Below are 268080 nucleotides of genomic sequence, written 5' to 3' on the forward strand. Positions count from 1 at the left end.
GCTCGAGCTGCTGCTACAGCATCCATTGTACTCATCTGATACAATACACAGATCACATAATGGGTGAATGAATAAATTTATCTGGGGGTACAATGTCTAAAAAACAGTGTCTCAGTCTGCGCAGAAATCAGTTAGCTGTACAACACAACAGTCAATAAATCCCACAGAAACACCCCCAAGGGATTTTTCTCAGCATCTCAGCCATCCACAGAGTTACAGCAGGCTAAACATTCATGCACACTGTAATAATCAACCATGGCATCTGCAGGGCTGCACAAAGACCCTCACCCTGAAAATCAGCTGGGATGCTATTCTCCTGTCTCACACTTGCATAGAGCTATTTTCTTTCTGCTAATTACAATAGGGGTATAGGGGAAGCAGACTTGCTCTCAAAGGCAGTGCAACACCAGGGCACAGAGGTGGTCAAGGAACAACTCTGGCTGCATTTTTTCTTGAACACATGCACATTTTATATTGATTTAATTTTGGAAGCTCTGGAAATAACAGTGCAGGGGACTGAATTCCCTATATTTTTCACAGCAACCTACTGCCCCAGAAGACAAAGTGCTTTTTTTTCCTCTGTTCATTTGCAGAGCTTAGGGGGATTAATACTTAATGTGAGCAACACCAGAGTCCGTGAATATTTGCTGTATTTACAATCAATATATTTAGAAAGCAGCTCGCTATGCTGAAGATGACTATTAAAAGATTATTTGCTTTCAATTATACACACATTCCCTAAAAAAAGAAGTTCTTAATCTTCACCCTGGTCCCCCTTGACACATTTAAAAAACACAGCTATGCAAACATACTAATCTGGGAACCCCACCACCATCACCACCACACCCAATAATTAACGCAAATCATAACCCCAGAGCTAAAAATGCATTTCCCTACCTTTATGCTCTTGCACATACAGTTCTCCTAGATGTTTTTGGCTCAGAAAAACACACAGAAGCTCAGCAGCCAGCCACCTATATTCCCTCATTAATAACACAGCAGCTAGACTGCTTCATTAATGCTGGAGGGAAAAACACTTTTCTTAGGATTGAAGTGTACATACATATATGGCAGCACTCTGCAGCTGGATGGCTGCTCATCTCCTCAGTCTTCATCTCTCCAACTGAAGGTTTACGAAGCTTGACTCATTAGCCATACTACAATCAAAAGTGAACCATAACAATAACATGCCAGTATTAGGTATGCTTACTAGAAACAAACAAACAAAAAATTATCATAGAACAATTTGGGTTAGGAAACACCTTAAACACCATCTAGTTCCAAAATTCCCCTGCTATGGGCAGGAACACTTTCCACCAGACAAGGTTGCTCCAAGTTCCACCCAACCAATCTGCAGTTTAAAGCCATTAGCCATTGTTCTATCACTACAAGCCTTTGTAAAAATCCCTTCTCCATCTTTCTTGGGGGCCCCTTCAGGTACCAGAAAGCTCTAGGGAGCTCTAGGTCTCCCTAGAGTCTTCTCTTCCCCACACTGAACAATCCCAATTCTCTTAGCCTCACTTTATAGGAGAGGTGCCCTGACCTCTGATCATCTTTGTATTTCTCCTCTGGACTCACTGCAGTGGGTCCCTGTCTTTTTTGCGTTCAAGGCACCGAATGCTGTACTCCAGATGAGCTCTCACAAAGCAAAGTCGAGGGAGACAATTGCTTGCCCTGCTGGGCAAGCTCCTTTTGATGCAGCCCAGGATACAGTTGGCTTTCTAGGCTGGAAGTGTACACTGCCAATCCACGTTGAGCTTCTCATCAACCAACATATGCAAGTCCTTATCAGAGCTGTTCTCAACCCATTCTCTTCTCAGTCTGTATTTGTGTTTGGGATTGTCCCAGATCATGTGCAGGGCCTTGTATTGGGCCTTAATGAACTTCATAAAGATCATGCAGGCCCACCTCTCAAGCCAGTTGAGGTCTCTCTTGGATGGCATCCCTTCCCTCCAGCATGCTGACCACATCACACATGTGTCATCAGCAGACTTCCTGAGCCTGCATTGAATTCCACTGTATATGTCAGTAACAAAGTTGTTAAACAGCACCAGTCCCTATACTGACCCGAGAACTGCCATTTGTTACTGGCCTCCACTTGGACATGGAGCTGTTGACTGCAACTCTTTGAGTGCAGCTATCCAGAAAATTCCTTACCAGAGTGGTCCATCTGTCCAATTCACATATTTTCAATTTAAGGGCAAGGATGTTGTGCAGTACAGTGTCAAATGCTTTGCCCAAGTCCAGGTAGATGAAGTCAGTTGCTCTTCCTTTACTTGCTAATGCTATAAACCTACTGTGGAAGGCCAGCAAACTTATCAGATATGATTTGTTCTTTAGTGAAAACTGTAGAATGTCACCAACCACCTTGTTCTCCATGTGGGAAGTTCTTCATTGTCTCAATCCCTGCCTTTGTCTTTTGTGACTTGGTTATGAATTGATGACAAATTTGAGACAAAGGTGGTGGGACTCCTGCACTAATTTGCTGCTACAGCAAAAACATACCAAACATAATTACTGCTGACAACCATCTGCCCTCAGTGCAGTCACATTCACCAAGTTGAGATTTTCTAAAACTACAGGTTAGAAAACCACAAACTCCAAACTGTCAGGAGGTGACTACAAAGACGTAAATAATAATTAATTGATTGAGTACTCTGCAACCACAGTGATGAAGATAGTGGCCCAATACCAACTATGGAAAGACAAGAAATTGTGACAGCTTCTTCCTATGGATCTGTTATCTGGGACTGAGAGTGACAATGTGACCACCCAGGATGTTGTAGAAGTTCAACTAATGTAAGAGTTAGTAATGGTAAACCTTAACCTGGAGCAAGAAGTAATGTTCCTGAGACATGAAGCCATGAACTAAAGCTAATCCTGTTTTTTTTTGATGCATTTATTCCTCTGGATGGCTGGTGACAACGAATAGTCACTGGTAGATGTAATCTATATCAAGTAGATCTGTATCAATTCATCTACAAACCATTTAATCCCTGCAAATGTACTCACTGGGTGCAGGGAAGTTGATTCTCACTTCTCAAAATGTGGCATCAGTGCAAAAATAACAAGAAAAAAATGATAATACAGATTGGTCAAGATAGGATAACATTAGAATAACATTATTTCATCAAATTAGTACCACTGAGGGAGGTCCCAATAAAAACTGTAGGAACTCTTGTACAACAGTTGTCAGGGCTACCAGGAATAATAACCATTTACGAACATCAGAAGAGCTTAAATTAAAAAGCTGTTGTCTTAAACAAAAAAAGGTGTTTTTAAAAAGATGAACAGTAAGAGCCTGATAATACACAACGAGCTAGCTGCCTCACACCTGAAAAATAAGAGCCTGCACCTTTCCTATTATTTACAACATAGAACCAGGACAGCAAATAAACTTTATTTCAGGAGGCCTTTCCTTGAGGAATGATACAATCATTCAAGAAAGAAATAAGATACCAAATACTTTGTTTCTGCTTGTAGCATAAACATGTGTACAAAACCTCTTAGCTGTGTACAAAACCTCTTAGTTGTGTTCATTCCCAGACACAGGATGGTTGTTGCCTGTACTGGAGCAGTACCTCTGGCCACTGGAATGATTCTCCAATGGCTGCCACCATGCACAATCACACACGGACCTCAACTTGTGTATAGATGTCTGCCAAAGGCAGACAAGGTTTTAATTCACTATGTGTAACTCACATATAAATACCTATATGAAGAGCTTTTATATATGAAGATCAGAAAGCATCTCTTACCAAGTATTCTATAGTAATGAAGGAAAGGGAAGCAGGCAAAGAGCCATGCCTGCTTTCTGTTGTATTTGGAAAACATACTTCCTGAAGGGCATTTAAGGACTCCTCTCCCAACTGCACAGTGTGATTGCAATATTCACCTCCAGAGTCAGCAAGGTAGAGTGAGAAGATACAAATGGAACTGGGGAGCACAAGAAAACAGGCAATGCCAGGGTCCCTGCAAAGACGCTCTGGGTGTGTGTTTCATAAGGGCACCATAGGAGACTGTCATCAGGATTTGTGGAGCTGTGATAATGGAGAAGAAAGTACTTCAGAGCAAGAAAAGCTAAACAGACCTTTCTCCCTCATTGATATGAAATGACCAATTTCTTATTTTCCTTTCCACTTAGAAATACTGTAGGCCGTGATGTAGAGCAACTAGAGAGATGTATACATGTACATCCAGAAAATATGTTTGTAATTGACCAAACAATTTCTGTTTCTCCTTTTAGACAGTTTTTACATTCCCTTTAGCTCTTAACATCAGATTAAAACACTAGTCATACTATTCATACAATTATCTACCATATACTAATCTGTCTTGCACAGAATCAATGTTGTCAGTAAATTCTTACAGAGATAAAGAGTTGGAGATGTAAAGTTTAAATTAACTTTCAATCTACTTTTGTTTTTTATATGAAAATAACAATGCTAGAAGGTGAACCTGTCCTCACCTTCCCACATGGCTCTGGGAAGATACACAAAATTAGTAAGGGAGACACAGCAACACAATACTGTAGCTAGATTAAATACAGAGTTTCTTACTGGAAACAATTTACTGTATTTTTTAAAACTACACAATTTTGTCAGAAGCCTCCACAAATCAGAAACAGATTTCTTATTCCTGCAATCTCAATCACTTTCCTATAACAAAAATATACCATAATAATTGTATCGTAGTGTTCTTGGCAGGATTATTTTGCATTATATATCACTGTATTCAAAGAATGAGTAACCAAAACACCACAACTATGTCTTTAAAAAAAAAAATAGGATACATTTCCCTTAAAATCCTGTTTGAAACCAGAACTCCTCACTCATTATTCTCTTTAGAGTTAAGAGTCTCCTGACTGAGGAAGTGTTTGGTAGCTCAGAAATAGAATGAAAAACAATGCTTCTTCTCATTCAACATAGTACTCATCACGATCCTAGATAATTTGTTTTTTTGCTGTTAACCATACCAATACTGCAAACAGATTGTTAATTCCACATTTTAAGTAAGAAAGAGATAATCTCCTTTTCCGGTTCCTTTTCTAAAAATAACATTGATCCCAACAGGTCTACACATATGCACTGCATCAGAATGACATGTCATACCTGTAGTTCAAGACCTTTTTATACTCAACCCATTCTTTTGGGTCCAAGGCATTGGCAGTTAAATTATATCATACAGCTTTCAAGTAAAAGCAATATAGAAGGTTGAATCAAGCCTGAAGATCCTTATCATATTACATGAACACTGATACAATCTAAATCCCTAGAGACTTATTTGTCTTTGGAAGGAAAAACAAATCTCGCCATTTTTAAGCAATAGCACCTCAGAGATCGAGAGCAGTAGAGACCCCAGAGGCTCTGCCTCAACCCTCCTTCCTGTGGTAGTGGCAGGAGGAGGCAAGATAGGAGCTTTGTGGACAAACTGGGAGTCCCAAACCCAACCAGGGACATCTGCATTTCTTCTCTTTTGTCCTCTCCAGTAGCAATCATTTCATGCTATCAAACACAAACCATGTCAGCAAGGCAGCCATGGGGCAGAGAAATTTTAGCACGCCACCTATTGCCCAACCCACTTCACAGGAAGTGGGGGAAACTGTGATATGTTTGGTGGTCTGACCTACCTCACAGTCTACACATCCATAAGCACCACAGGGTGCTGACTCCAAAGTAAATGTTTTCCAACCATTGGCCCTGGAATTTCCTGAAGAGGACAGTGGGTCTGGGAGTCACAACTGAACTTGAGACAGGGTCCTTCCAGAAATTAAAAGTGGATCTTGATTTTAGCATGCCAAGAGCCCTGCAGCAGTTACACAGTTTAGGGCTTACTTTCTGCCTCTGCAGATCCAGTACGTTATTTCTACATTAGAAGAAGTGCACTAGAGATTGCATATAATTGCTAAAAGACTTGCTTCATAGCTTTGCAGCTACAGAATGCTGTTTTTCTTTCTTTCATGACACAAGGACCCTTTTCCAGTTAGAGCTGATCAGACTAAAAAAAATTCCATCCCTTGCCTTCTAACTAGTAATTTGCTATACTTTGTATAATTTTACCAAATCATTCATTCCAAAGGGATAGAAATACATGATTTCCAGAATGAAGTATGAAGTCACCAGAGTACAAAATTAACACAGTGACCACATCAGCAACAAGCATAAACAAAGCAGCAAACTTTGGTTGCATTGCACAAGCAATTAATCACCATCCTCTTAAAAAAGATGTTGGGGAAAAGAGACACTTCTCCGTTTCTTGGCTATTTCCATCATTGTTTTTTTTAATTCTCCTGTGCCACTGAACACAGCATTTTCACAATTTCTGTACAAATATATATTTAAAATCTAAGCAGCTTTAAAAATCTATCTAAAAATCAGAATCCATTCAGAACCTACCTCTGCCAGAAGAAGCAGTTCTGCTTTTTCCAGACAATTCTAGTTCAGGCATATAGTAGTGCTGACTGAAACTTTTTCCTCTAACACTACACAGAAAAACTACCTGATATTTGCTTGGATACACTGTCTATTTATCATGAATTAACTTAAAGTTGGGGTGAGAAAAGACAGAATAAAAAGTAGAAAAGACTTGGAGTGATTACTAATCATTTTAATTAGTAGAGTCACTTTAAAATTGCAAAACAATAATACACGCTCTCTCATACTCTGCCTTAAAAAATTCCATCCCTGTTGCAGCAGAGCTGTAAAATGATACAGGCTGTAGTTTATTCAGCAATTCAGGCAATCAAGTTTGACAGATAACCAGCAAGAACTGTTTTCGGCAGGCAGATCATTCATCTCAGGCACAGCCCAGGACAGGAGCACAGTGGCTGGGAGATCGGGCACGGCATCAGCCCACTCTGCTCCTGGGTGGCTTGGTGGATGCTTCTCCCTTCTCCTCCCTGCTCCCCAGCTCTCCCAGCCTGAGCCCCCTTCCTTCTCCCGCTTACCTTCCCGATGGTGCTGGTTTCAGCCTCTTTGCTCCATGGACTCTCTGGCTCTGCTGCTGGACACACATGCAGACACATGGGCTCTCCCCGCCTGGGGCAAGCCAGGAAACTGTGTCTAACACTTCAAAACACTCAGCCGTTAGGAACTAAAAACAGCCCCTGCCCGCACAAGGCTGGATATATTTTTGTCTGCAGGCTACACACCCTCCTGAAGCTCAATTTTTTCCATTGGCGGAGCAATGCAATGCAGGCTTCACCAGAGGGTGGTTTTCCACTGGCTGCCCAAAGTGGTTAGGCCAGCCGGCCAGCCTGCCGCCATGCCAGGTGGCCACAGCCCTGACTGGGCAGCCCTGAGCGGGCTCCTGTCTGACCCCGCAGGCAGCAGCCACTGCCTGCTTCCATAGCAAGGATGCAGAAAGGCTGCCCACCAGAGGCCAGCTGGCTCAAAGGGAGCCCTGGGGTCTCTTATTTTCTGTTCTAATCTTTTTTTCCCCCCTTCCTCTTAAGTTCCATAGGAGTGAGTAGGTATTCCCAACATCCTTGAGTGAGACACACTGGTGAAAATCTGCCTCCCACAATCACTGCTGGAATGTTCTAGTCATGAAAATCCTCTCTTAAGAGCAGTTTTCAGTTGCATTTAATGGTTTTATGCAGCTCCAACAGCCACAGACTACCACTTCTTCTCTAATGCTTTCTTTTGTTCTACTTTTTCTAGTATCTTATGGAGTAGACTACCTGCTTTTTTAATAACCGGCCTCAGATAAAACAATACTCATTACATGCAAATGACATCTCCAAGTTTAAATACAGAGACCTAGGCCATGAAGTCTTCTTTGAAGCGCCATGCATGAAACTATAGCCAAGTTACATTGCAGATGATGTATAAATTGAAAAGAAACACATAAACACTGTAATAGAAACTATTAGAAACCCACAAAGGCTCCAAATTAATATTTCTGTCCACAAAAATAGAATAAATACTTGCACAGTAACTTAGAAGCGCACCTAGAAGTGACATGAGTTTCATAGTTTCCAGTATCCCAGCACACTCACTGTTTCCTCTCACTGGAGAGGTAACTTTAAAACTCGTCCGCTTTGGAATAACTGGGAATAAAATCTTAATCTCTAAAGCTCACTTAGAGTTAACTTCTCCACTGAAAAAAAATGACTTGGGTCTTTTCTAAAACTTCCAGATTAACAACATCAGCAACTAATATGCTCTCTTCATCACAGCAAAAGTCAAAACCTTTCAACTCCATAGGTCTCATTTTTTAATAAACAAGTTCTAGGTTAGTTTTTGTGAAAAGTAGCTGAACAGTGCATGACTTGGAATATATTCCTAAATCTATGTCTGAATGTACATCTGGGAGTTCTATATCTACTTGTTTTGGTGACAAATTCATTTTCTGTGAAAAGCAAGCTATTTTCTTTTTCCTGTTCTTAACACACTAGTATTCTACTAAGAGTCTTGCTGTGGTCCAACTGTTTCCCTAACAGACCAAGTGCTGGGATTAGCACCATAAACCATGAAAATGCAAGGACTACTCTTGAATCAAAGTACTGTGTCTCACCCAGGAGGAATGCCTGGCCTCTAGTCCAACCCCCAGTATCTCATGTTCTTTGTTGATTAGATAAATCATGTTCATATGATTCCTTAGAAAGGTTAAAGCGAATGCTCATCCCTGAAGCCAACAAAACCTGTTTTGTTGAATTTACCCCTTTGAAACATCTCTTCTGGATGTTCAGAAGTATAAATATCAATCCCGAAGATGCCTTTTGAGCATCTCAAACAATAACAGTAATTCTTCCTTAACACAATCAAAAATACCTGGACTGACATATCCTAGGGCACAGCTGAATCCTATTAGTGGTGCACAATCTTCCAGCAGTGGCTAATAAAGCCGTCTGTTCTCTTTCTCTTCATTTTCAGAAGGTGACTCTCGAATGTCAACAGGCATTCCTGTTATTAGTGTAAAGCACTCAACCCTGCAATTTCTCTGTTTCCAATTCATTGTATTTTATCATTCCAGTCCTCAGGGTCATTCAGCTCTTTACTACATTATTTCTAATCTACCTGTGCACTTACTACGCCTCCTACTGTTTTCATTAACATATGTCCACTTTTTGTGGTATGTCAACCAACACTTAAGTTTGGTTTCAAGACCCTAGCTGACACCTCAAGCTCTTCCCTTTTTCCTTCTACCTCTAAAGTACTTAAGAGACTACTTTTAGCATACCAACATTACATTTTGAAGGTGTATTTTTCTGACTTCCACCTGCCTTACACAGAGCTTTCACACCATCCAACTCAAAGCTGCTTCATGCATCTTGTTCCTCCTTCTGCTCTGCTTCTAGAAGCTACCTGAGGATCCAATGGGTTCTGTTGCCCAGGCTCATCACAGTCTAGTTCACTGGCTAAAGAATGACAGTCTCTCAAAAATGAGTCTCCAGATCCATCTCTTCCTTCTTCTCTCACCCACTGCCTTATCATTATCAGCATAGAACAACTCAGTAATGAACCATCTTTGGAAAACAACAAGCAGCAAGCAAGATCCACTCTGAACACAATAAACTCTTAATACTATCCAAAGTATTTATATGCCCCACAGTCTTCCATAAACAGATCATTACATACTGCTGGGAAAGAGAAAGGTGCCGTTATCCTAATTTTCTAGAGAACTGTGAGGTCACATAGGAAATCAAAGGGTATTTCAATATAGCAAAAGGAGGCTATGGAGTTTGTGTTACCGCACGTCTCTGCTAGCTTAACAGCTCTTAATATCTCTGTTTTGCAGGAAAAACAAACTGTAGGATGTGCAGAAAAGCGCATAAGGGGAGTAAAAATATCAGTTGTTCTTTTGGTAGCTAGCTGGCTATATAAATGCTCTAGATTAGCATACAACCCTCATACCATATTTTAAAACATATGTCCTTGAGAATGCTTTAAAGCCAAGAACTTACTTTTTATACATGGAGACAAAGAATTACGGAAATTAAACAGGCAGCTATTTTAACCCGTTTTTTACACTACTTTTACATTGAAGGTTCTAAGTGACCCCACTGTCACTATTTCATTACCTAAGCAGTGGGAATCTACTAAGAAAAACAGAGAAAATACAAATGTCCCCAGCCTTCATGCAAAGAAAGGAGACATGTGTCCTTTATATTAATGTCACCCCTATTAAATATCTTCTCCTAGACATAGTTCAGTCTGTTTCTGAAAGACCAGTTCTTTCCTTTGCCTCCAATCTCCCCTGTGCAGCATGCCTGACAAGGAGATGACTGACCTGCGTGCATCCACCCCTGAGTATCTTTGGCCAAGATGCAATAAATGCACAGAGATCAGCATTTTGCCAATTACAGCTCAGACACAGACTAGTTTCTCTGTACATTCAGATCTGTATATATTCCAGGGGTTAACAATATATTCTTCCTCACTCGGCTTCAGAAAACAAAATGCTCTTAGGAGTTAAAGAAGTCTGGGTTACAAAATCAGGCTTCTCAAGCCAAAAATCTAACGGAACTTCAAACAGATAAGACATGGTGCAAGGTGTAACTTAGCTGATAAAAAAATAATTATGTTATTGTCAACAAGATCATAAGCAGGGGTGAATTTAGAAGCCTTGTTGATTTAATGACTAAAACATCTGAATCATGCAACATCTGCTAAAGAAATACTCTGATTAAAGTGCATTCAAAGTCTGTCCTCAGTGTCTTTGGCCTTGGAGGGGAAGTGTGGAAAGAAATGAAGCAGTCTCCCATTCATCCATGGCGAAGGAAAACCTTACACTATACAAAATTCCTTCAGAGGACCTCAATTCAATTTCTGGGAACATCTCACCCTTCTGCAAACCAATGCTCACTCACTCGGCTCTCTGGTTTCATTTTCAACTGTTTATCAGATAGAAGAGGACAAAAATAATTGAAGGTTTTTATTATTTAATTAAAGTTTAGAGGAGCTTAGGAAAAAGATGAAAAGAAGCCAACTTCTTAGCACTTCCTTCACTCTGGAACTCACATACTCAAACATGCCATATTACCTACGGATTGACAGCACCAACAAATGTCAGACAGCTCTGGTATAAAACAGAATAGATGATAAGGGACAAAAACTGTTGCAGATGGGCAAAATTTTATATCAATCACGGAGGCTGGTTGCAGTTTTCCTGATAGAGGCTTTCATACTCTGTAAAATGCTGTAATACAAACTGACCAAAGGGATGCTCCTCCTCAGGAGTTAGCGTGCCCTTGCTCACTGCCTGCTTGTCCAGGAGCTCCCCAGACACAACTTGCCAATACTCAAAAGGATTTTCCCACCATCCAAAACACAGAGAACCTATTGATATTTAAGGCATGGAATAAACCGCACCTTTAAAGAAAGATGAACATTTTCCTTTATTATTGTCACGTGGTTCTGTAGTGCTGCACACGAAAGCCTACTATTTATTGTTATGATCTATTTTCAAGACAGTTGTAGGGAACAGTCAGGGAATCTACCTGCCTCTGGCTACTGTCATATTAATTTCCGCATAATTAAATGAAGAAAGACAAGGCATGACCATGTGATAGCAGGCATATGCCAGAAACATTACTGAAAAAACATAAAATCAATTAGGAGAGAAAAAGAGATGAACTAAGCAACAAACCCATCTTCTCTCTTTTGAGGACAGAGCATAAAGGATGAGGGAAGCTGATCTGCAGTGGCCAGTACTGCTTACAAATATTCCTAGTTAGGATCAAATACCAGCTTCAACCCCTGGCACAGAGCTACAGAGAGACGCACCCTGCAAGGTCTCAATGGCTCACTTTTGTGTTTTTGTTTTCTCTTCTTCAGAAAGCTTTATTTTTGGAAAACAAGGGGATATACTAGATCAAGACAGGAACACTTTCTGAGTAATATTCGCTGCTTTCTATACAACAGACATAGCACTGACATCTTTTTTGACAAGCATACATTTTTTCATACTAACGGCTGTAACAAATCTTAGTTAACTAGAGAATTGTTAATTGTTTCTTCCTAACTACTATTAGAAGTAATTCTACCACAACAGATAGGTGTAAACACAATCTCAATTTATGACTGTTACTTTGCAGAAACAAAACTTCAAAATGGAAAAAAAAAAAAAAAATCTCTCTAAAATATGAGTAGAAACATTTTTAAAATGCATTAAGTTAAAAAAAAAAGTGAAGCCTCCATGTATTCTGTTAAAAAATACATATATCTACTAAACATGTGAAAACATTTGAAGGTGGAGTAATTCATCATAAGAATATGCTAGGATATCTTACAACATAAATATTTATAAAGCACAGATGTTATTTCACACAGTGTTACTACCATAGCTTGTTCCATTAACTGATCCAACAGACCAGCTAATTGCTTGTGCAAGACTATTTTGTATCACCCACATAAGACAGAAGTGCAGATATTTGCAGGAAGTGGGGAAGTAGAGTATGTTTTCTAATCAAATCCATTACATAATGATTCGGTATATGCTGATCATTGTTTCATCAATTAAACTGGAAAAATCTGTAGATGTTAGTATCATTACAAAAGATCACTAAGATCATTACTAAGATTCTAAGAACATGAGGTCACATCACTGTTTGCTTCAATAGCACGCACCAGGAGGCATGCAAAATAGATCTCATTAAAGTTTAACTGAAGTAGCCCCACATGGATGTACAATTTTCTAGGAAGTTTCAAGTTATAAACATATCCCCCAGTTTCTCAGTTCCTAAGTTATATGAGAATAAAACAAACTGCTTAAAAATACATTCAACTCTGTTTGCAGAGAAGAACTTCCAAATGCAAAGCAAGGGACTGACACAACAGAAGGAATATTACAGAAATTAGAAAGTTTTTTTTTGCTTGTTTTGTGAGATATTCTTTAAGCCTGGATTGCATGTTCCCATTATTATTAGACAGAAAATAAGTCAGTAAAGGTAGTAAATTGCAATATTAGGAGTTTATTAGAATATTATTAATTTAACAAAAAGAAACACTGGAGATACAACCTAAAGCAAGTCTGGTTAACATGTTGATTATACCCATACACTCCCACTGAAGGGAGCAATGCACACATCTTGTAAGTCGCTGCAAAGATACTTGCCTGCAGCAGATCTTACAATAAGAACAAGTTCAACATCTGCCACGGTGTCCAACTGCTTGACAATTTTTCTGGTCAGAGGAGGCATTGTTTAAGCTGACAGGTTCCTAATGGTCTGAATTATTTAGCAATTCTCAAAAGAATCTGTCTACTCATTAGAGGGGAAAGAGCAAAACAACATAGCCAGGGTTCCCTGGCTCCTCAGGAGCTGATCATGCTAATTAAGGAGAACATCACAATGTGTCCCATTTTAATCACATGAGTTAAGTAGGCAAGAAGCCTCCTTTATCCCTACCATACAATAAAAGACGGAGGGCGCCAGCTTCTGCAAAGATGCACACAGCAATAAATCATCTCCACATTTTTTAAAAACCTCACTTTGAACAAAGAGGACATATGTTGTTGATAAGCACTGCATCTACCAAACAAAGTAAACAAGAAATTCTATTAAAAAGGAATTGGAAGCATACTGTTAAGTCTGAATGCTAGATGAGCAACAGTAACCATCTCAACATACATAATGCTATGGGAAAGGGGGAGCAAAAAAAAAAAAAAAAAAGCTTTTACTGATTTTTCTTCTCATTTGTCACACAATAGATAACAAGTACAAATAAACAAATAGAGCAGCATGAGGGGTTACAGGCAAGTGATGCTCCTGCTTAAGGAGTCAGATCATTCAAAGATACTCCTAAATCTAATATCTACAGAAATGAAGGGAAGGAAGCAGAGTAACAGCAGATTTATTTTTGATGGATTATTTCTCAGTCACTTATCTCAACAGTAATCAAAGGCATTCTGCAGCAGTAATAATCTCACGTAACCTTATGGAACATGGAAGAAATGCAACAGTATCAGAATCAACAGGACTGCATTTCTTTTCTTTTTCACAGCATCAGGAGATCTTTAGTAATTTGGAATGGCTTCAAAATTGCAGTACCTGAACAGAGTTCCTCACATAAACTTTTTAAGGAATGTTAGTGCAGAAATTAAGCATGTCTGCAACAGACCTCTGTTACTAAAGCACTGAACATGTGTGAGAAGAAAGAGATTTACATATGCATTCAAAGACTATAAAGGAAAAAATGTAAATATTTAGTGGATTACCATATGGAACACAATAGCTATATGGAATTACCAGACTGATGGAAGGACAAATGGAATAAGTAGATTCAAAATTAATATTATTACTTCTGCTCCTAGGCAACCACAACGTGGATAAGAAATAGCAAAAATAAACTACCTTAACACATATAATAAGAGTTCAAATACTCAGGAAATTCCTTTTCCCTTATTTAACAAGATGTTACAAGAGATAAGTCTTTCAATTAACATGAACAAAAATTAAGCCACTGGTTTATATAGAAAATCTATTTTTTGGCATCCATGTATAAACATTTCCAGAAGCAGAAGATTCATTCAGTGAGCTAAATGGACAGACATAAAATATTTTGCTGGCATGACACAGTGAATAAATAACTAAAAGCCCAAAAAAGCAAAGAGACAACATGATACGGGCCTATGCAGCCATAGAACTCATTTCCAATAACCACATTTCAGCATGCAGCTTAGATCATATGTAGGATTTTCTTGTTTCAGAGCATGCAAGATTGATTATTATGGGCTCAATTGTCCCATACGCAGGCAAACAACATGTAAGGAATAATTAAATCCGCAAGGCTCCCCCCACAGAGCCTCCTACACATGCTTATACTCAGGCAAGGGAAAAATGGGGTCCCTCCCAAGAAACAAAAGCACAATATTACATGAGAAGTCTGAGACCATCTGCACAGTCGTGTGGCCAGAGATTACTTCTTCCCCTCACTGTGTGTAGGGCAACCTTTCCCACCTCTACTCTGAGCTGCATGTGGGGTAGCTGAGCTTTAGTTCCCAGCCCACTGACAAAAGAGAATAAGAGACTGGGGGTTTCTGAGGTCCTCATTACCCATCCTTACTGCCTTCATAGATAAGCCACTTTAAGATGTAATTCTTAATACCCCATATGCAGAAGTTTGTTGTGCCTGAGTCATCTTGAAATTCTGCATAAGTCCACTTGTACTCTTGCTAGGCACAATCACTCTGCTTTTATCCATCTCCCAGGGACAGAGGCAAGGATTTTTTTTTTCCCCTGAACCATGGAGACCATAGGGAAAATGCAAGGCCTTACCCACACATATCCCAAAGATTCCCATGAATTAACAAGTAGATCATTGGCATTTTCTGTTTCCTATTTGCTTTCAGCTAATTTGAGTTTCTTTCTCCTTGCCTGAGGTAGAAAGCTTGAATTGTGAAGAAAAAAAAGTGCTTGACCTTAACAGGATATACTTTTAGTGTAAGGGAGCATCAAGGACTCTTTCCTGGCATCTGAGAAGGGGGTTACAATTAACGCTTTTGCTGGCTCATTTTTTCCATGCAAGGCCTGGAGGGGAACTCCAGCATTTTTCCACTTATAACAAAGCATTAATTCTATTTACAGCACAAATAACCCACAAAATAATGTTTGGATGGTCTCTGACTTCAGTATCCCTGAGCAATTTACAGAAGCAGAATTGTTTTTTTCCAAAGTGCTCTATTTTCAAGCCGACATGAAGTCTATTCAGAAGCAATGATTTCAGAATCCTGCCTGCTCTCTGCCACCTTATCAAGCTGCCTTTCAGCTTCCTGAAATATTACTGCTGACATAAAGGTACTACTAAGATAGAGCTTGATCCAAGCTAACCACAGAGAACAGAAAGGCTCCCACTGACTTTCGTGGGCATTAGATTTGGTCAAAAACAGTGAAAGTACCCAGAGGATGAAGTCACACTGATCTGATTTTAGACATCATTTCAGTATGGCCCTTAAAAATAGGTCTAATTTCAGGTATTACACTCTTTACTTTATGCTTGACTGGCAGGTACTCTGAGCCAAAATTCAGCTTAAGTTTCAATCTTTACTTACCTGCAAATTCAATAGTAAGAGGAGCAACAACAAAAAAGTAAAAATCGAGAGAATATTGCTTCTAAATAAAGCAACACTATCATGCCTAACTGTGCTAACTACTGAAAAGGAACACTTGACTCACTCAGCACATCCACCACAGAGTGAGCTTATCACTGCTGACATGAGCTTTACAATATAAAAGACTGTCAACAACCTCTTCTTACAGGCTGTATTTGTGAAATGCAAGATGACCTCGGGCCTATCTCCAGGAAATCTTCAACTCATCTCTATTCTTCAGAAATAATCAGCAGTCATTACCTTCCAGGTTCAATCAAATCTTGTTAAATATTCTCTAGTGGTAGATAAATTGGTCAAACTTCCAATGCAAGGTTCATATCTGGACCTCAATTCTGAACAATATTCAAAAGCTAGAAATGTCTGGATCCCAGGGTTTCACTTAAGTGTGTCTGGAATAAATCAAATCTATAGTCCAGCTTGCATTTCAGCTCTACATTTTCCAAGTTGTTCCAATGTAGTGTTTTAATTTGGATCAACTGATACTTCTAGTAATTTCAGGTGCTCAAATCTCTTCCAAACTCACACGTTTAATAAAATCCTTTCCTTGAAATGTGAAATGTTTGAAAAAACAAGTTTAACTCAAAATCTGCAATACGTTCTTGTGAGCTACCATTATCCAACCACACTGATAACTATGAAATTGTGTGTGTATACGTGCATACACCAAACATGAAGAGAAGCCCTTATTTTCAGTAGTGCAGGTTAAGATCAGCTGCCAGGGCTAAACATCATCAACAGGCAGAAACTACTGTTGACAACAGTTGACAACACTACACTGTTTTCTAATAAACCAGATTAATCGCACTTGTTTGATGTGCTTGGGTGCTGCTTTTTGTACTGTTGCTTAAGAGAACTGTTACTACAACAGAGAAAGGGTTCAGAAGTACTGACAGAAAAACACAGAAAAGAAGGAAGAGGACCAGAAATTTGTCAGAGCTCCACACCTATAGCTGCCAGTGTCTCTGGAGTGTTCAGTCAAGAACAGAAACAGAAACACATTTTCACACAGCCTGGAAGTGGGAACTGAGGAGCCCTTGAGCCCAAATGTTTATCAGCATTTGCTAGCCACAAGCTGATGGGGGAAGAGGAGATGCTGGCCAGGCCCTTAACAGGACCCTGTCCAGAGCCTTCCTGCCCTCAGCAGTGCTACAGAGCTCTCCCAGGGCCAAAGAGCCTCTGCCTTCGCATGGAGAGATGCACCATTACAAACTCAAGCTAGTAGATGTAGCTCACTGGCTTACTAGTATTGAGAGCCTTTTTCCATGCCTGCTTTCTACAGGTTTCTGTTGTGGTCTCTTGATCATTACAAGACCGTGAGACATGAGAGTTGCTCTATTTGCAACATAGCAGTTCATTTGGCAGTAACAGGCAAAACGTCTTTTCTTCACTGTCTCTGAAATACAAGAAGCTATGAAAAAATATAAATAGATGCATGTGCATTTCCTAAAGATGGGATTACAGATCAGACTTGGTTCCTCCAAAGACTAATCTACAAACATAGTCTCTAGAGGAGGCTGTCTCTTGTAAATGCAGGCGGGGCATCAAATTTGACCCATCACAACTTGTAGCACTTCCCGCCTGCTTTGTAACAGCATAAATGAAAGAAGAAGATGGAAGGCTCTTGAGAGATAGCCTCAGTTTAAATCACTTTCTGTGCAATGAGTGCGGGGAAATAGCAGTTCTGGTCTCCCGTTTGCCTTCTGTCATTTATTCTTATTGTCTGAGAAAATAATAAATAGTTATAAACAAGCTTCTCTCAAGAGTGATCAGGAGTGAAACCAATCTTTTCAAAATCTTGGAAGCTGGGTTAAATAAACATCTGAGTTCAAATGAAAAAAGAAAAATCAGAGGATGGCATTTCTGGCCAAGCATACAATAGGACTAAGAAAATACTATCATGTCATTAATCTAGGAAATTGAACTCTTGGTGACAATGAAAGTAACATTTACTAACCTGGAAATACTGTTTCCCTGGAGAAAAGCCTTGTTGGACTCTTCCGTCATGCACACATTTATACATTGTATTTAGAGATATCAATTAATCCTTTATTTCCCCATTATTGTACTTCTCACACTGTATAGAACACTATGCAATTACTTCTAGGAAGCCCATCAACAGCAACCTTTTTCCTGTGCTTGGCTTTTATTATACTGCTTTTTCCTCTTTCCTCCCTTGGGATTAGAAGCACAAGTTTCTTTCACTTTCCCTTATAATATAAGGGCTCAGAATTATTTTTCTGTTGTTATGTTGTACTGTATGAGGAGATGCAGTCATTTAGAACCCGAATGAGGTGAGAAATGAAACAGTAACCTTATCCCACGGATTGTAGGCTCCAGGTTTATTCTAGAACCAGAGGCTAACAGAGCAAAAAGATGAGCTTCTCAGCAAAACTGAGTGCTAAACCTCATGAATTCAAGTCTGACTGATTCTAAACTGTGAGGTCATCCATTAGATTTTTCTTTCAAAGGAACAGTAGTTTTTCCTTTTGAAAGGACAAATCACGCTCTTGTGGTACTTTAAAGCAAGCTTGTTGGCAGTGCCTACAAGACCACTTACTTGACAGACAACGGACACCATAATGATGATTGATCAGTCCCTTTACAACAAGAATAACTCCACTGAAATCTCTGCAATTATTCTTAAGCAAAATCAGAAATGGTGAAGAAAGGAGGAAGCAGGGTTTTTTTCTGCATTTCATTCATTCACTTCATAAGATTGCAACTGTTTGCCTGTTCCCTCTGTATTTTCAGCAAAGGCTGAACCAGTAAGCACTCTGGCGTGTACATGAATTGAGAAATTTGCATGTCAAAAGTACACGGATGATCTATGCAATTTACCTGAGTCAGGTAGAGAGCAGTCAGATTAAAAAATCTTCCTACTTCTTTCTAAAGAAAAAGGTTGTGTCAAATTTTTCTGAAGGCAATGGAGGCTATGAGAAATGATGGGATGTCTTTTTTTTTTTTTTTTTTGCCAGAGTATTTAGCTTTCAAGTTCATTCTGTCCCTTAGAATGCTTAGTATAAAGCTGACAAATGGAAGAACAAAACAAATACATTTCACTTACAGAACATTTATCAAGCAGGAACTCCATGAACTGAACAAATTCGAATTGTGGCAAACCTTCCACCCTCCAAAAAATACCCACAGCTGATGACTGAAGTATCAAAATTGCCTCATTTTCCCACTGAATACACTTGAAACCAGATGGGGTTCCCCAAAGACATATGGTCTGAGCTTTTACTCACATTAAAGCAAAATTCAGATCTAATTATTTTAATCCACCATAGCTAATCCTATCTACCTCAAAGTAACTAGCATAGTTCTCCTTCCTCTGCTCATTAAATGAGTAGTATCTACTCTGTTTTTCCTTGCTTTAAGAATTCAAGATCAGTAGTTCTTACGAGCAGCAATTCACTCCTCTACAGAACATATACATTTCTTCTTCTTCAGCTTCTGGGAGGGAAGTCCTCCATTTTGCTTTCTGAAGCTCTGTCTTAAGAACATGCATCCTTTGTTTTGTTTTTTGTTTAGGGTTTTGTTTTGTTTTCTTTTTTTTGTTTGTTTGTTTTGTTTTTGCAAAAACCACATCTGTGGAAGCTTTAGCTACACCACCAGCAGACAGAAGAGGAAACCCACACCTACAGTAACACAGGTCATTAATCAGTCCTTAAACTTATTGTCAAGATCTGGACTAAGTTCACAAGATCTGGACTAAGTTCACAGACTACTCAGCGTACATAAAGTTTTCACTGAACATCTGTAGAGAATTTGGGAGTCTACAGCACTTAATACAATTGATTTAGCTGAGATTATGTTAAAAAGAAAAAAGAATTTTTAGCCTACATATCTTGGTGTGTCTCCTTTTGACTTGCTTTAAATAACATCTGCCACCAGGCAAATTTTAATCTTTTTCCTCAAATCTGTCCTCAAACACTCTTTGTTGTCCTACTTGCTCCTTTTATTCTGCAGTAATTTCCTCATCACCCAACATCACATGGCTTCCAGATCATTTAATTTAGTTACATCCACCTCATACAAGCAAAAACCTAGGCTGCTGCAACTGGCTCCAGGGACAAAATCAGCTGTGCAAAATTGCAGTTCAATGGTGGCTTCACGAAAGACAGTCCTTCTTCACTGTGAAATACATAGTGTTTGCTTAACAGGATGTTAATGGTTGCAAAGGAAAGGATATTTTACAGTAATACGCAGACTGCTACCTACTGTAATGACATAAATTAAAGATTTAACTCATAATCGATGAGGGAAGATCTTTTTAAATCTTATTTTTGTTAGTTCAGATAGAAAACTGCATATTTTGTTAAACTGATTTGGTTCATCTTGTAGCTCCAAGATGTTCCAAGACAGCCAACTGAAACAAATACATTGTTTATTCATTATAATACCTATTTCCAAGAAATAGAATTTGACACAAATAAGAGGTTTACAAGCCATGAAAACATCACGTGTAAATGAACACATAAAAGTGTCAAATTCAGAAATCACTAAAATTAGCTAACAATGATAAAAACATTTACATAAAAATGATTTTGGATGAGACTTGCTGATATGCAACCGCTAATGTCCAGTGCAAAGAAAAAAATTCAGCACTTCAAGATCACATCCTCAGGAAACTGAAAAACACTCAAACTATCAAGTCCCCTCTCTGATTTTACCATCGATTCTATCCTAGTACTTTCATTTGAGTTTTTCCTAATAATACCTATACAAGTGCAATTTCAGCAGCAGATCACAAAAAGAGGAAAAAAGGATTATGAAATTGATAAAAATTGTTGCTTACAAAATAGAGTTAAAAAGCAAAAATCAGAATTAAATGCTGGTCACTCCTGTGGCCAAACACACTCACTGCTGCCATATGTAAGTCACCTTTGAAATGGAAGCAAAAGCAGCTCCAAATCCTCCCATCCTTTTGAAACTCTGCTTCCAAATCTGTACAGGATTTGAACACAGTGAAAATCCACAACTAGAGATATCAGGTGTTAGTCTGATTTTCTACTACCAAAAATGAGTTCCCACTTAAAACTTTGGTTCCCCACCAGAGAGGTAAGTGGCTTGATTAGTTCTGCCCTTCTTTCCCACTTGTATCCCACGCCACACATGAAGGTAAAACAATTGCATAACAAATATCAGATGAGATGGCATTTACCCTTCTGTGCCTGCACAAGAGCTGCAGCCAGTCACGGGGCCTCTTTGAAGAAGCACTGTGTGAGGAAGCAGCCCTGGGAACACTTTTCAGAGCTGCTCCCCTCAACGTGGGTCAGCAGAGGCCACAGCTGGAAAATGAGGTCAAAAGGAGGCTGGTGCACAGCTGGGTTGCAGCGTGCTGGAAGACGAGCATATCCAGTCAGAAGCACCCAGCCAGCAGGCCGTGGAGGCAGCAGAATTCCAAGGTCATCCGAAGAAACCCTTTTGCTCTGGCCCTGAGATAAAGCAAGGCAGCAGTTCTCAGAAAAGTGCCTGCTGCAGGGGGAAATAGGATGGGAAGGAGGAGCAACAGATCCATCCCACTGCCTCCTCCTTTTCAACTCCAGCTGCTTGCTGGAGCAGGGGGCTTCATGCATTTGTCACAAAGGAACAACGCTGCCACAAAGAAATTCCTAATTTTTTTACGTCACTCTGCTTCCTAATGTAAATAACCTGAATAGCAAACCAAAAGGCATGCCAGCATTCTACATAGCAAACGTTATCAAGAAGAGCATCCTCAGCCTTTCATCTAAAAAAACAAAACAGAACAAACAAGCAAACAAAAAACGACAAATAGCTTAAGAAGTGATATTTGTTTTTGCTCTGCTCTCTTGAATCTTCTTGACTATGTCCAAAGGAAAGTATTTTAAGGACACTTCAAAATACACTGGCACATTTTTCATGGTGGAGTGCTATTCTTTTGCTCCTCATTCCTATGACAGACAATTCCAGGAAGCTGCAAGTCCTGAGATCAGCCTCTTCTGTAAGCACAGTCCAGCAGCAAGGTCAAAAAGGGAACAGTAGCCATAAATGAATTTTCTATGCTACTTCCAATTCTATTTGTGTGGGGTTTTTTGCCTCATTCAGTCAGCTTGTATGGAAGACTAAAGAAAACATGCAGCACCTCTCTCTCAAAAGGGAAGCATTTATACACTTAGATTTCAAAGTCTGCCCTCCCCTTTCTTTTTTTTTTTTTTTTTTTTTTAATTTCTATCTTTTTTTTCCTAACGCTCTTATTCCTTCTAGAGAGCAATGAGGAGAGAAGCGCACATGCATGCACGCACACAGATACACAAACAAAGGGGGAAAAAAAAAAGGGAAAAAAAAGGAAGAGAAGTGATATATCATGATCCCAGCCAGCTTCCTGTCCTGGTTTGCATCAACGATGTCATGAAATGAAGAATGACATAATATGCAGTGGTTCTCCCTGGCTTTGAAAAACATATGTTCAGGTGGCACATACACTCAGGAGTACTGCAGCCAGACAGAGCATGATTGCAGCGTGTAGAGTTTCCATTTGTGAAAACCTCAGAAAAGCATTTGAAGCACAAGTTTAACACATCATTATCCTACCAATGTCCTGTATCTTTAACTTCATTTCTGACCTTTTCACTTCATGGCAACTTAAAGGAGTTTATGCAAGTTTATATTAAATTACAATCACACATTTTTACAATTTCCTTGAAGATGCAGAACTGGAGGGGTACATTAAAATCCACTGATCATAAGAAATGTTATTTCAGTAGGTAAGTCATTATCCTACAGTTATCCCCTACAGTTTCTTTTGAATAACAGCAAGTATGAGACACACTTGAGACATGAGACATGTATTTCTTTTCATGTATTTCTTTTCATTTAAAAAAAAAAAAAAACCACAAACACTATACTCAATTTCTAGTGAATCAGAAACATAGAACACATGAAAAGTGCACAACGCCTTGACATGCACACACCCTATTAAAACGAGCAATGAGTCTTGCTTAGAAAACTTTGTCCTTGCCATCTCTAAGCTTCTAGGCTTGTGAGCAAAACTGGAGACCAGACTGACTTCTGATGTCTGGATACATTATCAAACTCTAGAAAAGCATCTTAGAAGTCAAAAGTTATAAATTTACAAGGAAATAAATCATCAGTCTTCTTTGAGCAGTGGAACCAGTGAGGATAAGACTTCTTTTTGTTTTCATACTCTGTGGAAGGAATAAAAGATCTGCCACAATACTGACAAATCCGGAAACAATTTTAATATCACCTATTGCAATACCAATTCCTCCTTTTTCTTTTTATTCCTGAAGGTGAAATCCTGGCTAGGCAGAAATTAGCAGGAGGACAATTGCCATAGAGACAGGATTTCACTCCCACAGTGAACTCTCCTCAGATTATCTTGGAACAAACAGTTTCCCCAGAGCCATAACAGCATTAGACAAATGGTACAAAGCCTGTGCCTCCACTAAGCACTTTTGTGAGCAGCACCTGAGAGAAGGTTGGGTTGTACAGGGGTAGAAAAGGTAGCAAGGAGTCCAAGAGCCATCAGTAGAGCTTGGAACTACTTTCTCCTCAAATTTTTTTCCAAAAATCTGAACTCATGAAGGAAGTTACATCAGAAAACGTTTGGAAGCCCACAGAACAACGTTTGAGAAACAAAGCAGAATTACCTGATTGCTTTCTACAGACTAACTGCTCTATTAACATTCACTTCATCATGGTCTGTACATTTTGCAAAGACCATTGCAAATCTCAGCATTGTCATGTTACCCCTACTCCAGATAAAAGAAGTTGTGATTATAAATGAACCGGGAGCAATTTCATACATATGTATCACATACAAAAAAATAAGAATAATAAATAAAAAATAATAAATAAATAAATAGAAATAAAAATAAAAAGCCCTCTCATTTTAACTGTGAAATTCTTTGACAGTTTGCATAAGAAATGAGGTCACAGTATCTGCTTACCTGCCAAAATCTCAGTAGTCAGATGAATTCATCTGAGAACTGGGAACCTCAGCTCCTAAACTTGTCATCAAAGAAAGACCTGAACCCAAGTCCTTGAACAGAAGAGTGCACAGACTTTCCACATGGACTGGTCCCTCTTCCCCCTCCTCCCCAAGCACTGCCAAGCATAGCAACTTGTTTGGGAGCCTAAGGTCTGCAGGAACGACTCTAAGCCAAAGCACTTCACTTTTTACAAACATTCACTCTCTGGATATAACTTTTTTTATTATTATTTTATTTTGTAGAGAAAACTATTCCAGCTGACTGATATTGCAGTATTACATGATAGTACTGCTAGTGGCCAGCAACCAGCATATATAACTTCTCTTCTTTTAATCATTGGCAATCCTGATTAGTTTTTCTTTACTAATGTCTGAGAAGGCATTTGAGACAGACAAGAAGATCAGACTATCACCTCTTAGCAGCCCTAAACTGCTGAATTCCTAATTTTGGAACGGATCAAGTTATTTTATATGTTATTTCCTGCATTATGCGGCCATTAACTGGGAGTTGGAGAAGCTGTAGACTGGGCAGGAACCAGGGAGAAGAGAAATGATAACACTCTCCAGATGATGACTTTCACATGGCTGCAAAAGTTTCACAAAACTCAGTACACGTGCACTGTATGGGGAGGGGGTGATGGAGAGGAGGCAATAGCTATAAGTCTCACTCCATCCTGCCCAATAAATCTGTGTCTAACAGATCCCCACAGGCCTGTATATCATTTTGTCTTTTTGTAATTAGGAGAACAGCTGCAATTCCTTGGCCAGAGTCCAGCCAAGATTCCCATGCTCCTTCTATAAGCTTCTCCAACAACCAGTGCTAAGAAGCAAAAAAAACAAAGACAGAATTTAGCATGTGGCAAACTCTTCCATGTGTGACCTCTATACCATGTAACCTGCGAATCTATAGCAGAATGACTTCCTGTATAAGGTCATGACAAGAAAAAAAAAAAGATTCTGGGCAGTCTATGGACATTATGTCCTACCCAGCCTTTCTACTTCAGCCAGCGCTCCAAACATCATCTCCCACTTCTATTCAACTTTAATGAAGATGCACTGCCAGTGCCAGGATAAATATGTACAATCTATAGCAGAGTTTTCCTTGCTTAATTCCAATGATAAAGCAGTCTGTTAAATACTTACTGGAGGGAGGAAGGTTTCCCCACCAAAATATTTTCACAGTGCATGAGAACTTAATTCCAGCAGCAGGGAGAGGCCAGTATCAGAGAGAACTTACTTCCCTTTTCTATGTTTGAGACAATGAAATATAGCTGCCTGCTTTCCCTTCCTCTTTTCCCCAATAAAAAGAAAAGTTACTCTTTTAGGAATTTGCTGGTATCTTGAGACTTGTCATTGGAAGTAATAATTGCTTGCAAGAAGCTGGAAATAAAGAATAAATCTAAATTGTGCATGCCAATTTGTCCCCAGTGAGCTTAGGAACAGAAATATGAACTGCTGTCCTGCGTATCTTCCATCTGCTGCTTCTCCTATTTCCCCCTGGAATGCTCCATTTAAAACAAAAAAAGAAATAAAAATCAAAGATCAGAATGATTACCCAGTAAGCATTGAATTTCTGAGCTATATGGGAATCTAAGATGCAGGTTTTATTAAAGCTTGGGAACTGAGTTTATTTTCAAAGCTTGGCATTCTTTGAAGATTCTTTTTTTTCAGAGAAAGGTAAGAAACTAGTACCCAGGGTGAGGAGGCAATGCAACACCAGGGGCTGCTGCAAAGCTGCCAGGAATCCCCCACGGCCACTTGTAGTAGCAAGGGAAGGAAAACTGACCCATTCAAGTCCATGATCTTAAGGAAGAAACATTGGAGACACTCCTAAATCCACTCTTATTACTTACTTATTTCATGATAAAGTTTTCTTTCACAATTAGGAAGCAATACACTGCCCTTCATTGCATGAGAATATTTCATTGGTAACCTATTTCTGAAAACACTGGACAGGGCTGATGTAGCTTCTCATCAGTACAGCGAGTAGCAGTGCAGACACTAGAGGACCAGATCATAGCTCCCTCCTGCTCTTGTCCCCACTCCCACTTCTCATTTCCTCACTCTGTCTTCAATCACAACCATGGCATAAGCATCAGGGAGCAACATTCAGTGTTAGATCCAGAGCTTCTTCCAACCTAAGGAAATGGATAACAAGTCATATTTTAAACAAATCTTGAGAAGAGCACTCAGAGAATAGGAAAGAACAATACAAAAAAAAAAAAAAATATGAGCAGTGAACAACCATAGGTTCTGCTCAGCCTCTCAAAATAGAGATCAGACAGCATAGTACTTTTCTGCAGGATACAATGGGGGGGATCACACTCCACGCTCCTACAGAAAGATTTGATGCTCTGCTATTGCAAGGAAAGCCTAAGTAGTCAGAAGTTTTCAATGGAGAAGAAGAAAGGACTGCAAGGAATAATGAGTAACTCAACAAGGCAGCAAGCATGCTGGGCTGCTACCAAATCAAGAGCATACTCACAAAAAAAATCTATGCCATGATGTGATGTTCACCAGCAGGATAGTGACCTGAAGACTGCCAGTACAACCACTGCCAAGCAGGGAGTGAGCATCATTTGTGCACAAGGCACCAGCTCTCAGCCTTTCCTGCACATCTGTAATTCAATGCACAGTCAGTTTTAGCCCTCTAAAGCTGCTTCAAGCACACTGCATTCAGAATGGCAGCTAACACAGAGAACACTAACAGGAGTGGGAAGGGGAATCAGAGAGACTGGGCCCCACCTATGCCCCAGGGGGTACCAGGGTATCCAAAATTACCCTAAAGAAGTTAGCTGAAGGCTTATGTAATCAATTTGGTTCGCTGCTCAGGGTGTCCTTTGCCCATCATTATTCATCACTGCCCTCCCTAATTCACCATAAAGGAATTCCTGAGGAAGTGCCTCTCTGTCAGGAAGGCTCTGTTTATCCGAAAGAAAGACCAAAAAGCACCAATAATTGAATGATTTGACTTGGCATGGAATGCTTAATTTAAGTAGATCTCTTTAGCAGAGCAATAGCTTCAGGGGAGAAAAAAGAAAAAAGAAAAAAAAAAATGAGAAAAGCAAAGGAAAAGAACAAGAACATGTAAGATCAAGACTAATAAATTTTCTTCTAATTAGCCACTAGAAGACCAGATCTGATAACGAAGAGAGGTGCTCAGTATTAACTGCCATGAAAGAAACCAGTCATCTTGCATACCATGAGTCCTCTTGCAGGAAATGCATTTCACAGCAGGCAGAACTGCCTCAAGTTCGGTACTGCTCTGCCTGACTGCTGCTTCTGAATCCTCTGCTGAAGAGCTATGGGGGATGACACAGCCTTTCCAGCACAGTTGCCTTTTCCCTACCCTGTTCCACAGCAGCCCCTTGCTTGTTGCCTCTGGCTGCAGATAAGCTCCTGAGGCCACTGCCCTGCTCCTGGTGGCCCAACAGATGCTTGCTTCTCTGAGCTTCTCTCACACAAGGAGAGTGGCCTCAAACAGGCAAGTTCCCTTCCTCACCATTTTCTGTTCCATCTTATCCCCACTCCAAACAACCACATCAAGAATACCAGCTGCTGTGAGGCAAACAAATCGATTGTGTTTGCAAATGCTTTCAGGGATCAAAATAATACTTACAAAGCAGAGTGGTATAAGATATTGAATAGAGCTTATATTGTCATATTTGGGTAATTTCTGCTTAACCTTTCTTTTTTCCCTCAGTTTCAGAGAAGGGGTGATAGGCCAAAGTTGCAGCAGAGCCAGAGAAGGAAAGGTGTACATTTAAAGTACTTCAACTCTAACCTAGTGATTACTGTACAAGCCTAGAATTACATTTCCCAAAGCATAACAAAGGACAATACGAAACTGACACTAAATGAGAGGACATTTGATAGAAAGCCAGAGAAAAAAATGGAAGTGTGGCCCACAAGTTTTATAGCATAATGATCTCTTTCTGATAGCATCTTCCTCTTTCCTGCAAAGTCACAAGAAAACATAGGTTGCATAGACAAAAATAGATATTCTTCTACCGCAGCCACAATATCACTGAGTTTAGCTTTTGTTACTAGTCATATCTCTTTAAAAAGTGCTATTATAGGAGCCGTTTTCAAGCAATCATTCCACAACATGCTGTTTCTGGCCTGTACCATATACTTAATGTCACAGATGCAAAATAATCTTTTCCAAATTTTTTGAAGAAAAACTTCACACTCCATCAATTAAAGCAGGAAATGGAATGTTAAAGAAAAAGCACAAGCTCAGATTTTCCATAAAACTCTTACTATTAATACACCCAGTTTCACTCCATGCTGTGTTTATGATTAGAAGCTTTTGCGGAAACATCAGCTGGTTAATAATCATCCACATCTGTCACAGTACTCCATTTATGCCTTAGCCTACATCCTTCCATTGTTTTATTAGCTACCTTCAATAAATGATTGTCAGAATTATTTCCTCTCCATTTGCAGAAATAATTTAAGGATGAAAGAGGGGGGATAAAAAACAAAAAAGAAAAAAAAAAGTGATGGCAACTTCTAGTACAATTGGAATGACAAATAAAGATTTTTAAAGGTCTTGCATGTTTTCCTTCAGTAAAACAGAGTACTTATTAACTACATTTTACAGCCCAACTCACCCTACAAGTGTTTATGGGTATGGCTTGAATGGCCATAGTAGGAGGTTTGCCCCTGGACAGAGTTCATGTCAGGAACAATGCTCAGTAGAGGTGGTGGGAGAGGGCATGGTTACCTCATCCACCAGCATGAAAGGGCTTCCAGCCATCATGCTGGTGACCGGAGGGATCTCAGTAGGGCTGCAATCAAAGCTGCACCGTAGAGGCATTTATAATTCACAACTGCATAGCTACCTAGTCTGCAACAGGCTAGAAACCCAAAATATCTGCAGATCTTAAATAAATTAGGTAAATGCACACACCTAATTGTGCAACCTACAAAATCTGTAATGAAGACCTATATATCCATTTTGTCTTCTTCTCAATTGAAGTGTTGAAGGGTAATTTTTAAATGCATATTTTGCACATTTTGTCCAGGCTTCTCACAACCAGTATCACCAAAAGCCCTCTTACAGTGTTCAAAGTCTCTATATTGTTGACTCTGAAAGCCCTGTCACAGTCCGTGCAAGGAAAAAAAAAAAAAAAAAAAAAAAAAGAAAAGAACTCATGCCCAACCCTCACGCCTTTCCCACTGTCTGACATCCTGCAGAGGGGTAAGCAACTGAGGCACTCTGCTCTGTGCCAGGCTGGGCTCAAGGGTAATGTTACCCATCACAAGATAAGAAAACAACCAGTGCTATTGAATGTTAATGAATGGTGATGATAACAGAGGTAACGTTACCAGTATCAGACGTCCTTCAAAAAGCCAGATTGCAGAGCTGACCAGAGGGAAAACATATTTCCATCCAGTAGCTGAGAAACAAAGATGATTCTTAAATATACATAACATGCCTAAAAACAATCCTCAATCTGCTGGAAACTTTCTGCTGAAATTACTCAGCCAATCTCGTAAAAAGTCATTAAGAATACGCAAACGATGTCACAAGCAGCCTGCAAGTCAGGCTGGCTTCTGATGATGCCTGCTGCGTATTAAGGCATTTGATGCACCTAAAAGCACTAAAAAGGAAAGAAAACAATAATAACATATGAAGCATCATCTGAGCATTCATTTGTGAGCAAGATAAATACTGGTTTCTCAAACCTCATGTTTTGTTTTGCCATTGAAAAAGGCAGACTCTACTTCAGTTAATTTTTCTGAGTGCTTTAACTAATCAAAGCTTTAAACACCAACATTTGACTAAGAGAGAAGAAAGCATGGAAACAAAACAGCATTGTTTTGCATGGTGTTGAGCAGGAGAAACAGCTGTAAAGTACAAATGATCTATACAAGAAAACAGCATGTTCTGTGCCAAGATGGAAATCGCTATTTTCACCATAATTCACACTCTGCGTGTTAGGTCTCAAACAGATCTTCCGAGAATAACACCTGATGACTTATCCCTCTTTTAATAAACAAAACATTAAGAGTTGTTCTCCCTTCCCACCCTACAGAGACAACTCAGACCTTTGAAATCTCCTGAGAAACAGCGACAACCTTTTTCACAGTTTTATCTCAGAAAAAGTGTTCATGTTTACTAGTCCATCTTTATACAAGAATAGAAAATGCCTCAGGTTTTGCTCCATAAGCAGAGGTAGAAGAGTATGCTACTTGAAGCTGACTTTGGGCTATGTATGCATGCAGGGGAATAGGGCTCCTTGCCTGAAAACACAAGACTTGCTAAAACAAATGCCTTTGCCAACATACATGAGAAGAAAGAGAAGAATAAGAAAAAGCCAGAGATGAGAGTATGCTCCTTGCACTCTAAGCCAAGAGGCAACAGCATCACTCTCCTTGTGAGATGTATTTGTATTTGGACTCTGCTCCTCCAAGCACCATAATCACCTCATTTAACCCACCTCTAGGACCTTCTGAGGGAGGGAGATGCAGATGGGTATGCTCCACAAGAGCTAGAGCTATTGCCTGGGTAACTATTTTGCAGAAGAAAACCACGAAAGCAACAGCATCTATTCAGAATCATAATGTCCTTGTCAATGCTTCAAAATAGTTGGAAAGAAACATTCAGTTCCTGCACATTCACTCAAGTGATAAGTCAACACAACTAGTTCTGTACCAACAAATAAGAAAATGTTAGGCCTTGCAGTGTGCTACAAGAAGTATCTAAATTCCGGGTTTACATAAATTTCACTGTAAGTAATGAGCATTGATAAACTATAGTTACAAAAATTTAAAACATACATAAAAAACTATAAAGGCTGGCTCAAAAGACTGTCTATGCTGGAAACTATTCCCAGCTTTAAGTTCACAAATTAATCCAAAATTGGTTTGTGCCTCTGATTATCTTTCACTTATCCAACTCCAAACTGAAAAGAATGTTATTTAACCTATCAGGGACGAGCTGTTAAGGGTTCTTCAATTAAAAAGCAGGTCTAACGAGGCCAGCCCCATTAACATGCAGGATTATTTCTTTGTAAATACAGCATGTGATCTCCTCTATATTAGCATCACTGCTCAACAGATGTAGCATATTCTGCAAATCAGAGATGAATTATAAACTTCAATATCTCTAAGTATTTTTGTTCACACAGTCTATCAAGAGGCATCTCAACAGAGGTGTGATTCACAGCTCTACAGGAATGTTGCTGAAAGGTTTTTGCTATCAACTGTGAATGTTGATAATTGTACCACTGCTGAGAATAACTTCCAAGAAGGCAGTACTTAATAAAAAGCACAGGATGATAGATTGCAAAACAAAAAAGTAATAAAAAAGTACACCCTTTTTTTTAAAAAAATGAAAGAAAAAAAAAAGCAACAGTATTAGCACAAAGCATTTGCGTGCCATATCTGTGTCAGACAAACGCTTTCCAGCACTTCACACACCAGAACAACGGCTCCCAGAGTGACAGAAACAGCACCATCCAAGAACTCGACAACATTAACATTGCAAGGTTTCCTGAAACCACGGTAAGGCACAAACAATGGGCAGAGAAGCCAGTCTCTATCTAGATGCCATGAGATCAGCATGCAAAGGTCCCTAATTGCTCCTACCTAGGGATGACTCACGTGTGCTCCAGAAGCCTACGCCTGGCTGAGGAGCAGGGTGGACTTGGACTGAGTTCCTGCATGCAGTGTGAGGAGGATTCAGCTCCTCTGATCCTGGCTATATTTGTAAAATCAGCTGCCACCTGTGTTCCTGATGTGGGTAAAGTAATGACACAGGCCTCTTGGAGGCTGTGAAAATGCAAGAGATAGCAGAGACGGCATTAGTTTCCTCTTTCTGAGTAATGTTGTGTCCAAATCACACGCATTCCTGCTCTCTCACTATGGAAGAACAAGTTACAGAGTTGTGTTGTTTGGTTGTTGTTTTTTTTTTTCATTTTCCAACCGCTGCTTTTCCTGCCAATTAGCCTTTCCTCTTTTGAGAAAAGTTACAAATCTTACAGCAATTAAAAAAAGCAAAGCAAAACCCTGTCTTGAAATAACTCTTCCACTTTCACAAAGATAAGAAACATCTGCACATGCGGACATCATAAACCACCCTCACAGATATTGCCCCACCAGGTCATTCAGGTACATGACAACCTGAGAAATGTGGGGGTGCCACTGAGCTGTCCAAATTGCATGCGAGCTTCGTCTCACTCTTCACAGTAGCTCCTTACTCTTACTTGTTGAGACCAAACAAACTACACCATGTTTTGACTTTCTTTCATGCGATTCCTCAATTTCTTTTTTAGCCATTCTTTTCCATCACATTCTCTTCCCATCCCTCTTGTACTTTCTTGTACTTTGTACAGCAACACCACAAATTGCACTTGTGGCACAACTGTATGTCTCCAACCATTCCAACCACCCAGCTCCCCCCACACGTTCATCTTGTTGCACCAGTTGGCTTTCATGACCAGGTCACTAGGGAACACATAACATTTTTTGCCACAGCTATGTTCTATAAACCTTGCCTAGCAGGAGAGAACATCCCAGCTGATGCCTGGAGACAGCCAGATGGGCCATGCTGTCATCCTGGGTTTTGTGTAGGCTTTCTCCCACTCGCATCCTTGGACTTCAAGTTCTTCTGCCCACCCAGACTAGCAGGATCAGCTTCTGTTACTTTCCTTTATTCCCTCTGTGCCAAGGCCTGAAAAACAGCTTTGGATAATCTTCCAAAAACTATTTTTTCTTTCACTGTAACAGTTTATTAAAGAAAGAAAAATGAAGCAGTCAACATGAACTATCTATTACAAAGAGCACTGACACTCAGAGCAGACATTAGATGAAGACTAGTTTCCCTGCAACTTTAGGTTATCTGTAGCTAACTGCCTCCCTCTCTCTTCCAAGCATAACACACAGTGACACTCAAGCAGGTTTGCCTTTTGTTTTCCCCTCTGGAAATAGACGACAAGAGCAGTCTTGTTCCATCCCCCTTGAAGGTGCATGCAGCCCCAGAGGCAACACACATCCCCATGAAGCTGTAGTACAGAGGAAGCAGAGCTGCCCATCAGCCTTTGTGGGGACCCCCTGTGGGACCCCCCTCTCTCACCTACCCATTCAGCAGAGTTGCATCATGACCTCAGCCACTACTACTCGCCGCTGCATTGCACACCAAGTGGTACTTCTCAAAATGCTCTGGTGTCTGAACAAAACTGTCCAAATGCTTTCTCAAGCAGGAGCTCAAGAAGGCCATGCTAGCAGACCCATCTCCATTTCAAATGGGAGGGAAATCCCTCAAAGGAAGAAATTTTAATTTGCAGGGGTTTGGTGCAGGTTTGCAAGCATTCACATCCAATTAAACAAGTGAAGGTACTGTAAGAATTTGTAAATGACATCTAGCCACGATCTTCCACTTTCCATCTAGCAGTGTCCAATTCCATACCTACATGTTATGTTACTGAATTTAAGCAAAACACGCCACTGAACACGTTCTTGATCTTTATCAGCAAAATAACAATTCCATCCTTTCTCTATTACATTGGTGTAATTAACAACAAAATTAAGTCAATTTCCCATTTATCTGAAAAGCCCACCCTACAAATAAGTCACAAAATCAAACATCACAATGTTTGCATGTAGAAAAAAAGTGACAAAGTTTGAAAGCAGTTTTGTAAATAATGTCCTTAAATAAATGAAAATGAATGTACAGCTGTTCTTCCCATGCAAAATGTAACTTTTTGTGTTTTTTATGGTTGTTTTTTTTTCCTTTTCTTTTTTGGAATTGTGCGCAAAGGGAATAGGAATGATGCTACAGCTAAAAAGATACAGGCACAAAATAATAGGAGTTGGCAACTTTTTAAACATAAACTTTTAAGCAATTGGATTTATCAAATGTTCTAAATAATTCTTTCATCAATATTGTTGGAAACTTTTAAATAACCAAACAACGTAGTTGTTTGGTTATTTAAAAACATAAACAGAATATATACTTTTTTTTTTTTTTAAAGGACAACTAAAATCAAGTTAACATAGGAAGGTTACACATACAGACCAATTAGCAAAAAAAAAAAAAAAAAAAAAAAGCAACGTGGAAGGGAAATGACGTATTATACCTTACAATGGTGCTAAAAGTCTCGAGTAACCTACCATGCCAAAATGAAACAAAAAACGTTTGTTGCAAGTGTCAGCAAGTTGGATCCATTTTTTAAAGGAAACACGCAAAAGCAATCATTTCAAAATAAATAATGCAGGGCTTGCAGCTAATGGCTTTGAATTTTTTTAATAGTATATTTACTTTCAAATAACTCCTTGAAATTTAGACTATGTTTAGGGGAAAATCATAGTATAAACTTTCCACATGCATTTTGTAGAAGTGTTTGTGGAAAACCATCCACTAGCTGACAGTACAGTCCTTACTTTTTCTAATGAAAATTGATCTTCAGGGCAAAGACAGCATTCTGCAGGACATACAAATACAGAATATTTTGCAATATTTTAGCTAAGAAGGAGCTACCACTATTTTTCTCTGAGTCTAGTCAAAGGTGGTAACTTTCTAATCAAGGTTTCCAAATCCTTTGAGTAATAAAACCTGTACTTCAGAATGTCAAAAAATTTTGACTAGTTAAAGGCAAGACTCTGAACAGGACTGCTAATAAACATAACTTTAGTACAGGAGGCAACTGTCAGTAACACAATCAGGTTTATGAACTCAGTCCCAGGAGTGTAAGCCTTCTAAGTTACCAAGGACAGAGGGAGAAACAAAAAAGCAGCAGCGGATGAAAGTTGACCCAGATCTTATTGATGGTAAAATCCCCGCTGTGTTTAGAGGTGCCAAGACCTTATCACAATTTTACACCATCACAACTAGCTAAAAAAATTGGAGCCATTTACTGCTGAATGCCACCTGCTACTGCCTGGCAAAGAATATCTAGGAAACTACACAGGGTGTATTACCACAGTGAACAGGGTTTTTCACTTACAAATCCAGAAGCGCTGTGCTGAAGTGGTACCGTTGTCCCTAAGTGTGCTGGGGGAGAGCCAGAGAGAAGAGACGGGCACTCTGAGCCCCTCCAGGCACAGCAGCAACCAGGGCAAGGATAGGTATTGCGTAGCTCCAAGCCATACTGCTGCAACTCTTCCCACAGGCTGCATACTTAATTCAGCATTCAACTATTCCACTCGTGCATTGTCTGGCCAAATGCATACAGAGAACAAGTATCTGCAACACCTAAGGTTTATTTCACCATTTCCTACAAGGACATTGAAAGGGGATCTGGACATTCAGGAGAATCTGTCTCTAGTAGCAAACAGCAGTAAAGATAGAATAATTTTAGTGGGAGCTACAGAAATACTGTAATCATGCTAAGCAATCTATCATGAAATGCAGCCTATTTTTATTTCTTGTCTTTTCTGTTCTTTGGATTTTTGCTTTGTTTTGTTTCTTTTGTGTTTAAAGAAAAATATGTGCACTAATGTTTCCTTTGGGGGGGGGGGGGGGGAGGGATAAGGGGAGGTAAAGGGAAGCTTCAGTCGTGTGATCTGTGTTATTCAGGAAATCAAACTAGGTGATCACAGTGATGACTTGTGGCCCTACGATATACAATACACTAATTCTAAAAACAAACAACAGCAACAACAACAAAAACACGCCAACTTAATTCTCAGCTTTTCCCCAAGGAATTTAGGAAATTCACCATCTAGGTTTTACTATAAATTCTAGGTTTAGGTTCTACAAAAGCCTTGGAAATAACTATCTGTTCACTTCCAACTTCTGTGAATAATCAAAACTTTGTTAAACGCTATGGCTTTTATTCCAATGCACAAAACCTGAAACCACTTTAATCAATGGGCTACATATAGTCTGGATAAATACTGATTCTGAGATTCTGGGTACACAGCCAGTCCTGCGCTATTTGCTAATACTTTGATCTAAATTCACATTATTTTAAGAAGAAATGAAAAATATTCCAGGCAGTAAAGAAATTGCACTCTATTAAATCTAGAGGATATACGCATTAGCTAAAAAGTCAATTTGTTCCAAAAGCATTTCAGAAGACAGAAATGCATTTAGACTTATCAGAAAATTAGATGCAAATATCCATAAATTTGTTATTTTGTTACTCCCGTAAGAATTCGCTCCTGGTTTTAGAGAAATCTACCACATATTAAATATATTTAATAGCATGAGTAGACAGCACTATTTTCTAATTGTGTACAAGTGTGTGTAACGTGTTACTTCATTTTCCATGGCAGCATTATGGTGTAGGTGATTTATGAACGTGTAACAGAAATGGCTATTCTGTAGAAATATCACAGGAAATGACACACAGGAAATAAAACAACACAGACATCTTACAATCATTTCCTAAACCTCTAGCACAGCAATCTGCTGAGCTCCTGAAAGAACCCAGATGCCTCTGACACAAGGAATGAGCAAACACCAAAAACACTTCCCACTCCCAGCACGGTTTCTGGGTCCTGAGAGAAGGATGAAGAAGACAAAAAGAAATTAGCTACCTGAAAATATTTACTGTAGGTGTTAACCATTTAATATTGTCACGGTTCACCTACAGTGGCTACAGATGAATGACAGGGATGCGCAGGGGCTGTGAAAGCAAGAAAACTGAAGATTAATGTGTGGTGAGTGCTCAGGTAGCGTGGAGAAAAAAAGAAATAAGAAAAAAAAAGTTAAAAATCACAGTAATCCTCATGTCAGATTGTTCCCATGTTCTCCTTTGCCATCTTCCCCATGAACCACCCCCAGCCAATATCAGTATCACCCCATTTGATGAGTTTTTCTGCTGCAGCCTTCACTGGTGCCCATGAGACTCTGCTGTGAGGCAGGGGACAATTCAGGAAAAACATTCCATATTCAGGTTATGACACTATAGCAGTAAATGCAAAGAAGCAGTCAGGTTTCAGTCAGGTTTTCCAATCTACGACAGAAAACCATATTCTGGAAGCCAGATGAATTCAGTAACATTTTAGCACAGATTTTTATTGGAGAATACTAGAACATAGCTTAGAAGGGTTCAAATTAATGCACGGTGGAGTTTTGCATTTTATCTAACCAAATTTCACCAGTTAAAAATAGTCAGAAAATGAAGAAAAATCTCAGCCTACTACTTCATTAACGCTCAATATTCTACCATTCATTCATAATCCTTTAATGGAAATTGGAATATGTGTCACATATACAAATATAGAAAACATTTACAAAATATATTAAAACATATATGACGTTAGTGCTCTACTCTAAAAATCACTGTAAGGTATCTTTACACTACCATTTGCAGGAAAAGAGTTCAACTATGCTATATGATTTTGAATACCACATAGGTATTAAGTAGATTACACTGATATAGATGTAAAGGTGACAACTGCTTGCAATTTTCTGCCTTACCCACTTGAAGAATTAGAAGAGCTGTTTCAAGACACTAATCAAGAGAACACCTACGTCATTCCATAACTAGGGTTTTTGGTTTGCTTATTTATTTTTTTGTGCATGTGTATTTGGTTTTGATTTGTTGTTGATATGATGCTTTTGGCTTTTACTTTTTGTCCATTCCTTAATTTTACCATGAAGATCACACAGCTAGTGAGTGTAACTTCAGCTTAGTAGCAAACAAACACAGTAGTGAAACTGGATTTGTATAAAAATCTATCCTTAAAAATAGTTTTAGCAAATTTCCAATAACAGGAGTAGAAAGAAATACCAGGTAAAATGAAACAGGCTTGTTGGGGTTTTTTTGGTTGTTTGTTTTTTGGTTTGTTTGTTTTTTCAAGGCAGTATGAGGTGGGTGGGGAGAATGAAATACTTTCACTAAAAAACATACTGTGATTTTTTGCCTTCAGAAAAAAGAATGCCCGCCAGTACAAGCTCATTTTCATATAGATTTTAAAAATAATAACAAGTTTTGAGAAAATCAGTAGAAAATTCACTGTGAGTAGGTGAATCATAGAATCACAAGGTTGGAAACGACCTGCAAGATCATCTAGTCCAACTGCCCTCCCTTTACCATTGCTACCACAAGCACTAAACCATATCACACAGCTCCTCATCCAGACGCCTCCTGAACACTGCCAGGGACGCCAACTCCACCACCTCCCTGGGCAGCCATTCCAGTGCCTGACCACTCTCTGAGAGAAAAAGTTTCTCCTCATGTCTAACCTAAATCTCCTCTGGCCCAACGTGTGGCCATTTCTTCGGGTCCTGTTTGTTGCCTGGGAGAAGAGGCCAAAACCCTCCTCATCACAACCCTCCTTCAAGTGAAACTTCATGTGCTATAAAATATATATTACTTTCTTCAGGTAAATGAAAAAGATGCCTAGTACTGTTACCTAGGAACTATGGAATCATGAAGTACACACATGCTGTGTAAATAATCAAGCCATCTTAAAACATCACAAATTTCCCATTGACTTCAATAGGGACATAATTTCATCCATTGTGCCAACTCATAAAGCAGAAAAGGGCAAAGAAAAAACTTTGAAATATAAATCTAAAAATAATAAATAAGTTTGCTTTAATCACTGCTTCTGATGGCTTTGATCTTCCATGCAATTTCTGCCCCTCCCTCTAATACACCAGCAAGCTGAAGGTTCAGTGCATAAATAGCTGATCTATCTTACATTACAACAGTTTTGGATCACGCCCTATCCTTTTCATTTTTTCAATTACCGGCAAAACAAAATACAATAAATCTTACAAACCTGTATTTTAATAATGCAGGAAGAGATCTACAACATTAAAGCTTAGCTTTGTGGTGACTCACGCAGTGACAATCTGGAGCACTGCATATCCTATTTTTTAATTTTATTTATTCGTTTTTAAGGCTAGTTCACTAGCAATTGGTGTGCAGGATACCATATCAGAGATACAGGACAATGGGTGGCAACATTTGTTTTCTATTCAAAATCTGTTCTGGTCACAAATGAAAGGGTGTTTTGCAATTATACTGCCACCTCCTCAGATGTACTTCAGAAACTTCAAAGGAAGAACACTTCTGGAAATCAAATGGCTTGGGAGGTCCAAAGGGAGGAATATACCTAAGGGCCAAATGTTTGTCATAAGATAATACATTTTGACAAGAGTTGTTACTCATTTACAAACTAACCACTTACGCGAACCTAGATAGCAACTGTGTCCATGTATGTAAACCAGAGCTTTCACACAATACCCAAATAAATTAGCTGAGGCTACATTTACCCGCCCAGTCAAGTAAAAACTAAATTAGGCAGTACTGTAGGAATTTGTACCAACTCACTGCTGCTATAAGGAAAGGCACTGAACTCCAGAACTACTGAATAATTTCTGCTTTTTCAAAATAAACATGTTATATTTATAAAAATCTTCAATTTCATACACCTAGTTTGCTAATACTAAACAATAATAATCTAGTTGAAAGCTGGACAAGAAAGTAGAATATTCAGATTTTGCAAATGTAAGCAACATCAAGACTGGACTAAGGTCTAAGTTTGTAACAGTCAATACTGAGATGCGATATTTTCTTAAAAATTCAAACATCTAAGAAAAGAAAATCCAAATTAAACTCTTATATTGCCCACAATGCTTTTGTGAGACCTTAAAGGTTGTGCAAGACATGAAAATGTGGACAAGAACTATTCAGTATGTTTTGAAGGGAGGATACTCAATATTCACTGTTCTTTATTTCTTTTTCTGTGTCCTGTATTTCCAAAATCATTTTACTATCCTACCTAACATTATCCTGTATTATACAATTAGTGATTTTGAAGTATGTCATTCTCCAGTATGAATGTGTAACATAGTTTTTAAGAAACTAGTTCTACATGTAAATTCATATGAAGATGTAGATGTGCCTTTGCACATAAACTCCAGATCTTCTGGAGATCATAATCTTATGGAGATCATAAACTCCAATCTTCTGAACTGATTCTTATTTGCAAGACTAGTAATGGACTACACACAGTAATAATACAGAATCTCAGCTAGATGTTTCTGTGACTGAATTGAACAAGAACAAAACGGTAGGTTCTGGATAATTGTCCAGCAGGGAGAAAACAGGACCAAGTAACATCGCCTTACACGAGCATCTTCCCACTGCCAGGTAGTAGAGATCATGCGGTCAACACCAAGGCTCTCAAGGCTACTGAAAGAGAGGTTTTGGATGGACTCTAGGACAAAGGTGGAACTTCCTAAATAGGAATGGCATAGTATTTTCATCTGGAGTTGGTCAAAATCTCGACATTTCACAGACACATTTTGTGAAATGTTTTCTTTAGGAAAATTTTCCAGGAACTCTCACATTCTCCAAAAGCTATGGGATGTAGGAAATGGAATCCAGTTCCCTGCTTCGTCCAGTCCTGAAATAATCTGCAATAAAAAGACCCCAAGCTCTGACCCTCAGTCAGAGTACAGACAGAAGATGTAAGTCTTGCAATTCCAGGGCTGTAGCCACCATGCCTACTATCCATACACTTCCTAAATTGCAAATCTCATGTTGCCACCTGGAAACAGATATTTCAATACATTTTAACACACCATATAGAGAAAATCTTCAAAAGGTTTTCCTCTATTTTCAACACAGAGCAGAAATTAACGGAGAAACCTTGAAGTTTCCTTTAAACTCCTGCCACTGCTCTTCTCCTAAAGTGGGCTCTTCAGAGCTCCCACACATCCATTATCTGAGCCACTACATTGAGAGAGACAGGCTTGGATGTGACTGTGCTCTGCTGTGGTTCTTCTGCAATGAACACAAAGATACACATAAGGCTGTAACCCCTCAGCAAACAGAAGGCTACTGCTGGCAATTCATGCTACTCATAAGGAAAATAGTATCTCCAGGTTTTTGGAAAGTGATGTAGGAAACTTCTGATGAATTTAAGAAGGAAAAAAAAAAAAAAAAAAAAAAAAAAAAAAGATGACTTCTGATAAATCTGTGTAGATTCAGTGGTATTACACAGTAAGGTTTTGCAGGATGTCAGAAAAAGAGAGCAGAAGTGAGAAATTACTTTCATAAGGAGAGTACATTTTTCTGGGAGCAGACTGACAGAAGCAGCTGTCAGTATTTCAGTCAGGGATTTTCATATCTTCTTGATTACAGTGGTAAGGTTCAGGTGGGAGAATAACCACCTACCCTGACTGACCATCAGCTCAGTCAGAACGAATCCCAGAGAAATATCAACAGTCAAATACTCTTCCTGCTCTTATATTTAGGCAGACAGCATCATTGCTTGTGGTCAAAGTCCTGCCATACCAACCAGGAAAAGCTGCTGCGAAGTACCAGTCACACTACCCACATCACCTCCCTGCCACCACACATAACAGCAAAAGAGGAAGGAGCCATTCTGCATGAGGATTCTCTAATAAGCAAGCTACTTTTCAATGAATGCAGAGCAGAAGCAAGCACAGGCTGAGCTGTTGGTTGATGTCCCAAAGCACCCCATGGCATGCTCACAACAGCTCCATAGGGGCAAAGTGGCACCTTCCATCTCATCTTGCCAGCAGGACCAGGATATGAGTGTCAAACTGAATGTATGTAGCAGGGAGAACTGCTCTGTTGCTGGAGGGTGGCATCATTAAACACTGTTAGGCACACCTAACTTTTCAGTGTCCTCTTTCATAATGCTGATGGCCTCTGCTGACAGCACAGTCAAGCTGTGTGGCAGAGGACGAATGAGCCACGGCTGAAAACACAGAGGAAACTGGTAAATTCATGTACATCTAGAAAATAACTATAGGTAATAAGCATAGCGAGCCTACTTTGGAGATATAAACAATATTTCAAGTCCTCAGGGCCTTTAGATTTCCTTTCAGGTTTACATTGTAAAAAAACCCACGAATACACAGATTGATTTATTTCTATTTTTTTAGGCAATCAATAACATACTTCTGAGTTTCTTCACAGTTGTCTGTCAGATCAGAAATTACCTCCTGAATACAGACCTAACCAGCAGGCCACAAAGCTTCATCAGTAGACTGCCCCTTTCTTCTGCTTCTTCCTGCCTATTTTGAACCTACTGGATTCTTCTAAACTACAATTCAACTTTAGTCACAAGGGCTTGCCCAAAAAAGCCAGAAAGTTTCTTTCTGCTAGATCCATGCCTTTTTTCATATTAACTGTAAACATACACTGTTGCTTCTGATATTATATATTGCTAAAAGAGTTAAGACTGCTCTGTTTCATGGCTTCCACCAAGCACTTGTGCATATCCTCCCCTCACCTTTGATTAGTTTCCTTGATCATTCCATGACAAATCTGCAAATCAGTGTGCTTGGAGGGGGACATGGGGACATGGATCTGCAGATTTCTGTTTGTCATTTCCTCTACTAATCAACCATACAATTAAGACTTTCACTTGGAGAGGAGATAAAGAATCAAGCCTTGCTTTTAATTACTTTAACCTATGAACAATTTGTTACAAGAGTCTACAGATGGAGTTATGATTGTATCTTAATCAAACATCTGAGTCTTACTGCATATCTTACTGCATATGCCAGCAATGTTGGGAAATAATTAAACAGCTTCTACAGTAAGCACACAGTGATCTACTTATCTCAATTAGACATCAGCTTTGCTTCAAAAGAAACTCCTCTGGAAAAGCAGGTGTCCATCTTCCTCAGGCTAAACCACCACTGAAGATCCAGTGTGAAAACAAACATACAGCAAGGTACTTCATTCCTAGCACCCCTAGCATGCTTGTATCTCTCTTGTAATCGTCTCTCAGCCTAACTCAGGTCTCCTACACCTTGTACCACAGAACACATCACTTTCCAAAGCAACTTTGAAGCTGGTGTCAACTAAGGACAAAGTTATATAGAGAGCATCCAAAGGAGGGCTACAAAGATGGTGAAGGGTCTGGAGGGCAAAGCATATGAGGAGGTCCCTGAGTTTCTTCAGCCCAGAGCAGAGGAGCTGAGGGGAGCCCTCAAGGTGGTTGCAGCTCCTCACAGTGAGTGGAGAGGCAGTGCTTTCCTCATGAGACCAGGTTTTAAATCACTTCTATCTCCAGAACATACTTTGATGGAATAACTGACAAAGTTCAAATGGTTATTAATACTATCAAGAGCCTGAATAACTTCTCTTGTACCAGGTGTCTTCTGTAGCAAAATTCAGCTACAATGCAGAAAGAGTGAAACTTGTTACTGTGATTCGCTGAGTCATTTCAGGTTGTAAAGAAGAACATATGGCACTTGTGAGCTTTCCTCGATATCTTTGATTTTTTAATTAGATTCCTGTGCAAGTCATTCTGCTGGCCTACAGCTGTAGACCCCACGTTACAAAGCAACCTTAGGAGTCCCACTGTTCTGTCTGATAGAAACCACTACGTCAGGAAACTGCTGCAGGCACTGCTCCTGCTGCTTCTACCCTAGGAACTGGTCAGTAGGTAATTAACACTGCAGAATTAAAGGGATAGTCCAAAAACGCAGCTACGCCTTAACCAAAATGCAAATTAACGCTTTAATGCATTACATTGCTTTGTAATTTTAGGATGCTTTTGGTATCTTTATCATTAGGAAACTGTATGCCATAATTTTCTCTTCCATGTCTTCACATGGTTCTTAAATTCACCTTATGCTACTGACAAACTTGCTCTAGGCTTTCTCTGCTATTTGGAAAGCTGCAGATGATCACAGGCAAAATGAAATTAAGTTAACAATTCTGTTAACAAACCTGAAGAATTTGAAACTGTGCATCTACGTCATGGCACTGAAACATGGCAAAAAGAATCAACAGGATCACATGGTTGTGGCATCCAATCTCCCAGCAAGCCTCTAGTCTTGGTAAATTTTAGAATCAGGACCAGTATTCTCTTTTTCATAGTACAGGATCAAACAAAAATAAAATCTTTTTCTTTTGCTGTTGTTTGTTTATTTTAGAAAGAACCTCCAGAAGACTTCCATGGTGAATTATGACTTTTCATGAATGCTGCAGTGTATACAGTCTCAGTGACACTTGTAACCTGAGGCAGCAAAGCATGGCACAATACACTGGAACAATACATTGGTTACATTAATCACAACGGCACAGCTGTCCTTTTTTTAAAGTCAGTGTGAATCTGGCAGTTCTGCAGTTGTTTATACTGATTTATTTTTTTGAGGAGGGAAGTCTTAAAAATTCAGAAAAGCTTCAAGACTGTTGTAGTCATGTTCAAAATATTCATTGCTCTTGCAAATCCATCCTGATTCAATAATATTTCCTGAACTTACGAGCTAGTATTAAAAATAACCTCTTTTACAAAAGAATAAGTTAAATACTTTACAAATCAAACAACAAAAAAGTAGAGCTCATGCATATTTTCTTCAGTGGTATGGGTGCCCGAAGTTCCTTTCAAGTTGCAGGACTCTTAAGTGATTTAAAACTGTAACAAAGCTCCAACACAAACTGATTTTAAAAATGATTAGAGTTACAAAATAAACAACGTATTTTCTTTTAAATGTTTGAATATCGTATAATAATCAGCGCTAAGAGTCACCTGCACATCAGTCAAATAGAAACCTGCAACTTGGAGTTCACTTGCTTATTCAGCATCAATTTTTCTTAAAACAGTTTGTCAGGAGAGAAAAGCAATCCTGTTGCAGCAAAGGAAGGGTCACAATCCCTCCAACACTGCACCTTTTTTTTGTCAGTGGATGTGCTGAAGATGGTGTCACACAAACTCCTGGGGAATGAAGATGAACTGGATGCATCATATTCAGCCCTGCTTTCTATGACTTTGTAATGTGCAGAAATGCCTACAGGCCTGAACTTCTCAAAGGGCGATGTTATTAGGGCTATGCAGTTGGCTATTGCTTTAAAGCTCAAACACACCTACATTCTGTGTTAATTAGTAGTGTACACAGCATTATACATAGTATGATAGTGAGGAAACACTTTTTTCTAAGTGATAATAGCAAACAATACTAAGGAATTCAAAATATAGAAAAGTTAAATAAACGTTCTCCCATCACTATTTCATAAAACACTATGATTAGTGTTAAATTACACTTATGACAACCCCTTTGCTTCAAATCAAAGGGAGTGAAGGAAACCTAAGCACTGTTGCACCGTGTCTTTCAAACCCACACCAAAACCCAGACCAAGTCTCTCTCATATGCCATGCATAAGATCTGTGAGTAGGGCAGAAAGACATCTGATAATTAGCAGAACTAAAACACTGCTCTATGCTTTGAGGAGAGAGATATCAGAAATAGGGTCTCTCTTTGATGGCAATTTTCTAATTCTGGAACAACATAGACTGCATCAGAAACTGCTCATCCACTCCATCTCATCTAATAGACAAGCATTTTCCACATCATAACACTCTAAATAGCTGAGCAGGAAAAAGCCTAAACCCTTCCCTTTCCCTCCTTCAGAAAACTGCATCTATGCTATTTACAGATTTGAACTCTTGTCTGTACAGAAGTTTTGTAAATATAGCCAATTTCAAAGTCAAAGTCATTAAGAATTGAATCAGTGCCTTGAAAAAAAACCCAGCTCTGATGGCCTCCATTTTCCTTCCTCAGTACTAGTGTTCAATACTTGTTGACTCTAAACCCTCAAAGGCACCCAGCCAATATGAAATCTAAGTCTCAGGGACTAACCCAGAATTTAACCTGGCTGTATCTAGACCTTGGCCTATAACTCTCATAATCCAGTTTATTCATTCAAAAATAAGCAAACCAACAAAATATAAACAAACCAACCTTGCATAATTATTTGTGCTCTGCATGCCTTCCTTCTCTCTGCATCCTGGAGCAAAAACACAAGGGTGGGATGTATTCCTAAACACTGCCCTTGTTGCTCAATGAGCTGAAGATTTTTTGCTGTTTTCTTAGTGCTGGCAATCTGAAAAACAAAAAACATTTTGTTAACACGTGGATGCCAGGATACATTAGAAATAAGTTCAGTTCTCAACCACTGCCAGCTAAACCATAAACCTCTCACAGGCAGACAACTCACCCAAGAAGAGTAACTAGAAGCACCTTCACCGAATTGATACATTAGTTCAGCACTCATGAGCAGCAGCAAAAAACTTCAGAAACCAGCAACGCAACAAATGTCAACATGTGCCTCAGAGGAATATTTGTTGAGCCATCCTGGTTTGTTGTAAGGAGGAGATCTGCGCTGCAATAACTCCATTATCCCCACCCAATCCACTTGACCAGGAAAGAAAGCTTCAAAGGAGCCATCATCAGCATGGAGTCCTTCTACAGCAGAGGCACTGACTGTGAATAGTGCCTACCAAATCCCAGTCATGACCTCATAAAATAGCCATGCTTTAGCTACAAAGATCTATGCAAGGTTGCTTGCAGCAGTCCAGCCACGCTCCTGAGAACAGCATTCTGTTTTTGAGCAGACAGATACAGACTAACCTGCTGCTCTTCTGTCTGCACCACTTGAAGACAGTAAGACAGAAGATATCACTGATCTACTTGTTCCATATGATTACACTGGAGATAGTGTCTAACTGAGCTCCCCAAAGCTGGCAAGGAAAACTTCTTGCTCTACAAATTCTGTTGTCTTCATACTGCAAACTGTCAGACTGTATTACAATACTTGCTGTGATGTTTAAATTGGCATGGCTGATTTTCAAGAGCTTCTTTACGGCACACAGAACCTTGTCATAAGAAATATCCTTATTTTTACAACATTTAAACTGACAAACTACAGCACAACTAAAACTAAGAATTTTTTCCTACTTCAAAAGGCACATTTCACTGACAAGCCAGGTGATAGAATCAGCATATAACAAAATAGACTCTCAATTAAAGCAGTACATGTAAAATAGGAACTAGTGGTTGCTCTTGCATTTAAACAGTCAAGCAGAAAAAAAGAGCTAGATAGAACTACATGTTTTCTTTTACTAAGACAATTTAGTAGGATTAGAGCATGTTCCTACTTCGCAATAGTCTCAAAATGACTTCACTGAAAAACAAAGACTGCCCCACTAAAATAAAATGCAGACAAAATAGCAAGTAATACAAGCAGCAAAGCCACAATACAAAAGGGACAAATTAACAATGGGTCAGTAAAATAAGGAGCAGTATCAGGCTGTAAGTTACACCCAAAGGAAATATGAGTAATAAGGCTTAAGTAATATTCTTCTCCACTGTTATCATAAAACCCACTTGCAAATTTCCTTCTACAAAACAGAGAATTGCTCTGCTGTGGGAAGGAGCAGATAGCTATCAACACCAAACATTTAGAGCGCACAACACCAAAATGGCGATGGACTTCAGGTAACACATTGCTGACCTATGCAGCATGGATGACTTCTGTTGCAAAGCTCATAGAGTTGCTAACATGACCGATGTACTTTTGCCATACTGTGTTTTCCTTCCCCATGAGGTGCTTCTCAAAAGAGACAGTTCTTCATTAACTATGGTACCTAGCTCCTGACCAGCAATTAAAACTCAAAAGATGTAAACAGTAGCTTGTTTTCACCTACATGAATCCTTCCAAAATTCCTGAAATTAGAAGTGCTCTATCCCTTTCCAGGTTTCAGCTCACAGCAGAGAGTTGCTTGGGTATATTCCCTTTCCTACCTTAACCCATTGCCATCTCTTCACAGATGGAACTTCTTTACTAACGCTTTGGCAGGAATAGAGAGTAATGCAAGAGCTAGGAGAAGCTAAACGCAAACTTGTGTCAGTGTGCACACAATTTCAGCAATGTAGACCTGAACTCTGTACTCAGTGTAAACCTGATTCTGCTGGATTTTCGTTGGCCCTAGCATTGGAGAAATGTAGTTGGCTGTTTGCTAATTACAGCTGTGATGATCTCGCAATACTAAAACTCGTTTATCCAAGGTTTGTAAATGTACAGCCAAAACATTTCAATGTGGGTAAAAACTGGAAGAAATGAGAGTACTATGTTTATAGCAGGCAAATGGTGTAATACTTCAGATAATGAAAGAGTCAACTTATGAGAAAGTAACACAATACCTCCCTTCCAGTCAAGCTTCACTCGGAAACTTGTTAAGGTCTACATCCTGTTTCTTGAAAAAAAAGCTTACTGGCCAGGAAGGGCCAGTTTTTCTGAAGTGTTCCCAACACTCCCAGTGAGCTAACTGTCAGAGAGGTCCTAATGTCCCTCCTCAAAATGTCCACCAAATGTTGAAAGAAGTTTGCCACTGTCAGCAAAAACTTTGCAGCAATTCTGTGCCAGCTCTGTGATAGCATTTCCCCATATTTGCAGAGTCCTTAATAATAATGCTTAATATGAGGAAGCTCCCAATAAAATGCAGCATGTTGCTGCACACATTCAGAGCTTTAGTCATTCAAATATATTTTTATAGCAGGCTAGGGAGAAGTAGACATTACATCAACAATCTTACAACACTCTTCTTACCTCTTTCATAAAACAAACCTCTTAATACCACTTATTCTCATCAAAATATTAGTCCGGGTAAAGCACTTCTAAAGGAATCAACATGAAAATATCTTCCATGCATCAAAAAATTGAGAAAGGTAACAAAAAGAAAGCAATCAAAAGACAGAATTGCCATATGGAAATAATTCTCACATAAACCTCAAACACATCTCAGAAAGCAGTACAATCCTTCAGTATACTAAAGATGCCAAAACGCAGTGCCATAACATGGTAAATACAACGCAAAAGGATCTGCCGTTTAGTTAAGGACAGACAAGTAGGCACAGCTGATAATTTTTTTATTTTTATTTTTTTAACAGAATAACCTGCAGTAAGACAGTAAGCACTACGGCTTTAGAACCAGAGTTTGCCATTAATCTTGTACTTACACTTCTATCTTTCTGCTGTATAAAAGAGGAGTAAACAAATATAAATATCAGCAAATAGTGTGACAGTGAAGATCAGATATAATAACAGGTAAGCTGCTCCTGCACACAGAACAAGAAAAAAAAAACAAAGGAGAAAAATCTAGCCATTCTAAATGTGCAAATGTACTGAACACAAAGCAGTCAATCAGTCATTCCTAATCTTTGAATGATCAACTGGAAAAAAAAGTAAAAACGAACACTGTGTTAATATTATTTACCTTTAATTCACTAGTTACACAAAAACCACTGATCACTGCTGAAAGCTTCTCTTAGCAGAAGTTTTAATTAGAAAGATTATCATTGATTAATCCACCTGAGTCACTCTGAAGGTGTGACTGAACAGAGATCATTCCACCTCAGAGAAATGTGCATTAATTAGTACTGGATTAAACTGTTTTCCTCCTCATTCAACTTAAAGTGGAAAAAAAAAAAGAACAACAAAAAAAAAAAGAACAAAAAGCTCTGCAACACAGCAAGAAAAACCCTTCAGTATTATGCTGCTGAGATACTTTTTATTTTACTTTCCTCTTTAGGAAACTCCATGCTTTCTTGCCCTGGATTTCATAGCCTTCTTTTTAACTTCATCACATTTCTGAAAAATAAACAAACCTAGGCTAGGAGATCAATATATATTTGCAAAGCCTTGCCAAAAACCTGTAGCCATGGATCAGTAAGAAAGGCCAAGCCATGAAGGATGACACCGGTGCTTGATGAGAACATACACAGTGCTATATACATACCACAAATGAAACCAGGCATACTCCCACCCAGAAAGTGAGTTTCAGCATCCCACCTAGGGAGACAATCAAGTAGAAAACCTCATTTAAAACTTTCATCATTTTTCCTTAAGCTCTCAGCTCTCACCAAAAGACCTCCAGCTGCATCTTGGCCTACAGCCTGATCCTGAGTCTTTTACCCTTGAAAAACGGGTAACAGCTCCTTCACCATATTTGTATACCACAATTCACAGTGACCTTAATTTGGTAGAGCTTGCATGTCACCTGTCTTTAAGGTCACAATTCTGTCTGCTGATGTTCTGATAAGCAAGCAAGATTAGCTAAATTTTCTCTTTTCAGGAAAATGCCCTCTTGGCCTCTACACTAAAAGAAAACATCCCCATCTTATGATCTCCCTCCTCACAGTCCTGTCCATAAACAAGGGAGAGTCCATCTCTTTCCCAGAGGCCTGGAGGCAGAAAGCTGATTCCCAGACCAGTTCTACCAAATAACCCCTCCCACTCCATTTTCCTTCATCCAGGAAGGTCGCCTGCAAGGTGGTGATTCAGCTCTGTGTGCAGGCACAATCCCTCTTTGGTCACCAGATGACATTAGAAAGATAGGTATGAGGGAGACTGGACAGCCAGGTCAGGCAGGTCAGAAAGAGAGAGGCAGAGCTTTGTCTTCCACAGCATCAATTGCATGATTCAGATAATCTCCATTCCTGTGTACACTTCAGACACTTTGCATTATTTACCCTTGTACTTACTTTCAAAGCCCAAGTCACCATGCAGGACACACAGCAGTCCTACAGAAGTTCTGGTACATGGACAGAAAGGATTTTTCCATTGGCCTCTGTCAACTCAATACATAATCAATAAGTGGCGTCAGCAGAAGTGAAGTGAGCAAATCTCATCCTACATCAACATGCCATTTTAAGAGCATCTAGAACAAATCCTTTTCTGGGTCACTTTATTCTGTTGCCACTATGTTTGATGGAGGAGGGTTTTTTTCTAAAATCAATTATTCTGAGGTTATTTTGTAAACAAGCTATGGAAAGAAGAAAATTTCCCTATTTTACTGCAAAGGACTGAGGCCCCAATTGCATCCTATTGTGGCTTTTGACAGTCACAGGGCACTCATAGGTCAGTTCAGTGATGCAGACTTAATAAGAAGGTGACTGATTGGAAGCAGAAACAGAAATACCAAAATTGAGCCTGATCTATTCACAGACAAATGCAAAGCCATGGTTTACCAGTGCTGACAGAAATCAACCTTCAGAGAGCACAAGTGAAGCCCCAGTACCAGCTTGGGACTTCAAAACATTTTTGCAGTGGAGCAACTTAAGAATACAAACATTCCTAGTCAGGCAGAGATCAGTCATAAACACTTTCTGAAATGGAGATGAACTCCCTTATTGTGTATTTAAGGCAACATTACAAACCAGACCATATCTATATAAAGTAACACTGTGGGCTTAAAGCGACAGCGGTGTTATTCTACCTCGAAGCTCAGACTGAGGACCCAGGAGCAACCCACAAACTGTGCTACTGTTCAGGAGTGAACCTGCAGATATGGGAAGCAAAGAGGGAAAAAAGATGAAAGATAGAAAGACTTAAGGAGAATCCATTCGTTTTTTAAACCTTACATTATATTCACTAGAAAACACAAGGAAAGCAAGTACTAAGAAGAAAAACAATGGTAACAACAGAAAGCTGTTTGTCTCCTAAGCAAAATTTCAAAAGAAATTAAAACCTCTGAGAGAAAAAAGAAAAGGTTTCTGTGAAATACTGCATGAAGCTAACAGAGAAAGCCAAACAAGGGATATGTAGGAAGAAAAGCCTCAGATTCCCACAGTGCTAGCAACATTACCAATGGGCCATTGCTCACATCTAATGGCAGATACAAAATTTAACAGATTTTGACATTACACTTTGCAGACATCATGTTGTCGGATATACTTGAGAATATATAACTTTTTAAAATTATTCTCAAGTATTCCAGTTCCTCTTTTCTAGCAAATTTATACTTTTTGTTTTTCGTATGTTAAATCATCATCTTATGTATAAGAAAATAACTCAGTATTTTAATACTGTATCTTCATCAGGACATTCATAGCCAATATAAAGTAACCAAAATGGTGGAAAGAGTTGACTTCAATATATTAACCTCAAAGACCAAAATTATGTCTTTTTGCCTAAAATACTTGTGAAAAATGTAGCACATCAGTGTTTAACAGAAACATCAGAATTGTTCCTGCTTACCTCAGCACCTGAGCTCCCTGGGAAGTCACCCACCATTAACTCCAGCTGTCAGATAGATAAATGTATTATTCAGCCACTGATTAAATCTTATGTAAGATTTTACAGTGCAGAGGCCTTAAAAAATTGTTTCAGCTTACTCTATATCCCTTATGTTGTTTTTTGTTCTCTTTTTTTCCAAATTAAAAGCATAAAGCTAGCACTTTCGATAACATTTTCACTCAAGTTTTAAATTAAAAGGGTTTTTCTTGCTTTTAAGGAACAAAGCATGTTCCTTAGCACTAAGAAACAGATCTTACAGAGTACCTTAACAGCCTAATAGTGTATCATGACTGCTGCAAGTTGCTGGGACATCCATGGTAACATTCACCCTTGGCTGTGTGAAGTGAAAGTCAACAAAACGCTATTCTTCATCACTGTTAAGGCAGCAGATTAGAGCAAGGCTGTAAAAACAACCTAGGTGTTTATACTCAGCAAGCAATTATCTATTTGTTACATTCCTGAGCTATTTCTTAGCCCACTTACACAGCAAAGACTGAAGGCCGGCAACTGCTTCCCTCTCCACATCCACTTCATCTGCCCAAGTACAAACTCTCCTATCCAGAAAAGTTCCTGGTGACTCTCACTGATCACAACTTCAATAGGAGTTTATATAATCGAAAGCATTCCTTCTACAACTGCTTTTATCAGTTAGCACTTCACACTGGGGTGATCATTCTGTGCCTGCTGGATGAGCTAAGCTTTGAAAAAAAAGTTTAAAACACGGAAAGGTGAGAGTCACCAGCACTGTCCAGAAGATCCAGAAGAGGGCCACAAAAATGATCAGATGGCTGGAGCACCTCTCCTATGAAGACAGGCTAAAGGAGCAGGGCTTGTCCAGTCTGCAGAAGAAAAAGCCACGGGGTGACCTCATTGCTGCCTTCTGACAATTAAAGGAAGACTATAAACAGGGTGGAAATCAACTTTTTACATGAGCAGATAGTGATAGGACAAGCAGGAATGGTTTTAAACAAAAGGAGAGAAGACTTAGATTAGAAGTCATGGGGAAGTTTTCACTGAGAGGGTCATAAGATGCTGAAGCAGGCTGCCCAGACAGGTTGTGGAAGCCCTGTCCATGGAGGTATTTAAAGACAAGTTGGATGGGGGACTGGGCAGCCTGATCTGATACTTGATCTAGTGGTTGGCAATCCTACTTGTGGTAGGGGGCTTGGAACTTGACAATCCTTCCAACCCAAGCCATTCTACGCTTCTACGATACTATGATTCTATTATATCATTATAAACCTGAAAGAACAATAAAAACAGAGGAGAAAGGATCACAGACTATACAAAGTCTTCAGGATCCTGAATGGAGAAATGCTGATATATCTGTGGCCACTTCATTCCCATCCTTCAAAACTCCTCAGACAGGCCTTTGTTTTGCCACCAACCTCAACCATCAGACTCTCTCAGAGCTATGACTTTAAAATAGCAAAGATCTACTGTTAAAATTCTAAAAACTGGCAGTCCCAGAGCTCCACTGCAAACTGGGAGAAAGTTAAAAGACAAAAGTTGATGTTCTTTGGGGATCACCTCTCATCCTGTGCACTACTGAGAGTGGGATATGGAGCAGACAATACATTCTAGCCCTAGCTTTGTCAGGAATTACTGCATGAATGACTACAGTAGTGAATGAATGAAGCAGTGATTTCAACTGCTTTTTGATTTTTCTTAGGTATGTGTTGACATAAAGCTCTACTGAATTTGGAAGACCATTAAATACCGTGATAATTTCATCTCTGACAAAAGCAGAGGCAGATGGCACTGCAGGGCTGCCCAGTCTGGCACTCAATACCACCAATCATATTCTCTACCCCAAGCACATACAGAGGCTAGCACAGTTGAAGCACATTTTATATAGTGGGTGTACTAAAAGATGTTATCAGTAAGCATTTAATCGATTCTTGAGAACATGCAAGTAATAATTTTTATTTATTTTTTAAACCAACCTACTCAAGTTAGTGAATTTGATTTTATTTCCAAGAGGCTACAAAAGCCATCCTGACTCCCCTCTCTACTTCCCAAAGGTATAACTACTCTTTTAAGGAATGGCTGGCTAAACAAGGTTGACAAACCTTTCTAATTTTTGTGAAGCATTCTTTCAAAAGCTTTTGGAGTTATTCTGCTGAATTTTTTTCCAAGAGGTTTCAGCCTGAGGCAGGAAAAAAAAAAAACACTGGAATATTTTTCGTATGAATGTCTGAAGGCTGGCAAGAACTAAACACAGGTGAAAATACTATATTAAAACAGAATATAGAAGGCATGCTTAAAGGTACTCCTGCCACCTCCACCTACAATGTTTTTAATATAAATATTGAATAAAGCAATTGGAAGCACAAAGGCATATCAGAATAGCTTTAAATATAATGTCTCCTCCCTCCTTTTTGTTGTTATTGCTTTACACAGGGGAAGGCAGGAGTACTGTAGATTTAGCCATGCAAAATAAGAAACATTACTTTGTGTCCTGCAGTAACACAGGATTTTCTATGCTAAAAAATGCAGCTCTATCACAATCTTCATTATCCATGGTAAAAAAGATAACCCACTAACTTCTAAAAAGGAATTCTGAACCAAGTTAGATATTACTTCTACAAATCACAGTAGGTCTTGAACCTACCAACCCATCTGACCTGATTCCTAAACAAGTATGTACCCTAAATCACCTCTGATGCTAAGAGGGTAGTGGTAGGACTGGACTCTTACCCAAAAGACAACACAGACTGTAACTAAGTAAAGACTCTTCTGGAGATAATTCTCTCCTCTATTCACATAGGGAGACTGGAAGCCCATGCTCCTCTTTTGGGCACCTCAGGCAATTGCCTACCTAAGCCACAAAGTATGCTTACTACTTCTTTTTGAGCAATAATACATATATTTTTTCCAATGGAAATGTAGATTTAAGGGCTGATACCCTGGTAAAACTGAAAGTTATAATGAATTCCAGGATTCAATCAAGAACTCCATTCTTGAAAAACACGATAATGAAAGACTTATATAAGAAATTTGGTAGTAATAACTTTGGGGTCAAATCCATAGTGATTTTTTTGGCAAAGCTTCCACTGACGACACTTAAATGTGATTTCAGTGGGTGTTCTGCCTGAGCAAGGGCTGTATATTTAAGTCACCCCATTCCCAGTATTATGTAGTGTCAACTAGTCACAAAACCTAGCATTATTTAGACCACTGGCACGCCAGAATCTCCAATTGCAGGGTGCAAAACCCAGCAGGAAACATTGATCATTCCCTTAGTAGCAAACAAAAAAGCAACTTTTTTCTTGGCTTTCTTATTACATCTTTTACCTTCTAGAATAGCAATTGCTTTTTTTAAAACATGGATTTGCACAGTATTCAATTTGCAAGTTTCCCTATATAGATGTAAATTTACTGAAATATCTGCTCACAAAATCCAAAACCCAAGGGTGGGGACCTAAAAATAAATGTTTGTAGTTTAAGATCTTTTATATCCATACATGATAATAAATCTGTTTAACTTCTGGTGAAGAAAGGGAAGAATAGGAAAATCATAAGCGCACAGAAAATAAAAATGTGTGTCTTTTGCCCTACCCTGCACAAAATTGTATAGATACTTCCACGCAACCACTTGGCTAAATGTTTCAAATGTTGGTTTTTCAAAAGTATTTAGCCATAGAAACTATCCTTTTGTTTCTGTTGGCTCCAAATGTTCCTAGGCTCATGAATTCTTCCTTCCATCTTATTATTCAAGAAAACACAGCCAACATTGCCTTTATGGAGCAAGAAAAACCCGTGTATCATTTTCCAGTTAACTCTTCTGGATCTGTCTTGAAGTGAATACAGCAACAATTACGGGCCAGGTTCTCTAATCATTGCATTGCATCAAATGACTACCATTTAATAGTATTTTATTTCCCAGATAGTACCACAGAAAAGTCTCTGCAGTTAAAAGGCAAACTCAACTCACAAGAGTTGTGGAGAGCACTCTAATAGTTTATAGTGGTCTACATAATGCAAAAACAATAAGCGGTAGTAGGCAATGCTTACTGCACTACCAATTGCCACAATCCTCAAAATATTTCCAACAGTGCTTCTCTTTTTAAATTAAATTACTCCAGTAAATCAGACCAGATACTGATCTTTCATCATCCAAATTCAGTGAACACAGACTTCATCAGTATTTCTACTCTGTGCTTTTAAACAACTGTAAAATGAAATTTTATAATTGCCTTCTTTTTTCATTCTTTTGTACTGCTTCTCTAATCTGAGACATCAGTGACTATAGATCATTTCTCTGTATTTCTGTACTTTCCACTTGTTTAATGTCACATTTGAATGATGAATTTGTGATGTATTTATTCTCACTGCACTCTTAATGACTTCACAGCCAACAGTTATCACTGAGTGTCTAAACGAGTCAATGAAGTGGCAGCTTCCGAAACAAACCATTCTATGATTCTATGATTCAAAGGAATTTACTACACTGTAGTACAAAATGCTGAGGTTTGCCCTCTTAAATGCCACATGAGCTTTGTTTGTGAGTCTTTCCCTTCACTCTCCTCAACTTTCCTTCATACTGCATTCTTCAGAAGCTGAAGAGCTAGTGAGAAGGGACTTGACATGACTCCAGACAGAAACACAATTTCACTGTCTCATTCTCTCTGACAGAGCTGAGGAACCAACTCAGTGACATAGAATTGAAATTTACATATTGCTGTTTTTCAGAAGAAGCACTGCCCATCCCAGCAACTCCTGGATTAAGACCTATCATTCAAACTGCAAAAATATGAGCTTATGACTTGATTCATTAGTCAGAGAAATGTGATGTCTTCCAGTGTTAAGGAACGTGACAATAACAGCAAATCCTAATGCTGCCTGATAAATGGCAGGCAATTCTCCATATAAGGTGAAAAATGTGTTACAGCAGCTTGTAGAGAACTGTTAATTCTTTTCCCGTTCTTAATATTTAAGAATATAAATGAACATATAAATCTATTTTGTAAGTAAACCTAGGAGGTCTAGTTTGCACGCTGTTAGCTATAAACCATCTAAACCGTGCTCAGAGTATAAGGAATTTTGAACTTAACCATTTAATCCCTTTTAAACAGAAAGTGCATTTAAGCCTGGTATGTACATCTTGCTAGCACCGAACCGAATGTAAATCTGAAAGGTCCTGGCCCCGTTCAATTCCTAAACTCCCTTTATACTTCACCATTCCCCAGTAATCCCATGCATTCCAGACTGTTTAACAACCCTGCTGCTGCGCGAAGACATCAGAGGCTGGAGAAGCCCAGCAGCCTGACAAAACCATTGGTCTTTCACTCTGCACATCCTGCTGGCTGAACACCATGACAGGGGGGTATCAGCAATGGAACTAGCGTTGTTGCTACTCTATCTTTGCTCTTACTGTCCAGTAATCTCTGTGCAGCACCAACAAAAGTAAGTAGCGTTATGAAGTTGTTTATGCATTATATAAAGATTGAAGACACACTTAGTAAGAGACTGAAGGAAATACTTCTATTTATTTGAATGGGCTCTACACAAAAATGTAACAGCGGAGAAAAAGAAAATTTCTTTTGTATAATGTAAGAAATGGGATCTGCAAAATATATACCAGACTTGGCAATGAACTCTATTTTGTTCTCAATCATGGAATCTCTAAGATGATCTAATTCAACTGACAAAGTTAAATGTAAGCTTTGGTCTACCCCATTTCTCTGTATTTCATGCATGGAGTCAACACCTCTGTGAGTCATCATAGTGTTCTGAACAATCACCTACTAAATCTGCTGGACCTTTTCTTTTAAAGTAATAACATGTCAATGGCCAATATTCTTCTGGCTTTGGGACTGGCATTTTCATAGGTGGGATGCAGCAGATAAATGACACTTGCTAAGAAGATGACTTCCTCTTCAGTGTCAGGACAAGGATAGCAGAGGTAGCCAGAAGCTTTTGCATTTCTTCATCTATTGACTTAATGGTAAGGAACAAATGTCAGTGACTTCCTGAAGAGTCCATCAGCAAACAAGAAGCCATAAAACAGGCCTGACATAAGAAGATGAAAGAGGAGACTCAGAAAATATCCCCCAGGATCTTTCAGAAAAGACTCAAAGCTGATGCAGTTATCTGGGGATTGAAGGCTTCTCAAAATCTAGCTGGCAGTGAGGAGAGAAAACAAAAAGTTGAATAGAATTTAATGATTTTTTTTAAACAAGATCCTGAAGCCCATGAAAGATACTGCAGAATCTCTACTCCAAAAGTTGGTGACTTCTATGAGAAGAGAGGCACTGAAAGGAAGTTTACATACATACTGCTCATGTATCCACATAATGTGGATGTTCACAAGGAAAAGAACAGCAAGAAAAGACACACTTGACTTTTTTTAATTTTGAGGAAAACTTTTGATTTGACTACTTTAATCACAGAAATTTCTTTACATGAAAATAAAGATCTAGTGATTGTTCCAGATTGCCAACACCATTTGTGTTCATTTACATTCAGCTAGAAAATGTAATGTAATCTGTTGTAAGACAGCACTGACTGCATTACTGCTACTATAGATGCAATACTCAGTTGCATAGAATACATCATATACTTAATAGCCAGAAGGAGAACTTGAGCAGGAAAGGAGAAATGTGTATTTAGAACACATTAAATGTCTTATACACAGGGGTGGAAAGTGCAATCAGCACATTAATTGTATTAGTTCTTCACAGCTTTCCTTATTGCATGTTCCATGAAGTTCAGGTCAGAGTTCAGGAAAGAGTGCAACAATGCTAGTTGTAATGTCATGACTACTGAAGAAACACAAGGAGAGTTGACTAGCCATAACAATTACTTTTGCATTTTTGAGAGGTTTCTCTCCATCTGCTCAACAACACCAAGCACTTTGTCTTCCAAGCACAAGTGTCTTCCACTTGCCCTGTAAAGCATTTCTTGTTTGTTTGTTTTCAAAGAATCAGCAGCCAGGTCTTCAGCCCCTCTATGTGGCAGTGACCTGGCACACAAAAAACTCTAGAGTTGAGAGGGTTGAAAATGAACAAAATAATTAGCATGAGTTTATCTGGTAGATTGGCTTCATGCATTTCAGCTTGCACTTCTGTAAAATGGCAGCAGTGCTGAACCAACACATGAGCAGAGTTGTCACAACCCATGATCCAGCCAATTACTCCTACTGTTGTTGGGCTATTTTACTGTTGAATTTTAAGAAATATTTTGAAAATTTTGCATCCTATTCTTGACTCTTTATTCCTATAAGGATTTAAGCATTTAATTAATTATTATTATTTAAAACATGTGATCTATTTCACCTTAAATGGCAAATTACTATTGAAGAGGTTACTTTGTTACTTGACAAACTAAGACTAATTTCTGAGATGTAAGTTGCAGCACTCCATTTGAGAAAGTGTTAATAAATCAACTAAACTCCTTGAAATAAAAACCAACCAAACAACATCAAACACCTTGACGTGATCATTCCGCATATACTTCATAACCTGTCTTTATTGTCATTTCTGAAGCATTGCTTCAAAATTCAGGAAGTTGACCCCTCTATTATTTGGCATTTTAGACATGGTAAATACCTGTTGCAATAGAAAGCAGTTTAAAAAGAAAATAATAATAATAATAATAATAACCAGGAGTTCTGCACCAGAGCTCTTTGCAAACAGTTGCAAAAATGACTTCAGTAAAAACAGCTACGCTATCGTGGTGGTTTTGAAGAGTCACAGAATGGCATGGAGCTTCAGAAAAGCTTAATGAAACAGATGAACAGATTTGGGAGATCAGTATGTTTGATATATTTCTGGGGAAATGAAAGCAAGGAAGGGTTCTATTCTAATTACTACATTCGCCTTCAAGAGTACAATACACACCGATCAACAATACCAACAAAACAGTCAAGATGAAATACATTCCTTTCTGCAAGTATAAAACCAAAAGGGACCCAGTTAGCTGGATAACAAGCTAGTATTCTGCAGTCACATGAGCTTTAAGCCAACAAGGTTAGTGAACATGGACATAATCCTACACACACGTCTGCTACTGTCTAAAACACTGAAAATAATTGCCTACTTAGGCTGGGTATACATAGGGCTCTTTTCATTCAGCTGAAGGTGCTAGTACAATAAAAATATAAAATGACACATCAGAAAGAGCAGTGGTAAGCTATGGACTGGCACAGAGTGTCAATACTCACTCACTGAAAGATGAGCAACAAAAAGGTTTTCCTCCAGTAAGGAATTTGCAACCTTGCTTCAGACTCGTGAGCTAAAGACAAAGGCATCCTTTCCTATTCCTAATCAGCTAGGGCACAGAATTCTCACCCACTAAAAAATTTCTCCAGAGGGTTCTGGCTGTCAGAGAGTCTGTTTTGTTGACTCTCGCACATAGCACCTATTGCCTTGCTATTTAAACAAGAATAGCCCTTGAACTGCTACCAGGCAGCAAAATGTACATCTGGATTTTAGGAGCTGAGTTACAGTTTTCTGTGTTCTGTGAAAGGGGTTTTAAAGACAAAGCAAAACTAAACAGCACCAGCCAGGAGAATTAACTCCAACCATTTAATTCTTGCAGAATGACTCTTAAGTATGTTTACAGTCATTCACATCATTCTCATTTCCTTTAACCTTATTTAATCTGAATTCCATGCAGAAATTTTCAGTGGTGTATGAAGATGTATGCAAACTACTCCAAATCATCCAGATAAAACAAAACAGTAAATTGAATGGTAAAGAAACTATAGCTGCCAAATTATATCTGAACAAAAAAAAAAAAAAAAACCTTTCTGACTTTGTACAAATTTATCCTTAAAGGAACTATTATATACCCTAAATACAGACGATAAGTCTGATGTGGCTAAGCACAACCATACTAACAGTTGTTTCTCTTTTTGTTAGAAGAAAGCAAAATGGAATGCCTATTATCCATGTGACAGCAAAGAGCTCACATGGTTAACCACTAACTGGGAGGTTTTCAGGGTTTAACGCCTAAACTTTAGAGATTATGGCTCCTGCTCCAAAAATGGCTACCCCATAAACCTCCCCTGTGAACTTTTCAGGATGCCATTTAACCGTGACTATTTTGCTTCTGAAAGATTGTATATACTAAATATACATACACGTATTATAAGCACATGTCAATAGCACACATGATAATAAATACATTAATATGAATAGAGTTGTAATAAAATGCCAATAATGAATGGGAAAAAAAAAGACTGCTCAAAACAACCATGAATACTTCACGCCATAATACTAAGTTCAATATGATAAATAACATATTACAATTTCAATTTTGGGTAACAAGCAACCTCAATACGGCAATCCCACAAATAAATTCTGAGAGAAGAATGGGAAAAAAAAATGTCAGTAAGATATAAAAATTCCTCATAAAAACATCTTTGTCTGAGAAGGATAGCTGCACAGTAAGGACCTCCTAGCTCAAGAGGATATAGAGAATAGAAGGGAACAAGAAGTTAATGCCAAGCTCCCATTCTGAGATCCCAGAACAGTTAGCTCTACATAGTTTCTTGAAGTATTTACCAAACAAGTAATATTTGTGAGACAGTCTTCCCTATAACACAGAACTCCCAGTAAAAGATGAAATACTGCAAGAAATAAAAAAAATGTCAGCGTGTGGATCAGAGGGAATAAAGAACTGTTCCAAAACAAAGTAAATTATTTTAGAAGAAACTAAATGTTTAACTGTGCTTACTAATCAAGCACAGTTCAAAAACTGGATAAATCTTTTACTGCAATCCTGTGATGGAAAAAAAAAGAAGAAAAGAAGTAGAAGAAGCAACCCAGGCACTTTTTTGATGACTCAATCCCTTATTGCAACTTTTTATAGCTGTCAGGCTGAACATTTTCATTTCTACACCAGTCTTATACAAGCAAGAAGTAGCCACTGATTAAGAGCTGTCTTAACCCAAGCTCAGTGACTGGCAATTAGCATCTGCCCTCTCTACCCTCCTGCACAGTTGTAAGTCAACATTCTTTCTGCACAGAAAAGGGAAGAAAATAATCAACTCAAACAATTCGAAAGCAGTGATGAAAGAGTTCTCAAAGTCACCCTACCTAAACTTGCTCTTGGCCCAAACAGCCATTTACAGCAAAGGGTTTAGTGAATGGTCCGTCATTGTTGGCCACAAGTGACATACATTTCACAATGACAGCTGTGCACATGGAGGTCTTTTAGGACACATTTTCACATAAAAAATGTTGGCTCTGAGAAGTGACAGTGACAATTCAGCACAGATATTTGTATCCCAAGCATTATATCAACATAAACTCAAATGTTTTATGGCCCTAAACCCCTTCATGTATCATGCCAGGAAACATTTTAACAGAATGGGTAACAGCCAAACATTGCAGGCAATCATAATCCTACCAGCAAAGGATCAGCACCCAGTAGTAGGCATTCTGCTCTATGCAGTCTAAATTTGAGCATCTCCAGAGACAGGGCTCTAGTAGCTTCCCAGAAGAAGTGTTCTACAGGTTACGAGATCTGACAGTGAAAATATTCTTCCTTCTATTCCCATTAAACATACTACTGATTTTTACTATTCATAATCCCTCACAGCCTCTTAAGTAACAGCTACTTCTGTGTAAGGTTTACAGTTTTCAGATACGTGAACTATTGTCTTAGCCCTCTCCATGTTATCACTGAGCAAAGCTATTCCACGTACACAATTTTATGCAGTCTGCTTGCATCATGCTTCAACCATTTGTTACGCTCCTACAAGCTCTCTTCAAAATGCATGCAGTGTCCTAAATACCATATAATTCTTCAGGCTGTTATGAACTTCGTGTTGCTGCCACCCCCACAACTGGATGCAAGAATCTATATGCAGTCCCAGTACAGAAGGGGTGGACAAGCAACAACACACATACCCTTCTCTCTGTACTTCTATAACTCAATTTCAGTTTGTGGTCAGTATGCATTTTCATAAAATATTTTTTGGCCATGTGAGAATATTGTATATCTGCAAACACCACCACCATCCTCTCTGTACCCAGCCCTGTCTCCTCCAGTTATTCTCAATTCCAGCAGTATGCCTCAAATTCAGCCATGTCTCCTATACACTTAGATCACCCTGAGGATTTGCACATCATCTTGAACTGTTTACAAGCATCAGTGCTATTGCTCCTCTCTCTCCAGATCTCCAATTTCATGCTGCTTTTGAAAAATGCCTGCTGGATGGCTGGAGATGGCAGGCATGTCCTTCCTTGTCAGCATGAAGGGCAAATGCTGGCAACTGCTAGGGTCACTCACAGTGGGGCTCTCCAACGTTGTCTGCAACCCTTGCTGACACCACAGAATTAATAAGAGCCTTTCCATTACCAGTGGTAAGAGACAAAATCCAAGGCAGCAAAAGGATCTGTGGCTTTATAATATGCTACTCAAAATATCTGCTGATGGTCATAAGACAGAAAGAATAAGCCAAAAGAACTGCATGATGTAGTCAGTTGGCAACTGGGGAAAATCACATACAAAATGAAATGCGTTCAGTGCCATAAAAGCAGGGCTGTGGGAAATTGCTGGTTCTCCATATAAGGATCCAATATTTTTTCAATTTGCCAGCATAGCATAAAGCATATAAAATCCTAAAATAAAATTCTAGAAGTTAAACATGAAGAACGCTTTTTACAGTATTTCTTAAGAATGTTAATTCTGCATACCCATGAGTCTTGATTTTACAATTTGTAGCCAGCCTAAACAAAAAATGAGGATTTTTAACTTTTCTGTATAAAAAGTCAACTACCTTTTTAATTGAGAGTTAGAAAAACATAATTGAAAATTACTAACCCCAATGTACTCATTAGTGACAAATCCTAACCCCAGTTAAACATAGCCCTAACAGGATTAAAGCGGCGTTCAGGATGATGTATGCAGTTCTGGTATGCAAGAAAAGCTGAAGAAAAATCTGGATCCATTTGCAGAGCAGCAATCAGGAAGCAGCTCAGTGCCCAAGATGCACACACACCCCGTGCAGCAGAGAAGCTGCAGATGCTCTTGCAGAGGTTCCACCTCAGGCACAGTCAAGTAAACCCTGGAGGATGTAAGTGTGGCACTGCGCTCCTTCCATCTTCCTGCACCTTATATATGGCCATGCACAATGCACAGCCCAGCTGCTCCATTCACTGACTGCCCCTTCCATGTGCTTCAGCATCTTCCGCCCCACAAGATTCCTCAGCTTGTGACATTCTGTTTTTTCCACCACAGCCACAAAAACTACACACACAAGTAAGCAGAACCCAGGCTCACAGTCCTTCAGTGAGCACTGAAATCACTGAACATGAGATTTTTCTATTGATCACATGCCACTGGCTGCACATCTACAGAGGCTCAGGAGGGTAAATAATTTTTTCCCAAGTCAATAGTAAATTGGCTGTCTAAATTGTCTCCAGATCCTTTCCAGACAGCAGAATGGAAATAATTAGAGGTGGTTGGAAAATTGAATTTTTGTCCTGCGGGGAAAGTCTGATAGGCCTGTGCTTATTTTTATCCTGACACAAACTACAGTGAAAAAGCCTTAAAATATTTAGCAGAGCAAAACATTGCAAGGTACTCTGACATCCTGAAACATCATGAAAGTGTTTTGACCCATTTTGCCACTAAGTAAACTAGAAGTCAAAGAGAGACCATTCTGAGAGGAATTATTACTGTACCAAGTGGGGGACAGTGGGCAAAGAGGTGCAAGAGCTGGTAGGCTCCAGAGCGATTTGGGATGGTCATGTAACACACAGGCATCACCCATCCCTCACATGAGCACACCACCAGTTCATGTCAGCTATTTAGCTTCCTCCTTAAGATCCCTCTCCCTGCCGTGACCACGCAGCAGTCACTAGCACTGACAGCACAAACTGTCCAATTGTCCGTACACCTTCTGTTGCTCTGGGTGTGAGTTGGGAGGACTGGAAGAATTACACTTAATCACCAATCCTTTGTCAAGTTTCTGAAGAGAAATTTAAACAAGGTGCTCTGGAAGTTTGGGTGAGGAAGTCTCTGTTATTTTAAAGCCAACCTTTGTTTTTTCAGCCAGCTGTGGTTCACTTCTAACTTTTGCGCTGTTTACTCTGCAGGCAGTGCTTGACCACCACATACACACTTCACAGAGAGCTGAGAGAAGTTATCTGAGAAAGCTGCACAAACACACTGCAAATGAATAGATGGGATGGGATTTACCCTCAGTACATATCTAGGAAAAGGAAGAAGACATCTCTTCCTGTTCTCCAATGGTTCCTGCTGCCAAATCAGAGATGCACTGTCAAACCTAGGTGCCCCTGAGTCAAGTAAAACTCTTCCTTCCTGACACCTTGGAGATAGTTGCTCATGCAAGTAGGATAATTCCTAGGAAAACACCATGTCCTCACCCTACCAGGGGTGATGTTTAGAAGTTTAACTGATAGAGCCATGGAAATCCTGAGCAGATGATTATTTCGCATCACCTCATTTTTGGATTCAATAAAATGCCCTTGGCTAGTACTCATGACGAAGATGATACCTCTGGCTTACTACTAAACCACCATTCCCTGAATAAAACTTTTCACTGTACAGCTAAGGAGGTCTCTCTAGCATCTCCCCTTTCTATTATAGTCATCCAGCAACCATTATCAGAGGTACCTGCAACATGACATCCACACACAGCTGAAGCAGACAGGGTATGTAGCATGAAGTAACTAGACACCAGTAAAAACACTTAGATCTCTCAACTCTTCCTCCAAAAGATCTCTCTAAGCATGACAAAAGTAATAAGTGAGAAAAAAGAGCCCTTGCAGCTCACCAGTTCTTTCAACGTTCAGTCCTTTTGTCCCCAGGTGCAAGGACTCCCAGACTCCTGTCTCTGCCTGGAATCATGAAGAGTCTCAAAGATACATAAGTTACATAAGGTTGCATTTGCTTTGGCTTCAAACGCACAGGAGGTTGCAGAGTGGTTGCCTACTGGAAAGGAGATTCTGCCACTGTTTCTCACGCAGTGGATACAGCATACACGCCATCAACTGATCATCAGCAGACGTATCAGGGCTCTGGGGCCATTTACCTACACATGTTTTTGCAACACAGGCTGCAGTGATACTTACACACATGTGGTATGCACATGTACGTGGCAGTCAGAGACTCCCTGTGTGAAACCAGGTGCAGTCATAACACCTCTATCTCAAGAAGCATCTCCACACCAGGTACCACTAAGGCAACATCGCTAACCTCATCCAATACATCTTGTGTTCTCAGAACATGCTCTGCTACTCTTCGCAGAACGTGACTTATGCCTTGTACCAACAGTCAAAGTTGAGGTTTTTTTTTTTTTTCTCTGTTGCCTATCTAGAGGCAATTTATCTTCCCTAATTAACAGGGTTGACTGAAAATTGTTTGCCACTGTTTACCAAGGCAGGTTGGCCAGCCAGCATAACCCATTTGATTATGAGTCAAGCCATCCTTAGGTTGCAGATGTACTCATTACCCCTCACGCCTGTGCCCCCAGTTTGGGAAAAGGGCAAGGAGGAAAGCCCTGGTTGCCCTATCTCTCAAAAGCTGGCAGGACCTCAGTACTGAAACACTGACAGACCCCTCAGGATTCTGTTTCCAGCTGGGAAGATCTGGTGCTCACATGCAGTAAAGCAGCACTATCTTTTTCAGTCAATGTCCATACCAAGGTCTCATTAAGCAGGAAAAAATGGCCAAAAATACTCATTCTCCTTATGGACGGGCATGAGTGACAGGCATTTGGGAAGCCATTTCTTCCAAAAGCAGACTAGCACAAGTTTTATCAAAAGTAGTCTCTATACAAGACTGATATAATTCAGGCTTTAAAAGAAATCTTCAAGAGTGTTGATAAAATTAGTCTTACTAACAAAAATCAGGAGGAAAAGGAGGAAATGTTTTCTTCATCTTTACTAGGCACTGCTCCAAAGGAAATCTTTGTGAAGCAACAACTTGCTCCAAGGACAGAGAGTGTCACATCTCTCAGAAGCTGACACCTAAGCAAGAGATGCAAAGAGGAAGGGAGCAGTTACATCAGGCAAGGTTCGAAAACTTCACATCTATCAGCCTTCCCCCGCAGAAATGCTGCTTCCAAGCAGCTTTGTACTAAAGACTGCTGATTCTGCAAGTTCAGAATTAAAAAAAAAAAAAAAAAAAAAAAAAAAAAAAAGTAACAAAGAAAGTGAAACACCATCCAGAAAAGACCTTGTTTTGTTACTCTTGGTGTTCTGGGCCACCAAATCAGAAACAGTTCCTTTCTGTTTTAATATTTCTACACAGTAGGACAAGCTTCGCAAAAACAAGACAAAAAAAAAAAAAATTGATTGAATTTGTGCAATCAAAGAGAGGCAAGACACCAAATGATGCCAGTTTTCTTTCATTAGAGATGTAGATTCAGATGATACGTCTACAGGTGATGATGCCGACAGGTTTAAACTCATTCTGAACAGACGCATGTGGCTCCTGCTCATGCTCAGAGATAACCCAAAGCCTTTTGAACACTTAACGTGGCTTTGGGCCAAACTAATAAACTCTACTGAGCCACAGGTATATCACCTTTAGTTCTGTGCCATTACCTAGGGCTCAGCACATGCTGGCAGCAATCCCAGCTTCATGCTGACTCAAAGCACAGGCAAGATTCAACCCCACCTGCCTTCACTGAGCAGACAAGAGCTGCCGTCACACTCACAGCATCATCCTTAAGCCTCGATTTCAGCAGTGCAGCCACTCATACTCACTACTTGCATTATCAATCTAACAAAAATCACCTCAGATCAGCTTTTGACTCAAGAGTGTGTTTTGACACCAAAACAAAAGCTTTTCACATCAAGTTGATAAAAGATATGGAACTGAGCATCTAACTAAACTAACACTCTTGGCTTTAAATTTGGATTACGTGACTGTACCACAGCATTTTTACTGTAAACAGGGAATATGCACATTTGAATGAAGCTTCTTAAACAAAGCAGTGTTTTTATTCAAGAAGTGTTTCTTTGGAAATGCTGTCTCCACTCCTGAACAGGGGCTGTGTTTAGCAGGCTGGGTGTGGAGCAGGAAAAAGGGGAGGATGAGAGTTGTGCCGTGCTCGCGACAGGCAGAGCTGCCAGGCTTCCACCCAGCTCTCAGACTTCAAGAGCTCTTGCATCTGCTCTTTGACTAAGAAATGACATCTCTGCAGACAGACACAGGGGCATGGGACTGTAAAACCAACACATATTTTCTTAACACTGTTCCAGAAATATCCTCTGCTAAACGTGTAGCAGATGCATGTTCCTCATTAAAAAAGTGTTGCTCTACATTATGTCTTGGCTGTAGACAGATTCTGGCAAAGCCTGATACACTGAGGACATATAATTCATGTGTATAGTATGTGAACTCCATACCCCACTTCTCAACCTGCTGAGCTCCTATCACGGGTCGCAGGCCATGGAAAGGAGAGTGAAGGAAGAAAGCACCAGTGTGTGGTTGATGCTTTAACTGAGAAAAGAACCATTTAGAGCTTTTGAATGTACTTCTTCCAACTATCTCCAGGCCTCTAGTTTTCATTACCATGTGTGTTGTGAAGTGGGAAAGCCACACTAATTCCAGCAACCTTTCCCGAAGAGGAAAAAAAATTAATAAGTCATCACTTCACAGTGACTGGTTCACTGAATCATCTCTCCCCTTTTCTTACAATTTAACTTCTGGTTTCTTGAAAAAGGAGGTCCTAATGTAGAATTGCAATATTTTTGGCTGATTAGTGCTTAAAACCAGCCCATGTTAAGCATAACTTTGAAATCCACAGGGAGACCCTCAGTTTTATTCCTTGCCTGGTATCCAGACTTCCATTTAATTACTGGTTATTTCGATTTATAGGCAGATTTGCTAAAAACAGTGACTCTCTGTGTGCAGACAATAACCTTTTGATGGGTACGGCAGTAAAACTGAAATTCCTATGTAAACAGGACCAAATTTTAAAAGTAGCTGGTGTAGCTCCATAATGAAATTGGCAGCATTGTGTGGGTACTTTGTCTCAGAGAATGCTAAATGGTGCATAGCCAAAGTTTGCTCCATAAACTGTCAAACAAGAGAACCACAACTGTTCAGCGATTTGTTTTTCTAATGTAGTTCTCCGCTATGGGAAATGTCTTTTCCATGGCCAAATGCACAAGCAGTCAAGATCCAAAAGAAATACAAGAGAGAGATGTCTATAGGGTGTCTCCCAACAGAGAAAGGAAGGGAAGGAAAAGAGTCTCTGAAAAACTCAGGTTTGGTACTGTTATTGAAAACGTACCACAGTCAGGCAAGAATTACTTTCAGTATGTTATCATTAATAGTCCAGTATCAATAATGCTACTTAAATATTTCTTTCCATTCATTGCACGATGATGAGATAAAAGTGATACCTACATCAGTAGTATTACAGGTCATGTCAGTACAACAAGCAGTAAGTAATGTTTTGTTCATTACAATCAAGAGTAGATAGAAAGGGAAAGTCTGCCTTCCTGATGAAAAGATGTCCCCAGTTCAGATTTTAAAAGCAATTTGTATGGACTAACCTTATTTCAAATATCTGCTCCAACAAAGTCTTTCAGGAATGGAAAAAAAAAAAAAACAGTGCAGCTCTCCTTTTTCCTTTCTTTTTTGGACCGGACAAAAAGAAAGAAAAAATAAAACACAGATTTCATCATCTGAATTGAAACCTCATCTGACCTGGTCCTTAGGAAGCTACATTGTGTTTAAGGGGTCAATTCTGGAAAAGTAATCAGATACACAATTTTTTTTTTTTTTAAACTCGGATTCGAGTATCCACAACACCCAGTGAAATTATCAAGGCAACCCTGAGTAGACTGCAAGACTCCTCTGAGCATGTAGAGCTACTTCCCCAGTGGTGCAATCATAGCTGGTAATCACTCCTTGCACACTATCCACCACACGCTATCTAGTGGTAGATATAACAGTTACTTGCCCACTACCCTACAATTTCCCTGCCTGCTACCAGTCTGGGAATTGGTTGTTCATAACATGAACAAAGGTAGGATGGGGACACTGTGAGCCACTGGAGAACTATCAGCAATAATATACCAAATGCAACACATAAACTCCACAAGAAGGGAGCGTCAACACACATCAGAAGCCTAGATTACGATTGCTGAGAATCAAAGTTCACACTGTTTTCATGTCCTTGATATGTCAACTCAATGGCAAATTTAAAAATAATAGTTGTATCATTTCACCAGTTATAAAACAAATCTTAATAATCTTAGTAACACTGTATTGATTTTGACCTGGCCAGAGAAAAAGTCACAGATGCAGAGAAAACCATAAGACCTACAGAGTAATTACAGAAAATAAAAATCACAGTCATAATACAACATGCGAAATCTCTGTTCAATCCCTATTACCACATGCAATCTATATTATCCCTGTGTGATATTTCTAGATAAAGATGCCTGCTAGCAGCCACATCTTATTGAATATCCAGTGTTATAGGCATTGCACAAATACATGAGTCTTAAGAGGAGATAGCATTGCCAGCACTATGCAGATAGTTCCTTTTATTGCTGTTAACTACTGGATTGTAATATGACTTAAAATGTGTCTTCTAACTCAGAACTCCATAAGCCCAATGCATTCAGTTAGACAAAATTTTATTTTCAGCAACAAAAATGACAATCTCACCAAGCAAAAAAAATAATAATAATTAAAAAATAAAAAAATGGCAGGGTAAAATGTTAAAAGCAAGACCATGCATATGAGCTCATGAAAACTTGGTCAAAGGGAAACTTTAAAAAGCAAATAAATATGAGAGCTGCTCCAAACATAATGCTTCCTATTTTATTGTCGTGGCTCACAATGTCAGAAGCAGATGTTGGTGGTATGTCAGTATGGGCTGAACCTTCCCAAAAAAATTCCATTATATTTTGTTGCAGTGGGCAAAAGGCAGGGACAGTCTGACAAATGGTGCCTAACATGGAAGTGCAGATGAAGCAAAGTTGTGGAATTGAATTCTTTCATGCAGAAAAAAAATGGTATCCATTGGCATTCATCAACACTTCCTGAACACAGATGGAGACCAAGCAGCAGATGTGAGCACAGTGAGGGGATGGGTGGTGCATTACAGCAGTGGTGACACCTCCACTGGTCTACATTTTTATGAGCACAGCCCTCTTGTTCATCTCTGATCAAAATGCATAGCTAATAGTGGTGACTATGTTGAAAAAAGGTGTTTCACATCTGAAAATTTGCTCTATCAAATAGTGCCATTGTGCTCTTTGTATCTAATGCAGTTTCCATGGAAATAAACAGGAGGCATTACTTTCAGAGCAAGCTACATAGAAGGTCTACATGAGCAACTGCTCTATTGAAAACTAAAAATATTAAGCTATCGTAATTATTTATGATTTAGCTTTTCAGGCATTCTTTGTGCTTTCTGAAAAGGACAAAAAAAACCACTGTGCTATTTAACATTGTTTCCACACAGAAAGTATATTGTAGGTACAGTATGGTAAATGCCACCAGAGTTATGTAGACAATAATAGCTGAGATCACTGCTGCCAGGAGGCACTGATTTATTTTGCTAGAGAAAACAAATCTCAAACCAGCTACATCTATTTTACACCAGTTTCTGTGCTTTGGTACCACTACCACCAGGACTGATACTTCAGAGCTTACGTACAAAAAAAATTGACGCTGTTAAATGAGCAAATGCATTCCTTCTACAGAAATAACTGCTGTGATTGCAGAGTATCAAAGCATTCAAAAAAAAAAAAAAAAAAATCTCACTGGACTTTCAGCAACAATATGCCCTCTTCCTTGCCTTTCATACTGCAGGGCAGGAATTTCCTTCTCTTTTTTTTTTTTTTTTTTTGGCACTTTCCTCCAAAGTGGATTCTGAGACCATAATAATTAGGAAAATAAGTCAGGGCCAGGCATTGCCCGTATATCCTGTTCTTCTTCAGACAGTTGAGTACAATAGACAACTAGAGAGGAACATAGACTTGTCTAATACATTTATTAGTAACAGGAAATAAGAGCTTGCAGAAGAAGGATCCACTCAAGCTGTATCTGATCATGCCTGCTGGAGAGCACTGGAGTGACAGTGAATTCAAGACCACCTGCATCTTGAGCAGAAGTGTGAGGATTAAGTAATTGGACTTCATGTACCACTAGGAGAAGCATTTTAGAATGCTAACGTTTGGACCAAGTCAGTGCAACACAGGCATTGGTGGTTTCAACATAATTATTTTAGACAGAAAAACCTGAAACTAAGCAATGTGTTACTTACCTGAAATTGTTTGCATCTTTAAGCAAATATTTTCCCCTTCAATCTGATAAAGGGAAAGATATACAAAATATTCTAGTTCAAATAAAACATTCCTGATTGCTTGAAACCACAGGAAAAAAAATGGTTTTAACAATTTCTTTTTTCAAACAAGATGCCTTGCAGTCAGTTGGTAAAGCTTGAAAGCTTATAATTACTTAACAAGCTTTGTATTCCAAACAATGGTATCTTAATTGTTCAAGTTTCTCTTCTTTCTGCTGTCATACATACAACAATCACACAAGTTAATTATAGGGAGTTGACACTGCCAAATATCACACACTAAGTTGTGACATAGCTCTACGAGAGATCATGACAACTATACCCTAATTATTGGTACTATTATCAGATTAAAGTGCTCTTTAACCATCTGCAGGTCTCATCTATGGTCAAGATCAGTCTTGCACCAACCAGCCAAAACAAATGCAGTGCACCAGAGCACAGCTGCACCAGTGTCAGCATAAGATCCAGGACTCAGCTTCCTATGGTAGGCTCATATCTTGAACTAGAATGAGAAATCAACGTCCAATTTCTAAACAGTTCTATCAAATTTAGCATTTCCTTTTAGAAGTTATCTTATTAAACTCACAGTGCTTTGTAAAGGCAATTAATTCTGTATATGCTTAATGCACACAAACATGTCTCCTTATCTCTGAAGAGAGAATTTTAAGAGCATTGTCAAGTGACTAATAAGAAAACAAGCAAGCAATTTAAACTTTATAGCATCAACTAAAGCAGACGTTTTGGCACATATCTAAACTCTTCACAGTGTCTCTGCTGAATGCATTTACAATTCTTATTTTTATACTAGATAAGATACACATTGCTTTTAGAACAGTGGTGATGCAATCTAAATGATTTAATTAGAATAATATGCTCTAGTCCTTGACCACTCTCTTGCTATAACATAGGAATTTCCTCTGGGCAGACACTGCATACAAGCTAAGTTGCAACTGCTTTTCCTAGCTCCAAGAATGTAGTTTTACTTCCCATTCCTGCCAGACACCAGAAGAGTCTGCTAACTTCTTTGACACGTTTCCTTTCTCCAAGCCTAAACCATTTAAGGAAAGCAGAAGCAGTCACTATTGTGATACTGAGTTTCAAATATTAATAAGAGATACTGAAAAACATATGCCTTCCTACTTCTTTTATACTTATGGTTTTAATAGTAAGCGTAACTCAATTCTTCTCCAAATGTGTTCTAAGACTTCACAACCAGAATTTCTCTAAGGAAGAGAGGAAGGACAGTGCAGACCTTATCACTGTCTTAAATTTATCACAAATTCCATACTTCGTGAAGACTGATTTCTGTAAAACTCAATACCAACAAAGAGCTCTCTTTTATTACTACAGCAGAAAACTGTTTCTACAATCTCTCTTCTGCATTGCTTGAATATTCAAGAGAGACAAAGCTAAATTCAGCTTCATTTCCAAAAAGCAGGAAGGAGGGAAAATAAGCAGCGTAAACAAGGACTTTTTGAGCTTTCTTGCTTATAATTGCTATTAATGATTCAAAGGAATTAATTCCTCCACACATACTAGACAGAGTTGCTGACTCAAGTGAGTGACGAACTTCTGTAAGTGACTTCTACGGCATCCCAACTCATGTCCTCAAGGAGAACATTTGGCTTCTCTACTCAACTGAAGATAACAAGTTTAAGTTCACTTCTAAACTGCATCCCGAAGACATTTGACTAAAACTGCTTTCCATCAGGGAAAAAGTAAACACTTATAAACATTTTATACTAACACTGCAAAGAAAAAAAAAAAAAAAAAAACACCAAAAACCAACAAACAGACTACGCACTATTAATGTGAGGTTTTTTTTTTTTTTTTTTTTTTTTTTTTCCTTCTTGGCATTTATAAGAATCAGGCAGTGATGCACACCACAAGGCTGGGATCTAATCAGACACAGTAAGGCTCTGTCTAGACAGGCAAAAGTTATCACAATCAGCGTGGTTGAAGAGCTCCATTAAGATGCAGGCCAGGCAGGATGAAACCACATCGCAAGCTATGCACCTCTAGGCCACAGCAGCCATGAGACCTTCTGGTGCCCACTCCCACCACTGGGGAAGTGATGACCGTATCAGCTGCATCACGCCAAAGTGATTGAGAACCATAAAGCAAAAAGCCCATAAGCAAGCTAAAGCAGAGCACCATTGGCAGCCCCACACAGCTCACAGGCATGTACAAGTAGAGAGAAGCCAGACTGATACGTGGTGCTGTGCCCTGACACCAGCTGACCCAGCACCAACAGCGAGATGTCAGGTGCCCACAACAGAGAAGCCATCGTTTACCAAGCAGGTGAGCACCTGGTGAGGGTTTTCATTCTCACCCTTCATCTCCTGGAATTGCACCACTTTTGTTTGTAAGAAAACATGCTTCCCCACTGTTTGGGACACAAGCATGTATATCGTAATAATGAGAAACTCTATACACACACACACACGCAAAAATCTTATGTAAAGTAAACTTCCTTCCCTATGATCTTCCTCACAATCTCAAAAACATTAGGTGTTCTTCATATCATCTATCTACTTTACAAACTGCACATCATGGAGTATTTCAATCAGCAGTAAACATGATACACAAAATCAGAGTTTATTTTAAAATCAATTATTTGAAAAAGAGTAATAAACAAAGACGTTGAGAATGCTAAGGAGAGAAAGAGGGAAATAAAAGTACTTATTAAATCACTATCACAAATTCTGTAGGCAGTAGGAGCACTTCTAAATTCAGATGCTCTAACATTTAATCATGGCCCACAAGAAAAAGAAGCAAAACTCAAGGAAGTGCTCGTCCTGACAATAAAACCTATTTTCAGCTATGCTGTCCCAAGCAAGGAATGGCAAGCTTTCCAACTGCTGTTAAAGGCCTCACAAACCATTTGCCGAACAGAGAAAGCATGTACTTCTGTGGTTACACCATGCCATACGTACACTTTGGAAAGGGGAGAGGAAGCTATAAACTATCCACAATTCACCAGGGAAAATCTTTCGTCTTTGAATCAAGAACAGGCTTCATAATAAATTCCTTAGCTATTGTATTATGTAATTGCATTGGTAACATTTGTCCAAACTTTTCCAGTGCATTACTCTGAGTCACTGTAATTCAGTTTATAAAAGAAAAATAATCCCAGAGAGAATTTGACAGTATACACAGGAACAGTGGCAACTTCTCTATTCCATTACTATTGCACTATTACCCTCCCAAATAGCAGTAGCAATGCACTTGACTTTTGCACAAGTAGAATCTCACGTTTGTCTCTCTATGGTGAGGTAACCCTGTCAATCTGTAAAGACACTTCACAGAATCACAAAAGATCCATACTGATGTGCCTATAGGCACTATCAGATGTAAGATCCAATTTGAATCCATCACTGAAAAGCCAAGCACATAGCTTCAGGAGCTCAACAGCTAGTAGGAAGGTCTCAATCGGCAACCATGTTACCCTCTGCAAACACTTCACTGAAGGTAATTCAATGTGACCTTCAGAAGTGGACTGAAGTACAAGCATCTGGTGGTAACAGCATCAGCTGAGATCAGAAGACCTTGAATCTGGCTAACAAATGCAGGCTTTGGAAACATCTGCTACTAAAATACATAGGCAGTTCTCCAACCCACTCATGGCCAGTGCCATGAAGAGCTGCAACATGACACAAGGTAAGAGCGCCTAGATGCAATAATTAAATATTGCTAAGTTCTGTATACAAACACACAACTTCTACCTCCCTTTGGTAGCCAACAAGTAATGAGAACTAATTATCATTTGTGCTTGGCAGCAAGAGTTATTACTTCTAGATCATTAGAATACAGAGTAGAAATTTAACATGAGAAACAGGAATGCTCCCCAGGACCTGAGCACCAGATGAACAACATCTGCCAGCAACTTCAAGGGACTACATCAAGTAAAATGGAAGCAGCAACTGCACTACCAGCTTACGGTGCTCTACGACTGTACTGCCACTACAAAGAGCAACCAAAGATTTTCACATCTTGTTGCAAGGCCACACTATTGAGTTGAAGCAGGATGAGTTCAGCCATTATGGTGATGGTTTTTCAGTTGAGAGGAGCCCATTTCACCTGGATCAGTGACCTGATTTGACTTGAGCACAGGTGATGTGGTGGGATGGTACAGACAAGAAGAGACATGCCAGATTCCCCATCTTTGAGCACAGAGATGGCTTTGCTGCCTTGCACTGAGAACCAGCTTCTACTCTTCAGCCAGCTCCAGCATTGAGAAACATGCACATCTTATTTCACTCAGTGGATCAACACCCATTGCTGTCACAAACCTGTGTGATCATTACTTACTACAAGACATACTACAAAGAACAGCAAGAACTGTCAGAGCTTACAAACAGCATGCTTTCTATAAAACATTGAACACTGTTATGCCATCTACTGTGTTTACTGTTGTCCAAAGCAACAAGCATGCAAACACTTGGGCACTCGCTTAATTTTTCTATTACAAGTTACTTCCTTTTGCTTAATGGAGCCCTTTACAAAGCTTTGTTTCACCTAGTAAGGATAAGCCAAACACAGTCACTGAAGCGACTCCTGGGAGAGGGTGCTTAGAGTACCTACAGCCATACCACAGCTCCACAGGCAGTTTTGGCAGTGATATCGAGTGCTGCCAGCTTAAAAAAAAGCAGCCCTACCTTCCCCACACCCTCTTACCCCCCAGTGAAGCAAATTGTGGAAATGATCCAGGTTAAAATTAAATCTGGGGTTTTTTTTGTTTTTTTTTTTTTTTGCCTGGTGCCTCAACCCAGTTCACTGCAGGGCAACAGAAATATTCATGCTGGTATGAACTGGAAAAGGGGGGCAGAGGTAGGCATGAGCAGCCAGGGTGACACCAGGTCATACCACTTTCAACCACTCAAAGCACAGTCAGACCCCAGCCTGATGGTATAGTGATGAGGGTGGTCCTTCCCCCTCCTGCCCTCTCCCCATGGCAGTAGGACTGGATGCTCTCAGCCCCTTCCTTGGAAAGCCAAAGCAGCAGAACACTGGGGTTGCATCAGGTTTCCACTGTTAGATCCCAGAACTGGCTTCACACAGCATCAAAGGAACCAGTGTGAGGGAGAGGGTGCAATGGGACCACAGCAGCTCATCCCTGTGTGAGAGCACCCAGAGCAAGACGTCTGTGTTTCCTCCAGCACAGAGACCAATCCTCTCCTGGATCAGCAGATGCCTCCCACAGGAGTAAACTCACATGCATAGAGAAACATCTACAAGGTTGTAAATTTTGCTCTTGAAAAAAAAAAAAAAAGAAAAAGAAAAAAGAAAGCAACACAGAAGGACATTACTAAAGGTAAAGTTAGATTAAAAAAAAAAAAAAGTCAAACAAAGTACTGGTTTCCTTTTACATTCTTTGCATATACAAAGATCCCAGCAGTTCCAGGGGGATTTTCTCATATAGCCTTACTGAAAGCTGATTAAAGAAAATGACCATAATCCTGCTGTTAACTTAAAACAAATTGTTAAATTAATTCAGTGGGAGCTCTGGGTGCATGAAGAACACAACATGGCACCCTTGGAGTCACACACTGAAATCTCTGGGGAACCGACAAAAGCCCCCACAGACACATACAAAGGCAAAACTGACTGCATGTTATTAAAACTCTGAACCAAAATCATCTACATCAATACATCTTCGCCAGACTTTACTTATGCAAGCCTGACCTTTGAAAATTGCCATCGCTAACTACGCTGTTTGCCTCTAAACCGAGATTTGCAATAGCAAGCCCATTTATTTCACTGCAATTTTGACCTGCGTTTTCACAGCCCCGTGTTGCAATGACTACCTGTGATGGACGAAGTTGCCAAGTAAATATTCATGACGAAGCCGGGCACAGACAGACGCACACGGTGGCCGCCTGACCGGCCGTAGGGGCTCCCGAGAGCGCCAGCGGAGCCGCGTGTCCCGCAGTAAGGAACGAGGGGAGCGGGAGCACCGTGGCCGAACACCGTGGGGCAGCAGCGACCCCTCCTCGGGCTGCCCCCTGGGAAGGACAGCGCAGCGCGGAGCCGTGCGCACCCGCGTCTCTTTGTTCGGCGGCCAAATGACCGGAGCGGCCACACCAGCACCGCCGTGCTCAGCCCCGGAAGAGTGGTCCGAAAGGAGCCACAGAGCCAGGAGGCGGCCAGACCCCGTCCCGCGGAGCCGTCGGCAGAAGCGAACGGCTGGAGGACGGCGGTGAACGCACGCAGACCGCACATCAGCTCCCGGCGAAGGGCCGGGGGGTCGTCGCCCGCCTCCCTCCACCTTACCTGTCCGCGGGTGCGGAGTGCCGCAGCCCCCAAGGACTTTGTCCCCGCGGCGCGCCCAGCTCCCGGCAGAGAAGTTCCTCCCTCTACTTCGCTCCTCGCACCGGCGGCGGCGGCAGCGCTCCCCCCGCCCGCCCCCTCCGTCCCTCCTTCCCTCCCTCCCGTCGGAGAAGGCGGCCCGACCCCGCCCCACGGTTCCTCCGCGTCGTGCAGAGCCGAGCTCCCCTGCCTGGTCCTGCCCTCACGTCGGGGCCGGCGCCGTGCTGCTGGCACAGCCCGGACAGCGGCAGGTGTGCCGTCTTGACGGTGTCTTTTTGCAGTTTCAACTGATACGCAAACTTATTGAGAGTTACCTGCCCTATCACCACGTCGGCGAGAGAGACTGGAAATAAGAGCAGCCCCAAATCCAACGACTTCAAATGAAAAAAGAACTGGCTGGGAGAACTTTGCCAAGGAGCGCTCCGCACCAGAGCCGCGGTGGAAATGGCTCCAGCAACACACTTGCAATTCTCGCAGCTGTGTGAGAGAGCCGGGGCTAAACACCGCCCCTGCACAGCTGATCCCTCTCAGAAGAAAGGGTGTGCTGCCTGCTGCTTCCTGCTGTGTTCTGTTCTTCCACTGCGTTTCTTATTGTTGTTATGTGCAAGCACCTTTCTGTTGCACGTTATGTCGCTTAAAAGTTATTACTTTATTCCTCTGGAGAACAGGAGGCTCAGAGGAGACCTTATTGCCCTCTACAACTCCCTGAAAAGAGGTTGTGGTGAGGTGAGGGTCACCTCTTCTCCCAAGTAACAGCAATAGGATGAGAGAGAATGGCCTCATATTGGGCCAGAGGAGGTTCACGTTGGATATTTAGAAAAATTTCTTCTCCAAAAAATTGGTGAGGAATGAGGGCTGTCCAGGGAAGTGGCTGAGTCACTGTCCCTGCAGGTGTTCAAGAAATATGTAGATATGGTACTAAGGGACATGGATTAATGGGGAAACACTGAAGGCAGGTGGGTGGTTGGACTAGGTGATCTTAGAGGTCTTTTCCAAATTTGGTGATTTTGTGATTCTGTTATTAACTAATTAACATTTGTTTGTGTGGTGACCATGAGTGCTTTAAATGTAAAGCACTAAATAGTTTTAAGACAAATTGAGTAGAATCTCCCACTAACATGATTCCTTACACTGAACTTGTACAGAGTTTTGGCAAGAAGTACTGTCTAGAGATCTAAAAACATACATGAAGTCATCATTACTGATGGAAGGAAGAAGGGGAATGCTGCAAAACTACTGGAGAACTGCACTTTCATTTTGTGCACACACACAAAAAAAAGTAGTACCGGGTAAGTATAAGTCAAAAATCAAATTCTTTCATTGTGTTTGAAACAATCATTCAGGAAAGGAAAGGAGAGGAGAAGGAAAAAAAAAAAACAACAATCTTGCAGTCTTTCCCCTTCTCAATGGATAAGTTTGCTGAACCTTAATGCACAGTACTTATCTGCATCATGTTCTGTTTATTCCATCTTTCTATGAACAGAAATCTTTGTTTAATTTATAACTGTTTAATTTGGGATTGTGTTGTTCACTCTGTTTCAGATCACCTTCTCCTGCCTGGACGTGGCTTTTCTCCTTTATCAGCCTGTAATTGGACTCTCACTTTGACAGTGTGTAGCACTCCACAACAAAGAGCCTAAGGAGAGTCCTTCAGCTGATGTCTGCTGGCCCAACTTGCCAAGCAGAAAGTGGAGTAACAAAGACTCACAGAAAACTGTTGGAAACAATCAGTGGCAGTATTGCTAATAAGACATACTAAAAAGTCATATGGAAACCCTTAGAAATAATTTTTTCCTCAGTAGCTCACTTTGAACTTCCAGGATCATGCCAGGGTTGTGTTTTGTATTTATTTTTCACAGGCCTGAGAGCTGACTACTTACTTTTAAAAAGACATATAAGCTTGCAATTGTCTCATATTCAAATGACCTCTCACACCAGGAATATAAAAACGAATTAAATATCATACATAATACTAATTTCTACAGTGTTGATAGCACTGCAAAAGTGGTTACGGAGGCATTAATGCCCAGTGATCCTCACACAGTTCTTAGTTGTGCCGCGATAGATTATGTTTACAGTCACTTTGGTAGTATCTCCAGCCCATGGGGTGATCCCAGGAGGAAAATCTTTGCATTTGAAAAGTGCTGAGCTAGTTACCTATCAAAAAAGACACAAGAGTCATACCAGAAAATTCTGCCTTCTGTCACAAATGCTTAAAGCTAATATCACCACAAAATGCTACGTAATGAAAATTTACACTAAGACCAGCTTTGTAAACCTTGAAAACATTGAGGAATAGTATGTTTCTTGCAGACTTACATGGTATTATGTTTTGCAGTCTCAGGCCCAGTCTTTACCTCATGATTCACTCAAACAAACCATCTATTGAAGTAAATTGAAATTTGGCAGGAAAAAAAAAATATAGTTCAAAATCGAAACACAGATAGAAATACTCTGGTCTTCTCGTGAAGTTTGGATCCTTACATAGACCCAAAGTTTGCTGTTCAGAACTTAATTCTCATATAAGATTACAGAAGGACTTCCGATGGGCCTCCATCCGCTGAGCCCTTTGTAAGTAGGCTTTAACGAACACCATCTGTGGCTGTTCCATGAGCATACCAAGTTCTTAAGGTGCACAATAGAGCATTATTTTTGTAAGAATACTCTGTTCCCCACTTTGCCCCTGTATTCCTCACCCATTTGGTTTTCCCTCATAAGGAACTCTCGTGTTAGATGCTTCTTCGGTCCTAACCACTTTTATCCTCCTCCTTTTGATTTACTGTGGAGCAGCATGTCTTGTCAGAGTGCTTGCCTGTTGTTGGTATTCCTGCTTGTCCTCCAAGTCTCTCTCCCTTTTAAGTAGTGAAATCCTTTATCTGTCCCCTCCTGACCCCCCCTGCATGTCTGGCTTCTGGGCATCTACTTTACTTTTGTTCTCTGCTCCCCAGCAGCTGTCCTTGTTCTACTCAGCCACAGTGGTTCACAATGGTTTGGTCTCCTTTGTGCCTGTTCCCCTGGCTTCTGGGACATACAGATGTCCAGCACTGTTTTCAGTGGTAAAAACTGAGGTAATTCTTTCAAATTGGACTTAATGGCGCCCCCAGGTCACATCAAGGAGGAAATTCAGCACAGTTCAGGGCAGAGGAAGCTCTGTGCCATGCCCAGCTATTCTGCTACATGCCTTGGTTTAGTTTGGATCTTTCAGCACTGATTTCTATGTACTGTAAGTGTTCTGCATTTCTCTCTCACTGCTGCCGATGCTTCTTGCTAGAACTCCTGTTGGGTTAGCTATAGCACCTGCCAGCACTCGTGCAGGGAAGGTTTCAGCCCTGTTCCCCCGTGGTGCTTTGGGGACAATGAATGCCACTGGAGAAACACAGCATGGAAGCATACAATTTCTAGAAACATTTCTCCATAGCTTTTGCCAAGTGATTCAGTTAGTGGAAAAACATATACACAATGAAAACTGTCAGGTGGCCAATGCTATATAATCTCTGCAAATGCATTTCCTCTTGAGATGTTTAATGAAGCTGAGTTTCTAACAGTATTTTCCTGTAATTAAGACAGAACACGTTTTCATTAAGGATAAATTAATAAAAGTAAATTAAAGAACATAAAAGTGATTGTTTCTCCTCTACTCTTTGCACGCATACATATGCACAGACACACACACGTTGAAGGAAAAATGCTTGTCTTTGGCACGTAACCAAACCAGTGTTTTGGCTTTTGTGCCCCCTCTACTGGTTGGCCTTTGTACATCTGTGCAGAATTTTATAAGAACTTACAAGAATTCTTGTAAGAACTACTACTGGAATTGTTAGTGACACTGTCACAGTAACAGGATTGGCCATGCTGAAAAGACTAGAAAGGATAATAACTTTAAAAGCCCCACAGAACTGTAATTTCAGAATTATTTCCTCTGAACATATATTTAGACTTACAGTATCTCTTTAAGTGTGAAGATATGATACATCCAGTGTCATAGAGAACTGTAAAACTTCCTTTGCAAAGGTCCATCTTCAAAACATAGAAGACCTGTGCAAATGGGTTGTGGTATTGATTTCTTTATAACTTCCAGTGTCTTGATAAACTTCTTGTATTATTTCCCATCAAAAATAAAATAGTTGGAACCTATACTTTTATCACTTTCTGTATACCTGATGTACATATACATATAAATAAATGTCAATACTTTGAATTTATAAATGAAAACATTCAAGTAAAAATGGAATTTCTAAATTAAATTTTGAAAAAATCTGGAAAGAAAAAATGAAAGATTCATTGCATTTATAAGTATATCAAGATATAAAACTTGAAGAATAGTTCCACCAGAGCTGTGCTCAGGATCTAAAAAACCTATAATTGAAACTTTCACGGGTCTTATTGACACCAATGGGACTAGGCTTTGCCAGCCAGAAGTTCTCACAAGGAAGGCAGAGCCATTCAAAGCCCCCAGGTGCAGATTTTTTTGCAGGGACAGGAGCTGATCCAGCTGCAAGATTCAGAGGCCTGATGAATAACACCTGTTGGTCTTCTGAGCTACACAATATTGAGATGGGACAATCTGAGACAAAAACTGACCTGCCCACCAAGCACTTTTTATTAGATATTTAAAGAGAAGCTATGCATTATTCAAGTATCTGAAGTACAGTTTAATTCAAGATGTTATGTGAAAAGAACAATAGATATCTATCTTTAAAAATATACAGTTACAGGGAGTTATTCTGCAGCTTTATCACGTAAAAACAGCAGAAAAGGCTAAAATGGAAACAGGAAGTTGATGGGCTTAAAAAGAAAACGAAGAGCAAAGATCCAATCTTTCTACAACCCTCTTGTTCATGTTATCATAAAAGTTTGACCTCAAATGAGGCTCATGGCCATGACGTTGTTATCAGTATTTATGTGTGACTATGTATCCAGGACTACACTACTGCAATCCAATGCCACTCCTTTGCACTGACAGTGTGAATGAAAGCAACTTCATTGTGCTCTCTAAGGTAATTTATATACAGGCTATTTTCTGCTGAACTTCAACTTGCAGATCTTGCAGTTCCTGCAAGCACAGCCCCTCCTACCCTGTGCTCATGCTGCTGCCTGTGTGCATATAGCTCATCACCAGTCTCCTGTTGCAGTCTTATGGCTATAAGCACCGATAAACAGCACTCAAACAAAAATATTTTCCTTTAGCTGTTAAATCAAGAGGAGCTGTCAGGGAGCTGCACAGAGATAATCATGTGCAGAGGCCCTCAGAGACCCCCACATGCCGTGCCCCAAGCCGCCTCCTTGGGCTGGCTGGACCAGTCAGGGCCTTTTCCCCTCACAGCTCCCTGATTAAAGCCTGCAGCAAACAGAATGCCAAGGCCATGCTCATATGCTAGCGTTTTTGTTTTTTTGGCACATCAAATCACCCTCAGAAGCCCAGGTCCAAAGCCTGTGAAGGCACTGTAATGTTATATTGAATTAAATCAACTTCATCTTAAGCCCAAAGGGGAACATTTATTTTCAAAAATGACAATTACGTGAGCGCATCCTCCAGTGGGGGCACCAATGGAAGGGGAAGACAAAGCCTTTGGAATACACAATCATCCCTAATTCCACGGTTTCCTAAAGCTCTTCCTAACAGCAACCTGTGTGCAAGGCAAAGGCGGGCCACTGGGCTCTTTGGAGAAAATAATTCACTTAAAGATACTAAAACTTGGAAGTGTAGCACAGATTCATATTCTGAAAACAATGGCAGGAAGACGGCTGGTGAGACTCAATGTCAAAGGCTTTCTCAAGCTTTTATCACATTTAGCCATTATCATTTTTCTAAATCTAAAGTGGCAGAACTGCCAGGACTGCTGAAACAACTTCTCCCTCCAAACCAAACCAAGACCAGTATTTCTGCTAGCACTGATATCATCACTGGAATGGAAGATACAGCAGTCACAGCACAGCTTATCTTGCACAGCAGGGTGTTTACAGACTCTTCACTTGCCTTATTCTATTAGCTTGTGCAAACCTGCAAGACAACTCCTAAAATGGACTGTGCTCTCCACAATTTAGGAATCAGCACTTTGCTTCTGTTCTCATTCTTATCTTCCCTTCCTCTTCTACTGATCGGAATACAATTCCAGTTCTCAGAGGAATCTGTTATCCCACTACTGCTAAGGAAAAAAAAAGTAGTCTTCTCTTTGTCCCTTGGTAGCATCTGGCATGTTCCAAATAGTATGAGGGGGTGGATTTATTATATGATATGACAGTGATTTTTTTATGTACATCATCTTAATAAAATAAGCATCCTGTTTAAGGGAGCATTTGTATTTCTGTTGCAATTTCAGAGATGCATTTCTTGTTCATAAAGAAAGGATATAAGCAACGTCATATTACTAATATTGCAGATTATTTTCTCTTTGAGTCCTTAATAGGTACCAAATCATGTTTAAAGTATTAGTTTAAAATGCATAATCAATGATTTCTTGAAAATATATTTGTCACATAGACAAAACCTTCTAAGACTACAGTAAGGTCTTTGTGCAACCAATATTATGTGGCCCAGATTTTTGGCATGAGTTCTGAGGCACAGTAAAGCCATATAATATTATTAGTCATTTCTAAGGTTTTCATCTCTCCTTCCTATCTAGACTAACATTCAAAGTCATGAAAGAGCCATGCAGTTGTGACTTGGTTTTCACATTGATCCACTGTTGGCTCAAAAAAAAAAAAAAAAAAGGATGCACTAATTAAGTTCCAGGTTTTAATAGACTGAAGTATGTGCCTACATGTTCTCTTGAACTAAGATGTCTTCTTGAGTCCAGACCTAAACTGCCAATACAAGCTTATGTGAAAACACACAGCTCCTTTGGAGGTTTCTCCAGGCTGTGTCTGCACCTTGCTAGTATACAAAATGCAGAGAAGTAGAAGTACCATGCAAACCCTCTACACTTGTACATGCAAAGTAGAAGGCCAAGAGAATTTCAAAAGCCACTGGTTACTTGGAAGGAAAACGAGACAAAAAAAAAACAGAAGCAAATAGTAACTATCTATCTGCTAGATATAGAAAAACATTGAGATGCAAAAAACTGCATGTATAAAAGGATTTCTAGGTATGCCAAGTGTCCTAGCTTAACCTAGTATACATGACTGAATTTCTTCCTGCAAAAGGAAAATTGTGCTATTGCTCTTTCCTATATACTGTGGCGTTTGGATCCATGGAGCAATGACTTATTTTTCCTGTTTGCCAGCAGTTGCTCCAGAAGAGTGCTAAAGAAGAGAAAAGGGTCAGAGTTATGTGTCTGAGAAGCAGGCTGGTATCCTTTTACATAATAAGCCTGTACCACTGATTCCCAGACCACAAATTTCTGCAGCATACAGAATTTTTATAATTAAATCCTGATGAGGAACAGAGCCTTTATAGGGTTGTGCTGGTCTGTGTTGTTGCTTTGCAAGATAAGCAAAAACAAAACACAATGTCTAGGGTCTAGTAATGTGTGACCTACAAATCTACTTTTACTTATTTAGAACATCCAGAATTAAGGCAAAGACCCAATTTTCATGGTCCTCCATTTTAGTTTTATGCTGTAGATGTCATTTTAGACCTTTGGGGGGTTAGCAATAGACCAGCTAGTTTAATAGTTTTCCTTCCTTCATAGGGTTCCTAGGGTGTTCATCACCATGAAATCTATTTACTTTTTGATTTTCAGAAGAAGACAGGGCCGTGTGAATAATTCTATTGGAAATTCTGGTGAAGTCCTTGCCAGCACAGGAGCTTCCTGGGACAAGGCTTAGGAAGAAGATGCTGTCAGATAGGGGCTGATGGTGCATTTAAAGAAGTTTGGTAGGAAACTAAGAACAAGCTGAAAGTTGCAGACAACACCGTAATTAGAGAACATCCTGAGCAGCAGCAGGGGATCACACTTAGGACCACAAGTGAGGGCCATGTGAAAATGATGGAGATGGTGCTTCGTGGCGTAGACCAATTAAGTTAGGCAACACTGGGGTTTTTTGACACATCAGTCTCCCCACAGAGGGGTAGTTCTGTACACAGTGACTCACAGCAGGCACTTGCCAGCTGAGCCTTCAGCATCTGAGTCAGGAAGAGCAGTTAGAGTGAGAGCAAGAGTTCAAGATGTTAGGCCAGCAGGCACAGGCACAGACATTTGGTGATTGTATTTTATCTTCCCCTTATGCTCACTGAGCTTCATTTACTACGTTTTTGTCTCCTTTGCAGTTCTAATACTTCAAGATTTTATCATTCCATCAATTAGAAATCTTTAATGAGGCTACAGACATTCACTGTCAGTTCATATCTATTTATTAGAGCTTAAGTAACATATTCTAAATTAAGTTTCTCTTCAGGTGTTTTTCTTCTCCAGAAATCCAAACATAACATAAATCATCAAAAGAAGTAAAGCTATCAGACAGAAGGAGGTGATTGTCTTGCTCTGTTCCACTCTCATGGGACCCACACCAATGAGACCCCCACCTGGAGTATGTATTCTGCTCTGGAGCCCACAGCACAAGAAATACATGGATGTAGGAACAAGACTAGAAGAGGGCCATGAGGATGATAAGAGGGCTGGAGCATCTCTCCTATGAAGACATGTTGTAAGAGCTGAGCTTGTACAGCTTGGACGTTTCAGAGAGACCTGAGAGCAGAATTCCAGTGCCCAAACGAGATGAACAGGAAAGCAGAAAGGCTCTTTATCAGGAAGTGTAGCAATAGGATAAGAAGTAATAGCTTTAAACTGAAAGAGTAGATTCAGATTATGTATAAGGAAGAAATTCTTCACTGTGATGGTGGTAAGGCAGTGGAACAGGTTGCCCAGAGAATCTGTGGATTCTCTATCCCTGGAAGAGTTCAAAGCCCGGTTGTATGGAGGTTTGGACAATTTGATCTAGTGAAGTGTGTCCCTGCCCATGACAGGGAGGTTAGAAAAAGGTGATCTTTAAGGTCCCTTCCAACTCACACCATTGTGTGATTCCACAAATCTCACATATTCATAGATGGCAAGTATGTCCCTTCTCAGAGAGAGATTTTGAAGCTTCCTTTGGAAGAAGCTTACTTTTTCTCCTCTTTCTTGCAAGATGAGTATTACATGAAGATTTGGCGTGTGTCTCCTTCTGAAGTGGTGAAAATGGACATTGCTTAATCATTTGACATTTCAACAGATTTGTTCAAAGACTGAATGAATATTTCAGGCCACATGGAGGGTTTACTGGTGAGAAGGCTGATCACATAGGGCTAGTTGAGAAATATACACTTTCAGAGAGTCATTAGATATGATGTTTTTTTTAAAAAAAAGGGGAAGCAAAGATAAGCGTACACTGATTTTGGGGACAGAAGAGCAAGCAATAAAGAAATCTACTTCTGATGTGTTTTACTTAGGAGACTGAATTGTGTGAAAAACTTTGACACTTTTTACATACGGGAGCAGGAAGGAAGAACAGATTGTGTTAAGATGATGCTAAGTAAAAGAATTCCTGTACTTAGAATTGGATGCTACTGATGGTTCTCATAGGTTGAGGCTGACCAGCACACATTCCCTGCCTTCCTTGGTTGTTTTAACCTCAAGTCAGTTGAGCATACTAATTTGCAACCAAGGGGTTTTAAGTCAGTTTTATTTAGAACACAGCATCATATCTCTTGGGCTAGATGGAAGTTGATGTGACAACTGATTTATGCCTTAGCTCCTGGCCTTAGTCCTCTTTGATACCATTATATGATGAAGTATATCATAAAAATGGACCCATGACAAAAATAATATAAAATCCAGATCTGTTAACCACAAAACACAAATGATAAGATTTTAAAAAACACTTTTTATTTGCTTTCAGTCTGGCTCCCAATGAAACAAGACTGCTCCTCTATCTGCCTGCTTATCAATTTCTTCAATTCATTTTGAACAAATGTAGTGAAAGAGATCTCAATGCTGTCTACATTTAGTGCAAAATTCTTAAGGATCTAGAGAAGTAGCCACATCAATGCAGCAACTAATGAAAAGTATGTCATTGCCATTTGGTTTATTTGCTCTGAAGGGATTTTTTTTGGCCAACTAGTGCCAGTGTAGGTAGCTTAAACAGCAAATTTTGTACAGATTCTGAAAAAGCCACAAAACACACTGCTTTCTTCTCAGCTGCTGTTATAAATAAAGGTAGAAGACCTGGGAGGGAGATTGAGATAGTGGAAAACTTGGATTGAAGTAGTTTTTTTATATTAAAGTCATAATGGAGGAGACAGGGACAGAAAAAGGAGCTGCTTGTACTGTTTTGGGAAGGAGGAATGTTTGTAGGAAAATATAGAAGAAGTTTATAGGGAGAGTGCAACAAAGATTCAGAAGTAACCCATCAGACCAGATGATTTATCTTCTCCAACTGGTTCAGGTTCATTTCCTTGCAGAATTCCTGCAAGATTCTTCTTGCGATGGACCACAGTCTCATCGATTGCAGCCAGCTGACTGCATTTGTTGAATAAACCTGTCAAGATTTGACTGCATATTTCCTTTTCTGTCTTGTACATGTTTTGGAAGCTCTTGAAAAGCACCAGCCTTAAATATTGCATGTTGGCTTGAGTTCGAAATCCAGAAGAAGTTTATGCTGTATGGGATTTTTGCTTTTTTTTTCTCTCAGACTCACATCATTATAAATTTAGACTTTCTTTCTTTTCAGTTCTCAAGCAAAGTGCTATGAATTATATATAGATATACATAAATATGGGTAGATAGATATAAATGCAAATATATAAATATTAAGAATCAGTAGTGTGTTGGTTGTTTTTTTGTTGTTGTAGTTTTTTTCCCCAGGGAACTCCATCCACGTGGCTCTACATGGTTACAGGAGGAGGTACCTGGTTTGAGCACATTTTACCTGCTTTTTCAAAGTTTGGTTTGACATGAGGCAGCTTGAAGCAAAGCCTGTAATGTCAAGTATGTTAGCACAGTTCTCCTCAACGGTAGAGTCTCTGCACCAAGCACAGCAAAGGCTAATGAGTATAACTCCGAAAGGCCTCAGCTATAGCTTCTGAGTACTACTCGAGATAAAACAAAAATGTAGGAGGTATCAATAAGTAAGAAACAAATATATGACACCTCTACCCAGTTCTGCCTACTGAGAGACTTTACTTTTTCTCACTAGGGGGACCACATGCTTTCAATGTAGTTATGCAAACCACATAATCTAATTGTGCTTTCTGGGCATTAATTTCACAAGTATGCATTATATCTAGGGGGAACAGTCCCTGGAGACAGGAAGCCTTTTAATTCTGTATTAAGATAATCTAATGCTTTATGTACAGGACACAAGCAGCCTGGAGCGTATCTAATTATCAGATCCTTTTGCAAACATTGAACAACCAGTTGTCACGACACTCCTGAAGCTTCTAGACGAATACAAGCAACAATTCCTTGCAAATGCACTTACTGAGACTGAATGACCAGGATTTTTCCAAGCCTCATGAATAGCATGTTGCAAATTGTTATCTAAGCTCTGCACTAACTGAAAATTAAAGTCTTCAAATTTTGTGTTCAATTTGCAATCATAGTACTTGAGATCACACAGTAGATTTCTGCACAAGGGTTTTGCCATGTCAATAACAAGGAAGGTCCCTCTCAAATGAGTAATTTTCCCCAGTAACTGCTATGAAAAAGACATACTGATATGTGACCGGACAGACATAGCGATAAAACAAAAATACCGTATCAAGAAACTGATATCTAGCATTACTGATGGTAGGGGTTGGATTAAGTTCCTCTTTTTGTTCAAGCAAAACACTGCACAGCCAACTAGAAGGACATTGAGAAAATGACCTAATGAAAACATAATCATTATTTTGTTCAGATTTGTTCTGTAGTCCTAATATACATATGCTAGTCCAGCAACTTTATTGTTCTTCACCATTTCGTATTATCCACAGACCTTATGAGGATACCAATAAACCAAAAAAAAAAAAAAAAAAAAAAAAAAAAAAATCAGTGGATTTCCAGCAGATGATTGTATGGTGGTAAAGAAATTTATATGAATGATTGTGTATCATTCTGTCACCTTGTAAAACTGTCTAAGAAGTGCATAAAGTCTGTTTTTCCCATAATGCCTACTTGAAATGGCTGCTGGATATTTAAAGCTTTCCTTTCCTACTGAAGTTCCTTTGTGCTGACTTGCAACAATGCTGCCCTTCCTTTGGTTCAGCACATGCTAAATATCTAGTGCACAAGGAAATCACACACACAAAGGCATTTAATACAAAAGGGCAAGGTGTAAGTGTGTGAAATACACCCATATGAAGATGCAATTCTGCCTTTCAGAGCTTTGATGAATGTACTGATTTAAAGCACACTTTATAGTTACTCAGCAACAGTTTAATGTGCCATACAGTCCTGTCTGCTAGGAAGACTTCTTTACAGTTGATTTGCTAACCAATATCCAATATCCAAAACAAACTGGAAAATAAACAGTGGTGTACACAGATAAGTGAGCTGAAGAGGAGAGACACAGCCCAGGGATGGACTTCAGTTCAGGGAGGAGTCCTGGGCGTCAGTGTACTTCTGCAAAAGTAACCGCTGTTGCACTGAGTTACAAGCACACAGTAAATGAAGAGATAAAAGGCAGAGAGATTCATATTGCTTGCCTACTTTACAATGAATTTGGGCACTTAATCTGTTTAAGTTCTCTGACATTTTCTATCTGGAACTAAAAATTTGCCCACAAAACACAAAGCTAATTTATATATGCACATTATAGAATGTAGTAGCTATATTGTCAGCCTTTAAGTGACTGACAGAAATACTGCACTTAAGTTTTCTGAAAAGGTTTGACTTAAGCCATTTTCAAGTAGACACGTTCAGTTACTCTTATCTTATATTTGGTTGAGTTATATCTTCTTTATACTGCGCAAGAACCATGCACACGCCAACAAATAATTCATAACATGTAAGGGAATCACACTAATTTAAAAATACCAGTGGTGTCCAACCCCCAGAAAAGGAAGTAGCAGAGTTTTAAAAGCACTGCATAACAGCTGAATTGAATTCTTCAGAAAGCTGTTATCTAGAGAGATGGGAAATAGAGAGGAAGGATGTTCTTGGATCACATGTTACACTGCACCCAGGAAGGCCAGATAATAGCAGCTCTTCTGATATTTGCAAGAGCTCTGCAGCTCTCTGTAGTTCTCTGGTAGAACTTTGCAGTACACTTTGCTCTTACAAAACACCACATCACATCTGTTTTGCACTCTCTTACTACTTTCAGATTAGCTGCTTCTTCAAAAGGAAACCACAGAGTAGATACCACAGAACAACCTTCTTCCAAATACTTCGGGGAATGCTTTTAAACAGAGCTGAGACGTGAAGGGACCCAGAGCTAAAGGAGGCTGTTAGTCTAAATTGTTATCAGCCTGGTACAGCTATGAGACCTGGTCATCATTTCCTCATGTAATTGACACCACCCAAAGCTATACCATGGAAGTCAGAAAAATCCAAATCAGAACCAGCTACCATGCACCTACTGCACAAATACCATGTCCAAGTCTTTCTGTTTCTTTCTGTAGGAATAGCTTAGCTTCAAACTACATCTTCCAGCCTTACTTTTCACCACAGATGCTGCTATTAATGCAACCAGGTCTTAGAGCATTATTTTCCATTCTCTGGAAGACAAAGGCACTGCACCTCCATGCTGTTGTGCTGGTTTTATTCTGGTGGAGCTTGTTTGTGCCTAGTGAAATTGCACCAGCGTAAAACTGGCGTAATGGGGCAGAGAATCAGGCCTGAGGGCTGCAATTTATTCTGACATAATAGGATAAAACTATATGTCTTATATGTGTTAACAAGTGATGGTGCTGATGAAATGTGTCAGAATAAAGCCCTAGAAAGTGAAGTCATTTTTCTGTCCATTAATCAGGCACAGAGTAGATAGAAAAGCACAAGCTTCACCACCAAGGCTGCCTGCTGCCCTCTCAATATGCCTGAGCTGAGACCTGGGTATGTCCTCTCCCATGTGACAGGACAGTTTTGTTTCCTTGTCCATTTATTTCTTGACATCTCTGTAGAGATTGCCAAGGGCTACACTAGTCAATGTCAGTGTCAGTCATGATGTTATTTTACGGTGCTCTGGAAATGCACCCAAGAAGTGGCTTGGCACCCCTCACCCACAGAACAATGGAGTAACCTACTTTCGTCACTGACCTACTTATATTCACACTGGTGACCTAGATATGTAAGGCCTTTTATCCCACTTAGTTCTCTGGATCCTATCACCATGAACGAACTCAGGATGTTACGTGCACATACACTTTATCAACAAATATTTGGTACTACAGAACCACCCACTGGGAGAGAAGATTGCATTTGAAAAAGCAGTGATTAAAATAAGAAAAACCTCATATTCATCTCTCTTATTTTTAGAGAAGAATCATTTGTAGCAACAGAAGGACTAAAGAGCAGTGATGGATTAGCAAAAGCCAGAGAAGAGTCAAGAGGATGTGAGAGACAGAAATTGGTATGATTCTGCAGTTTAGTACACCTTCATGGGTAAGGATTCTGTCAAATAATATTACCATACAAAGACTGAAGATCAATAGCTATTGATAACTCATATTTTCTACACATGTATGTAATGGGGAAGAGTTTATACAGAGCAGTAACAGATCAGATGCACCACTATTTTAGCCTGTAGTTAGCTGCTACCTGAAATAATTATCTGCTTCTGTTGTATACTGGGTTAGTTAAAATCCTACAAGTGCTGACATTCCTACTGTCTGATGGTCTACATACTCAGGTAGTGCAAATTAATGCTCCTTCAGTATCCGGATCACTGGAATATTCTGGATCTCAGTTTAGGGTATGTAAAAAAAATGGACACATCCATAGACAACGGTCTGGTAGTGTTTGATTCAATAATTAAGATCAATTTTGTTCTCACTGTGTTTATGTCATGAGAAGATTCACACTGGGATCGACAATGTCGGAGGCTCATCTGCAAACTAGAGCCTCCATGCGTTCCAAAGTTTCATGACAGGAGAACAAATGGAGGTTGTAAGCTTCATGCAGACATATTTTACATGCTGTAAAACACGGAAGTCATCCATCACCTTATGTGTTTTCCAGGCCCTTACGGTCAAGGTACAGTTTTAAGTTTACTCATTACACTTAAGAAACTAATACTGCCAAAGCAACACATCTAGCTATCCTGGTGTGAGAAACCCTCAGCATTTAGCTGGCAAGGCTCAAGTAGATACCTTTGTCTATGTGGTGAGAAAATTTCAGTACTTCATCACTGCATTTCTCAAGTTAAAATGTCATACTTTTTTTTTTTTTTCTTTTTTTTTTTTTTCTTTTTTAATACTCATTCCCCTTGGGTTTGAAATGGGCCTTAAATTCGTGTTTTCTGTAGCATCATTTAAAAAAGGAACTGGAAGCAAGCCAAATGCAAGCTGGCTAGTGTGACCTCAGGTCCTTCTAGTATTGTCTGCTCTCCTGGGCTTCACTGGCCTGATGTTCACACACCATTCCTCTCCCTTGGTTCTTTCTATTCGCTGAATGGGAGCTGGTGAGACTCCCTCAGTCTGGCTGTCCTGGTACATTTATCTGTGCACCTCACCAACTTTTCATGTTGAAAATAAATGAGGAAAAAATTAATTCCACCTTCTTTTCTCTTCATGTATCTCTAGACAAACAAGAAGAGCACTGCTCAGAGCAAAGGCAAATCCTATATTTTTTTCCCAAATAATAACATTTGTTGACAAAATTCTGATCTGACATGATTTTCCTTACAAACACAGTTGTATTCTTTTGAAAAAAAATATTAAAAATGATCAGACTGCTACAGATGTTTCTTAGCATGCCACATCACCATAACAGCAAATGGGAGAAGAGCCTGGGAAGACATGCTTGTCCATCTCTTCTATTACAAACTATTTCCCCGGATATATGATGCATATTTCTTCTAGTTTTACACTGCAGCACTCTACTTCCTTTATTTAGATTTTATTTATAATTGGGAGCATATAATGTGATCCATTTATAGATCCATTTATAAATGTGATTATATAATGTGATCCATTCATAGAATTTGAACATGTAGCCAGGGGAAAATAGGTTTTTCAAAAGCTATTTTTTGAAGGCACTCATGTGTGCCCATGATTTGATGTATGACTTTGTGAAAGCTGTCACACAGGTATTCCACATGCTCCAACCTTGATGTATCAGCACGCTGGCATGATGCCACAAATACGACCTTTCATCACTGGCAGCATTTTGACTCTGCATTTTAAGCCTGGATGATTAAAACCTCTGCTTTCCTGTTAGCCTCCTACATAACCTCTGTCTGTGCTAGAGGAACAGACTTGCAGTAGATGAATGCCTCATTTACCACAGGTCCAAAATTTTCCAAGGTTCGCACAGTCAGCAGCACCTTTCTATGAGGTGTCTCTGGAACACATGCACACACCCTTCAGGTTGTATGTATCCTCTTCTGTAGGAGGGCCACATAGGAGTTTTAGATTGTCTCGGTGAGCTGCTGCAATACCTGACCAGCCCGTGGGAAAAGGAAAGACCAAGGTTTCCTCTGCAGAGAGCAAGCTCATCACTGTGACCTCCTGTACAGACTTAGGAGGTTCCCTCATTGCAGGTGGGCCTTGCCACCTCGCTGACCCAGTGTCTTTCCTGGACACACTGCATTTTTCTGTCCATTAATTCTGAACAGTGCAGTAGGTGTGGGCAGCTTGAAGAAAATGGAAAACATCAGTCAAGATGTTGAGTCAAGCCAGAGCACAGATACAGGAATGAATTTGCTTTCCCAAATGACATTTGCAACAAAATTAACTGGGAACATTAATCTGCTGGAACTTTTATTCCAGAGGTAGCTAGACATTGGCATAGAGTGAATGTATCTCTATTCAGTGTCTGCAGCGTGCCCAGGCCTGAACCCAGTCCACAGTTCCAAGGTAATGTCAAAATCCCAACAGGTGCTACACGGCACAAATGTCACACCTTTTGGGAAACAGTCCTGCATCAGTGTTTGATCATTGCACTGTTTTGTAGATGAAAACCACTGCAACACACCTGGCATTTACAATGCTGCTGAGCAGCCATTTTATCACAGGTGCAGTTAGAACACTGGTTTCCAGATACATACTGCTTCTCAGAAAGGAAGGGTAATGCTTTGGTGCTACTTTGTGGAGCAACAATTACATTAATGTGATGAACAAAATGCAAAAGGAACAGTTAGTTTGCCACATTACCAAGGAGAGGTCAGTGCTGGGACAGCTCTGTGAGCTGACACAGGAGTCTGTCCTAACAGCACCAGCATCTTCTGAGAGGTGGATGAGTTCTGTATTCTGCTGCTACATGCAGTTGGCCTTCGTTCCTGTTTAAAAGCAGGCAGCTCCACAGCGGAAAGTTTTTACCTGGCTCAATGAGTAGTGACTGACAATTCCTTTCACTAAAAGGTTAATCCTGGCTACATTAAGGGGTTATTTTTGGCTGAGAAGGGACACTGACATAGCACCACAAACTTGACTCTTTCCTCTCTTTAGGCATAGTTCCCTTCAGGGAACACAGCACGTGATTTCTGTTCCCACTGTCCTGACACAGGTGGGCTGAAGTTTCGCTTTGCTGTTATGTGACGCCTCTGTTACCTGCAGAACTGGGTACTGAGTTTGCTTTCTGGCATTATTACTGGGACTGCTCTAAACTCAGCATAGGACCAGAGTGACACCGTATATGACCTAAGTGAAACCAAAGAAAGAAGGTATTTTTGGTTCAGTAAACTTCTCCTGACACCTTCACTCTCAAAAATCATGATAGTGCCCTTGCAAAAGGCAATCAAAAGCGGTCAGGTGAAGGAAGGGAAATGAGACAAGGGAATACGCAACAGAGAAATGAAAATTATATGTATATAAAAAAAAAAATTATATAGTAGTAACAAAAACGGATTCAGAGGAAATTTAACAGCACTGTGTTTGACTGCTCCCAGCTGTTACCAAAAGCATGCAGAAAGTTTCACCAAGTTTAACATAAGCAATTCTTAGTTTGAATATTCACAACGGAAATCTACAGGCTAGGGTGAATTGAAAATACATAACACAAGTTTTCATGGTTAATTAAAAATGCAACTAATCAATTTATTTAAATGATCTAAAAATTCAATTTCATTTGATCTGAATTTAAAAAAAAGTTCACGTCTTTCTCTGAAGAATAGTTTATGTTCCATCCATTGGGAAGGAAAGCAGTAGGAATATAGATAAAATGCTAATTGGGGAAAACAAAAAGCCTTCAACAAGAAACATATTTCATTTGTGTCTTGAGAAACATTTGTTAAACAGAATGAAGAATGTAACAATGTATTTCTTTATATTTTTTCTATTGTAAGTCCTGTTTCTCATTAGAATATTCTAGTTGCTTAATCAGAAAAAGGGGGAAAAATGAGTGTACATATTTGGGAGTGATAAAATGGAGAAGAGAAGATATTAGAAAGCAACAAAATTTGTATTAATTAAAGAGAAGGCAGTCTTGGCAGATGAACAGAAATAAAATAGAATGGCATGGTTATGAGTAGAACAGCAGGATGTTTAAACAAAGATTTACTGTAGAGGACTTTTAAAATGCAGTACTAAAACATATAAGGCATTAAAGATTGTTTTTTAGATCTATAAAACAGCAGCTGATTATGTACAGATTAAAGTTAATGAACCAGTGTGCTCTGAAGTGCCTTCTTTTATAGATACGGCTCTGTAACTTCCATTAGCATCAACAGACTCTTAAATACACAAACGCATTAGTCATGCATCAAGTCACACTGTGCATTTTGTTAAGTATCCAAAGACTGAAGTGACTCATATGGTCAAAATTTCTTTTCCCATGTGAATCGAATGTAACGCTTGACAAACCTCAACTGAAAACGAATATTTTGATTCATATTTTTTACATCAACCAATGGGTTTGGAGCTCTGTTTGCAGATTAGTCACACTGATTTCCAAACTGAGCTTTCAAAACTGTACAAAAAAACACGTCAAAATATTAGGAAGCACCTGTCAGCTACACAAACCAAGCCCAGCTCAGCATTGCCTGGCCTAAATGCAGCCCATTTGCACCACTAGAAATGAGTGCCTCACATTACCAAACCAGGATGGCTGTGTCTTGCAATCATGCTTCATTGATGAATCAGAACTCAGAAGTTAGAATTTAAACTGCTGCTCTTTTGCAAGGAGACTGCTTTATCCGACATTTTCCCTTCCAAAGCTCAATTTGGTCTCCAGGCTGGAGATGAGTCAGTCATGTCACAACTGGAGATGAGTTGAACAAATCGATGCTTTCCTCTGTGATTCAGCAACAGGATTTTTACAGTTTTTTGCAAATGTTTCAGCTCCAAGAAGTGACAATTATCGGAAGGTTTGTGTTTGTCTTTTTGTAATTTCCAATTCTTGTGTCTTATTTCCCCCTTCAGCCCCTCAATCTGTTTTTAATTAAAATCAGATGGAGGCAAATTGCTGAACAGTATGAGGAGCTTCACCACGTGCACACCATGTAAGAGCTGCAGAATCTGGCAGCCACCAAATGTGACAATGTGCTTTAAAAAAGGCAAGCGGCCTCATTTGGTGCATACGTCACCTTCTTTTAAGAGGTTGGCTTTTTCTGTGTAAACAAGTCCCACAGATGACGCATGTAGCCCTTTCCTTCTGATGGGATGGGAGCTGTGGGCGCACTGGCAGCACGAAGCCTTGGAGACATGCTGTGGGGAGCTCAGAAATGAGCCCATGGGGTGGATGGGAGGTGGGACTGCAAAGTGCGCATGTGTAGGGGAGAGGAAAATCATGCCCTTACATACCCTGCACTGTGAGGTTACATTCTGGGGGACTCATGGGGCTTCTTCTGCTTGAGGAGAGTTTTCTCTTTGGTGAGCCCCATCTTAGTGGTGGGAAGGAAGCCAGTGCACTTCTACAGCTGGAAAGCCATGAACCTGACTTCACATCCATCTGCTTACAGACAGCCCTTTGCTATAGCACACAGTAAAAGCCACGGAGCTGGCCTGGCAGGCATGAGGGCCGTGTTTTCACTGATGAAATAGATGTTTTTTGCACTGAGCACAATACATGTGCACAATGAAAGCTGTCCTATGTATGAAAGCCATGGAAAGCAACAAAGAGATTATATGTGTGAGTCTTCCTTGAAACTAATCCACAGGCTTTCAGATGGGGAGATGGAGAAATACTGCTTTTGAAAAGAGGGGAGAGACAATTCAAATTCAAAATGCTTTGAGTTTGGGAAATGAGGATTCATAGAATTATAGAATCATTAAGGTTGGAAAGAACTCTGAAACTATCTAATCCAACCATTAACCCGTCACCACCATGCCTGCTTGCCATGTCCCACAGTGCCACATCCACTTGTTTCTTGAACATGTCCACTACTTCTCGGGCAATCTGTTTTAAGACCAAGGATCTTCCTAGTCAGGAGAACTGCACTAGAAGATGGCACAATAGGCTGGAAGAAGGAAAATTCTGCTGAAGAGGGTTGAGAGGGAGGATGAGGACAGAAAAGCACCTTTCAGATCCAGTCCTGATGCTTCTGCTAAGGGGGGAGACAGACCCTGGTTCCCCTCACCCCTCAGCCTATCTTGGCCATGGAAAGCAAGTGCTGCAGCCACAGTGGAACACAGAAGGAAGCAGAGAGAGAGACTGATTTAATGGAAGAAAAGACAAAGCTGTCCAAACAAATGAGTATTACTGCCCTGGCTGCCACCTCAGCTGCAGCAGGGCATTTCTGCCAGATGTTTAACCAAAGCCCAGCTGCTTTGGCTGGAGCAGCTTGATGTTTCTGGGTCTTTCAGCTTTAATGCCTGAGGTAGAATTTTTCTATCTGGGACAAAAAAACACTCCATCTGATGAAGGAGATCTCAGCAATGCCTTTTATTCAGGCTGAGTTATAGTAGAACTCCTTGCCTGTCTCTGAGTCTCTTTCATCTCCTGCTAGAATGAAGTGGGATGGTCTGTTATTTCAATCCATATTTTCTTGCCCAAAAACACAGACAGTTGTTAGCCAGTATGCCAGGGACTGCATTCTTCAGTCTCTGCCTGACTGCAGCAGTTTCTTTCACTGCTCACATTACAGCTTGCCCAGTTTGAACAGTGACACTGACTTCTATTTCTCCAAGAATAAAGGTCCTCAGGCCATGAAGATGAGATGTGATTCCTCCTTTGGGCAAGCTGCTTTTCCCTTCTCCAGTGGGAACAGCTGTGTACAATAAACTCCCCTCCCAGTTCCCCACCTCTGACTTCACACAGAGACTGAGACAATAAAAGCTTTTTACAGACATGCACAGCCCTCATACTTTGAGTGTCTTCTGGGAGTTTCTTTGCTCATTCTCAAATGCTCCATTAGTGTTCTTATGCTCTGCAACCACTGCATCGTTTTGTGTCATCCCAGAGAGCTGATGAGTGAAGGACTGTCTTCCCACTCCTTTAGAAACAGCCCCAAAGGGCATTTCAGCTCTTTACTAGCCAGCTACTGCACTGCACTGCTCTGCACTGGTGAGGGCTCACCTTGAATATAGCGTGCAGTTTCGGGCATCACAATATTGGAAGGACATAAAACTACTAGAAAGCATCCAAAGGAATGCTACAAAGATGCTGAAGGGTCTGGAGGGCCAGATATATGAGGAGCAGTTGAGGTCCCTGGGTTTGTTCAGCTCAGAGCAGAGAAGGCTGAGGGAAGCCCTCATAGTGGCCTACAGCTCCTCATAGGAAATGGAGGGATAGCACTGGGCTCTGCTCTCTGGTTACAGACGTGGCTTGAGGGAATGGCATGGAGCTGTGTAAGGTTAGGTATCAGGAAAAGATGGGCATGGAACAGGCTGCCCAGGGCTGTGGGCATGGCCCCAAGTGCTGGAGTTCAAGGAGCGTTTGGACATTGCTCTCTGACACATGATTTGGATTTGGGATGATCTTGTGTGGAGCCAGGCATGGGGTCTGACTGCTGAAGTGGAGACAGGTGGAAGCCAGGACTACCAGGTGTAGTGGTGAAGAGCTGGGGGCTGGTGTACCTGGTGTTTGGCTTGGCCCCTGCATTCATTCTGTCCACGGCACATCACACAGACTGGCTCAAGCAGCAAGCTCCGTGAACGCACCAGTAGCTAGACACAAAAGCTAATCTCTTAGCCTCTAATCCCCAGACATGGCTGCAGTGTGCATGGACCTGTGAGTGTTTGCTTTTAGCAGGGCAGCCTGCAAATGGGCTCAACTGCAGCTAAACCCTGAGGAATGTAGAAAATTCCTGCAATAAAACGGCTCATGGCCACTGCAGGAGAATATGTCATTTCCCATGGAAGTAATGATACAATGGTCTGTAAAACAGAGGGCCAGGCTGAAAAAGACTTTTTTTTTTCTATTTTATTTCTTTTTCTCCCTGTTGCTGTGTGAAAAGCTTCCTCAAGTAACAGGGGGAAATGGTGATCAAATTGCGTAAGGAAAACAGTAGCAGTGCTTGTGTGCATCCCAACCCTTTGAAAAGCAAAAACGATTAGCAACTCCCTCCCTCTGCACCCAGTTCATATATATATATATATACTGAAACAGTGTCAGGGCTTTTTTGCTTGTTGGTTTTGTTTTGTGGGTTTTTTTAATAGATTTAGGGATTTCTTTTCGAAGGAACTAGCGCGCTGTCTCACACACGAGCGCCATTTCCGCTCAGCTCAAACGCGGCCCACGAGGCTCTTACGTTAGCAGGGAGGGCTCTGCTCTGCCTCCGCTGAGCCGCGTCCGCTGGGGGTGGCGGCGGAACAAAAGCGCCCCCGCGTGGCCGCTGCGTGAGGTGCAGCACGGGCACAGCGGGAACGAATGGGGAAGTTTGTGGGCGCGGCCTTTTTGTTTGTCGGACAGCCCCGGCTGCTCTGCGAATACAGAAAAGGCGGTCCGGGGCGGAGGGAGGGAGAGGAATGAAAGAGTAAACTACTCCTCAGTCCCTTTCGGAATCAGAAAGAACAAAAAGATTTAACAGCGCAAGGGGAAAAGCACGCAAGGGGAAAGAAAAAAACAAAACAAACCCAGCCAAACAATTCTGGCTTTTGAGTAAGAGCCCTTTTGAGAGGTGTTTGTATTCAAGTCTCCCACAGAACGCAATCAGTTACTCTGTCTTGTCTAAACTTTAGATGAATATATAATTTCGTTTAGCTGCAGTCATTGGCTTCCACTGCTTTCATACGGAAAGCCAGGAACGCTGCCAAAGGTCCCTCCCGTGTGAAGCCTGCAGTGGCAGCAGCCCAGTTCTGTTCTGCATCAGCCCCTCAACTCTTGGCAAGCCAACGCGGGGGTAGGAGATCTGCCAGGGGCTGCAGCAAACAGGCAGGAAGGTCCTCCCAGATCGACAGTGTGCTGCCCAGGGAAGGCCTGGCTAATGCAAAGCAACAGAGCATAGTAGGGTGCTGCTCATAAGGCGTGCAAGAGGCACGCCTCACCCACAAGGAAACAAAGCTGCCCATAGAGAAAGATGTGTAATACTTGAAAAGAGGTCTACCTGCTGCACATAGGTAGCTGTCTTTGTGAGATTGCTTTGCTGTGCTGTGCTACTGGAGCACGGACCTGGAATGTTCATCCCTGATTTACTCTGGAATACTAGGCTATTTTGCTAGGAGTGAGCACCAAGAGATCAGGAAGTGTCCACACGCTCACACTGCTGCAGGCAACTGCCCTGAAAGGACAAAGACAGCTTTGCCATGAAACAGTGATCAACATTTCCAGGACTAGCAACACTTTATTATCTTCTGAATGAAGGAAAACTGGTCACTGACATCAACTTTGCTACACTGGCCATGACTCAGAGCATGGTTTTACCTTTCCTGTGTGCAAGCAGAAACATAATGGGTTTTGGAAATACAATTATTTCAGGAAGATGCATTGTCCCATTCTCTCTTTCTGTACTTGCTATTTGTTTCTGTAGGATTTGGTTGTTGTTAGCCTTGAATATTCATGACAAGTAGACTGCAATTGATTTAACTGGGTAAAGAACCTGGTACGTTTTTGAACAGACTGTCAAGATACGTATATTTCTGATAACAGAGGGCTGGGCTACATCCTGAAAAACAACCTCCTCTCCTTTGTCTTCCTGTGTCTGCACTAACTCACGGCAAGTTCAGTTACCCAGGGATGTCATCACGATATAGACAAAGCTTCTACATGTGGTAATGAACCACGACTTTCTGCTGTAGTTTGTTTCTCTGCTGTGCACTGATATATATTTGCCATCCTGAACCAAATCTTGGTCCCAAAGAAGTTAGTGCAGGTTTTGACATAGAATTCAAGAGGCTCAGCGTTTCATTCTGTAATTCTTAGCACCATTATATTCTGCATAACAGTAAGTACTGTATACTCTTACAGGAACATCTAATAAGGTATTTCTAAGCAAGCAGGTCCCAAGATCTGGAAGGCAATCCATTACAGAACAAATCTACTGCTTGCCTCTGCCACAGCACTGGATGCTTTAATTCATCATCTAATGCACACTGGTGTTTTCCCATGCTTCTCATTTATGCCTATTAATAAGGAGATAACTTCACTATCCACATGTTCTAAGACCTTAAAAACAAACACAGAAAACAACAATGACAGCACAAAAGAGTCTCATTGCTGACTGTACACTTTGTAATCTGTTTGGGAACTATAGCCTTCTGGCAAGGAGCAGAGATGGGGTGGATTGCTGTTAATGATCCATCATTGCTCTACTATTTCCAGCAGAAGTCAATTGTAAAACTATGAAGGAAATGCAGCTGGAGTAGGAATGAACATCATCATCTTACAAGACTGTCAAAGTACTAAGCAATTCCATGCTGTTCCTGTTGGAACTGCACTGCAACTTCTACTTTTGCTCTTCTGTAAGCAGTGCTATCCTTTGCTAACAGCATTGCTGAATAGCTGAGAAATGGTCCTTTGTGCACCTTATAGGCAGACAAGACGGCTGATTAAAATCTGATCTGGATCTCACATGCTTTTATGAACAGTGAAAGGCGATGCTTTTATGAACAAAGCATTTTGTACGCACATGCATAAACAGGCTATGAAAAATCAGGGTTTTTTTGGTTTTGGCTTCCTTCCAGGATTTTACTGAAGGCTGTAGGTGATGCAGATTCAGATATTTAATATGTGGCACTGTGGTTTAATCGGAAGCTTTAAGATTAAATAAGAGTTTGTTTTACTTTGCTCAGATATATGTTGAGTTTTAAGGAAAACATAATTGTTTAGATGATTGTCACAAGCACAGCAAAAATTCTTTTCTGATGCAGATTGGCATTTGGAGCCCCACGCTTTCAGCTTCCCCTACAGACTGAGTGTGAACAATCTTGTGCATATGTAGTTAGTGCATACTGGAGTAAAATTTAGGGTGATAAACTATAAAAGACGTTCTGGGATTAGAACAGATCATCAGGTTTGAGGTCTTTTTGATACTCCACAGAACACAGATCAGCCAGGCCACTTTTGACCTCGTTTTTTAAGACAGCACCTATCTTTCCTCTTTTACCTAAGTAATTGTGTGCAAATTCTTCATACAGAGCATATTTTCCCATCTGGGTTGACTGTAAACCTTTATAAGCATTCATTTGTTCAACTTCCAACTCTCCACCAGTGTATGAGAAAACAGTAATCACATATTTGAAATACACTCACAACAGAGAGCATTTCAATAACTCTACAACTTGCATCTGATACTTGGAGCAGCTGAACACTGGTCACATGCAGAGGGTCCTGTATAGAATTCAGTGACACGTAACAGAAATCCTCTTATAATGTAGCCAGCAGCATGCTCTCTCCTTCTGACTTCATCAGCAAAGACTACTTGAGAAACAGACATGCTCCAAGAGCATTACTTATTGTTAGGAAGGGTAGGTTCCAGCCAAGCCAGAAAGATAGCTTTGAAATTGGCCAAGAACAGATCCACCACAAAGTATGAAGATGGCTGTTCACAGCTGTTCCTGGGAAGAAGCAAAGACTATCCTATGTAGTTACACAGCCCATTTGGAGTTGGAGAGGGGACGTGGTGCAGAGCTCTTGGAGAAGATAAGGTGAAGTGAAAGGGGCTCTCCTTATGTAAAAGGAAACACCACTCTGAGTGGTGAGAAAGATGGTACTACAGACTTCTTAAGAGATTAGCTTTTTTATTTTTTTAAACAAGGTAATCCTTGTTTTTGTTTGATTTTAAGTGACACAGTGCGATAAATTCTTGTGAAATATCAGCAAAATTACCTGGCTCTGCAATGACTTGGCTCATTAGAATAAAAATTAAAATAATAAATGCATGCTACCTGGAATCTTTGAGAGACTGTGCTATTTAGTATTTGAAAATTATTTGGTGATTTCTAGATGAAGGACATGAGAGAGGAATTAAAAATTACAATAAAAAGAACTGCAGTTGTGTGTAAGATTTGGTGCCCTGTGCAAGGACACTTAGGTCATACTTTGTCATCTAAATCCCTGCTGTACCTGAAGAGCCAACTTTTTATTTATTTTTTTTTTTAGAAGATGTTTTTAAGATGCTTAATACCCCCAAAACTCTGGACACCTACTATTTCTTTCAGCTCTGAGCTCTGAACAGCTTTTCTTATTCTTGGAATGGATTATAGTTTGCTGAGAAAATGACTTAGGACCACCCTATTTAAATGAGAGCTGTATATTCACACATTAAACACAGTCAGAGAAACAAACACTTGTCTGCTAAGCCACACGGTTCACATGAAGTACTTGTTCTACTGTGCAAATATTGAATTGATCCAAGCCACTAAAGTCAGCCAATATTGTTTGTAAAGCCACAACCACCATTATTCAAAAGTTTAAATTGACAGAAAACAATGACTTTAGAAACTTCCCTTTGAAGCTGACTGAAGAGATTAATGCACTGAACATCCCTCCATATTCATGTCCTTTTAACAAAGAAGGGCTGTCCAGATGCTGGGGGAAAGCTTCTGAAAAGGGGATTCATTCCGAGAATAAAAAGCCCAACCTCTGCCCTTACCAGAGTGCAAGGAGGCTTGCCTGGTTTGCTTTGCTTTGTTTCTTTTTTAAAAATCACTCCTTCAACAGATGGACAGCAGTCATATATCTCATTGGAAGAGTTCACCAATGGAGTGGCCAGGCTTCCAGCAACTCCTGGCATGGCATAGACAAAAGGACACTTCTCTGATATTCCCTTCTCCTGAGGGAGTTAGTTTTGGCATTCAAATTCAAATGGTGTCATGGACATACCCAAGCACCTACAGTCAGTGGGCCCAGATGTCCACATACTTAGCATATACCTGATTAATACCTAAAGGTCTGCTAGCACAGCTCTGGTGTTGCCACACCTCATCTATGCACAGATGTCTGTGCCACCAGGAGGGAGGTGGTGGGAAGGTACAATGGGTAGGATGGTGGGACAGAACTGCCTCTTTCGGGCAGGATCACAATCATGGATCAGCTCGCACTGACCAGGAGCAGCTGCTGTTTGACCCCACTCACACACACTGGTCTGAATTGCACACCTTCAGCAGGGCAAAACCTCACACAAATATGCAGCATGGAGAGGTCACCTTATCCTCCATTATCCACTGAGAAGACAATGTTGACTTTCAAAATGCAGTGCACAGCCTTTGCTTATGCAAACTTATCTGCTATGTGAAGAACATTTTTATAGTTTAGATTTTGGTCTTCAAAGAAGAAAATAAGGAAGAGGAAAGAAAGAGGATCTAATTAGCTTACACAGTCAGATGTGCATATGTTCAGCACAATATATCACACACCAAGCAAATCAAAGCCACCTTAGACTCAGCATTTCTGCAGCTTTTTTCTCCTCTAACTTTACAGGCTAACTAATTAATAGACACCATATATCAAATACTCAGCCATAAATCCAGGATGTGAAGAGGCTGATCTCCTCATCTCCCTGGGGCCTTGTGTGCAAATCGAATTTAAGCACCGCTATTGATTTGCTAACATTTTGTATCCCTCTGCCTTTAAACCTGGTGTAAATAACAATACAAAGGAGAATCAGGGTCCTACCACACAAACACTTTCATCTCTAAATCTTTTTTTGCCAGATCTTCTAAACAGTGGTCAGCAGTATGTATGATTCCAATCACTTTGCAGATATGATATAAAAGTAGAGAAAAGGATCAGAAACAAAAATTTGAATTCAGATCTTTATTATACAGGCCCAAAGCTGTGGTCACCATGCAGTTACACCATAATGGGAATGATCTTGCTGAAAGGATCTCACTAAAGAAATTTAAAGAGACCACAGACTACAGCATTCCAAATAACTGGCACTTTGATTTATGAAAGAGCAAAAATAAATAGAGGAATGGCAAGTATGTCCTTTTCACCATATGTTGGGGCATATATATAATCCTTCTTTTCTATAGCTATTTTAGAGAAAAAAAATCAGCAAATACTGCCCCAAAATACTAACCTTTCATGTGAGGCCTCAGGTAAGTTAGCTGTTTCTCCTTAGTAATTTGATCAAACATTCTGATATGCCAAAACACCAAGCCCACAATGTGTTGTTCTTTTGTATTTTTTCCTACTTCCCACCCTTTCTTCCACCATCGAAGACACTAACAGGGAATAAGTGGAGATATTTAGTCAAATAAAAGCCTTGAAACTTTTCCTTTCTAATTTTCCATGATGTTTTCATAATTTAAGGATTCATCACAAATCTAAAAAAGGTTCAAGTGTCTGACAAGCAATTAAAAATCTCTGGAATATAGATAGCCACAGTGAAGAGCTGCACATAGACTGCACACGTAGTGTCATGTAAAAGTGGTTACCTTTAAAAAAAACAAAAACAAAAACAACATTTCTTAAAATCTGTAGACCAAAACCAAGCATGTCTTATTCCCTAGAGGATTTTCTTGCAACCTGATCTTCAGTTATTTGCACTAGGAGATGCTACAAATGGTATTAGTTACAATAATGTTGTCTTCTGGTCCAGCAGAAGAACCTCTCTCTCCGATGGATGCAAAACTGTTCATCTGAGTAGATCATCCTCAACAGCACAAATATGGTCTAGAAACTCATAGAGTTTATGGTTTTAATTTATAAAATTAAACCTGCGTCAGACAGGTAATACTGGTATGTAAGTCTGCCATCCCTGGGTTCTGTCAGAAACGGGGTACTGAGGTGCTCAGAGCCGTCTCAGTCTGCAGCGCTGGGATCCTGCTGGCACTTCAGACCCGAGAGGCGATGTGATGCATGCTAGAACATGGGCGCACGTCTCGCTTAACTCTGCAGAGCCAGGGGCATGGTAAGCTGCCAGAACTTCCTTCATCTTGCCTGTTGACAAAAGGAACAATAACTAGTCATCACTGGGTGCTGGGGTGTAATTCCAACTTCTAAAAAGTCCTGTAAATGAGACTGGTTTTTACTAGGCAATAGCAAATTTTCATAAACAACAGTTTTCTGATGAGGCTTACCATCTCTGTTACCTATGGGATGCTCCTGAGGGAGAAAGGTGCCTGCTGGGTGGTTCCTAAACTATTAGCCAGGATTAAGCACACTGCTATTTTAAAAGCATTATTAATTTTACCTTTCATTGTCCAGGAGCTTAGTATTTTAAAATCTTCATTGGGATATTATGTAGCAGGTTTCCTCACCAAAAGTGCTGTATTGTGTTTATGCACACTGATACAGTGTAAATAACTGAGAGGATTATTAAAGACTTAACGAGTAGGAATCTTATAGATTAATAAGTGACTTACCTAAGCCTAGTATGTAACTATCTCTGACACATATTGCTCATGACTATTATGCATTGATAGCAACTATTATTTGTTTGAGTGTTTCATGAATGATGCATTCAATGGGCTTCCCAGAATTGTGGCTCAGGAAAGACAACTGGATTTTCTACTGATTTCCCGTCAATCATTTTTTTTTGTCCAGATATCCAGTCCTATATGCAATCCATGCACCTTGGCTTTCTAAAAACCAAACCTTTAATATCACAGACTGAGAAAAAGAAAGACCAGGCATACCTCTGTAATATATAGTTGCTACAGGATAGGTATCAAAGAGAGAGAGAGAGGTATCCTGGGAGGGCGATTCTTCAACTCTTTAGGTAATATCTATTCTTTTTTCCATTTGCTACAATGAGACTAAAGGCTGACCTTTCACATAGTTACAATTAAGTTTTGTATGCCACTACAGGGATCTGGCTGCATTTATCAGCTTACTTCCAAAGACAGTAGTTAATTTCAATCATTACTGACATGGGCAAAATTAGAAAAACTTTAATTGCTCCAATCTAATGTAAATACTGAAGGCATGCAGTAAATTCCTAAATTGTTATTATTATTTTTGCATATTCTGAAATTCTGTGGAGACATCCAAAGTACTTTTTCTATGTATAGTAATTACTCTCATCATTTTCACATACACAGAAATCACTAAAGGAGCAAGGCTACAGGTAATTTGATTGATCACTTCATCCATCCCTGACCCCTGCCACGTCTGCTGATGTTTGACCTATTTTTAAACTTGTGCGAGGCTGAAGATTCTACAAATTCCCACTAAGCAAACTATTCCAGGGCTCCTCTTTCCCTTGCCACTTAATATTTTTTCCTGATGCTTACATTAAATCATCCTTGCTATGATTTAAGTCTATTATTCTTTTTCAATACCAACAGCACTCAACTGCCATCAGTTACATCCCTTCCTCTTCAGAGTCAACTATTTCTATACAAAGGCTGCTATCACATCTTCCTTCCATCTTCCTGTTTCTAGACTAAACAATCCTTCAGCCTTCCCCTGAAGACCCATGTGTTTCAGATCTTTGGCTTGGCTCATTGGCCTCTTTAATGCTCTCTGAATAAATTGAATTGTACTTGAGCAGCAGTCCCCACAGCTTGGTAAAGCATTGAGGCCTTATCAGTACTCATTAAAACAATTCTGTTATATATATTCCTATTCGTGTGCCCACAATATCGTTGGCCTTGGTTGCAGTAGCACAATATCACTGGCACATGTTCAGCACAGGATCATTATAACATAGTCACCTGCAGCACTGCTGCCTGGCCACTCATTTCCCATTGGTATATGTTGCAGCTGATAATGCCCATCTATATGCATGCTTTTCTAGTCTGCAATTCAACTGCTGGAAACGTGGTATTTTCCGGGCTACTTCAACACTTTATCAAGATCATTGTCCACTCTAAGTCTTGCTTTAGCACACTTGATCTAGTCTATAAATTTATTAAACCTACTTTCTGGCCTTTCATTCACATTATCTGTAAGAATACTGAGTAGCACCAAAACAAGTTAAAATGTTTGCAGAACAGCACTTAATGGTACATCATTGCAAACTACTCTCTGCATATGGTTTCCAAATTATTTATGCACTCACTTCACAATAATTTATTCTAGCTCAGTTTCCCTAGAACATATGAGCATACAAACAACTAAAATATACTGCCATGCAGCCTTGTTCAAATAAAGAAGGCAATACTATTAAATCTTTTAAAATTAAGTATTGTATACTCTTTGAGAACAAAAGCATTATACAGAAAAAATTCAACTGAAAACATGATCTTGCTAATAACTGATTGTACATTCACATAACTACTTTCATGAAGTACATGCTCTATTGGAATACTGTTCAATTAGGGCTTAATGGGACTCTGACAGCCTCCTAAAACTGGTTTTTCTTCAGTAGAAACCTTCATTTAGTAAACAGCAAAGATATTTCACTACAATACTGCCACTGGAAATAAGTTAGTTTTACAGCATCAGAAAATACCAAGTTGCAAAACTACTATTCATCTCACATGAATTCTTGATCAGAAACATACTGAACAGAGAGCACAAACAACCACAGAACCAGCCATTCGACACTTCTCATGGAAAGTATTTCCACTTATGTTAATCTTGATGTAGACACATGACAACTGCATAAATACTGGAGGCACACTTCCTACCTAATACAAGTTATTTGCCAGATTTTTTTCTATTTCTAATTCTATGCCATATTTTACTTACTGTTTACTGGCTATTCTGAGCCATTCACAACAGTGAAATCGTTTGCTCCCTGAAGTGGAAGCCAGAGCCCTTGGCTCTTTCATAGTGATACGAAAGATAGTATTTTCAGTTCTGAACCAGAAACATTGGAAGCTAGCAAAAGCTGAAATACAAATCTAAATACAACACAACACCAATAAATTTCCAGGAAGAGAAGAGAAAAAACTAACTCTCAAAAATACATGATTTCAGAAAGGCAACAGCATATATAGAACATAAAAATGTTTTCTATGTTCTTCAGTGGAAAAGAAGGCAATGTGAGAAGGGATGGCCCTGTCTGCCTGACCCAGCACCAGCTGCGACAAATAGCCGCTGTCTGACTGTCAGGGCAAGGGAGGGTTCTCACAATAATCTTTGTCCCTTACGGCAAGACTAAAGTCCTGAGACTGAGATTAACCAGATGTCTTTACTTCTCTGAGATGAGAGTAGCTTTAGGGGTTTCAAGTTATAAAGATGTAAGAGACTTTAGTGAGTATTGTAGGCATCTAGATGCTAAAATTACTTTCCTCATTTTGTTAGTCAGAGCTAGAATTTCCTTCCTTTTGTTAAATTGAGACTTTTGGACTCGGTGAAAGTAAAAGAAAGACAAATCTCTCAATCATAAGCACAGTTGGAAGAGACCCCATGTAGCAGCTTGCTCAGCAGCAGCAGAGATGGCACTCTGGTGATCTGCAAAGTTGCATGTGTTACAGTGACCTCTCTCTTAAAAGCCCTGAGCTCTACTACAAGAACAGGATGCTTTGTTACTCCAAGACTTTTGAAACTCATAGAGTGAGGTCACCTGAACGGGCTTCCCAACCCTAAAAACATGGATCTGATGATACTATGGGGACAACAGATATGAAGAGGTGTCCACCCACAGGTGCTGGCATCACAGATGCTTACAGTTCCCAGGGTGCAACTGGATGGGCAGTCAATTTCAGAAACATCAGGCAGAAATCAAAAGTGCATATAAGAGCAAGAGAAGCAAAACTGGTGCACTGATACTGTTGTTATTGAAATTACCTATGCTGGAAATAAGGACAATTCTTCTGCTATAATTCTACAGCAGTCAAATATCCTGAGGGATATTCTTAAAACATCCAGTGCATTCTTTTTTTTGAAAGACCACCTCTTTTCAGTGATGGCTGAAGTTGCATACAGAGATGCATTTCTGATAAGCACAAAGGAACTGCTCCAGCCATATGGGATGGGGGGTGATTCACTTCATTAGGGTTAGTTTTCTAAGGATAAGACTCTGTCAAATCACAGGTGTCTCATGCCATTTTAGATGCCCTAAGGGTTTCCCACCTCATCAATATATCTTTAATGACACTTGCACTTCTGCACATGCAGCACGCCATGACAAATGTCACAAACCCAGCAAGAGTTACCTATAGTCACACACAGTGCTGGGCACCTCAGCAGGAGGATTTATCTTACGTTTGTTGAAGTGCCAAATGTGAAAGTCAAGAGGCAGCCACAGAGGTGTGTGGGTGACCCTTCCCCTGCTGAGAGCTCTCTGCACTACAGAGACAAAGAAGTCAGCTCTGCAGTGTAAATGTTTTGCATGAGATGAGTCTCACTTTTGCAAAAGCAGGGAATGGGAGAAATTCCAGAAGTGTAGCATTAGCATGCTGATAGACAGAAGGAAAATTAGTGACAGTGAAATTAAGCATACAGTTACCAAATAGTGAAATAATTAATAGCAAATTCAAAAGTTTTAATGAAGTTAGCAAGAACCATGAAATATGCCGGTTTTAACTGACTTCAAATTTCAGTGAAAGTTTATGGTTTAGAAAGTAAACTATTGATAATGAGATACTTCAATATTCTTGCTCCTGAATGTCATAACCTTTATAATATGGAAATGCTGATGATTATATACTTGAATTAAACTATGAAGCACCCGTCCCTAATATGTTAGAGAAGATTCTATCAAGATAACTGTAACATTTGGAATATCACGTCATTTTACCTATTTTGATGTCATAACTAAACAAGACACCTTAAAATTACAATGGTGATTTAGGTGATTCAATTAAAGGTGCTTTTTAGGGATGTAAAATGAGTAGTGACATTCAATATCTGAAATACTGTAGCATTTCTGTACTTACGTTACACAAAAATTCTCATAGCTGATTTTTTAAAACAAATTAAGAGAAAAAAAATATTAGGCAGAAGTATATCTAAGACTTTTGATGTCATAAGAGGAAAAGTTAGAAACGAACAGCCCAGAGGCATACCACATTTGCAGCTCAGATATGACAGGGTCCCCAAATACCAGCTCTTCTAAATGCAGCTGGGGACCTTGCATCTTCCTCTGGGCTTGGGTGAGTGCTGCACCCAAGAGGAATTTCATCATCTCTGGACAAACACAGGTCTTGGCTTTATCAAACAGGGCTTCATCAACTCCAGAGATTTTCTCCTGTGTCCTATGGTGTGATTTATTTCTGTAAATCATCACCTGCTGAAGAGAGATGCTCACATGACTATCTCAGTTTTCATCTTTTGGTTTACTTTTGTGCACTTATAGACAAAAAGGAAAGGTGCAAAATGTGACTTGTCTTTTGTGATAGATTCAGAAGTGGCTGAGAAAAGAGAAACCAAAATAAAAGGCACTTGCAGAGCATTAATCTTGAGATTTCTTGGGATTTTAAAGCCAGTCTTGTAAATTTTGAAGCTGTGACTCTGTGTGTGTTTGACATGTGCGGGACAAGAAACATCTGGATCTGCTGCCTGCCAGATTTGCAGACTAAAGCAGTTACCTTGCTCAGCAGTACTATGAGCGAGACAAGGATTTACATTAGTGCTGGAGTACAGCCACATAGCTACAGGACTGAATAGTCTCCTGACAGCTCCTGACACAGTGGGCAGTATGCTCAGTCTGTGCTCAGCAGCGCTCATGGGTGTGATATGGTATGGCAGGGTGTGAGAGCTAGAAACTGCTGAAGAACACACAAAGGTTTAAGGAAGGAAGAGCCTTAACTCCTGCTGCTGGGCCTGGCTACAGGGATGCTTTTACTCTGCATCAAGGCAGGGATGCATTCACAAGCAGGGCAGTGGCAGTTTGGATAAATCCTTTGGGTTGACCTGAAATGCTAAAGGGAAAGGCTGATTGAGTTGGTTCTCAGCCTGTATGAGGGAATGAAGATAAGGATGAAGGATCACAAGAAGAGGCTCCATCTCAATGACAACTCCTTATTCCCCAGGGTGATCTCAAAAGCATGCAAAACTGTAGGCCTCTGCTATTTGGAGCAGGATGTGTTCCCATGTGTGGCACCCGAGACTTAAGTTCCTTTCCATTGACTGACCAAGATGTATCTCATTTTTTTCTGACTCTTTCAGAAATTAATTGCTTATATTTATAGATATATGTAAGTAAGACAACACCTATTCAGGTACTTTTGCTTGTTAGGTTTTTCTATTCTTTCCCTGTAGCTTGCCTCTATATCCATTCCAGTTTGATTCAATTCTTCAACATAGGTAATGAAACCTCTCTACTACACATAGCCTACAAATACCTTCTATAAAGGCACCAATAACTTCACTATGTCTGCTGAAAACACCTTACATGGTATGCCCTAAGATAGCATTTATCTTTTACTCAGCTGTATTACATCTACTGCTTAGAGACATCCCACCACTCTTAAACATGCTTTGTTTTTCCCTCACTTTACTATCTCTAACAGATAATTGTAGAAACCGCATTTCTTTGCTGAAGTGTCTGACTTTGCGTGGGTATTACTAAATTTTATCTCAGTCTTTCGGCATTATCTGTGGATAAAACACATATCTGCTATTTCCAACAGCTGAGTCCAGATATTCCCTCCCTGGAGGAATTACAAATACAGAAATAACCAAGAAAGCTGAACCTCACAAACTATAGATTCTTTTAAATATACTGAAAATTGCTTGAGAAATGTCAGATACATTTAAAATTTTAATGCTTAAAAGAAATAGCTTTAGATAAGGTCTTAAATAACTTTACTGATGGTACTAAGTATGACTAGTCATTACTTGTGGTTTCTCTGTAACCTTAGCAGAACAGAAAGTCAACAACTTCAGTGCTGACTTATGGGGTCTGACACTAAATATGCTTCTGGCACCTTTAATTCAGATTTATAAATTATATAAATAGAATGTTGCTTAGTCCCATTCTTTCATTCATCTACAAATGTTTCTGTATTGATGATAAATCAGTCCAATGCTAAGTAAGCAGGTGACAATCTTTCTGTAGAACATTTTGTTCAGATCACTGTTAACCTTATTTTCTAATCACAAGAGAACTTTTTATTTTACCAGATACAAAGCTTGGCTTTCTCTTCTAAAATACAGACCAAGGCACTCTTCATGTCAAAACAGAAACATTTCCATCACTGCTGATCTCTGTTAGCTCTAAGACTTTGATCTGATCTTAAACAATGGCAATTGCTTGATGCTACTGACCTTAAAATGGTGCTTTTTGCATATGCTCACTTTCGAAATCTTGTCAAGTTTCTAAGTTTTGGGGCATTCTACATTAGGCACTTAAACATTTAACTTTTTAAAACATGCTACTGTAGGGAGTAGGGAATTCTTTTCAGAAATAGGAAAACTGAAGTCAAATTCGATGCCAATTGTGCAGAGATAAGCATTTTTTCATAAACAGACTATCACTAGAGTTAGGATATTTGTTCCCCAGCTCCAGCACAGACCACTCAATCCACAGAGTCACCCACCAACTCCCAGTAGCAGAAAAGTGCAGCCAGCTCCAGACGCCAATGGTCTCCAGAGAGCAACATAGGAATTATATGACTTTTTTCAAAGGACATAAACCAGAAAGGTTCTTGTTAATTACTATGGTCTTCTCTAACTGTAACTATTACCAGCATTTCTGCAGAGATCAGACATTCCAAGCATGAAGATACATTAACAAGCTGAGATAGAGGAAGATAAAGAAACTTTAGAGTTTCTCAGACTCCAGTCAGATTAAGCCGTCAAGAACATTCAATTAAAAAATAATCTGAAGACTCTTTTTCACCCTGAAGACACACTGTATTTTTGTCTTTTGAACAAAAATTTTGAAGAATTTCAATTCCTGTACTATACTCAAAGCTTTTTGTAAATAAAACAGAATGTTGCAGTAGAAGGTGCTTAAGATGTACTCAAAAGAACAACCTATTTCAATGCCAAAAAAGCATTTAGAAAAACAGAAGTAAAAAAGTAGCAGTAAATTTGATCAGCTGTTGGCTCATATCACCAATATCTAAGTTTTGCTAACAGTATTTCATTAGGAATTCTATGATTGTAAGTTGAACCAGAATATATTTTATTCTCTAATTGCAATACATGATTCTGCAGTGATACAAACAGTTGGAAAAACACATGGACTGCAGAAAACATAATAGACCAGAAAAAAACATCTAAAATATAATGGGAATACTTAAGTAAGAAGGCTTAGTAAATCCAAAGAAAACTTTATCACCATAGCTACTTTAATTATTGAATTTCCACACATGTTCAAATAAGATTGATGAAATGCAATATGCAGCTACGTTATATAGTCATATTTCTTGAACAGATACAACCTAGGAAAATTTGGTCTGGTGCCTCTAAGTAAAATTTATTTGGAGATGCCTAAGAATGTAGATGACTTTCCAGAAACGTTATTTAAAGAAAGGTTTGAGGGCTTTTATGTTTTGTTTTTGGTATATATATATTTTTTGCGAGTGCAGTGCTGCCAAATATTTTTTACCACTGAAGAAATGCTATTTCAGCTGCATTTGAGCAGAGTAATAGTGGTAGCTAATGGCCTATTCAGTTAATCATAGTTATTCACTCCTTGGAAATGCCTCAGAATATAATAAATGTTTTGTTTTCTATGTGGACTCTTAAATTATGGGCATTATATAATATACACATTATATAACCCATCAGGATGAATACAAACTGAATCCAAAACCACTCCCTTAAAATAACTTCAATATTTGGAGCCTCTGAAGAAGGAAAAACACTGTTCTTATCTGAAGCGCTACTGAAATAGCACTGATGGCAGGATAAGAAAAGGCTATACAGAAAATTCTGGTTTAAATGCAGTTATTTGTCATCCACTTGGAGAGGTCCAAAATAACTATTACAGACCATTTTCAAAAAAGAAAAGTAGTAACATCCTCAAAGAGCTGAATCACATATATCCTTTCCCAAATAAAGGCTGTAGATATAGTGTTGTAGTTTGGCCCATAACAGATCAGTTTTCAGTTTGAAACCAATAGTCGCATTGTCTTTGCTATTACTACATGATTTATCTTGTTCACCTCTCATTTTAGATTCACATGTGCTTTAGAAATATCCATCTGCCTTAGCTTTGTTGTTGTTTTTTTTTTTTTCCTCCCCTCATCGTTAGGAGATTAGGTGAATTACTCTGCAAGAGGTCTGTCACAACAGAAAGGGCAGAGCTGGTTATATCTCATCTCTTTCTGGTTGCCACTACAGCAAAGAGGCACATCATCAGTGTAGCTCCCTCAGGAATTTTACCAGAGGTATTTTATAAAGCTGTGATTAAGCTTAAAAACAAAGGCAGGATTCCACGGTCAGAGATAGTTATTCTTTTCAATTGCTTTGCAGAAAAGATTAGTTCATTGGCTCAGGTAAATACCCCATGGGCTCCAAGGAGTGATGATGATTACAAAGATCATCTTCCCTTGACTTCACAGATGGAATAATTCTGCCACGAACACTGCATTTTGGTGGCTAAGATGTCAGTCACCTTGGGCTATAATACGTCCACATAGTTGACAAACAAAAGGAAGTTTAGCTGTCCTACAGCATAACCACTGCTTATCTGAGATGGGAGCACAACCAAGGAAAGATGGTTGAGATGGTCAACCACTCATTTTCAGCAAGGTTCTTAGAAGAAACCAGTTGTAATTCTTACACTTAAACAAATTTGAAGATCATCAATAATAAAAAAGATGTTTAAAATCAGATGTGATATAAAATAGGGTAATGTTGCAAACAGCTTACAAAACAGGATTAGAATTCACTACAATTGCAGTAATTCAGATAATTGCTCTAAAGTTAATGCACAGAATCCATATGAACAAATAAGATCACTGTTGAAGGCTAATGCCAGATATAGGAAGGAGAAGTACTGCAGAAGAGATCTGCAGAGGGTGGTATATAAACAAACTGTAAATCAGGATAATATGTAGTAGTAAAAAAAAAAAAAGTCTGATGATATATTCATGATATTGCTATACACAAATTGAGGAATTATTCTATTTATTCCCTATCAGCAGAGGCAAAGCTCAAGCTGCAAGACTATGTCCAGTTCTGCCTACCATGCTGTCAGTGGAAGAAAACCATTGAAGGGAGTCCAGATGAAAGACACACAAAAAAAGGATAATATATGTAGAACAAGAAAAGGTTGAAAGAATTAGGTTGTTTAGTCTAGGGAAAGAAAAGACTGAGATAACATTTCACCTATGCAAATGTTTACTATGAAAAGTCAGTGGTGACTAATAGTTCTCCATGTCTCTCGTGCATAATAGAAATGACTTACTATACGGTTGTGGAGATTTAAGTCAGACTATGAAACAACTTTCTAACATAAAGACAATTAGCCCTGCAAGAGGCTATCTATTCATAGAATCATAGCATGGCTTGGAATAGTTATTAAAGATCTAGTTTTAACTCCTCTGCCATGAGCAGGGCTGCCACCTACCAACTAAGGCTGCCCAGGGTCCCATTCAATCTGACCTTGAACGTCTCCAGGGATAGGGCATCCACAGCTTCTCCAGGCACACCATGCCTGTACTTCCCCATCCTACAACTATGGAAGTAACTATGGTGACTAGATAAAAAAAAAAACCTGGTCTCGCTCTCCAGTTTTTAAGTTCCATCAAAGTACTGGAAAGCCACAGTGAGGTCTTCCCAGAGCCTTCTCTTCTCCAAGCTTACCAAGCCCATCTCCATCAGCCCCTTCTCATAGGAGAGGTGCTCCAGCCTTTTGATAACCTTATGTACTCTTCTTATTGCACTCATGCTGGGAGCCTAGATCTGGACGCAGTACTACAGATGGGGCCCTACAAGGGCAGAGTAAAGGGGAACAGTCACCTCCTGCATACTGCTGCCATCCTCTATGGATGCAGCCCAGGATACTGTTGGCCTTCTGGGCTGCAAAAAGCACATAGTGCTGGCCTATACCATTCTGTTCATCCACCAGAACTCCCATGTCTTATTCTGTGAGGCTGCTCTCAATGAATCTTCTCCCCACGCTGCAGACATATCTAGCATTGACAAGATTCCAGTGCAGACCTAGCCTTGTGAATCTCATCAGGTTCACACAGGCCTACTTCTCAAGCTTGTCCAGGTCCCTTTGGATGGCATTCTCTCCTTCTACTGTATCAACTGCACTACTTAGCTTGGTGTAATCAGCAAACTTGCTGAGGGTGCACTCAATCCCACTATTCTAGTTAGTAATACAGATGTTGAAAAGCATTGGTCCCAATATGGACTCTTGGAGGACAGCAGTCATCACTGGCCTCTACCTGGACATAGAGTTATCGATCATAACCCTCTAGCTATGACTGTCTAGCCACGCTGGTTGTCTCAAATGACTTCCTCATCTGGTAAGTGCCTTAACAGATTCTAGAAGGCTCTGTTCTATAGTCTACTCAGGCACAGAGGCTTACTGGCCCGGAGTCTTCCGGGCTTTCTTTTCTACCTTTCTTAAAAATGGGAGTGATAATTCCTTTTTTTCCAGTAACTGCTACACAGGCAGAGTGGAACATTTCCATGATGTCTTGTCAGCGTTTTAGCCTTAAACATAATAACCTATAAAAAAACTACAAAAATATAAAATTCACCACCTAAAAAAGATAAATAGATAAAAACAGATCGAAGAAAACATCAAAAGACCACTATTGTAGTGCACGATTATGCTTGACAACTTGAACACAGATTAGAGGACAATCTATAAAGACTGGATAATGTGCTGGAACTTGTGACAACACAAACTATAGTTCTGGAAAAATCAAATTCATGGACAGGTTTGATTTAACTGATTCTGTCAGTTATTCAATTGCTCTTTCTACTTTTACGTCAAGCTTAACAGCTTTCTGAAAAAGTCTGTCAGCTTCAAATGAGAAGTCTATACTTAAACCATTTTTAATGAATTACATAATTTTCTTGATAGGATGTAAAAGTTGCTGTAATTACATTAGCTTTTAGTTAAAAATATAGAGAACTAAGGAGACATACAGTTTACAGAAACTCAGATTTACTTGTTTAAGTAGTCCTTGCAGGGGAAAAAAAATACATATAAAAGAAGTGTATACAGAAATGTTTGTAATGCAGTGTTCTGATTACTCTTTGTATCTTTTCAAATGTGTCAAGGTAACATCAACATCCATTTGCCTGAAGGCCTTTAAAATACATTCAAATAAAACAATTATTTTCACCCTGCAGCATTTCTGGGGAATGAACTTGCAGGATCTGGAAACGTCCAAGAGAGCAATGCACTCATTAGATTGAATTCCTGCTTCTTCAGCCACTCTAGAGTCTTTGTAGACTGCACCTACGTGAGTAATGATCATCTATGAAGAAAATGAATTGCCTATAAAATGATGTGGCCAAAGTGAGCAATAGCAACTTCCTGAGTGTCAGTTTTTCTTCATATTGTACAATTGTCCTGATCTAACTTTAGTTTATGTACTGGCACCAGCTAAGTGCTAAGATGTAGTAAATACTTCTTTCTGATAGATGCCCACTTTACATTGCTGCAAATTGAATCATTATTATAGAAACATATCGTGCCATTAACACTAAAGAAACCAGGCTAAGTAGGGACCGAGGACACAAAAAAGGAAAAGCTTTTAAGGACAGAATAGTTGCCCATAACGTCACAAACTAAAGAAAAGTATCTTTGTCTTCCTGAAACTGAAAGAAAAAACCCAAACCTGTCATTATTCCTTTATCATACAGGGAAAACCAAGACATTCAGCAATTTGCCCAACACCAACTGAAAGCCTACAGTAAGCTACAGAAGATCCAATCTACAGTATCTCTCTCAGTTCATTCAGACCTCATTATGCTATAAGATGATCTTCCTATGAATTAACAACATATATATGAAACACAAAGGGGAACACAAAAGTCCAATTCCCTTGACATTTCTCAAATTTTCTTGTTGATGTGTTTAAATAAGAGATCGAGTCCCCGTCCTAAAATGTGAGGTGCTTCTTATCTGAAATGGGAAGAAAATAGCACAGAAACAGAAGCAAGTTAGTCAAAATGCTCAGGTGATTAGAAACAGTAAGAAGGAAAAAAAAAAAATAGAAATACGATGAGGAATGAAAGGTTTCTGGAAGAAACACTGTAATTTCCTCTGATCTCCGCAAAATTGGAAGGAATAAAGGATTTGCAGGAATTTAGTAAGCACAATTGTTTAACTGTTGCCATAGGATTCTGTATTCTGACTTTATGGCTTTATCTTAGAAATATCTGATCAAGAAGGCCTGAAAGATGAAGTAGCACAATGTCTGTTCTAAATACAGACTCTCAGGATTACGTGTCAAGCATTTCAAATTAAAACCTTGGTGCACAAAGTATGGGCTTAAGTGCCTTGAAAAAAAAAAAAAAAAAAAAAAAAAAAAAATCAGGTGATGATTGCTTGGGGATTCCTATAATAAAGTGAAATTCATATGACTGAGACACTACTTCATGGGAAGATACAGGGAAATTCAACATAAACTGTGCAAGTACTCATTTATAAGCACACACAATGACTTTTCTGTGATAATCTAATTTGGGGTAGGCTGATTTCAACACACCTACCAGGAACCACTAAACATTTCAGTTCAAAATCTTATTTACTTCTCAGGCACAGTTCCCTCAGGATTTATTGGGGAACAAGTTTTGTGCCTTTGAAAACCTGAGCTTCCATACCCTGCTCTGTACCACACTCAGGATGAACAGATATGTTATGGGAAGGGAACAACAGACTTGCATAACCTCAGACTGAAATCTATCCCTTTGCTGTTAGTACTGAAGGTCAGACTGCTATGTTTTGCAACTGATTACTGTTCATGGGTATACAATTATAAGCTAAATAAATCTGATGATGTAGAATTTGTTTCCTGTGCTGGAATAAAGATTTTTCAAGTGCAAAGAATAAAATGGCATCTTCATATCCTGCAGCACAAAAATAATTATGGCAGAGGAGTCCTTTTTAGTGTGATGACACACTGATTTTTGGAGGCAAAGTACAGCTTTATTTTGTAAAGCAATTTCCTTACAAATCATGTCTTAGTTTGTTGTCTTTTGTGTAAATTATTCAGTAATTCAATAATACTGTTTCGAAGGTCATGTAAAACAAAAGCAGGTATGGAGACAAATTAGAACAAAAACCTACTTATATCTTCCAAATGCTGTCAGATACTAGGAATGCCATAAATAAAACTTTTAGGAGTCTGGTGCCAAGGTATTTACTCAGACAACACCCAGACTTATGAACTCACATCTATAGGCATTAAAACATTTTAACACACGTTAACAACACTAAAAATGCATCTCGGTTAAATATCATGCAACCTGGGAAATGCACTTGCTTTATGAAAAGCAAATTGAAAGCCAAAGAACGTATCAGCTCTTTCAAAGCTAATGAGAAATCTGCCTTCTGATTCTATCAAAAATATCCTGAATTAAGTGCTTCTGAAAGTAGATAGGAGGAAGGGAAATTTCAAGGAATGATGTGAGAAAGATCACACAAAATATTTTAGGGGATGGAACTCCTTCATGTGAAATATTTTGAAATTTGCCATAGCCAGTGCTATTAAAGAAGAGCTGACTGGTGGGAGAGTAGTTTCTGTATAACATTTTCCTAACTTTCTTTTAACATGAAACTTTGGAAATCAACCAAATTTCAGAAAATGCTTTATTTGGATAGTATTGCACATTCAATCATAGAAAAAGATGGTTTCATTAGAAAACCAACAATGAAAAACTCTCATGAGTTCATCTAACTTAAACCATAATGTTAGAAAAAAGACAGCTGGCAGACAGAAACATGAACTGAGCAGAAAGACCAACATAATGCATTTTAGCATTATTAGACTTTGAAACTTGCCATAATTTTGTCAGTCATACTAATATCAAGTAAGCAATCGAGCTTGCATGAGTGTTGTTTTTAAACTAATATTCAATTTTTAAGGGTGTTTTTCACATCCTTCTGTTTCTCCATACTTGCTTTATTTATCCCTTTTCACATAGACAGTGCTGCAACTATGCACTCATCTGCGCTTAAACTTCGGCACACAAAATTCCAGTTACTCTAAGCTAACGTCTCATCTCATGTACTCCCTCAGATGAAAGATTAAATTCTAAAATTTAGTATTAGTCATAAAGAGATAGTTAAACAACATAATCAGTGGGATGAGAAGTTCAATCTACTTTTCAGTGTATTAATGAAAAATCAGAAGGACTTCTGTAGCAGCACTACTGAATGTCTCAGTGAGTTGTCTTGCATTACATCACAATTCTAATACACATATTCTAATGGATTTTTTTTTTTGTTTTTGCATCTTTTTGCCAGCTTTGTCCTTTAGTCTTCCCAAATGTGGCTTGGTCCTGAAAATTGTCAAGGATTAAAGAGAAGGTAGAAGGGAGTTAAATTCAGTAGTATATTTAAATAATTTGTAGTACTTGCTTTCAGATGGTCACTACTGAAACCTTAAACTCACAAAGCGACTGTGGAATCGAGCTACCAAGATGAAATCCATCACATCTACCAATAGCTTATGCATAAGGTGAAATGAAAGACCATAATACCTCCTCTAGAATAATAGTATCAGTATCATTTGAAGTGGCAGGAACGCAGCATGAGTTTTCTTAAATTCATCGACATGTCCTTGGAAAAGGAATAGTCTAATCATTCTCATTTTTAATAAGGGATACTCTAGACAAATATTTCATAACCACAGATATTTCATTCTGACTAAGTTCCACAACTAGGTTATTTTCCCTATCCACCTGTTTATATGCTTGAACCGTATATTGTTTTTCTACTGTTAAGTTGCATTTGTCTTTGTACTCTCTTAAAAAGCGTACAGCCTGGCACAGATCTTCATACAACAGCTCAGATGCAGCTCCCTGGGCTCTTCATTTAACATCAGATGGGAATTTGGGAAACAAGTGAGGTAGACATCTTACCAGTGCAACTACTAGCAGCTACACCCCCTTGTGATCTTATGCCAAATTCCCAAGACTCCAAAGACTTTAGTCCATCACGTGCCTGCTGTGCTCCTTTGCACAAGTCATTTGTTCCCCGGAACAGTCTGGCTTTTTCAACTGTCAGTGCTCTAAATCATAATAGCAGCTGCTTTCTTCCAGTATGCACAAGAACAATTTCTAACATAATCAAACCTAGCTCTCCATATTGGCCTCTAAGTTACTGTTAAGGCTTCTAGTTGTGTCTTTACTACATATTTAATATACCCTTAATAAATGTTTTTTTAGGGATATAGAACACATCTAGATGAATGATAGGGAACCATAACATCCATAAAAACCCAGCTCAGCTACAGTGAAGCATAGCAAATCTTTTCATGTGATTCCCTGCTGAGGTATTGGGCAGATCCAACATACTCAGCCTCCTGGACTTGCCTTTTTTTTTTTTTTTTTTTTTTTTTTTTTTGTTATTAAAACCAGGTTGTACTCTGCTCCCCTGTGCCAGATCCACAAACATAGTGTGATGATGCCTTGAGCTCACCTAGCGCAAAGCAACCCCACACTCTCAGAACATCCTCTGCCTGGGCTGGTACAATGCTCTTTTTGGCACCCCCATACTGACCTGCACTCATTTTTCCAAGGCTTGTCAAGGTGCCTAGAGAGATATTCAGAGATATTCTTCAGCAGAACCTGTTTGAGATTTTGTGTTTCAATGAAACACATTTGGGAAACATCACCTGGCTAAAAGCACTTCAACTTTGTGGCTAAGCAGTGTAAGGTGGATGGTTTATAACACAAGGACATGAACATGTGAAGAAATATTTACTGGGTACTTAGACTAGCTCTAAGAAAGCTAACCTTTGGGAATTGATACTATTCAGTAGTAAATCGTCCTCTAGAAAACACTTTGGTCTCATAGGAATGAGAACCTCCCACACTTGGCAAGTAAATAGGAAAATGGATGACTTCCTCACCCCGCTCCCCCCACTATACTACTCTGGCAGCACTTTCTGAGGACAGGCCATGCAGCAAACACAGGCAATGGGTGCACCTACAGCACAAGCAGGAGGAGCAGGAGTGGGCACAGCATGGCACAGAAGCTAGGCTGTGTGCCTATCCTTGTGCTGCAGCCTGACACAAGGCCAGCACAGCTCAGGTGTGCCAGTGCAAAACAAGAAAAAGCAACATTGCTTTTAGAAGGCCTATTGAAGATTTTTAAACCAGTAAAAGGAATTTGGCATTCTGATAATTCATTTAATCTTGATTTTCATTTGTATTCTCATGTTTTTTGTTTTTTTTTTTTTTTTCTGTTCATTTGTTTTCCCTACAGCTAGGATAAGTCTTACTAAAATAGCAACCCAAATATACTGATTTGGAATTAAACTACTATAATTTTTGCTGAAAGGACACCGTACATCTCCTTAAAACTGTTTAGCAATGATATAGTCAACTACAAATTTGGAACTTGACTTCTACTTGAGAGAATTAAAAGTACTATGCATCTTATTTCCAGGTGAAAGTTTTTAATTATCTTCAGTTCTCACCCTTCGAATCTAAGAACAGTCATTACCCATAAAGAATGCTCAAACAATTAACAAAATTGCCATTTGCATTAAAGTTTCCTACATACTGAATTTTGTCTTTTGCTTTACATAAAGCAACACTGTTTTCTTTGGCATAGCCATATGCATTCTTTCATCAGTCATATAAAGACATAAACAACAACAACGCACACATAATAAACTAACAAAAACCCAACCGATCAACAAAAAAGCCAGGAAGAATTACTGCCCCTCCACCTCCTTCCTTCACCAAGTGCTGTGCAGACCAGCATTTACATGTCCCTACAACAACAGTTGCTGCTGTGCATCTCTACCCACTCCACTTGTTTCTTCTCCAACTACCAACACAGGTCATTGAAATTCTGCTATTTGTCTGTACCAATAGAAGTGGTGTTGTTAACTTGGAAATATGAAAGCTGGGAAAAAAGATGCTGCTACAAGAAGAGTGAAGACAACAAATTCCTGCAGAAGGATAGGGCCACAGGAGGTACTACAGCACTGGCACTCCTCACTTGCACGGCAGCAAGACAGAAAGGGAGCACAAGAAGCAAAGACAAACATACAAAAATATGGGGCTGTGCCTGAGACAGCTTCTAGCCTTTGGTTTACACACACTAAGACCTATCCCAAAGATGCCTATGTTGGACCTACCACACTATCTTAACTTAATGAATCTGTATTTGACAATTTCTCATACTTAAGTAACAACTGAAAGTGTATTTAAATTAAAATCCCAAAGAAACGTAAAACCAGATACTCCTTTACTTCTTTTAATTCAAAGCAAAAGCATATTTTAATCCTTATTCTGTAGCTAGAGAGAATACTACAGTCACCTCGTTCTTAAGCAGAGCAATAAGATATTCACTGCAACATGGAGGAAAAACCAAAAGAACTGGAATTTCAGAGGACTGCCAAGGATCTCATTAAATAGATGAATTAGACATAATGAAGGCTATGGCATGAAAATCACAGGTTTTCTGGCATTTGCATTCACATTTCAACATTCTAAACATAAACCTGCAGTTGCTTTTGAAGCACTGAGTATAAAGCATTGTAAAAAGGGTGAAGTGAAACACTGAACTAACACTTTGATGCTCAAAGGTACCACCGGACTGAGGAAACCACTGTGCATACAATGGTTGGAAAATTAATTCTTAGCTAACCCAAACCATACTCATAATAGTTTTGTTATGAACAAAATATTTTATAAAGCAAAGCAGGCTTCAAATCACTTGCTCCTTTAAAGGAAGATTATCGTTTCTCAGGCAAGCTCAAGAAATTTCAAATCTTAGGTCTAGTTACTAAAATCAATGTACTCTGGATCTCGATTAAGTTTTTCCTAATTCTCCAAGATCAATCACCTGTGGCATGAGAGGAAGAACACAGGATGATCTCTCTAAACACAAAAGTTTTTCAGACAACTACAGTTTGGGTTTCTGTTTTCTCTCAAAAGCTTCAAAACAAACAAATAAAAAACACTCAATAAGTATTGTAACATCATTGAAAATGCAGCAATAACAGTGTAGTAATGAGCCCCAGGCTGCAGCAAGCAAGGATACACTCAAATGCAGCAGCCATAGTCACAGAAACAAAGGAAAAGATCTGCTCACCCTTAGGAGACCTCAAGTACACAAGGATCTCCAACAAGAAACCTTCACCTCCACTGCCAGCCCTTAAATGAGGGCTGGGAAGGGTAGATCTTGGTTCCACCCCTTTGGGTCACTCAGGTGCATTGCTTGCACCTGAGCTCCCCTGGGTTGACCCTGCCTTCCCACCAGGTGCTCAATCACTGCTTCAAGCCCTGAATTAGCATTTTCATTATAGGTATGATAGGAGATTTTCTTACAAGTTAAAAAAAAAAAAATTATATATATATATATGTATATAAAACTTATATATATATATAAGTTTTGAGATCCAAAGTAAGAAACTTAATTAATTTATAATGCATCTAGAATGGAGCTTGGCCTGTTAGAAATAAGAAAAGTTGTGTTTGATGCAATGAACTTGATTCCAACAAGATGCTAGAAAAATTAGACGCTTTGAAAAAAAAAAAAATGACCAATGGGAGAAATTACAAAGCAGAAATACATTAACATGAAATAAAGCTAAATAGTGTTTTTCAGTGAATTATAGTAGGCTAATTCATATGCAACTGTTTCTAACAGTCAAGCATTAGAAATGCCAATATCTAGACATACACATAAACTTAAATCCAGAAGAAAAGAGGATAAAAATACTCTTCCATGGTATGGAAACTCTCTCAAAGCAGTATTATATAACTATATTATATTAATGGTAAATGTATCTTTAAATTTACAACAAAGTAAACTAGGTACTATTTTCTTTCTGCCTTTACTTCAGATATTACAGAAATTAAGACAAGACTGTTCAAGTGCCACAGCTATATCTTCCTACATGTTAAACTTACAAAGATTCTTTTTATGTTTTAGAAAATAGTTTCTGTGATGTATACTATGTTAATCCACTGAAACTATATATAAAACATGCTCATGCATCCAATACACTCACTACTGAATGTTTCTATAGAATATGAATAAAAATTATATACAATTTCCATATGTTATTTGGCATATTCACTATCATAATACATGACCTGTTAAACAGAATGCATAAAGGCAAGGGCTTCATGAAGAAATCTTTCAGGTGATGGGTCTAATAAAATAAATACTATCAACTTGGAGCAAATGTGCAGGCGATTAAAGCTGAAGGTCTACCTTTTCTTATTCATTAGACTTGATCCTATAAATGACCAATTATTATACAGTTTTTTGAAGGAATCATAGTATTTCTCACAGGACTGACGTAGGGGATGGGTTTATAGGTAAGGATGTAAGATAGCAGCTACTTCTGACATCTGCATTTGGCGGGATATGCTGATCAAAAGATGCACTGCACTCCATTAGCTACCTAGCAAGGGCAAGGTGCCATAAGGCCTGCAGAGAAGCAGAAGGTGGGTGACAAGAAAGAGGAGTCACTGTCAGAGAAACAGGATGTGAAAAGGGGTTCCTGTTGGCACACTCCTTTTGCATGCCACTGGCAATACACACAAACTGTCTAATAACAAGGAATCTGCTGAAACTCTCACCTGCCGGAGTTTTGTTATCCGGAAACATCAAAAATGCATGAACACATTTACAGCAGTCCTGTTCTGGAAACAAATTTTTATCAGTACTTCACTGCCGGTATTCAACGCCACATTGGACAGGGCCTTGCGCAGCCTAATCCCAGCCTTCCCCCTGGCAGGGGCCTGAGGATCTGTGGGCTTTGAGGTCCCTTGCAACTCAAACCATTCTGTGATTCTATAATTCACTGGGCTAAAGTGCTCCTGTATAGTATCCACGGAACGATCATATACATTCTATTACCTATATATGAGCCCATGAACATTACTCCAAAAAGAAAACTGATCTCACTGAGAGCAATTACATATTCTATATAAATATAGGGGAATATTATTTAAAAGTTAGTAGGATCAAAATCATCACTGTGACAAATCTACCAAGCACCCAGTAAAAGAGCAGACAATTTTGGGTAAAAGCTCTTTTCTCAGCACTTTCCAGAAGCATATGCATCTAGTCTCCTTTCAGACATGATGCATCATACTGTAAAAAAAGACGATTTCACATAATAAAACACCACACAGCAGTTAAACAGAGGATTCTTACACTCAGAGAAAAAAACAAGACAGTTTAAGACTCTAAAGACAGTGTAAAGCAACTCCCTCAACTGAGCTCTCCTGATCACATTTCTCCAATTCATAAAATAACAGGTGTTTGAAGATCACAAAGAGAAGAGCAGAAAGTAGCCCAGAGAAAACTCTGCTTGGCTCTCATCAGGACATGTAGAAGGAAACAAACTTTTGACAGTTTTCTAAGTCCAAACTACTTTGTAATGTGACAGGTAAGATCTGGGACCTGGTAGGCACTGCTCACTGGTCAGAGTAGGGAGAGAGGTGGCAGCTCCCAGCAAAGCTCTGCCAGGTCAATTACAGTTCAGTTAAAAAGCAGAGAAATAGCTCAACAGCCACTTTCACAGACCTTTCTCCTAAAATATCAGAGTGACAAACAACATCTTTTCAAGTAGGTTCAGATCCATGAAATTATGAACGTGTAACGTCTGCTCCTTTTAGCAAGAACAAGCGCATAGGAACTGGCACCGTTCTGAATCTGACAGATAGTGCCAGGAAAATTCCACTAGGTGGACGGAAAACCATGCACTGAAGCACAGCTGTGAACTATTTTGAGAATCATGTTCAAGTGATACCTGAATAGGGCCTAGGAGGGCAGTTGTCTGGTTCCTATGTAGCAGTAACACAAGGGATCGTGAAGAAACAGCTACAGCTGAATACATTCTGTGCACCCTCTGCTGGTTTCAGAGCAGCAAGCAGCCAAATGTCAGGACACCAATTTAATAAAGCTGAAGCAAAATCCAGGGAAAAAAAAGAAAAAGAAATGTCAACTGCAAGCAACAGTAAGAAGAGATACCAAATTCATTTTCAAAAATTCAAAAATAAATGTTTGCAAAAAACTTTTTATTTTATAAGTGCAAAATGAAAATTAATATTGAGTGGACACTACTTACTTGCTCAAGGATGTTTCATACCAAATTTTCTGCAAGTTTTCTGCTCCTATGCTTTTACTTGTAACTTCTAAACACTCGTTTAAATCTACTTGCATTTTTTTTTTCTGTAATAGTTCAAACTAAGCATTTGTATTTTAGTATTCTGTCCTACTTCAAAAGAACAAGTAGATCAGGTGAATCTTACAAACCTTAGCAAGGAAACTGAAGTCAGTGACTATATTGTATTTAAAAGGAAACCACCCCTTTCACTAGCAGATATTTCAGCTGTTTCTCATTATGGCTTCAAACTAAGACAGACATCCTACTCACAAAGAAAATAGGAGTCAACATTTAGTGTTTCTTTTCAGAATCACTTTCTTCTCTTTAGCATAGCTTTTACAAACATCGCAGTTTGTAAAAGCTATGTAAAATAGTAAAACTATTGTAAAATTATTGCTTCTCTCCAGTTTGCAATACTCCTCTCAGCTGTTCACAGGTTTACACACGAATTGCCATGGTTTGCAAAGCTGCCTTAATCCAAACCTTTACGTATTTGAGATGAACAAAAACTAAAGCAAATCAAAACACCGTAGCGTAATAGTGCTAACACTCAACAGTAGCCTTACTTGAGCAAGCTTGGCATCAACTCTACATCATAACCGTGAGAACACATAAAATCCAGCAAATGCACATCCCTCTGAAATCCCTTCATTTCACAGTTCTTCAAAACTACAGTAAATCTTTTGGTTTCAAATACACATTTAATCAATTCTAGAACACTGAAGAACAGAACTTCACATCTCACATTCGATGCATTGCTAACAAATCTGCACGTTTAGAAAGAGTTAAAGAATATGTACTCTTTTGCATCTTTCCAAAAGGAGCTTCCACAGTGGTCCATTTTAATTCCAAAAAACTACGATCCCTTGAAAGAAAAATCTCATGATATTTTATCGTGTAACGATTTGTTATGATCTATGGATTTGATTATGAAAGCGTTCATAATTTTAGAGTGCAGAATAAAATACAGTGCAGTTAACTGAAAGAAAAGCTTTCCCTATTTCTACGCAATTCTGCTGATGCTTGAATTTTTTTTCTTATTTTTATTTTTCTTTTTTTGCATCCTCCTCCACTATATTGTGATACACTTAAATGGAAATAAATGCAGAAAGCTTCAGAAGCTTCATTTCTAAAAGAAGAAATTAACTACTAAACAATTAAGGTATTTTTTCAAAGGTGCATTCAACTGATATACGTACATTCGAAAGATAAAAGGTAAAAGAATAAAAAGAAAATAAAGCAAATTTATAATGTTTAAATTCAATGCAACCAGAACATTTTTTGTTTTAGAAGTGCAGTGATCAAAGAAAGATTTGATAACCACCTGAAAACAACAAATTAAATAACACTGGCATGGAGATCCTCACCCTACCAATTACTTCTGGGTGGGGATATGCAACTCCCCTCATTGCTATGCTATTAAATCAGCTCTATTTCACACAGAAGAAAATTAAACATTGAAAGATCAATAGTAGTTGTTTTTTGATTTGCTTATTTCAAGTTTGTCTTTTTGTTTTTTAAAGAGATAGAAAATGGTGCATGTGGCAGGGACAGCACATCTCACCTATGTCACAGGTGTGACCTAGCGATTCCAAGTACCTGTGTACCTTGCTACTTTTAGCATGGTTTGAGGTTTGCTTAGTGTTTCAGAAGTGATTGCAATGAATGACTCAGATCTGGCCACACTTTATGAAAGGAATAATAACCAGCTGCTGGACTGAGAGCCCCCATAAAGATAAAGGTCAGTGAGGGGTCATTCGACTGCCTTTTCAGTCTTCCTCTATCCAATGGCTGCAAAGAGAGGTTCAAAACCTGGATAAGGTAGCCTGACAACAGAGGCTTGCTCTTTTCACATGCTTGCTTTATTGCGCATACCCTGAGGAGCTGATCTTCACAGAACCTGTAAATCTTTTGGGGACATAGTGCATCTTTCCTCATTAAGGAAGCAAGAATGCAGTTTGAGGTGCCTGGACTGGACGCCACATGTATTTATGCTTCTTCCCACATGTAGGTGGGAGAAGCATAGAAGAATAGTGAGAGTATACAGAAATTGTTTCTTCAAAACTCTGAAGAATATATTTAGTTTCAGACTGAAGACATTGGAAATCATGCTATAATAATCAGCTTCAAAATGCTCACTGAAGAGACCTTTTGCTGAAGAAAACGGGGCTTGTTTAGACAGGAGACGTTCTAGGGGGACCTCAGTGTGGCCCTCCAGTAATTAAAGGGAACTTAGGAGCAGGAGGGGGACAGACATTTTACGTGGCCTGATGGTGACAGAATAATGAGGAATGACTTTAAACTAAAGGAAGGGAAATTTGTTAGATGTTAGGAAGAAATTACTTTCTCAGAGCATGGTGAGACACTGGAACAAGTTACCCAAAGAAGCTGTGGAAGCCCAATTTCTTGGAGATGCTCAGGGCCAGGTTGGATGAGGCCCTGAGCAGCCTGAGCTGGTGGGTGGAAGTCCTGCCCAAGACAGGGGGTTGGGACTGAGTTCTCTTTAAGGTCCCTTCCAACTTAAAACATTCTATATAACTGTAGGAAACGAAACAAGAGTGGAAATATAAATAGGTATTTTGTCACTACAATAGAGATTGTGTGTCTAAGGATAACATGTGAGGTTTCATATTTCAAGCTTTTCAGAAATTGAGAAGAATGAAATTAGAAGGATTCTAAAGGTTTCTAAAAGAGCCCTAAGAACACCTTGGTTAGGAACAGTGATGACAGCAGGATGCCAGTAGTTCCCAAGCATGAAGACTGCATAAGAAGTGGGAATGCAAAGATGAGCAGACAGTACATTTGAGGCAACCACCTACTAGTACTGCAGAAGTTCGGAACACTGCAGTGTTGCAGAATTTGATTCCTGGCCCTTCTCTGGAAAATGGGACCTAGAAACAGAAATCTACAGAATAAACATATGAAGGCTGCTCCAAAAGTAATGCCTCCTATTTTATGATGTTGGCCCACAAGGCAGATGCCTATGGCAGTAGATGTTGAACTTTCCCACCAATATTCCACTACATTTTGTTGACATGTGACAGATGCAGCAGAGGGGCAGTCTGACAAAACGGCGTTTGCCACAGTAGTGTGGATGAAGGTAAGGGGTGTTACTGAATTCCTCAGTAATGGAAAGACTGCACCCACTGACATTCATCAATGCTTACTGAACACTGATAAATACCAAACAGTGGATGTGAGCACAGTGAGTTGGTGGGTGGTGTGTTTCTGAGGTTCACCTTCACTGGTGCAGATCACTACAAGCACGGCACGCAGCATGGCGTGCAGGCTCTTATTCATCGCTGGCAAAAATGCATAGCTAAACTGCTCGTGACTGTTCAAAAACTGTTCAAAAACTTCAAAAACCGTTTTATAGCTGAGAATTTGCTCCATCATACAGTGTTGTGCTTCTTGTATCTGCTGTAATTTCTATGGAAATAAACAGGAGGCATTACTTTCAGAGCAACCTAGGGGTGTGTGTGTGTGTACATATCAGTAGTTTAACAATAACAAATTCTAACATATTGTCTATCTTCTCATATGTACCTGAAGTCAGTGCTAAACAATCATTCTAAGATGAGATATATAATTACTAAGTTATACTGTAAGATATTTAATAGGTCCCAATTTTGAAATGTGTTAAGGAGACAAAAGAGCAACAGTGAAATGGCTTAGGAAGCACATCTGAAATACAAAATTTTCAGAGGGCTTTCAAAAATGAAGCCAATCAGTTGGTAATGCAGATTGTGAATTAAAACCTTTCCCTAGCAGCGTTTCCCTGTCTTACTATTTTACAGATATAACGGTGGAAGTGTTTAGACAATTGCTTTCACATATTTGTTCCTTTTGGATTGATGTTTGCTTTTCTGTCACAAGATCAGGGACATTCAGAACAAATTAATTCTCAAAGTTGGGAGAAGTGAAATACAGATAATTTTTTTGTTAAATTTCTTCATTATGAAAAAGAGACTAAATATTCTAGTAACAAGGTAAGGGAAGAAGAGGAGAAATGCAAGATCTTGGCATTCACTATGATGTGCAGCTGTTGCATGAGACAGTTCCTGAAGTCACTTTGTGATCTCAACTTTTCAAATTGCATTTAATAGCATAAACCGTTGGGTGTTGTGAGAAATGTCATCTTACTTATATTCCTAAATATATTGGAACCAGACTATCATGTCTCTCTCTCTCTTTTTTTTTTTTTTTTAAATCATATCTATTCTGGTCAAACAGAAATGCAAGAATTTGTTGGAAAAGGAAATTCATAGAGAAGAACTCAGCAGTACATTCTCAAATGAAATAAGAAAAATTTATTAACCTAGTGCTTTTTTTTTTTTTTAATTCTTTGATGATAAAGCTACTTAAATATAAATCCCAACCTTTCCAAAAAGCAGTAGATGGAAGATAAGAAGATGGAGAAAAGAAAACCAGTGCATACATATTGGATTCTAAACCAAGAACAGCGACCATGTAGTATGGGGCTTCTCTGCATGCAGCACTGAAAAGACCTCCTTAGAAAGCAAGGTCATTTGGAAAGAGAAAGAAGGTAAGATCAGTGTGTTTAACTAGCTTTCTTTCTTTCACTTCATGAATTATCCTGCTGAGGATTATACAAGTACAACACCTGCAGTTTTTTCAAATATTTCATACATCTACTCTCATAGATTGCACATTTCATACCATTCTACTCTCAGAGTCTTGGAACAGCCTTTAACAGAGATGCCTGCTCATGAATACTTCTTATGAATACTTCTTATGAATACTTACTTATGAATTAAATCATAAAAACAAACACATTCTACCTCTTAGAGAGCTTTAGGCTTTAAAGAGTAGAAATCAGAAAATGAAACTAGAACCAGATAATCTAGCACCTTAGCTTTTCTAATGGCTGCTAAAGAGAAAACACACTGGACAGAGTCTGAAATTCTGGATTCAGTGAAGCCAATGGCAAAATCTCACAGGTAAACAACTGGTCTTAGAATCATAGAATGGCTTGGGTTAGAAGTGGCCCCAAGGATCACCAAGTTCCAGTTACCTTGCCACACGCAGGGCCACCAACCTCATCATTCACAACTTGTCACTTACTGTGTCTGTATTGGTCATATACCTGAACACCAGAAGTAATTGAAAATGCAACAAATTTGAGCATCCTCTAATCAGCATTCAGACTGGAGTAACAAGAGCAAGGCAATGTAACTCTCGGATTTTACACTAACATCTCAGCTCCACACATTTCTTCCAGACAAGTTGGTTCACTCTTTACCTGGAGCCTTCTGTGTTCTGCAGCACCTACTACTTAAAAGAGCCAAAAGCGATGTATTCATGTTTCTATCAAGTAATTTTTCCAAGATATTGTAAACTTACAAATACTTACACATCTATCTGACCCTTCCTAGTTTTCCTTTTTTTCTTTTGTCATATGAACAACATTTGGGAAAATGCTCTGGACTAGTAATATCTTTGGATGCTTGCTTCTTATTGAGTGAATATTTAATCAAAATGTATGTATTCATTTTCATTAAATCTAAAAAAGAAAGTTTTATTCACATTTTGTAAGTTTTATTTGATATCAATCTAGGTTGGCAAGCCATTCCTTCTTGGACATTATCTAACTATTGCTTGTATTAGGTCCAATTCATAGTGTCTGCTAGAATTTTCAACAGGTTGAAATACTACTTGAGAAGACTTTATCTGTAAAGAACAAAATAAATTCCTCACCTAAAGGAATCAGTGTGATTTAGTTTTATAAGAAGAGAATTAAAACTAGCATTAGGGAGTTAACTTTAAAAGACAAATGACAAACTACAGAATAAGATTACTAAACAGACTGCACTGTTTCCATGCAAGTGCGTTTTAAACTTCTTAAAAAGAGAAATACAGTCATCTTCAACTGCACATCAATCAATCAAGCAACTACTTGAGTTTTAAGAGTGCACACATCAGACTTTGCCTTCCTCTAATCCATGGTAGCTGAACATCTGTAAGATAGTAACAGTAGAAGCTCAGTGAAACTTCCCCTTTTCATGAAGTCTGTGCAAAATAGAATGGAATACAATCATTTTGGCAAATACAGTTTTACAGTTTATCAACTTCAGAGAAACAAAGAACAAAAAACTACCAACTCAACTATTAAGTATCCTACTGCTTTCAAGAATCACTTTCCAGACCTTATACACCTTCCCTAAAAGTTACTACTCTTAAAGAGGTGCTACAGATTTTGTTTTCAGTAGCTCTATTTAATCTTTCTTGATTATGAGATATAACAAAACTTCAAAATGTTGAGTACTCAAAGTGCTTGCACAAACTTTGTGGGATGAATACCACCACTAAGATGATGCTTCAAGGAGAAATATAAGGCTAGTTGCAATATGATATAAAATTTGCCCCTGGAGAGGAAAAAAAAAAAAGTAAACAAAAGTCCAACCTTTTTGCAATTCTTGTCCACTTAAATGGCTTCAAATTAAAACAACCACAACAAAGTTTGAAATTTTGCAGCAAAATTAAGAGATTCTGCTTCCATATTTTTTCAGTCTCTCTCAGCTACACAAGAAGTAGATGGCTTCTCAGTACATCTTTACATGTGAAAGCTCAGCACTTGAAAGGCAAATGTGGCTAACTGCAATTTAGCTAATCAATAGAGAAAGATCCCTTTATCACCTTACTTAGCAACAATAAAATTGTCCTAGTTACTCTCAGTATCTTCTGACACTTTGTTTTAAACTTCTTACTCTTAAGATTCCTTTAAAATAGAAAATTCCATTAAGTAAAATATAAAATCCCATTAAAATAGAAAAGCCATTTTTTGGTTGTTGTTATTTTAGAACTATATTACTGGAATCAAAAATAATGAAATTTTTACCAGCTTCAAATTAAATGATCTGAAGGTTTGACTTAGTGGAAAATCTATCAACAAAATGAGCACTTTAAAGTGTCATCGGATCTGCTGATCATTGATGCACAGGAACTTACTGGAGAAATCAAGACTGGAGGTAGCCTGGGCTGCAGTGATTATGTCCTAGTAGGATTCATGTTCCTGAGGAATTTAGTCTGGCCTAAAAATATAGTAAGGATCTCAGGGAGGCAAACTTTCAGCTGCTAAAGGTGGATAAAGGACTTCCTGGGAGAGTATCTCAGGAGATAAAGGAGCTGGCAGATACTGAAAGATATTTTTCTAAGAGCATAAGAAGTTTTAATTGCTACATGCAGAAGATGAGGCAATGAAGGAACTGGCAGATAAAGTTGCTAAGCCATTATCCATCACCTTTCGTAAGTCAGGGGAAGTACCTGGTAAGTTGAAAACGGGAAACATAGCACCCATTTTTAAGAAGTGTAACTACAGATCAGTCAGCCTCACTTCAATGCTTAGTAAGATCATGAAGTAGATCTTCCTGGAAACCATGTTAAGGCATGAAGATGAAACAGAAGACAGGAAGGTGATTAGAAATGGCCAGCATAGCTTCAAAAAGGACAAATCATGCATGCCTAATTTGGTGGCCTTGTACGACAGTGACAGCACTGATGGATAAAGCGAAGAGCAACTGATGTCATCTTGATGTCAACTTTGATATGGTCCCATGTAACATTCTCATCTCCAAATTAGACAGACATGGATTTAACAGATGGACTATTGCATGGATAAATTGGCTGAATGGTCACATTCAAAGAGTTCTAGTCAATAGCTCGATGTCCACAGGCAGACTAATGATGAGTAGCGTCCCTCATGGGACAATCCATGAGGATTGATACTGGTTAATATCTCCATTGGTGACATGGACAGCGGGGTCGAATGAACCCTCTGCAAGTTTGTGGGTGACACCAAGCTGAGTGGTGTTGGTAACACCTTAGAGAGAAGGGATGCAATCTACAGGGACCTGGACAGACTTGAGAAATGGGCCCACATGAACCTCATGAAATTCAACAGGGACAAGTACAAGCTGCTGCATCTGAGCTGGTGCAATCTCAAATCAGTACAGAACGGATGAACATGCTAACAGTCCTGAAGAAAATTATGAGAGGGTACTGGTGGATGAAAATCTTCACACAATTTGTGTTTGCAGCCCAGGAAGCCAATTTTATCCTGGGCTGCGTTAAAAGTAGAGAAATCAGATAAAGTGACATGACTGACTGATGCTCTCTACTGCACTGTTGTCAGACATCACCTGCAGGCACTATCTTCAGATCCAGGGATGCCAACACAAGAGAGACACAGATCTGTCGGAGCGAGTCCAGAGGACGATCACAAGGATGATCAGAGGACTGAAACACCTCTTCTATGAGAAAAGGCTGTGAGAGTCCAGGCTGTTCAGTCTAGAAAAAAAGAAGGCTCTAGGGAAGTAATATATACCTTGCAGTCTTCCAGTACTCACAAGGGCTTTCAAGAAAGACAATAAGGGATGACTTATCAAGAAGTGTAGTGATATGACAAAGGTAATTGCTTTAAATTAAAAGATGACAGATTTAGATTTGATGTAAGGAAGAAATTCTACACTATGAGACTGATAGATACTGGAACAGGTTGCCAGAAAAATTGCAGATATTCCATCCCCAGAAGCGTGTAAGTTCAGGCTGGATGAGACTTAATATAGTAAAATCTCATCTAGTGAAAGGTGTCCCTGCCCACTGCAACGGAGTTGGACTAGATGATCTTTCAGGTCCCTTTTAACCAAACCATTCTTTGTTTCTATGAAGACTGGCATAATGTATCCCTGGACATGCTCAAAACTGCTGACATTGTTTTGAGAGATCACCGCAATAAATTGGCTTATTTTACAAATATCTTCTATAGACAATTTATTTGACAGTCTTCCAATACTGGCTTAACTAATGTCTATTCATTCCACACTGTAGACTTGATTACAGTAGTCCTGTATTGCCTTATTCAAGGCATCTTCAGAAATAAAGCAATTTAAATCATTGACATGGCTTGAAGGGTGGTACATTACTCTAGTAAATTGTAGGAATCTCGCAACCTATTCCCTTGAGTTTGCAGTAACAATGTGGAGCACTGTGTATAAAAACAAAAGTGTACCAATATTTCACAGAATATATCTTCAGCAAAGGGACTGTGTCATTATAGTAAATAAAGGCTATGTTTCATCTTTATAATATTAATGGATCTATCATTCTGTTCAAGTGAAGTCAGAATCACAGGCTGTTTGAAATGGTAAACAAACATTAAACAACTTACTAATGCATGAGGTTTTCAAGTGAATGTGCATACTCAAACATATTGTTTGTGTTGTCTGCAGAACTATTTGGAGCTATTCATACATATCACTTTTGTAGACAAAAAGACCAAGTATGGATCAGCTGCTTTAAGTTGCTAGAATGAATAGCTTTTGTCATGGCAGAAGGCTTTAACCTGGCATAAATGAGAACTGCTCCCTAGAAGCCTGGCCCCTATTTTCTCTATGTCCCTCTCTTACTCTTCCCTTTGTGTTAGGAAAAAGTACAACGCTATTGCTAACTACATCAAAGTGTTGGATGCTAGGACAGCTCCTTTCAAGGCATATGTTGCTTTACCATGGCTTAATCTAAAATGAGAAGGTTTTCACTCAAACTTTTTCACCAGCAAGTTGAAGAGACCATACTAGGTTTGCTAGTATTACTGAATATTGTTCTTCTGGTAATATTCATCTGCACTCCAAATCAGTAAAATAAGAAATGAAACAGTTCTAGCTGTAAACAAGATGCAACTGAAAACTGTACAATAAAATTTTATTCTAGAAAAAATTCTGTTAGAAATTGATGGTGTAACACATACGTACAGTAGCCAATTTATTAACGTTTAAAAGATATTAACAAAGATGAAAAGTCATTAAATAATACATTGTTTTATACCACTACTAGTTGAATTATTTAAACTCTCTACCTAGTAATTTACCTATACCATCATACTATGAGTAATTTAGCATACTGTAGATCTCAGTTTAGAGAAACAGATTAACTTTTAGTTTTAAAAAAGCATTTAACAAAACATTTGTAAACAAAAGCTACTGCCAATATGTGTTTGATTCTGAGTATTTACATGGTCTGTGGCTGAAGTATTTTCAGTCTACAATACAAAAACAAAAAAAAGAAAATCCCTTAAATACACGAAGTGCCCTCACACCTGTTTTGCATGTTTGGACTTCCAGAACTGTATCTGCCTGACCTGAATACTACTGCTAGGTTGCGCAGCATTATCAAGCAACTTCTTTGAGCCATACAGACTGCACATGAAGGTACTTTCACTTTAAATATTGTTCACCTCAAATCGCAAGACATGTTCTAGGAATAAACATATCAGCAAGGTCAAAGCAATAATTATTTAATTCACCTCACTACACCCTAATGACTACTGATTGCATAGTAGATAAAGAACCAGTCATATCCACTCTTTTCAAAGGATTACCTTCATTAAGCTGGCTCTTTACTGTCCAGAATAAAAATCCCTATAATCGATAAACTGAACCATGTCACAGCATGAAAAAGTAACCCATGTACCAGAGGAAGATGGCAAGAAACACATGTATAACTTGATTCTGCTTCCAAAATCTTGCTTGTACTTTACACTCACATGACACACTCATATTGTCATCCCTTTGGAAGAATTGGAAGGGGAATTAAAACTTGCATGTTTACACTTTAACAGTAAAGATCAAAATTCTAATCTGAGCTAAAAACATTTCTTCTAGAAAAGAGGCATTGGGATAACAGAATCCACCTCTCTGATACTACTATGCAAGAGAATAACAACTTCTTCAGAGCTAAATGAAATGCCTTCAGACAGAATTTTAACAAAAGTTACGTTGAAAGAAGTTGGTGGAATGCATTTCAGTGAAACAAATTGAAAATCTTACAATATTAAATGCTCCACCACCAATTTGAAGGACATAAGCAGCAAAGTATGTGAAATAAGAGAGAATAGTGCTACTCATTTACCTAAGCAGCCAATTCCTCTCAGCAATTTAACAAGATTTTCTCCTTCAGTATTAAGCCACCAAAACACAAAGCCCCCTGATTTCTGTTAAAACAAACAAACAAAAAAAAGAGGATTTTTCAGACCAACAACAGCTTTTTACTCTTCATGCAATACTTTGGGACTTTGAGTCAATAAAAACCACCACAAAGTACTTAAACACTACCACTGTCTATCCAGAATACCCAATATGTTACAAAACAAGACAATGCAAATACTTAATTTTGGCTTCACATGTATCCTCATTTTAAAAAAGAAAAGCTAAAATATTACTGTATATTCTTACAGTGTCTCATATTTCACCTTCTGTAAGTAGTAAGAACTTCATACATCTACTAGCATAAGAAGGTAAATGTAAGCTTGACAGTATCACAGCGATACACTTTGTAATCTTACTATCTAAAGAAGGTGAACATTTTTCTAACCTATTTTTTTCAATTTTATTGAATTGTCTGCAATATTCTGTGAGTGTGTGTACATACACGCACGCACAGAGAAAGTAGTATCTACAAAGAGTTTACACAAATATTTACATACATATGTTATACACATAAACTAGCATGACTGCATGATTTTCCATGTAAAAACCATACACATCTTTCTTGCACATGATAGCTGTTGCATTGGTCTTACAAAAGTAGTATAAACCTTTTGCAACAACTAGCTAAGCATATATCATAGCTGGTTCCAAGTTTTTATAGCTTGCAGGTTTCTTTAAAAAAAAAAAAAATACAATACCTAGAACACTGTTATCAAACAAATATGCTTTATTGGCATCTAAAAACAAAATGCACCCAACATTAAAATGTACTTTTGCATTGTTTTTTAAACCCACTGCGGTACGAGGAACAAACCACAAAACACTTACTTTAGAGAAAACAGAGACTATAGTGTAGATTTTACAAAATCACTTTTAATCTCTGTGTTATGCTCCTTAAGTAACATGGGCCATTTCATTTTCTGCCAAATTGTAGGAACATAAAATATCACAGCTTTGTCTATACTTTAAAATTCTGCAGCAGCCTAAAAACACGGACAAGATACACCAGCACCTGTTTTCAAGTATAACAATTTCAATAGCCAACCTAGGGGTAGTATCTAAAAAATTCCACTGTCTTCCATAGGAAGTCTTTGTTTGACAAGCTGTTATTTTACCTTTATGAAATTAAAAGCAAGTGGGGGCAAGTTTATGTTTTACCAGAGAAATTAAAAAAAAAAAGTTTACCTACCATGTTCAAATTAAGAACAGTGTTCTATACAAGTCAGTTGTACAGTTATTTAAGTGAAAGATGAACATGAACATCAGATTAACTTAATTCTGGCAGACAAAAGTGAACTACTAAGGTCCAGTCAGCCATTTATCTATTACAGAGAGATGACAACTTTACAAAAGGTATCTTTTACCTACTGAGTGATGATTATGTCCCCTCAGTTTCTGTGCTTTCTACCACTGGTTCACTTTCTATATCAGCTTCTGTGTCACTCTTCTCTTTGTTTATCTCGACGGAAGATGTCAGTTTTTCATAAAGTTCTGGATCATCCTGCACCTGTGCAGTTGGTGGTTGACTTTCTGTCTCTGTATTTTCACCGTTTACCTGGGGCAAATTATCCGCTTTGCGTTGGGAAGTGGCCCCATCAAAGTATTCAAAAACCCGTGGGTGTGGAGGGGGGATCCAGTTGTTTGACATTCTGTCTCTTCCAAACCTGTTTCCATTGATTTCTCTGCAGAAGTTAAAATCTCTGTCATCCCTGTCCCTCTGTCTTTCCCAGGGTCTTCTGCGGTCATCAAAATCTCTGTGAGCATCTTGTTCAAATCCTCTATTCCAGGTGGGACCACTTCTACTATCAAACCTATAGTTTACATGCCGAAATCTCTCTCTGTCCTCATGGAAGCCTTTAGGGCCACCATAAATAGGAAAGGCATGGTGCTCTCTTTCATCATAATCTCCTCTTTGTCCCCAGTGCTTATCTGAATTGAAAGCAAAATGCTCTCTTCGACCAAGATTATCTATACCTGGTCTTCCAAAATTTTCTCTCATGTCAACATGAGGTCTTGCAAAATGTTCTCTTCCATCTACTGGAGGTCTTCCTATGCCCTCTCTTGGATCAACTGGTGGTCGTCCAACAGAATCTCTGACATCCACTTGGGATGGTCTGTTGAGATTATCTCGGTTTTCCACTGGAGGAAAGCGATAATCTCTGTCTCCCTCCTGCTGAATATTATCGCCTCCAAGTGGTAACCTTTTCTCTGGATTAGAAATGCTATCAATATTTTGTCTTCCTGGTGTTGCAAAAGGTCTTTCTGTTTGATTAAAAATATCTCCTGGAGGAAAAGGACCTCGAGGTGGAGGGTGAAGAGATGGATCAAGGATTGCTGGAGGAGGAATACTACGCTGTGGTGGTATTCCTGGCTGCATTAATGGAAACCTTGGTCCAGGTGAATGGGGCATTAGGCCTGGACGGATATCTATGAGAGGCATTCCTGGCATCCTTTGACTACTAATATTTAAATGAGGCATATTTTGAACACCAGCTGGGTGCTGTATTGCCAGAAGTCCAGAGTTACTTGAAATATTTGGTGGTGGCACTCCCATAAGTCCAGAACTACTTGAAACGTTCGGTGGTGGCATTAGGAGAAGACCAGAGTTGTTTGAGACACTCGGTGGCTGTACTCCTGCCAGAACTCCTGAGCTACTTGAAACACTGGGAGGCTGCATTCCTGGTAGAAGGCCAGGGCTGCTTAAGATATTGGGTGGATGCACTCCAGCTAGAAGCCCTGAGCTACTTGAGACATTTGGTGGTTGCACTCCAGCCATAAGTCCAGAGCTGCTCGAGACGCTGGTTGGCTGAACTCCTCCTGCAAGAGAAGAGCTACTGGAGACACTGGGTAGTTGCACTCCTCCTGCAAGACCAGAACTGCTTGAAACAGTTGGTGGTTGCACTCCTCCTCCAAGTCCAGAGCTGCTTGAGACACTGGGTGGCTGTACTCCGCCTGCAAGTCCAGAGCTGCTTGAGACACTGGGTGGCTGGCCTTCTCCAGTTAACCCAGAACTGCTTGAGACACTGGGTGGCTGCATTCCTCCAACAAGTCCAGAGCTACTTGAGACATCACTTTGCACTAAAATGAAGCAACAAGAAGAACAGTTACCAGAAAATGCCAATGCAGCATAATATTGGAAACAAAACAGAACTTAATCCATTATTCAAGTAATACATTCAGAGTAATGATACTGCTGATGAGGTCAGTCTCAGTTTCTACAGGGAACATAGATCATTTTAATCATGTTGAGGATAGACATTAAGCCATGGAAATTAGCACCTGTATATAGTAAAGAAAGTACAGCAGCTTAAAATTGACAAACTCCACAACTATCACCCAATTTATGCAAGTGAAATATTAAAATACTTGACATAGGTCTTTAAATTTTATACTACTTTATTCTACTCTGCTTTTTTGCATTACTGTTCATGTAGAACAAATGCACTTCTAAAATGTTTTCAAGAGATTTAGCTCTATTTCTCAAATCTATAAAGAAAAGATTCCCAAGAAAAAGCTGCTAGGAATAAATGATTAGATTGTGATAAAGATGATCTCCCTTACTCCTTCATTTTAAACTGAAAATTATACTTAGCATACTACTTCCAACTCTATTTATTAGTGTATTGGACAAGGACCAGCAAAAAAAACCTCTTAAGCTTGATGATGTTTATTGTATGCGAAAGTATCAGACAAAAACATTTCTTACCAGCTCTACCATTTTCACTGGAAGAAATCTGAAGGTCTGCAAGATGAGATCCCTTTTCATCAGATTCTTGTTTGTTGATTGGCAGAGGATTAAAGATGCTTCCAGAAGATAACGTTGGAGTAGCTAGATTGCTACTAACTGTGCCAACAACTGGTAGAACCAGGCCAGTAAAAGGTACATCCTTCATCGTCTCTTGAGCAATTGGTAATGGAGGCTGTACTAAAGCTGTAGAGAAAAAACACAAGTGCATCACAGTAACCATATCTGCATCCTCCATGTTTAGTTTGTTAGGTATCAAGATAATAAATCAATATTCTTTTAATTACTGTAAGAATTATGGTAGTTTTAATAATTTTTTTTTTTTTTTAATGTTCAATCAGCACTCTAATCTTTACTTTTTTGTAGAGAATTTGAACTGCAGGCACCATAACCAATCAGTACTCTTTAAAAACACTCTTACATGTTAAATTGATAACAGTTAAAAGGCTAACTAAAAAGAAATCATTATAAATTACTCAGCAACTAACATTTGATAGCTTAAGTAATAGATACATCTGTTATAGACAAGTAAAAATATTAAACTATGCATACAAATATTAAATAATTCATTTGTCATTATTTTTTCCCCAGTTACTCCATGGTATATTCCTATTTTCCATTAGACAGGACTAATATATTTTTCATTAAGTGATAAGCAGTATATCAAACAAGTAAGCTTTTAATGACATACAGCAACTATGAGAAGAATCAAACTTACATGTTGGAACAACTGGTGGGACAACAGGTGGTGGGACAACAGGAGGAGGAACAACAGGAGGAACTGGAGGAGGCATAAAACCTATATGGAAAATGTACAAATTATTACAGTGACAAACAAATATAATTTTGCATTAAAACCTTACTTATATTATTTGTCCTGGAAAGTTGCATCACTCAAAACCAGTGAACAACACAAGTACGTGAAGATGTGACAACGGTTGTTATTTTCAAAAAACAATCCATCTTTATTGTAAAAGATCTGCGTGCTCATCTTCAAAAGGGATTTATGTCAGCAATACCCAAATAGGTATCATATTTTCATTAGGAGTTTCAAAATCTTCCAAAGAAAGGAGATGAATTTTAAGAATCTCTTAATTTTGATTTTTCCCCAAAAATTAAAAACAAAAACAATCAGAAAACAAACAAAAAAATCCAGCTTTAGTAATATGCTCCACAAAATATGTAAGAAATCATTTTTAGACATTAGGAATTTCATATTGGGTTAAAATTAGAGACTCTTGAGTTCGCTCAAGCAATAACCAGAAGTTGTTGGAAAACTGTACAAAGCAAAATATACGTAGCACACAGGTTGAGAATACTTATTACATATTCAGTTTTCTCCTTACTGACTTACCTGGAGGTGGCTGTGAAGGATTGAAACTTGCTCGCAAGAAGGGTGGAGGAGGAATGGCACTATAACCAGGAGGAGGGACAGACATTGTGACAGGAAACGCAGGTGGAACTAAGCTAACAGCAGGCACAGCTGGAGCTACTGGAATCTTTTTTTTTTATGGAAAGAAAAAAAAAAAAGTAATTTAAATGCCTACAGCATTCAGTAACATTAAAAGAGTTTATTCACTGACTTGCCTGCAATTCATGCAAAATGTTAAATGTACCCAAAAACTTTATATTCTGAAGGCTCTGAAGAATTAGACTGCGTTCTGGAATAGTATCTGCGTAACAGATAAATAAGGCCACTGGATGAATCCTATGCTATTTTTTCATTTTTCTAAAGGAGCAGAAAATGCACAGTTAGACATTATGCTAATTGAAGTATAGAAAATTACTTAGGGAGAGAGGGGAATACAAAAAGGAGGAGGGAAAGAGAAAGAAAGTGTGGTGAGAAGTAGGGGTGAAAAAGGAAGAAAAGAGAGAGGGAGGGCAAGAGAAAAAATCTGGCAATTTGAGGGCACTTAAGAAACAGTCATTCCATTCTCATTAGAAGGAACAAAATATTTCAGAACAGTGCCAGAGTGTTGTGAGGTTAGCACGTGATACTCTAACAAACCTGATGAAATCCTGGAAATTATATAATAGTTCTATGTTCTGTTTGAGCTGTGCATTTTGGCACAGTGCAGAATACTCAGAAGTAATACAGAGCAGAATAAAAGCAATATACACATGTAGACACATATACATGTATTTTTAAATGAATCACAGTCTATGCTGGGAGGAAGTTGAAATAAGAAGACCAGGGACAACATAGAAAAAACCGTAAAAGCACAGACTTCAGCACAAGTAAATGCAAAAATGTTAATTTCATAGTAACATCACGTCAACTCAAGTGCTGCCAGTGTCTAGACACGTTAAGAAAAAATGACAATATGAATACAAGTTTTTTTTTATTTAACAACTGCTTCTCATTTTACACTTTCATTGGTCATAACAAAAAAGATTTTAAGAGTTTGACGTAAGGCATCGGAGTTCACACTTGTGCTCAATACTTGCTTATACTTGCTTATACTCAAGGAAAATTACACCGCATTCTTCCAGCCTTCCATAATAGACAGCTATTGATTAGATGCTAATAAAATCATGTTTTATCAGGTAGAAGAAAATACAGCAGATACTCAATGGCTCTCACAAATTACTGTGCATCATAGACTACAACAATCTACTATTCAGAACACAGGGCTTTAAATATTTTGCTTAGGCACTTTCCTTAATATTGAAGTTAATCTGTATTGAATAAAAACTTACCCCTCCAGCTGTGTGGAGATTCTGCAAATTCAAACTTTAATACAAACCTGCAGCATAGTGACTGGCTGCGTGTAAGCTTCTGTCTGTGTTGTAATCACTGTGCTCTTATCAACTGCAGTACTCTGCGTAGTTTGAATATTTTCTTTAGGAGGCTCTGAGCTCCTTGCTGTTTCCCATTCTTTATTAAAAAAAAAGATGCATTTTTAAAATAAAAAGATATTGATGTGGGTTTTTTTAAAAAGTGCTTTTCTATTTTAAACAGTAAACACAATTATTTATTTATTATGCATTTTAAGAATGTTAAATGTTTCTAAACACCTGCTTGGCGCTATTTAATTGTGCCTGTACACAAACGAACTTTTTAAAACTTGACAAAGTTTTTCACCAATTATTCTGTTAATAATTCACAATACAGAGTATGTTTCAGATTTCTAAAAATTTGGCTGCAGTAGAATGACAGATCCTCAAGTGGAGAAAAAACACCAAACAAACCAATCAACCAAGCACAACTCCTTTTTACCACCTCCTCATATTAACTTCCAACAGTATCAAGAAAAAAGGTTTGTGTTTTTCAAGTATAAAATAGTGAATGTATTCCAGTAATACTTCGTGATTTAATTCTTACGTTACCTACAGTAAATTTTTACTCCAAGCATTGTGAATGCATTTTTACCTGAAAAATTATTGTCTCTATAATGAAACAGTCTTAATACATTGCTTATTTCAATGTAGTCTAGTCATTTGGTGCTAGACCCATTTCAAGAAAATACAGTACTCATGTATCTTTTACAAACTTAGCAAACTTCTCAAATAGGTTTCAGTATATAGCTCTAACACTACATGCTTTCTTGTCTCTGACTTTAATGGAGGAAATACCTCAAAGTTCAGCTAAGTTGGTCCTATTTGGACAAGTTCCAACACCAACTTAAGTCTTATACTAGAATATAACATCTTTCACAATCACAACTAGATCATAATTATTACATAAATAACGTACTTAGAATTGAGCATACAGCAAATTGGAACTGTTAATTATTATCTTCCTTAAATTAATCCCCCTGACAACAGGTCATGACAATTAATTAATTACTCCCCTACAAAAATAATCTACATTTCAATGCCATTTATATTGTAAACAAGTAGTTAGTAATATTAATGTAAACTTTAAAAGAGTATGTGTTACCTAAAGAAATAAACTTTCTCAGGATTTGCAATTATAAAAAAATAAACACATTATAAGTATCACTGTTAATGTTCATACCTGTATTTACTGTCTCCTGATCAATCATGCCACCTTCAGCAAAGCCCTCCAAATCATCCAGTTTTACCTTCTCCCAAGGAATATATGAAACTCCCAGATCCACATCCCAGAATTGCTTATACTCTGTTTTCACACCTTTATTTAAAGCCCAGGCAATCTGAAAATAAAACCCCAAAAGATTATCTGGTTATGTATAACCCGTGAAATGTAGGACGTTCACCTGGCCTCTGCAACAATAGGAACATTAGTTACATTTAAAACCTCAAATTTCTTCTGCATTATTTCTAACATACACATAGGGAAATCAAGAATACGGTATTTAAAGGACTCTTCCTGAAGTGTCAAAGAAAGCAGAAAAAGCATAGCACCTATTCAAATAATTAACTTCAAGAACACTAGCAATTTTAGTATTAAGTGATCTATGTGGTCAAGTACAGGACTTCAGTATTTCACAGTATTTTTTATCACCAACATGTATTTAAAACATTTTCCAGATATTTTCTAAGCATCAAGTCACAATTTTATTTAAGTATCTTCCGTATTACCTGTCCAAACCTGCACTGTACGCCATATGTACCTTAACAATTCATTCTTATTTTCCATACTGTCAGTTTGAATTAATAGCTGTTAAATAATTGATCAACTGATAAAAAACTGCACTGCTTTTGAAATGGACACCATCTTTGGACTAAGTTCAACTTACCTTAATAATTTTAGATCCAATTTTGTAGGACCCAGAACTAAGCTTCTGAAGAGCACGATATGCATCTTGTCTATGAACCATGCAGACATATGCACAACCTCTTGGGGGAATCATCTATTGAATAAAAAAAGATCCGTGGTCTTAAAAAGTAGGAAACATGGTACTTCAGATTACCTATCTACACTGAATACTAAAATAACAAAAAAAAAAAAAGGGAGGGACTTATACTGTAACCATCACTGTAATAAGCATAATTAACAATTCTGAGCATCAGCAAGAACTAAGAGTGAAGTTAGTAGAGTACAATAGTTACAACATCTCCTAGAAGCAGCAGCAAGCTGAAGAATGGGTGCTAAAAGCAGCATGACAGATTTAAATGACAAGCAGAAAGCAGAGGTGCTATGGCAAAAGGTACTGAACAATTAACAAGTTCTTTGCCTCAATCTTCACTTGTGAATCAGTGACACAGATAGTGGGATGAAGTGCACAGGAAGTTGGCAGGAAGGTTGGAACTGAATGATCTTTAAGGTCCCTTCCAACTTACTCCATTCTATGATTCTACTAGACTAAATCTAAATGACTCTAAATCATGAGAAATATAGCTCCTAAGGAAAGCATGCTTTTATGGTCACATTTTATAAACACGCTCTTGTTTACAGTACCATGTATCCTTTTATAAATGATTTAGATACACTGACTGCTATTTAGCACCCCTATGTATGCATATAACCAAGCCATTGAGGACATCACATCGCACTCTTATCGATTAGTGAAATAAAAAATGATCTCTATTCCCATGTCACAACACAAAGTGAAAAGGCACAACTTCGTACTTGCTAAAATCCAACTTCAAAAAAAAAAAAAAACTTGTTTTAAACTTTTAAAACTGTGCAACCAAAGTTTTTGTCATGGAAAAGTCATTTTACCATGAAGCATACTGTCTTCAGTGCTTCAAACAAAAGTACATGAAGACCAACAAGCAAACATCATAGCTACAGTTTTTAAACAGTGATAAAAAAAAAAATATATGTATCAATCACCTAAACACAAGCTTAGGCCAAAAAGGAATCCAGAGGCCTAGGTATGTTTAAGTTGCTTAAAATCCTTAAAAATGGATGATAATATGCACACTTACATTAATAGATTCTATTTGTCCAAATTCTTCAAACAAGTTGGTCAAATCTTGCTGTGTTGCCTTCTTGTCTACTTGACCTACCCAAAGAGTAGTGCTGCAAACTGCCAAGAGAAGCATTCATGTTACAACAAGTACTAAAATGTTTGCTTACAGAACACATTATAGAATGGATATAATAGGCACAGAAATCATGGATCAAAAGCAAGAATAGTAAATCTATAACTTACTAAGCAGAGAGTAGGTAAATTAATAGAAATATTAAAAGGCTAAATGAAACAAAAACAGCTGTTCAGTACAAGCGTTCACTTTTCTTGTTTTACTTTCTTTTAATCAAAATAGTTGTTCTAAAAACAATGAAAAACTTTGTTTAAAAGCAATAAAATGTCAGCTTTTATTGCCTGCAGCAGAAAGGTCCCTCCCAGTCAAAATATTCTATGCTCACCTATAGCAAGCTGTAATAGCAATTTGCCATTAAAAAGCATACCTGTATGATTAAAAGACTTTCAATTGACAGTAGTACTCAGTAATGCTGAGGACTAGCCCTCAGACTTCTCTTATACACAACTGGCTCCTTATCTTTTGAAATTTCACAGAAGTCAATTTATTTCTCACAACAAAATGCGTAAGAAACAATTCTTCAGACCTCAACTAGTGATAACAGTGGTTGTCATATTTTGAGTTGCTTAACAAATTGAATGAATTCAATAGGCAATTTTTTTTTCTCTTCCAATTCCAACCTCACACTCCTTAGTATTCCCCTTCTACATGAGACAGACTACCTCCAAGTGCTTCAAGTGCTGATGCTCTTCTATATCTCACTTAGCATCCCTGCTTCCCAGTCCCTATCCATTCTGATTATAGTTCCCTGCTTTGTACTCTGCTAGTAGAAGTCTACACCATAAAAACTATTTGCTATTTATCATGTGAAAAGCCAGAGAATAAAAACCAGACATCTAAACTCTAGTTCTGAGTTTACAGCATCTTGGAAAGATGTTAAATACTCATGTATAGAGAACAGAACACTCTTAGAAAAATGAATTCTGAATTACTTAACTTGTCAGATACCTGACAGAATTCAGGACACCAAATAAACACAGAAGCTACATCTGAAACTATGTTATCTAACCAAAGTTAAATTTGGGAGTGCAAGTTTGTTACAAAAATAAATTAAGTGCAATGCGTGCATCCCAAGAATCCAGGATCCTGAAAACACCATGCTGATACAGTAACAAAATTAATTCCATTTAAAGCACTCAGCGAACTGACCAAAGTGCACACCTCTGAACAGTGTCCACCACATACATAAATCCCTTACAAATCCCAGTAACAAATTTTAGACCAAGTGTTGTCCACTTTCAAATGCATTGTAAAAGACAGTATTAAAGAAAAAGCATCCGGTAACTTAGTGACACTTTTGCTACTTTTCTTTTTGGAGCTAAAACTGTCAATGTAATAGCACAAGTAAAATCATCAGCAGAACAGTATGATATTTGCTCCTCTCTAAGATGAGATCATGTACCTGCTTAAGTTGTAAGAAACACCAGAACTTAAACTTACAAAAAGAATTTGTCTACCAAAGTTTTGTAAAACTGGATATTTTTCTTTCAATGAAAAATAAGGCATTTTCCCTTTAGAACTATATTATTAGAACAGAAAACTGTTGCCACTTACCACTTAGTGTTTTTGACCGTATTGGAGGCAATCCCTTTTTCTGACGTTCTTTTTCCCTTTCCCTGGCCCTTCTTTCACTGGAGTAGGACCGAGATGACTTTCTCTTCCTTTCTCTTGATCTTGAGCGTGAACGCTTTCTGTGTTTGCGCTTACGAGAACCAGATCGTGATCTAGACCTTCTTTTCCTTGGTGACCTACAAAATACTTTACTTCAGTATGCTGAGTTTAAAAAAAAAAAAAGTAATACAGTTTTATTTTTAACTACAGTCTTCAAGCTTGTTACAAATACTTCCTTTATATTTACTCAAACTGCCATTAATGTGGGGAATAGAACATATACACAGGGCTTTAAATAATAAACGAAAACAAAACACGCCTCAAGATTTCCGTAACAGTACCTGTTTTTCTGGCAGAGAAAGCCTGTCAAACTCATTCGTGTTATTTTTGTTACCTGACCAGTCTTAAAAACTTTAAGGTAGTCCAAAGGTATGCAAAACAAGCTGCTGTACATTAAATCTCCATCTAGCTCACAAACACTAAATGAACAAATTACTCGTGACAACTTTGGAAAATACAAGATTGAGAACAGTAATCACAGACTGAAATCCTGTTTAAAAAAAAAAACCAAAAAACCTTCATTTTCTTAATACAAGTTCATTACTTCACCTTGAACGAGATCTTGAACGAGTTCTTGATCTTGAACGAACAGCAGATTTTTTTTCTTCTTGTTCAAAAATCTCTTCCTCAGCAACATCCTGTCCTTCATCTATGTCCATGTCCTGAGGTGAGACACAGTAGATATTCATAAAGATTTAATAAATACACTTACCATCTATCCAAGTATATGAAAAAATGCACGTATTTTACTTCTTTTGAAATCAATATGCTTTCAACTTTTGCAATTAAAATTTAAAATTCTTTTACCTGTTGTTGAATATCCATTGAATCATCTACATTTGTTTCTGCTTCTAAAAATTGCTGTTGACTGCTCCCTTGTGAAGGTGATGCAGAGTGTTCTGAACCAAAATTCCCTTCCTGATTTTCCTCAGGGCTTGCCTAAATTGCAAATAATTATAAATCGTAAGAAGCCTCATAATTCAAATTGTTTATTGTGTCAGAAATCAAGAATACACGAAACAATTGTTCAAATATTTCTCAAAAACAATCTACTTTTATTTTCTTCCTTTTCATTCATATGGAGTAATTATCTACTGAGAAATACAGAAGCATAGATTTAGAATAAATACTTATGAGACAGAAAATAAATGCAAGGAATACAGGAAATGAAAATATTCAGAAAAGTAATTGACAACTTTTATAACTTAGTTTTACAATTATTTAATGTTTTTGTCTTCTAATAATGTTATCTACTTCATTTTCCATGTATTTAATTATTTCTATATAATCTCTGTTTCTTGGTATCAGTTCCTACATTTCCTGTTGCTCCTATCTTCTCTCCTCCTCCCACTCTGCTCCTAATTAGGTGATTAATACTTTTGGTTTGTGTTTCATTTTTCTTCCTCTTTCCCTGAATCCTTCTCACTGATTCTTAAGAATGGAATTAAAGAAAATATTCCTTGTAACACACTGCAGTCAGTCCTGAGGAGATCCAGCAGAACCTTGTGTCTTTTAGCTGCGTTCAACATGAATGTTAAATTTATTTTATGTACCACATAATCAAGAAGCTGAGTGGACCTGAAGGGAAATAACTTCTGTAAAACCATTTGGAATAGAAGATGAAATAATAGGGGATGAGTCATATCAACTCAATACCCATACACGTAACGTAACTTAATTTCATAAATGAAATCTAATTTAGTGTCCAATTCTGCTTTTTTTTTGTTTAATAGTTTGTTCTACAATAAGGTAGGCCTTATTAGCTTATTATTTCAAATTACATACTATTAGCTATTTTTAGATAAGTCATATCAAAAGCTCCTGAAACAGACTCACCTTCCAGAGTTATATTTCTGTACAATCTACACAGAGTTTAAGCCAGAAATTGCTAGATTACACATCTACATAAAAAAATTTAATCTGTATCTATGTTGTACAAACTTCCTGTTAGTATAGTTAAATAAAACAAAGATTTTAGTTTCTATAGAATTAAAAACTCCAAGTCACAAATTCAAAATTCCTGTTGACATGCCTGATTGAAAGCTGAGGATTGCACCTTTGCACTCATTAAAATAAAATTCTCAACAGACTGTTAAGCTTCTTGTAATTTTCATTCAATACAGAGATTTCCATTTTACTGATAAACTGATCCAAATACCCTATAGCATATCCACTTTATATCTGGCCAGTAAAGAGACAGAATAAACTTTTTATTTTCTAACCAAATCAGAAACTGACATCAGAACGAGAGCATAACAACACAGCATAACCTCAGAAGAACAAGCCAATTTACTTTGTTGTAGAGAAGACTCAATTTACACAGTTAAGAAGCAACCTTGCAGTGTCTCAAGCATCTGTTCTTAACTAAGAACTTCACAGGAAACACTGGACGTTATTCTTCAGTTCAGATTCTATAGTAGAATAATACGTTTACTGTCAAGATTTAAAGCTTGGAAGGGGAAAATTTAAGTTACAGTGCAATCTACTATTCTGTCCTTTTGTAGTTCTGTAGCAGCAGATCGTGCACTGCTCTCTCTGCACAGACAGTAGCATATTGACTTCAGGGCTCATTTCCTCCTTCACAACAGCAGAAAAAGAAAAAAAAAAAAACTTTATTTTTCCAGTAAAACAAGCTGAACAGTCAAAGAACAGTCAGTCTGTAACTCAGCTGAGGGGTACTCCTTCCTAAAAGAAGCAAAATGTATATCCAACATTCGATTCTATTTATTTTTCTGCTTGATGCACTTTCTACTGCTTATTTTATTTACTCTGCAAGTTTCTACTAAATGACAACCACAAGATGGAGTTCTTACCTTTTGAGGCTGCTGTTGCTCCAGAAGTTGTTGTCTGAGATGTTCTAAATTTTGTTGCTGCAATTGTTCAGCTAGTTGGTGAAAAAGTGAGTTGTTCACAGATTCTGGTACTAATGGCCTAAAAAGAAAGAATTTTTTAAATAAGCATATTTTCTCCAAGTGGTTGATAAAGAGACTTTCACTCTTGAGTTTAAAGTTTAATTAGAGATATAGAATAATAACAATGCAGACAATGTAACATCATTTGTTATCATCATTACTGCACCACTGACATTTATATAACTAACAAAGCAAAGAATGTGTTAACTTCAAGATAAAGTCAGAAAAACTGGCACACATAAAATGTTTAAAAATGTATACACTTCACTTAGTAAAACGTCTTTTTTCTTTACGTTGTTTTGGTTTACTTATGCTCTCAAACGAACATCTTCCTTTCTATTTAAACCTCAAGTTCAATTAGTGCCAGCCAAATTTTAGCATTTTCCTTTAGAAACACAGTTTGATCTTACAGTTGGGAAGTGGGAGGTTCCTTCTTAGACTCTTCATTTTGTTCAGATTCTTCCCCAAAGTCAAACCTGTCCATCAGCTTCTAGGAGAAAGCAAAGTAAGCCTTACTGGGTGAGTACTCATAAAATATATGTTTTATGTATATTTAGTTTTCAAAAGAAAAATGTTTTTATTTCTGAATTAAAAAAAATTAGTTTGGCAATCACTTGAAAATTGAATGCCATACTAGTATCACTACCAAACTTCTCAATGCATCAAACCCCAAGTCTCAGCTGTGGCTTTCTTAAGCTCTGCCTGCTGTTGCAAGCAGAACTACACGTGCTTTCCATGGTAAATAACAGCTTATTTGGAAAAAGGCTTACAAAGAGATTAATTTTATGTGATGGTACCTTTATTCAATCCTTTGGCAATCAATGAACTACTGTGCTCATATCATGAGAAGATCTACAGCTTGATTACCTCACAGAAAATCACAGTGTTAGGGTTAGGGTTCAGTAGCATTTTGTTTTCTTAAGACAAGACTAAAGAAGGAGTATGAAAAATTGCAACAAATGTTACTTCTTACTCAGACTGAGTTTTTTCTTTAACTATGCATCAAGAGAGCAGTGCTATCGAATTCATGTCCATACAACCTTTCACCTTGGAAGTCTTCCAAAAAGCAGTTACTACTGTACTTCAAGATATCCTAACTTCTTCTCAAATATTGTTCTCTCGGAAGAAAAGACTAGAGTATGGAACACAGGCGAGGCATTTCGAAATAACAAGGTAAAAAAAGTCTGAACCACTGTCATGATTTAGTAGCCCTTCTGTTTCACAATGCTTTATTTCTTTCCAGTTACTGGAATCCATGAAGAATAAAGCAAAAGTTGATTAACAGACTCCGACCAACCAAGAATTTTTAGAACTATTTTCCCAGTGAAATAATCTAGTACAAATGAAAGTGGGATTGTCTCTAAGAGAAAACAGGTGAGGGCATTGTCCAAACACCACTTGAACATTGACAGGAGGGGAGCACCAGTCATCTCCCTAGGAAGGTGGTTCCAGTGTTTGACTGCTCTTGCAATTAAGAAATTGAGAGAGCTTATGGGTGAGATGTGAAAATCCTGAGTAACGTGGACCATACGTATTCCACCCATTTAAAGAAAGCTTGTTGTTTTATCTTTAAATTGCTTTACTTTGTTAGGATATATTCACTGAAAACATGCAAAATACTGCATCTCTGAACAAAATATGCATTTTTAGAAAGCACCCAATCTCCTCTTTAAAATATAATTAATTATCATATATCTTCCACCACTACAAAGTGGAAAGGAAAATAAAAAAGCAAGTACAATTTAAATAGGAATAATCACAGACAATGAATTCAACAACTGATATACAAAAAAATTTTATACTGTCATAAGCCAAAATCAAAGAAATTCCAGCCAATAGAGGCAAACGTGTAGCATGACTTCTAATTAAATTTGCCTTTAGTAAATATAAAATAGTAGATATTAAAGGGAAATTTTTGAATTTAAATATTTTTAAGTTGGAGAATTGTCTTTCCAAAGCTAATAAACATTTAAGTATACTAAATATTAGGATACCTAGCATCAATCCACTACACATAAACATGTATAAAACCAGAACTTCTATGAATGCCACACCTATTAATCTAATTACTTAAGAATACATTCAGAAAAAGCAATGGGAATTGTAAAAGATATGAAAAAAAGCTTTTTATTGCAAGGGAAATAAAATTCTTCTGAAGCAGCAGACAGGGAGGATCACCTCCCTCGATCTGATGGTCACACCCTTTTCAATGCACTCTGGGATACCACTGGCCTTCTTGGCCACAAGGGCACACCGATGGCTCATGGCCAACCTGTTGTCCACCAGGATACTCAGGTTCCTTTCTGCAGAGCTCCTCTCCAGCAGATCAGTCCCAACCTGTACTGATGCATGTGTTTACTCCTCCCCTGGTGCAAGACTCTATACTTGCCCTTCTTGAACCTCATCAGGTTCCTCTCTGTCCAACTCTCCAGTCTGTCCAGGTCTTGTTGAATGGCCACACAGCCTCCTATTACATCAGCCACTCCTCACAGCTTTGTGTCATCAGCAAACTTGCTGAGGGTGGACTCTATCCCGCCATCCAGGTCACTGATGAAGATATTGAACATGATCAGATCCAATACTGATCCCTGGGGAACACTGCTAGTTGCAGACCTCCAACTAGACTGCACCAATGATCGCAATCCTCTGAAATCTGCCAGTCAGCCAGTTCTCTTCTTGCTCAGTTTCCTGTAGTGTTGATGGGCTGGTGTTTGTTCTCCCCTGAAGCTTTGTTCCAGACTGACTCAGCCTGACTCAGAACTAACCTCAGAGGTTATGGCAGAGCACTTGCCCAATGTGGTGGTCCCCCTCTAAATTCAGCTTGCTAGTGTCTTTCTTGTGCAGGTGGGGGGCCAAAACTGGATGCGACACTCCAGATGTATGTCTAGTGACTGCTGAATAAAGGTGAGTTGACCATTGCCATTAATCCTTTATTCATATACCTCAGGTTCATTACAAGAGGTGCTATGTAGGACAAGATCCCTGAGAGTAAATTTCTGCAGGCTTATAGCTAACAAGACACTTGCTACTGACCCACAGGTAAAGTATAGCCAATTAGTTGCTACTTGAACCCAATTATGCAAATAATTGTTTTACCTATCTGGATGTCCACCTGAAGAGATTATAATGTATTCAGTTGGACACAAAACATTGTGCAAGAGGATATCAAATTCTGTGTTAAAGTCAGAGTAATTGTATTCACTATTCTCCTCTCATCCTCAAAAGCAGTCTATCCATCACCAGAGGAAACCAGGTCAGTCAGGTGTGATCAGCCCTTGGTAAATCCATGCTGGCTGTTTCCAATCAATTTGTCTTTTGCACACCCAAAACTGTCTTCCAGAAGTACTAGCTCCACAGAGCTAAGCGAGGCTAACCGGTTTGTAGTTTTCTTGGGTGATCTTCTAGCCTGCTTCGAAGGATGCAACTACTTTTCCAGTTGTTAGGGACCTCCTCTAATCTCTATTTTTTCTTTTTTTTTTTTTTTTTTTAAATACCTACTGGAAGGTACAACTCTTGCTGAGCACTGAAGAGAAATTCTGATTATGTTATATAAAGTAGCTTTCAACTATTCTGAAAACCAAAAAGGTGCACCACTTCTTCAGTTCATTCTTTCCAAATGTAGGAGGATGCCCAGTAGGCAAACAAGAGACAATTGGTCACAAACCAGATTACAGAAGGTTCTGTCTAAACATCAGGAAGCAGCTCTATACAGTGTAGGCAACAGAGCAACTGGTACAGGTTGCCCCAAGAGGCTGTGCAGTTGCCTCTTTGGAGATCTTAAAAAAAATCTATCTGGATGCGGTCCTGGACACTGTGATCCCCTGCTTGAGAAGGACTAAAAGACCTCCAGAAATCCCTTTGGACCTTAACCGTTGTCTAATTCTGTGATGCTAAGTAGGAGTGATCAACTTTGACCATCTGCTGCCTGATACACATCAGATTTCTTAAAGTCCTTTTGTCTTTGTAAGACAAATCTGAGACAATAGATTTTTCTGTCTCCTTGCTCTAGATAACTTACTATACATTTTGTACCTCCCATGACATATTTTAATTGATCAACTTATTTACCTTCTTTCTGGTCTCTTTATGAAGGATTCTGTTAAAGTAGGTTTTTTGAGAAGTCAATGTATGTATATTAACTGGTTCTTATTCATTTTCTTTTGATACAGAATTATCAACACACAATTTTCACTTACTGAAGTTGATTTGTAATTCCCGTTGTTATATTTGTTAATAACTTGCTTTCTTACAAAGACTAGAGCCCCAGAGATTAAGCAACTATATGACTTATACTCCAAAGCTGTAAACAATCTAGCATTGCTGTTCATTGTACAAGTGTCAAAACAAACAAAAAAAATATCAGAAAGGTATCTCTAATAATATTTTCACCTAGTATTTTTTTTTAATTTGTGAGAAGTTTTTGGTTTTGTTTTTTTAAATTCTACTGACATACTACTATGATGCAATGTTAACTACTACTACTACCTATAGCAATTGCCAGCATGGTTATTGATCCCTGGCATTCAACCCTATTCATTTTTTATCTTTTTTTTTTTTAAATCTAAGTATATTTAAGAGACACATAAACAGCAGCACACACAACTTTTTTCACTTCAAGGTTTTGTTTGTTTCTACATTTTGATATCCTTTAAAAAATGTCCCATGACTAGCTTTAACTAAAATTATTATTCCTTAACTCATCTCACTTTGTGGGTGAGAAGGTTTTTTGGCCTTCATAATGTAAGAAAATAACAAATACAATCTCCTTTTACTCTTCTTGGAAAACTAGGTATATAAATTTTTATGTTTCTCTTTCACTGCTCTGTAGGAAATCATTTCATGCATTAGATAATAAATTCAGGTAGGGAAGAACACAAAACATGGTCAAATTCTCCTCACCACTGTGCTTCAAAGAGTTAAGAAAAACACAGAACAATGTCTTAACTTCTTAAATTCAAATTCATGTTCAGATAAATGCCATTTAGCTTTAAACTCAACTCATTCAAGCTATGTATTTGAATTTATACTACTCTCCCCAGACATTTTTTTAATTTTCAAGATAGAGCACTATCACATATTTATGTATTTTTAATACCTCTACAGCCATACAGTGAAATCCAACAGATGACTTTCTTACTTAGATGCATTTTAACAATAAAAATTTCCATTACTCTACTTCTACCTTATTAAAAGAGACACTCTGTTCCAACGGATTAAGTGTATTGGCAGCAGCAGCTGCAGCTGTAAGCTGTGCAGTTAGGGCCTGTAACTGAACGACAAGACCAGCATCCAGGGCTTGAAGTAGTGAAGGCTGAGGTTTCTGCTGCTGTATCTGCAGCGTCTGTATCAACTGCTGAAGCTAAAAGAGAAAAGACAACTACATTAAACAAGATGTATTTTTTAAAAACAGCCTTTTACTCTTCCAACTAGGAAAAAACCTCATGAATGTAGTATTGTCTAACCTATGACTATTAATTTATTTTAATCCGTTTTCATTTATGGCAAATTATGTTCCCACTTACAGGCCAATTTGTTTTCAGTGGCTGATAAGACATGCAGATGCTTCTTCCTCCTAACTTGCTCTGAGAGGTTGCATGATGACCAGTCACCACTCAGGATTTCCTGTTTTCTACGTTTCCCTCTCTTCTGCTTCTCCAGTTTGATTCCTTCTGACCTGAAAAAAATCTGTTAGCCCACTCCAGCTTCCTGAGGACCCATCTATATTAGGAAAATTTGTATCCTGTAATACCACTTGTGTAGAGCAAATAACTGCACTGTTGCTAGATGCACTTTAAGCCTTCATTAAGAATTTCTGCTTGTATCTTTCTGTAAGTCATGAGGAAAATCTCATGCTGAAACTCAGGGCTGCACTTAAAGAATGCAACTGCCATGCTACGTGAACCAAAACATGAGAAGCAAATTAATCAAGAACTAGCAATAAAACTTAACTTTCTACATTGGCATTATGTATAGCTCTATCTTTAGATAAAATGCTCCTATAGCAGTTAACGCACTGTGGAACCACAAGCTGCAGCTCCGGGACAACAACTGCCCAGTAATAACTCCAAACTCCTCCATCCAGTATGGCAAAGAACTGTACAACCAAGCGCTGAATCTGCTTTTCTCATTTAAAGACAAAAACAAAAAAAAACAAAAAAAAACCCATGGCTAAAAGTATATGTTATTTTTTGTTTGTTGGTTTTTAAAGAACCACATTCTGCAATCCAGAAGAGAACTGGATTATACTGGAAACAATACTACAGATCATCAGAGGAGGAATACTTGGAACTGTAGTGAATGTTCCAGAGCGGACCCAAAGATTTTATCAGAGTTTATTAGGATACCCTATGAGTTGTCTCCTTCAAATCTAGAGAAGGAAAACAAAGTAAAATAACGTATCTCCCATAAAGGTTTTTTAGAACTAACAAACCAAAAAGAATATCCAATTGTCTGCAGTGTGTCATGTTTTCCCTGTCCCAACTTACTACAATTTTTTTTTTTTTTAAAGCAGTTGTTCCGTTAAGGAAATAAAAGGCTAACTTTATCATGTGCAGATCTGTTCATCTGTTGAACAGAGACACACCCATTAAACTGTACAAATATATCTTAATGAAAAAAGAAAAGGTACAGTCTTTAAGGAAAGAAGACCTCCTGAAGTACCTCAAAACTAGAAAAACAGTCTTTTGACCTTCCATACGGTAGACCCTTACAGACTAATCTTTGGTTATCCCTGGAAAAGGGTTGAGCAAATCCAGGTAGTTCAAACTCTGCTGACATAAATGCCCAATTATCTTTAAGCTCTTGTTCCACCTGCTCATAAGGTTCAACACTAAGATATTAAGACTTCAATTGCTCTCTTTTTAGTAGGGTTGACAAGAAACTCTGTAAGTTCATTTTACCATATTCACCATAATGCATCAGAAATGCTCGATCTTTTTTCAAGATTGTTTTGAGGCTACCTTCTAATAACATGAAATAACTTCCTGTTCCTTAAGTAGAGAATCCTCCGGAAATGCTTCAGTTACTGTTTTACTTTACTAAGAGTTTCACTAACTACAGCAATAGACAAAGCTGAAAAGCTTCCCACCTCCTTCTTGGTTGTTCCACAAAAGATGAGCAAATACAGCACATCCGCCCTGTACACTGCTCTGAGTAGGAAGGAATCAAACTGAAGAAGCAAAGATGGAAGCTCTTGAGTGGGAAAATCCTGAGTGGTCACCATTCTAGCTGCATATTCTTGCCGTTCACACCTTTGTTACTCTGTTCTCTCCTATAGTTAGACTCTTATTTTACCTACATGTGTTCTCGCCCACAAAACACTCTCTTGGAATGAAATCAAGGATTTTGGAGCTTTGGGGGATGAGTGGAGTGACTCAGAGAACATGAAGAAGAGATGGACAGAGGATGGAAACATTTTTACAGAAAGCTGCCTGCCTGCACTCAGCTTCGGGCTACAAGGGCAAGCAGTTCATCACATGTTGTGCTTCAAGCCACATCAATGAGTTGAGCAGTTAGAAACTGAACACAAACCCAGTCACTTCTCAACAAAGATTTTTTTGAATGCTGCAAAAATAAAAACGTATTTAGCTGTCTGAAATATAAAGAATGCACTTTCAGAATGAGAACATTTCCACCATATAATTCTGTGCAATGTTTAGCATCTTCAGAGCATCCAGCAGAGAAATATGCTTAAACTGGCATTCTATTTCATACCTGCATCCATGAAAACTTAATGCTGCTTTGGATTTAGTCATTTGCAATACTAAATATAAAAGAAATTATACGTATTATAGGCCACCTTATCTGAAATCACATTCTGGGATATTTTTAAGGAACAAAGAATGCTGGTTATATAAGGTAACAGGAAATTTTGGTTTACCTGGAACTTACTTGTGATGAATAACCTCACTGGATAGTTAATATGAATACTGGACAAAAAATTGGACATGAGATTTCCATGAAAACTGCATTCCTTCAACAACACCTTAAAGACATAGAGTATCAAAGACTGTACAGTGTAAATGCCTACAGAATATTCACCTGTTGGCCTTGGGGACTCTGTAAAATCTGGGCAACAGCAGCAAGCGTATCTGTATTAGCAATCTGAGATACCCAAGGATCAGGTAAACTTTGCACCACATTGGCTGGAGTAACTGGAGTCACAGGTGTTCCTAAAAGAAAGAAAATCCAGCATGTCAAAATATCTTAACACACAGACTTAGAAATAGTGTTGGGGGAGAGGGGAAACTGTTGTAAAAGACATGATAAATCAAACATGAATATTCTTGTTTATTTTCTAGAGCAATGACTTCCGGACTGCAAGAAATCACATTATAAAGCAACTCTAACCTTCCTAGGACACTAAAACCAGTTACTGAGAACTAGGAAACAGTTCATTAACATGAGCAAAACTATTTTTCTGACACACATACAGAACACAAAGAAATAAAACAGATTCACATCAGCATTTTTCAAGTAGCAGCTTTGTTGTGTAAGTGTAGTTCACAGATCTTTCCATTATTGACCTAAGGGAACCACTAACAATAACACCGATAAATGTAAAATACAAGAAGGTCAAGCAACCCAATTCAGTTTCACACAGTAACCTAAACCACCCAGTGGAAGCAATATCTTTCAAATGGTAATAGTAATCCATTCAGAAATATCAATTAATAAAAAATTTAATGGGCTTACACTTTACACTCAGAAGGAACCTTGAGGTTTCTACTAAAATTCCAGCCTGCAGCAATTGGATTCTTTAAGATTGCCCATTTAATCGGTCTTTTTTTTGTTTTCCTCCTAATATTTCTTTGAGAGGAACTTTGTGATCATCTAATCATTGCTTTCCTTCTATAATCCAGAATCTCTCTTCATCCCTGTAAATACCCTTTGAGCTTTTAGCTCGAAAATAGAGATATGCTGATGAATATCAAGTGAAAACATGATATTTTCGTATCAACATAACGGATTATCAACAACATAATGGATGTTCACTTAAACAGGAAACTTGCATCAAAATTAAAAAAAAAAAGCGTTACAGCAAAGCTGTGATTTCAACATTTTAAAGTAATCAAACTAATGAAAATAAAAAACACTGAGGTAGAAGATGCATTATGTCACAGAATAGGAACTTCTGCATATTTGTAGACAACACTGAAAAATAAGATTATCTACCTTCTTGATTTTCTGCAAAGGATCAGCGAAAGGTGAGTAATAAAATCAGGTCCATATGTGCTAAAAATAATTTTATAAATAAAATTTCCTATACATCCCAATCTTCAAGGAAAAATTCTCCACAACATGAAAAATGTTGAAAAGCCAGCTCCCTAGCATCTATTCACGTAAGACGATAAGGCATATAAAAATGTTAGTGTTAGGTAACTTTAGCTGTACTCTATAAGCAGCTTTTTGCCCACTTGGCTCTTACTCCAAACAAGAGGGAGGAGGAGGTATGTTAGTAGATGCAGCTTGTTTTATCGATGCGGGGTTTTCTGTTCAAAATTACTGCCTGTTGACCAGCAAAAGTAAAAGATCCCCATCTGACATTATCTGATCAGCATGTTCAGTAATAAAAATAGCAAAAAGATACGGATGGGTTCTCTTTTCAACGGTCAAGTATCTTTCAAGTATCTTCTTCTTTGCCTTTAAGGTGTAAAAGTAGGTCTTCTTACTGCACTGTTACTCAATATGAAATTACTTAAGATACACAGTTGGAAAGTAAACATAATGAGCTTTGTTTTGGTTTTGCTATTTTCCTAATCTGAATGCTGGCTATAGTACATTCCTTTCTGGATTTCATTGGATTTACCAAAAGGGAACCAGTGAGGCGGGTTTTGGGGTTTTTTTTTTTTTTCTTCCAGCACTTTAACAGCCAAGGTACCAAAGCTGACAGAAGGGTTTCGATAGAATGTAATTTATTCAATTTTAATCTGGTTTTGTTTACCTGGTGTATTGTTGCTCATAGCAGCAGTAGTACTGGGCAAGACGGGGGTCACAACTGGTGGAGGAATTCCTGCTGCCATATCCAAAAGAGGCTGAATAATTTCACTCTTGAACACGTTATTTTTCTGCCATAAGTTTAGCACTCTGACAATTTTACTCTAAAATGATAAAAAAAAAATAAGAGAAGATCTGTGTCATGATTACATTTTTTGTTATCATGAATTACTGAAGTTTTAACCAGCAATTCCAACCTGTTTAGACTGAAGCGCCTTTGGATTTACAAAACTACAAACCCTAGGAATAGTTACATCAAAGATGTCTAACCCATGAACCTGGCCTGACATATACAGGCTGTACATAACACACACAGGATATACATCCTTCAGTAAAAAAATAATTTATAATTACTAACTAGCCTAATTATACGCATCTTTCCCCATCCGTGCGCACAGAAAACCAAAATTACAGAAAAACCTACAAATGTGTAAAGGAGAAGCCTTCAGTAAGGTCCACTCTAGTAAGCAAAATATGAGATCAACATCTTTATTCTTTAAAGGAAACACACTAAAACTGCTTTGATTAGAAGAAGTTATACTAAATGTTTTACCTTGTCATCCCCAGGACAACGATACAAGTTCTGAAAAGTGCTGATGATGTTATTGCTGAATCTTGGAGCAAATACATCCTTCTCTTGCCCAAACTGATGCCGGGACTGCCTCACAATCGAATCAATGACGTACAGACCAGGCACCTTGTATTCTGGTTTGCACTACAAATAACAGTAATTTATAACATTCATACATCAAAAATAACACAAATCATTACTGGCAGACTAAACAGAAACAGCTCCATCTAATTTTTCAAAATGTTCACTATTTATTAGATTTTAGAAAAGTGCAAAACTGTCTCAAACAGAAGCCGCTAGCCCTTAATGTTCAATTTGTCACAGTTACATATACTCCACAAATATGTATATAGCTTGAATTTCATTTGCTACCACTAACAAAATAAAAAACCTCTTTAGAGTCTAGCTAGTAAAAATCAGCACATGAACAACAAACCTTTTTTAAAGATGCATTATTCTAAAAGATGTAGAGCAACATAAAGCACAAACAAAAATGCCACATTTCACATTAGACAAGAGTAAAAGTTAAGTGATCATCTTTAATTTTAAAAACTGTGCCAAAAACCTGCTGGAAAAGCAAAAGCAACCGTCACTCATTAGATTACTTTCAATTACTTTGCTGGAAGATTCATAGGCTTCTTTTAACATTAAATGAACACACACAGAAGTAGTTCCAACACAGTATCTGCAGTCATTGAAGTCAAAATGTTACATAAATATAAAATGAGAACAATGTATTTGTTTTTCAGCAGATCAGTTATCATCTACTGATTACTAACAGAAGTTGAATGCAACTGAAAACTGAAATACATATTCTGGGGTAAAAACAGAAATTCATATGTATACCTAAGACCCAACTGTAGCGAATAATCTCTACAACACTGAAAGCTCCTCTGTGTGATAACATAAGGTATCTGTTACCGACTTACCTTTTGAATGAATTTCTCAACACTCTGCACAACATGCTTGTAGAACTAGAAAACAAAGACAGTATTTCAATAGCGGAGAAAATTCTGTGATGCATATACTTGCTCAAGTCATGCAGCATTGACAATAAAACAACAATCAGAAACTTCAGTTGATCAACCAGCAATACAACATCCATAGCTAAATACGCTATCTTCCTCAGAAGATTTAACAGCATCAGGAAAAGCTAATTGCACTTATCTTTTTTAGAATAGTGTTTGTATCTACTAAGCAAAGGTGACTGCTCCTTGAGAATTATACTGTTATTTCAATACACTTAACTGCAGATTTTAGCACATTACTAAGAATAGCATTTCTCTCTATTTTATTTTCCAAATGTTAACTTTGATAATCTAAATACACAATATACAAATAGGAAAATCTTTAAAACATTTACTGAGTACTTATTCTTTAGTCCTGTTGTTTTCTTTTGTGAGTTTTTTTTTCTGTTATTGGTTGTTGTTGTTTTTTTGTGTTTTTTTTTTTAATTTCACATATAATTGCAATAGCTCCACATCATCTTAATAAATGCTCTACAAAATTAAACCTTATTACTGAAATGATAAGCATAAAACAGGATCGATACTTCCCAGTATCCCCTAAGATGCACTGAAACCCCCATCTCAAAGGGAGTCTGGAAATGCAGTAGTTACTTTATATCCTCTTTTGCCTTGACTGTAGCAAGCTGTGGTAACAGAAAAGTAACATTTTCTAGCATTTCTAGAATATGATACACTCTGCATATGCTCTAAGTTCTAAGAACAACAGAAGTGTCAATTTCTATGTGATAATACACACCAAAGAATCACAGAACAGCCAGGGTTGGAAGGGATCTCAAGAATCATGAATCTCCAACCCCCCTACCACATGCAGGGCCACAAACCTGCCCATTTAATACTAGACCAAATACTAGATATCGCTCCCACTCACTAAACTTACATTCATTTCTTGGTACACCACTATTGTATTAAATATCCCAAGGCTGTAAGTTCAGGTACCAAACTGGTAGCTACAAGATAACATTGGAAAAACTGGAAAGACTGGAAAATACAACTTTTAAAACTTTAGCAGGTTTATGTCTTTGAGGCCCAGTTTATTAAAGGGTGAAAATACATAATGAAAATCTTGAAAGAGATATAGCATCGTCCATTTCAAGGTTTCCAAGATTCTGGTATCATTTAGCAGAGTTGTTAGAGTAGTACGGTTAGGTTGCAGTTGGACTTGATAATCTTTAAGTTCTTTTCCAACCTGACCAATTCTATGATTCTATGATTTATTATTAGTTTGGGTAAAGTTCAGTACGGATTTCTAGCATTCTCATAACACTGCAACACATGCACTCTGATTTATGTAGACTTCTCTTATTTAATAAACATAATAAACTCCATTCCTCTACCATCAATTTGCTCTGAGTTATGCAGAACTCCAATGCAGACGTCACCAGATGAAAATGTATCTACCTTCCCTGCAGAAGCATGCAGACATAAAGACCATGTCATGCCTTTCTTGCTTTTATTCTATGCTTTTTATTCAACTCTCCAGCTCTCACCAAGCGTTCGTTTCAATGCTTAGTACTGTGCACTCTTCCCTCCATTATTTTTCAGTGCTGTTTTCTGTTGCTTTGCTGCTACTTGGCAATTATGTGGTTCTACTTTGTGGCAAGATTAGTCTTTAGTTAGGGTCCTGGGGACCCTTATGATCACACTTGATCATAATTTGGCAACTGTGCACATGATAAAGGGGAAAAACTTGCAGCAGCATGTTCTGTAAGCTATTCAGGTATTTTGTGAGAGGTAAGAAATGGAAAGGAAATTAGAAGTAGCAAGTCAGTTCCTTACCTTTATAGCCTTGATTGCTGCCTTGGTGATCTGTGTCATTTTAGCTTTAGAAATGGGTGGCTTATAATCATTCAGCGAGTACAACTGCAGAAAAAAAAAAAAAAACAACAATGAAGTGATCAGAAATACATTCTGCAGTTCTAAAAAGTATAAAAACACAGTATCTTTTCATAAAGAAATACCACTTTTGATATTCATCTAATTTTACATATGTATCAGATCAGAAAATAAATCCTCATTTAAGAAATAGAAAGGCCCAATGAAATACAATCTAACAACCAAAAAGCTTAAAAGACAGCAGGTTCTTCCTTGCAATGGCCAATGCACACCTAGTTATTAGCACTAAATACAGCAGACAACCATAGGTGAAGTTACAAAGGAAATATGCAATATACAAATGTGACAGCTCTCATTATGTTTTCTTTTTTAGGGCAAAAAAGTAATAGTGCACTTGATGACCCTCAAGAAAATGTACAGACACTTAACCAAATACTTATTACATGCATCATCGCTTGCCTACTGAACCTTATTTTATTTTCCATAAAACAAAAATTTTCAGCCCAGTGAGAATGAGCATGTAGCCATTTTGCCACTCACCACAGCAGATTTATACACTTCATTCAGCGTTTTAACTCAAATAAATAAATACGCTAATTATTAAAAACATTTAAGCAAATTCCATCTGAGTTCTCAGTTCTTTCTGAAGCTTTGTAACTTCATATCTAAGCACCAAAAGAGACAAGGTACACAAGCTGTTTCACAACATTTTTTTTTTCCCAAAGATGCAGTAATAGCCTTATTCTTACTGACCCGAGATGCGAACTGACAATACACTACCCAGTATTTGCTGCTTTCCTACACCAGAAGACTAGATACAAAAGGCCAAACCAGTCTTTCAGAACGTTCTCGACTTAGCTTACACTGTATTTTTGTTGGAAGCACATTAACTTGAAAATGTAGCCCTGACAATGAGAATGGCCATCCACAGAAAATTTGTATTTCCTTCTTAAAGACGAGAAAAATTGGAGTTAATCCCATAAGATTGCTAACATCTAAAATAAAGTCAAAAGGCCACTCACTTCTCCTACTACACATTCCAAGTGTTGCAAAATATTTAATTCTTCAGCTTCCTACAATTCATTAAATCTTAGGCAAACAGTTAGCTAAGAAAACCTAATACAGAATGGCTTACATTTAGCAAAGTAACATGAAAGAGCAAACAGGATCACACAGTGGAAAGGATCAGACAATCGTAAATATAAGTCACGCTCTCTGAGCTGCTTATAATAATTCACTGCTTTGAAATTAACAAGTTCCCAAGAGAACTTCTATTCTTACCTATTAAAAAATAGTTTTAACTAAAACTTGCGTACTTGTCAAAAGGTGAACTGGAAAAGAGATTGCTTTGCCCACACCTAAATATCAGTCTTTTCAGCCTGTAGGAATTTTAATTAAAACTGTGAAATTAAAATCAGTTCACACTTAGACATCCACTTCTAAAACAAACATTACTACCTCTTGCTGTGTTCTCAATTACTTCTGTCCTTCTTACAAAAAGAAAAAAGAAAAAAAAGACAAAAAAAAGCAATAACCTTCCAAAACTCAAATATATGAATGCTCTTAATCAGCACTGAGGAAAAGGAGAAAACAGGAAGGGAATCCAAAATCTCCACAATCAGTTTCTTCTCTGTTTTACACTCATGCTTCAGTGCTCAACTTTCACTTAAGCTTCAGTTACACACTGGTGATACTGCAGGTCATTTTCGTCCTGTGTAACAGCTTGGCTTGATACATGCCACTACAGCTAAACTATTTCTGGGGAGTGTCAGAAACATTTTGCTCACTTTCATGAAGTATGCTTCAGCTTGCACTCCCAGTCAGCAAACTCAAAGCTAAAATGCTAACAACAAGAGTAATCTAGACATATGCAAGACTGAAATCAGGCTGAAATTCAGGAAGCCACCTTGCCAATCCAAAAACTGAGCATGAAAAAGTAGGAAAATATAGGAACTTCTTGACCACAGATAGAAGCAGCAACAAGGAGGCAGAACCACTGACTCATGTAGATGAGATGGTAGCACACCTGACCATTCCACCAGCTTTGATATCACCACAGAAAGGTGGATGGGGCAGTTCAAAGCAACAAGAAAGCTACAACACTGTGCTGGGAAGCACAGAACAGTCACAACTAATTCTGAAGCAGTGTGCAGTCAGGATGCTATAATAGCATCCCATTACTCTACTCCAGGTAGTAGAAAGCCATATTTGCCTTTATGTTTTCTATTTCAAACTATCTGTCATTAAAAGAATAAATGAACCAAAAGAAACAGCAAAATTAAGAACATAATTTTCTACAGAGAGGCTTTTTGGACAATGGATATACCTGTTGCAGGCTTTCACAGCTGTTGAAAGGAAAAATCTGTTCACAGATCCTAAATTCAGTACTTGGAAGAAGCCAAGACAAAATAATTCTTCTAAGTTGTTTGTCCTTATAAGGATTTAGGAAGCTTTAATTTCCAATAAACATTTTATTTTGAAGATAACATTCACTTGGCAAGACAGTGATTTAGGCCCATCAGCGCATGACAAAAGAACTGTGAAGCAGCAGCATCTGGAACACTGCAAGGGACAATGAGGGCCCTGTGTGAAATACCTATTTGCAATTTTGCAACATTTAATGCAACACTTTCGACAAAAATAAACCACTTATAAAATTAAGAAATGTAACGTTCATTAAAATGTAATTTTAATGGTTCCACCATGGTTCCACCTCTCCTAGGCCTATTTAAGAGCTGACTGCCACTGAGGAAAGATCTCTTCCTGGAGATTGCTCTTTGTGCAGTTTATTACAAGCCTACAACATTGGTGAGCATTTTTCATTGATTATTTTTTCATCGTGATAATCCTACTTAGAAGGTAATAAAAGTGGTCAATCAGAGGTTCAGGCCATGATCAGCGGTTCCCATACAGATGTTCATTGAGTAGTGGCCAAAACGACATGTTTCTGAATACAGAAAGTTGAACGTGCACAAATGCCTTCCTGAATACCTACCAACAGCACCCATGCTTTTAGCTCCATCCTCAGGAAATTCACACATTGTGCTTATTAACAGCCAACCAGGAATTCCCCTCCACTAGCTCTAGTGTTAGGCTCCTTAAAGAGGCAAGACTTGGAGAGGCAAGACTCGAGCAATGAAATTATTATATTTTTTTTTTTTCATCTAGCTTACAGGATTATTAAGACTGTAGGCATGCCAAAGAAATCAAATATATTTCAAATCTAGTTAAAGTAAAATAATTCCATCTATTCAGAATTAAAACATGAAAACAAAAATACTTTTATTTTTAAAACTTGTGTTTCAATTCTGGCTCATTTCTTTTTGTATGTCCTTTTGTACAAACATTTAGTCAAAACAATTTGCTATAATTATTTCCTGATCATCATTTTATAAGGCGCTGGCAGAAGCCCTCTAAGCAAACTAAGAAAAAAGAACCCAACAAAAACAATAAAGCTAAATAGTAAAGTCAAGGAAATCATCTGAAACAAAATGATATAATACTGATTATCCCAAGTGGGATGCCAAATAAAAAAAAAGTGGCCAGACCCTCTAGCTGGTAACGTAAGTACAGAAGATAAAGTAATTAAGTTTGAAAAACTAGTTAAGTGATGAAAGGGCACAACAATAAGCCTTTTTCAAATGACAGAAGGAATAAAAGACATGTTACTGGATTCCTCTGGGGCCAAAAAAGATAATCAGTGCAAACACAAAGACTCATAGGAGAGAAAGCCCAGCAGAAGAACCCGCCTCTCCTCATCTGTTTTTAGACCTATGCACCGAGGAAAAACTCTGGAGATCTCCCATACCACAATCCCCTTCTAGTGGCAAAGAACAAGTTTGTAAAGTGAAAAATAATGGACTGTGAGAATCAAATTCTGAAGAACTCAAGAATGAAAAACTTGCTGCTAACTGCCATTCCTGAATTCTCACTTCAAACAGCCTCAATCTTGTAGCGCTGAAAGACCAAAGATAAAGAACAGGAGTTTCTGAAAAGGGCTCAAGGGGACATTCAGGAAACAATATATCAGCTAGGTTCAACATTTGTACCAGAAAAATATATAAATTTCTCCAAAGAAAAGAATTATTGGGCACGTATAATTCCATGCAGCTGTTGAAAAGAAAAACCACGTTTCAGGCTGTTGTTCTTTGAAAGGCTCCACAAGCGCTGCAAGAAATCACAGCTACAGCCCACCTGGAATTCCAAAAGACATTACACACTTCTCACAAAAGGGTACAACAAAACTGGGGTCTCCTAAACAGGCACTGCCATGGCAAATAACCTGACCAGCTATTCCTTAAAGGTAGCCAACAAATAATTTGAATAAATCGGTGGAAGTCCCAAGAATCTGAGCTGGTGACTGTGCTGTTCTGTAGTTCTGATTGTTCTGGATAGGAAAGATGAAGTCTGACTATCAAAAGCTGCCAAGGAACATTAGTGATACAAAGATATAAAGAGGTAGGCAAACTAAAAGCAAGCACACAGGAAGTAGTGGATTTTGAAGCTGACTACTGTCATGCAGGAATGAGATGTGCTGGTGCAAGAGCAACAGTACAACAGTCAACCAGAAAAATTTCAGCAGTAAACACTTTTAGAACCACACCATTATTTAGTTTACTGTACTAACCTATAGGGCACTCTTGTCCTTAGTATTTCTGAAGTTTCCTCCCTCCTAATCTTCAAGAAAGTCATTAGGGTTAACAAAACACATGGAAATGTTTTTAGGTGAAGAACAAGGGTGGCTAGAACTCTTCAGCACACAAACATCTAAGGGAATAGCAGATGCCAATATAACCCTGAGTAGTAGGGAAGGTCACCCTGGAATAGATGGGCAGACTAAATGCAGGAGTGCACCAAATGAAACCAGAATGAAATGAATGAAAACCAAGCTGGTGAAAGTGGTTTGAGATTGCTGGCTTTTATTTCCTCCAAGAATTCCCTGCCTCAGAGGGGTGTTTTTCTATGCCTCACAGGGATGTGATTCACTCAGGAATATCTTGATATGTTTGCCCAGATACTACAATGAAACACACCCACTCTTTTAAATATAGAATACAGTCAGCAATCTGTATGTAAGTACGCAATGCAACTCTTAACTTAGAAGAACTTCAAATGAAGTTTAAGCCTTATCACATCAGGCAGCTGCATTTTTTTCTTCAATAGAAATTAAGTTCACTTATAGGTAGCGAAAGTGAAATACTGCACTCTTCCTGCGGCAGACAAAACCAAGAAGTTTCAGAGTTTCTGAAACATGCTGTTCACATTAAGAATACAAACGTGGAAGGAGAAAGCATGGGAGCACACACAAACCATAATGCAAACTTCAAAAAACATGCTTAGCAAATGAACTCCCACGTGACTCAGCACATTCTGAAGAAAATCTACCTAATTCCATCACTAGTCATTTATCTATTTTTTGGATAAGCATCAACACACACCAAATGCTGAAAAAGAGACAAATTGATGAGCGTTTACTTATGCAATTGATGCCTATCTGCATCAATACAGATATCTGTCACAGATTTCTACAGATACCTGTCCACTCATAAAACCTGCCTTCTCTACTTAAATTCATTACTTCAAAGCTGAAACGACTTGCATACTTAAACATGTTTGCATATATATATATATACACACACACACACATATTTAGCATAAACAGATAATAATAAGTACAATAACTTAAAGCACTGTTGTGGTGGGCACCACACTTCATAGTCTCTTCTATAATTTGTTCTAAGAAAATACAAGTTCTTCTGTGAACATGGCACATCTATCAACAGTTGATGACGTGCACACCTATTTGTTCAAAATCTTATTCTAAAACCACCTGATGATGTTGAATCAATTTGTTGTATTCACTTAGTAATTAGTATTCATTTTAGTATCATTTAGCAGTCAGATTTTGCACTGGAAACTAAAAAGAATATGCTAATCCAAACAAAAGTAACATTCATTTCTCAGCTATCTTAATATCTGAAGGGAAGAAAACAGCCTTCTGCCATCTGCCCGGAAGAGTACTACTACACAGAGCTCTGTATTCACCCACGATTCAATCTAACATGGGAAGGCTCTCCTGAGAAAAGTCACCAGAACACAAACAGAATCTCTGGGGAAAAGTGCTATTTTTGTTATTATTTTCTTCTTTGCTTCATTAAGTCCAACTGACTTGAATAAACAGGAAAGTTAAGCCCGACATAATCAGAGACAAGTCAGTTTTTCAAAAACAAACGCAAGCAACTAATGTTAAGGAATTCAGTTATAAAGAACATCAAATGCAGTTTTCCCATAATGACTTTTTGGGAATAGCTTCCTCTGTGAGAAAAATAGAAAGAATATTTTCAAGTTTCTAAAAAAAAGTGCCAGTGATTTTTCAGAGCAGTGCACTTAACATGTTTGTTTGCAATGCCAATGGAAATGTAATGTACCATTACTTTCTTTTAGAAAGCTATGGACAAAATACTTAATTGCCTGTCTCAAGTATTCTGGATGAACAAACATTGCTCAACTCCAAATATAGTGCAAACAGAACTGAAAACTACAAAACACAACTGAAATTGGTCTTCCCACCCCATTTATTACTAAAATAAATATCAGGGCAATCTGCAATGAATTTGGGTGAGGTGAAGCTGTTTTACTGTTGGCTATATGATAATTCCACCTAGCCATGCCCTGCCACCACCACCCTGATAACAAGGTGGAATACAATCCATAAACACATGAAAGAAGTACTCACGTTTGATTAAATACCGAATATAAATTACAGGGAATTCCTTAAAAGGATGGCTGGAATCTGAATGGCATTTAAGGGACAAAATGAATCTGCAAAGATATACTTATCACCAAATCCTAATCTGTCTCAATGAAAGCTATTCCCAGGGTAATGATCTTACAAGGCAAGAATCAGATGCCAGCCAAACGGCCATGTAAGCACATAACAGCTTATCAGACAGACATTACAAAGTCTTCAAGCTGATCACAGTAACTGGCAGTTTTAAGGGTGTATTCTTGTTTTCATTTTATTATATATAATAGACTGTCTTCTCAACCTGTTTTGTTACTGTGACAATTTGAAAAACAGATTTCCTAATTTTATTAGCTCTTATCCTTACTCAACTGTACAGAAATGTAAGAGACAAACAATGGGTCAAACCTGCATTGCGTCTCCAAAGCTATCACCCGTTCTTCCCTAAATCTCTTCATCAGGCTGCGTAACAGCTAACCAATTCATCTCTTAATCATGCCTCAAAAACCATCATTTATACAACTGTGCTTCGCTACTCCACCCTGCTGGCCTTGCGTCACACCCAAACGTTAAGTAGTACAACTTACATGCCCCAGGAGGGTGAAAAAACATCAATGTGGTGGAGCATACTGTTAGCCAACTTCAGTGCTTAACAGAAATATAGACTGAAAAATGCTCAGTGGAGGATTCAAGCCATAGAGACGTTCCCACAGGATCTTGACTTATGTGCATTCCATAAGAAGACCCTTTCACCCAGCAGACCAGGTTCCTTCTCCACTTTGTCTGGAATCTCATGAAATTGCCCTTTTTGTTTACCCTCCACATCCAGAGCTTCTCCAAGCCTACAGATGCTCCTTTCAGCCCTCACCCAATCCCAGCTACCTTGGCCATTTCAACTGCCAAGAAAAGCAGGAAGTGTGTCAACAGAGACCTGGAAAGCATTTCAAGCTCCTTGTCTAATTGTGCCTCTGGTGTGAGCATCACTACCAAAGAGCACCCAGATCTTCTAGGACACCTCCAAGTGGTAGCTGTTATAGGGGCTGCTTTGCTCTCTCTGTCCCTACACAGCTCTTTCTTTTTAGTTTAAATTTCAATTCTTAACAGTCTACTCCCCTCTCTTTTTTTCCTTTCACGTTCTCTTTTGTTCTGTTTTTGCGGATTTTGATTTTATTTTTTTTTAAACCTTCTACCCCTTTCCTCAAGAAGGCACAGCAGCAGTTACTTTGCTGATGTACCGCTAGCATAGACAACATGAATGGGAACAGCAACCAACAGCTGATGCTTATAGCACGTAGATACACAGTTGCCACTTCACTGATACTGTTTCTGATACTTTTTTTCTAGTATTTTAGCCACCATCAACCCACAGCTCAGCAATTCCTGAGCCACCACTAAGGGAACGTTTTCATACAATCTTCAAGCTTCCTCCGTGTACAGCAATACATTTATTATTTTTTTTTAAACACATGTAAATCTTTATCATGCCCAATACCTTATAGCAAAGACAGGTAGTTTAATCAAAACTTGTGCAAATAAACATTTTTTCTTGTTTTGAGCTCAGGTTCATAAATCACATTGGATTTGTGCAAGCTCTGCACTGGAAAAAATAGTAGTCTGCCTCTTCTGTGTCATCAGTACTATAGACTCCTATTTCATGACCCTTCAGTGACCTCTGTTCTAGCCTGAAAAGAGTATAAATATTTACTAATTTCTCATGCAGACCTGTTCTGTTCCTTTGACTGTCCCTTCTGCCCTGTACACGCAGTACTGCCAGAATGGCTTTATGAGCTGGAAATTAGACTACATGTGATACAAAACAAAGATATAATGGCATTTACAATGAGTCTCTATTTTTTTCCTAAAAATTTCTGGAATATTTCTGAGCATAAAAGGCATTTCACCTTGATTGCAAGATCTTACCAATTGCCAAATGATGTAATTTCAGGATCTATCACTGAGTACATGAAGGAAGGGTTGCCTTTTTTGTACTGTCTTCCCAGCCATTACTCTACATTTAACTAGACGAAACTGCAGTCTGTCATCCAAAAAAATCAGTATGGCAGTGTAATTTTGCAGTTCATCAAATCTAGCCTTTCATTATCACTATCCCAAACACCTTCGTAACTCATAACCTCATAAGTTTCTTCCTTTTGCACAGCATTTATAACTACACATGGATTCCTGCCATAAAATCTCCTAAGATTCCCTCATGAAAAAGAACAATCATTTATTTCTACAAATGGTTTTTCTACCACCTTTCCTCTTGTAGCAGTTATCTATATGATCTAAAGATGTAGAAAGAACTCTCTTTCTCCACATAATTCAACTTCTTTTCAAAATTTTGGACATGGAGGATCTTGTCAACTACTTTCTAGAAGTCCCAGTACATGGTATGACCAAGTATTCCACAGTCCACATGGCTGGCCTGAAAGACAGACCCTGAAAAGGTCTCTCTTACTATGCCATACTATTTGGTTGGTGGTCATAAAAACCACACCAACTCTTCCTCATGTATCACATCCATTCGAGCAGTTTCAAACAAATTCTGCTGCTTATTTTTCCACCACCTTCAACAGTTATTTCTTCAGAGTTCGATACCAGTTAAATAATAAAGCCTTGAAAGTCAACTTTACTATCAGATCATTAAAACAAGCGTTTCTCTCATACCACCCTCTCACTCATTACAGTCAATTGATATTATCTGAAAATAAGACAAGATTGCCTGTACTCAAAAGGATTTTGAATGAATTTATCGGACAAAAGAAAATGCATTATTTCCTCATGCATCTCCTTCAGAATTAAGAGGTTCCAAATGCATCAGTTACACTGAGTCTTACACACACAAAAAATCTGGATTTAAGTGTCATGCCCAGGAAAGGAGGCTGGCAAGTAAAGCCAGTTACATTCACAATTTTGTATTTTTCCCCATCTGATGTAACAATTTAATGCTTTGTATATCAAAAAGCAATAAAACTGACAGCTAAGAATCTATGTAAGGGGCAACATTCCAGCATACAGAAGGCTTAACCACATCATTAATCATCTCTTTCCCCAAAGTTATTTTATATAAATCGCAGTCTTACTTCCAGAACGGGAAGAGGGGTAAAAATCGTATTTTGCTCAAAGATGTAATAAGCTACATAAATTATCTGTTGGGAATGGATTACAGGCAAAAATCAGGCTGATGCTGTAGTTAAAGCACTGAATTTTTGCTCAATAGTTTCACTGTAATTCCTTTAAGATAAGTAGTCTTTAAGAGAAGGATTACTGAAAGCCCGGGAAGTCAGAGTATCTCAAATTCTGATTGTTCACTAATGCAAATAATATCATTAAAACTAATTCAAAAAGTGCTAAAAAATTATTTTTTTTATTGTAAGTATCTGTAAAAAGTGAACTTGACTGTAAAAAACCTGTATTTTACAAGGCAGTCTACTACATAACTACAGCCTAAAGTTTCTCCAATGAAGACAGGGCACCATGAAAATGAACTACTGTACCCTTCTGTGAATGGTCAGTGGCCTGCAGAGCAACTCACTGCATCTCCATGGAAGGCAATGGCATACCACACTACTACAATAGCCAGCATTTTATTCTAAAGTCTTTCACCACCCTTATTCAACTAGCAAGACAGCCAGACAACTGCTTCCCTACTACAGTGATATCCTGGCTAAAAATCAGAACAATGTGCTAACTTCATTAAAACAAAGCCTTATAAGTATTATATTCTTTTTCATACTTCTGGTCATGTCTTATAAAGGCCAGAAGAGACTGACTAGACAATAACTTATTCACACAAGACAAATTTTGCCACTAGAAGGCTTGAAAACTAAGAACATCTCTGATGTCATGCAATCCAAAGGAATACTCAAATCTGTACCTCAGAAGTTACATCATTATTACAGCAACTAAAGGAACAGACTTTTTGATACACAGAATTGCTCAGGTTGGAAAAGATCATACAGATCATCAAGTTCAACTGCAACCTAACCATACAACCCAAACTCTAACAACCCTCTGCTAAATCATGATACTGACACACGAGGACTCAGACAAGCCTCTGAGATCACGACCAGAATTGGTACCAGGGTTATCAATTACATATACCTCTATGGACATGGTTTTATTTTCTCTGAAGCATTTGGTCCTGGCATCAGGGCACAACATTATCCAGACATCAAATACAGTAGTAAATGTTTGCAATTTTGATGTGCAGAAGATAAAATAAATACTTCACAGTAAATCTAATAAATATTAACAGATTACATTAATTTTTCACATTTCAATAGCATTAGAAATTAATAAAATCCAATTGCATATACAGAAAGAGTCACTGAATTGCTTACCAAAATATCTACATCACCACACTGCAAAGAACAAGAAAAGAGCATTGTCAGTCATTGCTTTGAAAAACAAATAGAAACAACAAGTTTTATTGTTGCATTTCATGTATTCTTGATTGCCTAGGAGAAGTTAATTAAAATATCTGAGCCCATCCCTCAGTGAATAAATTTTTTGCTCAGAGCAGACTGGAACATACCAGTGAAAACTGCTATTTAAACCCAGTTAATACCTTGTTGCTCCCTGTGTTGCACAGAAATTTCAGATTATAGACTAAAAATGTGCACTTAAGATGGTGAAAATGACAAATATTTCATTCTGCATAAGATATTTTAGTCTGAAATTAGAACAGTGAAAAGTTCCAATCTTCCAGTAATCAATATGGGTTGATAATATCCAATGCTAGCAAAACACAGAACAAAACAGCAACTATCCTAATACAACTGTGTTCATTTAAAGTGCATGATATGTGGTTGTATAATCAATGGATATCAAGATGTTACTATCGCAAAATAAACAAGAGAGTTAGGCAAAGCGGACTACGATAACAAGAGAGAATAAATGGAAGGCTTACCCTTATGCTGGGCTCACCACAAAACACCAGAAGGAGGGATCTCCAGACAAGATCCTTCCCCACTGGCAGCCAGCTCTTAAATAGGTCTAGGAGAGGTGCAGCCAGGCTCCACCCCTTCCGGCAGCACAGGAGAATTGCCTTCAGCTGTGCTCCTCTGGCTGACTCATGGCTCGCCTCACGCCTGAATCAGAGGTTCAGGCCGTGACTCAGCAGTTCATACAGTGTTTCATATTAACAAATACATAGCACAACAGTCAACATGCTTGATATCCCAGTATTTTCCTTTTATATTGCACTTCATTGACTTACAAAATATTTAAAATCACTTGAGAATGTTCACTCTAAAAGTTTACTCCCTCCATGCCAGACTAAGGACATGCCACTCTCCGCATATGGTAATTTTTGCAGAAGTGATCTGAAAGTTCATCCTAACTGATTGTACAAGCAATTGAGTAAAATAAGCCATAAAGCCAGTCAGTTTCTAGTTGAACACTTATCAGCATGTGAAGAAGCCAGGTATTACTGACATCACCCTTATTTAGTCCTTCTCCCACCCATTTCTTTTTAAGGCAGTCAACAACTTCAAGTTTACTGACCCTGAACAATTCTAGGTGCAATTATAAAACTCCACTTAAGCTTTTGTATTTTAGAGTCATAAGTCCTACTACAGCCCATCTTCAATTCATTACCCTCTATTTTTTTTTCCTGCATTCAAAGAAAGCTTATAAGCCCTGTTGGTATAACCTGCTTTGTACCAATAAGCTGTGAACCTAAAACCAGAATTTAAAGAAACCACCTGGATTCAAGTCTGGTGTCCTGAATTGTTTGCAACTACTAAGGAACAGATGTTTAGTTGAGATGTTTAGCCTCTAGAACACTCTTTATTGCTTTCAAACCTTTAACAAGTCATAAAATACAATTCCCCTTATTCTCTTCACAGTAACTTAGGATGTTTACAGCCTGGGAACAAAAAGCTTAGAAAAACTTAAATGGTTCTCATAAAATAGCTGGGCAAGACTAAGCCCTTTACCAAAGCTCAAGCTCCCAACAACAGAAGGACGACTGATCAAAAGGTCCATGCCACACTCGAAAGCACACTGCATAAGAAAACAGGGAACATAAAGGGGGTATGTCACTTCCTGCAGTTCTCTCAGTATTCCTGACACTATTTTTTTTTCCCCCATAAATACCATTTTTTCACGATCTTCTAGCCAATTTTTTATCACCAACTGAAAAATCTATCATCTCCAGGCATGACGTCAGCCTGCAGAATTCCAGAGGCCATCCCGATGGGGAAGCGCCTCTCCTCATGCAGCAAGGCGTTTATCTGCAAGGATGTGGCACAGTGTGAAGTCACGCGCCTCAGACAAGTCTAAACACCATCACATCTCTACAGCTGTGAGAAACAAAGTACAGGGCCAGACCCAACCATTCTGAAAATCAGAGACCGGCACATTTTCTCTGCCAACTGCTTCTAAGGCTTGCAACAGAAGCTGTCTTGTTGCACTGACTTAGAAATGTTTTCTCTGTAGGTATTGCTAAAAATTTCCTACATTCCTAACAAAGCTTCATGATTTAAAAATAAACTAATTAATTAAATTTAAAAAATAATAATCACGGTTTGTAGCAGGATGGATTTCTCTGCAACCAATATATTCGTTAAATGCATGTTTCTCCTTTCCTGCTAAGTGTTTCACTTCAAAATAACAAAGCAGCTACAGCTGCTTATCTATTAACAAAGCTACGAAGATCAATGTTATCTGTAACCAAAATACAGAGCAAATTCACAGAATAACCCCATTCCTTTTCTTGTGAACCAGCTTTGTTCTTTTTTTTTTTTCCCAGTGTTCTGAAAACTTTACTCTGACCACAGATTTCCATAAGCTTCAACAATCTGTTTAATATATTGCTCTTGGCTTTTGGAAAATGCAAAGACCTTTGTAAACATGATTATTCCTCTTTTAAACTTCGGTCACATCAATAGCAAAATACTAAATTCTATTTTCTATCTGTATTATTAGCTTATAAATGATCTGCCGAGAGAGCTCCACAAAGCCATCTTTTAAGGCCAAGATTTGTAAAGAATCTGTTTTAGAACAAGCAGCATTCAATTTATACTACTTTGTGCTTGTGTAAAGAAGCTATAGAATACAGGTATGGAAAGCAAAGGATTCATCCAGTTAATTACACATCAGTTTTAATGAGTACCTAATACATTTTAAAAAAAAAGGAAATGAAAAAGAAAAAAAAGACATTCCAAGAAAGATGGAACCTCTCAGCATTCGATTTCAAATCAACAAGTATACAGAAACATTGAAACAGCACAAGAAGATGGATCTTCTGAAATATTTTTCCCAAAAATGCATGTTATTTCAATTATAAATTCCAATTCAACAGCGTAAGACAGCTGTTCACTGTCTTTTATAAAACACCTTGTACAGCTGTAATCTGTTCATCAAAGAATACTCACTCCTATCTTCCAAACTTGATGTTACAATTAGGAGGGAACTTCAAAATAAACAAACTCAAGGCTACCAAAACAAGTGCCTTCAATCTCTCAGCTGTTGCTATGCTATGCTCTCCTACTGCTCAGTTGCCACCTACCCAAAGCCCTGCTCCTTGCAGGTGGTGCCTCCCGGGTCTAAGCTTTGCTCTTCCTCCTTTACTCATCATCTACTGGGATTGTAAATGGGAACCACAGAACTGTCTGTCAAGCCTCCAAAACAATAAACAAGTTGAAAATTGTTACTGCTTTTGCCATGTAGAAGGTTGCTTTCCTTCTCGTGCCAAGTCTTACCTTGCACATGCAAATGCATTTTATTAACTTAAAACACATGCATTATATTTCTGAATGTCAAAGCATCAGAAAAATCTCCACTTGCTCACATAATCACAAAACCAGAAAAAAAAACAGAAATGCAGTATTATTCAATACATGCTTCAAAAAACAAAAACAGCTCATACCATCTAAATTGCCAGCACTATTACATATACTTTGTAGTCAAGCTCTCAAGAGGAAAGACAATGGCAAAATACTGTATATCCCTGGTAGCCATGAATATACATGGCTGTAATTACCATTTGTATAGTATATATGCTATACATACTATACAAATGGTAATTCACTTGACAAAAGCTTGACATTGTAAAGAGTGGATTCATTTGTGGTGAAACAAATCTGACAGAGGGTCACGGTAGCAATGCACTCTTCTCCTCTTACTTTCTCCAAATTTAAACAAATCCTGTTTAAAAAAAAATAAAATCTGTTTTTAAACAGATTGGTTGGTATCCGTTGGTACAGCTGACCAAGAACAGGTGAAAATGAGAGCTAGTTCAGCAGTAGCTCAAGACCTCTTGCTCTCTTGCAGAACACATTCCATACAGTGTAGAAGCTCCTGGTGAAGAAGGTTAATAAAATTACCTACTTGGCTGTCAGTACTCCCAGAGCAATACAGCCAAAAAATAACTTCAAAGAAGTGAAGAAACAGAAGAATGTACATGCAATTCATGAAAAGCTATGATATGAGAACAAGGACTAATCTTGTATAGAGTTAAAGCCAAGATGAACTCTGAATACATACACGAACAATTGTAACCTACTGTCGCCATGGAGTTACACCAGTGTTTGTTGAGGCCAGGAGGGCAGGCTCTAAGCAAGGCTCAATCAGCCAATCCGGAGATAAATTTCTCACTGCCAGTCCAGAGGTAGAAAGACGAACCAATTTTACAGTCAGAAAAAAAAAAGTCCGCCACCTTCCAAGTGAAAGAATCTTCAGGAAAATACCCAAATGTCTAGCATATGTTTGAAGACATGCTTTATCAAATACTCTTGTTCTGAATGTTTTTTTCCATAAGAAAGTCTTTTGGCTTACTAGACTCTACAACTGCCAGAGGAAAACAGACTGCTGATGGCAAACTCAAATAAGACTCAGGATAATTTCAAGTACTTTGCAGAAGATTGTAGCCTTAGGCATGGTTTTAGTGAGTATGTGAAGTGCATTTGTATTAAGCTGCAAAATGGTTCGGTGTTCCCTAAATGAGTAGCAAACAGGACCAATAATTGTAACAACCCAGCTACAACCCAGGAGTACTGGCAGAATCCAGAGACCTACATTCAAACTCACACTCCAAGAATACAGGGTTCTAATCTAGAACACGAGTTAAGAAATGTAAAGACTGTAAAATGGAAGGCAGAAAAACATTTTGTATCTGCCCTACATTAATTCACAAGAGAAGTGAGGTTATTGAGAAAAGTATGCAGAAAAGACAGCTAATATTTGGGACAAAGCCTGGCATGATCATTTACTCAAGATTCTGTGACTGGAGAAAGGCTAAGGTGAGACAAGTTTTTGAAAATGTGATACTGAAACTATAAATATTTATCCAGCACACACAGTCATTTAATCGGGTGATTTCATAAACTGACTTAGTATATTCTGGTAAGAAAAATGACTTCTGCTCCTGTGGCCTCTTAACAAAAAGCAAATAGTTTGACTCTTGCTGGGAAGCAACGGGGTGAAATATTTACATTTCACTGATACTGCTCCTCATGGCCCTGACAGCAAAAGTGAAATTAACAAATTCTTACATATTTTGCTGCATCCTAATGAAATGCGTTTTCTCTGTCGTTTGTTTTTTCTTCTCTAAGGAGCACTATGGGATTATAATGCAAAATAAAACCGAAGACCATTTTCACTTCCGAGCCAGAGGTTAAGAATGAAAAACTGAGACACCTTTCTGGATAGGTATCTACATGCACATGCAAATACAAATGGTTAATTTTTAATCCCAAAAATTAAGAATAAGAGATAAAAGAATCCCAATCTGCTACAACAAAGCTTACAAAGAACAGAAGATAAATGAAGTATCAGATAAAACCTAAAGTTAAAAAGCTTTGAAGGTATCAGTAGCAGAGTCCTTTAGAACAGCAGAGGATGTGAAAGCAAGTTGCACTTTCCTATCACTATTTTCCACCACTGTTAAACTATTGGCAAGAAAGAAAACAGGCAGAGGATTTCTCATTTTCTCAGCAATGAGAGACAGAAAATAAAACTCTGCAGATGTTACAGGTGCTTCAGCAAAGGCAGGATTTCAGAAATCTGTTTTGCCCTTGAGTAGCTTACATGCCCTTCTGCTGTTCCTCATATACAACTGCTATTATCATTACTTGCACTAATCAAAGCCCTGGCTCCTCATTTCACAGAGCATCCTTCTCACCACTCTACTCAACTATTCAGCATCAATTTCTATTTAGCATCTTTACGAGGCACACCAGTTAGGCTTTTTCTTTTAAGCATCAACTGGCATTCTTTTATAAAAAAGCTGCCATATAAATACAGCCCTCTAAAACAGAGTAACTGATTTACGCTGTACTTTTGTGTATCCACACTCCAGTGTGTGTAATGAACATGAGTTATTTCCAAGAGGATATTTCTGAAACCACAGCTAACCAAACTGCTCCCCACCACCACTGCAAACCTGCTGTCTGAAGAAACATCATGGCCATGGTGAGCAATGGACAGTTAAGTGGAGCACAGAGACAACTGCACCAGCAGTAAATGATCAGTGGCAGTTACATCCCTACCACTGACAGATTTCAGAAGAAGAGGTTAGTTAGCTCAAATGTAACAATGAAGATTTTATGAACCATTTCCTTTCATCTTACACAGCTCTCAAAACTGTCCTGCACACCAAATGCTCACTGCAACCCCACTTTACGATGACCTATGTATGGATAGCCATGGTTAAAAACACCTGAAGCCCAGTCTAGTAATTCTGGGCAAGTTTTACTTGTGGCTCTTCTTCCTAGAAGACAAGTGGATTTACAACAGAAAAGACACAGGAATCCACATCACTCTTTATGCAAACTAAAGTCACTTCCTTAATCTTTCAGTGCATTATGTGCACCCCACCTTCAAACACTTCAATATGGAGCACATTCCATGTCTCCACAATGATACTTATTTCACCGTTCAATTCAGTTGCATATGAAAAGATCAATACCCAAATGCACAGAGATTTCTTGTTCCTGGTATGAGCTTCAAGAAGCTATGTCTTTTTTTTTTTTTTAATATATGGCTGACCTTTTTACAATTGCCTCTTGGATATCAGTAATACATTGTGCTGCCTTAAAACTAGAAAGATAACAGTCCAAGGTAAGCATCAGGTGTTTTTCTTCTAAGTACAGAGAAAACAAAAAGACAGCAAGGGTAGCATCACCAGCAGGCAGGCTTTAAACTAGTTCACTAAGACATGTGAGAAACATCAAATAAATGGAATGCTGCATTTAATTGAACTAGATCAGTGAACTATTACTGCAGTTTTAAGGGAAATAAGCATCTAAGCTGATAATGTTCTTTAAAAGCTTTTAGCTTTTAGACAGCTATACAACAAATACTATGTTTTAGTTACTTACATTTGCAACTAAACCACTATTATCCCACTGCTGGAACTTGACAGTACGTGTGCTTGCCTCTACTCCATTCAAGTTCCTTCTAACAAAATCCATTGTATGGAATGTGTAAAGAACTTTAAACGTTTAAATAGTTTTCTTCTGTCAAGACTTGTTCTTGACTTTGATGCTCTGCTTTTAAGAAAAAGCTCGGGGTCTGAAGTGAGACCTGGAGGAACATGATTCTGCAGTAGCTAAGCTTCAAGGATGTCAACTATAGCAAATGATAAACCGTGCAGTGAAACACTGACAATTAACAGCATACAAAGTCAGCTGTGAAATATTTTATCTTTCTGTTTCACTGCTAGGCATTTTGAATCCAAGGTAAAATATCAACCACTACATGAAAACATCTAATGCCACGTGCAGGGCTGCCACCCAGTAGATCAAGCTGCCAACAGCCCCATCCAACCTGACCCTGAACCCTCCAGACATGGGATATAACAGCTAATTTTACATTCACAGTGAGGTACAGCACTGACAATGCCAAGTATCAACACGATGCAGAACCTGCAGCAGCAGGCATTACATCCAGTACTCAAGAGTACAAGGGGAAACTTGAGGTATTTCTTTTTAATCAAATTAGTGACCTATGTTAATCACTTCCACTGTGACTCTCCTATAGGACAGCTATGAGATCTTCTTTCAGTTCACAAACATTTTGAGTAATTTACACTACCTACGTGGACAGCTGCTTTCATTTTAGCTTTATGGCAGAATCCAAACACAACTCCTTCCCTAAGAAAAAAAAAGCACAAACAAACAATAGAAGTACCCAGTCTGCATATTTAAGTGTTTGAATGTACTTGGAACGTTCTTTCTAAAGTGTCATTAAGATTTCACCAGTAAGTTACATAAACTGCATAAACTATTGTAAAATTGTAAATTGAATGCAAGCTGCATAAGAGAAAGCAGTTAAAAGTTTTTCTTCTATGAATTTAGTCTACTGGATCTGATGCTATATTTAATTTACATCTATTTTAAAGCAAACATCTCTAGAAGAAAAAACTCCAACATCATGTCTGAAGTATAGCTTCATCTTTGAGCATAATATAAACCAAAAGAAAAAGGAATTTTGGAAGCGAAGTACAAATATTCTGTAACTTACTCAAAAGTATTCAGGTATAGCATAGACCATAAGCTATGAACACATCCACTTCAGCTATTTCCCTGTGTCATTTCACATTTCTAAAATGCTGAGTACGTATAGGTCAGTTAGACCAGAAATAACTATAGAAAATTAAGTTAAAATCAAGTACTGCAGTGGATACGGAAGTGTTAGAGTATCTAGCAACTATACTCAGGACTTCACAAACACAGCAACTTGTGTATCACTTACTTCCAGGGTGACGGGTTTGGTTACAGCATCTTCAAAACTTTCCTATCAGTGTAGACCAGTATTCAAATACAGAGACAGCCGTTAAACCAAAACAGAGAGAAGTCATAAAAACAAATCTATTCATAGATGCTATCAACTGACACTATAGGAGAAAATGTGGTTCATCTTCTGCATCTCTTTTTCCAAGAACACAAACTCCAGTCTTTTTCGAGCATTTAAAAGATGGGCACACTCTGAAGCTTTCCTCTTCCTTACCCTAAGTCTGCAGAGTTCATCTGTTATTTTGACAGTATTTATATCTGCGTGCTCAGCAAGTCATCCAGAAGTTGCTTCTGAATACAGAAGCAAAAACAATTGCTCATGCTGGGAGGTATACACAAGAGAAAGGTTCTAAACTGCTTATATTCTTCTGTTGTTGCGACTAGACTTTTCCCTACTTAAGAATACGGTATGTAAGCAAAGTAAAAAGTAGAACAGAAATGTTTTTAGTATTTTCTTTTTCTGCTTACAACATGATTTTTCCGCTCGAGAATTCAAATTGTGTTACATGCAAAACTTAGAACTGTACATCAATTAGGCCAAGTCAGTTCCTACTGAGTTCTCAAAAAGTGCCACTTAAAAAACACTTCTAAAATTTTATTTTGGCTTGTAGATACAACATGGTTAGCACACTGTTCCACTAAAAAAATAAAACTGCCATTTAATAAAATTTAATAAAAGAAAACTTTTAAATTATTAAAACCTTGCCACTTCTATGTTGGAGAAAGAAACCTGGAGCTCCAACTCCAAGCAGCCTACAGAAGTACGCATTGTAACCAGAGCTGATACTTTCTACATTTAATAAAAGTCGAGTTTTCTAAGGCACAGAACTTCCCATGGAGAAAATGGGTAATTATTTTCCTTATTCTCACCTGAGCTCTCAAATATAAACTCTGGCAATGAAGAGGAACAAAGCAGAGCTACCCTAAGAGCTATCCTGAAATAAGATGAAGTACTGGTGAAAAAAAAAAAGAAAAAGAAAAAAAAAAGGAAGAAAGAAGCTACGTATCCTATCAATAACTGATCTTTGTGAGCAGTGTTTGCAAATCTTCTGTATCATTCTCAACAGAGTTTTTAGTGTGGTTCCATATAACACTTATGGAATGTGTGCTTTCATTCTATCCTCTCTAAATGAGCTATTTTCGGTCACGGAGGTGAGCCTCCAGGCCCTCGTATTCCCACCCCCCGATCCACAAGCAGCTCAGGGAGGTGCCGAGATGTACCCTGGCGGGGTGCGGGCAGACGATTAAACAAGAAAAGTGGGAAGGGGTGCCGGAAAAGGCGAGCGGATCGGAGAATGGGGCAGACCTAGCCAGGAAATGCCCCGCTCTCCCGAGCTCCCTGCGTGAAGTTGGCCGGGCACCGCTCTTCCCTCCAGTCAGGAGCACGGAAGAGGCCCGCTGCCCCCAGCCTCCCCCACCGCCCTCCTCGCGCCGTCTCCCGCAGCCCTTCGGTGGAAGTCGCCCGGGCTCAGGGAGCTTCTCCCGCCGCCCCCCCCCCCCGCCCTCCTGACAGCGGCCCCCGCCGCACCCCGGTGACCTTCCCGCGGGAGGCCGCTCCCCGCTCCCGCCGGCCGGGGCTGCCCGGCCGCGGCCCCCCGGTTCCGCCCCCTCCCCGCGGCGAGGCGCGCGCAGCGGGAGGGGGCAGGGAAGGCGCCGGGCCCCAGGGCCCCGCCCGCTCCCCGACCCCGGGGGAAGGCGCGGGAGGGGGCACGCACCTCGCTGTTAAAGGCCTTCACGGCCTCCATGTCGCGGCCGAGGCGGGGGCCGGGCGGCTTCTCTCTGCTGATGGCGGCCGGGCCGGGGCTCGGCTCGCTCTGTGCGTGCGCGCCGCGCTCAGGAGCCGCCGGGCCTCCTCGCCATGGCGGGTGGCGCAGGGGGCGGGCGCGGAGGGACGCGGGCCCCGCTCGTTTCCGTCTCCTCCCGGCGGCGCGCGGTCTCCTCGCCCCCGCTTCCCGCCCGGCGGCGCCGACGTCCCCTCCCCCGTCGGGCTCCGCTGGGCCACGCCGGGAGGAGATGGAGGAACAAGGCGCAGCGGCTGCGGCGCGGGCACCAATATGGCGGACACGCGGGGGCTCCTCGCAGCGCAGCTCCGAGAGGAGCCGAGAGCGGCGCAGGCGGCTACAGCGCCACCTGCCGGGCAGCGCCCGCGCCGCAGAAGCTCTGCCGAAAGGGGCACGCCCCTCTCTGTCTCTCAGCTGGGCTCCGCCCCGAGCGCTACGGCCGGGCCCGGGAGGGAGAGCGGTACGGAGGGTGCGTGGAGCTGATCTGCTGCGCGCCTCGAATGCTTGTGAGGGGTCGAGCTGCGACAAGGAAAGGAGCGACAGGGCGTAGGAGAGCGCGAAATAGATCACAGAAGACGACACAAGTAGTAACTGAGGATTACTATTCCCGGAGAGCAAAGCCGGAAAAACAAAGCTGCGTTTACAACTTGGTAAGGCAGCACTGTAGCAGCCCCGTCCGGCGAGGAGTGGCCATTTTATTACCCGGGGTGTATTTCCCGCTGAACTCCCACCAGCAGCCCTGCCACGCAGCTGCAGTCCCTGGCAGAAAAGCCTCCTGCAGGACTTACCTGTCTCCTGGCGCTGACCCTGTCACAAGTGCTCAGGCTGGAGTCACAGATGCACCTTCAGCTGGAATTTCTCCAGAGCTCTATGCTGTTCTTTAGACCCTACACACACAGCAGTTCAGATCAGGTATGTTTTCTTTATCTCCCCCTCAAAACCCACACCAGCTCCCCTCAGACGAAACCCCCCCCCACAGTTCTCCATTAGTTAACCATCTCACCCAAAGGCATCCAGCTCTTCACTTGACAAACAGCACAGCTGAGAAGTTAAACCACACATGGAATCACACAGTTGCATTCTCACAGGAGCTCCCACAAAGAATAAATCGCATTACAGAGTTGTAGGTTTTTCTTCTACAACAGGTTCAATCAGGGGAAAAGCCCATCTCCAGCAGCCAATATAGTCACAAGAACAGCCACAGACATAATCAAGGGGCCAGAGCAAATGCTCTGTTTGGAGATGATGGGAGAATTTCAGTTCACTGTAGAGAAGAGATGAGCTTGAAGTAGGGAGGTCACCCAATAACAGCCAGCACCTACAAAGTGAAGTGACTGAACAAAACGCCTAAGTATTTTTGATCATTTTGAAATAATATCCAGTAATCTCTTGACCTGCTTTGTATCTTTTTTGGTCAGAGACACATCAAGTCAAGAGACGGTCTTAAGGCAGAACAGGTTCTGACTCAACAGTAGGAAAATCTTTTCCATCATGAAGATAGCCAAACAGTGAAATAGGTCCCGTAGAGAAATGTCATGGTGTCCATACCTTTTCAAGGTCAAAGAGGGTCAAGTTCTGGCTAATCCACTCAGAACTCACAGTTGAGCTTACTTGGAGCCACAGATTGGGGTAGGGAGCTTCTGAGGTTCCTTCTAAGCCAAATAACACTGGCAGTCTTCTACCAGAAAGACGGTGCTGCCCTTCCCTTCACAAATGTTTTAAGAGAAACACATTGTGCTTCCCAGGTTGTACATGGCCTTTGCTCCCCCTTTGATCTTTTCCCATGGGAATTGAAAGTAAAATGTAAAGAGACAACTGTTCAAATTATTGTAGAGCAAGGGGTTTATCATATTACAAAAACAGGTAAAACTTTGTGCTCCTTTGGAAAACTTACTCAAATATTTTAGGTATGAACTATCCTCTAGAATCTGGTAGCTTTCCTTTTGGGTGAAATTGAAGCAGGTCTAGTTTTGCCCATGAAAATATATGGAATACTACATTGGACAGGAAAAAAAACTTCAAAAACTATTTTGAAATTGACTTCAAAGTGGTCACAAGCTTCCATGTGACTGCTTTTACAGAGCATTTATTCCAGTAGCATAAACTCTTCCAGAGAAGGAAAGGGAAGAGTGAATAAAGAAGTAAACAGAGAAGGAAGGGTAAGATTCACACTTAGATGTATGCACAAAGCCTTGACCTCTGAAATGCAGAATTGACCTGTGAATTTGCAGTGAGTTAGCTATCATCCAAGAGTGAGAAAGCAGTTAACTGAATGAATACTATGCCTCTGATCGTAACACTAGATATTCTAGATTGAGTAAGCATACAACTGAAGTAATACTAAAACAGTGCAGAAAAATGGTTTATTCTGAGACAAGGCTGCCTTACCCCATGACACCACCCAATTCAATAACCTATGGTATTATTCATATCAAAGTAATCAGGAGGTTTCTTACCTTGTTCTGGAACAGAATGACTGACAGCTTACTGTTCAATGCAAGAAATGTTCAATTCTGGTGCTCTGTAAGACTAATGAAAGTCATAGCAGAAACTTTCAGTTTTGCAAATAAGTTTACTCGTGCTTTCCAAAATATAAAGGACTTATGAGACTTGCAATAATGGATTATGGTTTCTGTTTGGATTCAAATACAACTTTACAATTGTGAGAGAAAAACCAGAATGAAGATATCTTAAATCTCACATGTAGTGAGTTTTCCATAAAAAGGTAGAAGTACCCCCTCCTTTTTCCTACTTCTGACAAGTCTAAATAGAGATTCAACAGAATGTGCAAGTGTCATACCAACAATTACTCATAAGAGGCACCCACCATGCACAAGATCAGTTCCCTGAGCTTTTCTCTCACCTTTTAGAATAATTAAAAAAAAACCAAACATGTCAGGAGAGAGGGCTGGTGTTCAGGTAGGCATAGAGGAAAACAGATCAGTAATAGCCACTTGCAGCTAAAGGTAAAGGTAAGAAAATAGTAGTAAGTTTCTTTGTAGTAAACTCTTTCCACACACTTTTTTTTAGAAGACATCTACAAATGAAAGCCAAATCATTCAGCATGTACATTGCTAGTCTCTAATTTTTCAGTGTGCTTTCAGTCAAAGAAATTTTGACTGAATTTTAGTACATTCTTCCTCTTTATCAGTTTTCACAAACTACCTCATCATCTTTCGTTTGTATTTTTAGTTGCCATTCCATTATTACAACCATTTTAAAAGTTCAAAATTTGTGACTAGAGATACTGAAACATTTTCCACTGAACTTATCCTGAATGTTGGACGTCTTCTCACAGGGAGCTGTTCCCCCCCAGTCCCCAAGTGTGCACGCATTTCAAACATCATAAAAGGAACTCTGAACCACTGTATTAGTAACTATTTGTAATCAAAATAGCCTAATTATTGAAAATTGCAGTCAGTTTACTAACCAGTTCCTCAGTTCCTCATGATTGAGTTTACCTTACTCTGAGTTGTGCTCATCCCGGCTTGATGGTGTCAGGCTTTAGTCATTACACCACAGAAATCACTTGGAAGTGTGTTTTTTCTTTTTTAAACAATGAAGCATGGTGTTTGAAAGACAGCTTAGGTTTAAATTTGAAGGCCAGCTTTAAAGCTCAGAGGTACCCCCTGGATCTACATGAATTTCAAATGAAGCCGATTTCTTTTTTTCTTCAGAAAAAAAGAAAAAGATTTATAAATTACCTTTAGCAACTTTGATTTGCTTGTGGGTTTGGATAACCTGATATGTAACAGTGCTGGCCACACAGGTCACACCTACAGCAGAATTTCCAACATTTTTAACCATCTCAGACAGCATTTCCTGTTGCTTTCTTACTCTGTACAGGGTTCTAATCCCGAAGTTTCAACTTCATGCTGTACTGGTTTTTGATTACAGCGTACAGTCACAGGGTAAAGCAATCACTATTTCTTACAGCTACATAACGAACATTCAGTTCTGCTTCTAATGAGGTAATTATTTTAAAGAAAAGGTTAGGCAATGGTTTTGTAGTAGCAACCATGGCATGCTTATCTCACTGTAATGAAGCAGAACTACAAAGGTGGAACATAAAACATCCTCATGATTCTCACTTGTAAACACTGTAAAGATGTAAGAGTGGTCTCGTTTCTCTGGCCAACCTGAGCTACAAGCATATAAATTTTTAGAATCTTGAAATGAAAACCTAATATAAGCAGTACAAAGAATACGCACCAAAATCTTGAAGAATTCAGTTCTGGTAGCTCTAAAGTAGCTCTTTTCATAGACCAACAAGCCAAACTAGAATGAAAATGCCCTGAGTGAGAATACAAAAGATGACAGACAATACTTTCAAATCTTAAAGAAAAAAGTGTTCATCTGCTAGCTCAAGCTCCTTTTGAGATACAGGCTGACAACCAGGAGCACCAGTCCTTGATCAATAATTCAGATTATTTTTTCCACATTACTTTTTCTCTCCTCCCCAAATCTCTGTCTTGCATTAACACTGCAAAAGCAGAATTATTTGTCATTCTGATGAGAATCACATTTGGTTTTATGGCATGTAACAGAAGTGAGCACAATACAGTAAGAGCCATTTACATAATTTCTCTTCACTATCTCAAGCAAATGTAGGAAAATGGCTTATATTTTGCTTTTTTTTTTTTTTTAAGATTCATTTCAAGCTTAACAAGTGAGACTTGGAGTACCACATTTAGTGTCTTTATAAAAACCTAGGGAAATTAAATCAAATTTTCAACAAGCATTTAAGATAATTTTTCTATCAAAAACAGTACAAAACAGCTCACTTAAAATAAAACTTTATACAGATTTTCTAGACATAGGTCACTGCCACAGGTATATATAGAACTCACGTATTTCTCCAATGTGCGGTCTAGGCAGTCATCACACATGTGTGTTCTGCTAGCTATCAGAAGATCAGAATATGTAGAAGACCAGAAATGAAGGAATAGCCAAGGTTTATTCTATATTGATTAAATTGGTTTGCAGTGCCTCATCAACTACTGACCAGGTGTTCTAATGCTTGAAGAAGAAAGCTTCTAGGACTTGAAGAAAACATTCTCATCACAGGGACAATTTCCTCATCATTTTCAGCAGTTAAGCCCAATTTTCTCATTTCAGAGCTTCTTCTCTGCAAGTCATGACCTCATTACAGTCATATTAACTGCACTTTTTTTCCCCTAAAGAGATTGAGTTCTCATATCTTCCTTTACTTTTAGGTGAACAGTAATTCCAGTTAGAAAGTGAAGTAAAAGATTTCCTATCACTTGGTGATAGGAGCTCACCTCATTAGCAGTTCACACAGCAAAAGAGGCCAGAAATCTATGGTGGCATAGATTGTACTTTTAGATCTTATCATACAACACCAGGAATATGCTTCAAGCATGTGCTTACTGGTTTTCACCGTTAGCTTAACCATTCGTACAAATGGTAAATCAGAACCAAAAGGCATGGCAGCATTTTCCATATCTTCATTCTACAAGAAAGGAACTTAACTTTCCAAAGTCACAAAGACCATGCAATTTCTTTTTATGTACAGAAGATATTGCAAGAACTACAGAACTTACTGCCAATCATGGTATCCTCCTCTTTGGAGAGTATAGGCAGAAGAGAGCAATCAGTCCCTGATGTGATAGGAGATGCTAGCATAGCAAAAATGAAACTTGATGAAAAGAAATACAGGCATTCAGCATGTGCAGAATCCTATGCCCACTAAGGCCAAGTTGTTAGTAATGTCTAGAAATAGTCTAACTCCATCTACCCAAAAAGTTCAGGAGTCTGCAAATGCATACTCCTTGCACGCCTTTATCTCTTCACTAATGCAAGACTTTTGCAGAAATTATTTGGAAACTCCACCCAGGGAGAAAAATCATCATTACTTGATTGTAATTACTGCTAACACTCCGAACATGATGCTTATTTGACTCATTATTTATATATTATAGTTATACCTCTTCATTGTGAGGAATAATGAAAAACCGGGCAGACTGGCATACAAGTACCTTAGGGCTTTGCAAAACACCACCTAAACTGTAGCACAGGCAGCACTGAGCAGAGCTACTAAATTCAGCTGGACTGAGCTGACACATACAGTGACTTACTTGGCTCCGACAGCACTTGCAGTTTTTCCAGGAGGTATTAACCTGTCCCACAAAGCTGAACTGCACAGCTTTCCAGGTCAATGCAAAATTCAGCTCAGGATGATAGAGTTGGAATTTGGCTGGCTTGGGTCCCGCAGAGCTTAGCAGTAATGTTTGTGACCGCCTTCAAATTTGTCAAGAAGAAAAGCAATAGAATACTTTTTAGGTCTTGGTGGTCCTCCTAACGGTCTAGTTAGATCAGCATGACACTTCAGTTAATTTCCTTCTCAGACTCACTTGAAGCTCTGATTTCAGATCAGGAAGAAGGTGGCTATCCCAGGAGGTACATGCCTTCTGGCCAGAACTTGAATTAGAAAAAACATTCCCAGCCAAAAATTATTTCAACATTCTTGATGTGCAGTGCCTGCATGTTGGGTATAAAAAGGCCAATAGACCTGCTACACCTAAGAGCAGAGAGTACCTTCTAAATTTGTTGAGCCCATCAAGAGTAATTTCGTGATGCTGCTCAACATCCATAAAGATTCTTGGTGAACTTTCTCCAGTTTAAAACTCACCCAGCTTGTGGCATCAGGAAGGCATCTAAGGACACCACATTATAGGACCAAATTTTTTGTTGGTACAGCAGTTACATTCCCTTATAGTCATTCACTTATGATCAGGAGGTTAAAAAAAAAAAAAAAAAGAAACACTCCAATGCAATGTAATATAGAATTCATTTTTGAAAACAACTCATTTTAAGAAAAAACTTTATGCATTAACTACAGTTTCCCAGTTCAAGACTGCTTTTACCCAAACACGAGTACAGAAGCTACCATTCTGTTCAGTCCTGATGGCTACACTTTTGTGGACATTAATACACAGGACTGTATAAAATATTAATTGTAAAAGCACATCATCTTCCAGTACCTAGAACAGGGAAATTTGGAAAAATCTGCTTCACAGTACAGTATAAATTCCTTTGTTCACCTTAAATTTGATCCAGGAGAATTTGTGATCTACGTCACCCTTTTACATAAATGCAATTTGGTGATGAGGTACTCTTTGCCCGATGGGACATCATGCTTGGTGCCCCTGAGTATGCTTCCTCTTCAACTCTCAGGCTCCTACAACAGGCTTCTAACCTTACTTCTAACCTTAATGCAAGATAATGATAGGTATATGCCCCATATCTAATTCCCTATTATAAAATACATTTGCACAGGTGAAAATATTACTTGTACAAGAATGTAAATACTAAGATACTTTATATTCACTTTATAAGCCTTATTCTTACAGAATAATAACAGATTGTCCTTAAATTAGTCAGAATTTATGAAATAGAGCAATCAAAAGCTCGTCTTTTCTGCTATAAGACTTTTTAGTAGTAATCTCTGGGTTGTGGACTCTCAAAAGTTTTAAAGAAACAGCAAAAGTCTTGTCACACCTGATATATTTTAAAATGGCCATTCTTCTAGGGCAAGTCTTAAGAAACTAACACTAGCATGACGCTTCATGTCTTAATTGAAAGGTCATTTTGCCTAGGTGAGTCCTACAAGAACAGGAACATTTGAGACCATTCTGTATTATCTGATCTGAATGCATTACTCTAAGAACTCATCTCACATTAGGCATAAAACTAGCACAAATCACTCAAATTGCTCCGTGACATATTCAGGACAGGAGGAAACAGCAGGGCCAGGGCTTCAGTATGCTTGTGGAGATTTCTGGCACAACAGCAAAGCAGCAAGTTACATTAATGCTTTGAAGATGAAACCTCCCTCCTTGCACATGAGTAGAAGGCTAAAGCTGATCTCTCCAGACTGGAGCACAGCCACTAGGAAATGAACTGTTATGAGCCAGATGATCCCTCTCAGTCATATGCTTGCTTCACAGGATTCATAAAACAAGATTATGTCATTTAAATAACTCTTATGCAACCAGGAATGTGTCCTAGAAGATAGAAAGCTTCATTTACTCATGACCAAATCCAGCATTTCAGCTTCGCATGCATCTGTTCAGGAATAAACTGAAGAAAAGCTGAGTTTCTACGTACAGAATTATTCAATGTTATGAAGATCTGTGATCTAAAATCACTCTGGTGATGGTAGAGAAAAATTAAAAGCAAAAGGCCGGCAGCATAAATTGTTTAGAAAAGCAGTGTTCTAAGTATTTTTTGTTTGTCTTTTGTTAAAGTTCAGGAAAGTTTTCAACTGCAGCGTTGGCTCATCCTTGTGCACACATGGAGCAGCACTGGGTGCCGTTATGTCCTCCAAAGATGCGCCCGGAGAGCTGTTGCTGAGGAAAGCTTTCCCAAGTCTGGTACAGCCACAGCTTGCAGTGAGCGGGTCACAACGTGCCAGCACGGATATATACAAGAGCAGTCCCCAGCCCACACGGGGGCGCTCACAAAGCCTCACGCTCCCGACCCCCCTCAGGCTCTCTGGCCACACACAGCGACTTCTCTGCAACGTCAGTTCTGCGTCTTTACCAATGAGTGTTTGGCAACCAGTGCAGCAGGCAGCAGCCAGACTCAGCCACCCTCAGCGCTAAGTCGAAGAGCTTCAGGTAAAAGGCACGGCTGAATCTTACGTCTGGATTTAGAACCAAACTTCCCCGCGGGTGCCCAGCCTGCCCAGCCTCAGGCACCGGCGCCGGCTGTATTGTGCCGCGCCCCTCGCCAGCCCGGCTGCTCCCGGATTGGAGGCGGCGCGGCACAACGGCGCCACCTGGTGGCCACTGCGGAGAAACCCTGCAGGCGGGAGGAGCGCGGTGCGAGACCTCCCCTGGGACACGGCCGCCTCCGGCACGGGCTTTTTCGAGAAGGACTGCTCTTCGCTTGCTCTCATTATGACTGCCTCGTTTCCCTTACCTCCAGGCCCAAATAAGCCCCCAACTCCCATTCTTCCCCTTCCATTTCCCATAGCCATATTAAAATACTATCAATATTCTACTGAAGAACTACTGCAATAATTAAAAAACAATAGCCTTCAGTTAGACGCTGGTTTGCTAATGGCATGTACCACTTCAAAACAAAAGGCAAAGAGATTTGCACTACAAAACTATGTTTTTACTTTCATTCTTCCATTCAGCCTAGTTATTTCAACTTTAATTGTTTTGGTTTAATAAGAAGAATCCAGCTGACATGTGCCGAGGACCCAAACTTGAATTCAGCTGTTGTCCATGAACTACTGTGTTCACAGCTCTACTGACATAAATGCAAGTTGTAAACAGCCTCTGCTAGAGACAGCCTGCATTCTCTTCTCCTAATTGTTTTTTGAGGAATGATACAATTACATACAAAATGGGAAGCGGATGATCCCTTTATGCCTCTAAAGATTCATACGCTTTACTCTGCATTGTCTTCCTTTTTTACCCCACTTTACAATAGATTTTCTTAGAATCTGAGCTCTCTACTTAGGCCACAGGCTGCCGTAAGGGCTGCTTATCACTTGGTGTACAAAGACTACACTCTGAACTACGTTATCTATACTAGAAACCCAGCAAAGTTTAGTTGATGCTAGAAAACAGGCAATACTAGTAAAAACAGCAAAGTAAGAGTTATTGAAAAGAAGTGTTGTAGTAGGCAACCATAAAAACTAAACAACCTCTACTACTATCAAAAAACTTGCCAAATAATTCAATTTACAGTTGCATGTTTAGCAGCTGGGGAAAAAGTGGTATGTTACAGTCAGACTCAGTAAGCATGCTGTAGCACCTGCAAGACATAACTGTGATCATTTCTATTTCTGAATTATTAACTGATTAAACTTTCTACAGAGAAGATACTAAATCTCTAAACATGCTTGTCTTGTCCCAGAATGCTGTCTAGAAAAAAATACTTAAAACCTTTCAATGCAAGATGTGTTCTTAATAAATCAATACTGTAATTCTTCCCTAACTTAACATCAAATTGTGTGCCAGAGTACACTGACATGAGCAAGCCTCCACAAAGAAGAAACAGTCCATTCAATTACAGAATCAGACTCCACACAACTATAAGTGATGTTAACAGTTCCTCAGGACTTCTCTCCATATTTGTTTGAGAAGAGGTTAACTGAGATCAGAACACAAGGAATTGGTCAGAGCAAAACTAGATTTCATGCTTCTGTTACTGAAGTGAGCAATGTCTGTTCTCCTAATAAATCAAGGAACAGTAAATGCTGTAGTAGACACTTTCTTTGTCAGGAGTTAGATGTAGTCCTTAGAAATTTGCCAGTTCAATGCTTCACATGGAGCTTTCCTATGAAGAAGTTAAAACTGGGATTTTAGGACTGCTCAGGCTTACTGTGTACTTTTCTTCCTGTAAGACTTGAACTGGATGTGAAATTGCAGGGAGTTTTGAGGGAGACTTGGAGAAAAATGGAAATAAGGTTACAGTAGAAAGACAGCTTCAGAAAGCAGATCAATACTTACTGTACCTGAAAACAGATCAGACTAACATGGGAATGACAGTATTCACATTATGAATTCTGCACTGTTTCCCTCCAGAGGCTGTTTCTACATAAACTTTACCATAGTAGATGTGGGAATAATACTAGCATGCATTAGTTTTATCGTCATTAACATCTAAATTACATAACCTTGAAAAAGGTTATTTTAGATATCATTATCTGCTATACAAGTTCTTCTCCCAAAACTCGATTCCCAAAACCACAGTGAAACACCTTACATTTCCTGACTAGCAGAAATCATAACTGTACTTAAAATTATTCTGACCATTTTAGATTTTCAAAGTTTGGTTCTGAGGAGAAGATAAATACCAGTTTTGCCACAGAGGTTCATTTAAATAGGAAGGACAAAAAAGGAAAGATGACTTAACATGACCACAAGGAACACAAAAAGTTCTTCAGCCTGGGCAACAAGCCTCACTTCAATTAAAATTGAGATAAACAATTAGTAAATATGTGTATTTAAACAGATTACTGTCTGAAACATTAACATGCTATGCCTGTAATATAGGCCGTCCCCACCTCTTAAACTACAGCTTCACATCTCTGTCCTTCTAATCTATCTCAATGGTACAGTAGTTTTCTTACCTGAAAGCAGAACAGAGAAAAGGATGGAACCACAAAGCAAACAGGGAGCTGACACTTATCTTAGTTCCTATAAGAAGAAAAATTGTTACTTTTGTCAGTCTACAGCATAGGATCTTTTTGTAGTAAAGAAGACCTTGTGTCCTGCTATGTCTCTGAACTAATGATGACATAGGACACTATCTTGGCACCAGACACAGAGAAAACTTGTTCAGTCATATAGATTATAGCAACATCTGCTTTACTAAAAGCACCTGAGATACTCAACTTACTTCAGTAGTATCAGTCAGTTATCTCTTTGAGTTGTGAATACAGGCAAGCAGCAAAAACAATACCATAGTCTAAAGAAGTTCATAATACTGCATATATTAAGTACTTGCTCACCTCAGTACAAGCAGGTGATGAACTATATATACTGCTTTTATATAAACTTAATCTCTCCTTACTATAGCAGCTATCATTAGGAAGAAAACAGTGTAGTGGAAGCTGTTCTAGCTTTACTCACATTTGTGAATACTAACAGATAATAAGCAAACAGAATACAAGATGAAGCATTCAACAAGGATAGAAATTACACTAAAGGTATCACACTTCTACAACTTCTAAACTGAAAGCATTTAAAGCATAAACATGACCATAAACAAATGTTGTAATAGAAGCACTGTTTCTTAATTGCACTCAAAACAGATGCCATACAGTTTATGCATCTATATTTGTACTAGCCAACTAATAACCAGAAAGTAAAAAAGTAAAACAACTACCTTGTGTTATGGCACCTTTTCCCCCCTTCTAAATAATCAGAAAAAAAAAAAAAAAAAAAACAGTGAGATTTACCACCTTATATAGGCATCTTAGCACACCTGATGAGAAGAAAAAGGACAGGTGAGAGAAACCAATTCAGCTGTGTCTCACTGGCATTCCTCATTGAGAGCAGGTGGCAAATTATTACAAATGAAGGCTATTATAAAAAGGTACTGTTAGGGGCCCTTGAGGAGCTTATATAGTTTGGGAGTTTTATGGGTGATTGGTCCTGATGTGTGTTTTTTAGTTAATACAGGTGTATTTATTTCTGTGTTCAATACAGGTGTATTTATTTCTGTGTTCTTTAGGCTTAGATGGAGATGTGGGTAGCTTAGAGAGTGAAAGAAGTTATGCTATGATAGAACTGGTAAGTGTGTTGCTTGGTGGATTTTGCGCTGAAAAAGAAGTCATGTTTCTAGCTAATTTACCGTTTATAGCTTCTTGTGTTCTGCTGCTGGTTGACTGTCTTGTCTGCTACTGAGCAAAGTGAATGCTTTTCAGAAACTTACATAAACAGGGGAAGAAACTTAACAGCCTTAAGTAAATAAAGCTATGCTAGAAGTTTTAACAAATGCTAGGGATGTCTAAGGAAAAACTTCTTCAAATGTGAAAACTTACCTGATTTGTCTTTTCTATTATGTACTTTAATTACTCTGTCTTTTAAATGAGAAAGAGGAAATATATTTCAATACTGATGTCTGTAGTATCTCTACAGTATAAAATGTTTCTGTAATGTTTGAAGTTATATTAGCTTCTGTTGAAGTTGTTTGTGCATATAGTATGCTTGTTGTGTTTGTATCTTTAAGAGCAGAGATAAGGCTGCCTTAAGTGGTAGGTAATGAAACTTTAAACCTTAAAGTTTATGGTGACTCTGTGATAAAACAGTGCAAATTAACCTAAAGGAATGATCTTTCTCTGATGTAGGATATAGCAATTAATGTTAAAGTATTGACTTATCTTCAAAGAGAGTAATATCTTTCATCTAACTATTTGTGTGACATAAGATCTGCCCTGGCTAACAGTGTAATTTTATAGCAAAATTAATCTAGTCTTAAATTATTATCTCTGATTTGAAATGTTGGGTGTACTGAGAACTTTATTTTATGTATGGAGTCTTCTTTTCTTTGAGGTTCTAATAAGCATACTTAATGTAACACAGATAGTAATTACACAAAAATTTTTAGATCTATGAATACAGAAAAAAGCTTAGGAGAAAGGGTCAAAATTCCTACAGAGTAGAGACTTCAGATAACATTTTCACAAGCAGTGTTTCTTGTGTTACATAACAGAATTTATGTGTATATCTTTTCTATGAAATTACTACAATTTTTTTTTTTTGCACTTTATTATTCAGTTCCCTATTATGTAGACTTGATCATAAAAATCATTGAAACTTTTCCTAAGTGTGAGTTTGTTGTTACTGGGAATGGAGCCTTCTAGCTTTGGTTGCGTCATCTGAAGTAAGACATGAGCTTTGGAACAGGTAGGGAGAGTTTAATGAAATGTGTGCTCTGTTTGCCATCATCTGGTGTTCTAAACCAGCACAGTAAGCTCTGGAGAGTTACTACAGCCTGGCAGGGTTTATCACTGGGTGGTGATAGGTTGAGCAGGCATCTGAGCCCAGTGCAACAAGGCAATTGCAGGGTTCTGGGCAGTGTCTATAATAGCTGTGTCCCTAATAAAATAATAGCCCTGTGAGAAATGTGTGCTGTTCTGCTCTGGGTTTCTGAGGGGGGCTAGGCTGCCTTGGGGTTGAGGGGGTTTGATAAGTCATACACTCAGTAAAAATTGTGTATTCATACCTTTGAAGGTCCTACATTTTTATTATCTTTTCACTTCAACAGGATTTTTGTTCTTAGTTTAATGCTTTGCCCTTATCTGCTAGGGGAAAAGGGAGGAGAAGAATAAATCTCGATAACCATGCTGTAAAGTCTTGAGTTTTGGGTCTATAAAAGAAGTGGGTGTGCTCCTGTTTGCTTTTGCTCCTCCACCTCTGGACGTGGATAACCTTTATTCTGGTACAATGTTACCGTGTTAGATCCCAAAGGTCCCCTGACATCATGAGGCTAATCGGAGCTCCTCAGTGAATAGGATCTGGCCTTTCAACGTAGTCCTGAATGCCCTATTGAATGGCTGACAGGAAGCCCTGTAGCGATAACAAAGGAAGAAAATGATTCAGCAATAGCCGGAAGCCTCCCTTGAGCTCACATCTGTTGGTCCATCTCCTGCCGTGCCAGCTGAGCTGCCTTCACATGAAGGGAAAGGCCCTCATTGTTCTGCGCTTGGTTCTTCTCTTTCTTGTTCTGTTCTAAATGTCACGTTTCCCAAAGACAGAGTCAAAACCAAAATAAAACAACTGCTAGGGTGACGGAGTCAGAAAGTATGTAATGCTGGCTGAAGCAGAAAATGGATATGTGGAGGCAAAGTGCTGCGTTATAAATGTCAGGGCAATTTCCAAAATTAAAGTCCAGGGCATTAGGGTATTGTTTTACAAAGCTGTGACAGACCATTGCTGTCTCCAGGGTGACTCCACTGTGGACCCTTTATAGCAAAGTCTCGAATCTTTCTTTAGATAAGTCGTTCTGGGTTTGTAACACTAAAAAAAAAAAGTACCATTCAAAGTTTAAAATGTTTTTTTCTTTTTATTGCAGTACCAAGTGGGCTGAAGTAACCGAGAAAATGTTAGGAAATAATTTTTTCTTAAAGAAAAAGAAAGTGGCAAAGCCATTCTCTGATGCATGTTTCTTTTGGGAATTGCTGTGTAGCATTCCTAGCATGACTGTCAAGTTCTGCTGTATTTGGACAACACACACACATATATATATATATGGGCATTTTTATACTTGTTTGTGAACTCAAAACATCGAATGTTCTGGTCTAGGTACTGGTACACACTTAATGTGCATAAGTTGCAGCTTCCCATCCCTTATTTTTTTGCTTTTCAATGAAGAACACAAGTAACATGGAGGTCCTTTGTTTTAATGCAGTCTATGAAGTCAATGTGATATGGCTATACTTAAAATGAGGACTCAAGTCTCAGTTTTAGGTTTTGTCTTTGTAAACTGGTAGCAGCCACTTGTCACTCCAGGGCTGCATTCACTGTAGGGTAGGGCTGCCCAGAGGGAGGAGGGCAGATGGCAGAACTGTGGTCTTACCAAAGTGGCTTTGCAGGTTTTGATGGGGGTTAGTATAGAATAAGCTGTAAGTAGAAATGAAATGTTAATCTAGAAATGAAACTTCATTCACTAAGTTTCTGAGTTCATGGGAGTGCTATGGAAAGCAGTATTTGTTTTGTCCTGCAGAGCAGCTGTGGACTCCGAAAGCACAGGGCACTGGCAGCAGAGCACCCACAGTGGTTTGCTGGGAAGGGTTACAGAACCACTTCAGAACTTTTCCAGGTGATTTGTGGAAGGAAAGCATGACTTAGGAACATAAGACCTTAGCTGAGCTGTATGACTATGGCTCTCATCCTGTGTATGAAAGGTCATTCCATATCTTATGGAAAGATAGCAATGCAAAAATGTGTAAAACTTCAGCAGCATTGAAGAGAGAATTGATTTGGCATCCAGTTGTTAAAGTGAGGATGTAAAGCACGCTGCCGTCTCTTAGGGACCTTCTGTTGCCCTCTCCATAGCCATTGCGAACTTAAATCTGCACTTCGCCTTTACCCCCTTGCTGCCTCCCTTGCGGGGCTGGCCGCGGGCGCTGGAGGGCAGTGCTGGACGTCAGAAACACAGGCTGCTGGCTGAGCTGCCGGCGCTGTAGCGGAGCAGGCAAATGCAGCCCTGCGTGCATGCCTTGCATGGCTCGCTCTTAATTTTTCATGATAAATCTTATTTTCTGCGTCCCATTTTTTCCTCCAGTAATAATATAATAGAAACAATACCCATTTCTGTGCTTTTGCGTACTTCATCCCTAATTTTCTTTTTAGCAGCCTGATGGATGCCGGAAAGAGCCGACCTATTATATTCCATTCACAGTGCAGCCAGTTACAGGAAGCTGCATATTATGCTTTTCTCAGCGAAACATGATTTTTTTTTTTAACCTTATGCTGATATCTTTCCATGAACTCAAAGTAAGTTGAAACTTAAGGCTGCTCTTAGAATGTGAAGTAATGACCAGTGGGGACAGAGTAAATGTCCTATATAAAGGAAATTCTTGATCACTGAAAGTCCATTCTATAAAAAGCAAGTGTTTATAGAATGATGCTCTTGACACGAACTTCTTTGCTGCCTCAGGGCAGGGGAATAGTTTAAAAAAAAAAAAAACAACCTCCGTAAAGCTCTTGTGGCACCCAGCTTTTTTATTCTGTGGCTCTGAAGAGGCTCAAATTCCTCGGAAAGCATCTTGCTATTTATCATCTTGCCAGATTAGTTAAGTGACTTGTCTGTTGTTTGCATTTTCTCAGTGACTTTTGTGTCACTGGGAGATGATCTTTTTCTCTTAGCTGCTCTTAATGCTCCCTTTCTCCAGAGTTCCCCAGGGAGGCAGATTCCCCAAGCCCTTATTCAGACAAGAAAGCAGAGTGATTACTGAGGGACTTCATTTGTGTTTGTAAAGATGGCTCACGTTGCTAAGAATCGCTGTGATTAACCCGTCTCTGCTGGGACTTCTTACACTGTGAAAAATAACATGCCTCGCTCCTTCTAGTTCATAAATGCAGTCATTATTTCAATGTGTAAAAATGGTGTGGTGGAAGAAGTGCATTTCCATGTTTCATTTTCTGATGGAAAAGGTAAACATTACTTGTTTATAGGGTGTTAAACCACGAAAACCAATTGTGAATGTTTTCTTCAGCTTAGCCTCAATTATACCCACCAGCCATAGGAACCAGACAATATTCCCACTTCATACATGGAGAACTGAGGCACAGTTGAGCTTTTTTTTTTTAAAAAAAAAAAAAGTCATGGAAGGCATCCAAGAAGCACATGGCAGAAGTTGGAAGGCAATCAAGTATGCTGAGAACTAGTCATCTGCTTTGTGGACAATGGTTCTCCACTAAATTGGAAGAATTTTCTTTTATTAGCAATGAAGACCAAGCAAAACAAGAGGCATTTAAGCTCTTAGCCCCAACCAAGAAGAACCTAAAACCCTGTAATTCCTGAAGTGTGAATGTTAAATATTTTAAAATTTTACTGAAAAAATGACTTGATCTAATGAGAAGAAGAAGTGAAGATAAGGAAATATTGCTGTAGTACTACTTCTAGCTGGTAACTAACCCATTTAAAGAGTGTATAAGCTCAGTAATGCTAACCTGACAGACCTGTGGAAGGAACACAACTCAGTTTTTATGAGAACTATTTCAGCCCAATGATTACAGACTCTCGTTATTCTTTTTCCATACATAAGTGTGGCGGTCCCATGGCTACAATGTTCACTGGAAGGGAAAGGACCCTATTTACAGGACAGGTGCCCTAAAGCACGTGCTTATCAGCAGTCATTGAATAGTTTTTGATCTTGGCTGTCACACTTATTTGAACCTACAAGCCAGAGAATGTGCCTTGTGTTGTTGAAACTGTTTTTGCAAAACATCATAACTCCTACTTTGGGCATCAAAAACAGACTCCTGTTGGAAGAAGGGAATTTGTAGATTCAGTCCATGATCTGCTTGTTTTCTGACCTTGGGCCAGTGGATCACAGTAAGAATTGTTGTTACATCTCCAGTGTGTCCCAATTTTCCTGTCCTTCTCTTGTGACTTGAGGGTAGAGTATTCCTTGAGGGCTACTAGCCCGTGTTCCTTGTAGCCATACTGGGAGTGTTCAGGAGGCTGACATTCCTGATGTCACACTAGATTTGTATGAGTGATAGCTTGAGCCAGGCTTTGTCTGTACAGAGCAGTCACATGAAGTCAGGTGCTTGTTCAGAGTGTACCTTGATACCTGTGCTGCTGCAGGAATGGAGAGCCAGTTTCCAGAGAAGTTTCTACTCGTCTGGATGTGAATATTCTGGTGTTGACAACCTGACTGGAAGATTCTGTGGGGATTCATGTTATGGTTTGGCATTAAATCCTGAATGAGATGCGTATAGAAGGAAAAGTTTATTTTAAGAAGAGAAATGCTTGTTTGCTCCTGCAAGCAAGCTTTGGTTTTTCTTGTGTCAGTCCTGCAAACAGTGAGGAAAATATTCCAGTCATTATGGATTTCAAAGGCAACTGGCTATAATAACTGTGACAATGAAGAATGCATGATTTCTATGCACTGAGAAAACGTTAAAGAGAAAGCTGAAATGTTTCATTCTCATTACTGAGATTAAAGTTTGTTACTTAGTATATTTGGAGTTTGAAGCCCTTTCCTGAAACAGGCGGGAGGGAAGAGTTCTGCTTTTTCAGAAGATTCAAGATTACAAATAAATGTGTCTGTGTAACAGTGAGGGGGCAAGCCTGCCTGGGTAAGGGCGAGGGGGCGAGGCTGTCTACCATCGAGGGGGCAAGCCTGCCTGTGTAGTAATGGGGCAAGCCTGTGTAACAATGAGTGGGCAAGCGTGCCGGTGTAAGGGTGAGGGGGCAAGCCTGCCAGTGTTATAATAAGGGGGCAAGAGTGTGTAACAATGAGTGGCAAGGCTGCCTGTGTAATAATAAGGGGGCAAGCCTGTGTAATAAGGAGAGGGCAAGCCTGCTGGTGTAACGATGAGGGGGCAAGCCTGCCTGTGTAATAATAAGGGGGCAAGGGTGCCTGTTTAACAATAAGGGGACAAGCCTGTGTAATAATGAGAGGGCAAGCCTGCCTGTGTAGTAATAAGGCAGCAAGCGTGCCTGGGTAAGGGTGAGGGGGCAAGCCTGCCTGTGTAGTAATGAGGGGCATGCCTGCCGGTATAACAATAAGGGGGCAAGCCTGCCTGTGTAAGGGTGAGGAGGCAAGCGTGTTTAACAATGAGGGGCAAGCCTGCCAGTGTAAAGGTGAGGGGGCGAGCCTGCCAGTGTTATAATAAGGCGGCAAGCGTGTTTAACAATGAGTGGCAAGGCTGCCTGTGTAATAATAAGGGGGCAAGCGTGCCTGTGTAACAATAAGGGGACAAGCCTGTGTAATAAGGAGAGGGCAAGCCTGCCTGAATAATAAGGGGGCAAGCATGCCTGGGTAAGGGCGAGGGGTAAGCCTGCATGTGTAGTAATAAGGCGGCAAGGCTGTCTAACATTAAGGGGGCAAGCCTGCCTGTGTAACAGTAATGGGTCAAGTGTGTGTAACCATGAGGGGCAAGCCTGCCTGTGTAGTAATAAGGCGGCAAGGCTGTCTACCATCGAGGGGGCAAGCCTGCCTATGTAACAATGAGGGGGCAAGCCTGTGTAAGGGTGAGGGGGCAAGCGTGCCTGTGTAGTAATGAGGGGGAAGCCTGCCTGTGTAAGGGTGAGGGGGCAAGCCTGCCTGTGTAGCAGTAATGGGGCAAGCCTGTGTAATAAGGAGAGGGCAAGCCTGCCTGTGTAGTAATAAGGCGGCAAGCGTGCCGGTGTAACGGTGAGGGGGCAAGCGTGTGTAACAATGAGGGGCAAGGCTGTCTGTGTAATAATAAGGGGGCAAGCGTGCTTGTGTAACAATAAGGGGTCAAGCCTGTGTAATAAGGAGCGGGCAAGCCTGCCAGTGTAACGGTGAGGGGGCAAGCGTGCCTGTGTAATAATAAGGGGGCAAGCCTGTTTAATAAGGAGAGGGCAAGCCTGCCTGTGTAGTAATGAGGGGGCAAGCCTGTCTGTCTAAGGGTGAGGGGGCAAGCCTGTGTAACAGTAATGGGGCAAGCCTGTGTAACTATGAGCGGGCCAGTGTGCCTCTGTAAGGGTGAGGGGGCAAGCCTGCCTGTGTAGTAATAAGGCAGCAAGGCTGTCTAACATTGAGGGGGCTAGCCTGCCTGTGTAACAATGAGGGGGCTAGCCTGCCTGTGTAATCATAAGGGGGCAAGTGCCCCTGTTTAACAACAAGGGGACAAGCCTGTGTAATAAGGAGAGGGCAAGCGTGCCTGTGTAACCTTCATGGGGCAAGCTGTGTAATAATGAGAGGGCAAGCCTGCCTGTGTAGTAGTAAGGTGGCAAGGCTGTCTAAAATTGAGGGGGCAAGCCTGCCTGTGTAATAAGGAGGGGGCAGGCGTGCCTGTGTAAGGGTGAGGGGGCAAGCCTGTGTAATAATAAGGGTGCAAGCCTGCCTGTGTGATGATAAGGTGGCAAGCCTGTGTAACAATGAGGGTACAAGCCTGCCTAACATTGAGGGGGCAAGCTTGCCTGTGTAACAATAAAGGGGCAAGCCTGTGTAACAATGAGGGGGCAAGCCTGCCTGTGTAATGATAAGGAGGTAAGCCTGTGTAACAATAAGAAGGCAAGCCTGTGTAACAACGAGGAGGCAAGCCTGCCTGTGTAACAAGGGGGCTAGCTTGTGCAACAATGAGGGGGCAAGCCTGCCTGTGTGACAATGAGGGGGAAGCCTGCCTGTGAAATAATAAGGGGGCGCTAACAATAAGGGGGTAAACCTGACTGTGAAACAACAAGGGGGAAGCCTGCCTGTGTACCTATGAGGGCGCAAGCCTGGCTAGTTATCTATTTTTAAATTCTGCAAATCTCTATGTGGTTTTTGTAGTTTTTTCTTGCGTAATTAGAGTATATTTGGATGGTATAATCACAAAATAAACATGAAAGTTATGCCAAGCAAACTATGATATTACTAGAGAATAAATGGAAAGCTTACTCCTCTCTTGTGCTCACTGACAAAAACACCAGCAGAGGTGATGTTCCTAAGAGATCCTCTTCTTCTGGTAGCCAGCTCTTAAGTAGGTCTAGGATGGTTGCAGCCAGGCTCCACCCCTTCCAGCAGCACAGGTGATTTGCCTTCACCTGTGTTCCTATGTCTGACTCATTGCTTGTCTCATGTGATCAATCAGAGGTTCAGGCCGTGACTCAGCAGTTCTCATACAGTGCTGTTATTATTTCTGCTCTGAGTGTGTTGTGGGTGGTAGTCTGAAGGAAGCTAATAGCTTCTTCTGTTCATTGTTTGTGTGATCTCTTCTCTGTTCTCTGTTTTAGGGACTCCCAGGTACAGTTGAATGGGAAGGCAAAGGAATGTCTTGTAGAGATCTATCACAGTGATCAGGAGCTCAGATCGTAAGCCTTGTGTGGAAGTGCATTGGGAGGTCAATTGATTTAATTTTGCAAAGAGGCAACTAGGAAGTAATAGAATGCAAGTTTTGGCTACTAAAGGTTTTTTTCTTAGTGGTCGGTAGCATTATAAGGTTCAGTTGCCACATTTTCTTGCTTGGGTGGCTGTGAAACACTTGCGTTATGGGAGAACTTTTGTATGCTGGAAAAGCTTCTTGCTAAGTCAGTGGTACAGTGTGGAAGAAAGTACTTGTAAAGGATCTGTAGTCTGTACCCTGGTGGTTTTCAAGTTTCAGGTAGACGAAGGCATGGCTGATTGATTTAATATTGGCAATAGTCTTGGTTTGGGAGGGTGACTGGACAAGAGATACCCGAAGATTCTTCTCTTATTTCAATGAATGAAGCAGAAGGCTGGCAGTGGTAGCAACCATTGTGTATCAGCTGCTGGGGGCTCTGACCTTTCACTATCTACCTCCAAAGCATGCTTTGTATGGTTCTAACTAGGGTGGATTTGGAGATAGACTGTTATTACAGGGCTGTGGTTTCTATTTCTTGAGTAGCCCTAGGGATTTCCAACTCTGTTGCTATTTGTAGACCTCTTCGTAATCAACCTGAGGGAACAGGTGCTGGAGTTGAAGCTGAACTGTGGGAGATACTGGAAGCAAAACAAAAGAAACACTCCACAAACTTGGTGTTCTGTTTAATTCTCATGCTTGAGAGATTACTCCATTTAAGGTAGCTTTAGTCTATTTGGTTAAGCACTGGTAGCTATTGTAGCTGCAGCATAAACCACAAAGCTTTTCTGAAATGCTGAGTAAAAATACAGGTGAGTTTCTTGTGCTAAGCTGTGGACTTGCTCTGCTCTGCTGTAACGAAAGGGGACTTTTTTTTTTTTTCAGTATGGAAAAGAGTTCAGCTTTTTTTTCTTAGCAAAATTGAAGCTTTACCCTCTCTCTTGCAAGTTCTCCTATTCAAAAGCAGCAAAGCCAGACTGTGCACAGTGTCATGATAAAAGTGCTCCAATGATCTTGGAAAAACAGACTTTCTAAATAGTCTGGCATGTCCAAAATCCATAATGGGTCAGCCCAAGGACAAAGAGGATAAAAACATGCTTAAAGCCTCTCAGTTTCTAGTATAGCAGTGTTCATTCAGGCCAAAGAATTGACTGGATTTCATCCAGACTTCTCTTGTTCTTGGGGCTGGATTTACTAGAGTTTAAATAACAAAATGTGAACTGATTTTTGTCAATCCAACTACTCTTTTGGGCTCAGACCCTTTTGTCCATTTTCACTCAATCTTTTCCAAGAATGATACAACCACAGATCTGGCTGGCCAGTGTGACAAAGAGTGTAGGACTCAGATCTCTGGATGGAAAAACAGCTGGCTTGTGATCTGCACTGAAGATCCAGCTTGGTATTCTTTCATAAATGTCAGTAACCCTGCTGGTGGTTTGTACGTTCAGTCCACTGTATCCAGGCTCATTCCCAGAGCATCCTCTGCCATGTGAACTATTAAAATAGCCTGATGAGCTAATGGCATAGCTCTAGTGTGTTCTGGCCCTTCCCTGTGAGCTAGTGTTACTGGGAGTGTATGGCTACAGTGTCTAGCTCAAGGAAGATTCCTAGATGACACTGAGAAGTAGGGCTTGTTCAGGGGAGAGAAAAAGCAGTTTGCTTCTTACTTGGTGCCAGTCTGACTAACCAGCTAAGGACTACTTGGTGGGATGCTCCAGATCCTCCTGCCTGCTGACACCCTCCAGAATGATTTTTCGAGGGATTCTGAAGAGCTGTTCCTTGGTGAGTCACCTTGTCCCACGCAGCCAATGAGATGAAGCAGTGATTTTTCTGGGATATGTGCCCATTAAGGGATGTGAAGGTGGCAACCAATTGCTGGGAGGAAATACATGTGGAAATGTTCACATTATTAACCTATGTAGGCTGAGGTGGCAATTACTTTCTGAGCAAATTGCAAGCATCTTAACAAGAGTTTGAGCATTGCACCTCATCTCTGTCCAGCTGGAGAACCTGTTCAGAGCAGAGACCATGTTACAAAGGTGGCTCCTGAGGTTATTCAGGCATGGGGAAAGATCTGAAAATTCCCTTTATTTGAACTAGACTTTTCCAAACTTAATATCCTCTCTTTTTTTACCAGTGTTCTTTTTTCCAGTACTGGTACAGTCTGAAGCAATGCCAAGGGAAGTTGTTCATTTGAATATCCATATTTTAAGAGTGCTCTGATATTCAGAGTGAATTATGACCTTTACAGTGTCTGAAATATCTATTAGAAGTATGGAATTGCTGGAAATTGGCTTGTTAAAGAAAGCAAAAACTTTTTTTTTTTTTAAATACAAGAGTGAATACTTACTAGTGTATATTAAAAAGGATAAATTCAGATGGAAAGCATCATGGGTTGGTGAGACTTCTTTAGTTAGTGTGTGAAATGGCGTATTGGCAGAGGAGCCAAAGGCTGTAACATTTCTTTGACAGAACTTTTATCAGTGTGAATTATTCATGGTCTTTTCTCAGCAGCCTGGTGTTCCTTGTCCTGAGAATTCCAGCCCAGGTGTATCTATACAGCAGATTCTGAGGATATGATTTCCTGGAAAATATAGAATTTCTATAGAGTGATGGCTGTTAGAACTAGGGGAGGACTTGGAAAGTGAGGAGAAACGGAGGGTGGAAAAGGTCTTGTCTTTGCCTGATTTTCCTGGAAAACTGAAAACTGGAATTTCCAGAGATCCAAACAGAGCTCCTCTTGTTCTGCAGGAGCCCAGGCATGCTGGCTGCTGCTGGTGTGCCTTCACTGGGGCCACATACAGGCATTACTGTTTCCAGAGGCTGTGGATGCGGGCATCAGCAAGCAGGAGCTGTGCTGAAGTTAGAGGGACATGCAGGAAAATGTCACCAACCTGTCAGGACAGGTGTGGGATTTAACCAGCAGTGGATTGAACCCTTGTCATTTTTCTTTTGATGCTATGTCGCTATGCTAATTCATAGAATAAAGGCTAATATGTTGCTCTTTTCCATTACTTTATTCCTGTTTTCAGACCTTTAAGCTAGTTTTATTTGCTTGATGTCCACAGTAGAAGTAGGAAAAAAACAAATCAGTGGAAAGGTGTTTTTGTGTTGATGGCCCAGAAGTTTTCCAGGTTCTGAAATGATCTAATGTTTTTGACCACACTTTAGCAGTGTGTGTGTTTTTTTTTTTAAATAGCATTAACAACAATCATAACATAGGGATTATCTGGAAATATCATATTCAATTGGTGTGCAAGAGCTGGGAAATCTCTTGTGCAAGCACTTCCCCCTCCCTAATAACTTAAAAGTAAAATAAATAAATAGTGTTCAGAGGTTTCTGATCTAAGTAGTTAAGACAGAAAGAAAGCAGTCACTGAATTGACTTGAGATTATTGTATGGAAGTGAAGATAGTTTGCTTAAGCTTATACTCATCTCTTGGCCAGAATGATATATATTTAAATGTAAGTATTGCTCTGTCCCTTTCCTATTTATGGGGGTTCTCTGTGACAGTAGAATACCCGTCAAAATGCTACAGCAAGGATCCAATTTCAGCAGTAGTGATCAAAAAGGTTGTAAGAGCACCATTTCTAACAGTCATCTAGTACCAAATATGGCTGATAGCGAGTTAAATGGTGAGGAATCTCTATGGTCAAGGAAATGGAAAGACTTCTATGGAAATATTTGCTGTACAGGAAAGAAAGGGCAAGTTCAAACACTGTTTGCTGCAACAGAAATACCATTGTATATTTTGCTTCATCTTGTATTTACCAGGAGTGGTCTAAAATATGAAACAATGGAACTATGTGGGCTCCAAAGCTATGTACAAAACTTCAACAGAAGGCTAAGAAATGTTTTCTTGCCTTTTTAGTAGAGTAAAATTTCTTTCCATTCACTGTCACATGCTAGTGCATATTTGGCAGCTCTTGCCTGCTCTTACACTGGCTTGAGCAAAATGTTGTGTGGTTAGGAATCAATGAATGTGGGGTTGCTGGCTCTGGTTTCTGTGCACCAGCAGAGCACTGTTCACAAGCCTCTTCCCAGCTCCCTCCCCCTCAGTGTGGAAAGAAGTGAATAGCTTCTGTTTTCTGTAAACACAGCAGAAGTCATAAAAATATACAGTACAGTATTAGTTCCTGCTTTTGAGCCCCTTCTATCTCCATTTGACTCCATAGGATTGTGTAACAGCAAGGAAAATGCTGTTTGGTCACATCTGTATAAGGAGGAACTTCTTGGTAGGTGTTACTGGCTTAAAGAAGTTATTTTTATTTCTCTGCCTTTCCAGCAGTGCAAACAGCTGTAATAAATTTCTGCTCACAATCTTACCTGAGAGGTCAAAAAAAAAATAACCTCAGCTGCCTGTGACTAGATATGACTGCTTTACATTTGATTGTTTCCATAACAGTGCTGACTGAGAAGTGCCTCTTCCTGCAGTGATTCACTCGATTGCAGAAGTGACAAATGTGACTGCAGTGGTATGTCTAACAGCATCTAAGCACTTAATGGCACAGACCTGCCTTGTCTCACACTGGTAGGGTAAATTGCTTTTATTCTGTAAAAGCAATGAAAGTAATTCATACTTTTTTTGGAACACTTGATGAGCTTTTCCTAGAAAGGGATTCAGTAGCCTCTAAGTAGTACATTAATAAATGGGAGTCAGGTCTATATAAAACCAAGCTCCGGTTTTCCATGACAGTCACTGACTTCCAGGCCCTGTGTTCAGTTTCCTCAGGGCTGGCATGCAGTGAGGACATCTGTTTCTGTGAAGGAGCAGACTGCTTGGTCAGAGTGCAGGAGGTGTTTCTACCTGTGTTACCACGCTTTTGCTCAGAGCTTCTGGGAAACATAACTTCTGTGTGTCAACAATGTGAAAACATATGAAGCTGTTGCTGCTGTTTAAGTTGTACCTTCCTCCCCACCCTGTTTGAAGACAACTGTCTTATCTGACCTCTGAGACGATTAAGTGTGAAAGTACCATCTTGCTACAGCCTATTTAAAAGCCTTCTATTACCTCACTGGAAATTGAAGTGTCAAAGCAGGCTGTTAAAAAGAGCCATACCCCAAGCTGGCAATTAACGTTTCAAACCCTTTATTTCAGTGTCTTCACCACCTGATATTTTATTGTTGTGAGGTTTGTCTTGTCTTGTTTCCTTTGTGTATCCTACTGCCACTGCAGTCTATGGTAGAGTACACAGTTGGTGTCAGCAAGAGTAGGTTTATGGGCCAGTGCCATTTCTGTATGAGCTTCAAACAAACCAGGCCATTCTCTTCTATTTTTTGTTTCTCTGCTGCTTCTCTAGAGTCATTTAGAAGGAATGGCTTAGTTTAACTCTTACCTCTTGTGTACAATCAATGAATATACAGATGACAGTATATCCAAGAGCTTGGCTTATGTAGTAATTATACTATAGCAGAAAAGAAGGATACTCGCCCTATCCTGGGCTTACGTGGGGAAACTGGTGGAGTGGATCTCCAAAAGAGATCCTTGGCCAGTGGCAGACAGCTCTTAAATGGGTCTAGGAGAGGTGAAGCTAGGCTCTACCCCGTCCAGCAGCAGAGGTGAATTGCCTTCACCTGTGCTCCTGTGGCTGACTCGCTACTTACCTCAGGTGATCAATCAGAGGTTCAGGCCATGATTCATTAGTCCCCATGCACCCTTGCCAGATTACATCCATTTTATTTGGCCCCCAAATTTCTTTTACGCAAGTCTTGAGTAAAAGTCTTGGTCCATCTCACAACCTCTGTCTTCCTTGTTAATTCTATTTTTGTTTTGTGACAGACTTCAAATTCAGACCATTACACATCAGAGACTCATTTCTCCATCTCTTCAAAATCTGATTTATTGTTTTTTTTATTAAAAGCAATAATAGCTTTTAAAATATAAGAAGGGAGGAAAAAAAAATACTTTATGTAAGCCAAATTTCAGCTCTCCCTGATTCACCTTCTTTAACAGAAGTTTTGGGGATTAGGAACGCATGTCAGATTTCACTAGCTGGCCTGAAGTTACCCCACAGAGAAGCAGTTGCAGACCCTTTTCACTCTCTGCCAACTAAACTCTTAAGAATGTCAAAATAATAATAATATAGTCCAAAGAAAGTCAAGGCTTGTACTGAACTGAGGTGGATGTGAAAATGGGGCACAGTGTACAGCTGCTACCTATGGCTGGGAGCGTTAGCATTCTGCCTGCTCAGCATCAATCACATCCCATTTATTGCTACAACTCTCCACTGCCTAATCTAGATTTGATCTTCATCTGCTCTGGTTACCTGTCTAGTTTCTCCAGATTTACACTCTGCCTGAACACTGCAAACTCCTGAAGAGTTTTTCTACCTTCTTGTCAGGCCATTTAACAAGGACATCTGCACTGCTGCTGTGCACGCACTTGTGTGCTTTAAAGGTTTGAAATGTCTGAGGGACATTGGGGAATCTTGGTTTCTTTGGAAATTGAGTAAGTCCCAGTTTTTTTGAATAATGATAGATGAGATTGAAATTAGGCTTAATGCAGGATGGAAGCAGTGGTGTGCTGCTTTTTTCCTATATCTATGTGTGCATAATATTATAAATATAATAAAAAATATGCTATGTGATGATTTTACTGGAACACAAACACTTGATTTTTTTTTTTTTTATGATGTTAACATATGTTGTCAAAAAAAGAAACTTTCCTTGGATCACTTCTAACATGATGAAAACTAGATCCAGCCCTGCTCTTGCCTGGGCTCAGTTGTGCTGTGGTAAACAAACAAGGTGTCTCAGTATGCCTGTATGTTTGGAGAGGAGCATGAAATCTCATGCTATGGCTGTGCAATTACTCCTGCTTCCTTCCTGCTTCAGAAAAGGGACCCAGGGAGCAGAGTTTTATCTTCTGGGACTGACTCTGTGTCCTCTTCAGGAAATGCAATGCACTGACTGACACAACGGAGGAGGCAGAGTCCTAATTCCTGCTGTATCTGCGTTAGATAAGATGGTCACTTTTGATTTTATCTTTCTATGGGAGCCATCTGTCACCTATTCCCATCATTAGTAGAATGGGGGTAATTTGCTGTGTGATCCGGACCTGGATGTGACCTCCGTGGAGCCACCCAGTGGCAGTACAAATTAGTGCCTTATTGCTGGAGCAGCACTTCCACCATTAACTGTGCTGAGACCACAGCTACTGTCACATGAATCACTGAACAGGCATCACCTGGTAACTTGACTGTGGCCTCTAACTACTTAGGCAAGACCTCCAGCCTTGCCACTGAGGAGAAATGACATCCTGTCTTCATTTGTCCTTTGGATAGCTCTTAATTCCCTCAGTAACTTCAGTCTGCAGCATCCACCAGAGAGTAGTGTTCCAGGTGTTGCAGGCTGTCCCTGATGTGAATGTGAATAATCAGTATGATTAGGTGCTGATGAAGGGTAAGATGTCAGGCCCAAGTGGCAGAAACTCATGTTGGACCCTGGAAATGTTTCTTCCTTTTGGTTTCATTTTTAGATAAGGGGGTCAAATAGGAGGATAAAAAGTGGTGAAGCAGGGCTAGCATCTCTCAAAATTTCCGTGAGACAGGCTAACATTTTAATATGTTTAGTTCTTCCTCGGTCCATTTGGCATGGCTGTGCAGTGCAACTATGTGCATGGCCTGTGGCGAACTGCAGGGAAAATACCAAGGTTGAAGGATTATTTGAGGTTGTAGAGAAGTGTGTTTTGGCAGGGATGTTTAAGGAAAACAGCGTGAACTTTCTGTCTAACTAGGTTATGCAGCAGGTCAGGGCTCTGGAATCCCTGCCCACGTTGCCCCAAGAGGTGAGGTCTTGTACTGATGATGTCACTTCAGCCCGAAAAGTTTCCCTGCCCTGTGCATGGGTTGAAAATCTTAGTCTTAAATATGGCAGTCTAGTCACTGGTTGCTGAAGTGGGCCAGGTGACATCTACCCTGTGTTGATGTGCGTATTACATGAGAGGGAAAGAAAAAATGAAGGTGAATCTGTTTTCAGAGGTCAGTGGGGTTAAGGGAGCTATTACCTTTAATGAGAAAGTATCTTTATGAGAAAGTATCTTCTTGCCTGAAGTCCAGAATACTCATTTCTCTGGTGTTCTTAAACTACAGTTTGGTGTCTATCCTCAAGGGCTGATGTCTTTGTTTTTTACTTTTAGCTATTTTCTTCATGCTTACTGTACTAAATACTTCAGACAGTTCCTACCTGTTGCTTCAAAGCACATCTCATTTGATTGGCAAGAATCTCAGCGCATGCATATGCATCCTGAGAGCAAGTCTTGGCTGCTGGTCTTTCACTGAAATCTTTAACTACATTCAACTCGATCCACTGCAGTTGGCTGCAGTTAGCATAAGAAACTGTTTTTGTAATAATAATCATGTTATTACAAGAGAGAACTGCTAATCAATTCTGATTTTTATGCCAAATTACAGTAACTAGTGGTCTCACCAATACATCAGCTTCTGAAATTTTGTACTGAGGATGTATTTTGTGTCTGTGTTTTTCTTTTCCAACATTTAGCTTGTTTCACCATGAAAAATCAACTGTTTTCCAATGGATGCTTCAGTATTGAGTTAAGCAATTCTATGGGAACTGCTGAGTCACGGCCTGAACCTCAGATTGATCACCTGAGGCGAGCACTGAGTCAGCCAGAGGAGCACAGCTGAAGGCAATTCACCTGTGCTGCCGGAAGGGGTGGAGCCAGGCTCCATCTCTCCTAGACCTATTTAAGAGCTGGCTACCAGTGGGGAAGGATCTCATCTGGAGATTCCTCCTTCTGGTGCTTTCTGTAGGCGAGCCTAGCATACGGGTAAGCCTTCCATTTATTCTCCTTATTATCTTAGTCTACTTTGCTTGACTCTGTTGTTCTTTTGTGATTATAACATCTTAATATCCATTGATTATACAGTAATACAATAATAAGTCAGGAAAATCAAGCAACTGGTTTAAAATTTGAATTCATTGTGTCTTTTATAGGCAGGATATCATTGTAAATGTCTCCTCATAGTTCAAATAAGGCTAAAAAAAAAAAAATGCGCTTACAAGCTAGGTTCCTAGCAATAAAGCTGTTGGTTTTAGCTGTAGGCCTGGGCTTTACTTTGAGGTAGAAGTTTCTCTGCTGGTAAGGTAAGATGTGCTAATGGAGTACCTGAAGTATAAAATAAAAAATTCCAATTGTTTGCAATTACTGAAACTTGCATTGCCCTCTTCAGACAGAAGCTATTCTGTAGTCATGGCAATATTTCAGTTTGTATTTATGACTGATGTTCTTCAAGTATTTTTTCCTCATGTTTCTGTACTTCATAAAAGTTGTGCTTTGCTTCATAGACCACTGCTGTGTAACACCTAATGATTTCAAATTAATTAATTTTAGTGAAGGATGAAGCGATCCTATTGGTATGTTGTTTTTCTGAGGTACTGCTGGCAAAAGCTATGTAAGTGTAACACAAGACTGCACTGTTTATGGCAAATTAGACTTCAGCATTTGTCAGCAACATACCCTGTTTTCAATTAAAATAAAAGGGTTTTGTGTTTCTGTGAATTGGGTTAATAATTAACAAACACTATCTGGCAGAAGTAGCTGGGCTGGATGTATGCAGCAGAAGGCTACTCAGCGGGAAGGAGGCAAGCTTTGGAAGTGTTAGCTCTCAGAGACTTGGAAGCTATACTTTTTATTGTTTTTTGTTTTTTTTTTTTAGCAGTGACTTGTAGTGTAAACCATATCTCTTTTGTTGTTCCTGTCCAGTATGCTGGACAGTATGCTCTAGTCTGCCTTTCCAAGATCATAGCTCTGAGTAATAGCACCCAGGCCAAACTATGCTATGCAAGCTGTTGTTCCAAATCAGGAAATCTTGGGGAATTCATGGACCATGGGGAAAGAGCTTTACAAGGCCTTTGACTTGTGGAACCACGATTAAATTTTTGTGTTTCAGGGCTTTATTTCACTTCTATTTTACTCTTCTAGCTTATGTTTAATGTAGGTAGCCTCCATTATGCCTAGGATGACCCACAGGTTTTGGGGTAAACATAGATAAACCAGTTAGGATCTTTGAGCTACAGTGTGAGCTGAAAAGGAGGGTGTGTGCTCTGGCTAATGGCACACAAGTTGAGGGCAAAATACGTGTAATGGGTTGTCTTGAATTTTCTGGCATCTAACAGATTCTCCTTGACCTGCCCCTGCATGCTGCTTTCTGTATTTTAAAAAATAAAAAAGCTTATGTTCTTCATTATCAAGGGCAGTGGAAAATCTGCTAGAATTTGGGATTAGAAAAGCAAAGCAGATGAAGTCAGTGGGTGGTCTGTGTTCACTGTAATGTCTTCTCGAGTGTCTGGACTCTGAATTTATTGTAATAGCTTCTGGTTTGTGAGTGTATATCAGGGTGGGAAGGGAGTGGGGGGAAGAGGAAAGTAACAACTGTTACTTTACTGAGACAATATGTTCCTACACATACTGACTTTAAAAAAAAAAAAAGTAAAAGATATTTCCGGAAAGGAAACAAGAAATAATGTATTGTTAGGAATCCTATTATTTATAATTTTGGATCACAGCCCAACCTCAGTACTTTTAGTGTCACTGTATTTAATTTCATCCTTAATCTCACTTTTGTTTTTTACTTAAATGAAACTCGTATGTTATATATTTCTGCTTGCTTTGAAAAATGCTGACCAATTGTAGGTCAGAAGTCAGTGGGAATTTCATCTCATTGGTGAGGAGCAGTGGCCTTTCCTTCTCTTTGTTTTTGGAGGAAATGCCTGTATTGCTGCGCTCCCCTAGCAACACAGGGGGTTTCCCAACTGTGGGGAGGTCACCGAGGTGTAGCTATGTTTCTTGTGCACCCAGGCAGATGTTCCTTGCGGATATGCCCTGTAATCAATGCATATCTGTTAGCTTTCCTTCCTCTTAAGAGCTATGAATCTTTTTTTTTTTTTTTTTAATGGAGAGTGTAGGAAGACTTTTTGTATTTAATGTGTGCTTCTTTACAGGGCTGCCTTCACTTTCCCTGCACAGCAAGCATAGTGCTGGAGTACCTATGACTCCTCCAGTTCCCAATATGCAGATGGGCATTCACCAGAGGGAGATTTCCCTCCCTTCTGCTCAGAGGTTCTGTGGAGGGAGGAGGGATGGGGGTGGCACCTGGAGATGCTAGTTGCAAACAATCCCATTTTATTCAACTGCTTGACTTGCAGTGTTCTGTGTGCTGAACATCTCCAAGCAAGGCTGGGGCCAGGCCTGGCAGTGTGTTCCCTTCTTGCTGGGCAGGTTGTGGGCAGTGCTGTACTTTCTTGTGTGGCCAGGGGTAAAGGGAGGGGAGGTTCTCACAGTGTACAGTGCAAATACAGCCTGAGGACAGCAGGGCAAGATCTGCTGTGCAAACACCTTGTAACTCCACACATGCAAACACCTGCTGTGCTATATCACTCTCCAGATTATTATGGCCTTCTGCAGAGCTTTCTCAATGATTTGTTTTGTGTTGTTTGGCCACTGGCAAAGCAAGCATTCAGCTTGGTATTGTTGTAATTAGAGTATTTTTGCTCTATGGTAGTGCTTATGCTACTGACAGTTGAATATGACTGCCTTGCAAAATTCATAACGTAGGAAGTTCCTCAGATAATGTAACTTTGTTTCCTGTTTGTTCCAAAGCAAGAGCCGGGATTTTTTGCTGCATATTCTGTACCCCTCTTTCCTTTTGTTTACCGGATAAAGCTGAATTTAATTAACAAATGTGACTACTTCACAGATCGGTGAGGTTTGTTGCAGGCCTGATCTGCTACGGGACCAATTCCATCATTCACTTTCCTCTAGAAATTGTCTCAGGCATGTTAACATACTTTTTTTAATGTATATTTTTTTTAATATCAAAGTTCCACAGGTATGCATCAAGGTGCAAGGCTGTTTTCAGGAACATGCAGTGCAATGTTTTTGAAGCTGAGCAAATGTTTCCAGCTGGTGCATGCCTATCAGCAAGTGGCAAAGACTAAGTTCCAGTTTTGGGACCATCCCTTCTGGGGGCTAGAATTGATGCAGAAGCAGCTTTCAATCGCTTTGTGCTACCTTGTATATGTACATGGCTGTGCCTGCAAACTGTGTTTTTGCACATTAGTCTTGCTGCTTTTTAAAAAGCTCTTTAGATGCGCAAGAGAAGATATTTGCTGTCTGGAGAGCTGTTCCATTTCTCCTCAGCGGAAGCAGTGGCAGATAAGGTAGGAGCAATCCTGGAACTGGGAGACAGGCCATTATTTCTGAACAACAGTAAATGCAATTCTAAACATAAACTTCATTTTTTGTAAAGGTTAAATACCAATTACATATTGTTGATAACACCGGATTTCAAGACTCAAATGGTTTTTAAACTGTAGTACGAATGAATTATATGCTGTGCTTTATGCTATGGACTATATAACAGCTAATTCAATGTGTCCCACAGCTTCTCAGGAGAGAACAAATGGATACGAAGCCTTTAATATATATTTCCTTACCCTAGGTGCAAGGATCTGTACTTTTTATGTTATTCTATTACATCTAAGTGTACCTTCTACAGTTTGACTGTCTCCTTCCTTACATAATTTATTTCAGTATTTAGCATTCTTTATATCATCAAAGTGATAAACAAGAGCCTTAAGATGAATGAAGACTAAGGAAAAGCTATTTGCTGGGCTGTAAAGTTTTTCCTACCTTGCGTGTTGCCACTGACTATAACAAATTCAGTTGGGCTCAAATACATATTCAGGTTAAGTGCCAAAACTGTGGACTTAATCTAAGCTATATCTATGTTCTTTTTATTGTAGAAGTTTAGTTAATTGAAGAATTAAATGACTTTGCTTTCCACTGCTGTGGGTCTCTATTGAATTTGGCACAAGTTCAGACAGCCTGGAAGCTTCCAGCCTTTGCTGGATCATAAAGCAAAGACCCTCCCTGGGAACAAAAATGGCCTTTCTTCCCACTACTACAGTGAGATTAATGACAGTATCGGTAGGGTGTTTTTATTCTGCCGTTGTCCTGTAAATCTGACATCTATTAGACTTAACTGCCCTTTAGAGAAAACAAACTCAAACTCAGGCTGCCTGAGCTCGCATGAGGCACCATTGTAGGGGCAGGATTTGGTTCACCTTTCACTGCACCGTGGATTTTGGGTGGGAGGTGCACACAGGATCAGGCAAACTGGCAGAGCTACTGGGGTTTGCATTTGCAGGAGAAAGGGGCCACCCATCAGCTGATGCTGCTGATGTGGTGATGGATTAGTGAACAGAGAAAGGTTTGCATTGTGCTAAAAATGAAAGGATTAGCAGCTGCCCTTGTTGGCTCAGGTCAGAGGGAGGGAAAGGGCTCTGTATGAGGCAGTATAGTAGTGGTGCACCGGTCTGTTCTAAATTCTCTATCAGTATCCACTGCTGGTACTTTTAAGATACTTTAAGAATACTTAAATACATGCAGAGACTTCCGGGTTAGTGTTAGTGTCTTAGATTTAATCATAGATTACTGTAAACTGAGAAAAGATCCACAAGGCTACTAAGATGCGTCATAGCACAGTAGAAAAAAAAAAAAATGCTTCTGAGCTACTTGCCATTGGCCAGTGTGCAGCATCTCTTGGCGAAAATTCCAGGTTTCTTTTGATTTAAGGGAAAAGGAAAAACAAAATAATCAACCAAACTGAGCCAAAACTTACGAGCCTCATTTCTTAAAATGGAGCACTTACACATGGTACAGCATTCTTTGTATTTTTTAGTCCTATGTAGGTTAAGCTCCTATGATCTCTTTGGAAAACGAAGTTATTTGCTTCAGTATGGAACCATGAATTAAATGCTTAAGTTGTTTGCTGAACTGTTTCAGTAAGGCATAAGACAACTTGCTTATCTGAAAGATTTTATTTAAAATTGTTACAGGCACTAAAAGAAGACTTTTGAAAGTAGCTTGATATAAAAGAAAACAAACTTGCAGAGAATAGTTAAAACATAGAAGTACTGTTTAAAACAGATCCTCCCTCTTGTTTGAGGCCAGACCAAACTCCTCATGTTGCCTCAGGGAACTCGCTATGTGGGGTCTGCTCAGCCACATATATTTTGAACAATGACAGAGAAACATTTGAAGACAAGAGTAGGAGTACTTGTAGCTTACTTGTCAGAATAATTTGTTGTCTTGTTTTGTGTCATGTAACTATCTGAAATATTTAGGATCACTGTCTGCAATTGGAGGAAGTGGCATTATGGGTATGTACGGGAGTGCTGCTGAAGAAAACTGACAAGGAGAGTTAGCTGGTGTGAAAGCATTTCTTTGCTTGTTCTCCCAGTGTTGCCAGAGATTTTAGGACAGAAGGAAGAATTTGGTTAAAGATCACTTTGAGATTTTTCTTCTTTACCAGGAATGGTAATGATCTGCTGAACTCCTTTGAAGCCCTGACAGGGCTGAGATCTTATGCATTTTCTTTCGCCTTCAGAACTATAATTCTGAAGAGAATTTTAAAGTAGTTTGGCAACAAATGAAATCTTTCAGCAGTTGACCAATTCCTTTCGAACACAGGTGGTACCTGTTAGGACTGTTAAGACACTGTGAATGGAAACTGAAATTTTGTAAATTCAGATCTAAACACTTCTCATAGCTGACCAAGGTATTAATGTGTATGAATCTTCAGTTTACATTTGGTGTATACCAGCCCTCCATGTACAATTACTTTTAATTAGTGAGTCATTTCCCTTGTTTGTGTAGGCCATTCAACAGCAAAAGAGAAAATATCTCAAACTGATTGCCAGGTATCCTTCAGCATTAACAGTGGCAGTGACTGCCCTCTCTTAGCGTTTTTCATTTGAAATTAGATTATCTCCTAAACATTACAAATGATGCTTCTTAAGAATAAATACGCATTTAAAGAAAAAAAATCATGCTGCCTAAAAGGTCAATTTTGATTAAGCTCCAAAAGCTGATAAAAAAAACTAATGCAGATGCCCTGCTTTTTCTTTATGAGGTCAGCATTCATGTTTTTCTGAGTGGTATTTATGTCCTGAGCCTCTGATAGTGCCAAGCCTTCATTTTACTTGATGGTTAGACTTGATGAACTTTGAAGCTCCCAGCTCTGAAGAGGCTGTTTTGAACATAACCTTGAATCCCTATCGCTACTTGTTCAATGCAAATCCTTCTAAGAAGTTTGTATCAGTGTGCATGGGCCTTGCTTTCATTCCTTCTCATTTGTAAGTCTTTCAGGAAACTTTGGACAAGCCCACTTCCACCTTAACACCTGCTTTCAGACTCCTGTGTTTGCCATGCATCTACAGTCTGTGTGGTTTGCTTATGTTGGTTCATGCAACAAACAACAAGTGTATCCAGAGTGGGCATGCAAAAGTTCTCTGCACTCCAAAAGAAGGCTTCCTCTGGGGAGGAGTCCTACTGATGCCTGTGGGATAGAAACATGTTCAAGAATCTTCTAGCTTGGGGCCATAGAATGAATGCAAATAGATTTCCTCCTGGCTGTCTGAGATGTGCAGTAAGTGCACTGAAGGTAGAAACTTTGAGGAAAAAAGAGGTAAAGAATAACAGAGGAAGAAAATGCAGAAAATATTCTAGGGACCTAGTAGAGTTTGTGCTCTGCTCTGGTTGTAACAAAGTAATCCTTTTTTTTTTTTTTTTTTCCTATGATTAGAATTAGTCTTTGATATTTAGGCTAAACTGGAACTTTACAGATGGGTTAGTAAAACAGACGGGTACTTCATTGAATGGCAGCATGTTTATACTCTTCATTTATCAACATATGCACCATTAATATGTGGTTAAGGTAAAATACTTTAAATTACAAATATAGACAGTAAGTATGTGCAGCCTTTTTATGTTACCAAAGACTTGAGGCTGGAGACTGTCCTCCTCTATGCGGACTAATGGGGCATCTCAACACTAACATTCTTTAAAGAGAGCTTAGTTCAAATGCTGTTTGAGTTCTAGAGATAGTGGCTAGCACTAATGAACAATGCTTCTGCAAGAATCTGGCACAGATTCAGGTATGCAGGAACTTAAGATTGTTTATCCAAAAGCTTGAATTCCCTTCACTTGTATTCTGAGCAGTTTTGGCTGGCAACAAATCATCAAAGCAGAATTCTTCACCAACAGAATGCTAGAGGCAGGGATATGTTTTGCAGACAGGGAGGAAACAAGATGTCATTGCTGAGCCAGGAGGAGAGGAAGCTGTTGCTGTGATGAAGGAATACAATCAAGTCACTAATCTTTCAAGATAACAGCACAACTGCAAACCTAGGCATCTCTGCAACCTCTCTGGTAGTTTTATTAGTTTTTCTGCTTGCCAGTGTTCTTGGGAGTCTATTCTTCCTATGTTTGCTTGTCTCCCAGGAAGTCTACAGGCAGAAGAAAGTTATTGCTAATGGCTAGAGTTTGTTTGGCTTCAGATTCCAGTACAGGATACAGCAGTAGAAACGAACATCTAGCATCTGTTGGGATCAAGGTTACCTTGAGCTAAAGAGATCACAAAATTGTAAAGCTGCTCTGCAACCCTGGGCTGGAGTCACAAAGCGCAGGGGTCAAAATAACCTTTCATATTTCTCAATAAGAAGAGAGATTTGAGTAGTACTCACTGCTTGAAAAAGGAGGCAAAGTGTAAGAAAGGACAGAAACATTGAGGCTTGAGAAATGGAATTAAAGCATTCAAGTCTATCTTGGCTCAGCTGTTGACTTGTTGTGTGGCCTTGGACAGCCTGGTTTATAAACCAGGGAGGGGAAACTGGCGAAGGAACATCAGAGGATTAGAAGATGTTTACAAAGTCTTTGTACTTGCATCATTTTATCTTTTCAAAGCATTTATTAATTTTGAGCTAACCTCTTACTCCAGTGAAGCAGTGTTGAAGTTTTCTCAGCTGGATTTGCTTTTTTGAAAAATAAATAAATAAATGTATGTATGTATACACCTAAGATACAATGTTTCACACAAGTTCTTGCTAGTTATGAAAGTCTTAATATTATCTCATGGGTGTTAAGCCTAGAGAAAGATTGGAATCCCAAGGGGAGAAAAAGTCCTGAAGGGATGGTTATCCCATGAAGACTTTCATATGACTGTATTTATAAACTGCTCAGTCAAGGAAATATTTGATTGAGAAATATACTGACTGTATGTCTTTTAAGTCTTTGTCATTTTGGTTAACAACTTAATGACATCTGTGGCACAAAATGTCAAGAGTGTTCTGCAAAAGGTATTTCTGGCTTTCCTGAATGAGAATAGAGCTGAGAGAAGGTACTAGTAGATAGTACAGTCTTCAGGCATTGCTGCTGCTTTTTTGAAAGATGTGTATTAATCATCACTACAGTATGAAACAATTGGATGTTGCTGATTTGAGAGTTCATGCTGAGCAATTCCCCTGCACTCACTTGTCTGCATGGCCTGGTTGTGTTCCCTGGGAGACAGCTGGCTGACTGCTGAACCACTCTGGTGTGAAGACCAGATGAAAGAGAGAAGGAAAACAATTTGAAGTTGTGCTGGTCATTGGTACTACAGTGAACCAAGTGCAGTAGGTCAAGGGGCTGAAGAAAACTGCAGAAATAAAAAAGTATTGTCATAAATATGCATAATAAACACTCAAGAAGAACAGATTCCTTCACAAAGAAAGCCTTTGAAGACATTAAAAGTAGTTGTATAAACAGTCTACAGTAGAGGTGATGGCATGGACATGGGAGAGCAGTCATTGCACACACAGATTGAAAGAGAACCTCCATAGCTGTGAAGCATATCCTTCTGTTCATTTAAATGGTCTGTTTTCAGGAGCTTTAGGGGTCAGCTACTGTCAAATCTGAACAGAACTGCTAGTATTTTCCATTGCTAATTTTGTTGTATTACTGTTTGCTTTTGCAGGGCAGCTCTCGAATACTTGAGCAGTTATGTGGTATGTTTTTAGATGGCTGGAGCCCTGAATAACTTTGTGGCAACTTCTTTACATTTCATTAACTGCATAACTGCAAGTCCATTTTCTTTAAGCCTAAGAGCAAATATCACAAAATCACACTTGTTTCAGAAAATGGAATCTATTCTTTTATAATTCTAATGTGTGGTGCTGGAGCCTATAAACACTCTCAGATATTCCTACTATAACATTAATGAGCAAATCACCTGTGGAGGAAGTTTGCCTTATTTTTTTTCTCTCACTGCACTTTCTTCCACAGTCAAGGTAAAGAGACTTGAAATGAAATGATGACTAGAGGAAGAATGCTCTCTCTGCTTCTGCCTTTCCAGCTAAAACCTTTGTAGGAGAAAGTACCTCTTGCTCTTGACTCTCATTCTTGTGGGTAAGGTGTCCTTTCCCCAAACAGTTTTTCAATTTGCTTGAAGTGCTTCCCTTGGGCATTTTTACGTAGTGACTGTGTATAAATGGATGAAATATTTTCTTAGGTTGTTAATGCAAATTCCTGTGGGCATGAAGGGTATGAAATCTTCACAGTTCAATGGTTCTCAAGCCCAGATTGAGAGATTATTAGGAGGGAAATATGACACTTGTATTCAAGAGCACCGTTGAGTCTCTGTGTCTGCTAAAGTAGTGGTATCTCAAACTTCTAATGCCTTTGCCCTGTTCTCAATCCATTAAATCAGGAGAAAGATAAAATAAGACTAAAATGGAGCATAATATTCCCATTGGTTGTATGTATTAAGTTTCTGTTACCTGGGCTGTCTCTGGACAGTTTCTTCGTGCCCAGCAGGCTCCAGTAAGGTTTAAAAATCTGCTTCAGAACATCCTGTCAATGCATTGGTATTTCTCAGATTTCGGAAGATTGATTTCAAAGACTGTGGGTCCATATGACAACTACAGGATTTAATGTGACAAATACACTGAGGATGTGTGGGGGATGAGCCCCACAAAGGGCTGCTGAACCTCAGTCTTGCATGTGAACTGCCAAATGGTTTCTGCCACTGCTGCTAGCCTGATTGGCACTCACCTTACTGTGGAGGAAGAAATCTAGCCAGTGTGTTTGCTGGAGAGAGATTCTAACAACAGTAAATATATATTCCTATCTGTTGCATAACCAGTGGTAGTAAATGCTCTAATAGCTGGGTTTAATAATCCAATTAAATGCAAAACCTAACTGGGTGTGCATATTTTTAGCTTAGCATGTAGCACTAAAAGCATTCTACAAAGCTAATAGTTTTCCTTTCTGTATAGTTGTCAGTGTAAAAGCTCCAGCTCAACAATAATTTGCATTATGTATAGCTGATGTTTAGTACCCCCTCAGTAATGGTTGCGATGTATCTGTCTTAATAAAGCTCTCAAGAAGAAACTCTGAGTGTGCAGGACCAGGTAGGGCAATTCATGAGAAGAATAAACTGAGAAAGACCTTTCTGGAGAAGAGAATAAGGAAACTCAAATGTAAGCCAGAACCTGTCACAAGATGGTAATTTGAGCATTATTTTAGGTTCTCCTGTGAAAGTAAAAGGGTTCAAGGAGGGTACTGTCCTAGTGGTTGGAATACCAGAAGGTGAAATATCCTGAATCCTTCCTTTTCCTGCCTTGCATTTATCTCCTGATGACCATTACTGCAGAAAATCAACAAGAGCAGGGATATGTTATACCATAACAAGAAGAGAAATGCATAAGCAAACTCTTGTCTGGATAGTGTTTCTTTCAGAGCTGGTATCATCTCAACAAACCTGAATGCAGTTTCTGACTATTTAACATGCTAAAAGCTAGTGCCTAGCTAGTATATATAACCAGAAGCTATTTTCCTCAAATGTTTTATTTCCCTGAAGCATATACATATAAATATCTGCCTGTTACTTGTTTCTTTCTTGCAGGAATCCTGGGAAGCAGGTTTTAGAGTATCTAGCTGTTATCAGATAAGAGGTGCTGATGGCTGGGGTGATAAAACAGATTGAAGATGAACACCTCAGCAACATGCAAGAGTGTAGATGCTTCAGCTGGGAACTTTAGAACAAAACAGATGGATGTAGGGACTGAAGAAATAGGGATGCTACAAGTTTTGGGGCATGGGCAAGGAGCTGAGTTTAGAAGGCGCTTTGAAGCAGAGTCGAGGACATCAGATCAGAAATAAAGTAGGACTAAAGAAGCTGGGGAACTGAAAAGTGAGAGCAGTAAGGAGGACTGGGAGTGTGAAACAGGTTGTATGGGGTCAGTAATGAGCTTAGGTTTGGGTGGTTTGGAAAATGAAGTTTCAATGATGATGAGCTGCCTATGGGAGGAACATAAAGATATAAAAGTGGCTGAGGCTGGATATTCAGGCTGGGAAATGCTGGGAGGTTCTGAAGAAGGAGCAGTGGGGATATTTGATGTCTTGGGCACTCAAGGACACAAGAAAGATGGAAACGGCTTGACAGGCAAAAGAAGTTGGACTGGGTTCTGGAATACTTTAGGTGGTAGCATATGAATGTAATGTATAGTATAGTACACTAGCTAAACTACATCTATATTGTATATATTCAGCAGCTGAAATAAGAAAAGCTAGCAAAAATCCCTCATGTAGTTGGATAGATCATCCTCTTTCTCTGATTTATCCATAGACAATCTAAGGAAATTACAGAAGTTCATCTCAGTTTCACTGGAGATAATGTTTCAGGCAAATGTGTTCCAATAGTGCTTTCAGATAAATCCTTAAAGAAAAAACAAAAAACAAAAAAACTTAGTCCTTGGAATGGAAAAGTACATTTTACAGATGTGCTGCATTGAAGTTGCCTCGTCCTCTGACCTGGTTATCATTTAGGCTCCAGTGGAGGTGCCAGCCACTAGCCAATGTCATTAGCTAAGAAGGCACTGTCAGTTAGTAGAAAGTCTGCCTAATTTGCAGCAAATTTCACTGTTTTTTTAAAGGAGAGCACTGTTGCTTACAGAAGAATGATTTGCAGTTATGTCCATCGTCATTTGTCTCTCCAAAGGCTTCAAGCCTGTCTTCATGTGAAAGTTAGTGTTGTCTCTCTGCAGCCTGTAACCCGGTTTCTGAACTCTTGTTGGGAAAGAACTGCTGAGGTAAATACTCTGGTAAGCACGCAGGCAAGGACACTGTCTCGCTGCTTTCACTCAGCCTATAACCATTGTGGGCTTCTCTTTTTTTGTAATTTGTAGTTTCTTCACCTCAGGTTTGTTTACTCCTAGCAAGTAGGCTTATTAATTGTTAGTTCTTTGCTTACAGTTTGTTTGCATTTAAGTTACAGCAGGTTTGCTGGCAAATTATAGCCAATTAGTAATCTTCACATGATTAACTGATTTGTTAACACCTACCTTGCTACCTGCTTTCAAAATTTGACAGAGAAGAATATTTTTGTGTTATGTAGATCCTGATGATGAGGAGGGGAGCTTTTATCCAAGTTCAAAATGTACATAACTCTGGACCTTATTTGGCTGAACTATGGAATAGCCTGCCATGTTTCTGGAATAAAGAAATAGGCTGTGTATTCTAAGTCGAGAGAAAATGAATAATTCAACAACAACAAGGGTTGAATTGTCCTGCCAAGAAAAACCTACTGAAGAGGAAGTACACAGAGTTATAATTATTTGCATTGTAGATAATAGTATCAATTATAGTTTCCAGCTGGAATCAAGTTTCCATACTTCTGGCTTCTGTACAATCAGTAGACAGTAACAGTTTCAGCCACAACAAATTTGAGCCAAATAAAGACAAAGCTCAATTAGTGAAACAACATAAATTTGCAGAAGCATGGGGTTGGACTATTAGAGACTGCTGTTTGGATACTGTTACATATGGCAGTTTGGTGACAATCAGCAGCACTAATCAACATTTCTACTTGATGTCGTTTCGTAAACAAAGAGTTCTAACCCATTGCAAAAGCCAGTTAAGACAATCTATTCTTACACCCAATAGGAAATATCTGCCTGTGATGAAGTTCAAAGGTATAAGTGAAATTGCCATCTGATTACTTTCTTATAAACTGTGGTATCAGCTCCTTCCAGGAGCCTCAGCTTCTGGAATTAGAGCTGGTTTCTCAAAAAGGGGTAGTAGCTCTGCCATTTCCCCTGGGGGAACTACCTGCACCCAGTGCCAGGAGGGCAGGGGCAGCCAGGTGCATGCAAGTGGGAGCAGCCTTCAGCTGCTCTCTAAGAGATATTGAGGATTGAGATGGTTTTGGGGCATGGGCACAAGCAGGTGAGGCAGTCACCTTGCTGCCTACTGGGAAACTGTGCCTGGCGTTGAGTCCTAAAATCAGACTGCCACTGCTGAGTATGAGGGTGAATATCCCTCTAAATCTTCTCTGGCAGAGGGGATAGCAATCCAAGCTTTCTGAGGGTTTTTTTTTCCTATTCTCCTATTTTCCTTTTCCTAGTTTTCTTCAGTTTCCTGTGTCTTTCCCCATCCCTTTTCTGTTCCTTTAGAAGTACCTTTGGCTCCTCCCACCTTTGAGTTGCAAAATTCAGTTTTGTCTAAGCTTCTCAAAAGTATTGTGCTACTTCTGTCCCAGATGGACTAACTTTTCAACGGGACTGAGTGGTGGGGCCCTCACAAAATCTAGGAGGCACAGATCTGACTGAACCCCCACCCTCATTTTGATCAGTGAAAATATTGTAGCAGGGCCATCAACCTGTTCGGGAGGGATGTCAGGTATTCATGCATGTCACTCATCTCTACAGAGATGGTAAAGGCCTTAGCCCATCTTGTACTGATTTGAAAGAATACGTGTAATTCAGATGGCTCTGATGGTCTCGCCAATCTGTGCAGATCGTTAATGACAGTTCTCAGATCTTAAGAAAACACAAGCATGTGTCACTCAGTAGTGGAACAGATGAAGGCAAAATTGAGAGGGGGAGGGAGTGGGAAAGAAGTGACCATACATACAACTATGGTCAGCTCTTTAGAGTAGTTGTTGTCTTTATCTTAAGAAGACAGATTTTTTGTTTGTTTGTTTTCCTGGGGCAACACCCACAAATTATTACAGGTGGCAGCAATTGAGCCAGTCAGGGGCTTGCCTTCCTCTTGTGCTACTTGACTCTGCTGATAGAGCATTGGCTCACAGGATACTGACTCCTCTTCATGTACCCTGTGTTGATGATATATGCAGAAGCTTATTTTCTAGAACAGTATTTCATAACAGACTGCTATTTTAATAACTGAGTGTCAGGTGGATAGAAACACCTTATATTTTCCTTTTCCAACTGGTAGGAGAAGACGTAACCTTCTCTTCCACTTCCTACCCTTTAGGAAGAGGAAACATCTATTTCTTCTGCTACCTAAAGGACGCAGTGAGAGGCTTCTCCTTATGTTACCTAGTGCAGTTGTGGTCATACCAAGAGGTGGATGACCTATTTTTGTCTCCCATTAATGCACCCTCTGGGGAGACTGGTGATCTGACTACCTTGCCCCACTCAAGGGAATCATGCATGTTCGCACTTTCAGATTAGATCTCAAGACTTGGACTGAAGTGTTTACTGGCAGGGTTAACTTGACAGGACTGACTGGATTTGGCACATACACACCCTTTATCTCTGTTGTGACAGCAGTTCATTGAAGTGACTCACAAAACAGCTTCTCCAAAATGTAGTCTCATTTATTTGCCAAAGGAGCATCCACAGAGTATCCAAGAGTCTTGTAGCTTCCCTTGACCTGCTTGTAGGTCTGGCTCTGCCCTAGCTGAGTAGGGAAGCTGTCTGCTATGCTACCTGTCTGCCAAAAGCTCCACTCTTCTCTGCTGGTGCTTACCAAGCCAACACCTTTTATCTCCAAATTCCTCCTTAACCTTAAGAAGCAGAAACACTGACTGCCTGAGAGGAGTGGGTCTCTTTTCTCCTGGGACACTCGTGTAGCTTCTTTCTTAATCACTTCCTACTGAAAATCCGATTGCATTTTCACTTCTGATGTTCAAAAAGAAGACATGGTGGACAAAATGTGATATATGTGGTATATGTCCAACAGTCCACATTTTTCTCAAATAACTGAGACATGGCAGGAAAAAGAGGATGCTTCTTTTTCTTAAGAGGATGTGGAAAAGAGTATTCTAGAGTAAAAAGGACCATGTAATCAACAAAAACTCCTGAAATGAGATAACCTTCCACTTTATATTCACTTAAGTGCCATTGAGCCAAATGGGCTCTGTCTCTGTGCAATCCTTTAGAAAGACCTGCAAAAGATCTGTGTGACTGAGCTGTCAGCACAGCTACAAAGGGGGAACTCCAGTAAGCCAGTGCCATTTCCACTCACACAACATCAGTTCCAGAGTGACAGACTGCAATGGAAAGAGTGGTATGGAACTACAGAAGTACTCCACCAAGGAGTGTGGAAGTACTCAGGGCTGTTTGTAAGATAAATATCAACCTTCTGCATTTATGGTTTCTCTAAAAGGTGTTAATGTTAGTGACGCATATTTGACTGCCATAGTTTTGCTCATCATTTGTAAGTACAGGAACTGAAAAGAAACATCCACTCCCTGATTAGGAAAGTAGGGTCCCATCCCTAATTGCTGCACAAATAAAACTAATTGTAGTATGCAAAAGGCAGCGTCCAAAAGAAAACATACAGTTTCCTGTATGATTTCTCCTCCACGTGAAGAAATTAGGACAAATTTAATGCGGTTACTGCTGAAACTGCTTTGATGATTGGAACTTCCTTCCATGGCGAAGCAAGCAGGTCAGAGGCTGTGACTTAAAATAAACATTCCTGAGCTGAAGAAAAGGAAGACTAATTATCTTCCACTTGCAATGCCTGTGTAATCCTGTGAGGCACAGGGACAGAAATCTGGAGAACCAAAATTTAGAAATATTTCTGGATTTATCAAAGGAAGCAGTAAGATCTACATTTTCTGCCCTTTTTATTTGGTGTGATGACTGCATGTGATGCATGAAGGAAGAAGATCAGAATAAATAGCTAGACCAAGATTCAGTTCAGTGGAGAACACTACAGGCAAATAGCACGGCACTGATGATGCTGCATTACGAATTCCCAAGGCTACTTTTATGTATATGTTACTTCACATTAAAGAAATAATAAGTTATTACAGGTGTTTTCTTTAGCCTCCTAAACTTATTCCTTAGGTAGTTGGCTCATATGAGTGTGGAAGGAATGCTTTGCCTGTATTAAAAATATTACCTTAGTTATTGAAACTTGTTAGTTTTCATTATTTCCCTTTACAAATCTTTTTTTGGTAGTGCTTCTGGCATATTTTCATTACTTACACTTTTGTTTGCTCGTTTTTTAACTGTTAATGACAGGTTTCAAAAACAAACAGGTTTTTTTTTTTTATATGCCAGTAGCTAATAAATACAGTTCCTTTACCTCCTTTCTATTTTTAATTTCATTGCCTTCAGTTTTGGGCACAGAGTATACGACAGCTTTCATTTGAGTATCGCAGACATTTCTGTGTACTTTATTATATAGCTGTTAGTTCTGTATGCATGCTATTAAAAAACTTAAAATTCCTTTTGTCACTCACAATCATCACTCTCCTCAAGCTATAGCACTGGTAGTCTTTGCATTGTAATTTTTTTCTCTTGCTTTCATTGGATAGCTGAGTTGTTAGGTAATGTCCAGGATCTCCTTGAGCCCTTTTGGAAACTAAGGCTCTTTGAGGAGATGGTGACACTGAGAACAGAGAAGTTTAAAATGAGGAATAAAAATGTAAGAATAACGATTTTTTGCTACAGAAGAGGTTGTATACATTTATTTGTAGACAGCATCTAGTCTGTGTTAGGGTTACAGTGTCTGAGTGGAACCTTTCAGGATCTTTTGGACTTGAGGAAAAGGGAGGGTGTTGCAGGACCATAGGTTTGTTTCAGCCTCCGTTTGTGCAGTAAGGTTTAGAGGTGTTAATATCTTTGAAATGAGATTTTTAGGTGTTGGAATAAGACGTGCTTATGTATTTTTTGCAGTTTGCTTTATTCAACTGTCACTAAAATTTAAACCTTAAGGTAGTGCTCCTGAACATTAGCTCTTAGTTCTCTACTTCTGAAGAAGTATCTTCTTATGCTATGGGTTTGTTTGTTTGTTTTGGCTGGCTGACTTTGTAGTTCAGGATTTTTCTTTTTTGTCATTGAAAATACCTTATGAAGTGACCTACATCTTTGCATCCCTGTTTCTGAGCAGATGCACAAGTATTCATTGCCTGAACATTACCTGTAGATGTACAGCAAAGATATTTTGATTTCAGCCCTTTGGACTGAGTTGCTTCTGCACAATTCCACTCAGATGTAGGGGCCCCTTGCTTAGGCAAGAGAAATTCAGGGTATACGATGGAGACATGCAGTGGTGAGTGGAGCTTTTAGCGAATGTTCTTCCCCTTTACTAGTAACGAGATATACTCAGTGTACATATGTGAGAATGAGCATGTATGTTCATATGTCTGTATATATTTACACATTATAAATTATTTACATGCTAACTCTTGTCTTGCTACAGTGTGAAACTCCAAATGAGAACAGTACAGCTTCTATTTTTGCAGGATTTATTGCCACTACAAAACTGCTAATAAAAATTGTAGGAAGATGCTGTTCTCCTACCCTTTCATAGTAGGAGAAACAGATTTCCTTCATAGTCTGCAGCGTATTAAAGTTGTTATGGCTGTGGCTACGGTCCCATAGTTAAACTATGTACTTCTCACTTACTGTTTGTCTTGTAAATTAATACTAAGAGATTTTAAAAGATTTATTTCCTTCCTTGTGTCAGAAAACTTATTTGTCAATCATTAACCAAAAAAAATGAAACAAAATAATAAAACATTATGTAATAATAGACTTGAATAGTTAATCAGACCAGATGTGTCTGATGAAACATGCTCTTACTCTTATGAATGAATGTTTTCTGTTTGCCAGAAAGACATTCTACTGAAAGACATTCCAGTTTGGTTTGTTGGGTGTTTGTTTGTGGGTTTGTTTGTTTCTTTGTTTTGTAATCCCTTTGTACAGGAAAAAATACTGTGAACAGTGAAATTATATGGGGGAATATAATGTAAATAGTTACATAGCTTTTTTTCTTTGTTGCTACAGAAGTAAGCAATTTTAATTAATTGTTATATATAGACTAGTAAATAGCCAGTCCCCACTAGTAAATAGCATGTCCCCACACATTACTTATTCTGTGTGACAAAGTTCCCAAAAAACTTGTTAGGTTTAATGGTCTTTCTATGATGACACGTCAAGACCATCGTGTGAAAGCTGTTCTTCATTGCTTCACAACTATTAGAAGAAATAATACTTTTCTAACAATTTAACTTCTAGGCTAAGGACTGTGATGTTAATAATAGCTTTTATTTATTTATCTCATTTATTTATTTTTAGAAGCTCCCCACCAGAATACCAGTAAATATTTTGGTGCTGGTAGTACTGGAAGCAATAACGTAACGTAGACTAAGTTCAGTTATTTTTCAGCACTTGACTTTAAAGACTGCTGATACATTGCCTAGGCAGGCAGATAACATCTTGGAAACTGTTCTTCATGCCTGGTAAGTAACAGATTTGTATGTTGTAAGTATATCCATGTTGTAATGATCTTAGTCTTATGCTTCATTATGACATTCTTGGTGATGGAATTCGATGCATTTTAGATATTAATCTAACATGGTTAGAAAAGATCCCTCTGCAGTGAGATTTTGCATCTTCTATTTGTGCTGGCCTGCATGCCTGTCATATGAATGATTTCCAAAGCCCCTCTTATGTCACTTGCCAGTGTATGGATTTTGACGAGTATGGGAGGAATTCAGGAGGTACAAGAAACATGGCAGTATACTAACTCCACTGATGATTGTGCAGTGTTCTTAAAATTATATTAATGAGATTATTGTAGATTACCTTCCCTGTAGATTAGGGAAGCATCTGCAGGGCCGGGATAGCAGTTAGGCTATCCCTGTGAGATATGAATAAAGTGGACTTCCTACAGCTCAGATCAGTACAGAGGCTCTTCTGATCTTCAGGTGCCTATCAGATCATAGAGGTAGTATTTCATTTCCATTTCCAATAAAACTATAATTGTTACTGACGTACCTAATTCTTTCCGTCAATGGGTTTATCATAGGTAGGATCTAGCCACATGCCACAGGAGTATTGGTTCTACAAATATTTTGTTTCTAGGCTTAAACATTCATGGCAAAACATGTTTATGCCCTGCTGTCTTTATATGAACTTGAAAATATATTATCAAAGATGTGTTACAATTTCATGAAATACTCAGATGTGTCATTTCTACAGTTACACCACCCTCGTCCCTCCCTGCATTTCAACTGCACCAATTGGTGAAGTGATGGTGGGGAAAAAACATGTGCTGAGAAGACTTAAGTGCTCGTGGCCATTTGGTGGCTCCAGCTCTTATTCCGGATAGAGAGACTCTGGTTTGTGCTTATGGTAGCGCTTAACTGTATTAACAAGAGAAATTCAGCTGTAAGCACTCTTGAATATAATTTAATTTGAGACTTCTTGGCTTACCATGAAAACAAGTCCAATTCAGGAGTGATGGAATGGACCACCAGCCTCACCCCTCAGCTTGTGCTGTGCTACAAAGACGTACTAGGAAGCAAATACTGACAGTAGCGAATCCTTCTGGGACCTTGCATACCCCAGTGAGTCAGACACATCTGTGCTGTAGTGAAATGCGGAGGCATCAGGCAGTGGAAAATGCCCACTTTGATGTTCACTGATGTCCTTCATGTACCAATATCCACATAAATATTTCCCACGGTGGAGTGAGATATTAAGTCCTGTGGAGAAGAAGGGCAAGACATTGTGGGAAAATGTGTCATGTCACATACCTTGGCACATCTGAGGTAATACTTGTGCCTCAGATAACAGCAACTAGCACAGGGGAAGTAGGTTGAGCATGCAAGATATTCATTATTCCCTGAGGTCCTCAGACACTCCTGTGATTAGATATGCCCACTGTTGAATCAAGTAAGGATTAGAGAAAAGGTGTAGCTGGCACATCTACAGAAAAGAAGAAAAAAAAAATTAGCCTACTGTGTTCACAAGGAAATAAAAATAGCAAACTGAAACTCTTCCAAAAAAGACAGGTGTGTGGATAATTCTTGCCAAAGGAAGGTATAGCGCTGTTTGCATTGCTGCAGTTAAGCAAGACTAGACTTCACCTCCCAGAGCACAAATATTGAGATTTTTAATGAAAGCAGCTGCAGGATATCTAAGAACAAGGAGGTTATCTTTAGATCTGAATATATTGACACAGGCTCTGTTAACCTTGTAAGTCAGGAAGTAATGAAGTAATTTAAATGTTCTGGTTCTATACTCAGTAGCAGAGATTAGCAAGACAACTGCCTTAAAACGTTTGGTCCATGTCTAATTCCCTCTGTGTTTTGGTAGTTTGAGATAGGTGCAGATGCATAATAACTACCGAGAGTCAAAATGTCAAAATAATTTGGCAAGACTTGTGTCCTACATTCCTCCAAATCGAGCAGATCTGGAGGAATATTCGGTATTAGCCTCAGTAGAGACTAATTGTAACAAGCTGGGTGTTACAAGCTTGATAAGAAGCCTGGCTAATCAAGTATGGAAAAACTTCTTGTATCAAAACCTTTCAGGAAAGCAGACTCTAGTGCAAGCTGCAGATTTTACAAGGTGAATACTAAAGGAGATTGCATTTGTAAATGGTCACTTGTGATGAATATGTGCAGGCAGAACAAAACATTTTAATGTGTCTCTATCTACTATTTATTCGGAATTGGGAGGGGACTTGTCATCCCCTAAAAGCAGCTCCTACTAGAGACTGAGAAAGGTAAATAATTAGGCAAGAAGGACCAGGCAAGAAGGCTTAATTCAGCATAGTACATCCTATTTCATTATTTATTTATTTAATATGCATCCCTGTCTTACAGGAAATAGGTTGTGTCAATTAAATGAGCACTGAAATCACGCAGCACTATTCCTAAGCACTACTGAAGGCATGGCACAAGTGCTGTGCTACTTTGCTACAGTAAAGCTGCCTGGGACAATCGAAGAGTGTGACCTGCATTTCATCAAAATATGATGCATCCAAATTTTCTTAACTTCAACAAGTTAATACATGTTATATAGTTAAGAACTTGAACTGAGTTGGATGTTGAGATTTGAGGCTTTCAAATTCAACAAAACTACCACCTTTATGCTCTATTTGTCTGTGCCTTGTAAAGCTTTTGGACCGTTTCATCTACTATATGAATGGGCGTGAAAAAGTCAGAGATATAAAGCTGCTGCTCCTTTCAGGAGAATCAGTGCATGAATAGTGGAATAAGATCCAGAGAGACGTCACTGCTGAGGAAAACACTGCTGTACAAGGCAGAGCGTGAGTTGGAGGGTAAGCTGTGAAAAGATGGCTAGGAAAATTCAAAAGGAAAAAAATGATTCATCAGTTTTTTTCTTCATGGAATGACTTGCCTTTTTTTTGTATTTTAAAATGTCACAGTTCAGAAATTATTAAAAATTGTTACAAAGTTCTCTATCTGATAATGTAGCTATGTCATCATATTAAATTACTGTGCTGGCTTAGCAAGCTAAAAAGTATTTTTTGAAAGACTTGTGGTTTCAGGGAACCATAATTCACACTGACTGAAATACAGCTCAATTTCTTTTTGAACTGAGCCTTTCTCACAAGATTCCTGGCACTGCTTGGGTCCAGCTGGATCAGAAATAAATAAAAAAATAACCCAAACAAATAGCCTCTCTCTGAATTCAGTGTTTCTTCCCTGGCCACAGTGTCGATTAGGAAGTCAGAAAGGATGTGCATGTGTGTGGGTAGTTAGATGGATGTGAGATTACTCTGATTATTACCGTAGATTTAGCTGCCACCTTTGTGACAAGGTCTCTAAAAACCTATTTCCAACCTCTCCCACTTCATATATAATGCTAGGTGTATCACTGGTGTCTTACTCAATGAAATCTCCTTTATCTGCCTTCCTCTTTCATCCCACCTGGGTTCTTGCCAGGTCACATATCTTCGTAATAGCCCTGACATCCATTCTGAGAGACACAAACTTGAATCATCCTGTGACTCGTTTTTATCTTGATTGTTGCATGTTCTTTATGTCTGTATATGAGAAATACATTTATACAGTCCATGAAGCCTGGAGTTGCACAAATAGTCATGTTAGTTAGAGGTACTACTAGCATCCTATCCTTTCACTCATAGATGAGAATCAGGTACAATGAAATTGTCAGTTCATTGCTTTATTTTTTATAGGATCATAGAATCATAGAATGGCTTGAGATGGAAGAGGCCTAAAAGATATCTAGTTTCAACCCTCTGGCATGGAGTCAGTGTCTCCCATCATGCATATCAGCTGCACTGTGAAGCTTGTCACCTTCAAACTTGTTGAGGGTATGCTTGATCCCGCTGACAATTTAACTGATGAAGATATTAAAGAGCATTAGTTCCAGTACTGACTCCTGAGAGACATCACTCATTACTGGACGTTGAGCCATTGACCACCACTACCTGGGCATGATCTTGAAACTAGTACCTTATCCTGGAACAGTCCACCCATCAAATTCATGTATTTCCAATTTGGAGAGAAGGATGTTGTGAGAGACTGTGTCAAAGGTTTAACCGAAGTTCAGAGAGATGACATCTGTGGCTCTTCTCATGTCCACTGATGCAGTTAGTCCATCACAGAAAGCAGCTAGGTTGATCGGGCAGGACTTGCCCTTGGTGAAGAATGGTGATTGTCCCACATCACCTCCCTTTCTTCCATCTGACCTAGCATAGCTTCCAGGAAGGTCTGTTCCATTATCTTCCCCAGCACAGAGGTAAGTCTGACAGGTCAGTAGTAGCCTGGATTGTCCTTTCTATTCTTCTTAAAAATGGGTGTAACGTTGCCTTTTTGTCAATCACTGGGAACTCCATCTGACTGTCGTGACTTTTCAAATATTATTGAGAGTGGCTGGATGACTACATCATATGAATTCCTCAGGACTCTGGGGCCCTCTTTCTGTAAATGTAGAAAGAGATAAACCCTAGTGTTTACAGTCAGCTGCAGGTTTTGAATAGAGCTGGGGAGCTAGACCTGGATGCTGGGCTGTGAATGGAGCCATTCTTCTCTCACCCATTCCCTGCAGCAACAGGGACACAAAAGTACACAGGGTGAGCAGGAACTGTGGACTCATGCATAGCACTTCTAGGTTAAGCTGCTCTGCTTTTCTTGAGGCATCTCTTCTGGAAGACTTGGTTTGGCCATGAGTTAAGCACATGAGGAACACATGACCTTCTGAAAGCAGAGAACGTTTATTGTATAATGAACTCAGTTAGCAACACTGGAAAGTTGTCCTGAGAATAATTAGAGCCTCACTGTTCATTCTGTAATGGAACACAGTTTGAAAGTGGGAAAAGAATATGATAGAGAATTGTTACTTTTTTGAACTAAGTTTTCCAGGACCATTCCCATGTCCTTGGCGTGGGACATGCCACATTTAGCACAGTACAATGTGAAGATACTCGGTCGCTCTCACATACAGAGCCAAGGGAGGAATTTGCTGTTTTCCTACTAGTTCATTTTCTTCTGTGGGTAGACCTTCCACTCCCTTCAGTGAATGAGATGAGAAATTATGTTGTAGCATCATAATTTGAAAAGGTAAGGGTAAATATCGTGCTGTTTCTGTAATACTCTCTTACTCCTCCAATGTGCCTGTAAGAATCTGGATGTCATTTTCTGCCTGTCTACTTATTAGACAGGTTCTGCAAAGGAGAATGACTCTGATGCTGTAATAATATTGACTTGGAAAATTGGTCTGTAGAGCTTCCATATGAAATTCTAAAGCCTTCTTACAAACATTAATGAAAAGAATTTCACAACCTTCTGTCAGACAGGTAAATGTTACTGTCATCATTTGATGTCTGCAAGAACCAGAAGAGAGATTATGTGAGTTGCTCAAAGTGAAGTGACAGGGCTGAGTACAGTACCTGGCTCTCTGTGCCATGAGCAGATAAAATGTAGCAAATTCCCAATCCATCTAATTTTGCTAACAAAAAAAGATTAGTGCAAAGATGAGAAACATCAAAAGCAATGTAATCTGAGTGGTGACACAGAGAGCTAGTAGCTTTTTAGTAGGAATTGTGTGAGAATGTTTCAGAGAAGTCACAACAGATACAATGGATGATGTGTGCCCCTGTCTAAGCAGAGGCACTGAGACACTGGGCTTCTGTTTCTGCATCCTGTGTTTATCTTCTGGTGAAAGTTGGTGCTGCTCAGTGCAAGGGAGCACAACTCTGAATGCTGCTTGATCCCTACTGTTGTTGAAAGAGCTTTAAAAAGAAGCCTGTGTTCAGGGTTTGACTACTGACAAACTCAGTGAGACTGGCACCACCCTTGTTGGTATTTAGGCGAAAATATAGCAAAAGATGGTTGGTTCATCCATGCCTGAACTTCTTTGTAACAGAATTAAGCAGTGATTTCAGTCCCACGTGACAGCCACCATATTTTCTTGTTCTCACCTGGAAGGAAGTGGATGAAGTTCCTGCAGATGCTAGGCAACTTGTATCTCAGGTGATTAAAATGACAGCCTGTTCTATAAATCCTTAAGGATTAACAACACATATGTTCAAGCATTAAATCATAGCAAAAGAAAAAGAGGAGCTTGTTTTTGTCTTGGAGCATTATCGCAGCAGATAGTAGAGACATGGAATATATGTACATTAAATAAAGTTGGGAAAATATATATGAATAGAATAGAATAAAATATATATGAATAAAATTTCACTATTTTTACCTTCTTTTGTTAATCAGGCTATTGTATTGTTGTATATTTATACTAAAGAGTGCAAATACTTGGATTTTTATTTCAGAAATGGTTTGTGTTCTTGTCTGAGTTAATGCTTGAGAACTGTGTTATGGCAGCATATTGTACCAACATCAGCTATGCTCCTGCTAAATTTTAGATGATTACCTGTTCAAGCTGTTCCATTTAAAAATAACGAAAAAGCATTTCCCTTGAGTTGCAGTGCTGCAAATGGAAATCAGAGTTCACATTAGCTTTGAAACAATCTTGTCATAAGTTTCCTTTTATGATCTTGTCTTCATCTAATTCGCTGTATACCCCAAAGATTATTTTATTTTGAACTCTTAACAATTAACATACCATAGAAGAAATATACAGAAGAAATATTTGAGAGGGGTGGGATATTGTATTGGAACTGTTAAACTGAATTCAGCTGCTGACTTACAAGTGTCTTGTAAGTCAGTCTTGTAAAGAAGTGAACCATAGTGGGTGGATGCCAACATGTACTTCTCTATGTTCTCATCAGTGGTGTACGCGGATAAAACTCTTCAGTTGTAAGAATAGTAATTTCTTTTTAATTTAGCTGAACTTCTGGGGAGTTCAATTTCAGGCAAAACCTTGGTGCGGTGATTGATTTGCTGGTTTGGCTGTTTGGGGTGTTGAAGAATTCTTGTTCTCTCCGTTTTGAGTATCAGTACTGAAGTACTTTACCAAGATCCTTGCACTTTGACTATTTCCAACTGAGATTCAAAGCACTTCTAAATGATTGAGATTATATCTAGCCTGTGAGAGAAGTGTATTCACAGAACATCAACATCCTGTTTTATTGACTGTCCTAATTGTCCATCTCCCTGTTTTGACATTCAAAACATAGTGATTATTATTACAGACACAGTTTGCTTATAATGTATGGTGAAATAAGTCATTACAGTAAATTATATATTCTCACTGTACTTGGTCAGACATCACTGTACCAGATGGTTTTAGAGGGTTACTGTCCCATTTATGCCTGTGCTGTGCTGCTGTACTCTCCTTCTCAAGCAGCTTAGTTATTCCTGCTTGTGGAAACAACACTGTATCATCAAAATCTCTTTGTGAAACAGTTTACATATTAACATTTCTTATGGAAAGTATTGAAAATCTCTGAGAACTGTGAGGACATAATGAAGGTCGTAGATTGCTGAAACTCAATCTGATTCTGTGATATGAGATACAATATAGGTAAATAAACTTAGGTGGTGAAGAATTAAATCTTTTCTTTCTTTACTTCTAATGAGCATGTAGGTCCTTTTTTTTGTCCATAAACAACTTAGCATGACACATGTAGCTTTTGCTGGGCTTCCTTGGTGCGTAAGCATTTTTTTAATTATACAGATATTATTCCAATTAAATATTGCACATCCCTTCAATGATTACTTCTTCCAGGTGGGAGAATCATTAATGACAGCACTACTAGATGAATAAGTTTTAGTAATCAGGCTGTGGATGCTTTTGTTGAAGGCTTGGTCTTGTGAAGTGTGGTATACCTTGGATTGCCAAGGACTCCAGAGGCAACACAAGTACCTAAAATAATGCTTTGTAGTTTTTATACCTGGACTCTGCTTCCCTTAATAGAGTAATGGGCTTAGAGATAGGTGATATCACTGCAAGTCTCACACATACAGTGTGGTTAGAATCCAGGGACTGTGTTGACAGACAGTCCATTCCAATGTGACAGAAGCTTTGCTCCGCCATGTGTCTCACACTGAAACAAAAAAAACATCTTTTTCCATTTGCTTTTATTGGTTTAGCATCCATATGTCCACAGCCAAAGAAGTATTTCTCCCTAAAACCAGTTTGTTTGTGCCAGAATCTTGCATAAGTGGACTCTCTTTTTGAGGGCTCTGGTGTTTTGCCACTGTGATGCAACCAAATCATTACTTGAATGTGAGCTTTCATGGACTCATATTCATATACAACATATAAGTGCTCTGATGCAAACAATTTTACTGAGTAATTACCATTCTTTCTATAACCTTTCTGAACCAAAAACTGCTTAGGCCAATATTTGGAAAAAGCTATTTCCTGCTAATAATTTATCTTTCTGAGAATGTATTATTTATTTTTAATTTGTGAAATAGAGACAAACTGTCCTCTGAACAAACTTTTGAATGCCTTTCTGGGTTTCAAACCCATAAGAGTGCTCTGCTGCAATTACAGGAGTGGATATTCCTTTTTGTCTTCCTGTACATCAGCATGTTGACATTTCATCAGTGACATGCATTTTCCGTGTGACTTTATCTAATTACTAAAATCTGCCCGCATATGACTATTTCAGAGTTATCTTCTCTCAGAGCTGTTATCATGCCTTGAAATGCTAGAAACTGTAAAAAACTCGTAGCCAGATGTTTCCTAATGAACAGTGTGTGCTATGGCCAGTCACATGTGAACAGCATAAATGTGAACTTTGAAAACAATACATGTTTTGTGCTTGGGTTGCTCCATATTAGTGACTGTCCCCACCAAAAGCAGTTTTCTGGCAGAAGATAAGGGTACAGCAGCTGTTAGAGCACAAAACCCAGCCCTCTTTCTAGGGTGTTTTTTATATACGTGTTTTTGAACACCACCCAAAATTGCTCTGGGAAATCATGAAGTAACATGCAGAAAAGGATACACCAGGTATGGGATATCATAGAAATTGTGGTGCCCTGAGTTCTGTATGCCAGGTTTTAAGTTTGGGACTGAATGAAGTCACTTGTCTACTAGTCAGGCATATTTATCAGGACAGAAAGATACTTTTCTAGGTCTATGCTTTCTTGGCAGAGTAAAACTGATTTTTGGAGGGACTGCATATACTCAGGCACCATTTGATTAATTAAAAACATTTTTATTTATCATCTCAGCTGTCTGCTTCAGAAAAACCGAGACAACCAGGAGTGGCAATTTCCATCTAAGAAATACATTTGGTTAAACAGTTTGCATTTTTTTGCTTTTAGGTATGCATAAATATATTATTATTAAAGAAAAAGATCTTTAGAATCCATTTTGGCCATCATTATTTATGATTTTGGTTTTTATGGTTGCCTTAGCTTATGTATTTATCACAGCAGAATAACAGCATCAGCATAATACAGGGGATGCTTCACTGATGATCAGCATTTTTCTGTTAATCGCTGATTACTTTTTCTTATAGGAAAAAGGAGAAAGCATATGCAGCGTTGGTACTGTGATGTTCAAAAAAGTTACAAAATGCTGTCTCAAGGCATTCCCTTACATGTACCAGATATTATGTACTTCTTTGGGTTCTTCCTAGAATACAGAGGCTCTTGGATTCTTTTTTCTCGTTAGAAGTGAAAGACAATTATTTTTTGTCTTCCTTATTCTGGGCAGCATGTAATAAGGAAAACATTAGAAAAGCAATCATTATGCTTCCAAGCATATTAAATATGTGTATATTCGGATAAATATAATTCACTTTTGCATTTTATTACTTGCTTTCTAGTGCAAAGAAGGCAAAGAAACTCATGAAAATACAAGCCAGAGAAATAGCACATGAGAGCATGTTTGCATGCAGTAATTTAAATCCTAACTTCATTACACAGTGATAAAAAACATCTAGACAGCAATGTTTCCCTGCTTCATTACACTGTGCATAGAAAAATTTAGCTTTGTATTAGAGATCTTGTATTCACTGCCATCTGAATCTTTTGCTTCCCTCATTGTTCTGCTCATCTCTATTTAAAATACTGTTCTGATTCTGATCTCAGAGTACTATAAATCCCAAAATAAGTCTAACAACTTCAAAGAAGTTTCTTCTTTACACAGTTATAACCAAGATATGAATCTGGCCCATAGGCACATTCATTTTATAGCAAGTTAAAACACGTACTGTTCCCTAACTACTGGCAAATCCTTAAAGTTAACAGACATACACGTGCAGTTAGAATAGCAGCTACAGTGCTTTTTTTTTTTTTTTCATCCAGAGCTATTTTTGGTTCCTTTCCCTTTGACACACATTCCTGGTAACAGTTAAAAGCAGCTCTTTTAGTACAGAATTAATGCTATGCTGATAACTGAGCGCTTTATCAAGTACGTTTTCTGCTTGGATGCTATTTGTTTTATGTAGAGTAGAAATGTGAGGTCTAATTCCCATTTTACTTGCAGCGGTGTAAATCATCAGAGATGGGGTGCAAGATTCTGCATAGGAAAATGGTTCTGTGGATCCATTCATATTTGCTGCTTGACTACTCAAAGAATGTGGCGGAGAAACAGGGACTGCTCATACCTTTGTATGATGCTCAGAATCATCCCTGTCCCTTTTTTGTGTAAAATCTGCTTCTAGGATAAAGCATCACACAAAGCTGTTCATAGCTTTCCTCTCCTAAAAGACGGAGAGCTGATGCTGCAGCACAATGCAATGACAATTGTAGCAGAGAGCATTAATGGGGTTTGCCTTGACCTAGGTGGGGAAGGTAAGACCTACTGGCCAAGGTCTTCTGCCATTGTCTGTGTGGACCATCATGTCGGAGTTGTAGGACCTATTTTTGTGTTGACAAGGCTGTAGTCCTTGCGGGTTGACGTGGACTTGGTCTCTGTGCTTTGTCTATGGGCAAAGGTGAGAGGAAATCTGGATGACCCTTGTCTTTCACAAACTGCTGTGGTGGGCCTTCATCCCCAAGGTCTCAATTTATGTGAACTACCAACTGCCTCTAAGTCTAATTGATTTCCACTAGCAACACCAGAAAGATGTATTAATGATTTCTGGGGGTCAATTTTGGGATTCCTCTTCACACATGAGCTGCAGTAATGAGTAAAATTTCCTGGGATGCATACAGGTTAACTCTCCAGGTGTGAATTTCTAGGTGCCGGTAACAGAAGGTTCTTAGTGAAAAGTCCTGGGGATGTTGACTCATTTCCTCTTTTTTCCATTAGGGTCCAGATTTTCTGACTTTCAGTGTGCATAGCCAGGAATACTTATTTAACATTCCTGTGCCTGGGCAAAATGCCAGGAGGAAAAGAATTTGTTTTATCAGTGGGAGGGGTTGGCAGATGGTGGCACTGCTTTTGGGCATTTGCCAACGGTTGACAATATCATTTGTTTATTTTTCTTTAACTGTGCACTCTGCCTACACATGGGATTATGATAATAGGGGCAAATACTCATGAATAGTGATGAAGGAGATCAGCTTCTAAGATCCCCATTAGGATGGAAGGGTGTTAAACTTACAGCCTACAGTCATCTGCCTTGACTCCATGCAGCCTATTATTAACCCCATGCACACTGTTTTTTTTTTTTAAAGTATCAAACTCCTGCCCAGAAAGAGTTTCCCTTCAAGGGTAGTATGAAGTATTTAAGTTTATATCAATGGGATTTAAGCACATGCTTGTTTTCTGAAGTAGCACTTTACTAAGTTTCATTCTTTTCAATTAAGTTGCTGGACTGCTATCTATTCTTCAGAGAGAAAAATGCAGCCAGAAAGTCAGGATTTCCACTGAGATGATCTCCTTTATCCAGTCACTGGATTTCCAAGCAGGCTACAATTGCATTTGGAATTGGCAAAAAATAAGGGGAAAGGTTGCTATTTTCAGAATGTTTGGTGCAATAAACGTTGTAAGTATGGTCACCAGTGAATGAAAAAGACTTGATGTTATTCGAGTTGTGTTTTGCCAAACGTGTACTTCAATTAACAGTAAAGGTATAGTAAAGAATTTAATAAAGAGCTTGTTCATTTAATAAAAGCTAGACTAGTTATATAAGGTACAATATGCAAAGGAAAATCTCATGTGGTATGAGTAAAGGTCACACAGTTGGGCTTTTAAATCAGCAACTAGACATGACATCTAAATCATATACTTTAAGTAAAGAGAGACCAGTTATTTCTTCTTCTATGACACTGTTTGAAATTGTTCCAGTGCTTGCAGGCTTATGACACTCCAGGAAACCAGCACACATATAACAGCACTTCACAGCTCAGTACTGCCCAGATTATGGACTTGGGACAAAACAGCCTCACGTAGTGGTATAGGTTTGGGGAATGGTTGCTGGAAACTTGCCTGACCGAAATGGCCCTGGGGCTGCTGGCCAATAACCAGCTGAACATGAGCCAGCACTGTGCCCAGGTGGGAAAGAAGGCCAACAGCATCCTGGCTTATATCAGAAATAGTGTGACCAGCAGGACTAGGGAAGAGATCGTTCCTCTCTACTTGGATCTGGTAAGATGGCACTGAGAGTACTGTGTTCAGTTTTGGGCCCGTCACAAAGGATATTGAGTTGCTGGAATCCATTAAGACAATAGCAGTGAAGCTGGTAAAGGAACTAGTAAACAAGAGTTATGAGGAGTGGTTGATGGAGCTGGGACTGTTTAATCTGGAGAGAAGGAGGCTGAAGGGAGGCCACACATTCTCTACAACTACTTGAAAGGAAGTTGTAGCAAGGTGGTCTCTTTCTTTAGGTGACAAGTGATAGGAAATGAGATAACGGCTTCAAGTTGAACCAGGGAAGGATAGATCAGACAGTAGGAAATCATTCACATAGAGAGTGGTCAAGCATTGGAATGAGCTGCCTGAGGGAGTGGTTATATTTAAAGAAATGTGTGGATAGGGCACTAAGAGACAAGGTTTAGTGGTGGACTTGTTAGTATTAGATGATGGTATGACTTGATGTTCTTAAAGGTCTTTTCCAATCTAAGTTGTTCTATGATTCTTACATGGTGCAGCAGTTTCCTGGGGAAAAAAAAACATAACAAAACAAAGGTTGCTATTAGTGTTCATTAAAATGTCATCAATGCTTTCATCAGAAATACAGGTCCATAAGTTTGCCATTTGTATGTCCTTTTTCCAGGATGCTTTCTTGTGTAAAGTTGATTATTAGAAAAATTTGCTGAGGATAAGCTTCACCCTAGCTCTGAATGTGCAGAGACTCTTTTGTTTTTCTTTTGTATGTGACAGCCAGTGCTTCAATCTCAGAAACTTTAGATGTGTTTCTTTTGAGCACGTACTCAGATCATAATTCCCATAATAATCTAGCCGACCCGTATAGTACTGTATGAAGCTAGCAGTGTCTTGTGCAGCTAAACTTTGTGTTCCCTTTGTGGTGGTCAGTATTCTAGATTTAAGAGTCAAGTATTCTGGTTAGATTACACCTGTTGTTACAAATTCTGCTCAAGTAAATCATATGATGCTCCATCATACAGTCAGGTGATGGCTGTTTTGCATCACTGGAGATGTTATACAACCACAGCACCCAGTCCAGCTCTAAGAGAGCAGAGTACTTGTTCTAGAGCTCTAAAGAGGCAATTGGCCATTGGAAAGACAAACAACTTAGTTAGATGACTTCAAACTAAACATCTTGAGTCAATTCAACAACTGAAAATACTCTTTATTCCAGAAAAAGATTCTTATATATAATTTTCCTGTGGAAAACCACAGCTTTATGGGAACTGCATTTACTTTTGGAAAGTCACTGCAGTGAGTTATCGTTGATCACTCCTAATCATTTAAACCTTGTTGCTAAGTGTGGTATTATTATTTACTCTGACATACAAACAATACAGTGCTGTGTCCTTTACTCTCTTTTTTCCTGTGCTGTTCTCCTTTCCCTTTCTATACGTCCATTAGTTTGCACTGGCCCTAAAATGTTGACTAGACAAACAGATTATCTAACCTCACCCAGCCAGCCATTTTTCAGCTAATTGCCTTGTGTGGTCCCAACCCCCAAGCAATTTTCATGTAAACATGTTTCAGGAAATATGTTTCATTGTGGATAACTCCCTTGCCACTCTCAAGTTCAGACAGGTGTTTTCTTTGTTTTTGCAAAGATTCTATTCTCTGTCATTAGTCTTTGTAAGCCATTATTTTTGTTTTAACTGCTTTGATCTACTCACTAACTTCAAACTGGCCTTTCTAAGCAAAAGTTTGACTCCTGTATGTTTTCATTGATTGATTTTCATGTTATAATAATGTCTGTAAACGCAGCTTAGTTTCATTCAGTTTTTCATCTGTGCTCAAATAAATGACATTTCTGCCACAAAGCAGAACGAAGCAAAGCAAAAAAAAAAGTGAAGTAAAACGCATGCCCTGAAATTTTCATTCTTACTCTTACCTCCAACTTTTACCTTTCCAACCTTTCATTTCCAGCTGTGGCTAATCTTGGCTCAACTTTGAAATAGTATTTGTTTATGGTATCTATGCATATAAACATTCTTCAATATTCTCCAGCAGATGCAGTTGGTCATGATCCTGATTTTTTTGTAAGTAGTTGAAAGACTTCCAAAATCCTAGAGGAGAGGCAGGGCCTCTTGGTATATACATCTTATGAAGAAGAGTAAGCAAATATGCTGTCTAAAAATGACTAAAACATCACAGCAGTGCTCATAGCAGTACAGTGCAGTAGTGTGTTGTGGTTACCAGTGAACTCTTCTCTCCTTACATACTGAAAACTAAGGTGACATGTTAGACCACTTCTAAATTGACTGGATTTAATTGTTTCTTAAGGTATATTGTCTTCGGAGAATTCCCTATCATAACTGGTATTAGTAACACTTTTATCAGTCACCAGAGAGAAATCCATTACATCCTTCACAGATATTCTGTTGGTTTCAGACAGAAAAACAGCACAGATGCTGTAAGTTTCCAGGACTCAGCTGTCAAATAGTGTGTGTAGAAATCTATGATTTAGAATTTCCTCTCTAATTTCCCAACAGAGAGCCTAAATGCAGAATGTGGGTTAGGGAACCCGCATTCTCCCTGGGGAGATGAAAAAAACATGCCCAGAAGCTAGAAAAGAATCTCTTCTCATCATACTTCCAGCCTACTTCCAAACCAGCTGAGATTTCCATACTGTGAAACTTGGATTCAGTTAAAAATGATTTTGTGCTACTCTGACCCTGATTTTACTTCCAAGCTGAAGGGTTTTGTCCACCTCAGGGAATAATACAAAATAGATTCAGGATGATTGTGGAAGAGTATTTGTGCAACATGTTGCGCAAATACAAGAGTATTTGTGTAACCATGTTGCCTTCATAGTTAGAGATTGTTGGTTTAATCAGCAAAACATTTGCAGCCTTCATTGGAGTTTCTGCCTTTTAGAGCAAAGATAAATAAATGAAAGAAAAATCTATTTCTGAGGAACAGAAGTTGCATATACGTGATCGAGCTTGACAGTAAGATAGTGCTGACCTGACATCGCTGTCAGGGCCTGATGGACTAAAGCTTTAATTCCCCAGATCACAAGGCAGAGCAGTGCATATATTTCCATCACTGTCTTCATCTTCATTCATATGTAGATGCATTTACCTTGTCTTCTATTTCTATCTCAGTGCTTTATAGAGAATGTTGGAGTATGCTCTTACGTCCTTGCTATGGAGTGTAGAGAGGCATTTTCCAAGTAAGCATAATAACTGCCTTCTCAAGGCATAATACAGTGTCCTGCCAGCACTGTCAGTATAGGGGGAGTAGCTGTAGTGTTCCCACTGCTGTGAGTGATGGTTGACAAATAAGGGTATGCACTTTTACTTGTCTGTGTCTTCTACCTACATCACACAAATGAACCATTTGCTGCAACTTCTCTTTGTTAGTAAACTTAGGGAAAATACTGACATAAATTCATTCATGGTTAGGATTTACATTAATTCTCTTTCCTAAACTTCTGAACCAATTAGGATTTAGCTAACTGTTTACTTTCTCCTCAACGTGCAGATCTGGAGGCAGAGTAGAAACAGACCTGGTTCAGTGTAATCTGTAATATTACTTCCTTCCGTTTTCTCTCTTTTCCCGTGAAAACTAGTTCCCCAGGGCCCACAAATCTGGGACAAATTGGCTGATGATATTTTTCAATTGTTTGTTGATGGAAAAGGGTGTAAACTGATCCATGTAACTGGAAAAGTTTCAAAATATCTCTCCTATGACATACAAAGCCATGCTTTGTCTTCACAGAATTAGATTGTTCTCATAAAGACTTAACAATACAGAGAAATGTTAAAAAATGTGTGTTTTATTAATATCATAGTGTAGTAATGTAAGGCCATAGCAGCTGAGAATTGCTTGAATTTACTCCAGATGTTGCTTAAAAAGCCCTGATTTTTGGCAGATGTTTGAAAATAAAATATAGAGCATGACGACAAAGGACTTTTGTAAATGTAACTCTATGTTACAAACTTTTTATCAAGGTGCTAAGGCTCATTGAAGTTATTTGGTGCAATAGAGGAGAGTTTGTGCCTTTACTAAGGGAAGAGAGCTCATCTGTAATACCAGCTGCCAGAAAATGCCACATGGGCGAGAGACCACAGCAATCTGGAAAATCATTCTGATCAGACACTGTACTTCAAGAAGGAAATAAATTGCATTGTATACAGGGCTGTAAGTAACTGACCTTCGTGACCTTCACTACCAACTGATCTCTAATTTAAATGAACTGTGCTGCACATGTCACTGTTGAAATACTATTTTGATAAAAACAGAGCAAAAGAAGATGGTTTAGATTTAAGTTTGAAACAGGAGAGTTACATAGTTTTCTAGAAATCCAGAACTCTTTTTTTATTCCTTTTGCTCTTTTTTTTTTTTTAACTGCATGAAACCTGTATGGCACCTTGCACCTGGCCCTCCTGGTGTTAACACTATTATCATCATATTCCAAGTTTAAAATCTTCGCTTGTGGTTCTGACAAAAAACTGCTATTCATGCAGTACCTGTTAGTCCCTATTAAGATTTACAACAACTGAATTTAAAATAGGATTTTCTCTGTAGCAAGGAAAACCATTCACAAATCACATTTTAGTTTTCTTTCTCAATTATTACTTTAAAATTCTCATTTATGGAGCTGTTGGCAGGAGACAAAGTCTCAAGTGCACAACAGCAAGGCAAATTTTGCTGCTTGAGAAGTTCAAGGTTAAGTTCTGCACAGTGATGACCTTCCCCACAAATCTCATTCTCATGTTTTGCATTTTCAGACTCTTCTCACTGTGTGGTCAATGGAGCTGAAAGACATGTTCTAGGTGAATGCGTCCTTACATCTAAATGTGTGTTTGAGTTTATATTCAACTACCGGCTGTACAAGTCTAATGTATACCTTGTGCTGAATCAGCCTCTTTCCTCCTCACCAGATGTCCTGCACCCTTCTCCTGGAGATATTTTCTCTGCTTCCCAGTTGCCACATAGCCCAAGTGTTTATGCCTGGGTTATTCCTGCACACAAAATAAATATGGCTTCAGTTACAGCAGAGAGGCATTTGAGTGTCCTAATTTAAACCATCCTCACTATGTTTGTCAGAGGAGGTGGCCACTCTTCTGACAATTCCTCTTCCTCAGTTTCCTGTAGAAAGGAAGGGCTGTGCTTGGGTGAGGCAAGCTGGAGCCTGAAGCTTTCTGTCTGCTGACGGAATCGGTAAGAAGTCAGATGCAATGTGAATTTCAGCAAGGTCCCTCACAAACAAAGTTAGATCAGTTACATCGTGATTCAGAAACGTGTTTAAGTATGTCCTCTGCTTTGGACACTTGTCTGATTCAAGTTTAATTCTGAAACCTACCTGTGCTTAAAGCCAGGCGTAATCTTGCATGACTGAAGCAGGGGCATGGCTGTTTGTCTTGGTTTCAGGTGGGAGAGTTAATTTTCTTCCTTGAGGTTGGTATGGATTTAGGATGAGAATAATGTTGATATCACACCGATGTTTTCGCTGTTACAGAACAGTGCTGCACAGATCCAAGGATGTTTCAGTTTCTCTTGCTGCCCTGCCAAGAGAGGAGCTGGGAGTGCACATGAAGCTGAGAGGAAGAGAGCCAGGACAGCTGACCCAAACTGAGCAAAGGGAGATCCCATACCTTATAATGTCATTGAACAGTAAAACAGGGGTAGTTGGCCATGAGGTTGCCGCTGATTGGGGACTGACTGGGCATCAGTTGGCAGTGAGCAGGTAAGCAATTGCACTGTGCATCATTTGTTTTGTATACTCTTCTTGTCTTTTTCTTCCCTATTTTTTCTTATTAAACTGTCCTTATCTCAACCCACAAGTTCTTACACTTTTATCTTTCTGATACTCTCCCCCCATCCTACTAGAAGGGAGAAGAGAGCAAAAATTTATGTGGTTCTGAGCTGCATGCTGGGTTAAACCACAGCAGCCCTTTTCGCACTGAGTGTGAGGCGTGAAAGATTGAGATTGTTTATCAGAGTTGTTTTGGGATTCCACTCTCAACAAGTAGAGAATTCTTAAAAAAAATAAAAAAATAAAAAAATAGATTATTTAAAAAAGGTATGCCTTGATTCTGGCAGTGTCAGTGTGCACTGTGCTGGAGTCTGGCCTGTACCTATCAAACATTATTTAACAATATTCAGCACCTCCAAAAGGAAGAAAACACCCGTGGATCTGACCCAACCTCTGCAACAGGTCCTGCTGCTGAACCAGCTCATGTTGACATCAGACATTTCTTCTATATTCAAGAAGAAACAAGGGAACTAGAAGACAATTTGTTTAGGAAGACTAGGAACTTCTACTTAGAAGGGGAAGGAAGAAAAGTGGACATGCAGGCTGTGCTGAAGAAAGGCCATTCCTCCAATGGGAGGAAGAAGCAGTAAGTGTGGCAGTAAATGTGGTAGTATATCCCTATCTCTGCGTGAGCTGAAACATATGCAAAGCATATGTTTCAGCAGTCATCCAGGTGAGCACATTGTTACCTGGCTGCTCTGATGCTTGGATAATGGGGCTAATAGCCTGGAATTAGAGGGCATGGAAGTGAGAGATCTGGAATCCCTCTCTAGGGAGATTAGCATTGACAAAACAATTAGAAAAACAGGAACAGCCCCTCAGACTCTTGAGGCAACTCTTGTTATCCATAAAAAAAGATTTCCCTACAAGGAAGATATTCTATGTCAACCAGATGACCGTGGAGGAAGATATCCAGTACCTGAGGGAATCAGCCACTCTGAAGGTGATGTATGATGACCTGGGCAGTGAGCATTTATCACACGATCCAGATAGTGTTAAGAGCATTTGATGCATGTGGAATAAATTTGCATACAGGACAGTGTAGTCCTATGCCATCACACTGTCTTTAATGACCTTGAAAAAGAGAGAGGAACTGACAGCACATGAATTTTCTAGCCAACTCCATCAGTATGAAGGAAGTCTCTCTTCCTCCTTATGGGCTTGCATCTCAACTGCTGAGAAACTGTTTCAGTAACTCAAACAGAAAGAATGCCTTTTCTCCCATCTGTACAGAGCAGAATCTCAGCTACTAGGAGTAAACATTCTTCTTCTCAAGAGACCAGATGATGTGAACACTGGCTCATTACTGCTATTGATTTGTGAATGTCTTTGGGCAAATCAGTGTTTATGACTTTCTTTACTCTCTGAGATTCTTTTAGCCAACTGTGAATTTCTTGAACTCCTTGGATGAAAGTCTATGTAAGAACAAAATGAAATACTGTATTGTGACATAATTCAGTGAGAGGAAAATATTTCTTCTGCTTAACTTTTTGTGATATGCTCAATATTACATCTTTTTGAAATTTGAATTTTATTAAAGTCAGTGAGATCTCAAAGTACCTTTTGCAATTCTGTCTTTGAAATATCTTTTAGTAACAGAAATAACATTCCACTTCTGATATAAAAGGATTGGTTTCAAACCCTGTTTAAGTGAATTCTGTGATGTACCATGTCAGACGGTCAGGTGATGGCTGTTTTTCATCACTGAACATGCTGTATAACCACACTGCTGCTCATGATTGTAACACCATGATACAAGGGATGAAAAAGAGTCTTCTTTCTCTTGATCTAAAACACATGACATTGTGTGAAAAAGAGGTTCATCTCAATTTCTTGCATGACACTTTTGAACCTGTTTCCATGCATTTATTGGCAGCATTGATTTTGAACTCTGCTTGTACTGCCAAAGCATTTTGAGACAATAACATTGAGTGAAAATGTTAACTTTTCACTTGAACTTAGATCACATTCTATTTTACATCAAATGACAGGGTTAAACTTCATAGGGTTACTGAGCTCAGTATGGCAAAATGACATTTGAGATAAAACTGAATACAGATAAAATCATGAGAAGTATCTCACAGAATCACAGAATCACAGAATCACCCGGGTTGGAAGGGACCCCAAGGATCATGTAGTTCCAACCCCCCTGCCTAGCAGGGCCACCAAACATACATATTCAGATCAGGTTGCCCAGGACCCCGTCCAACCTGGCCTTAAACACGTCCAAGGACGGGGCATCCACAACCTCCCTGGGCAGGGAGATGCCCTCCTGGGCATCTCATTTGTATTGTCTGTTTTATGAAAGAGCAACTTCTTTTGATTTTTCTCTTTTCTTCTTCTGTGGAATAATATTTTTCACACATTTCCAGAAACGTGGAATGTAATCAAAATGGCCATCTTGTTCGCTATCTATACATGTGTCTTACAGATATGAGTGGGGTCTACCTGGGGAATAATTTTGGCATTATCACATTCCTGAACAAGAGTGGCTACTGGGAGACACAGAAGTGTCAGATGCCAAGGAGTGAGCATTGAATGCCAACAGCCTCAGCATCATACTGTGTATTACCATGTATTATAACTTGCCTCTGCAGTGCACATGTTTTTGTTTACCCCCTTAGCCTTTTTCCTCTTCAACATGTGCCTATCAGCCTCTTTGTACCTTGAGTTCCTCCGTCCCAATCTCTCTTCCTGATAGTCAGACCACGCTACTGCAGCTTTGGCCACCTAAACCTTCCACTTCTCTCCTGAAACAAGTGAATGCTGGAAGGCCATTATCATCTCCAGTGTATTGTTAACGAAAATAAAACAATCCTGACGCCTTCTTTGGACATCTCTGCCTGCAGGAAAACATGATTCCTATGTCACAAGGCTGGTCAGGTGCCTGAAGTTTGGTAGTTATCTAAGTACGGTTAGAAGACAAACTCCTTGAGGCGCAGCCTGACACTAGGCTATCATTTATATTAGCCTGAATGTGCCGTCAGCACAAAGCTCATAGCAGCAGGCATAATACTAACCCACAGAAAATAAGAACTGCTATGTTGTTAAACTCTTTCCAAGGTGCAGGTTTCAATAGTGAAGTGTGTATGGAATTCTGTGTCATATTGAAGGAAGAGGAATAAGTCATGTTAAAGAGTTATTAACGCATATAGAGAAAATTATTTAAAAATTAAAATAACTTTCCCCAGGTCCTCAAAGTTGGGTACAGACAAAATATATATTGTCTCACCAGGTTCACTGGAACATTTTGGCTGGATCACGTTCTTTCTTTTTCTTTCTTACAAGTGTGTAAATAACCAGTTATCTGAACAATCGAAAAAGATGAATCCTTTTGAAGACTTCTGGATATGCTTACTGCATCCAGTCTGCACAAGAACTGGCTGGTTAGAAATGCTGTCACTTGTATAAACCTCCTTAAAAAGGTCTGCCAAGTCACCGCAGAGGCCATAAAGAAGACTGGGGTGATTATTGCCATCTCCTGTTTCATGCAAACTCTGTAGCACAGTTAAAACTGCAAAAGCCATACATCACTTTCAGAATGAAGCAGCAACATAAAAAAAAAAAAAAAAAACTCAACAGATTTGGGAGCTCTTAATAACAGCTCTTTCCCAGGTATCAGAGAATTAAAGAGTTAAAAAGACAGAATAAATAAATGTGAATTCCATAAAGATATTAACCAAGAATAGCTAAAGATGGATGTTTCCCAAAAGGTTCAGAGGGTTCTTTTAGTTCGGATGATACCTCTTAATAACTTGGCTATTTATCTACAGCTATCTTTTGAAGTGCAGAATGTTTTATATAATGCTATTTGTATCGAAATCAGTGAGAGATGATTCACTAATTTTCTTTACAAAAACTTTTGTGCACCAATACTATGCCTGACTACGACATTTGTAAAAGCGACGTACACAGAAAATGTCAGTCAACACTCAGAACCCTGACTGAATTGTGACAGATTTTGACAAGAAGGAAAACCAACACATAGGATCAGAGGTTACCAACAAACATGGATTATTTTTTTAAACAAGACCCAATAACGATCATCGGTCTTTTGAAACAGTAGTTGCTTAATATTTTGAAAAGGCTCTATGTTACCAGAAGCCAGAGAAGTAGCCATAAAGTGCACATATGACATCTCAAAATTATCTGTATAAGCAAAAAAACCACTTATGTTTTAGAAGAGATGGAAAAAGGAATGTAGTGAGGCAGCAAATGCTTTTTCTGTGTAGTAGAAGAATCATTTGAGGCCTCATTTTATTTCTCTTGCATTGAACAGTTAAATATTTCAAAAAGAGGTCATTCAAAGGTTCCAGTATCCCAAAGACCTCACTCGTTTTCTTATTGGTAAAACTTCTGAAACATTTTAAAAGGTTTAAAAAAAATTATTCTCAGGATGACAAAAAAGGAATAAAATCTCATAATTCTCCTGCCATAAAAAAAAGCCCAAACAGATAAATACGTAAATGAAATGCAAAATCCCAGTAGTTCTATGAAGGCATTTATGTTTTCTTTTTATGGCCTAGTTCAATTCTCTCGCACTATTGGAGCTAGATATTGTAAATGGCATCCATGAGAAAAACATCAGAGAGAGCTGAGAATGCACTACCTGTTTTTTATTTCTGGGATGTTTCCTTTCGAAATGAAATAAATACTAAAAGTAAAACGCCCACTTGAGCCTTACCACTTTTGTAAGCTTTCCTAAATGAAGTGCTAAGGATTGTTTACACAAGCTGTGCCAGCTGCTTAATGGTTAAATACTTTACCTTTCTTCACACTGAAGCAGCAGGGAAGGTGGCATGTAGGGGAGGAACATGCAATTATGAGCAACCTAATTGATCATCCGAAGACCATCTGGAAAATCTGCCTGCTGATGGACAAACTGCTGGTGAAGTGTGTTTAACACTTAACATCCAACACTGTGCTCACGCAATTGACAGACTTAGGGGAAAACTATCTGGCACCAGCTTGGCCTTCCCCACTGCTTAAGCACATGAACCTACGTTTTCAGAATTTGTTCTTTACCTGAAGTAAGCTAAGTGTACTGATCAGCTATATTTTGCAATAAATTACCCAGATTAGCCAATTAAGTATTTCTTACTTATATTGACTATTCTTACTGCTTTTTATGGAGGTGAATTTTCTTCAATCGTATGTTAATTATATTGTTGAGATTTATAGTGTTGTTACAGTTGTATTTTCAACTAAGAGAAGCTCATCTTCAGATTTTTAATACAAGCAGCTACTCAATTGCTTATCAGGAAATGGAAATATTTTTTCATGTATATCATTTTTTCCCTTAAATGAATCATCTCAGCTTAGCCCACAACATTAAGGTTTTCTTCCACAAAGTACTTAAACACAAGTGTAAATTTAAACATATGACTAGTGGTACAGTTTCAGAGGATGGCCTGTGCTCCTACATTTATAAATGTTGAAAGACCTTGTTAAATCAGCAGCTTCAGCAAAATTGGCAAAGCTACATTTCTTTGGATCACGTTTAGTTGTTTTTAATTTTTTTTCTTAGACCATAGGTCTTAAAAACAGGAAAACCAGTGGGAAAAATCCATGATTCAACTGGTGTTTAAAAAAGGACATAGTGATTATAGCCAAATATAGAGTCCTGTGAAACCATGCCTGTTAGTAGATTATTATTCCCAAAGACAGAAGAATATTTGCACCTCACCAATGTCACGTCATCCATTTTTAAACATATTTTTTTCAAACATACATTCAGCCTTACCTACAGACTGCATTACCAAGCATACACGAGTGCAGTAAATACCCAGCCACCCAGCACTGATCACAATAAAGCTAGAGCTTTATTGAAAAATAGTAAGGTACAGCTACATGAAAGAATTTTCCAATACAGTAACACTGAATGAAAAGAGTCATGAAGCCTTTGGGATATATATTTTATTTTTCCATTGCATTTGGGTCCTTTCAGAACATAAACAAAGGGTTCACAGTGCTGTTAGCCTGTCTTCTGCTTCTTCAGGCAAAAAGATTTCTGTTTGCTTTAACGTGACGTATACGTATTCATTGTTTTCATTAAGAAGAGGTTTGTGTTTTGACACAAACACTGCAGAGGAATCTGCAAGGGATCAAAAGGAGGGAGGCTTCATACTACTGTAGGCAGGATATGAAGCATTTCATTCACTTTAGTGTTTACTTGACTGTTCTAGGCCAAATTCTGACCATGCTGATGGTCAGTGGATGGAAAAGTTGCCACAATACACCTTGGAAATTGTCCAGGATGCCTGTGTGGGGGTACACCCTTTCCATTCCTGATATTAAAATACTGTGGCATCATTTTCAGTCATGGCTAAAATTACCTTTGATGTGGTTTTGGACCTGCAGGTGCTCAGCTTTGAAAATTGTCTGCTCCTCCCATGTGCAGCTACACAAGATCTTAGAGGAAGCCCAGTTTCTTCCTCCCTTCGTGCCTTCCTTTCTTTCCTTCCTCCCTTCCTTCCTTCCCAATGTCAGCAAAACCTTTTTAGGTCTTCCTTGAAACAGACAGAAAGTTTCCAAATCGAGCTGCAAACAAAAGAGATGTACTTCACGATCACTGGAAGGACTTAAGTGTTCTAATTTTGACAGTGTTTGCAAAGAACTTTGCATGTGAATCAGTGGATGAGCAACTCATCCACTTCCAAACTGCATGCATTTGCCCTCTGATGATCTGTCCCTATGACTACTGAGTAGGAGGCTAGGCTGACACTAGGCTGACTCAAGGAGACAATCAATCCTTCTCTTGGGCACATTTTAAATACTGATGCTCAGATGCCTAGGAAGGACTTGATATAAAAACAAGCATCTTCCAGTGGCCTGGCCAGGGTTCTCTGTGTTTTGAGAAAACACAAGTTAATTTGCTGCGTATAGAAAAGCATAAGAGCTTTTCTATGGTTAACCCTAATCCAAGGGCCATTGCTGCTGAGTTGCTTAGCATATTGTACCTTTTGTGCCTTCCTATGTTGGAGTTTCTGGCCTCTAAGTCCTCCTATGATCATGAAAATCCACTTTAAAACTTAAGAAGAAATGCCAAAAACATATAAAGTTATAAACTAAACCTAAACCACAATAAAAAAGTAGGCCCCAAAATGAATAAGTTGCAAATACAGTTCTCTGTATGTGTGGGAGGGATAGATAATTAAGGGCTGTGTTATGATTTTGAACTCATGCTGGATACTTGTGGTACATTTTCTCTTTCAAAGAGTATGTGAGAGGTGCCAGCCTTCCAATAAAACACTAAATATTTAAAAACAACAACACCCCTCATCTGGCGGCCGTATTTCAAAGAACAAGCATCAATCCATTGTCTGGCTTCTGCCGTCATCTTGTACATGGAGAAAGCCAAAGACTCCAAATAATTTTGTGGCCTCGGGCATCAACAATAAACAATGTATATTTGATGTGTTGGCCTAATTTCTGTCCATTGAATCTGCCATTTTAAATCTGTTTGCATGCTATTTTTATTTATTTTTTACATTCAAGGTCTTTGTACGCCCTGTGATCTTTGCACGTTTCTCAAGTCTTACAATTTCATATTTAGGATGATATTTTGAGGAACAGATAACCAAAATCCGCTTTTACACTAAAAGACCAGATCATTGTAGAAATGGCTTTTGCAGAATTCTGCACTTTCAACCGAGTGAACATGGCTATTGCTACACTTTTTAATTACATTAGCAAATGTTTGGTCCTGAAAGCAGGGGAAAGGAGATATAATTACACTGACAGTGGAGAGAGAGAATATGTATTGATTACAGTTTCTAAAGTTCTTTTGCTAGATTTCTGCTATGAAAATTGTTGTCCTGAAGGGAAGCTGTAAACCTATTTTTGAAGATCAGTAGGTTTTAAGAAGGGCTGTTATACTTCAGGTAATTGCTTTACACTTTCTTATATGATATATAAGCTCTTCTAATACTTGTGGTACCAACATTTGCTTGTGACTTCTATTGCACTCAGAGTAGCCATTGATTCAGATGACAGATCTGCTCCTTGGTCTCTGCAAAGCTGTATTTTAAGAAGACTAAATTACTCCTTTATCCTCTCCATTTCTCTGACTCCTCTTCCTGGGGCTTCACTTTGCAACTCAACACTTTGCAACCAAAGAACCAACTCTTCTCAGAAGAAAGAGTAATATGCAGTCTAAGGCAACATTAAGTATAATGTAGTAATTTATTAATGGAAAAAAGGTTGTGATTAATGTGCAGGGAATATTTCAGTGCTGAACCTTGGTAAAGGTATGACAGGTTTGGAATTCTCAGCAGCGACAATTAAAAAGCTTTAATACACAAAGCAAACTGTTGAATGTGATTACGTATTTAATTTACAAGCTGTAGCAAGTGGCACAGAGTTAAGGCTTTATCCTCGGATCATGGACATACATGTACACAAGGGTAGCTGGCCACATAAGCGTTCACGTCATGAAATCTAAAATGCTTAGAAGGAAATAGGTGAGCCGCTACAGTAGGAAATGCCACTAGGGCTACACTGAGGAGATGAAATCTACAGCTAGAAGGAAGCTAAGTGGCAGAGGGGTGGGCTAAAATCAGATACCTCACAGATGGGGAGAGGCTGCAGATCAACCAGCTGGTGGATGCAAATTCTGGCCTTTCCACCCAAGTGGTTTCAGCAGACCTATCCTCAACATACTCACTAAATCAGCATCCCCACAAACCACAGGGAAGAGAACAAAGCCAGCATGTGAACCCAGAAAACGCCTCACCATGGAGACAGTCACTGCTCTGCAGAGCTTGATCAAGACCGGACTGAGGCCTTGGGCACATATTCTGAGGCAGCTGTGGTCATAGCAAACCAGCTGTAGTTTACCACATTATTGTTTTCCCTCCTATCTGCTCATTCCAGTGGACCCTCTGCCACTGATGACTGCCCCAGCTGGGAAACACGTGGAGTTGCTCAAACTCCCCAGCTGCTCCAACCATGGAGCTTTGTTTGGACAGTTAACATACAGATACTCTTATATCCCCTAATACGAAAACATTTAAGCATGTTCCTCCCACTGAATTTAACAGAATTACTCCCATGTCTAAATTTAAAGCACTTCAGGATGACTCTTAGTAGTTTTCCAAGTGCTGCATGAGCTGCCTGTGACAGGGCAAGGCTTTGAACCTCTTTCTTTTGAAATTGAGCTAGGCTGTCTTAACCACAAGACCACAGGTATTTTGTGAGTCTGCTCATTAATGTTTGAAATATATTTTAAAATCTGATTATTTGCAAATGCTATAGAAGAAACTATAATAGTAGCTTGTTTTCTTTCCAGAGTAACTCTTTCTGAAGTTAATAGGGTCTTCCATTCCTGATCAGGTGGATTTTTCTCAGCTTCATTAAACAGTTGTGATGCTGCTACTGATTCAACTTGAAACATTTAAATACATGAAAATTAATGGAAAAAAAAAAAACCAACCAACCAAAAGAAAGTTTGCTTCACTTATTATTTTTAGAGCTGAGCAAATATTTAAATAACGTATTTATTTCCTGTTACTTTTTTCCCCTTCTACATATACCTCTATCTGCAAGGAAAGATATAGAGGAAAGTGTCAATGCACCTTTCTTGTATTTCTGAATCTGCAGATAAATTTAGGCTATAAAGAAAAATGGCTAAATTAAAACACGTGTATCTAACATTCTTTAAAAAGAAGCAGCAAGAGGTAGACTGTAAAAGAGAAAGAGAGCAATGCATCCTGTCTCCTTGTGAAGTACTCTTCAGAAAGTTCTGCATAGGCACAGGGACCCAGCTTCAGGCTGGCTTCAAACCCATGTGGTGTTTCCTTCTACCTGGGGGCCTTCATCAGTGAGCGAGGAGTTAGATTGATTTAGGTTAAATGTGGGCTTCTTGAATCTGGGTTTGAGTATGAGTCCACATCTGCGTGCTTTTGACACATGATGACTGGGCAAACAGCTGTAAAAGATGGAGCAGGCACTGCTCCTGCTAAATCTTTAAACTGCTTTCCCTGTTTTACCTTTTCTTTTACTTGCATTAAATTCCCAGCAGTTGCTTTCCATTTGGGGACATAATTCTTCCGTATCTGATAACACTGACTGTTGGGGTGTATTCCAGACAAATCTTCCTGCTTGTGTATCATTTGGACAGGGAAGTGAGAGCTAGGTGTGAACAAAAAGGTTGCCGTTGTCAGGTTTCTGCTTAAGCATTGATACCGGTGAGTTCTGTGCTCAATTTACTTGAGAGTGAGGGAGCTTCATAGCCAGGTAAAGAGAGCCCAAAACAAAGGTATAATCCAATTTCTATTAATTTTAAAATATATTTATAATAAATGTATATTGTGCAAAATAGTCTTGTGATCCCCAGGGGTGCCCCATTCTTGGAAGCATTCAAGGCCAGGTTGAATGGGACCCTGGGCATCCTGTTCAGGAGAGCAGCAGCTCTGCCAATGGCAGGGGGTTGAAATTGGGTGGGCCTTAAGGTGCTTGAACCCTAACACTAGCCATTCTATGATTCTACAAAAATCAACCTGAATTCATGAAAATATTACATAAATGACAGTACTGCTTGGTTACTAGATTCTTTCTAAGTCACTGGGGAGGCATAGCCAGTACACAGTTTTCCAAAAGTGATAAAGCCTGGAAGTTCCTCAGGCTGTCCTTACTTCATTCAGACAAAAGAGACTTTCTTTGTATACCCAGTGTTCAAGAAGGGACTAGGCAGACCTATTTCTCTCAGTAGTGTACACCAAAATCTCCCACGCGATCATGTATAGAAAGGAGATCCATCACTGACAGTTCTATTATCAAGGTGAGAAGCAAGATTCTTGTGCAACAACAGTTGCCCCATCAGTGTGAATATTTTAATTACATGCTAACAGAACCAAATCCAGTTCTGTACCTGACTCATTTCTAGTCACTTAATTTGTATGTTGCAGCTTCCAAATGAACTTAAATACTCAGTGACCTTTCTCACTGAAAAGCTAGAGACATGCTTCCTTCCCCTGTCATTCCCACCTCATTTGTCCACAGCAGGCTGTACAGCAGATGGTTTTGAGGGACATAACACAATAAAAGAACACAGGGTCATTACAACATTGTCCTGCTTACAAAAACAAACAACAAAAAAGTAGATTTGTAATCTTGAAAATTATAAAAATTCTAACAACGAATAATAGATTTATCAAATTTTCAGATCTGCTAGCAAGTGACTGGACTTGCAGTTCTGACTCACAAAATCTGGTGCTCATCCTGTCCAAATAAGACATAGGGCCTGGCTTGAGATGCGTGACAGAGAAGGATGGCAGCAGATGAACACTCCAAACACCAACAGCGAGACATTTGCTTTCCTTCCTGCAACCTTGGGAAGCATCTGTGTAGTTAAGACCAAAGCTCTGTGACACTAAGGGTTGTGAAACCATTAACAGGGCTCATTGCAGGGCCCATCTGTTCACCCTAGGCTTTGCAGGGGCTGAGAGCGGCTGCTTTGTTGTTTTTGGAGTGTGAATGACGCACATTTCCATAGGGAATCCAGAAATTTTGGGCTGCTCCATTGATACTGTGGTGAATCTCATTTTAATCTTTCAAATATGCAGTGAGGTGAAGTGATAGGCATAGTATTTCACACAGCAGAAAGCAAATCAGCAACTCAGCTCCAATCAATTGATCTTAGAATCAAGAACTAGAAATATACCTTCAGCCACCAAGTGACAAACAGGATGAGTGAACTACTGTTGTTTAGGTATACGGGCAAAAAAACCCCTTTTGTTTTTCACCACTATTTCTCCAACCTAAAGCTGTTGATAGAATCATAGAATCATTCAGGTTGGAAAAGACCTTGAAGGTCACTGAGTCCAACCACGACTAACCATACAACCTAACTAACAACCCTC

At 39.1% G+C, this 268080-nt stretch overlaps 2 protein-coding genes across 9 annotated transcripts; one reads left to right on the forward strand and one right to left on the reverse strand.

Moving 5' to 3' along the window:
- Window positions 1-45703: 45703 nt before the first annotated feature.
- SCAF8 (SR-related CTD associated factor 8) lies at window positions 45704-200862 on the reverse strand. Of its 8 annotated transcripts, none has more exons than XM_048937668.1 (21): window positions 189619-189727; window positions 168359-168442; window positions 166484-166528; window positions 165537-165698; window positions 164931-165087; window positions 163028-163158; window positions 160170-160346; window positions 155398-155477; window positions 154889-155006; window positions 152883-153014; window positions 152625-152737; window positions 151959-152152; window positions 150288-150388; window positions 149153-149266; window positions 148450-148606; window positions 147236-147366; window positions 145843-145987; window positions 145207-145287; window positions 144450-144674; window positions 142108-143821; window positions 45704-45813 (listed from the first exon to the last, which is right to left on the reverse strand). In XM_048937668.1, the coding sequence occupies exons 1-20, from the start codon at window positions 189646-189648 to the stop codon at window positions 142122-142124; spliced, it is 4077 nt and encodes a 1358-aa protein (XP_048793625.1). In that variant the 5' UTR covers window positions 189649-189727; the 3' UTR covers window positions 45704-45813; window positions 142108-142121. The 8 variants fall into 8 exon arrangements, with proteins under 8 accessions (XP_048793625.1, XP_048793621.1, XP_048793624.1 ...); XM_048937664.1 differs by lacking the exon at window positions 45704-45813 and adding an exon at window positions 106031-107613; XM_048937667.1 differs by lacking the exon at window positions 45704-45813 and adding an exon at window positions 129427-129539.
- Window positions 75912-79995, forward strand: LOC125688999 (uncharacterized). Its single transcript, XM_048935725.1, has 5 exons — window positions 75912-76000; window positions 77895-78231; window positions 78666-78894; window positions 79501-79644; window positions 79898-79995. Exons 1-5 carry the CDS (start codon window positions 75912-75914, stop codon window positions 79993-79995), a joined length of 897 nt encoding a protein of 298 aa, XP_048791682.1.
- Window positions 200863-268080: the final 67218 nt, after the last annotated feature.

Source organism: Lagopus muta, chromosome 2 (genome assembly GCF_023343835.1).
Source record: "Lagopus muta isolate bLagMut1 chromosome 2, bLagMut1 primary, whole genome shotgun sequence".
In the NCBI taxonomy this organism is placed as follows: domain Eukaryota; kingdom Metazoa; phylum Chordata; class Aves; order Galliformes; family Phasianidae; genus Lagopus; species Lagopus muta.

Excerpts from the sequence above, each read along its gene's own strand:
- LOC125688999 (XM_048935725.1), top strand. The coding sequence starts at position 75,912 with ATGAACAACATCTGCCAGCAACTTCAAGGGACTACATCAAGTAAAATG. Across the intron at positions 76,001-77,894 it reads GCTTACGGTGCTCTACGACT|CCGGGCACAGACAGACGCAC; the intron begins GTACTGCCACTA and ends TTCATGACGAAG. Across the intron at positions 78,895-79,500 it reads GATCCCTCTCAGAAGAAAGG|AGTTTTGGCAAGAAGTACTG; the intron begins GTGTGCTGCCTG and ends GAACTTGTACAG.
- SCAF8 (XM_048937668.1), bottom strand. The coding sequence starts at position 189,648 with ATGGAGGCCGTGAAGGCCTTTAACAGCGAG. Across the intron at positions 165,088-165,536 it reads GTTGTCCTGGGGATGACAAG|AGTAAAATTGTCAGAGTGCT; the intron begins GTAAAACATTTA and ends TTATCATTTTAG. Across the intron at positions 155,478-160,169 it reads AGAGTGTCTCTTTTAATAAG|AAGCTGATGGACAGGTTTGA; the intron begins GTAGAAGTAGAG and ends GCTTTCTCCTAG.